This window comes from Cibotium barometz, chromosome 1 (assembly GCF_041138505.1).
Source record: "Cibotium barometz isolate CiBa-2024 chromosome 1, ASM4113850v1, whole genome shotgun sequence".
Taxonomy (NCBI): domain Eukaryota; kingdom Viridiplantae; phylum Streptophyta; class Polypodiopsida; order Cyatheales; family Cibotiaceae; genus Cibotium; species Cibotium barometz.
Window position 1 is genome coordinate 19511241 of NC_141046.1, and position 288358 is coordinate 19799598.

Sequence of the window (288358 nt, forward strand, 5' to 3'; positions counted from 1 at the left end):
GTACTATGAGATGGTTTAAAGAAAATAGTTTTTAATTTTGTAAAGAAATTTAGTTTTTCTTAATAAAGCGTGTATTGATGCGTATATATACACGCGCTTATACACGCATTTCTGAAACCAATATACACGCGAATTTAAATGCCAGTATACACGCGCTGGTAGATGCCAATATACACACGAATTTAAATGCCAATATACATGCGTCCGATACTATTCAAATACATGCACGACCATACACGCGCCCGTAATTTATTGCGTGTATGGAACACGTGTATGGCAGCATTGTCTTGTAGTGACTCTAAGCCTGAAGGAGGATGAGTCCACAGAAAGATTCTTTGCTAAAAATTGGCTTTTGGACATTATCCCTCAGGCAGTGGAGATGGAACAAGTCAAATGGATTGAGAGGAATATCCAAGAAGATGAATGCTTGGATGCTTTGAAAGCAATGGGGAAGGATAAATCCCCTAGCTGGGATGGCCTTACTATGGAGTTTTTCCTCAAGTTTTGGTCATAGATCTCAAGGTTCCAGTCACCTACATAATGATTAAGGCCTTCAAGCATCAACAATTGGAGAAAAGTGTGAAGGAAGGGCTAATCAAACTGATTCCTAAACAGGTGGCCTATGAATGTTTTTCACATTGGAGGCCAATCACCATGTTTACAGTCTTATATAAAATCATAGCTAAAGTTGTGGCAATGAGAATGTCTCCCTTATTGCAAAATGTGATTTCCCCTAGACAACATGGCTTTATTAAGGGGAGATCCATAATGGACAACATATATGCAGCCCTATTAGGGAAAGAGCTGGCAGAGAAGAAGAAGCAAAAATGTATCATGCTGCAACCTAGAGAAAGCCTATGACAGAGTCCATTGGTCATTTCTTAGCAGAGTGCTTGCCGCCCTGTTGGGTTTTGGACCCTTAATCTCAAACATTATTTATGTGCTCAGCTTTGGTGCTAAGTCAAGTCTTATGCTCAATGGCTTTGTGGTTGGCTCATTCAACCTTAAAATATCGATCAGACAGGGTTGCCCACTTGCTCCATTGTTATTTGCTATAATTTCTCATCCTTTGATTCTAGCTCTTGAGTTGGCAGTTGCTGAAAATAAAATAAAAGGTCTACAAGTGAATGGTGAACAGCAGATGGTGATTCAATGCTTTGTTGATGACTCACTTCTCTTCTTGGATGCATCCAATGAAAATGTTAGAAAGGCTTTGGCAATTGTACAAGTCTTTGCAAATGCATCTGGCTCCAAATGTAACATTCACAAGTCAAGGTTAATTAGTTTAACCGAGGATGAATCCTTTGATGTAACCAGATGGGGATGAATCCTTTGATGTAACCAGATGGGGATGCCAAGTTGTGAACAAAGGCCAAATCTTTAGACATTTGGGATGCCCCATGGCCGGAGTGGATGTCTTAGGTAAAGACATAGCGGACTAGCTTATGGACAAATTCATAGCCAAATTTAGAGCTTGGGATAACGTATATCTTCCCTTCAAGGGTAGTAATAATAAACATTGTGTTGTTGGCATGCTTTCACTTCTTTACTCCTTGTATAGATTTTACAGCTTGCCTCTGGAAGAGAGCTCTAAGCTATGCTAAAGCTTTTCTATGGAAGAATAAGCAGGGCAAGAGACCATGTTCCTTCTTGGCATGGCAGAAGTTGTGAGAGTCCGTGGTGCCCCCTCCGAGGGTGCTAGCGGGGCGGAAGCAACGTCAGCCTCTCGCACGGGGCAGGGATCCACACTCGGGGCCTCACCCATGGATATCCGGACAAGAGACTAGCCCAGCGGTTCCGAACCCAAAAAAACTTCCCTCGCCCAGAAGGCACGGACGATTCCATGAGGAAAATCATCTAACGGGAGAATTGATCTAACGAGTCAAAGTCTTAACTAACCAAACTGATCCGACTGAACCCGAAAGTCACATGGTCAGATCAAGGAAGAGACTTATTCTAACTAACGCAACTTAATCGTAACTATTTGTATCGCACAAATCCCCCGATCCAGCCTATGGGTTAGCCAACCACTGTATTGGTGGGATTCCTTTATAAAACAACTGGCCCATGGGTTAGCCAACCGCCCAACCACTGTATTGGTGGGATTCCTTTATAAAAATTTGTTTATGTTTTGCCCGGGTACCAAGAAAAAGAGTTCTTAGGCCCCCTAGCCGGCGCTTCAAGCAAAATTCAAGGTAGTCATACCACTTACACACCCAATATGAAACTGCCATTTTAACAGATTTGGCTGTCTTTAAAACAATCTTTCAATGAAATCATAGTATTACTGATCATAATCCTCCAAAATATTGAGTCCATTGTTTTACAAAATATATCATCCGGACTCTCCGTTGAAGACCAGCTGGTCAACCAACGAGATCCAATATCAAAAATTCAGTTCATAAAAGTCATTCTTTTCAGTTCATTCGTATCTTCCTCGACGTACGCATGGGTGTCCTAGCAATCGCGAGCCTGTGCATCACCTGGTTAGAACCCTTTAGGATCCTACTTAGGTGTCATAGCGCTTCACTCAAGGATCGCTTCGTCGATCCTCGCCCATCGTACTGGAAGCGCACCATTTTAACCATACCGAGGCTGTGTCAAGACCTCAACAACAGGCTTTCCTGCCACGAGCGACGTCCCTCAACGACTCCCCGCCAGCTATTGCAACGAGTCTCTCCTTAGTTAATCACATACCAAATGCTTCCTCCAATTTTCTGGCGTAAAATAGTCCTTTAAAAGAAAACAGAGGTTCTATGCAAGTAGAATTCCCGGTTCGAGATTGGTTCCACAAAACCCTTTTTCCTTAATCCAGATTTTCTTAATGAGAGAATCATTGATCTCTCATTAGGGTAATCTACCCATCATTTGAATGAATTTTCAACTAGATTCTTGGTGATTTCGGTTAAGGAAAAACTATACTAATTCAACGATAGTCTATTCTTTGTGTCAAGAATTAGAATTGGTCACGAGGTTTTTGCTTGATTTAGATTCGAGAGATGGGCAAGTAGTTTACTGGCCGCCCCTCTCACAATCATGGTCTAACCAAAATTAATCGGTTTACTTCTAACTTTGATTCCTAAGGATTTTCTTCATATAAAAATCTACTGAACTTCTTACCGTAAGAAAAATTCCAACTTTATGAATTTCTTCCTTCCTAACCATAATAGATTAAGAAATGGTTTTATATGAGAATATCGAGTTTTTATAAAAATACTCTTCTTCCATTAATCTAATTTTGGGTAAATACCAATTTGGTGATTTATCCACCTAAAATATCCAAGAATATTCTTTCTACCAATTTAATTATCAACCCTAAGTTTCTAGGTGAAACTATGGTGAAAATTTCTCTTTTGTCACCAAAATTTAATTTAAACCTTTCTCTACTTAAAATACCATAAAAATTTTTCTTTTAATTAAATACAAATATTCATTTTTTAAATATGCTTAAAATCCCTCTTTTTACATTTAAATGAGTGAATTCCAAATGTCATGGAAATTCCTCTTTTATATCAATTAAAAATTTCTTATGCATAAAATAAATTTATCTAAAATTCCTCTTTTTTAAATTAAATAAAAATATCTATTATTTTAAATATGCCAAAAATTCCTCTTTTACTATTTAATTACTTGGATCTCAATTATCATAGGAATTCCTCTTTTGCATAAAAATAAATTTACCAAAAATTTCTCTTTTCTTTTAATTAAATATTTATGCATAAATACTAAAATTTATTTCACATGAATATGATAAAAAATTATTCTTTTTGCATAGGATGTCCAATCCTAGAATATGGTAGGAAGTCCTCTTTTAGCATTATGCATAAAAATAAGATATGTATTATTTTCTAAAAAATTTACCATAGCTTCGCTGCTATTATTGATAATTTTTTATTTTTTTCTTAAAAGAATAAAACATTGTAATGATAATATGATAGAAGATCTATTCTTAAACATAAATCTAAACTATGAATTTAAATCATAATCATAAACTTAATTATGATTATTCTACTAGATTAAGCTATTTCATTATTCCTCTTTTCCCAAATTGATAGGATTATCTCTTTCCCATTTAGAATCAATTAAAGTAGTTTTTAACTACTTATAAATAATCTAAAAGAATTAACCATTATTTTGTTAACATGAAAGCATAAAAATACCATTTTCTTATTCTCTAGCTTAACAACCTTAGAGTTTGATTTTGAATTAAGAATTTATCAATGAGAAGCATTCTTTTGCTAAAGAATTAGCCATAGGAATGACTATTCTTTTTGAGAGAGAGAGATATACATAAGAAAGCATTCTAATTAAGCATAAAGATTAACCTTTTCTCGATTACACATTAAAATTCTTAGGAAAATCTTGATTCGAATTTAAAACAACCAATTAGAAAACTTCTCAAGCTTGAAAGGGGTTGAGAAGAGAAGTCATTTGAGAAAATTTAACAAAAAACCATAAAATTCATTCTTACCTCAAGGATTAGCTTGCTTTTTTTCTAGAAGTGAAGCCCACAACAAATCAATTGGTTTAGCAAGTGGAGAAGAGAGCTCCAAGAGTTGTTGAAGAGAGAGAGAAGCTCCAAGCTGTCCAAAAGTAGAGGATTTTTAAGGGATAATAAAAAAATATGATTATTTTAATGTAATACTGGCATGGTATAGCTCACAGATGAGAATACAAAAGAATGAGGGTCTATTTATAGGTATGAGGGAGGCCACTAACTGAGTCCAACTCGGTTCTAGAATTTTCCAACTTCAGTTTGACTGAATTTGGACAAGATTTGGACCAATTTTGCTCCCCTTTTGATCCAGTTTGATCCAGGAGAGAGGAGAGATAAAAATATTATAATTTTTTTGAATTAAAAACCCTTCCACACATGTGAAGGAGGCACCTACCTCAAAGGTCCTCCCCTCCTTACCAAGGTGTCAAAAATTCATCATTCCTCTAAAATATCTCATTTCTTTAGTAATATCTCTTAATTTTTAACTAATAAACCTTGTACTTAGTCAACTCTTCATCTTATGTGAGCATTTACTCATTTTTGGGTTTTTTTTAAATTCTATGGATTTATCTCATCCCAACACTTGGATTAATCCTATTGGCCCATGGGAACCTTAATTGGATCATAATCCAAAAATTTCTGAAAATCTAGATCCTTAGGCTAAGGTCCCTTATATTATTTTTAATTGATTCCTAATGCACATTGGAGAAATTATTTTGAACTTCTGTTTCAGGGAAATATATTTTAGGTATTAGGAGAATTTTTATATCCAAAAATATCTCAATATTGAATTATCTCTCTCTAGAAGTTTTCTTCTCTCTAGGTAAAATTTTTACAAGGAAAAACAATATTTTCTTGCATTCGAAAATAGGGAATGATTACAGGGGATTGAAGTAAAAGCTTATTCATTATTCAGGCTGAGGAGGAATCTTACAGAAGGTGTGTAAACCCAAGAAGGATGGTGGAATTGGCATCCTAGACATGGAAACACATGCAATGGCGAGAATGCCAAAAATGTTGACTTCCTACAACAGAGTCAACCTTGGACTAGGATGCTTAAAGAGCTTTCTCTGTATATGACTGTGAGTTGGCAAAAGGAAAATGGAGGGGACTCTCTTGGATTGATAAGATTTTTTCTCATGCTCCACTTGTCTTTAAAAATATGCCCTTTGCTGAATTTTTGATTAAGAAATGGAAGAGGATCATTCCCCTCATTCAATGGCAAGGATCTCCCAGAATCACGGGAAATTCACTATGCATGTATAATGTTTGGTGGTCCCCAGTTTTTTTCCGTCCGTTAGCCCTCATTGAGACCAAAGTGAGCAAAAGACTCAACAACAGAGGGATAAGCAGATTTGAGGATTTCTGGGATGGTCCTCTTCTAGGGTGGAGAGATGATGAACAACTATCTGTTATGTATGGTCTCTCAAGATTTGATAAGAATCATCTGCATGTAATTATTGGTAAGCTCAAGACGCTAACTATCAATACTTCTCAACTCACGGAAAGGTGGATCAAAGATTGGGGTGGACAGATGGACTTCCCCTTGGTCGGGAATCAACTGCCAAGTTTTATCAGATGTTAATGCAAGAGAAGAGAGATTTTAAACATTTCAATACAATATGGAAACTAGCTTGGCCAGACAAATGCTGGGAGTCCAGATATGTAGAAGAATTTGGGGATCCAAACTGCCAACACATGCTCATACTTTTTTGTGGAGAATCATAGTTGGGGCTCTTCTATTAGGCTATAAGCTGATGATCAGAAATATGGCCTCAGGGATATGCCCAAGATGGAAAGCAGCCATCAAGGATTTCAAGCATGCCTTTTGGGATGCCCGACATTAAGATCCTTTTGGACACAGTAGAGGAGAGTAATAGCCTTTTTGGATTTGCAAGATTCACATGCGTGTGGGAGATTTGGTCTACGAGGAACACTCTGGTCTTTGTTAATGATGGCACGCAAAGTGTAGATCCTAAGAAAGTTATCTGTTTAGTGAAAGCTAACATTGCTAGTTTGGTGTGAGTGTAAACAGATGGGAGTCAGATACAATGAAACTACTCACTAAGAGGATATTGGATAAAGTTTCTATGGGGTAGTTCTTCTCTTGATTGTTTGAGAAGACTAACCCACGGTTTATATGTACTCTTTTCATATTATTAATATAAATACATCTTCACTAAAAAAAGATAAAATGAGTGTCAAAATAAATGGCAAACAAATTATCAAAATGAGTGGAAAATTTAATCACTTTAAGGGTAAATCAATTTCACAAATAATGATTAAAAAATGTCACTTTCAAGTACAAATCAATGTCACAAAGAATGAAAAAAAATTGGTGAAAGTAATGGAAAGTATTATGCCACTACAAAAGGAAAAGTTAATGTAACAAAAAATGGAAAAAATTGGTAACTTTAATGTCAATAAAAATGGTAAAAATAATGTCACAATAAATGAAAAAAATATTTCATAATAAATGGCATCTTGAAAATATGGTGAGTGTAGAAATGGCAGCACAAAAGTGCCATTTAAGATGTCAAAATTATATGTGAGAAGTTTAATATGCCTTTCTGTGTGAGTGGGGTAGAAAAATTATATACTTCTATCTTCAAAAGATGATTCAAGTGTCTTTTTTTAGAATGTAAAGCATGAAATTTAATTGATGATATTTTGCACTAATCGCCAGACCACATTATGGCTATCATTCCTATTCAAAGAGGCACGAGTGGAGATTGTGCCAAAATATGTATACCTTGGAATCACATTTACAAGCCCTATGTTCAGTATGACTATTGCTGCCAATGATAGATTAGCATGAGGGCTTGCCTTCTTGGCCCATTTGTAGAGACACTACTTCCAGCTGGCACATTTTCAGGAACCCCACACTAAGTGTTGGCTCTTTGATGTGTGTCTAATAGCTATGTATGGAGGAGAATGAATGATGTTTTCTTATGCCGTTTAGTCTTCTTGTAGCCTTTTGTATTTGTCTATTATTTTATTATTTTCCTCATCTAATAAAGTGGTCATTTTCTACCTAGCAAATGTTTTTAGCCACAATTTCAAAGTCTTCTCTTTTTTGGGAAATCTTTTAAATAGGAAAGACCAAGTAGTTGATGCTCTTGAGTTACCACAAATTGCTACATGAAAGGACACAAATTTGGTCTATTTGTCAACCTTTGATCGGCCTTAAGGCTTGCTGTTGTATTTGCACTTCATGACATGACAAATTATACTTTAAGGCTTGTCTTTTGGGAAATCTTTTAGGAAAGACCAAGTAGTTGATGCTGTTGAGTTACCACAAATTGCTACATGAAAAGACACAAATTTGGTCTATTTGTCAACCTTTGATTGGCCTTAAGGCTTGGTGTTGTATTTACACTTCATAACATGACAAATTATACTATAAGCTTTACTCATGTACCTATGAATATGCATGCATGAGTTTATACCATAATGGCAATGAACCTTGTGTTCTTGTCTAATATGCATGCATGAGTTTGTATCATAATGGCAATGAACTGTCTACTATATTCTTAAGTGAATGCCTTTGTACTGAAAACTTGCAATGCCTACCATGTACACATTAGTTTCAAATCTAGAATGTGTGGTGCATCTATGTATGTTAAATGTATTCCAATCTTTATTTTTAGTCACCATGCAATCATGGGGGGTACCAGCTTGCACTCATTTCAAAATTTTAGTTGTTCATTTGGAACTAACTTCAACAAGTTTTTCTTATTTAGTTGGAAAGAAAGTCAACAGTAGGTAGTCTTTTTGACATTTTTGTTGCCTTAAATTCCGACCGAATATATATTCATGAATGTGCAAAGCTGGCTTTTATCTTGTGGGATGTGTATGTATGTAAGGTTTCTTTGTGTTAAGTAAATTAAGTGCAACTGTTACATATAAATTTTCAAGAAAGTTTACCAATGTAATTAGGAGTGCACCCTGGATGCTTAGCATATGCTTAAGGCTCTTTTTCTTCACAATATATTGAAGCTCCAAGCTTGTAGAGTTGAGCATCTGTGTTGATGACTCTCTGATGACTATATGATGGATTGAGCCATTCTAATTTGTGGTAATTATGCTAGTGTATGTGCTGATTATTTATTATCGATTGATGGACATGATTCTGCGATCATGCAAATATTCAACCGTTCCATCTGCCCTCTTAGAGCTTCTCTGGATCCATGTGCAAACAAGGCGGCCACTGCCCACTGGCTAGTTATCAAAGCTTTTTTTCCTGTTTAGAGTCCAAGCGTTACGCGCGTGCACGTGGTGAAAGAAGCTGTGATCTAACCGTCGGCATCTCCGTCCTCAGCTCTTTGGGAACAGCAGCCATGTAATTATGAAAGTCCGTCGTGCGGCGACGTGAGGCGAGGATCGAGCCTCGAGGAGCCTTTGTCGGAGCAATTTGCCGGCAATAATGGGAGTGCGGACCGGGCGTCATTAATTTTTTTTGTCGTCGCCGGAGAGTCTTGTGGGAACGCAAGGTGGCGACAATGTGCTCCTCGACTCGTAACTCGTTCATATAATCGACTTGCAGCCCTTCAACCTTGGAAGTTTGAGGTGTGCTGTTGTGAAGCCTTCGCAATATCGTGGCCATGGAGAAACCTGCATCTAAGTCGCCCCATCTCCTTCACAGCCGCTTCTGCGCTGCCATCGCTGCAGTTTTTTTCTTCTGGTGGGCTGTCTCCCTCTTAAATTTCCAAACCAGCTATACCAAACCCCCCGTAGTGCAGCCCCCATATTCGACAGTCATCAACTTCTTAGCCCAAACTTCACGCCATAAGAAGACTGCGGATCATGAAGCCCAGCTAGACGTAGCCCTAAAATCATCATGGTCGTCGTCGTCATCCTCATCATCGTTGCAGTCAACCTCGGCATTGGCATCACCATTATCATTATCATCATCATCATCTTCTTCTTCCTCGCCTGACCCTTGTCATGGCAAGTATGTATACATCCATTCTCTCCCACCCATGTTTAACCAGGATTTGCTTTCCAATTGCCTCCACCATAGCCCCAATTGGATAAACATCTGCACCATTGCCTCTAATGGTGGGCTTGGCCCTATACTGCAAGATAATGATGGTGTCCTTACACCACCACATAATGGTAATCACTCATGGTATAAAACAGGACAGTTCATCTTGGATGTCATCTTCCACAGCAGAATGAAGAGATACAACTGCTTAACAAGCAACTCCTCAAACGCTGCCCTCATCTATGTGCCATTTTATGCAGGCTTAGACATCTCTAGATATCTCTGGGGTGCTAATGTTTCTGTCAGGGACTATCTACCTAATGCTTTGTCAGATTGGCTGCCAAAACAGCCAGAATGGAGATCAATGGCAGGGAAGGATCATTTTTTTGTGACTGGGAAGATCAGCTGGGATTTCAGAAGGTCCACTGATAGAGAAAGCGATTGGGGCAATAAACTCTTAGAATTGCCTGCTTTGCAAAATGTGTCAGTTCTCCTCATTGAGAAAGGTATTATAAAGGCCTCCAATGTTGAGCATGCAGTACCATATCCTACTTATTTTCACCCTTACACAGACTCGGAAGTATTTGATTGGCAAAGCAGAATGAGGGCTCTTAAAAGGGTTAATCTGTTTGCATTTGCTGGGGCTACCAGACCAGAGTCTCCAGACTCTATAAGGGGAGAACTCATAGAGCAATGCAAGGATTCTAGGTTTTGCAAGCTTTTAGAGTGTAACAGAGGGAAGAGTGGATGCAACTCTCCCACTACTGTGATGAAGCTGTTCCAAGAGTCAGAGTTTTGCTTGCAGCCATCAGGAGATTCTTACACAAGAAGGTCTGTGTTTGATTCTATGGTTTCTGGTTGTATTCCTGTTCTCTTCCATCCTTATACAGTATACACTCAGTACACTTGGCATTTACCACAAAATTTCAGTTCTTATTCAGTCTTCATTCCTGAAGATGATATCAAGAGGAAAACTGCAGTCATTGAGCAGATTCTTCTCAAAATTCCACCTGCACAAGTTCAAAAGATGAGGGAGAAAGTGATAAGCCTGTTACCCAACTTGATATATGCCCATCCTGACCACAAGTTGGAGAAGCTCAAAGATGCTTTTGATGTGGCTGTGGAAGCCCTCATAAAGAAGGTGACTGGCACCAAAAGAAGCATAGAAAGGTGAGATGAAGGAAAATGGAGCTCCACCATACAGAGACATGTCTCATACCAATAAAAGTGTGTAGTGTGGTTTGATCTACTTGTGACAGGTTTAAGCTTATGAAGAGAAGGCAAGGTGCAGGTCCATTGAGAGTTATAATGCAGAGAAGAACGCATCACATAACATAAAGTAATGCAGCTGAATAAGGGCGATTAATATGAGTTACTTGATCAAGGATTTGAAAGATGCCATCTTACAAAACATGGTGGTCATGCAGTCTTTGTGCATTTGGAAGCTTAATGTTGTATCTTACTAAAAACAAGTGTTTCCATCTGTGTCGGACGTCGGAGTTGGGTTTAAATTTTGTGCACGTTCACGCTGCCGGATTAGTATTGTGTTAAAAAAAATTGGACTCTGGAGCCTGGCGTCCAAGTTCCAAAGGTGGTGCGTGATTTCCCATGATCCCCATGCCCTATGTAAGGGCCGTTGCTAGGGACATCTCAATGTGCGTCGGACCTTATTATAGCCTATAGAAGTATAATTACTAAAGACATCTCAAGATCATTGTATAGAACCTTTAGCTATCGTTTGCTAACTTTGCTTGTGTGTAGTACCTACATCACTTACTAGAATAATCAGACCGTTTTTTTTGGGGGAAAATATTTGTAATATTAACACTGAAGATATTTACATAATAGAGACCTTTTACAATTCTCTTGAACCCCCAACCTACTCAAAGTCATATTTACACTACAATTCAGTAATTTGAAGATATTAACACTGAAGATATTTACATCATAGAGACCTTTTACAATTCTCTTGAACCCCCAACCTACTCAAAGTCATATTTACACTACAATTCAGTAATTTGCAAAGCATGTCCCATCTTTCATCCTCCTAGGACACATGGTAGCCTAACTCCATACAGGCTATCATCATAGGCTCAGTGGTGAAACCTTTGGGTGGGAGCTTTTCCAATACATATTTGCTTGACCAAACCTTCACCATAGGTCTAGTACCCAAGGGATTTTCCACAAATGCCACAAAAGTATAAACAGGATGTTTCTCCTTGAGATACCACCTCTTGGTCCTGGGTCCAAACTTGGGTAGCCTGCTCTTCACTTCCTTAGTTAGGCACACCTACATACAATCTTCTATTAGGGATTCCTAGTATGTACCAAGGTCTGTTGTATTACAGATCATCTGATTCCGTTGAGGAGAGATTGAATTGACTTTGAACTAGATAGATGGGGGTGTGAGGTGATCAAGAGGGGTCAGATTGTCAGTCACCTAGGAGTACCCTTTGGTGTGGATGTCACTAATAAGCAACTCTTTGAGTGGGCCATTGAAAGATTCCTTGTGAAACTCAAGAAATGGGAAAGAGTGAGAGTTCCATTTCATGACAGACTTGCTATCTGCAACCCAATCTTGAATGCTTATATTATGTTCTTGGCTTCTGTGATTAATATTTGGAAAAGTGGAAAAGGATCATAAGTCCTATTAGAGACTTCCTGTGGAGAAGTAAAGCCAATGCTAAAAAGGTACCTGTTTTGTCAGCTTGGGATAAAATAAGTCTACCTAAAACTGATGGGGGTTGGGGATTGTGCATCTTCCCACTCATACATCTGCCAGGATTGCTCTCCTTCTACCTAAATGTCTATCTCAGGAAGAAATTTGGGCCAGAATGTTTAGAGAGGTTGTTGAAGAATCTCCAGTCTATGAGAGGGGGATTTGGATGGGACTCAACTGGAGAAATAAGTTGTTTTCCTCTGCCTCCCTTAAGATCACAAACTCTTCACTCTATAGTTTTTTATGTGGAAAATGGAAAGAGATGCTATTTTTGTGACAGTGGGATGGTTGTTCAAGAGTCACAAGCAAGTCTTTCTTTAACATTGGAATTTGGTGGTCCCACAAGTTCAACCCTCCTTTAGCCTTGTTAGACATTAATGTGGCCAAGAAATTGAACAACAAAGGGTTGAGTAGGCTTGCAGATTGTTGGGGCTGATCCCAAGCAGGCTGGAAAGAACTTGATCAGCTAGTCATAGAATTTGGATTACAGCCTAGAGAAAGACTCCTGGGTTAATCAAATTCTAGGGGAATTTCAGAAAGGTTGGGTCTCCACTGCATCTGTTGACTCTTGTTGGCTTAAAGACTGGATGTGGTTCAATGGGGTTAAGCTGGATAACGATTTAGCCAAAGCCTTATACTTAGAATTGAGAAAAATAGATTTGAATGTTGAATATTGCAACAAAGCTTGGAAAGTAAAATGGAAAGCTGGAACTTGGAGAAAGAGGTCAAAATCCATCTGGGAATCTAACTTGCCCTTGAAATTTGAGGTTTTCTTGTGGAGAGTGTGCTTTGTTGCTCTACCAGCAGTGGGATCCAAACTTCTTCTAAGGAACTTTACTTTAGGTTCTTGTCCAAGGTGTATAAGGTCAGCCTTGGAAGATGGGAAGCATACATTATGGGGGTGCCCTGCCATCAAGGGATTTTGGGCTAGGATAGGGAAATGGATGGCTAGCTGTTTGGGAGTACAAGGACTTTGGGGAGATTGGGTTTTGGAAAGGGGGGTGGAAAATCAAGAGGTTGTTACTAACTGGTTGGAGAAAGAGGTCAAAACCCATCTGGGAATCTAACTTGCCCTTGAAATTTGAGGTTTTCTTGTGTGGAGAGTTTGCTTTGTTGCTCTACCAGTGGGATCCAAACTTCTTCAAAGGAACTTTACTTTAGGTTCTTGTCCAAGGTGTATAAGGTCAATCTTGAAGATGGGAAGCATACATTATGGGGGTGCCCTGCCCATCAAGGGATTTTGGGCCAGGATAGGGAAATGGATGGCTAGCTGTTTGGGAGTACAAGGACTTTGGGGAGATTGGGTCTTGGAAAGGGGGGTGGAATATCAAGAGGTTACTAACTTGTTGTTTAGTATTATATGATATGGTTGCTTATGGGAGATTTGGATATCTAGGAATAGCTTAGTGTTTCATAAAGGTGGGGAAACTGGTTTGAATGTCATTGAAACAATGTATAAATGTGTTTCATTTGTGCATATCTGTATATTATGTTAACAAGTTGAATGATGTTAATATACTTCAGGCAATTCAATCTCTCCAGAATAATCGAACCTTCTAATCGTGTTTAATCCTCGAGATTTCGTACCCCCACCATCACTAGAGACCGAGAAAGCTGCCTTTGCTACTTTGGCGGGCCTTCATATCTTTGGATTTTATCCCTTCACATGAAATTCCACTCCCCTCTATCCTATTTGAGTGAATTGGTTGAAGCCTGTGGAACATTAAGGTTCATTGGATGGAAATTTATCAACTATATTATGCTACATGTGCTTGTTGTAGTGCTCATTATAGTACATGTTTTCCTAACTTAATGTGCAAAGTGTTTAACTTTAGCAGCTTAGTGTTCTCCAAACAAGTGTGAAACATTAAGAAAAATGTTCGTTTAAATGGCTAATGGCTAAACTTTGTGGGGCTCACAATAGGGTACCTTTACTAGCATATATCTCAGAAGGTTTTCATACTCCATACCTATGTGGTATATCTGCTTAACGATTGTGTAACATGTTCACTTGAATCATCCAAGGGACTCTTATTTAGACATCCAAACAATACCACCTTCAATTTTCTAACCTTTGGAAGGATGGTGTTTTCTTGTGGTACTTAGATGTGTAAGAGAAACAAAGTCCTAAAAAACTTTAGGGGTTCCTTTTGTTAATGTGAAAATATTTAGATACCTTTCCTATACCATTATAGATTGATGCTAACAAGTAGTCCTAGATTGTCCCACTTTCAATGGGATTTAGTACAATTGATGATTCAACTTATTTTCCTACATATGAAGGGCATTAATACATAATATCCTTTTCCTTAAAATATGGCCTCACATCAAAACCAAAATCCTTAACTTATCTAGTCTTATTTCAAAGATGTATTAGAAGTGGTGGTGGAGACAACACACTCAAGGTGATATCTTAGTGTGATAACTGTAAAGCATGGTGTTCAACAAGGGTGGTTGTTGGCATGCTTGGAAATTTCACATTATGCTAGACCACACTTAGTTATAATAAGAAACACTTAGGGGTATGCTTTTAACAGTCATGTGATTAAGGCTAGGGTGTCTAAAGCATGATTAAGGATCTCATTTTTTATGCTCATATAACAATCATGTCATTGAGTGAATGTGGGGCCTCAAAAATATTTTGACTAGCTTGATTATCAACTTTGGTCTAACTTTTAAGGACCCTTTACAACATCAAAATACATAAGTCTCTTCTAGCTATTTTTAGCATTGTATTCAAACCCTAAATTGCAAAAGGTGGATCTTGATTTTGGCCACAATATCAAAGCTGGGGAAAACAAAGAACATTGGCACATCTGTGAATAATTATCTCCTATTGCATTAATATTTCTCTCCTCTTTATTTGACATGTATTTATTAGGGGATATAAATCCTAAGGGGACTCTTAAGCATTCAATTGTGTCAACCAAAATTGTAATCACACATGAATACATGGCAATTACCATCAATTGACTCTGTGTGTATGCATGTGTGTACATGTGCATGTGATGTGTGTGTGGACGTTTGTGTGCATGTGCATGTGTTTACATGTATGTGCATGTGCATGTGTGTATGCATCCATGTGCATGTGCATTCGTCGCACATCTAATATCAATTTTTAGGTACATGTTTCATCAAGAAAAAACCATTATGTAGTTGAAGAGACTAGGCTCTAAATACAAGGATGCAATTGGCCATAGAGACCATAGACATACCAAAGTAACAAAATTACTACTGACATGATCCATAGCTAATAGGTTCGTAGGGAGTTGAAGTGAGATCTTGATCGCATCCCACTGGGTAGGTATTATTGAGATGTTTGAGGGCTATGCTTTTATAATGTAGGCCAAGGGTCTAAAGCTTACAATAGCCTTGTAGACTTGAAGAGGAGGCGTGAGTAGCCATCACCATGTATTTGATGCTTGTCCATTGCACACTTGAAGCGAGGGCAGCACAGCACCACTACCATGTGTTTTCCACTATGTCCATTGAGTGTCCATTGTGCCAGTGCCTTACATGAATGTAAAGTAAAAGAGCATATGTGTAGCCAAGTGGCAAGAGGGTAACCGGGCAAGAAGCAAAGAAAGGGGTAAAAAAAAGTAGTCATGCATGCGAGGAGAAAGGGAAAAAGATGATTTGTTGAACATAAGTGAAAGTAGGTTAAAATTCAAATACTTTAAACACTACCATTTACCCTTACTGTTAGTTCTAAAGGATCCTGTGTGCGGATTTTTGACAAAGGATTACAAGAGCAACTAGGTTAATGTTTAAATGATTATCTCCCAAATAACAAGGTTAGAGGAGGTAGGTAAGGTTTTATACTTAAAAATAGACCAAAATAATAAAGCTTAAGTCATCAATGAAAAGAGAGAGAGAGAGAGAGAGAGAGAGAGAGAGAGAGAGAGTGTGTGTGTGTGTGTGTGTGCGTGTGCGTGCACGTGCGCGTGCATGTGCGCATGCACGTGCATGCATGTGTGTGTGCGTGTGTGCGTGCCCGTGCACGTACGTGTGTCCCTTACCTCAGAAGTAGGTCCACCTAGATGGGACAACAGGTCGCCGCATAAGTGGATTGCCTACACTTCCATCAAGGCATGAAGATAAAAAGAAGATGTCTACTCTACATCCTAGAAAAGAGTTACATTGAAGAAAATTATTAATAGCATTCAAAAGTAAATATCTATTGAATCCAATTTTTTTAACTAATATTTAATTTTTAAGCAAATATACAAATGGGCTTTCAATTCAATCAGTTAAGCTTATCCAAAATGAGAGGAGGATTAAGGAACTAAGTTTTTTTATTGAAAATAGATTTGGAAAAGAAATACTCATTTTTTAAAAGAAAAATGGCTTTTGAATAATCTTTATGCTCAAAAGCATGTTGATAATACAGAAGAGATGCTAACTGCTACTACCACCATCTCCCTATAAAGCTTCCATAGCCTCTATTGAGGCAACATGTAAAAGTTGAATGTGATTCAATCTTTCGGAAAAAGTCTCAACCAAAAAAGGATGATGGCAAACTGTGGCATTAGTAGTAAGGACATGTGTACCATATAGGGTTTAAGGGAGAAGAGGAAAGGCCTAAACCTTTGCATGTCAAGTTGGAGTCAAAATTACCCAAAAAGGTTTCTTCGGAGTATAAGCAAAGTTTTTCAAAGGTTTTAGTTACTTCTAACCAAACTTAATGTCTTCAAAGGTTTTAATTATTTCCAACCACAAGCGTGGATGTAGGGTGCAGGGTGCTCACCTTTGTTCACTTGGGTGCCCTCGAAGTAGGATGAAAACAGGACTTTCTTCACCTTTAATGGTGTCTAATCTCCCTTAGCTACAAAAGGAATTCCATTACAAGATCTGTGAATGAAAAACATCACACATGAAGTCAAGCACATAATGATGTAATCCATTCTCAAATTGGATATTTGTAAGTACACATTTCCTTTTGCACAGTCTTAGCTAGTACCTCATGTCAATTGTAGAACAATATGTCCTTAAATTTCTTTCAAATTTTTCATCTTAGCTCCAATCAATAAACCACTTTGAACATTACATAACATAGATATTAACTTGATGTGTTGGCTTTTTTTTAAGGTTTGATTCTTATTTTTAAAATTATTTTAATAACTTAGGAGTGTTCAAAAATACACTACTTTTTATGCACATAAGATCGACGATGACTTACAATGCTCAATCTTAGAGATCCAACGATTAGGAAATAGATGAAGTTTGATAGAATATGGGGCTAAGGTGAAAGTATAAATTCTACAGATAGAATTTTTTAGATCTCATTTAGAAAATTTTGGCAATCTGTTAAAAGGCGTGTGTCCTGAATCATGTGATTGAATTATACTAAATCCCATGATTTAATCAGCCAATTATAAAAGTTGGATGATGCTAACAAACTAAACTTGGTCAGTTAATTATAAAGATTAGATCGATGTTCAAACTAGACTTGCTATTTTAGCCATAGCTCTAACTGTGACTTGAAGGTTCCTCTTTGATAAGGCTAGTGCAGTCATCGTAGATTTTCCCTCTCCCACCCTCCCTCTCTCACTCTCTCTATCGTTGTCTCTCTTTGCTAACACTCTCTCTCTCTTCTATTACCACCATCCATTTCTCTTTGCCAACCCTAAACCCTTGTCTTTACTCTCTCTTTATCCTTCCCCCCCCCCTCCCTCTCTCTCTCTCTCTCTCTCTCTCTCTCTCTCTCTCTCTCTCTCTCTCTATATATATATATATATATATATATATATATATATATATATATATATATATATATCCCTCCCTCTCTCTCTATCCTTCTCTTTGCTAACTCTCTCTATCCTTCTCTCTTTTGTAACTCTCTCTCTCTCCCTCTCTATCCTTCTCTTACCTCCTATCATCCTTCCCTCTCTTGCTCTCTATATCCTCATCTCTCTCTTAATCCATCTTGTTGATCACTCTCTCTATCCTTCTCTTTACTCTATCTCTCTATCCTCCCCTCTCTCTCTATCCTTGTTTTGGCTCTCTCTCTCTCTCTCTCTCTCTCTCTCTCTCTCTCTCTCTCTCTCTCTCTCTATCCTTCTCTTTACTAACTCTCACTCTATCCTTCTCTTAGCTCTCCTTCTCTCTCTCTCTATCCCTCTCTCTCTCTCTATCCTTCTCTTTGCTAACTCTTCAGTCCTTCTCATTGCTCACTCTCGCCTCCCTCTCTCTCTCTCTCTCTCCCTCTCCCTCTCTACCCTTCTCTCTCACTCTTTCAATCCCTTTCTTTGCTCACTCTCCTTATCCTCCCTCTCTCTCTTCCCTTATCTTTGCTCTTGCTCCCTCTCTCTCTTTCTCTCTCACTCACTCTTTCTGTCCTTCTCTTTGCTCGCTCTCTCTATATTTCTTTCTCATTTCTCAACAAAGCTTATGTAACTCATGTTTTTCGTACATATCCTCAATTCTACAAATGCTTCACTACCTTATTCATCCACACAATACAGTAAATGTCGATTCTTTATTGGTTTGTACGACATGTCCTATATAAGCATCGTTAACACAGGGGAATGATGTCTTATTGCAAAACCCCAACATGCGTTGCTCTCGCTCTCTTTCTCTCTTTTGAAATATGAAAAATAAGATCATGATGTAATCGTAAACAATTGCTACAAATAATATCATGACTCATTCACTTGAATATTCACAATTAAATATGTTTGCTGCACTATAATGAAATCTTCATGAATGCATAGTCAATGTGAAGCTTAAGCAACCTATCAAAAATCCTTATCATGGCATGCAATGTGCAAAAGTGTATACTTTCCATTGGGAAAGGAATAATTGGTAGCCAATTTGGATCCTTTGTGTCCCTATTGGGTGTTGCATCTAAATTGAAAGACAAGATCCCCTCCACCCACATCGGAGCTCATCCTCGCTCTTTGGCTTGAGAATTGACCGCTTCATGCACAATGGACACGTACGGAGGCATTGTGCACTATTGTCACAATAACACATACATTTTATGGTCTTCAAATCACCACCTAGATGCCAATCCACACGAAAGGAGCCCACACCATCCACTTCAAGCTCCTCTCCATTCATCTGTTGTTTGATGACTTTTAGAATTTGAGGGCATCGTTGAAGCATCCAATTCAACATCTCAATGTTCTCCTTTGGAACCTCAAAGGCTCCAAGCCACCAATTATCCTTCTCAGATTAAACACTAAAAGAAGGGATTTTATCCTTGTCCTTTGCATATGCCATTGCTTCATTCATATATGTGACTCCCATTCGCTCCAATCTTTTTCCTTTTACTAGTTGAGCCTCATCCAACTTCAGTATAAGCAATAGGACTCCCTCTGATTCTACATATCACATAAACCAAGCCAAACAACATAAGTAATTCATGTCATTGATAAGGAAAATTTACAAGTTAAACGATAAATGCTCAAACCCAACCTTGATGTGAAACCTTATAGAATTGGATCATATGTCCTTGAAGGTTCTTTAGGTCCACAAAGAGGTTGTTGTATGTGTTATACTGTACTTCAAGCCTATCCTTAGACTTAGGATCTAAAACCATTGTTCCTTCTACATGAATATACTCACCAAGGATTGATTTAACATCTACATTGCTTGCCTTCTTTTCTAATGATACTTTGTACAAAAGGAGGAACAAAGTGCCCTCAAATCCCTCAGGCACGAAGAGCTCCTTTGATGACTCCATAAATTCCCTCATAACCCTCGACTGATGCTAGCTTCATCACATGCATCTTGTACATCCCTTGCACTAATAAGCCCCTTGATGTCTTGCATAATGTCCTTTGCAACCACCTCAACAAGGACCCTCTTGTAATTTGGATCACGGATGATCGATGTTATCTCTTTGTTCTTCATGTAAGCTTTGAAAGCGTACATAGTATCTCGCACACCAGATGCATCAACTAAGAAATTCCTGGGAGATAACGAAACCACCATTAGATCTATCAGGAAAAACCTTTAAATTAACACATACATAAAAAATACAAACAAAAAATTCTATGGAAACATACCTTGTTGCCATGACCCTCCGTTTCCTTGTGCCGCCTTCTTGCACCGAAAGATTTTCAATATTAGAAAGCTTTCGTTTACTCTCATGTACACCAATTGGTGTGTGCTTCAACCTCCTTATTTTTCTTTGTAACCTAGACAATTTATCTCTTTCATTATTTATGAGTGTTTCTTGTTCCTTACTTTTCATGTCTAGGTTATGTGAATGTTTTTTCAAATCTTCAATACTTGATTGAAGACTTTAGTTAATTGAGTGTAAGTATTGGTTATGAAGACCACCACTAATAGAAAGTCTTTTACAATAACCTAAGGGCCCATTTTTCCCATCACCTACATATCGAACAAAACTAGTCAAGTCACAAAATGGTGGACTGTACAAGGTCAAAGGATAGGGGAAGAGATTCCCATCCACCCAAAGATCAACATTCTTCTTCCCCTCATTTCTTAGTGTGGACATGGTTGAATTAGGTAATGGTTGCCTAACATATGGACGTTTTGCTAGCCTATATTCTTCATCTATACGAATGTGAATGTCATAATATCATCTAAAGGCATGCCTAATTCAAGATGATAGAAAAATAAGATTAAAAAAAGATTTGAATTAGATAATAATATTCTAACATTTGGAATGATCCTAGAGAAATATATATTAAGAATATATATCTCTTAAAAAACCATTTTTGATACTCCAAAAATAAAGATTCTAGTCATAAGGAGATATGATAAGAATGAACGGAGTGGGGTGATTTTTAATCTCAAAATGATCAGTAAAATTCAATTTTGAGCTTATATATATATATTTTTTAGAAAAAAGTTTTACATGAGAATACATCAAAATATCTAAAATATCTAAAAGTGAATTTTTTAATGGCCTTTAAAAATGACCTTCTTATTTTGGTATAAAAAAATATATGGAGAATAGTGCAACCTTACAATGATTAGATTTCTTGCTTTAAAATGAGTATTGGTTTGAAAATGACATTAAAAAATAAAATTTTTAATCTATATATATATATATTTGGGAGGAAAGTTTTACATGATAATACACCAAAATGTGAAAAGTATCAAAAAGTCATTATTTTAGTGTCCTCAAAAAATACCCTTCTATTTTGGGAAATAAAATTTTAGAATGCATCTTGTAATCATTTAGATAGCATAGAAGTTAGAAAGACATGACAAGAGTGAAGATTCTGAGGAAGTTATGACTAAGAAATGACATAAGAAATTCACTTTTTGGGTATATATATGTATAAGGAGAGTTTTTTTATGGAAAAAAAAGTTAAATTTTTTAGGTACCTTTTTTTGGCCGAAAATTAAACTCTTGGGTGAATGGTGATGCAACTTGCATCCTTAAAGACATTTAAAAATAGGTTTTTTGAATTGATATATATTTAGGAGTTATGGTTTGAAAATGACATTAAAAAATAATTTTTTTAATATATATATATTTAAGAGAGAAGTTTTACATGAAAATACACTAGAATGTGAAAAATATCAAAAAGTTTAAGAGGAAGGTACAAATGGATATCACCAAATAACTCGTATTGGATGCAATTGTCAGGAAGTATACAAAGAATGAATCAAATATTAGCAACATGGAGTTGTCACTATTATTGGATGCAATTGTCAGGAAGTATACAAAGAATGAATCAAATATTAGCAACATGGAGTTGTCACTATTATTGGAACACATGCATTCCGTAATTCAATGTCAAAGGTAATGTTCTTTCCATATTGATTTTAATTTTTTGGTAATTCTTGTGAATGAACATTTACATAGTTTATTAAGTTATCCAATTCTCTTGTAGATTCAGGAGGATGGTGCGTGCTTCTAGGATCAACGGTTCAGTGCAAGGAGCAAAGTCAAGTATCCTAGCATTTGAGGAGACAATGCGCTTTTGAGTTCTTCCATGGTAGTTGTTTTCCTAGTAGGCAAGCCTTGGAAGGGGGCCAAACTGGTGTTATGTGTTTAAAATGTCAACCATAAGACTTGTACATCGGGTTTAGATCTGGTGAACTGTATGCACCAAACAGCAGATGGGGATTTGAGAAAGGCTTGGGTTTTTTTTTTATCACCTCAGGCATATGCAAGGATGGACAATAATGGCTGCACATGTACATGATCCAAGGTATAGTCTGGTCTTATAAAGTTCTTAAAAAATTTGATCTTGTCTTTAATACTTTTCCAATTGTCGTATGATGACATACAGCCTGCAAGAGCTCATGACAATTGCAACTTGCGAACTGAAAGAGGAGGACACAGTGGCACAAGTGCTTTTTTGGGAGATGATTAACAATGTTGTGGTCTAAAAAGGCTTTTCCAAGCCAGATTTTTTTGGCTTCATGGTTGATGAGAGGCTGGAGCCAAGTAGAGGGCAGTTAGGACAGTCTATAATAATGGACCATAGAATATATTGAAAGGTGTCATGAGCGTTCATGTCTTTTTTATTGGGAACAAAGTTTGAACATCTATACAGTACAATATGTAGTTAGGAATTTTCAAGAAGAGCACAAGCAACTGTGTCGTCAGTGGCGTGCATTAAGTGAGGAAGAGACACTTTTAAAATACAAACACATTAGTTGGTGGCATACTAGATATCCCCATTGGAGGAAACATCTTGTAGGGGGTAAGGATTATTTTCTTGGTTTTCGAAAAGAATAGCTTGTATTTTGAATCTGAATTGTTAACTTAACTAATGGTGAAGCTAGCAGACAGAACCATAATAAATCCTCTTGGACTTGCACAAGAAGACCTTCAGAATGAGCTTTTGACTAGTTTGGTGGTGAAGCTAGTAGATGAAACCACGATAAAGCCTCTTGTGAGAGCTCAAAATCAAGGCCTTCAAAATGAGCTTTTGACTTACTTTTATGGTGGTGAATTTCCACAAATAGCCCAGATCGACCCTTCATGCAAGAGGAAGCTAAACTAGTTCATTGATTGGTTATTGATCATATTTATCTTAGAGAAAAGGACTAAGGTGAACTTTAGGGTACACTTAATGAGTTGTGGATTTCTAGCAAAAGTGTCAGACACTACCACTAGAACCACTTTCGTCAATGTGTGCTAAACTTGCTGTCACACCACACTCTGGAAGATGGGCATATAGAGTTAGAGTATACACCGTTACCTTAGCCTGAGGACTCAAAGAATTGGATGCAACTCTTGGCCATAATTAACCTACTTCCAAAAAAAATATGAACTATCTATGAGACAAGTTTAGGACTAGAGATGGCAGCACTATATATGCTTGGAGTGGCTAGACTCTTTAAGTCAACAAAAACACGGTGACATAGAGAAAGGCCATTTCCACTAAGAAATCCGAATGGATATCAAAAGTGTAAATCTATGTGTGTGTGTGTGTGTGTGTGTGTGTGTGTGTGTGTGTGTGTGTGCGTGCACATGCATCGTGTGTGTGTGTGTGTGCACGCTCACATGCGCGCGCGCATGTGAGCACATGCATCCTATGATCATATAGTAAGTAAATAAGGCAAAAAAGACCATTTGAACATCTCTCACATGTTCAGTGCATCACACAAGAAACTTGAAAACGAAGCTTTACTATTTTGTCAAACACTATGGTCTCTTAAGGATTTTCTCAAACGCTATGGTCTCTTAAGGATTTTCTCAAACTCTATGGTCTCTTAAGGATTCTGAATAAATTTTACAATTGTGCAAATTAGAGCAACTTGATCCCCCAAAGGGCAAGCTCACATGAAATAAACCAGACTATAAACAACAAGGTGATTGTTTTTTAGAAGCAACAAGACAAGCTCATGAATAGGACCATTGGAGAAAATGGCCCAGATCAGTGTTGACTCTTACAATTACACCTAATCAAAAGGAGGCTAAATCTACTTACAAATCAACACCCATTTACAAATTAGAAGCATCATAATAATTTTACATTTGTTCAATAAGTGGATTAAACTTGCCAATACTTAAAAATAGGATGTGGAGGGGACAAATTATATGTGCAAAGAAGGATTAAAAAACAAAAGCTATATGAAGAGATTGATAGTTATAACATGATATTAATAAAAAATTGTGTTCTTTTGCAATGGTCAATCAATTAAAAGATAAAATAGTAATTCAAGAAATAATCCATAAAAAGGCTTATTTCTAGCATAGACTCCTAATTTCCAATTTTATTTTAAACGAGTTCTGAATGAAGATTCATAAAACCTCCTATGCCCCCTTAATGGAGTGTAAAACATTATATTATTTCTCTTTATTTCATTGTTTTTATAAATCTCCTCACCAACTTTAGTATGCTAAACTTCTAGCAAACTAGTTTTGTTTCTACGAGTTCTCATTCACAAAAGTTTGATGGAAAATATCCAATAAAAGAGAAGAAGGAAAGAATTTATTCTACTATTTAATGCTTGAACATTTCTATTATGTGCCAACTCAAAATAGATTAGTATTAATGTAAGGAAGTTTTTGACTCCACAAGCATTAGCATTAATGTAAGGAAGTTTTCATGACTCCACAAGCATTAGTGAAGTTTCATAGCTATCCCTAGTGAGTCATGGGTTTGAAATAGAAGCCTCATGTAAAAACTAAGAAAATCAAGTATTTTGTAATAAAAACTTAGCATATAAGATTATAACTACAAGCTTGTTAGTTGTTCTACAAGATTACAATTGTAGGAACCAAAAAATAAATACACTTAGATGTGCCAACTAAGCCAAACATAGGATTTGTCAAATTTCTCAAATTTCCTTTAGGGTGAATATATTCAAATTCTCTAGGCCCTACCCTATGAGTGTCATGGATTCCAAGAGTTTATAGGTGGTGAGGTCGTCTCCTATTGCAATAGAAGGAGAGAGAAAGTTCAAGAGAGGGAAAAAAATTTAGCCCTTTTGGGTCAAAGTGAGGGTAAATTAGGCTCAATAGAATTTAATTGAGTCCAATTGGAGGATCCAAAGGAGGAGGAAAAGTAAGAAGAAGAAGAAGATATGCCTTTCTTCTTCCTCCTGTGCTTGTTGTTATTCCTCTTCTTCTTTGTCTGTGAGGGCTTGATTACGGATTTAAAAATCTAGGCAAGTTGCCCCAAATAAAATTTGTAAATATTAAAACCCTCTAATGCAATGCTTATATTAACGCTTATTTGTGTTGATATTTGTGTGAATATATACGATGCATTGCACCATGTTCTCGTTCAATGTGGCGCTTTTCAATTTTCTTTATATAAATGCAGCTATAAGCTCTTCTTATGAGCCCCTATGTTATAAAGTGCTTGACCTACAATAGAGATGAGCTTTGATTATAATGCCTTGCTAACATATGTCTGCCTATAATGCATGGATTGCATATATGGTGTTGTACTTTCACAAATAAATCTCTTAAAACGTACCTCTACGACACTAATGGCATGACTCGAGCTAGACTTAAAAATTTGGGGATTATCATCTGTATGCACACAATGCATGCATTGCATATAATAATGTTGCTCACCATTTGCATGCCTATAATGCATGCATTGCGTATATACGAATGTACTCTCATAAATAAATCTCTTAGATTGTACATGCAACACTAATGGCATGACTTGAGCTAGACTATTGTAATTGGGGATTATCATCTGCAATGATACCATCAAGTAAGCTTGTTTTTCAAGATCGAGATGGATGACAAAATAAATCAACAAAGATGGATAAAAAGACTAGCTAAACTTGAACGTTACATATACGATTAGGACATTGTGAAAATTAGTTGCTACCAAGGTGCCTCATTTTTGTTCATGTTTTGGTCTTAAACTAATGGCGCTTGGAGAAACATTCCAACATTTTTTGCACAAGTGGAACTTGAAGTTGGAATGCTTGCTTTTTCACTTGTGAACACAACCCTTTATGAGTGAAAAAAAAATTGATTTCGTTTTTACTCACTTTGCTAGCATACTTTTTGTGGTGCATTTATGAGTGGTGCCTTTTTCTCAAACTTTCTCCCAAAAATTAATGTTACTGATAAACAAACAATGTATAATTATTTTAAAAATTTGGCGACTACTAGAAGGGAGCAAAGTACTCCGTGAGGACCCCTCATATCCCCTCTACAAAGCAAGGCACGGTGGCTATCGATTGTCCAGCCACCACAGGATCAAACCTAGTACCTCCAAGTTACAAGCCACCCCCATCAACCACTAGAACAAGCACCCGATGTTATTGTTAAGCATGGACTTGTGCGCATTCATACTCGTAGAACTTGCTTTTCCAAATATCAGCTATGGTTGTTTTATGGCATCATGTGGAAGCTATAAAAGCCAAATCATTGCTTTGGCCAGACGCATGGTACTATAGTGGACACAATAGCCTTGGAAAGACGAGTGGGAGTGACACTTCCTCCCAAAAAAAAAATCCTATTACAAAATATTTAATCATCTCAAAAGCTTTTAATTACGCATTTATTTCTAGCACCACGCTCAAAACACCCAAGTTTTTACGCTCAGTAAGTAGTTCTGAAAAGAAAAGAGGGTCAAATATCGCTTTAGAAATGAGGAACTTGTGATGTACAATAATGACACGCTAGTACGCTAATTTGAGTATGCCCCATCTAAGCGGCGAAGAGGTCGCGAAATTAACCGTTAACGGAGGGACATCGACGTGCGATCCAAGCGAAGTGGGAACCCTTTGCCGGTAGTGCGCACCTGGGATGAGGATCGTTGCATACGCGCCGCAATGGAAGCGGCCATGCGACCACCTCCTTCGTGCATAGAGAGGCGCTTCTTGGAGCTCAGGGCCCCTTTCTCGGGTGGATCCGGCCTCTGCTTGGGCGCGCTCTGCGACCGCACCTTGGCATTGGCCGACTGTGTCGTGGCCATGTAATTGGGGTACCCGCTTAAATCCTCTGAATATTTGTCGTCGTACTCGTGGGGTGTCCCAAATACGCTCCGCTTGCCACCAGACGTCGACCCATATCGTGGGCTGCTCTGCGCCGTCGATACTACACTATCTTCCTCCGCCCTAAGATCACCCGCCGCTATGGCCGTCGGGCTCAGATAGTGGATCGTGACCGCCGCTGCCCCGTCTGAAACGGAGCTAGGTGTGGAAAGCCGCCCACCGGGGCTGGTCTGCCCTACGTAGAGCATTTGCTTCTGCTGGTGGTGTGGGCGGCCCGCCGCGAATGGGCTGGCGGCAGTGGGCTGATGCGGTGTTGACGCTAAGCTGGGCTCCACGGAGCCCGTTTCAGACATGGATCCGTTCCGCCTTTTGGTCGTTGTCCCGGGCCGTGGGCGGCCTGTATCCATTTCAACGATTTTGGCTGGCAAGTCTTCTCGATCGCCGTCCACCATCATCCCATTCATAAGCTCGTCGAAAAAGGGGCTCTCCCATGGCCGGGCGGCCATCCAGCGGCCGAGCCATGTCCACCCCCAGTGTGGCCTATCTGGCTCACAGTCTATAACCATGGGGTTCGTCGGCTTGGGGGGAGCTTTACGGTGCTGCAGAATGTAAATCTTTCATTAGTTTTCATAAACGTTTGCAATTGGCATTGGTGTTGATCACGATATAAACGATAGAACACCCACTTGGTCAGATAGTCCGTTGGCCGCTCTCTCACGCTTGATAGCAGGCCCTCCCTGCCTACTACTCGATTTAGATTCCAGCTCTGCACCAGGATTAGCATTCCACCGATCCTGTGAGGAGAAAAAATATTAGTAATTAATTCAATTGTTTCGTTTACATTGAGCGTATTTTTTTTGGTATTTGAACTTACCATTGATCTTCTTGGGCGGCTTTCCTGCTGCCTTCGTTGGACGAGCTGACGTTGGACGGCTTGGCCTTCGTCCGACATGCGCACGCGGCGCGCCCTCACCCTCGCCTGGACGCGCACCAAAGCCTGCATGCAGCGCAGGGTGACGGCCGCCTGCTTTCGCACTATGTGACCCCGCACTAACGCCTGCAGCTTCACAAGGCCCTTGAGAGCGCGGAAAGCACGCCGAGCCTGGGGTAAAGTTCACAAAAAGTTAACTCAAGCCAAGCTAAACGTTACGCAAATCCCAAGGTTAACCAGTCAGTGTCCTCACCAAGTAGCCTCTGAAGGCGGTCTGGATCCTGACAGCTGCCCATTCCTCCCTGCTCACGCCCCCATAGAAAAGAGAACGCCCGTTGCTGGTCAGCCGGACAACTGCCGCGGCGGCCTGGGCGGCGGCCACTGCCGCTTCCGCAGCTGCAGCAGTGGCCGCCGCCACCGCGATCGCGTGCTTGCTCTGTTCTTCATCACGGCCACTACCGCCGTCCTTGGCCGGTGACTCCACACTTCGTGCCTTCGACCACCCAAAGCTCCAGCGACGCTTGTCCTTCTTCTGTTGTCACACTGTCCACGGTCAGTTTCTTGTTTGGCATGGCACGTGACTGTGGTCAGAGACAGCAGGGCAGGCTAGCGAGCAACGTTAGTAGATTATTTGTCGTGGTCAATAAAGTTAACCGAGTCCCGACTGCTCACTTCACTGAGCTGCTTAAATTTTGATTGTATGCGAAACCCAATGACGTGCTATCGTATGTGAATTTTGAAACCGCATAACCACCCGTGAGTCCGTGACCTTGAGGTGGCTGCAAATTGCCCCAACCAAAATAACTCTCTCGAGGTGCTTTCTGGAATCTGCAGAAAGCTTCTCAGAGCTTTGGGATATTAAATCATAACAGTGCCCTGCATCCTGGACCACCTTGAGGCTCGATTGCGTCTTATTAATGTGATTTCCAGCAAGGGTCTCATTAAACAAATGTGATTTCCAGTAGCATAATCTTTTTTTATCTAGAAACACTTACTTGCTCGCTTGGTTTCTCTTTGATTGTAGAGTCTTTCCTTCCACCAAGCAGATTTCGCAACCATCTCCCTGCCTTCACCATGTTTCAGGGGTGATCCGTATCTGCCAAAACAAAGTGAATAAAAACTCCTTTGATACAAAAGTGTCTTGATTCACCTGTCCTTACGGTTTCGAATGTGTGCTCCCGAGTCCCGAGCTGAATGTACATGCCTACAAACCCATATTTTCACGTATGCAAGTGTTCCTTAGCTAGTAGACCGCTACTTGCCAGGAGCAGGCCATTTCTACGACCCATTCATTTGCTAATATACTGTCGGAATCCTTGCTTATTCAATGTGAATCTGGAATCTGCACAATGTGTAGCCGAATTCAGCATACATGCAAATTTCTAACATCAGACTGGAAGAGAAATGTCGGAAGCTAATGCCCTAAATTGCAGATCTCTAGCTAACTTAAGTAGAAGTTAAAGCTCATAATTGAGCAAAGCAACAAAATTACATGAGGACAGAGGTGCTAGATAGTAGATTGCAGCATTGAGCGCCACTCCGTAGTGACAAGGAAGCCGAGGAGACACAAGCAAGCAGTGATGCAGTGGAGGGCAATGTGAGCGCGCGAAAGACGAGGGAGAGGGACAAGCTGAGGAGTGGGGAGAGAGAGAGAGCGAGAGAGAGAGCCAACTTGGAGATGGATGGGCCGGGAGAAGCGAAACCAAAGACAACAGAAGCTAATAAAACTTAAAACTTAAGCAGAAGAGAGAGAGAGGGGGAAGAGATAGGAGTCGCTTTGTCAGACCTAGAAAAGCCACTTTCACATTGAAACTTTGACACATCAGCTTGTTCCAGCTGGCGCGCACGTGGCCGTGAGATATAGCCTCCTTGCCGGTTTTTGCCACATCAGCAAACAGCCTTTTTTCCATGTCCCTGCCACAACCTACTTGGCACTGTGCTGTTCACACTAACGTCATACCTGCTCTCGTTACCAACCGATTGTTTCACGTCCACGTCCTCACGCTTGTTGCTATAAACGCCCTCCTCCGGAGTCCGGAGTCCGGACCAGATCGTGCAATGCCAAGAGGCAAGACCCCGGCACGGCGGCAAGTCACATGGAGGCCCCCGTCCCCTCTCCAAACTGGCTAGTTGGAGTTCGGGTTTTTACCTCTACTCCCTTTTACAGCCTTTCATATTTCCTTTGCCGCCCACTGCTGCTGCCCAGTGCCCACCTCCCATTCTAAACCTTCGTATTGGAGTCCTGTTGCATGGCCCCTCCAGACTCCAACATATCTCCAGGCTCCCACAGGCTACACCTGCACAACATAAACATGCCCCCGGGCCCTCCCTGCCTCTCCTTTACTCAAACAGTTCTTGAACCAAGCTTCACGCCTTAACTCCTCTGACTCCTGAGTCCTCTGTAAACATGCTCCCGGGGAACATGGCTCATTGTTATTACTCAAGCCGCAAGCGTCACTCAATGTTCTTCGTCTTCTCCCACTTCCACCTAAAGCTTGTAAGCCATTTTCGTTCTCGTGGATCTCTTTATACGAGCAAGTCTTTATGGTACATGGGAGACTTCTTCTACTTTGCATGGGAAATGGTTCTAACTTCTAATGAAAATGAATCGAAATATTTATTTTCGTAATTTTCTTCAGGTCTAAAGGCTTTATCATCAAAAATCAATAAAAAATTCAGGCATTTTATGTATGGTACGTACCATTGAGAGCATAGTGGAAAGTGATGCCTCCTGGGGTTTGTCCTCGGGGTACCACTCTTGTCTTCCAAAAGGCAGGTGTAGGGTTCAAATCTACCCACTCCAATGTGGAAAGTGATGGCATCTAATTTCAGTACCCTCTCTCGTATTTTAAAAAAAAGGAACGACAGTACGGACCATTAAGAGCATGATCACTTCAATTTGCATCATTTGAAAGCAGGGGAATACATCATGTGGGCTTTATGTAAGCATGAAGCATTTTATATGTTGCTTAGCATACATAAAATTCTTCAACCTCAGTATGCACACTCACTCAACTTAGGGTGGACATTCAGATGGTGTATGCCAGAATATTTGGGGAAATCAGACATGGAAAGGGGTTCTAATGTGGTATATCTTAAACCTTGTGAAGTACAATGTGTGTGTGTGTGTGTGTGTGTGTGTGTGTGTGTGTGAGAGAGAGAGAGAGAGAGAGAGAGAGAGAGAGAGAGAGAGAGTTGCATGGACTTGAAAGAGAAACAAAATTGATTGCCATATTATCATAGCTTTAAAGCTACAAGTGAGCATGAAAGCATTGGAGGAGACACCATTCAGATAGTTATATGGAATGGCAAGAGATGATATTCTTGAGACTATTGCATGAAAACGTTGGGGGAGACACCCATGATATGGTCACATGGAATGGAAAGAGATACTCTTGAGATTGTTGCATAAAAGCATTTAAACAAACATGCAGTGAGCACACACACATGCATGAGTGAGTGTGTGTGTGTGTGTGTGTGTGTGTGTGTGTGTGAGAGAGAGAGAGAGAGAGAGAGAGAGTTGCACGGATTGGAAAGAGAAACAAAATTGATTGCCATATTATCATAGCTTTAAAGCCACAAGTGAGCATAAAAGCATTTGGGGACACACCCTTCAGATAGTTATATGGAATGGCAAGAGATAATACTCTTGAGACTATTTCATGATTCAAACATTTGGGGAGACACCCTTGATATGGTTGCATGGAATGGAAAGAGATACTCTTGAGATTGTTACATAAAAGCACTTAAATAAACATGCAATGAGCACACATGCATGCATGAGAGAGAGTGTGTGTGTGTGTGTGTGTGTGTGTGTGAGAGAGAGAGAGAGAGAGAGAGAGAGAGAGAGAGAGATTTACACTAAGACTTTAAACATGATAGCCAAGCCAATAGATGGCATATGATCCATTTGAAGTTAAAAAACGGTACCTTCAACCTAAGATCGATTGGCTGGAAGCCCCCCAACCCATAAACTGGTAAACACAACACATAGAATTTTTCTTTTTTTGGGTGGGGGAATCATTTCTTTTTTAAAAAAAATATTAAGGGAATCTTTAAAGTTGCCTATATAATGATTTTATTTACATGGCAATCTTCTCTCTCTCTCTCTCTCTCTCTCTCTCTCTCTCTCTCTCCCCCCTCCCAATTTAGAAATATTTTATAATTAAAAAAAGATAGTATTACTCCTTGGAATCCATCTTCCTTTGTATTTCATAATTAGAATAGAACCAACCCTATCTCCCAACTTATGACATCATGCCTTTCACCACTAGGGGAGAAACAAGTCTCATATGATCATGTGCAAGATAATTCGCATTTGTAGGTGGCTTATACCCTACCATCATCCTGGAGTAGCTAACACTCTCATATCATGTTGCCATACACTAGTTATAGGCAATGAGACGTGCTTCCAATATACATACATCAAGATACCAACAATTAAAAGCGAAGGAGTTGGGGGGAGGGGGATTGAGAACTATTTCCATTCTAATGAACTCTTGGGTTACAACCATCCAACTATGGTGCATTCCAAAGACTTACAAACACAACCATTCAATTATACATGTCTAACAAACCCTTCTAAAATGACAGTTTCCCTTTTCTAAGCCTCCCACTCTTCTTGTTAGCTCAACTTCTCTTCTTATGTACTAGGAATCAAGATCTAGCATTTTTACCCATATAAATATCCTTTAATGGCTCTTATTTCTGTATTGTTTCCCACATCCATCATTCTTCAAGTCATAACCACCACCACCACTATATTCATGTATTTATTGCTTGTCCTTGATATTTGTGTCAAATGAGTGGTGATTTCTTCTTCTCTCCTGCTTTAGGCACTTTGGCTTATTTGGATCTCTTGGATAATTGTATTAACTTGATTAGTACATAGTTAGATCTAGAAACTAAATGACATTCCTTTGAGGATCTCAGTTTATTTAGAGAATGTTAACAATACCACAGTCATCATCTCACCATCTTTCATGACCATTCAATCTTGCTCGATTGCTTAGATTAATGAAGTAAGAAATTCTTACTCGATAGATTTTGAAGGAATTTGGCATGGCTTAATCCAAGTAAGTGGTTACACCCATAGAGGTCGATGAGAAGCTGTCTACGAAAGATGCTTCTCCATTTGAAGGCATAAATGAAGTTAGTGGGTTGATCTTTATGTGCAATACATAACCTGCCATTAGTTGCAGTTGGTCTCCTTATAGCATGTTCTCAAATCAACCCCAAGAGAACCATTTGAAGGAGTAAATGAAGTTAGTGGGTTGATCTTTATGTGCAATACATGGCTTGACATTAGTTTTGCAATTGGTGTCCTTATAGCATGTTCTCAAAGAGCAACCCCAAGAGAATCATCTTTCTTTGCTTGATTCATTTTTCATGTCTTTGGCTTCTTTGCTCTCCTTTCCCTTCTCTCTCTCTTTACTTGATTCATTTTTCTTTCATGCTCTCTTTCTTATTCTTTTTTCTTGTCTTTGGCTTCTTTGCTCCCCTCTCTCTCTCTCTCTCTCTCTCTCTCTCTCTCTCTCTCTCTCTCTCTCTCTCTCTCTCTCTCTCTCTCTCTCTCTCTCTCTCTCTATGATGTTAATATGCTAGCTATGTGGAAGTGTGATTAATAGCAAGAAAGATTAACACTAACCTACTCCGAATGCATATTAGTGAATGAATGAGTAATTACAATGACTATAGATCACAAATCTGATGCTTGAACGCTATGCATAAACTAGATGCTTATTGTCCTTCTCCGTGCATTAGGTGTACTTGCCCAATCTAGATGTTATGGCTACATGCCCTTGGTCTTGGCTCTCTTGCCCTTGGTCTTGCCTTTACAACCTCTCCTCTGAATGCTTACAAATGACCCATGACTTGCCTTTTTATAGGGATCTTGTTAGAAAGTCATATTTAGGTCGGTTTAGCATTTTTGACCTACATAATAATGTCCAAAATTTCATCTTTAGCCTCCAAGCTATACCCAAAACGTGTCCCAACTATTGTTCCATGTCTTGGACACCTCCCGGCACCATATAAGCTCCCAAAACTGCTCCAAATTGCCCATATACGGCCTCTAACTTTGCCCTTTAGGTGGCTACAAGAAATAATCATGTTTACATGGCACCGTCAAAAGGTGTGCACATCCCCTCTTGCCAAACTTGACCACTAGGGCAAACGATGCACCTTTGCTAAAACTTGAAGAGGAGTGCAACAAACCATACCCTCCTACTAAACTTGAAGCATTAAGGCAAACCATGCACCACCTTTGCTTCTTTCTTGACTTGGTCTTTCTGTTGGCTCACCTCCCAAATTTTTGGGTCATTTGCCACTGCTACCTCCATTGGAACCTCCACTCGAACTGCTAGCTCTTCTTGTAGATCCTTTGTCAATGGATGCTCTTTTGACATGGGAGACTCTTCTTGTAGATCCTTTGTCAATGGATGCTCTTTTGACATGGGAGACTCTTCTCCTTGAAAGTGGTTGTGGCATTGTTGTCATCCTCCTTCTCTACTGGATTAAGAGGGATATTTTGATGGTATGCATTACTACTTCCTTGTATAGCTCTTCGTCTCTTCTAGCTCCTCCTTTGCTGCTACCCACTTCTTTTTCCACTGCACCAGTCAGCTCTAGTGCCTCTAATACCTTCACTGGTTCTAGGCCTAAGGTCAAAGCTGGCAGATCTAGATGTCTGGATTTCCATCTCTTGAATGGTGGGGAGCTATTTCTTTGCAGGAAGGTGTGGGTTCTTGCATTACTACTATTAGCTTTTCCAAATAAGCTACCGACACATCCTTAAGGTCATCCACTGCGTGATCCTTCCACTGCTCCATTCTTTCTGCATCCATCTCGTAGACTTCTGGATATTCTTTCACGTCCAACATTGTTAATCTTGCCTTTGCTTTCTCCATCTCTGCTTTATCTTTATTGACCTTGTCACATGGACGTCCCTTATGATCTTGATGTGCTCCTCTCACATATCAAGGCGACTTGTCCTTCCATCCTTGCCTGCTTTTCAATGGCTTGATTTAGTTCATCTTGCATTTGTAATGTTTTCTCGCAGATCAGGGTGACTTGTCCTTCCATACTTGCTTGCTTTTCAATGGCCTGATTTAGTTCATCTTGCATTTGCATTGTTTCTTGGTTCTTCTTGGCCATATTTTCCTTCATCTCCTCCACCTCTCTCTTCATTCCTTTATTAGCCTACTGGAGCTCCTTGATTTCTCTTTGCATGTCATCCAACCGGCCTACCTCTTCCCTTCTTCTACATAGCTCCTCCTACAGTGGTTCCCTCTACTGGCTCATCATGTTCTACAAGGTGTCTCTTTGATGATGGATTGTAGTTTTGTCATTTCTTTCAGCCCATCATTCATGCATCTTTGTAGATAATTTAGGGCTCCCTGCACCCACTCCATCTCAATTATGTTCGAAAAACTTGCCTAAGCTAGCACCATCTATGCTGAGATAGGTACAGAGAGTTCTGGTTGAGGAGGTTGTGTCTCTAGTTGTAGAGCCACGGCGGAGGTAGCCTCCTACTACTATTCCAACCTGGACAATGCATACTTGCCCAGGTCGGTCAAGTCCTCCTTGTCAACTACTTGGCACTTCCATTCCTCCGCTGGCCTCCTCCTTAGACATCCTTCCCTTCTTGGTGATCTTTTTATCTCCGAACTCAAATAGTCTCTTTTCCCCTTGTCCCAAGGTGGCCTGATCCTAAGGCTTTCTAGAGGCCTTTGAACTTTCCGGCTTCCCTGTTGCATTCTCCTTTGGGCCCTCCTCCTTATCCTTCTCAGCTCCTAGTTGGGCCTTTCCTTTAAACAATGCATCCAGATATGGCCCGATCTTCATCCTTGTATTGGGCCCAGTGTACTTTTCAAGATATTTCTTGAAGTTATAATAAAGTACTTCTGCCCAGGCCACTCTTGTGCCAACTTTAGCAACCTTCACCATTCAGAAGGTTTTCCTAGACATGTAATAAGGCTTGTGGGTGAGATTTATCATCTCCACCACAAATGGCATCTGTTTTCTGCATGTATTCGTCCGTCGATGTGCATGTTATTTTGTACTCTTTGGCTTTCCCCTCCATAGGGCCAAATTCTTTGATCAAGTCATCATCTTTTGCAGGCTTGATCTCCACTTCTCCCTCTGCACCGGCAATTGGAATACCCCGGCTGCATACAAGGGACTGAATTCCTTCTTCTCTCTTGAGGGCAGTGTAATAATGTTGGATTTCTGGAGTCACTCCAACTATTTCCCGGCTTTGAAATTATGCTAGAGCTCCTCCTAGGGTAGCTCTATGCGAACTTCTTCAAGCCCATCTTCTCCAGCCATTATGCATGTTTATCTACCTCCTTGTACAAGGTGGACGATAAATATTTGAATTCCACCATCCTATCAGACAAGAGATAGCTAGGACTGAGAGAAAGAAGGAAAGGATGACAACATAGCTTAGCAAAGAGAGTGCAGGAAGCGCAACGAAGCAGAGAGCTTTTGCACAATAGAGACATGCAAATTAGGCATTCCATTGAGAAAATGTCGCGATTTCCAGCCATTGGCGTGGTGCATGCCTCCCCTTGGTATGACCATAAGTGCTTGATATCTCCATGATTCTCCCTAATCCTTTTGAAATTCTATCTATGAGTGCCTATTGCTGCACAAGCCACGAGGTGGTTGGGTTGTGGTGGGGCAAAAGTGACATGATGCCTTTTCCTTTCCATCCATGCATCCTTTTTCGGGGTGGCAACATCGATTTTCTCGCCACCTCCATGATGTTGCTAGTTGGCTTCTCGCTCTCTATGCACACTAAGATCATATTTACATAGATCGTTTCTATTTTTAGATTCTGTTCTTTTCCATTTTTGCTCTCTCCAGAAACTTGTCCCACTTCCAATTCATGATCCTGACTGGACTCGAATTCTACTTCTTGGAGGTTTTTTGGATCTAGACATGCTTCTCCTTTTTGGGTCCCTTCCTATTCTGGCATCCTTCCATGATAAGGCTTTAGCCTTTATCCATTCACTAGTTTCTTTAACATTTCACCATCTAGACACCAGTTCAAAGGTTCTCATTCCCATTTACTTGACAATTCTGAATGGGCTAGTCCATCTCATCTTCAGTTTTCCTGGGTGAGGTCCCATTCTTGATGAGAATAGCAGGACTGTGTTTCCTTCCTCAAAGATTTTGAACTTTGTGTTTCTGTCCACCTGGAGCTTTCTTCTCTTCTACACAATCTCGGCCGTCCATGTAGTATGCATGGACGTAGTCTCCTTTCATCCAGTTGAAGAAGTTGCTCGATTCTGTGTACTTCTAACTCTTTCGAAGAGAGTCTTTCTGCCACAGCTATTCTGAGGCTTTGTGTGAGGAACTCCATGGACACTACTACTTCCAGTCCATACACCATGATGATGAATGGCATAAGTCCCATTGCATTCTTGTAAGCTGTTCTAAATGCCCATAATGATGAATACAGCTTTGTGTCCCAGTCTGTCCTATTTTCATTCACCATCTTGACCAAAATTCCTTTTAGGATTCTGTTGGTGGGTTTTGCCTGACCATTCGCCTGTGGGTAGTAGACTGTTGATTTCTTATGCATGATCATGTGCTGCTCTATCAGCTTCTTAATCACTTCATTGAGGAAGTGGCTCCCTGACTATCTCTATCGGGCATCTGAATCTTGTCATGATAATTTACTGAAACTTTTCCATTGAGACGATGCCTTACAGTCTTTCAAAGCCTTAGCTTCTACCCACTTTGTGCAGTATTGTGTAGCCACTAGTATGTATCTGTTTCCTATTCTCTAAGATGCTAGCTTAAATGGGCCCAAAAAGTCTAGACTCCATTTCTGGAACCAGCTCAAGTGGCAGTATCGGGGTGTGAGGCATTCTGTTTACATCATTTAGCTGCCCTAGCCTCTCACACATGTCACACTCCTTTGCGAACTTGTCTGAATATTTTAATGTTGTCGTCCACCACAATACTCCTTAAAACACTTTTTGTCCTGTGACCTCTCCAAAAAAGTCCCCTCCACTTATTCCTTGATGTGCCTTTGCTAAAACAGTTTGATTTTCATGCTCAGGGATACACCTTCTTAGAACCTAGTCAATGCCCATCTTGTAAAGTTGTCTTGCCACCACCATAAATGACTTGCTCCGAAGAGTTAGCTTTTTCCTCTGATCTCTAGACATATACTCCAAAAAGATAAGTCGGAGAGGGATTGCAACATCTCATCATACCAGCTGGGGGTCTCTGTCCATCTATGATAAAGAGGTGAGCATCTGGGAAGTCATCCTCCACCCCATTTGGAGTTTCTCCTGACTCCAGTCTTTTGGACAGGAAATCTGCCACCATTGCATGCTTGTTTCTCAGAATGTTCTTGATGGTGAACTCAAACTCTTGTAACAGCAGCATCCATCTAGCTAACTTTCCTACCAGGTCTGGTTTGTTTACCAGGTACAAGAGTGCTTTGTTGTCCACATGAAATTCAAACACATTACCTAGCAGATAATGCCTGAATTTCTTGATCGAGGAGATCATCCCCAATGATTCCTTTTCTATGGTAGAATAGTTCCTCTCTGGCTTTAACAACCTCTGCTTGTATAGTAAACCAGTAGAACCTAGCCCTCATGCGACCCCTGCATCAAAGTACTTCCAATGGCAAAATCCTAGATCTACTACCAGTCCTTCTACAAACTCTATGTGCCCCAATATAGATCCGCTCATGAGACAACAAAGGTGCACGGTCATACTATACAAGGGTGTTGCCACGTTTTCCAGGAACCTCATAAATATGTTGTGCCATTTGATCAATCCCAAGAATCTAGCTAATTCCTTGGCGTTCTTGGGCAGCTACAGTTTTACAATGATCTCGATTTTGTCGGATCTACTGCCAAACCTTTTACAGACACTAGTGCCCCAATAGAGATCTATTGTCAGTCGTGCAGACACCATGCGCCCCAATAGAGATCCACTCGTGAGTGACAACAAAGGTGCACGTGGCTAGATTGAGGCTCAATCTGGCTGTTCTACACTTCTCTTCTAGACACATCATCAGGTGCTTTATGTGGCATTCCTTCTTTCCAAACACATTGAAATCATCTAGGAAGACCCTCATGAAGGTGGTTGGAGCATTCTTTAGCCCGAAGGTCATTACATTGGAGGCGAAAGCCCCCCACTATGTTACAAAGGTTATTTTCTCCTTATCCTCCAGAGCCATGCGCACTTGGTTGTATACCCACTAAACCCATCCAGAAATGAGTATGTTTCATGTCTTGCTACTATGGGCTACCACACCTCCAAGAGGGAACTCAATGCATTCACCTAAAGGATGAGCAATAGATCACAACTGTCTCGTAGGGCACTTACCAATGCTTCAAACTTGAGTCCCTTGAGGCCTCCAAGCTCACTTGTTAAGCTCCAAACTCCAAGCTCTACCTCCATGCTGTCACCGTAGAGTCGCTTGCACCGTCGCATAAGCAATCACTCTCTCTGTCTCTCACTCTTCCACACAAGCATAGAAGAGGAACAATGCTAGAATGCTCTTTCTCTCTCAATCTCTCTCAATCTCTCTCACACAAGCATGAATCACACAAGCATAGAAGAGGAACAATGCTAGAATGCTCTTTCTCTCTCAATCTCTCTCACACAAGCATAGAAGAGAAACAATGCTAGAATGCTCTTTCTCTCTCAATCTCTCTCAAGACACAAGGAAGAGCTCTCTATAACATAAAGGGGATTGTGTCTTTTCATTATGAGAAAATGCCTTATATACATTTGGCCCTTATTCACACTTGGGCACCCAAAACTTACTTAACTAGGCCTTGGGTGGCCAATATCTCATAATGTATAACTTTTATAGTGTTGTTTCATGACACTTATTAATGTCCTCATGTTTGTTAATCCAAAATGGGATTAACATCCGTCTGGCAGAACCTATTACCGACGTCTAAAGACATGGTCACTGAACTCATGTCAGTAGAAATTTCTTCTGTACACTGGAGCTTTCTGAGTGTGCGCCGGAATGCTGAGTGGGATCTCCAAAATCTTGTATCCACCATGTCTTCGAATGTTATATGCATGTAGCCCAGAAGACATCTCAGTCATAGAGCATGATTTCCCTGTCGGTAGATGGCCCTTGGTTCATGAACTTCAATTATTCTACTTCATAGCCATCGTAGGGCTCCTTGGGTTGATCTATCAGCACCACCACCAATTTTAAAAATCTGACGCTAGCCACAATTGCTGGGTTTAGAATTACGTGCCATGCCCGTATCCATGTAAGCATTTGCTATCTTTGCTCCTGTATGTTTGCAAATGTTGCTGGTATGAAAATTAGAAAGTTGTATAGCAAACATGTGAGTCGCGCCTTTTGGCTTCCTAAAATTCCAGCGGTGTCCATCTTCTTTTAATTAGCATGTATAAAGGATCAACCCACTGTGTTGGTGGTGCGCCCATATAGACCTGGCTGTATTCCGGAATTGTCAGGTACTCCTTCCGCCAGTCTGGTTGTTTGCCAAAATCTTCCAATCTGGGTTGCCCTTCATCGGTGACTATGGTGGCAGAGCCGCCTCTTGTGTGCACAGGGTGTGCTTTCCTCCACCTTCGGAAGCAGTAGCTGATCATGAATGTAACGATTTGTATTTCTAGCAGATCAGCTAACTAGGGGTTTGCCAACTTTGTGTGCTTTTCCACATTCGCCCATAATGTGCCCTCTCCAACCAAAGGAATTAATTCTTCTAAGTCAGGGCGTGGAGCTTGGAGAGGGTATGGCACATTGTGCTGTTTTGTTGGGGTGATCTCCGAGTAAGCTTTTGGCATGATTCGTCTAGTTGTTGGCTCAAATGGAATTATCTGCATGAGGACCTTGAACATTAATTTTAGCTTTAAAAGAGGGTTGCCAGCACAAATGAAACCCTTGTACTCTGTACCTGATAAGGATTCCAAAATGGTGTCATCAAAATGAATGCCTCAATATTACCTTGCGGGATAGGATGTTGTGCCTCTTAAGAGTGCCGTTGTGGAGACGAGTGAGGTGCCAGTATCTCCTCGGGGGCGAGAGGGTTAGTGGGAAAATCTATCTCTGGAGGATTGAAGGTTGAGAAAATGCAGTTAGCTTGAGATGTGTTAGTAGGTGGCGTGTTAGGATAGGGGTTAAGTAGCTTACTAGCGATATTAGAATAGACAGGGTAAGTTGATTTTGAAGATGAAGAAGAGGATTCTTCTTGACCCTAACCTATGCTAGGGGGTGGGTGGCTAGGCTTATGAGACTTAATAAATTCTTGTAAGTCCGAAATCTCTTCGGAATTGAATGTGGGATATTCAATGTGGGTAGCATTAAAATTGTATTATACATTTGTTAGCATTGCTTCTAAGTTCTTATATTAGAGTAGAGTTTTAGAATTCCAAAAGGATGATATAAAGTGGACTCACATAAATTTAGATGCTGGTGAGTGTTATATACTTCTAGCCACCCATGAATTATAATCCACTAGTAACTATGTGCTACTACCTCATAGTTGTTGGCGAGCGTCTCAGGAATGTCATCTAGGACAAATAGGTCTAATTTTTCGACACTATTGTCCAAAATTTCTGAATTTTGGAGAACGCGACACCAACTATAAAGGTTTAGCACTATAGAATTTAAAGGGTAGAAGAAGATGTCTTGTGGATTAGTTAATACTAAGTCTCCCCGCAAAACTCCCATTATTATGGTAGGGTCAGCATCTCTTTCAGTATTTTGTTTAATTAGGGTTAGTTCTCCTAGGCCTATATCTTTAGTGTAGAGAATGGTTGAAAAGAGAGTAAAAATATGTTTAAATCCTAATCATGATTAGTAAAGTAATTAGCAAGGTAATAAGGCTCAAAAATCAGATGAATCCTAAGCTTGGCTCTGATACCATGTTAAATTTGCAGCAATTTCTTGAGCTTGCTTCAAATTAGCTTTGCACTGTTGCAAGAGTGCATCCAACTTTTCCATCTCTTCTTTTGCATTAGGATTCACCCCTTCTTGCTTTTGAATCATCATTTGGCATATTCACTTTGTATCCATAAAGTGCCTCAAAAGGTGACATGCCAATGCTCTAAAGTGAGAGTTTGAGGAGGGGCCCGAGGAGTTAGTGGCAAGTTGACCCAACTCAGAGGCACGCTCAAGGAGGAGGCGGAGATCATCATTAGGCTTTAGCCGCTAACTTCTATCTTGGATCGCCAGGCTGTCGCTCTAATTCTTGTAATCGGGAGTCAGTGTTGCTAAAAGGAGGTTTGAAATTGTCATTTATCGTACCATCCATGTAGCATCTAACTCCTTGAACCATTTGGTTGCATCCTCTTGGGCACGCCTAGCTGTTGCTTCTCTTTCCTAAGCTTCGGTGATTTGTTGGAGCCTTTGAGCAACCATCCTCTGAATGTCGTGTAGTTGTTGTGTAAGCTGCGCCGTTGCCTCTTGGTGTGCCAACTCTTTTCTTTATACTTTGACCTGGCTTGCACTTATTGTGTCGTTAAGTGTTCTAATCTTTTTTGCATGGGCCTTGTTTGTTTGTTCCCTCTCGTGCTGTAAATGAGTTGCCCTTTCCTCCCGCTGCCTTTAGCTATGCTGTTAGCTGCTCGATTTGGCATTGCAAGTCTTCTTCTTTGGCCGACCATGTTCTCAGAACAATCTTTAAGATTTGTGAATCCCTACATACATACACGTGATCTAAGGCCCAATCATGCACCAATTTGGATTCCCTCATGAAGGGTCTCCCCAATATTAGGTCATATGAATCAGGTTGGCACAGGAAGTCCATGACCACAAATGTATGATGGTAGCGAAACGTAAAGAGTTTGGATTTCACATTCTCCAGAAGTCCAATGGGCCTCAAAGAGGTTCCGTTAGCCATTTTAACGATTAGATCTACCCTTTTTAGATCAGGTTTTTCCCAGTTTTCCCACCAACTTTTTGTGATGATGCTAACCCCTGCCCCACCATCCAGGATAGCCAGCGCCGCCTGGTACCCATTATGATGAATCCGGATTGTAGCATTTGTATCGTCGATTTCGTAATAACGCCCCAGTTGATTAACTGGTATCTTAACGACTCGAGTTTTCCTTGTGTGTCTTAAGGTTCTTTCTACCAGAGGTGGCAGAGCCTTCTACCCATTCTTTTATGTCTGTCCATAGGGTTGGTGAATTGCGTAACAGTTGCCCTAATGGCATTTATACAGGCGTGGACAGCATAGCCGCGAGATTTCCTATGTCTCTGGGTTCTTTGGAGATAGAGGGTTCTCCCCATGTGTGTGACTTGCATTCCTCCATAGGGAAGAAATGGACTCCCCCAACGCATTTTCCTCAAACATTCTGGACAATGTGTTTGCTTGGGATCCCTCTTTTGTTTCTTCTGGAATTGGGGTAGGTATGTCCAATTCCCTTTCCCTGGTTGGATACATTGTATCCATGACCTAATTACAGCCCTTAGCTTGGCTTCATGAAACCATTGGCATTCTTCGACAAAGGCCTTGGCACCTTCAAGCTTTCTTATTTCCTTGTCGGGACATTGGGGTATTCACTGACTCCTTTAGGAATTGTTGGTTGCTCCCTTTGCTCTTCTGGGTCTAGTCCTTTGTGATTGATACTTTGATCACCCTCTTCTCTCGATTGGGTGGATCCAGTGTTGATTGTATCTTCTTCGGATCCATCTTGGATTGTGACCCTTGTGTCACCCTTACCCACTTTTTTCACTCTTCTCCTATGGCCAGTTCTGGAAATAGTCGCATCCGCTCGGTTCTTTCCCTTGTCTCCTAATTGAGCTTGAGCTCTTGTTAGAACATTGAGTGGTGTGATATTTCCAGGCTGTACACTAATGGTTCGGATGGTGTCCTGATTGGTAGTAGAAGTCGAACCACTTGCGCGGTGTGGACAATCCTTAATGAAATTATCAATCCCACATTTAGTACAGGTGAGTACTGGCATGTCATTGGGCGTAGCAGCAATCACTTGTTGGGATTGGTGCGTATGAACCATATTCTTGTTTGGGCACTCGGCAACTCGATGCGGCCCTCCGCAGCCAAAACATTATAGCGGTCCTCTTCTCAGGTTCGAGTTCATGTCCTTGCCCTTCCACTGTACACCATGGTTTGAAACACATGTACTGGCGTGTTATTCTATAGGACGTAATATTCAGGCATGACCTCTGTCGTTTCCTCATAGTACTCTTGGCAAGTTCTACTTCATGCACCATATCAACATCTTCTGACGACTCTTCAATCAATACTTGATTGATTTTAGCCTGCAGTGGTTGTGGTGGTAGAAGTGGTGGTGTCAGAGGTGAAGCGTCTTGTACTTGGAACATCCCCCTAGGTAAGTAGAAAGAGTTGGGTTGTCCAGCAGTAGCGGTGATCTATACAGGTGGTGCAGGTAAAGCCAGTGGAGCTCTAAGTGCTGGTAGCTGTGCAACATTTTGAAATCTTGGATAGCTGCACATTGAAGTGTCATGATTTCCTAATTTTACATAGTGGGCACAATAGAGTAATGACCTTGCTCTGAATTATGGATAGTGTGATTCAATCTGCACATAGAGCACCATACCAATTCCTTGCAGAGGTAAAGATGATTATGCCCATGCCCAGATGTTTCTCTTCCCTCCTTTACTTTGAATTTCTCTAATATAGCATTACTGAGCTCATCCGTCATTATGTTTCCGATTTGCTTGCTCCGAGTTCCAATATCTTGGTAAAGCTTCAAGACAGAAAGGTTTGCGACATTTAAAAGATGACAGATCCTGATTATTCTAAGGAGTGAATACATAAGACGAGACACATAGTCTCTCATCGACTCAACTTCCTTTTGTTTGATATTATGTAACTATGCCACAGGGCTCCATCTATCACCACTTCGGGCAAAGTTGGGCACAAAAACATTCTTGAGTCTTGTGAAGTTAACCTTATCCTCGGGCTTGAGGGTTCGAAACCACTGATGAGATTTTCCTTCCAGGTCAGTGAGAAGGCATGAATCATTGTCACATCACTAAAAGGCCCGCAAGTTTCACATGTGGATTCAAAAATCTCTACATGTTGGATAGGATCTCCGTCCCCAGAGAATTTTTGGACGAGTTTGGAAATGATAGATGCCTTCATCTAGGAGGGTTGGGATTCTAGAGAAGTGCCTAGTTCTCTGACCATTCCTCAGCCCATCTCTGCCGCCATATTTAGCAAGTCTGCCCTTGTGGGTGCATTAAGGTCCATGGTTGGATCCATCCTTGGCCTTTGAGGAATTGCTCTCCCCCTTCCTAGATCTCGTCCCCTTCCTGTATTGGCTCTTCTAAGTATTTCTCATCCATGGGATAGTCCTGCCGCCGCCGCTGTACCATGGAGTGGCTCATCACATTGGTCACCTCCGTACGCCTTTGCAAAATCAAAAGTTCCATGTCTTGTAGGAACGTAAGATGATTGATCATCTGCTCAATATCTGTTTTGGTGTACAAACGGTCCTCTACTTCACCTGCCACTCTTGCTAGGTTATCTTCTTCTTCTATGGCTGTAAAACCCTCCTCAGCTCTGGATTCTGCTCTGATTCTATTGCTCTATTTTTGAAGCCGTGAAACTGCAGAGAATAGTTCATGGCATGAAGTGTTAGGAAAAGGTTCATGGCGTGAACGTTTTTCTGCACTCATGTGTTCAAAGATTTTTGCTTTTAGGGTCATATCCTCTCTTCTTTGCTTTTAGGGTCAGATTTTTGCTTTTAGGGTCAGATCCTCTCTTCTTTTTTATAGGTGTCCCTCCCTTACCGACCTTCGTGGCTATGGCCTAACTATTTGTTGGATTGGACTAAACTGTGAGTCTGTAGAAAAAGTTCACGTCGTGAATACAAAAGGGTTCCGTGAAGATTTTCTAAAAGGATTCATGCCGTGAATATTTTCTAAAAGGGTTCACGTCGTGAAGATTTTTTAATTTGTTTACGGCATGAAGATTTTCTAAAAAAAGTTCACGGCGTGAACGTTTTTCTAAACTTTCACGTGATCAAAACTTTTGTCAGACTGTGGCGTCAGAGGTGTTAGGATAAGGTTACCTATTTTTGGCAAGGCAATCCCGTGATTTGCGGCGTTAATTACAGCACTGATGCCAAGAGCGATTCATGGCATGAAGGTGCAGAAAACTTTCATGGTGTGAACGTTTTTCTGCAGTTTCATGTGGAAACTTCCCGCATCGAATGTTATGTTTTCGGGTGCAAAATACTTATCCAACGGATCCCAAATTGATTGTGCCTAAGGAATGGAATGCAAGGTCTTGGCACAGACAATGGCTCCTTATGTTTTTTATTTTTGTGATTTTTTTAAAGTTGGTGCTTTCAATGATGCAAATATCAAAATTAACAAGAAAAAACAGTGAAGCTCTATCCTAAGACCACTCCACCACACACATACACAACATCACAACCAATTTCTCACGATTTCTTACTACCACAAAAATCTTATCCATTCATTTTCTACATAATACACTACCAGAATGCAAGGGCAATCATGAATCTTATGCAATGGGAGCTAAAACTCCAAGAGGATGGAAGAAACAAAGGTGTTTCCCTAGCAGGAGTGGTGCCAAAAATGTTATGGGCTACCACACCTTCAAGAGGGAACTCAATGCATTCACCTAAAGGATGATCAACAAATCACAATTATCGTAGGGCACTTACCAATGCTTTGAACTTGAGTTCCTTGAGGACTCCAAGCTCGCTTGTTAAGCTCCAAACTCCAAGATCTACCTCCACGCTGTCACCGTAGAGTCGCTCGCACCGTCACATAAGGAAATCACTCTCTCTCACTCTTCCACATAAGCATAGAAGAGGAACAATGCTAGAATGCTCTCTCTCTCTCTCTCTCTCTCTCTCTCTCTCAATCTCTCAATCTCTCTCAAGACACAAGGAAGAGCTCTCTATAGCACAAAGGGGATTGTGTCTTTTCATTGTGAGAAAATACCTTATATACATTTGGCCCTTATTCACACTTGAGCGCCCAAAACTTACTTAACTAGGTCTTGGGTGGCCAATATCTCATAATGTACAACTTTTATAGTGCCGTTTCATGACACTTATTAATGTCCTCAATTGGAGGATCATGTTTGTTAATCCAAAATGGGATTAACACACCTGCTATCGCATCTAGTAGGGAATCTATGAATGGTAGCAGAAATGGATCTGATTTGGTGGAGGCATTCAGTTTGCAATAGTCTATACAGACTCTGAGCTTCCATTCTTCTTCGGGACAATGACTATGGGTGATAGCCATTCTACTCTGTCAACTGGATAGATGAACCCCACTCTTGACAGCTTATCTATCTCCTCTTTGACCTGCTTAGCGTAGTTCTATACCTACTTTGCTTGATAGGAATTACATGCTCCTCCTTAAGATTTATCTTGTGCTAATAAAAGCTAGGATCAATTCCTTTCATGTCAGAGTGAACACATCCTTGCAGGATCTCAACAGCTCGAAAAGTCTTCCTCTAAATTCCTAATTCAGTTTTGCACTGACTCTGACTATTCTGGGCTCTTGATCATCTCCTAGGTTCACTTCCTCAAGCTCATCTTACTGGACCATAATAATTTGCTTCTTTAATTGGTCTTCTTTCTTCTTGAGAGAAACCATGGCCTTCGCCTACTAGACCCATATTTCTGCTATCATGTCCTGAGTGTCTTCCTCATCTTCCTTTGTACTTTCTTCATTCATGAGTGAGGACTTAAGGATGAGCGACCAAAACTGTTGGATCGTATCTCTGTACAATCCGCTCAATGTCTACTTCGAAGAGTGATAGCAATAGGTCTAGATTTTCTCTTAGGACGTGCTCTTCTTCGTCATCTTCCACCCCTTCCAAGTCATTTAGGCCTTCTGCATGCAACGATTGGATGGAAAAATTTAACTTGTCTTTCCCAACCAAGATGCATACCTTCTTTTCCCCCCTTTGGATTGTAATCCTGTCCATATCCCAGTTATGCTTGATTCTTCCACTTCTGAGCCACGGTCTTCCTAATAGCATGGGATATGTATCCGCTATCTCACTCATCTTGAGGACTATGAACATTGCAGTGAACATCCATCGTGCCACCTCGATTTGTTCTCCCCTAATGATTCCAACTGGTCAGACTCTTCTCTGATTAGCCATCTGGATCTGGAATGGAGAAGACTGCATATCTGTAATTCTAAGCTTTTTGGCCCCACTATCTAATATTATATTTACTCTTAATCCTCTATTCAAAATGACCCTTGACACTGTCTCCCCCGTCTGATTTTTATGGTCACCTACGGAATGGTTGTGCCACAGTCACTGCTTCCACATTCCTACACTCTGCGGGGCCGGATTTTTTGTTTCTTGCGCAGGCATCTGCACCAATCTTTCACTTGGCACTATGGCATGGAGCAACTTTTTCTTATAATTGGGAACCAAATTCAACATTTGATCCAATGTGATGTTCAGCTTCGTCTTGCTGCTGAGATCCTCCCACAAGACGTATTCCTCCACGGGGTTACTACTCCTCTCCTTGTCACTAGGCATACTCTAGCCTCTATACACTCTTTCTTTTTCCTTCTTTCTTCTCTTTCTTTTTCATGTCCTTCCCTTGTTAGTTTTTGGAGCACGTCTTTCCATTTCCTTTTATAGGATGCTTCTACTGCTCTGGGCTATAATGGGCTCAAGTTGGCACTTCGGCATCCTTTCTTTAGTGATCTTATCATTGCATAGTGGCTTCTTGCCTACTACAATTTCTTCCCTCTTCTTTACCAGGCTTGTCCTGTCTGGATTCATGTCAAGATGCTCACTCAGGAGTGGGCTTTCTAGCATTGTCCTCACCATTTCTTATGCACTCTCCACCAACTTGGTGATTTGCTCTCAGACCCTCTGTTGTCCTGCCCACAGTTCTGGCTTCTACTTCTATTCTAGCTTGGAATTCTTGCCTATCACCATCTTGACAAGTCCTTTTTGTGATCTTGTTACAGCCATCACTACTAATGGCTTCTCTTGTTATTTTCTTGCCCATTGGTCCACTTTTACCATATTCATTGTTGCATCAGTTCCTGTTGGGTTTGCCTCTCTTTGCGGCCTTACCTCTTGCAGTTTCTTTTGATGGCATTATATGGAGGAGTTATTTTTTCTATGCCCTCGGGGCATTGCAGTAGTAGCATATCAACCCAACTCCCCTGTGTCTGAATCTTCCACCTCCTCTTCCATAGGGTCTGTTGTTTTGAGGCCCAGTGGAAACTTGGTTGATAGCTAGTACCTGTTCTAAGAGTTGTAAAAACACATGTCAGTGGTGTGGTTGCTCTTTCCATAGATAGCACATGGCTTCTACGTGCTTTTCATCTAACACTCTTCCTTCGTATGACCTTGGTTATTACACTTCATACACTAGACATCCGGCCTGAGTTGGGATCATGTGTGTCCTCCGGCAAGCTCGGCTAGGATGGCCTTTAGTTCTTCTTGTTGAACATCCACTACCTGCTTCGTGCCTTTCTTCTTCTCGGGCTTTCACTCTTCGCCATCCGACTCCTGGCTGGAATCTGATTCTGAGGTGTAATAAAAGACAGATAGTGAGAGAGAACACACACACAAGAACAAACCCTAATAGATTGATGTAACCCTGATCATAGAGGGAAGCTATATCCATACCCACATAATGCATAATAGAAGAAGACTACACAACCACATACTACATGTGTTGTGTTCACACACCAAATAACCCTAACTAATGTCCACACATTGTGGCCAGCTGAACGTGGCCATTTAATGCCACACACATGCTATTGTCTACCATGCCAGCACATATCGTGCCTGGCTCCAACTGTCATCGAGCTTATAATATCAACGGCCCCTCTCAATCTCATGATGTACAGCCATAGATGAAGATGAGCTTGGGCTATCAACACTCCCCCTCAAGCTCATCGCATGTACTCCCAACATGGTATGAAAGTACTCAAACTTCTCTCTCCCAAGTGGCTTCATAAATAAATATGGTATGGAAGTACTCAAACTTCTCTCTCCCAAGTGGCTTCCCAAGTGAGCTTGGGCTATCAACACTCCCCCTCAAGCTCATCGCATGTACTCCCAACATGGTATGGAAGTACTCAAACTTCTCTCTCCCAAGTGGCTTCATAAATATGTCGGCAACCTACTCTTCAGTCTTCCCATACTTCAAATCCACTGTGCCATCCAACACTTTCTCCCTGACAAAGTGATAGTGGACCTCTATATGCGTGGTTCGTGCATAAAAAACTGGATTATTGGCCAATTGTATGTTGCTCATGTTGTCACAATGTATGACAACCTTGCCCTCAATAGGCTCACCCAAATCTGGCCCATGAGTTTCTTTTACCATACTCCTTCACATGCAGCTATGGTTTCTCCTCTGTACTCAACCTCTGTAGTACTGGATAAAGAACAGTGGGTTTCTTCTTGCTACTGCAACTCACCATAGCACTCCCAAATGTAAAGGCATAACCGCTAGTAGATCTCCTATCAGCTACCTGCCCAATCTGTATCTGTGTAGCCATATACATCTAAGCCTTTACCATGCTCATAAAGAAGACCATAATGTGCAGTGGTCTTTACATAATGTATGATCCGTCTCACTGCGTCCAAATGAGGCTTCCTAGGGCTTTGCATAAACTGACTCACTAGCCCCACATCATAACTCAAGTTTGGCCATGTAATAGTCATGTAAATGAGGCTGCCAACCATCTTCCTGTACATAGATGGATCTTCTAACTCCACCAAAATTAGCCCTCAATTTCACATTTTTTTCCAAGGGTGTACTCTTGGGTTTACACCCAGTCATCCCATATCTAGCCAACATATCCAATGCATATTGACGCTGGACTAGCCATATTCCTGCATGATCTTTGACCACTTCAATGCTAAGAAAATACTTCAAATCACCCAAGTGTTTCAAACTACCCCCTCAATGCCTTCTTGACATGCATAATATCTGTAGCATGATCACCTGTCAGAATCAAGTCATCCACATATATGACAACCACAACAATCCCATGATCTATCTTCTTCACATATAATGAAGAATCTGCCATAGAAACCTAAAAACCAATAGAGATAAGATATCGGCTTATCTTATCACTCCAAGCACGAGGTGCTTATTTCAGCCCATAAAGTGCTTTCTTCAACCTACATACATGAGTGGGGTACCTTGGGTGTACATAACCCTCTAGCTGCTCCATAAAAACTTCCTCTTGCAAATCACCATTTAGAAATGCATTCTTGACATCCATTTGATGCATTTCCCAACCATTTGCCATAGCCATGGCAATAACTGACCTCATAGTTCCCATCTTTGCTACAAGACTAAACGTCTCATCATAATCCAAGCCTTGGGTTTGTGCATAACCCTTAGAAACTAACCATACTTTATGACGCTCAATCGAGCCATCTGACTTGCATTTTACCTTATAAACCCATTTACAGCCAATGACATTCTTGCCTTGTGGTAAGGCAACCAAATCCCAAGTATCATTATGAACCAATGCATCCATCTCCTCATCCATTGCCTTTTCCCATACATGCTTTCCAATAGCTTCCGCATAGCATGTAGGTTCCACATGCTTTACCAAAGAGATCATATATGCATAGTGCATAGCAAAATCACAGTATGTCAACTTATCAACTGGATACCTAACTCTCTGTGATCTCCGCAAAGCTTGTGGATCACTCTGTACACCTGTCACTCTAGCATGTGGAGGTACATATCTCTCTTGATTCACTTGTGGTGTTGGTAAGATTGGTATGCCAAGTTCCTCATCCAAACTCTCCGAACTAGATGACTCATATCTTGTAATGCCAATACCTTCAACTTTCTTCTTTCCTTTGTCCACAGCACTACTACTAGTGCTTCCAGTATCATGCCTCAAACGCCCTGACCATGGACGTACACTGCTACCACTTGACTCTTGTGGCCCAGACATAGAAGTAGAACTTGCTTATGGCAAGTCCACATGCACATTATCATCACTGGAATCAGTGGCATCCTTATCTTTTGCTTTGTACCAACTAGCAAGCTCATCAAACACCACATCTCGTGAAATGGGCACTTGCCTAGTATCTGGATTGTAACATTTGTTTGCTTTGCAATCTTATGTATACCAAACAAAGATACACTTTTCTGCCTTTAGATCAAGCTTCTTCCTCTTCTCATCTGGCACATGCACATAAGCAATGCTACCAAACACTTTGATATGCCCAATGTCTGGCCCATATCTAGTAAGATGCATCTCTGGCGTACTTTCATGTATGGCCGTTGTAGGTGTCTTGTTAAGCAAATACACTCACCAATAACCCTGTTTTTTCTCTCAGCAACACCATTTTACTGAGGTGTGTACCTGCATGAAAGCTACCTTCTAATGCCATTCTTCCTCAAGAAGTCCTCAAATGCATGTGAGGTGTTCACCACCTCCATCTGTCCTCAAGCATTTGATCCAACAACCATTTGCTTTTCTGCAAATGCTTTAAAATCCATGAACTGTGCTAACACTTTGATCTTCTCTTTAAGAAAATAGATCCAAGTTATCATACTATAATCATCAAATGAAGGTTACATAGTACATGCTGCCACTAATGGATGGGCTTTGTGCAGGCCCCAAAAAATCACTGTGCAAACAATCTCAAGTGGCATGCCGCTCATGTTGCCTTCTCTAGGGAATGGTAACCTTGCTTGCTTTCCAAACTGGCAAGCATCACATACATGCATACTCCCATCATATTTGAATCTGGGCAGCCCACCAACTATGCCTCTTACTTGCATATTCTTCAACTTCTGTACGTTCACATGCCCAATACATTTGTGCCACATCTCCATATCTTGGACCACATTATGGCTTTTATAAAACATAGCCGATTTCAACTTTGGCAATAACTCTATAGCCATTCTTAAAGTCTTCAATGAAGTAACCATGCTCGTTGAATCGTAACTATAATCCTTGCTCAACCATTTGACTAACAAAATCCAAACACTTTATAATGCAAGGCACATACAAAACATCTGACATAGACTTCACCTTGCCATTGTGCATCACTCTTCCCCCCTGCATCTTTTCAGGGAAAAGGAGTATCAAAGTTCAAGAAGATGAGCTTGAGGAGGTGAACCTAGGGGATGATCACTCCCAACATGAGTGATAGCATGTTGAGTGTCATCACGTGTCTCCACATCCTTTTTCATCCATTGGTTTCATGCACTCAAACCACTCACCATGGCAAGTCATGTGATTTGATGCTCCTGTGAATCCATATACCATGTATCATCACTGTCCCCATGTGTCATCATGGAACCCACTACACGCTTCATTGCAAACAAGTGATTTGCACTACCATCATGACTGTTGGATGCAAAATTACCACCATGTACTCTGCCCCCTCTCGAATCATTCTATTTGCAATAACAGTCACACGAGCCATGTGACCAAACTTTCCACAATAGTGACATTCCACATTTTGCATAGATGATTGTTGGCCTTGCCAACAACCTCTTCCACGAGCATTACCTCAACCTCTTGGAGGTGCATAACCACGACCACCTCTAGCACTGAACGATGGCTCAAAATTCTATTGAGATTGTGGTGACCTATCCGGCCAACCACGTCCACGTGTATGTCCTCTCGGACTAGATCTCCCCCTGCCTCTAGCACCTCTATGAGTATAAAATGCTTGATCCCTTGCATGTTCACTGGTACTAGATGAAGCACCTAAACCATGTTTCATCTCCTCCACAATAAGCAAAGAGATAAACTCATCAATACCTGGGGAGTCTCCACCTCTAACCCTGAGGTTTCAAATGCTTTGTAATCCTTACCCAAACCATTCAATGTAATGGCTACCAAATCATCATCATCCATGGGGGCACCAATAGATGCTAGTGCATCAGCACATTCTTTGATCTCCTGGGACATAATCATTTATGCTCATGTTGTTTCGATTCACACCATGTATCTTTTGCTTCAATTACATCTTCTTTGGTGCTCTAGTTGTATCATACAACTTCACCAAAGTATCCCATGCATCCTTGGGATTATGTGTGTCCTGAATATGGCATACCATGGTACTTATCACACAAATTGAGAAATAATGCAACACTTTGAAGGCCCTCTCTGTCCAATTTCGATGTGCTGTAAGCTGGGCGAGTGTTGTATTCACTAGGGGAATCCTTGGCTCTGTCTCCTCGCCTATCACCAAATGCCAAAACCCTTTGTCTTTGAGAAAATTTGCCTTTGAGAAAATTTGTCATACGGTACTTCCAAATGCGAAATTTATCTATCAAGATTTCCAACAATCTTGTCTAGACTATTACTCATTTTTCTAAGCACAATGTTCACTGTGAGTATTTCCAACAATCAACTCAAACATACACATACATGCATATACTTCGGCACTAATGCTGTCCACACATCCCACAATTTTTATGGTGTGGTGACAAACTCCAAGACTCAAAACCACTGTTTGCATAAGCTGAAAAAAACTTTGCACTGCTCAAGAAATCTAATAAATGCATTTGAAACAGTCCTCCACTTTCCAAAACACTTCAATTAGCTCGTACTATGCATACAGGTTCACCCAAGTAGCATTTAAGCTCAGCTATGTACGAACAGTCCACTATGCCCTATTATGATGGGTTTTGCCGAGCCTTCCAATCCTTCAAATCATTGGGAAATGATCAAATCAATTTTAGGCCATATACATTGACATTCATACATCCTCCATGTTGCATATAAACATCATGCGAGATCATTACATGCCAAGCACTTGCCAAATGTTATTCTATATTTTGATGATGTAAACCTATAAACAATGATTTACAGTCCCTAAAACCCCACTCTATTTGCTTCAAATGTGATCTAAATTCAAGGCCCAGGATTTCATTAGCTCCGTATGATGTTTCTCCACTTCCGCGTAAGAGGAATTGCTCCAATTTTGAGTAGTGAGTGAGTAATTAAAGGTTTAGTGAGCTCTGTTTTACTAATTACAAGTTAATCTCTCTACTAATCAGCTCCTTATTGCTCAATGCAATTAACCAAATGTTGCAAGATCTTCTCTATAACAATGTTCACACATTGTCTAAGCTCCATGTGCATCCAACCACTTCATATGGCTCCAAGAGGCATCAACCAAGTGTAAAATGGTAAAAAACTACTCCAATGACCTATAAAATCAGTACTACTTGCTCCTGGAGGATTTTGGGTGCTTGTTAATCATCAATGATTGCATACATACCTTAGCAATTGACCTGTGAATGCTCCAAACACAAACACAAACACATCAATGCTTCTGATTTGTACATAAATGGGCTCCAATGGCATCAATTTTGAGGATGTACTCTCTATTTTGGAGAGGCTTTCAAACCTGCAAATTTCCCTCTTTTTTTGAAATGCATCAAATGGCTTCAAATCAATGCTGTTGCTTGCTCCCAAGTTGCTATTACATCTCACAATGCCAAATACATGTCTCTTTCATAGATTTTTGCCAATACATGTGCTTCATAGCTTCTTTTTCTTGGCCACCAAATGCACCTACATGTGCATGAAAACAGCCCACCAAGCTTTGATTTGCTTGCTGCAATCACCAGTAATCCGCAGAGGGAGGCTAGATCTTCTTACCCCCGGTAGGCCAAGCTCTCAAATTTGATACCAATGTGTGTGCTCCACAGCTTCTCTTTGCTCCAAGCTCCAATGGCTTTCTTCTCCATAGCTTCTTTCCCTCTTCTCTCACTCACTCACAAAACCCTAATAGAGAGCACCAAGCTCTGATACCATGATAAAAGACAGATAGTGAGAGAGAACACACACACAAGAACAAACCCTAATATATTGATGTAACCCTAACCATAGAGGGAAGCCATATCCACACTCACATAATGCATAATAGAAGAAGACTACACAACCACACACATGTGTTGTGTTCACACACCAAATAACCCTAACTAATGTCCACACACTGTGGCCAATTGGATGCGGCCACACATCTTTTGAAAAATTCGGTAATTCCTTTTACGCGTGCTTAGAGCATGGTATAAGGAGCTCACAGATTTGAGCTCATTTCATCCACCGGTGTGAGCACGGGAAGCAGAAAACAAGTCAAAAAAGTTGTGCCTGTGTGTCGATTTCACGTGAAGAGAAGTTGATTTTTTGTATTGATCCCCTAAATGTATATAGTCTGAACACCCTAGCCTAAAAGCCCCTTCAAACTCTCATCTTACATGCTTAATTTGATCCTCCAAGGTGCAGCTCAATTAATCACTATTTTTACCTCTTAACCATTATCATTAATGAGTGATTAGCATAAATTTAACTAATTAAGGGTCAAAATTAGAATTCTTGGGTTGCATTAGCCTTGTAAAAACCTCAAACTTTATCATTTGGCATTTGGATTACTACCTAAGTGTAAACTTAAGTAAGACCTTTACAAAGGGAATCACTGGGGAAGGGTTCCATACTTGGGCTACACAAATGAAGTATCTCTTAATGAACTTAAAGCTATGGAAACTCATTGAAAGACAATGCACGTGCTAATCCTAATGATGAGTGGATAGAAAAAAAAATGTGTAAGCACTTTCACTCTCATCAGTTACACCTAGGGTCTCACCTTATCCATCACATATACTCCAAGGAACACACTGAAGATGCATGGGAAGATGTAAGTAAAGTGCTTGGAGCCAAAGCTAAGAATCAAGAAATTTGTCTCAAAATATAATTTTATAGGCTTGAAATGAACTTCAGTGAGTCACGAGCACAATTTGTTAGCAAGATAAAAAGCATAATGGCACAACTAGATGGCATAAATGCCAAGATAGGAGATAAAGATGCACTAGCCATTCTCTTAAAAAGCATGCCAAAAGAGTACAATGCATTGGTGAGACTATACTTAAAATTTTTCCAAAACCAACCTTTGAAGGCTGTGTCTCCTCTTTTCTTGAAGAAGAAAAGGAGCTAAAGCAAGGAAGCACAACATGTACTATGTAACAAAAACCACCAAGAAAGGAAGGATGGGACATTACCAAAGAAAATGCAGGCTCAAGCACAAGCGAAAGTTTGACCATTGCAAGAAGCTAGGACACAAAGAAGAGGGATGCAGATTCAAGAACTAAGAAGCCAAACACATGGAGTCTTCATTGAGCAAAGAGGAGATTCCCACAATGACAGACTCTTCTAAAAGCTACATTAACAAACCTCACTACCCAGTATCATTTTTTCAACCTATATGTTGTAAAGAGGGGTCGCCATATCTTATTTTACTTCCATTATTTCCATCACACCTTTCCACCGTAAGTAGCTATGTTCGCACTAAGGGGGGGTGATGACATGTTATAACCAAACTTGACCACTTGAGAGTAATCATGCACCTAGGGGGGTATTAGAGTTGTAAACCCCACATCCAACCATGTTACAATAGCCTAAGAATATGACACCAAAGGAGGGTGTTGAGAAATATGGTACCATGGAGTACAAGGAAGGTAGGGAGTGAGTGTAAGTCTAGCAAGCTACTATATGAGCAAGCAGGAATTATTATACATGAGCTAACAAAGATAAGATGTACCCACTTCATATAAAAGGGATCACTTTTAAGCAAGCTCTTAAGTCTTCCTATATGAGTACAAGTCTTAATCTTATAACCTAACTGAACTTGAGTCTAAAGGTTAATTAGATTATCTTCTCATCATTATAAGTGCACTTAGGCATCATCCACCTTAGATTAGGGTTTTACATCATCAACTCCTTAGGTCATAGCTTCCATAGCTATAGCTTGAGGTACTCATGTTTTTTACACATTTATGTGCTAAAGAGGTCCCCCACAAAGACCTTGCACACAATTACCCCTTATGAAGCTATAGCTTCCATAGCTATAGCTTGAGGTACTCATGTTTTTTAACACACTTATGTGCAATAGATGCTCCACAAAGACCTTGCACACAATTACCTCGTATGATGATTGGAAGGTTGATAGAGATGTTGTCTTTGTTGAGAACTCATTTTAGCCCATGCTTTTATGCAAAAATAGCAAAATGTATGCTCATATGGCATCTTTGATACACTCCTACCTTTGTACAATGCTGTGCAACTATATGTGATGCAAATGAATTCTCAATAAGGTGCTACAGGTCAACCCATATCAACTGAAAATCAACTCAAATTTCAACCCACAAATCAGCCTATTGATGAGGTAATTATAGATGATGTAGTGGATGAGGAAAGGGCAGCCACACATGTATCCAAGAGTATGCCAAAAATGGATGGTGTGAACATTATGGGACAACTAATTAGGTATTCCTTTACCTAGTAGGACATGTACACGTTCTCATCATGCATCTTATTCTTTTGTGAATCATGCTCTCATTGCCAGTTTATGCAATGAAGAGGAACCTGTTTCCTTTGAGGAAGCACATAAAATAGTCATTGGCCACCATACAGGATGACTACAACTCAATACTTAAAAGTGACACTTGGCATTTAGTAGATTTGCCTTATGGTAAAAAGACCATTGGTGTATAAGCTTAAGCGTAAAGTTGATGTAAACAGGCCATTGGTACAAGTGGGTTTATAAGCTTAAGCATAAAGCTGATGGTGAAAAGGCCATTGGTACAAAGTGGGTTTATAAGATTAAGCCGTAAAGCTGATGGTGAAAAGGCCATTGGTACAAAGTGGGTTTATAAGATTCAGCGTAAAGCTAATGTTCAACTGCTAAGGCAAGGCTTGTTGTAAAGGGTTATGATCAAGAGAAGGGCATAGATTATGATGGGACCTTTGCACCCACGTCTCGTACAACCACAAACAAGTGTATTATTGCATTGGTAGTGTATCATGGTTGGAATGTACATCAGTTGGATATCAAGGTTGCCTTCTTGAATGTTGATTTGCATGAAGAGGTTTTTTAAAGCTTTTCTTAATTTGTATACTTTAGACTCATGTCCCTTCTCAACAAAACCATGAGGCTGAGGTATATTTAGTGGATTGTTAACCATTTGCAACCAAGCATGCATTTATCTCCTTATTCTATTCATGCTCTGGGACCCAGGCCAAGAGTACTCTCTATGTAAAGAGGAATAAAGATTGTTTTTACAATAGTCTAGCTAAGAGTACCTTCTATGTAAAGAGGAGTAAAGATTGTTTTATACATTGATGACATGCTACTCATAGACCATTCATGCTTTGGGAGCCAGGCCAAGAGTACTCTCTATGTAAAGAGGAGTAAAGATTGTTTTTACAATAGTCTAGCTGAGAGTACCTTCTATGTAAAGAGGAGTAAAGATTGTTTTTGCAATAGTCTAGCTCAGAGTACCTTCTATGTAAAGAAACTATGTAAAGAGGAGTCAAGATTGTTTTATGGTCATTGTTTTATATATTGATGACATGTTACTCACAGGCCCTAATGAGGAGAAGGTTTCAGCCTTCAAGACTAAATTCATGTGTCATTTGAGATGACAGATTTGGGCTCATTGCATTATTATTTGGGCATACAATTTATGCATCATGTGATGATGGTATTGTGATGTTATAGTCAAAGTACATACAGAGGCTATTTACACGGTAGAGATAGGTGCTAGGCTTAGTCTCCCCTGGATACAGGTGAACCATTTGATGCATCACTTTGTGCCTCATTTATCTATGTAATACGAGGCCAAAAATTCACTTTGGGGTCTCCCAATTGAGCAGGTTTATGCACAGTCTTGGAAGTAAGCATTAGCAGCAAGCTGCAAGCAAGTATTTGGATACTTATAGGGCACTCAGTCCCTTGGCCTATTCTATGCTAAGGGGGGTGAAATTCAATTACATGCTTTTAATGATTCTAATTGGACTAGGGGTTATGGCAGGCAAGTGTCCACTATTGGACTAGGGGTTATGACAGGCAAGTGTCCACTATTGGACTAGGGGTTATGACAGGCAAGTGTCCACTATTGGCTTTTGCTTTTATCTTGGTGATTCATGTATATCATGGCTCATGAAGATAGTGGGCCACTTTGACAACTACATGCTTTCAATGATTTCAATTGGGCTAGATGTTATGATAGGTGGGTGTCCACGAATGGCTTTTTCTTTTATCTTGGTGATTCGTGTATATCATAGCTCACAAAGAAGCTATTGACAGTGGCCACTTTGACAACTACATAGTTTTAGTGGTTCCAATTGGGCTAGATGTTATGACAAGCAAGTGTCCACTAATGGCTTTTGCATTTATCTTGGTGATCCATGTATATCATGGCTCACGAAGAAGCAATTGAAAGTGGCCACTTTGACAACTAAGTATAAGGTAGCTTTTATAGCTATTGAGTGTGTATGGCTCAAATGCCTTTTGGCAGATCTTGGTGTTGAGTCACCCACCTCCATCTGCATTAGCCATTGCAAGGAGCCCAGTGTCTCCTTCTTGCACAAAGTAGAAAGCACATTGAGGTGCATTATTATTATGTCGTCAGGGAGAGACTCATTGCAAGAGATTAGCTTAGCTTATGTACACATGATAATGTGGCTATGTTCACGAAGACTCTCCCATGAAAGAAGTTTGAAGCTTTTCGCAAAGCTTTGGGTTTATTGCCATTTGGGAATTAATCAGCCACATGATCCATGTACATGTTCACATCATCACTACAGGAGGGATTTGTAGCCATTTATATGATAGTGATATGTGGATGTAGGCTAATAAGGGGCCAGGGTGCTTTTTCTCTCTTTAGGAGGTTTTTTTTTCCGAACATATGTACACACTCTTATGAGTGTGTGTAAGAAACCTTATCATGTCACTTCACTTATACTTCACTCATTCTCATTAATCTACTTTGACTGTTGTGCTTCTATCTATCTCTTCTTGCTTGCTTGCTGTATATCTATGTGTGTGTTGTTACCTTGATCTCCACTCCAATGGATTTTTTAGGGGAAAAAAACAAGAACAACAACAGTCATCGAATTAGCCTAGATGGTGACATTTTTTAGTTGACTGGCCTTCACATAGTCTTGCTAAATGACAAGACCAAAAACAAGACAAGTTTCAAACCAATGAAGAAAATGACAAGATTCACAACCCTCACTTTAGCTCAATGGTTCTTGATTAAATGTAGCTTCAGATACCTCTTGATCTTGACAACTCTTGAATCCGATGCCTTCCTGGTTTAGACAGTTCCTAAACCCCCTTATACATTATTCTTGATTCAGACAGCTCTTGATTATGACATTTCTGATCCTGACACTTCTTGCTTTGACTAGTTCTGATTTAGTCACACAACATCAGCAGACACTATCCTCGATCATAAAACATATTTCATTCTGAAGGTCTTGGCTTGCCTCCTCTCTATTTAGCTCAGTAGTCCTCATTATTGTATGCAAACTTATCACTAAACTTGTTGAGGGTAATCCAAAGCATTGGGATTAGGCATTATGGTGCACTTTGGGCTTACAAATGTACCTACAAACATATTATAGGATTTACTCCATTCCAACTAGTGTATGGACAAGAGGCTTTACACCCTATGGAGTTGGATGTATCTAGTTTGTGGAACCTCAATAAGATTGGAGTTGTGCCTAGAGAAGAGGTAGTAGATAGGATGCTTAGCTTGGTTGATTTATAGTTGAAGAGACAAGATGCCATAAGTTAGACAGAGGCCTTGCAACAACAATAGAGGAAAAAGAAGTTTGATGAGCAATTACCAAGAGGTAAAGACATAAAAGAAGGGACATTGGTGCTGACATGATGTGAAACTTCAACAAAAGTGGGAAGGTCCATTCAAGGTTCACACTGTGTTCCCTTCAAGTTATTATCACTTGGAAGACTTAGATGGTACTTTGCACAAAAGAAAAGTCAATGGTTGGAGGCTTAAATCCTACTTCCAGAGATTGTGGCTAGTCAATTGGATTCCAATGATTCTATGATCAAGATGATTTGCTATCAGGTTTGTTTGTGGATGCAGATAGGATATCATCAAATTTAGATGGTACATGAATGTACCATCTTCCAAGGGGATGGTAGTCCATGATACAATTTTTTTGGATACCTCTATAGAGCTGCTAGAAATGTTCTCACTAAGATCCCCAGCTTTAGGATGTAGTTGTACAGTTAGCTTGTGTCGGCCATGATAGACAACGTAATATGAAATTAATCTAATCAACCTGGGTAAGTGGGTGACTAATGTGTAAAGGCGCCATACACTTGCTAAAAAGGGTAAGCTGTTCGTGAAGATGTGCGGGGAGGGCCCTAGAAGAACAAAGACATCAAAAAAGGAAAGAGAAGGTGGTGAGTTCGAAGGTATCGACGAGCGGCAAATCCTTTTTGAAGGAAGGAAGGTATCGAGCGGCAAATCCTTTTTGAAGGAAGGAAGGTAGGAAAAAGTCATCGCTTTGGATTTTTATATGAAAAGGGGCTTGGGCTAAGGGTCGTGGGATACACACACATGCAGCCAGTGAGAGCAAGAGAGTGGAGAGTTGTGAGTTTTGGCTTTGTAAAAAGACACACACACACACACACACACACACATATATATATGCTTTGTAAAGCTAATGGTTTTGAGAGAGATGATTGATGAGGGATTTTGATGAAGATGCAGCAGCTATGGCTGAATTTGTGAGCATTATGTTGTCTCAGTCTCTTCTCTTTCGATGTGAATGCATATATATATATATTATATATGCTTTGTAAAGCTAATGGTTTTGAGAGAGATGATTGATGAGGGATTTTGATGAAGATGCAGCAGCTATGGCTGAATTTGTGAGCATTATGCTGTCTCAGTCTCTTCTCTTTCGATGTGAATGTAATAGGCTTAGCACAATCAACCCAGTAGAGAAAAGAAGCTTAAAGTACTCTGCTTGAATCTTGTAACATGTTACCTTACTCACCAATTGATGAGAACTGAGCATCTTCATGTTAATTTAATTTCTGTGAGAGTCTTTCTGTTTTCATGCTGAATATTGCCACTGAGTTGTCAGAATGGTTGTGTTTTCTGTTTGGTGTTAGTCAGGAGCTATTGGGTCAGGGAGGACCTAGCTGCCTATGGTTTTTTAATGGTTGTCTTAATGAGTGGTGCCAGTTGAAAGTTTAGGGTAGAGCAATTCAGTAAGAGAATAGATTCTAGAGGGGAAATTCTTGCAAGTGTAGGCTATTAATTAGTGTGAATATTGAAGACAGAGAATTCAATTTCTCTACTAACCCATTGCCCTAAGGATAATAAGGAGTCACATGTCTATGTTTGATATTGAGGGTTTTCAATGCTTCATCCAACTCTTCCCCAACAAAACCAGGGCCATTATTAGATGCAATTTCTAAAGGAGCACCAAACTTGTAGCAAATATGAGTGTAGATAAAGGAACATGGGCCATAAATCCATGAGGCAAGCTTGGAATGCACAAGGTTTAAATTAGGTGTAGCCTATTCAGTCATATATGCAAATCCTAGGGTGATCGGCATATGGTAGTGGTGGACAGAAGCAATGAGTGATGTGAGGCACCAAATGCATAATGTTTAGATTATCTATGCACCTTTGAACCGGAAATGCAAATACCTAGCACCTTGGCATTAAAGAAATGGAGGAATACATATAGCCCAAGGTGGAATATAGAGTAGCCAACCATGTCAACATAGGCGAACAAGTTGGATTGTAGTAGAGTTGTTCCAAGCAACCAATACAAGTCCATTGCTATTGACCTTCAGGAAATGGAAATCGATGGGGTGTATAGAGTCAAGAATCTTGTTGTTGACTAAAATATTTTTTTTTCAGGAGAAAAGATCTTTCTATTAGTAGAAAAAATTACATATGCTTAAGAGCAAATATTAGCTCTTTAGAGAAGAGAAAAACTGTACAAACGGACAGGAGTGCTCCCTCCATATTTGGCCTTTTTCAGAGGAAGACTACATCAGGTATGTGGGGGAGAAAGACACTCGGAGCCTATAGTGCCTAGTGGTGCCTCCGTTGCATTAGTGAGAAATGTGTTTGGCTCTGAGTGTAGAGAAAGGCTGCACGATGTTCTTGCACGACCTATGAGCCACCCTAGAGGCACTCCCAGTAGCCCACGGAGGGTTTGTACATCCTTAAAAATCTGATATAGTCCATCAAGGGAGTGGCTATGGCCTTTAGACATTCTTCACCCACTTATCTAGGTTGATTGGATTGATTTCATATTACATTGTCTACTTGGGCTGACACAAGCCAAGTGTACTGCTACATTCTAAAGCTGGGGATCTTAGTGTGAGAACATTTCTAGTAGCTCTATCACTATTATTTACACCATTGAGAGGAAAATCTAGGTATATAAAAAAAACTGCATCAACGACATGCAATACTATGATATTTTTTCCATTCTTGGCGAACTGGACATCGTGTCCTCCCCATGTCGTGCTATTGCTATGTTCCTATAGTTTTCTTTTGAAAGAATAAGCTATTTTGCTATATTTATCTCCAAAGAGCTTCGAAACACCACAATGAAAGGATTTGTTGACCCTAAGCGACACCCCTCTCTGAAATGACGACAAACACTATAGCTTGATGCCATCTTCTCACATCATAATGACAACATGGCTCTTCTCTTTGTGGTGGTGACTACTCTCTTTGGAACAATAATGGAGTGTTGAGCTGGACAGACATGCTGATTCTTTGTAATGTTCATCAATCCTTTAAGTACTCTCGTTGTTTTTTTTTTCTCTTACCATTGCTTTATGATTCTTAATTAACTATTTTTCATGTCTTCTTTTGATGCCCTTTTTCTTTGGCTCACGTTGATTAGGATCTTTCCATGATTCTTTCCAATATCTTTAAATACATGTTTACTATCTCTTTAAATGCTTGTTTATTTTGCCTCTTATTTCCCACCAGCTTTCTAATATATTTATCATGTTGCTCTCTAAATAATGTGTCTAGATTTTTAAATGTCTTCCTAATTTCTTTTTAAATAGCCTTCTAATAATTTCTTTTTAAATAGCTTTCTAAAAATAGCCTTCTAATAATGTTTGTCTAGATTTTCAATTGCTTTCTAATTTCTTTTCAAATAGTCCTCTAATTACATTTGCCTAAATAATATTATTCATTGCGAGCTATCTTTGCATTTCTTTAAAGTCCATTTTAATTACATTCTAAATTTATAAACCTCTAATCATAATTACCTAAATTTTTTAATGACAACTCATTGTGCCTCTATTTTTCTTTTTAATGCCAACATGATGATGTTGGAGGTCTACAATTGTTGAGATGAAATGCAGATATAATTTTCAATCCGAGATTTAGTCAAATCTTGATCTCAATGGTCAAGTTTTTAATAATTTCACAACGTTTTTTATATAATAATTAAGAAGAAATTGGCAGCTGACCAGTAAAGAGAGAGAGAGAGAGAGAGAGAGAGAGAGTTGAGCTCGAAATGTCCCTCATTTCCTTACGAAGGTGATCGATTTCGCTTCTCAGCAAGCAAGCAAAGCTGGACACGCCAACCATGTCCAAGTCATCATCTGATGGAAAGCTCCGCATTGCGATCTGCCATCCTGATCTTGGCATAGGTACCACCCTCTCGCCCCCCCCAGATTTTTTTTCTTAAAAAAACAGGAAAAACTATCGGCACAGGATAATCTGTGCTTCCTTTTTTCTTTTGGAGGTAGAGACCGTAATCATTCAGTCAATCCCAAACAAGACATTTCATTGATCTATTTGTCAGTTGGCTAGATTAAGGGTAGTTTAGCTTTAATAAAATCTCTGTCCTGTGTAATAGCCCCGGAGAGACCATGGGAAATTAATAAATCTATTCCGTCAAAGTCACCCCGACCTTGAACTTGGTCCCGTCCATGATGCCACCTATGATTTGGTTTCAGCCACGAGAAACTAGCAGCTATCTTTCTCGTAGGCAAGGAGTCTTTCCTTCCTTGCTACATCATCACACTTGACAAGTCATGTGTGACTGTGGCTAGGCACATCCATGGGTAAGAGTATTAGTGTCTTTCACTAGACAATGTCCATTCTGTTAAGACATCATCCCCTTGTTTCTGGCTTCTTGTTTGGTGTCCTATTTTAGCCTCTAGGTATGACCATGTTAGCTAGAGGGGCTGGTCACCCCTCACATATTTTTCCCCTATTTTATCCCCAATTTTTATGGTGTCTTGGATATTTATCCTAGTCTTGGACATTTATCCCAATCGTGTGAATACTAGTCGGCTGCCTACTTTTGGGCATATATATAGCTGGCTTGTCTCCCTCATTCTTCACTGCTTGCGTAGCATTGTTTGCTGCGGTCCCTCACATACGAGGTTTTCTCCCCTCTTGCTCGGGACATGTATTCCTTTTGATGATAATATTGAGAGCAGGTTCTCACGTTTGCTTCCTCTTCATCTCTCTCTCACTCTCTCTCTTGTGTTTCCCCTTTCCTTCTTCCGCTGCACATTCTATCATGGTATCAGAGCGCTGGTGATCTACAGCGTTGGATGCTCCCTCCTCTCCCTCCTGGCTGCGTTTTTTCTGCAGATGGATATGTCTGCGTTTTTTTTTCTCAGAATTGCTGCTGGTCGCCTGCCTCTTCCAGGCGTCTTCTCCATTGTAGCTATTGGTCATCCTTTACAGGTTTTGATCCTTGAGATTCACCTGTTTTTTGCTTTGTTTTTAGGGCAGCAGCACCTAGTGTGCTGTGTTTTTCTACAGGTGGTTTCTACAAGCAGTTTTTCGGTTTTCTTTAGCCCCTCCCCCCTGCGTGCTGGCCGCCTATTCTGTGCAGGACAGCAGTAGCCTACATGCTGCGTTTTTTTTCCTACAGGTTTCTGATGCCAATTTGCTGATTTGAGGCTTGAGTGTACCTATTTCTTCTGCATTTCTAGAGTTTGCCCTTTCTACTGCCCCGAATACCTCTGTGTTTTCAGATTTGCAGCCATGGTTGCTGTGTTTTTCTGAACTAATCCTGCTGGTAGCTCTACCTTCACCTAGGCTCCTCCCATTGGACCCGAAGGTACCTTCTCTTCAGCGTTTTTCCTCATAGGAGGTGTGGACATTGGTAGGCCTGAATTTTCAGGTTTGTAGCATCTTGTTTGGCTGTGTTTTCTTCTCCAGTGGACACTGATCACTTGCAGAGGGGGTTTCTTGTTTGGATTGTGGCTTTGAAGGCAGTTTGGTACTTGAGGAGGATACTGAATTTTTGATTTCAGTCAACGTTTTGCTGATTTTAGAGCATCTATACTTGTGTTTTGTTCCTGGCCTACATGGTCTCCCGGTTTCTTCATGTGCCTTGCCTTCTGTTGGCGGTGGAGTGCTGTTTTTTTGTTGGACAGCAGTGTTTTGGCTGCGTTTTGCTTCCCAAAGGAGTTTTCTACACTCAGAGGGGACCCATCTCCAGCTACTTCACTTGAGGATCAGTTTCGGGAGCTGTTTTTTGTATTTGTGGAGACTTTCTTCTGTGAGACAGGAGTTTACAGATTTTGGAGGAGAGTAATGATCTTTTTAGAGATCCTGAGTAGAGTTTATTTTTTGTCCGAGCCTGTGTTTTTTGCAGTGTTTGCAGAACAAGGAGGTTGTTTTGCCTATGAGGTGTGATCCTCTCGCATTGATCATTTATTTGTTGCTGATTCTTGGGATCTGATTCTACTTATGGAACAGTCTTTTGCTCTTAGTGATGCTCTTGAGGACTTTGTTACCACTGCAGTTTATATTCCTACTTTTCTTCCTCATTGTGAGGAGTCTATCTCTCTCTCTCTTTGTGATGCTTTTGAGGATGCCTCTCCTCCTGTCAGTTTTGCAAGTTTGTTGTTTTGGAGGATGGTTTTTTTGGACCCAGTGGGATGGTTTGGATCTGTGGTTGCTAACCATGCCTGGGGCCCCTTGGTACTTCCAGAGTTTTTTGAATTTGGATTAGAATCAGGTTGGGCTTGTACCAGTCTGACGACATCTTTTTTCAGAGAGGGATGTGGAGTCCTTTCATCTTGTGATGCCCTATTATGTACAGCATTAGGCAACTCATGGTACGGAGTTTGAGGAGATGGACCCCATCTTTTCTATAGAGTCTTTACATCTTGCGATGCCGATCTTTTGAGAGGATGCTTTTGTACAGCATTTGGCTACTCTTGGTACAAAGTTGGAGCAGATTGACTCTTTCTTTTGAGGGTTCCAGTGAGGAGCAACTTGCTTCTCCCAGGATTGATTATCTACAAGATCTGATCTTGGTTGGTTATGCAGTTTTTCATACCTTCTTCAGGCTGGAAACACGACATACGACTTCGGGGAGTTTCTTACACTTGGGTTTGGAACCATTATTTAGAGCAGCACGTCGCATCCTACATGGTTGTTTTCTTCTAGAGGAGCGGTGTGCTTGGCAGCTTGTTTTGTTGCTTGTGTAGCTGAGTTACTGAGGAGATGGCTTGTGGAGCTTTCTTGGTACCTATTTCTGCAGTCTTTCATCTATGATCGAGGACGGCGTCTTTGGCTTCTTGGAGTTCACTCAGCATCCGGTGCTGAGAGGGGGTGTTAGACATCATTCCTTTGTTACTGGCTTTCTTTTTGGTGTCCTACTTTAGCCTCTAGGGCTGACCATGTTAGCTAGAGGGGTTGGTCACCCCTCACATATTTTTTCCCTATTTTATCCCCATTTTTATGGTGTCTTGGATATCTATCCCAGCTGTGTGGATGCTAGTCGGCTGCCTACTTTTGGGCATACTTATAGTTGGCTTGCCTCCCTCATTCTTCACTGCTTGCTTAGCATTGTTTGCTGTAGTCCCTCACATACGAGGTTTTCTTCCCTCTTGCTCGGGACATGTATTCCTTTTGATGATGATATTGAGAGCAGGTTCTCACTTGTGCTTCCTCTCCATCTCTCTCGCACTCTCTCTCCTGTGTTTCCACTTTCCCTTCTTCCGCTGCACATTCTATCACATTGCCGGTGGTGGGATTGGAATGATCGACTTATTGCTAGACCAACTCACAGGGGGACAACCAACATAGAACATGTTTGGAAAGTGGGTCTTGAATCCCTGCTTTAACCTCACAAGAGTAGGGGTTAGTAGGCATTCAAACTTCTTAACGATTCATGTTGTATTTGTGTGCATGCGCTTCTATTTAAACCCATCACAAGAGCAAGACTTGACATATGTGCATGCACAAGCTTCCATTTAAACCTCTCACATGAGTAAGACTTGATAGGCTATGACGGTTTAGCATGGAAGAGACAAGGAACACTTTTCGGGGAAGACAGTCATACACCTCAGATTTCAAGTTTGTAGACTGCTTGTGTAAAGCATGTTTTTTTTAGTCTTTTGCACACCATAATCACAAGCTTCGAGCAGCATCTTTTCTTGTGTAATGTTGGCATGAGAGCTTATGGAAATGCCTGAATTTTAGTACAGCAACCCATAGGGGTAGACAGAGAATGTCTTGAAGGATATGGTGACGATCATCTTTGTAAAACATGGAATTAGGATTCTCGGGAGAAAAAAAAGACACGAGACTAGGAAAGGATGATAATGACAGGAAGAGGAAAAGGAACATGAAGGGGGTTTTTGTGTTTTCATGTTCATGCTCTTGCAAGGGCTTCACCTTCCAGCTTTACCAACATACTTTTGCATTCTTTTATGCTGGTCACAGTGGCCACTGGCCTTGTAGAACACAGTAGTTTACTGGGTTTTTTGCTGCAAACCCAGGAATTAAGGCTAATTTGCTCATAATTGACTTGTTGTGTTTTATAATGTTAAATCAGGTGGTGCTGAGAGGCTTATAGTAGATGCAGCTGTAGAGCTGGCATCACGAGGACACTATGTTCAAACTTTTACAGCACATCATGATAAAAACAGATGTTTTGAGGAGACAAAGGATGGTACTACACAAAGCCTTATCCAATTGACTGTTATTAGTAAACTGGGCCTCCAGGTTCATGTTAACTTCAATCAATTGCTTGAATGGTCCAACAGACAGCACTTGTCATGTTCTGCAGGTAGGCTGGCTGTTACAGTTTATGGCGATTTTTTGCCCCGGCATGTCTTCTACAGGCTTCATGCTCTTTGTGCCTATCTACGCTGCATCTATGTAGCTCTATGTATGATTTGGTTGTGGCCATCGTTTGATATCATTCTAGTGGATCAAGTGTCAGCTGTGATACCTGTTTTCAAGCATACTTCTTCAAAGGTTTGTTAAAACGTGCCACACTGTACATCTCATATAAGATCATAATTCTAGATCATCAATTCTATATGCACATGTAGTAGCTTTTTTTTTTTTGGAATAAATATAAGAGCAACAGATCTCTTGCTATGGAGTTGACTTGTTTTTGCTATGTATACATCTTATCAGCTGCCTGTGTAACTGAACCAGAGTAACAAAAAACATTGTTTCCTAGCAAAAAATCTGGTAGCCAGTTGCTGCTCCTCTCAAGGGTTTTTCCCACATCTCCTTGCCATCCCATGAACCATCGCACGGTTTCCTCTATTTCTTTCATTTTCCCCTCATTTCTACTCTATTTAACAAAATTATCTTTTCTGTATACTATATAATGTTAAGGAGTTGTCGTTTTTTAGCCGTTTTTGTTTTCTAGTTTTAGGTCAGTTCTGTTGCATATACATTAGCCGTTTCTGTTTCTGTTTCCGTTTCATGCAATTATGATCACTTGTGCCTGTCTTTGCTTAGAAGTGACCTGTGTAGCATGGTCACCCTTCCCGACCCATTGATCCCCTTGTGACATACATGTCACCCATTATTACGATTGAGGTATCTTCAAAATCTTGTTAGGAAACATCAAAAAGAAAAAGCACTAGAATAACTAGACTCTCCCTTGAGATGAGGGCGTTTGTAGTCCAACAAAGACTTATATGGTTATAAAGTCCTTTACAGTCTCCCCTAGTATCCCAATAAGATGAATAATGGGCATTTGTGTTGGTTGGTGTGTCCAACTTTGATGCCTAACATAGGGTTCTCTTGGGGGACTTCCTTTGTGGGGCTCAATTCTCCTGCATATACTTACCTGTAGGCGCCTAGAGGCAGCTAGTCATCTGGATGTTGCAATGAGAGTGACTTGTGTTTTTGGTTGTGAGACCCTATGGTACATCTGTCATCCTCATCATGTTTTGTCTGTGATGCAGCTGCAAGTATTCCGGGCAGTCCTGTGGGCAGGTAGTCGACAGGGGTCCCCCCATGCCCAGTCGGCCTGTACATCTCTTGTCGCGGCCTGTAGAGGACATGCTTACAACTGCATGCTGCCTGGCCGACTTGCCACATGTCAGCAACATATTCTGTATTCTTTTGTACTTCATTCTTCTCTATCTCTATTTTTGAAACCCTAGCGTATAGGTGTTAGAATTTTGTGCATCTGGCTATGTGTGGGTATTTGGACCTTTTATTGGTGCCTTGTACTTTCTCATAGTCGTGGGGGTTATTTTTGCTGCTGTTGGCCAGCTCCGTGAGGGCAGTCGGCCAGCTACGTGCCTCCGTATATAAAGGTCACTTTTCCTCATCACATTCAATCCAATTCATTCATTCACAGGCACTTGTGCTCTACACCATCTGCTGGCTGGTATTGCCATTGTAAAAGCCTCATGCTACATAATAAGATGTTCATTGTCTGATCTCTCTCTCTCTCTCTCTCTCTCTCTCTCTCCCCCATATGTTTTGCTTCTGCATAGTGCAACTTTATCATGGTATTAGTCGCTTAGGTACCAGCATCCACACGGCGATCCCCCGTCTTGCAAGCAGGTCTGTGTTTTTTTTTTTTGGAGTAGAGAGGTACTTGTGTTTTTCATCAACCTGCTGCGTTTCTTCAAGGCGGCTGCGCTTCTTCCTTGGTGGCTGTGTTTCCTCGTACCTGCGTTTTTTCTTCTCCTCTGCTTCCTTCTCTATCAGTGATTGGTTGCTGGTGGTGTTGTTGGAAACAATACAACAAATCATCCATGTGACATTGGGAATTAGGGCATATGGTTCATATGGTCACTTAACCTTAGAACTTTTTGGTAGACTATGGTTTATGACATACATTAGAATATATGGAGCATATTCTAGGCGCCTAGAGCAAGTGGGAGGAGATCTCCTTTGCAGTCCAATCTAGGTTTTTGGGTGCTCTCTTCTAGATATAATTAGGGTTTTGCTTAGGGGTTAATCACACCCTAATCCATTAGACTCCAGCCTATATAAGAGGCTCTCATCTAATGCAAGATAACACAACCTCCATTATCCCATCTCTTGTGTCATTATGCTGCCCATCTAGTTAATGATGTGATTAGCATTAATCTTCATCTTATCTAGTTTGTTTTATGCAATTATCATGAGTATGATCATGGTGTCTCTCCATCCACCCTAATTTCATCATGGTATTAGAGCTAGGTTATCATCCTAATCTGACATTAGCTACTCCTAATCACCTTCTTCCAAAGTAGGAATAGTCATCACTAATCTAGCCATGGCAACATTGTTGTGGACATCTCCACAGCCACTTGCTAGTGGAGGATAGAATCCACTCTACATACTCAACGAAAGTCCACATTGCCTCTTCTGGCTTCTTTCCAACTCAGAGGCGAAGAGACGGACCACTTCAATGGCTGCAATGAAGCTCGTGACCGTTGGCAAATTGCAGCGCAACCGGCATCTAAAATTTTGGGGGAAAGGAGAAATTTGTCGTCCTCAAACTAGCATTGCGTAAATCCTTCCACCCCTGGGGGTTTTTGATCATTGCGAATCGATTAGCGGGCTCAAATTTTCGAATCATCCACTCCAGGTCGTGGCCCGGCTCTGTGCACCTTCCAAAAGGTCTCTTCTCTTAAGTAGAGATTAATCTCTGTTTATTATGACTAATCCAAGTTTCCTTATGGCTAAAATCCTCTGCATTGGATGCATGAAATATTTTAGTAATATTTCCCACGTGGGTGGCTGGCTGCATTTTTCTCTATCGCCTACTATCTCCTTCTCTCTCTCCATCGCCTGGCCTTGAATCTGCTGTACCTGCTTGCTGAATTCACATGTGCTGTACTTGATGTACCCGCCTGCTGAATACACACGTGCTGTACCTGTAGTACCTGCTGTTGCTGAATACACATGTGCTGTACCTACTGTACTTGCTACTGCTAAATACACACGTGCTGTAACTACTGTACCTGTTGTTGTTGCTGATTACATGTGCTGAATCTGTTGTATCTATTGCAGATTGTACTGGCTGTACCAGATGTCTCATGTTTCTTATTTGTGTAAATCTAAAATTTGTTAAATTAAGTTCAGAGATTTCTTTAAGTTTTATGTAGAGCAGGAACAAAGCATGTTTATGCTGACCATGCTCAAGAAGCTTTCCTAGTGTGGTCAGTTTTTCCCTGTGTGGTGGTGCTAACCGCGCCCTCAGAGCTTCTGAGAGCCAGTGAAGGTTAGACACACTAGGGAATCTGGGAGAACCAGGAAATGTTTCCTCCGTGGTGTACCACTTTGCCTGTGCTAGTACGGGCGTGCCTGTTGGTACACGGTCTCGGAAGACCAGTGAAAGGTAGGTGTGCACCTAGTGAAGGTGGGAATGTGCCCGTGATTTGAGACTTCTCCGACTAACATAACTTCATCGACTTGAATGAATTTGTTTAAGTTGTATTCACTCCCCGTGTGGAGAAATCTGGCCTGTTTGGCCCGTGACACTTGTACATGTAAATACTCCAAGAAATACAAATGTATTGAGAGAGGGGGGGGGGGGGGGGGCGGGCCCTTTTCGGCCCCAGTGCTTGTGTCATGTGTATTTTGGTATTTCCAGTATTTGTGTTGCTAATGTTGTTTCCATTGTTAACTTTAGTTAAGTGTTCTACATGAGTGTATATTGTCTTCCGATTTGTAGGCCTCCCGTAGAGAGCGGTCACATTGGTATCAGAGCCCGGTTGTCTCTCTTTCTCAAGAGAAGACACGGAGTTTTGAGATCGGAAGCAAGTATGGACACTTGACTCAATGGACAGCTAGGGCAACCCATTGGAAGTGCCGAATTTGAGGGGCCAATCAAGTGCTTCACGGGATTCCGATGCATTGCATGGAAGGCATAAGCCTTTTGAGAGAGTTTATGACAGTGCATTGATGGGACAACCATCACGTGGTAAAGAGTCCATGCATGAGGAAGAGCCCAATGCATTGACGGTTGAGTTGGAGCACATGAAGAGGCTCTTGCAGGCAAAAGAGCAAGAGCTGAAATTCTTGCATGAAGATCCCCATGTACAAAGTGTCATAGAAGCCAAGAAAGCTGATGCTATGGTGGACATGACTTTTGAGTCTATGGCTCGAGAAGTGGGCAAGAAGCCAAGGGAGTTGGCACTCTCCTATCTTATCCGAAAGGGTGACCTAAAAGAAGGAGAGGATGGATAGCTTATGTTCAAGAATCCACCCCGTTTGAAACATGGAGACCCAGCCTCTCTAAGATTGAGATCATATTTGCATAAAGAAGAAGTATCGGTCACTTCTCGCCATGCATCCACTCCTCATGGCACAGGAGGAAACAGATTTATGCATGCTGAAGGCCTTATGGATTCTAAGTATGTAGATCATGGGGAAAGTGGTCGGCATACAAGCCAAAAGACTTTGAGTTGTCTCGTGGTGAGACAATGCATCTTTCAGTGAGGTCACATGCAGTGGGGCCACAAGAACAAAATGCACATGCCACTTTGCTTAGTGAAACACCTAAGATTGCCCATGAAGCTCATGCAGAGAGAGCTGCCCCGTTGGACAAGGGCAAGAGAAAGAGGCAAGAACTTGAGCCTCATGCCAAAAAACTCAAGGAGTTCAAGGCAGGGGACAAGTCAGTGAAGTTTGATGCCTATCATGGGGAGTATGATGCCTCTAAGGTGCTTGCTTTTGTGGCTGAGTTTGATATTGCATTTAGTGAAGAGGACTTCACTGAGAAGTCCAAAATCCGTCATGCAAGCATGTTTTTGAAGGGGACAACTGCCCATTGGTGGATCACTGAAAAGACCACCAAAGATCCCATTTGCACTTGGAAAGAGTTTGACATATTTTATGCCCAATTTTTGCCTCCAAATGCAGAGCATACACTCACCCAAAAGTGGGATAGACTTGACCAAAAGGATAATGAGAGTGTGTAGCAGTATGTGAGCAAATTTTGGAAAGTTTTGCTTGAGGTTACTCCTTTCATGCAACTCTCCGAAGACGAAAAGAAAAGAAAGTTTTGTTCTGGGTTGCAACCAGCCTACCGTTCGGGCATCGAATTGCACCCGAAACACACTTTACAGCAGCTTATATCATCTGCTCTTGCTACGGAGCAATTGGTGCTTAAAATCAAGCAAGATTAAGGTGGTTCCAAGGGCAAAGAGAGGGTTGTCCCAAACCTGCAAAAAGGTGGACAGCCACCTAAAAAGAGCTTTCGGGAAGCCCAGAAGGGAGGTAAAGCTGAAAATACCATCATCCAAGGATAATGGGCCAAAGGAGAACAAATTTGGCTTGACTCCCGAGCAAAGGGAGCAATATGCAAAAGAGGGGAAATGCTTTTCTTATGGAAGTAAAGAGCATATGTTTAGGCAATGCCCCAACCGCAAACAAAAGCATGAGGACAAGCAACCCAAGGCAAATGTGCATGCCGTTCCCGATGTGCAGGGAAACACGAAGCATGATAGTAAAGAGAGGATGGTATGCAAAGCATGGGGCCAAATCAAGGATCAGCCCGCTTTATTTATGTTTGATGATTGTGCAACAAATAACTTCATCTCTACCCAGATGGCAGCCGCCTTGGACATTGAGGTTGAGGACATGGAGTCTCAAATTGAAGCAGAAGCTGCCTTTGTTGGTAAAGAGGTGCAGGTTATCCCACTTATTGGGAAGTTGCGCATACATATTCAGGGTTATCTTGATCATGAGCATTTCTTGGTTGCACCTCTTAATGGATGTGATGTATTGCTTGGCAAGCCATGGCATCATAGGCTTGAGCCCCGCAAAGAGTACAAGATAAACATAATTTCCTTTTTGTATAAAGGCTGCATGCATGTTATTGATGCTGGCAAGGAAGGGGATTCTATTCCAATTGTATCTCACATCGAGATTAATAAGGCAATGAAAAAGAGTCTTTCCGCGTATTTGGTTTTTGTTCGTGATAACATTGAACAAAGTCATGAAAATGTGGATGTTTTGACTCAGGATGGGCTGAATTTTCTTAATGCATATAAAGATCTCTATATACACAAGAAGATCCCGAGTATGATACAAAACTGGCAAGGGGGTTGGGGGCCTATTTATATGGCTGCCCTACAGCAGGCCGACTGGCCCTGAAACTCCACGACTAGCAAAAACCAGCCAGTCGGCCAAGTGTCAGCAGCAGTCGGCCATCTCTGAAATGGAGTCGTGGACCAGTGCCATCAGTTGGCCAGCTACTGGGTCCTCCTGCCACCTCAGGGCTGCTTCCCAAGCCACAGAAAAAATGGAAAAAATAGGGGAAAAATGCGGAGAGTGGGGAAAATGATAAAACACCTCATAAGGACGGGCACACCCACAACAAAGGCCCTGGTGTATAAAACTAGACGGGAGATGACTTCTAACACCCCCTCTCATCTCGTGGCTGTGAAACCAACCACAGGGAGCTGGGGTGCCGCCTGAGCAAATCCTGAGATAGCGACTTCGTGAAGAGGTCCACTGTACTGTCCTCCGTCGAACAGAACTCTAGCAAGCTGTCATCAGCAACGATCTTTTCACGAACAAAGTGCCTCTGGATGACCATGGGTTCCTCCAGTGGAAGCCCAAACCTGCAATGCAACCTCTGTATCCTCACCACCTCACAAGCAGCATCACAAGCAGCCCGGTACTTTGCCTCTGTACGCGACAAGGCAAAAGATGACTGTCGCTTACTGCTCCGTAAAACTGCTCCTAGGCCTGAAGTAGATCTCCTCGTGTCCGGATCTCCTCCCCAAACTGAGTCACTCCAACCGTGGAGTCGGACTCCATCCAACAATCCCCCTCCTGTGTACAAGAGTCCATGATCCTCCGCATGCCGCAGAAACCACAAGAAACGCAATCCTGCCTCCCAAAGAGTCATCCGCAACCATGAGCTCAACTGCCTCATCAGGAAGCTCCCATCCAATCTGGTGTCCATCAACCAGATCAATGAACCATACAGCTTCTGAGTCAAAAAGGCATCACACTGCTCACAAGGATCAACACCTGTTACGGTGCAAAAACAAGTCCTGGAAACCTGATGAAGACCAAGCAAGGCCTTCTGAAACCTGTCAACCACCCCCTTTGAATCCGGAACCACAAAGCTTGGAGAAACCACCTCCTTCTGCAAGTAATTACCTGCCACCTGCTTGGCTTTCCGAAAGGTCCCCGTGGAAAGAACATCCTCATCTAGTGGAGGTTCTTTGTCCCGAATACGACGAGACATCAGAGCATAAGTGACCTGTTCATTTTCCTCTGACTGACGAACACAAGAACCACCAACATTAGTACTGGAAAGTTCCTGCCAACTGTTGCTATCTACTGGCAAGCTATCCACCATCTGGTCCCGGAAAGCCCGCACCTGCAGCGTATCCACACTTAAGTGGCCATTACCAGACTGCCACTCATCACAAACCTGAGGACCTGGGAGAGAGAGTGCTGAAATCTTGTAAACTCCATTCTCCACTCCGCCTTCCCAAACCACTTGGCCTGTTGCTTTGTCCCGGAGAGCAACAAAATGCTCATCAAACTCCACCCGTACGCCAGTCTTGCAAACCTGATGCACTGACAACAGATGAAAACCAAGTGTCGGAACATACAACACCTGGGAGGAATGCTTCCCCCCTCTGCCATCAGGAACTATCTCCATCCTGCCCTCACTGTGAACTGGGATAGTGGATGTATCCCCAGTAAGAATGTGAACAGAAAGCCTGCAGAGATCCTGTAAACCGGAACGGGAAGAAGTCATGTGCCTGGAAGCACCACTATCTAGAATCCACTCCCGAGTATCCGTTGCGGAGAGTCCTCCAGTCTCCTCCTTGCCTGAAGAAAATGAAACATCGGTGTCCACCACCTCCAGGTGCACAAAAGCCGGAGTCTTCATGATTGCTGCTGAGGAATCTTCACCCTTCTCGGTCTTCTGCTTGGGACACTGCCTGCAATAGTGGCCTTTCTCGCCACAATCATTACAGGTCCTCTCTGCCTTTAGTTTCTCGCGGTCAGTAACGGACTTCTTCTCAAAAGACTTCTCCGACGAAGCCTTCCCTTTGCCCGTGTTATGGCCTTTCGACCGTTGGCCAGTTAAGGCCTCCGAATCTTCACCCTGAGGAGGGTTCGTAAATCGTTCCTCTTGGTCCAAGACCATGGGCACAAGCTCCTCCCACGTGATGGTGCTGAGCCTGCCACCCCAGTGGTAATCAAAGACGAGTAAAATGCTGAGTACGAAGAGGGCAAGTGCGACAGCAACGTTATGGCCATGTCCTCTGACGATATCTCTTTCCCAGCCTGAAGAACTTGCTGAAGAGCTTGCAGCTTGTTAATATGCTCCCGCATCGTCGATGACTTTGCAGGGTTCATAACCCGCATCTGTACTTCCAAGGAAATCCTCTTCATGGGCGATACCCTGTTGTAAAGAGAGGCCAAATGTTGCCATATACCTCTGGCCAGCGTCATATGCTTTACATGATTGATTACGTGCGGTGTGCAGTTGAGAAAGATAAACGAATGGACCCTGGCGTTGACACGATCCCACATCTGTGTCTGAGCCTCCCGGTCCTTTCGGATTGACGGTAACTCCCCTTCCTCTACTTCCGGCCGTGGAACCCCAATAACGACGAAATCTACGAGGTTGTAAGACTTCAGAACAGATTCTGTCATAACCTTCCATATGCCGTAGTTGCTCCCGTCCAACTGACGGTCCATCGGGAACGTGGGGAGTGTCGGGATCTTCACATGCCTCTCGGCCATCTCAAATAGATCTGCCATTGCGGGGATGTACTCTGAAAAGGGTGGGTGGGTGGGAACAAAGAAGAACTAATACCTGCAAGTGGCTGTCCAGCAAATCAGCCCGCCGTCCTCTTGCTTCTCCTCTTCCCGAACAGTCCAAAACAGTCCACCAATCAGCCACACAACAGTCCCCCTCTTGCTCACACAAATCCCAAGAACTATCTAGAGCCTAGGGCTCTGATACCATGTCAGAATACGCAGCGGAGATGATGACCAGATCTGGGAACATGAGAGCAAAAACGCATGCAGAAAAATACAGCACAAGAGAGAGAGAGAGAGATATAGGCGTGTAACTCTGCTCTATATACACAAGAAGATCCCGAGTATGATACAAAACTGGCAAGGGGGCTGGGGGCCTATTTATATGGCCCCCCAACAGCAGTCGGCCTGCTGTAGGGCAGCCGACTGGCCTTGAAACTCCACGACCAGCAAAAAACAGCCAGTCGGCCAAGTGTCAGCAGTCGGCCATCTCTGAAATGGAGTCGTGGACCAGTGCCATCAGTTGGCCAGCTATTGGGTCCTCCTGCCACCTCAGGGCTGCCTCCCAAGCCACAGAAAAAATGGGAAAAATAGGGGAAAAATGCAGAGAGTGGGGAAAAATGATAAAACACCTCACAAGGGCGGGCACACCCACAACAAAGGCCCTGGTGTATAAAACTAGACAGGAGATGACTTCTAACATATTCATCATGGATACCGAAGAGACGCGACCTCCAACATGATGATGGCGAACTTCACTTCCCACATGGCAGCAAATAGAGCTCCCCTGTTGGATACATGTTTCCAAGCTAAGGGTGCTAGGCCATATGTACTGGAAACTGCTCCTAATTTGCTGTCTACATGGTCTCACACTTCTGAGCAAGGGCTGGATGATTCCAAGGACGAAGTGGCACCATCACCATTGTAACTACACCGGCTAGGTGTGAACGTCCTTGGGCACCGTCTCTGAACAATACACGCGCCAACACTTAAAATGTAATAGCCACGATGCACAAAACAGCTGAAAGATGCATCACTACACAAGATAATCTGCAAGGGACAAGCACTGCACAGTATGCCACCACTGGGGCCGCGAATGGACCGACCCCCCCTCAATACTGAAGTATATTATTGGAGTATTTTAATCTGTGTACAAGATTCCAAGGGTTTTCCAATGAGAGAATCCAATTCAAATGCAAATATGAAGACAAGTTACCCAAACAAGAGTCTGTTGGAGTAGATTGTCGAAGCCGGACTTGTCAAAAGAAAGAAAATACCTGGCCACCAGACTCATACACCTAGAGGGGAGTGAATGCGAAACTGTCGTTCGAGACCACACACGAACATGTGCTTGTACTCAAGCTCTCACACCCTCGAAGAGACCCTGGGTCAAGCCTCCCTGGTGCAAGTGCAAGAAGAGCAAGACAAAGCTGAAGCGAATGGCTCACACAGCACACACGCACACGTGCGCATGGGCGCACGTAGAGGCACAAAAGGTCTCCCTCGCAGAGGGACAGCAGGTCACTCGCAGACAGACAGCAGGTCGCTCTCTCTTGCCACACACTATGCACACACCAAGTGCTCCCCATTGCTGCTGTACAGCTGCCAACTGCACCTACTGTACTGTACCTGCAGTACCTGACTGTTGTACTGTACTTGCTGGCACCGACTGTTGTACTTGATGAAAATCGACACTCAAGTGCTCCCCCTTGCTGCTGTACAGCTGCCGACTGCACCTACTCTACTGTACCTGCAGTACCCGACTGTTGTACTGTACTTGCTGTGCTCACTGCACCAACTGTTGTACTTGCGGGAAACCATGCTGTACTTACAGTAGTACTTTCTGCACGAACTGCTGTACTTGCTAAAACCCTACTGTACCTGCTGTAATTACAGTAGTACGTGCTACGCCAGTTGTACTAGCCGTGCCATTTGTACCTCTTGTACCGGCTGTACATCTTGTACCCATAGTCACAGGGAATGGGTATTTTTAGACTCTGGAATGTTGGGGATGGCAGCATCTTCCCGTTCCCGTTCCCATTCCCATTCCCATTCCCGTCCCATGTCACTCTATAGTCACAAGGAATGGCCATTCTGAATCTTTTCCGTCCCCGTTCCCTGTCCCCATTTCGCGTCCCATGTGACTATGCTTGTACCTGCTGAATATCACATTACATCTATTGCAGCGGAAGTATTGCTGTGAATGGGCTCCACGTGTACATGATTGAGTACCTGCCATTAGAAACTGTGTATTAGTACTTGTTCGCCGCCCGTCCCTTTCTAGCGCGCACGTGTGTGTGTGTGGTTTCACAAAAAAAAAGTGTGTGTATAGTGTACGTGAGAGCAAAAAATGATCTGCACTCTGTGGCTGCGTTTTAGGGTTTCTGCACCTGCGTTTTAGGGTTTTTGTGCCTGCATTTTTCGGTTTCAGCTCCTTTGTTTCAGGGTTTCAGCTTCTCATTGACTTTTTGCTTTACCTCATCCCATTCTTTTTGCACATCTGCTTCAAAGTTTGCGAGTAAAAACTTCTTATTGAACACAGTCCTGAAGTCGGTGCACGTCTTTGGCTCGTTTCCTTCTTGTACCACCTTTAGCCACCAATTCAAGGCGGCATCCTTTAAGTGCATGCGAACCATGCGAAGCTTGAACTTTTCAGTGAAGTCATCTCCTCCAAAAGCAACATCAAACTACATACTGAAAGATAAAGCTTTTTGAGTATCCCTCTTTCCATAGAAAGCAACGAATTTGACACACTTCTCTCATGGTTTGAAGTCCATTTTGCCAGTAGATATAGACTCGTTTGCCTTCCTTTCTTTTACTTGTCCCGACGAAGCGGCATTTGAGATAGCAGGCCTATGAGGAGCCCCCCTGTCTCCTCCACAAGAAACAGATCCGGTGGCTCGGCTCTCCAAGAGAGAAATTCATCTTCTTTTAGCAAACACTTGAATTGCTGGAAGTCATGATACTCTTCTGATGATATGGCTGCGGTATCATGAGTAATGGATCGATGGCCTTGGTTCCCATCTTGAAGTCCTAGATTGGCCTCATAGTTGTTCCCTTCATTAGGCCCTTGGATTCCCTCTACTCTAGACATGGTTTTGTCACCCAAAGAAAGATTTCCTCAAGAGAAATCTTGCTCTGATACCACTGTAAGCCTAGCGGGGCGTGCCGTGATAGATTCCACCACGCATCCAAGAGAGAGAAATATAGAGAGAAGATAGAGAGAGGGAAAGAGACAAGGGTTTAGAGAATTTTGCACACGACACCCGCATTGAGCGGGGAATAAGCCCCGCCTCCTTTTAGGAATTTATTCAAGAACAATCCACAGGCTTTTCAAGCCAGGATCACTACAACAATGATTACAAAAGCAAACAAATATGCCGATGTAGAATATCCATGTCGAAGTTGATGTCATGGTAAGAGATTTCTGATGCCGAGCACACCACGGGGATGACCTATAAGAATCTCTCACTGGGCTAGTACCAGATCCAATATCAAAATCCAAGTCCAAATCCAAGTAATCCCAAGCTTGTACACGAGATACACAAGGGATAAGGGTATACGATGAAGCTTATGAAGATTAGCTGTGAGTTTGTCGCCCAAACTCGCAGCAGGCAGTCCACAAGAAGTCGTATAGATGTGTATGGACCAGGATAGGTCCACGGAGAAGCACAATAGAATCAGTTTGTGCCCAAAATAGTAGGTGGCAGTACTGGCTTCACTACGAAGTGGCTGTGGTGGTGCTGTCGGGGAGCACATGGGCTCACTATAGGCTGCACAATTGGCACAAACAAGCCATGCGCAAGTGATTGAGATGATGGAGGCATCACTTTAGGTGTTGACAGCGGCTCCGTGAGCATGCGCTGGGTGGCTCAGGAGGTGCTGAGCAGAAGGTGCAGGCAGTGGCAATAGGGCCCAGCAGCGCAGGTGGCACTAGCCAAAACAACAGGTGTAAGTGGCACATATGGGCGGCGCTGTGGTAGCGAAGGTGGTTGCAGCACTGGTAGCAGGCAACTGGAACGTCGGTTGATTGGCGCAGGTGGCGCCAACGCTCAGGTGGGTGGAGGCGCTGTTCTGAAGGTGGCAGCTAGACCAATAGGTGATGGCGGCGATAGTAGGACAGGTGGCAGTACAAAGCAGTGGTCGAAAAACTCCACACTTGGGTTGATGATGGCAATGAGCTTCACTCTTCAACCTTGATCTCCACACCCACTTGATGATGATGAAGAGGTTGCTCTTCAACTTGATGCTCAAGAGAGGCTCATGCTAGTTTTATAGTTGAGAGGAGCCCTGTTTTTTACCAAAAGCTAGACAAGCTTTTGCTTTTACCTTTTTGCTTTGCTTTCGTCTTTTTCACTTTTAATAATAAAATTTCAATATGGTCAACTTTTATCAAAGTTCTTGTGCTTTGCTTTTTTGGCTTTAGGGCCTTGCTTTAAGGCCTTAGAGCTGCTTTTTGAAAAAGCAGCTTTTTGCTTTTTGGTCCGGCTCAGTCTCCTCTTGCCAATGGTACTCCTGGCTCGCGGTCAACTCAGTTTGACTTTTTGCTTTTCTTTGCTTTTTGACCAAAAATGGTGTTTTTTCATGTGCACACCTTATGGTCCCTGTCCCCATGCCTTCTTCTACCTGTCCAATGTCTTGGCATGGGTTCCATCATGTGAATAGGGCTAGGAGGGCCAAACAAGGCGATTGTGGCCAATGTCTTGGATGAGGGGTGTCGGGCACGCTAGAATGCAGAGGCCCAATCCGAGGTAACTCCTTTCAAGAGGTGGGTCTTGAGCAGCCCGGGATGGGTCAACCGGTTCCACTGTATGGGTTTCCTCCTCCTTTTGGGTCTAGAAGAAGCTGGTGATGGTTGGGTGGCGAGGGAGGGGTTGGGGTGGCTGGGTCCGAAGCTCTCTCAAGAACACAATAGCAATGCAACGCGTTTCTTACGCTTAAGAAACGTGTATGAAACGTCCTCACGTTTCAGTAGACGTTTCATACTTCAGAAACGTGGTTTCAAATGAATTAAAAAAAAAAACCTAAAAACATCAATCGTTTTGTATGGGCTGCCTCGTTTTCCACAAGCGATTCTAAAAGTACAGCCGCGTATAGTACCCGTCGCCTTGACTCTTGAGAACGTCGAACTTTGCACTCCTGGGACTAAGCGAAGGTGACCCTGTCACCCTTGGGCCTTCACCCACTCTCTTCTTGTTCTTGCCTGTAGCCTATTCTATCTCTTGAATCTCACCATGCCAAGGAAGAGCTCTCCTTTGTGGGACAACGTGACCTTTGATGCTGTGAATGCAAGATATGGTGGGAGCGGCACAACGAAATGGACTTGGCAAGTTTTGTTCCAAGAAGCACCGTGGAGTTGCTCAGAGATTGAAGGCTCATTTTTCCTGAACAAAGGGCTTTAGCATTGGCCCTTGTACAAAAGTGCCGAAGAATGTTTATGACAGCCTCAGGTCCTGGAAAGCTGAAATGTTGGGCATTTCTATTGATAGTGTGCCTGCATGGGATCAGCCTGACACATCTCTTGCAGCTATTCCAGCATCTTAGAGGTCAGTGTTCAATTTGAACGATGACGTTGAGAGTACGCAGGTGTCGCAGGCTGCAAGCTCAAGGTCCTTGCCAACAGCTAAGAGAAGTGATCTTCCTCTATTCAAGCTAGGAGATATGAGATCATCCATGCAAAAGACAGCTATGAAGGAGGCAACTAGGGAGGTCACGAAGTTGTTTGTGCAATGTGCATTATTTTTTCATATCACTCGCACTCCTCGATGGAAGTCAGCTATGCGTGCCATCGCTCGCATTGGGTGTGAGTGGGAGGGTCCGAACTATGAGACATTGCGCACCAAGGAGCTTCGTTATGAGAAGGAAGCTTTGACGAGAGAGCTGGAGCCTTTGAAGTTAACATGGGAGAAGTATGGATGTACCTTGCTTTGCGATGGATGGTCAGATGTGAGAAAGAGGAATGTATACAATATTTTGGTTTCTTCTTGCAAAGGAACCATGTTTGTCCGTGCCATAGATGCATTAGCTGCAGGGACTGTGGTTATAGGTGCATTTATATGGTCTCACTTGTGGGAGATGACGATGATCTGCTCTTGAAGCTGGAGGATGAACGTCCTCTATTCCACAATCGAAGCGGTGTTTTTGGGTCGCGCATTGCAGAGAGAGAGGAGACTCAGTTGCAGCCAATTTCTTGGTGGGAGAATACGGCATTGAGGCACCTCACTTGGTAAGACTCGGGACTCGGGATTTAGCCCCAATAGTTTGTTATTAGAGGTTTAAAGCATGTTCCTATAATATGAGCACCGAGGATGTCTATCTTGTTTTCTTTCAGAGACCCATAGCTATGCGAGTTCTCTCTCAGGATTGTAGCTCTGGGCCTTGTGAGAGAAATTGGAGTACATGGGCCTTACTCCATACCAAGAAGAGAAACAGACTATCCACAACACAGTTGGAGAGGTTAGTCTTTTGCCACTACAATCTACGATTACTTGAGCAAAAGGACTAGCCCATAGAGCCCCGCCAAGTCAACCCAAACAAGATAGACATCATAAAGTGCAATGAGCTATCCGATATTCCACAGGAGAGGAGGGATATATACACCATGCTCTACGAGGAAATCCCTACTCCAACTCGCGGCACACGATCTCAGGCAGGAGCTTCAACTGGTGCCAGTACTTCGCATGCACCTCCACTTGATGAGGATGCATTTTAGGAGTCTTCTGGGAGTGGCACTAGTAGTGAGGATGAGGCTGATGATATTGAGCCTACTGATGAGGATATGGATCTGGTTGAGGGTTAGGATGATGATGAGTCTTGACTCTTGAGTCTTATGTTGTGGAAATCAAGACTCAAGATTTAGGATTTCATTTACAGTTTGACTTGTGTTATTTACATTTATCTTTACTCTAGTCTCTTCATGAATCATGTGACATGGTTTTATCATTGATGACTCTAGAGTGTAGGGATTTCATTTACATGATTCATACGTAATCTCGTTTGAGTCATTATTCGTCTATGCTTCTGCTATAATCATTGTTGTATTTTGAATGTTCATTTATGCTTTTGTATACAATGATGAATCATGATCAATCTGTGTTTGCTATGTATCATGTATGAGTCATATTTTGTATATTTTTAATTTTCCACAATTATTTTTCAGTCCGAACGAAATCAGTTTCTTACATTTTACGAAACTCGTGCGAAACCTATGAAACCTGTTTCATACCTCCCGTTTCAGAAACGCCTGGCAACTATGCTCAAGAAAGTGTCCTTGTGTTTGTGGAGCTCAAGCAGGAAGAGCCCTAGGCAACGTTGTTATGAGAAGTCAATGATCTTGGAGAGTGGACCGAATCCCTCGTGAGTCGTGGAACAGATAGTGAAACCTCCCGAGGATGAGAGAGAGAGAGAGAGAGAAGAAAAAAGAAAGAATATTAAAGACTCAATGGGCCTATGAGACCAAAGAGCTATCTCACTGGGGTGATACAAAACTGTCCATGGAATCTCATCATGGAATACCAGGAACGTGGAACATGAGAGGAGCATCAGCCCCCAATGGATGGTATACCACTCTCCAAAATATCAAGCATGGGGCTAATGAGTATGGCCAAGAGGTCTCCTTTAGCTATGTCACGTGGAAAGGTAGCTTGATGGAGAGAGAGAGAGAGAGAGAGAGAGAGAGAGAGAGAGAGAGAGAGAGCTTTGCTTTACTTGGGTGCAGGTCATATTTTATTGCCATTTCCCTGACCTCCTCCTTGCGAAACACACAAGTTGGCTTAGGCGATTGTACCGGAAGCCAATTGATTGGCTCGAGGAAAAGACAACAGGTATGTGTATATTGTAATCTTTAAAATATCTAAAAGTGGAGAACAAGGGTTGTAAATCCTGTCACATTTGAATTATAAAAGTTGGATGTGTTGTTTTTGAAAGGTGTTGTTGCACAACTGATAGTGGGTAATGGCTATATGTAACATGCTTACTATGTGAAAGCGTAATTAATGATGACTAATGCTAAGCTATAGAGATAAATTCTAATTCCCTTAGTGTTAGGCTTCATTGGCTGAGTCTGCCCTGCATCTCCGGAGGTTTGACAGAAACTCAGTACGAAGGCCTTTGTGTGAATATATGCTCTTATGTGTGTGTGTGTGTGGGGTGCGTGTGAGAGCATATCTTGATACAGAGTTCTACACCCACTATTGGGCACTGATGACGTTAGTGGGGATGTCGTAGTATCTAGTCCATATTATGCATAATGGAGTTGATAGTTATATAGTCTTGTGGGTTGACTACCATGAGTATATAACATGCACGTTCTTAAAAGGTGAATTTGGGCATGTTCTTGGATTCATCTAGGTATATATATCTAATCATGGTGGTGAGGAATTATCGAGCGTAAGGTAGAGCAGCAACAACGACCCCCCCAACCCCCCCCCCCCCTCTCCTCGCGCGCGGTCGCGAACCTGCACCCTCCCCCCTTGCCCACCTTCGCGCTGCCCCCGCCTCCACCCTCTTTGTCTGTCTTCCTGCCTGCGCCCTCTTCCTCCCGGCAGCAACAGTAGGTGATGGCCAGCAGAAACAAGAGACGATGAGCAAATACAGGGGCAGCAAGCACAGACGACAGCCAGCAGGTACAAGCCTGAAGGTACAGCTGACAGCCAGCTACAGAGGAGGAGATCAACGGCGAGTGGGAAAAATCAATGGAGATGGACAACGAGCAGGAAAAAGGGATGGAGGAGGTCGACGGTGAACAGAAGCAGCATACAGCACGCTCTGTCTCCACACAGGTCGAAGGCGAGTAGCTACCACACACACAGGTCGACGGCGAACACGCACACACAGACACACTCTGCGCGCGCACACACATGCATACGATGTTCACTGTGTGAAAATGGCATTTTTCCCAGCCCTAAAAAGGAGATTTTACCGACAGCACCTTTACTGGGCTGACCAGCAGTCCACCCTACTATATATAACTTAGCTTATCATTCATCATAGTACCACATCAGGTACCACATCATCGTCTGCATGCTGCTGCTGCTGCTACTGGCACCTGCACTACATCAGATCTGCATCTTCACCATCCAGCAGCAGCACTTCTCCTTCAGCACACCTTGGGACAGCAGCCCTCTCTGCTACAGTAGAGCACATCAGCGTTTTACATCAGCTCACACTTTGGGACAGCAGTCCACTTTCTCCTACAGAAGAGCACATCAGCATTTTACATCAGCTCACACCTTGTGACAGCAGCCCACTCTTTGCTAGAGTACAGCACATCAGTGTTTTATCATCAGTTCATATCTTGGGACAGCAGCCCACCCTCTGCTACAACACATCTGCGTTTTTCTTCTATACAATTCTCCTTGGGACAAGCAGCCCTCTCTGCTCACCATCTCACATCATCGGGACGGCAGCCCAGTGTAATTATCCCATCACCCATTGATTCTCATCCTTAAAAGACAACTCCCAGCCAATGGGGTAACCCAGATGCTTGACTATCTCATTAGGTATCTTATTAGGTGGTAGGATCTGACCTTGCCACAAAATCTGATGCTAGTTATAATTTTTCAAAGGGAGCAACTTAGATTTTTCAAAATTCACATGCAATCTTGCAGCCAGACCATAGAGGGACAATGCTTTCATGAGAACCCTTACATCAGCTCCGTATTCTTAGGAAAAAAGAGAGTCATCATCGTATGCCTATGCCACAAACTATGTACCATCTACCATGGAAAGACCATGAAATTGCCCACCTTGTGTCAGTTTGTCCATGTACAGGAGCATTGGGTGAGTCACGATGGCATAGAGTAGCGCATTAAGCAGAAAACCTACTGAACAGATTTCCCAAGACGCCAAGAGGCTGAAAGTTCTCCGCCCAAAATGCATTTAATTGTTAAAGCCAGAAAATGACATTTTTCATTCTTGGTCCAAAGCCCATTTTGTCCATTACCTGAGCTATAAAGTCCCAATGCATTGTGTCAAAGGCCTTGACTATGTCTCCTGCATGATGTGAACATCTTGTTGTGTATACTTGGCATATTCAATGCCTTTGTATGCATTTGCTATATTGTCAGTGATTTGTTTTCTAGGGACAAATCCATACTGCGCTGGATGTAAACTTGCATGTAGGACGGCCTTTTTTCTAATAACAAGCATCTTGGTGGCCAATTTATATATGACAGGCATTAAGGAGATGGGACACCAATCCAATATAGTTTCACTAATTTGTGATGTTCACACACATTTTTTTATAGTAATTCTTATATTACCTGTAACACGCGGAAGCTCTGGGGGTCTTCTTTCAGCCCTAAACACCACTGAGAACATGCTGATGCATAACATAGATAGAAGAGAGAGTAGAGAGAGAGAGAGAGATGCTGGAAATTCAGTATATTTCATATGGTACAAAAAGGTACACTTCTACAGCCCTAGGTTGCCTTCATACAAAAGGTGATAAACACCAAAATCTAGTCCTACTCTAAGGACCCTAAGGACCCATCCCATAAAGGAATGAATGAATTACGATGAGGAGCTTTCATGCCTATTTATAGTCTCATGAATACTTGGCATACTAGCCGCCGACTGTTGGTCGGCCAATCTACAGTGCATTTAATGCTTTAAATGCTGTTCGACTGGGCACACATCCACATAAACTGTAACGCTTGCAGCTGCCTTGTCTTGGCACAGCCGACTCTTCAGCCGACAGATCCCTTTCAGCAGTCGACAGCATCCTATGCCTTCCATGCCCTTGCTCCAAGTCCAAACTGGTTCTCCTCTACACCTTGTGCTCAAAATCCTAGCTCTAATCTGTTTTTCTGGGCTGCCCCCTTTTGGATTAGCTCTGAAAATGTTCATGGCAATGCTTGCACATGACATCCCCCTATGCTAAACTTGATGACGGGCTTCCAACTTGTTCCTTGGATGACTGTCATCATCCCAATCTCTTTCCGAAGTCCCTCTATCATCCTTCCATCTCTGGCAACCCTTTTCTCTGAAAACCCGGCCCGGTCTCCAAAACCACTCTGACTCTGAATAAGATCTATGCATTGTTCCCTCCAGTCCCCAATCCATTCTTGCCCTGACTCTGAACACTGTCTTGGTCTTCATTCTTGAGAAATGAGTCTGGCACTCTCGCATCACCCCTTGGAGGATAATCCTCCCTTGGGACCGTTGCCCAAGGACCTATCTGGCTCACAGGACTGCCATCTCCTCTGGCTTTGTGGAACACCACCAACAAACCTCCTGGGAGCTCTTCCCGATTCTGTGTTCCTTGCCTTGGGCTTCGTATCCGTGTACTTTCCTGTACCTTGGACCTATACACCATCATATGGGACTGAATCAGTGTTTAGCTTTGCTGAGCCTGATGCTGCGATACCAATGTAAGACGCGGAAGCTCTGGGGGTCTTCTTTCAGCCCTAAACACCACTGAGAACATGCTGATGCATAACATAGACAGAAGAGAGAGTAGAGAGAGAGAGAGATGCTGGAAATTCAGTATATTTCATATGGTACAAAAAGGTACACTTCTATAGCCCTAGGTTGCCTTCTACAAAAGGTGATAAACACCAAAATCTAGTCCTACTCTAAGGACCGAAAGGACCCATCCCATAAAGGAATGAATGAATTACGATGAGGAGCTTTCATGCCTATTTATAGTCTCCTGAATACTTGGCATACTGGGCGACTGTTTGCTAGTCTACAGTGCATTTAATGCTTTTAAACGCTGTTCGACTGGGCACACATCCACATAAACTGTAACGCTTGCAGCTGCCTTGTCTTGGTAGAGCCGACTCTTCAGCCGACAGATCCCTTTCAGCAGTCGACAGCATCCTATGCCTTCCATGCCCTTGCTCCAAGTCCAAACTGGTTCTCCTCTATACCTTGTGCTCAAAATCCTAGCTCTAATTTGTTTTTCTGGGCTGCCCCCTTTTGGATTAGCTCTGAAAATGTTCATGGCAATGCTTGCACATGACATCCCCCTATGCTAAACTTGATGACGGGCTTCCAACTTGTTCCTTGGATGACTGTCATCATCCCGATCTCTTTCCGAAGTCCCTCTCTCATCCTTCCATCTATGGCAACCCTTTTCTCTGAAAACTCGGCCTGGTCTCCAAAACCACTCTGACTCTGAATAAGATCTATGCATCTGTTCCCTCCAATCCCCAATCCATTCTTGCCCCGACTCTGAACACTGTCTTGGTCTTATGAGTCTAGCACTCTCACATCACCCCTTGGAGGATAATCCTCCCTTGGGACCGTTGCCCAAGAACCTATCTGGCTCATAGGACGGCCATCCCCTCTGGCTTTGTGGAACACCACCAACAAACCTCCTGGGAGCTCTTCCCGATTCTGTGTTTCTTGCCTTGGGCTTCGTATCTGTGTACTTTCCTGTACCTTGGACATGTACACCATCATATGGGACTGAATCAGTGTTTAGCTTTGCTGAGCTTGATGCTCTGATACCAATGTAACACGCGGAAGCTTTGGGGGTCTTCTTTCAGCCCTAAACACCACTGAGAACATGCTGATGCATAGCATAGACAGAAGAGAGAGTAGAGAGAGAGAGAGATGATAGAAATTCAATATATTTCATATGGTACAAAAAGGTACACTTGTACAGCCCTAGGCTGCCTTCATACAAAAGGTTATAAACACCAAAATCTAGTCCTACTCTAAGGACCCTTAGGACCCATCCCATAAAGGAATGAATGAATTACGATGAGGAGCTTTCATGCCTATTTATAGTCTCCTGAATACTTGGCATACTGGGCGACTGTTGGTCGGCCAGTCTACAGTGCATTTAATTGCTTTTAAACGCTGTTCGACTGGGCACACATCCACATAAACTGTAACGCTTGCAGACGCCTTGTCTTGGTACAGCCGACTCTTCAGCCGACAGATCCCTTCCAGCAATCGACAGCATCCTATGCCTTCCATGCCCTTGCTCCAAGTCCAAACTGGTTCTCCTCTGCACCTTGTGCTCAAAATCCTAGCTCTAATTTGTTTTTCTGGGCTGCCCCCTTTTGGATTAGCTCTGAAAATGTTCATGGCAATGCTTGCACATGACATCCCCCTATGCTAAACTTGATGACGGGCTTCCAACTTGTTCCTTGGATGACTGTCATCATCCCAATCTCTTTCCGAAGTCCCTCTGTCATCCTTCCATCTCTGGCAACCCTTTTCTGTGAAAACTCGGCCCGGTCTCCAAAACCACTCTGACTCTGAATAAGATCTATGCATCTGTTCCCTCCAATCCCCAATCCATTCTTGCCCCGACTCTGAACACTGTCTTGGTCTTATGAGTCTGGCACTCTCACATCACCCCTTGGAGGATAATCCTCCCTTGGGACCGTTGCCCAAGAACCTATCTGGCTCACAGGACGGCCATCCCCTCTGGCTTTGTGGAACACCACCAACAAACCTCCTGGGAGCTCTTCCCGATTCTGTGTTCCTTGCCTTGGGATCCGCAGGACAGAAGTCGCAGGTTTGAAGAAGAAGACGTGCAGGTCGCAAGAAGCAAGTCGCAAAACGTTCAGGTCTCATGCGCAGGTGAACAAAGTCGAGCAGGTCGCAGATGAGAAAATGACCAGGTCGCATGCGAGCAGTCGAGCAGGTCGCAGGTGAGCAGCGTCGAGCAGGTCGCATGCAAGCAGCGTCGAGCAGGTCGTAGGCGAAGCAGTCGAGCAGGTCGCAGGCAAGCGGCTCACCACACACCACACCTCCCCACACACACACTTTTTTTTGTAAAGCTCCCCACACACACACACACAAACACACCACACACACACACACACACACACACACACACACACAGAGGGTCATATGAGGACCGAAAAACAGTAGGTAGGCAGACGGTAAAATAGGAAGTAGAAGCAGGTCAAAAGAAGGAATCATGAAGACGTGAAGGTGCAGGAAGAGTCGACAGAAGAGAGACGGTACACGCACAGAGGCAGCGAACTCCTCTACACGCACTGCAGAGACAGACTTGGATTCACGTGCCAGAAACGAAGGCGGCGCACAGAAGAGAGGACGACACTAAACAGTCAACGTTGCATAGAGAAGACTGCGCAAAGGTGGTGGTGTCAGCGCTGCACAGAAGCTAAGTCACTAGCAGTAGTTCCCCCCCCCCCCCCTCTCTCTCTCTCTCTTCTCTCTCTCTGCGCTGTTCGCCCGCCTCTCTCTCGCCTGGGCTGGCCCGTCCTTGCCCACCCTGCTCTCTCTCTGTCTCTCTCTCTCTTGTCTCTCTCTTCGCTGTTCGCCCGCCTCTCTCCCGCCTGGGCTAGCCTGTCATAAACCGCCTCTCCAAACTCGAGAAGGGATTTGACAAAATCCAAGAGCTCGAAGAGAGAACATCCAAGCAAGAGGCTGAGATTTCAGCCTTAAAGGAGGAACTAGTGGAGGCCAAATTGCATGCTAAAAGTCAAGCGGCTGAAATCTCAGCCCTCAAAAAGGAGTTGGAAGCCACTTCAAAAGGCATGCTTGAGGATGGAAAATTTCAGCCCTCCTTTATTGAAGAGCTGAATACCATCAAGGAACAAATGAGGATCATTCGAGAGGAGGAGGAGCAACATAAAGAGAAGACATCCTCATGCGTGGAGGTGATCACAAAGACACAAAAGAAGATGGACAAGGCGGAGAAATGGATCGAGGTCGCCAAGAAAGGGAAAGGTAAAGAATCGCCACCCATCCCCACTCCCACCATCATCAACATGACCCTTGAAGAGGAGCAAAGGAGGAAGACCCGGGCCTTACATGTACGAGTGTCCGGTCTAAAAGACCGTGATGATGCGGAAGATAAAACCAAGGAGCTCCTCTCTATGATGGGCATTGAAGCCACGCACACAAAGGCATGGAGAGTGGGAAAGAAGAGAGAAGGTAGTGGCGAATCTTCTAAGGAGAGAGCACTTATCATTCGTTTCCCCTCCATGGAATCGAAGAAGGACTTCTTGAAGAGACGTCCTACACTCAAGAAGACGGGAATATTTCTTGGAGATGACCTCACACTCTCGCAACTTGCCCACATGAAAGAAGTTATGCCCGAGATAAGGGTAGCCCGAGAGAAAGGGAAAGTGGCCTTCTATAGAGATGGTAGAGTGGTGATTATGGAGAGGCGCTCTTCATGACGGCATGAGACCTATGGGACTACACTCAAAGTTGCTACTTGGAATTGTAATGGATCTCTACGCCTTGATGTAGGGGCTTTTGAGGATAGTTTCACTGGGAGGGACATCATCTTCTACTGTGAGACGCATCAGGCTCCTGGAGAGTCCATGCCACATGTTAGTGGATACCGATGGAGACAGCTTGTAGACAGGAGACTCGTTCAGAGCATAGAGGACGGGGCTCAGGAGGAGTGGCAGTATTGTTTAGAGAGGAGCTACAGCCCCACTGATACATATAGTCTGCAGAGATGAGGAGGCTAGGTACATGTGGGTTAGACTGAGGGCAGAGACGGGCAGATATCTCTACATTGCTATATGCTATTTTGCTCCTAGTACATCAGTGTATGCATCACCTAGCGGGTAGTCTCCCTTTTCTATTTTGGATGATGACATTTGGGAGTTCTCCAGGGATGGTGACATCATTTTCCTGGGGGACTTCAATGCCAGGACCGCCCATAACCAGACAGTATTTTATGATACCTCAGAGGAGATTTTAAGGGAGCTTGATGCTGGGGATATGAGCCTATCTAGACTCTCACAGGATGAGGAACATACAGTGTATGGGCGGTATTTGATAGACATGGGGACTGCACATGGATTGGCCATCTTGAATGGCCTATAGAGATTCCTGACAGCGGGCGGTTTCACTAGCTTTCCACATCGATGTGGTGCTAGTATAGTGGACTATGTTATGGCTCAGCCCAGTCTCATTCCCTCTTTTCAGTATTTTATGGTAGGCACTAGGCCGGTTGGAATAGCAGTGGATCATGCTATCTTGTTCTTCACTCTCACATTTCAGTTTAGCACCGCTCCATTGGGACAGGTCTCCACACACACTCGTTATACCTTTACGAGGGAGATTGACACCGTGTACACGGATGAGATATACAGACGCTTATGTGCCGAGGAGCCGGGACGGCCATTAGATGAGCTCACTCAGATATTGATAGAGACGCTTCATGCTGCAGCATTAGAGGCATATCCCCATAGTCAGCCTACACGGAGACGATTTGGGAACATGCCCTATAACAGCTGGTATGATGAGGAGTGCAGAGAGATGAGGATCAGATTACAGAGAGAGGTGCTCATGTTACCACTCACAGACAGTCACGGATTACCTTCCGGCACCTAGTGCGATGGAAGAAGAGGGCTTATCTTGCTCAGTTAGAGAGCGATTTGTATCAGTTATTTATGAGTCAGGACTCAGGCGAGGCATGGAGACTATTCCATGAGCATTCACCATCACCAGCCATTACCTCCACAGAGATTTGGGGTGAGTATGCGGCATCCCTGTACACAGCACCAGGACAGCTGCCCCTGCCAGACCCATCGGAGCCATGCCCAGAGACATGTGCTTTCTTTACTGCTGAGATGGTAAGGAAAGCTATTGACAAGATGAGGACTGGGAGAGCATATGATCATGATGGTTTGGTAGCAGAGTACTTTATTCATGCCAGAGATATGCTTGCAGAGCTTATTGCTATGATGTTTAACCGAGCCATGTGTGAGGGTTTTCCTGAGACTTGGAATATGTCCACGATTGTGCCTATCTTCAAGTCAGGGGATCCCATGCTTCCTGGGAATTATCGTACCATCATGATTGGTCACACATTGGCTAGATTATATGCATCTATTCTTGAGCAGGAGTTGAGTAGATGGGCAGAGAGAGAGGGCATACGTGCATCAGGGCAAGCAGGGTTCAGGAGAGGTTTCTCCACTCTTGACAATATCTTGACACTCAGAGCTATTATTGAGGAGGGCAGATTATATGGCAGGAGGATTTATTGTTGCTTTGTGGATTTCCGCAAAGCTTTTGACACAGTACCGAGAGACAAACTGATGTGCAGACTATAGGAGATGGGAGTACCCAAGCTGATTTGGGGAATCATGGCTTTATACAGGACAGTTGTGGGGCAGGTACGTACTACTCAGGGTATATTTGAGATGGTTCACTCCACTATTGGGGTGAAACAGGGCTGCCCCCTTTCTCCCACCTTATTTGGGATGTATGTGGATGAGGTTTCGGACTATGTAGAGCGGGAGGGTGACAGAGGAGCACAACTAGAAGGGACTTGGATTCCGCTGTTATTGTATGCTGATGATATTGTGCTGATCTCAGATTCTCCAGAGGGGATGCAGCGTCATTTGGATGCATTGCACACATTTGCACAGGGCAGTGGATTGTCTGTTAACCTTGGTAAAACCAAGGTGATGGTGTTTAACACCACAGTACAGTGGGTTAGGAGGTCAGTACCCACCTTTACATATGGTCAGGAGACAGTGGAGTATACATATGCATATACTTACCTTGGTGTGGTTTTTAGTGGCCCACTATTTTCCTTGAGGAGGCAGCGGAGATCAGATTGACTAGAGCTTATGCAGCATTGGGGAGACTAGAGAGGATGTGTTCTCAGGCTCAGTTTCAGGAACCTCGAACAAAGCTCTAGCTCTTTGACACTCTGGTCACTTCAGCCATGCTGTATGGAGTGGAGATATGGGGACCCTCAGTGGATCACCACAGCCGAGCTGGTAGCACTGATGGATGGAGATGTATGGAGAGGCCCTTGGTTTCTATGATTTCCGGGATGATTAGGGCCAAGGCCTCCGTACCACATGATATTATCCGTGCAGAGATGGCTGCCCCCCCATTGGTAGTAGAGGTACTCACTCGATCGGTCTCCTTTATACATAGCACTTGGGCTCTCCCTACAGACAGATATGCTTGCTTAGCCTTGGAGTCTTCACGACAACTGGCATCACAGGGAGACGGATCATGTTGGTATGCACAGATGACAGCTTGGTTCCAATTGCATGGCTTTAGTATGGACAGGCTACCTCCATTTCAGTACTCCTTGGATGCACTCTCCCTCTCTTTCACACGGGCAGAGATTACCAGACTTATCAGGTAGGACTTGACTCAGCTGGACACTAGGAGGACATGGATACAGCCGACACACGAGCTTGGTACGAAGATGGTTTTCTATAGAGATCATCTTCTCTAGCTCACGGAGGATGGGTTTGTGATTAGACCTAGCTACATGGATACTCATCTTTCTCATGGGGGACGGTGTGCTATTGGTCAGATGCGCACATCCTCACACCAACTAGAGATTGAGACTGGCAGATTCAGAGGAGTACCAGCTAAGGCCAGGATTTGTTAGGTGTGCCAGATGGAGCCAGAGACAGAGTTACATTACATATGTCACTGTCCAGTATATTATGAGATACAAGGCCGTTTTCACTGCCTGTTCAGAGAGGGTTTCGGACCACTTTCTAGAGTCATGAGATACCAGGATCAGAGATGCCTCGGATTATACTTGCTGGAGCTGCGTAGACATAGAGAGGGTCTCTTGAGAGGGAGGGGATCAGAGAGGGAGAGACACCTACAGAGGCAGATTCAGGCTAGCAGGCATTGCAGCTAGCCTCAGAGTATAGCCGCACCAGAGGTACACTGATTGATCGGGGTATAGAGCTGGGGCGGTCCAAGCGCCCCCAGATGAGAGGCCCATCCCAACACCGACGGAGACTACAACAGAGGATCAAGACCATGCAAGCACGGCATGGGAGACGTCCAGTCAGAGTACTCACCATGGAGGACATTGAGGATATACGGCATCGACCGATGAGAGACATCTTTGGATAGTGAGGTATATGATGCTTACCGTTGTTGCTGGAGTTTTCCTTCCCGGATGTTGCTTACTGTCAATCCAATTCTCATCCAAGGGCTGAATCCCAATAGGACATCGACTCTTAAAGTGCAACTAGCTCTACCATAACAACCCTAGCATAGACCCACAACACAACTCAACTGTCATACCAAATGGCATTTTGCATTATTTGTTGGTTAATGCACAAATAAGTCCTAGTGCCATGTACTTCCAGTATAATATTCCAACCACAAGATCTTGCTTGTCCAATCCTCATCTAAAACTGAACGAGGATTGTGTTTTCACACACAGCCAATAGATACTCACACCTACTTTAGGGCAAGCATAAAATTCCCCATCAATTTCTGTGTACGTCCCATGTCCTTGAACAATCTGAAGGCAACATACGGTTTCCAGCTACTTCTCACGACACCAAAATGACCTTAAGGCTATCAAAGGTCCACACAATCCCATTAATAGAGATCCTTAAGGACAATGACATAGTCCATGGGTTACATCCTATCAAACAGGTGGAAAGTCCATATGAATCCAAAATAACCCCATGGAACTGTTAGCAGTTGCTCTGGTTATTTGAGAGGCTATATCCACCCTTTCAGCAATGGCAACTTTACATCTATAGATTCTTAGCATCCACATCTCATCAAATCTCAAGTATGTTATTTCCTAGGAGATCTTTGCTATCAAACTTTTAAAATTTACTTGATCAACTAATTAGCAGCTATAAGTGCCAACTTTTATCATTTGTGTGCAGGGATGGCTGATTGTGTGTTAGTTAACAGCAAGTTCACAGCATCTACATTTGCTTCAACTTTTACGACTCTTAATGCAAAAGGAATCAGGCCCGAAGTCCTTTACCCAGCAGTCAATGTCGACCAGTTTCCCATCAACGCATCATCACCATCGACAACAACCACTCAAGAGTAATCGTTTAGCATATTAAGTACTTGTCATTGGTTTACCTGTTGTTTTTGTAATTACATGCATGTATTAAAAAATAGTGTATGTGCATGCTCACACTCACACTCACACTCACACTCACATATATGCGTGTGTTAAAATTTGTGTGTTTCTGAAACCATGCACATGTGTGTGTTCCTGTGCATGTGTGTGTGTGTACTGTGTATCCACAAGAAAGATCTTTGTTCTTGGTATGAAGGATAGGAGTCAACATCACCTGATCATAAATGATCTCAAAAGGTGCCCTTTTTATGGAAGAATGTACTGTATTGTTGTACGCATGCTTCAACAGGGGGAGGTACCTTTCCCATGCTGTTTTCTGATAAGAAATATAGTATTTCAACCTGTCCAAAGTCAAGGAGTTGGCAATCTCACTTTTCACATCTATTTAAGGATGAATCATCGACCATAGTCTTGTGAATCAAAATCCCTGCATGATATTTTTTTTTGGCAAATTTATGATATAAGTTCATAGCAATGCTTTCCTATGGCTTCAATGGTATCGGGGAAGGCTGCAACAATCCTGTAGCTTTATGCTGATTTTTGCTGATCTTACTTGACGTTCTGACATACCAAGCATTATCTTATGTACTTCTCAACATGTTTTTACAATTGAGGCCAAGTTCAATTGTCTTGACAGTCCATAGAATGCTTCTATGCTTTGCTGTTGGAGATGCATGGCATTCATCCGCAACCCTCTACCAAAGTGTGCTAGTAGTCACACAATTCATCATGAGAAATCTGTCTCTAATGAAAAGGAGAAACAAAGAAAGAAAGAAAGATATATTAAGCGTCTACTAAAGACCCAATGGGCCTATGAGACCAAAGTGATACGATAATGTCCATGGCATATCTCATCATGGAATGGAAAAGAAAATAGAAAAAAAAAACATAGCTATCTCATTGGGGTGATACAAAACTGTCCATGGAAACTCATCATGGAATACTAGTAACATAGAAACATGAGAGGAGCATCAGCCCCCAGTAGATGGTATACCACTCTCCAAAATATCAAGCATGGGGCTAACGAGTATGGCTGAGAGGTCTCCCTCAGCTACATCACGTGGAAAGGTAGCTCGATGGTAGTGCAACATGTCCTAGATCTGGAGCTGATGAGGGGATTGTGGCCGGAGTCTGGGGTTCCGGGGGCATCGGGCACGGTGGAATGCAGAGGCCTGGTCCGAGGTAACTCCTCTCGCACGAGGAAGTCCGGAGCAGCCCGAGGTGGGTTACTCCTTGTTGTAGAACAGCCCAAACAGACACAAAGTTCTCATCTCCATGATAAGAATCCCTCATTCTGGATATGTCATAGAGATGAACTACAGGAATATGCAATTTATGTTGCCTTCAATATTAAGCCTCTCCGACATAGTTCTTCTTCCAAGTGTACGCAGCAACTGGAAATGGAACATAAAAAAATGCTCTTCCATGGCATATGCTTTTCAAATAACTTCACTTGTGTTGTAGAGGTGGGTGAGTACTGTACACACCTAATTGGTGGTCAAAGTAGATCTTTGTGTGAGAGGTTGCTTGATACACAATGGGGCTGTTTTGGGACTGCACATAGAAGGCTGAAACTGATATAAGTATGATCTGCTCCCAATGGAGGGGAGTGCATGGTGAGATCTAGAATTGTGGGTAAAACTTGGTGATCCTATGACATATCAATTGTACTAGAGCCTCCACCATGAGGAAAGCAAGTGAGCGGTCCATTGGGATAACTTATTGCAAATAAACCCATTGAGAGACTTCTTTGGTGATGTGTCTCTATGCATGAACCTGCACCTACTCTTTGGCGCTAATGATGTGAGTGGGGATGTGATGGCACATAGTCTATGCTATGCATGATGATGCCGATATGATTTGAAGCTTTGTGAGTAGACTCTCTTGGAGTCAAAATCGTGCGTTGTTTTTTTAATTAAATCTGGGAACTAACTTGAACTTTCCAGCTGTATATATACAATTCATTCTAAACCAACTCACGTGCGTGCCTAGAATCCAACAAGTGGTGGCAACATGGAGTAATGTTTCCCTTATCATTAAAAAAATTGGCCGTCTCTGTTGCCTTGTGCCCAATTTGTGGGAATCTAACTGCATCTTCAAAAGTAATCAACTTTACTTGCTGGTTTGCAGTTTTGGCATTGGAATCTCCTACTTAAAGGACATGTTTGTGCTTTGAAAAGTCTATAGCTTTTATATATAGTGTGAGGAACGGTGATGATTTTAAGAGCATGGCAACATCCCCTTTAACCTTGAACCCCAGCAGATGTGCATTATCGGTTGCCTAAATGATGAGGTCCAATGATATCAAGTCATCAGTGGTAGTCCCCTCTTTGGACTTTAGTGTGAAAGATGACGTTTCTTCCTGTGTAGGTCTCACTAAGGCTACCTGGTTTTGACCACATCATGGCATTGCAATTCCAAACAATTATGCCTATATGGATGCGTGAGAGGTGGGTGCATCAGGGATAGGTGTGTCCGGTTTCTTTCTCAGAGATGCAGAGGGGGTGTTAGAATTAGTGCATCTCTATGTATCAGAGATAGGTGGGTGCATTAGGGATAGGTGTATCTCAGAGCTGACGATTTCTAAAAACAGCATATTTGCCCTTGTCCCTTGCTTCTTTAACCTTGACCATTGCACTTTTCATTTCCTCGGGTGAGATCCTCTTTGACATAGATGAGGTTCCTTTTATTTTTCGTCTATTCCTAAAGGCTTTAAGACAGGCTTGTGATTTTTTAAATTCAATAATAAGGGGCCAATCATTGATGTGATCTTTCCTACCTCTCCATACACTTTCCACATCCTTGATAGTTATGGTTATTCTTTCCTCAAGGCACTTTCACATCATCCTCAAGTGTAGGTCCCACTAGAATGATTGTTACCCTTATATTTAGTGCCTTCTCTTTTCTACTTCTTTCCTGTGTCAAGTTAGCTGTAATGCTTGAATTGGTAGGGACTGCTCTCCTTATCTTAATCACCTTTTTCCACTCCTCTTCCACTCCTCTTCCACTTCTGATCTCCCTTTCTCTATCACCTCAGCCCACGCCTCTTCCATTTGTTCTTTCCCTTTTTCACGGGACACTCGACATATCACTAGCTATTGTTGGAGAATGCACAGGCGGAAGCATAAACAAAACTAGAGAGAGCTTGTGGACAAGATCACCTTTTATAATAGCTTGAAGCTTTACAATGGCAATAGCCAGCAAGAGAATGTTGAACTTGTGCAAGGAATGGATTGGTTGAAGTGAGCAATGGGGAGGACTCCTTATATAGTGAGTATATGGCTTGGCCGACTGCAGTAAAACAGGTTGATAGGTCCACGACCAACTAAATAAGAAAAAATACATGAAATCCCTAAAAATAGGCTTTGCCCAGATACATAGAGATGCACTAATTCTAACACCCCCTCTGCACCTCATTGTGTGCAAGAGTCGGAAGAGGATAAGTTGATGAAGATGCAACCATGGACCCTCCAACACCGCGAATATTGGAATCACCTCGGAGAGAGCACCCACCAATTTGTTTCCTCCACCGCAAATAGCAAGCAACTTTTCTTGGCTATGAATTCCCACCCACACAAGTGTGCAGTGAACTCCAAGAATAGAGGAGCTGCTGGGCATACCGTGCCCATAATCCCCAACAATGGATGGAAAACACATCACGTCCCAAAAGCCTCGAACAATGAACTCAGAACAGATCCAATTCATAATCTCTGCTACACAAAACATAATCTCTGCTTGGAACTCCGAATCATGGTTCCCATGCACCAGTAAGTGGAGCTGTAATTAGCCCCCTCTCCCGCCCACAAGCCTTCTCTAGTTGGAAGCACATGGGGGAAACTGCATGTATACTAGAGAAGTACACCATCTGGGTTCTCCTAAGTCGGAAGCGCCCTGGGAGCCCTAGAAGTGGTACTAGAAGAATATGTAACATTTCCTCTATACGATCATTGCCCGTCTTTGAAAACTTGGTCTTGGCCTGGGCTGTACCATTGGGCTTGCAATCCTTGGCCAAATGAACCTGTCTTCCAGAAGAGAAGCAGTGACACCGTCGTGTATGTTGCACTGTAATAAGTGCCTGATCCTGTCCACTAGGAGGGAACCTTACCTGCTGTTGAGAGACAAGGATGGATGCCTCCTCCCAGAGGGACCCCATATCCACAGCAACAAAGTACACAAGTCTCAGCTCTGCAGGACTCCTCTCAAGTGCTTTCCAAGTTCCAACGAAGCGAGCATCCAGAACCAATCAGCCTCCTGTCAAATTTGAGAGAGACAGAGGCTGGACAACAACAAAACAATCCAAGAAACCACCGGGAACCTCCTACCGGAAGGGTAGGGACTCGTGGAGGAAGAAGAAGATGTACAGCCACTTGTCTGGTAACTCCACACACAAGAAGCTCACCACAACTGATGCTGAAAACAGAAAACGCAGCTAAAACTCCAACGCTTGCCTCTGTAGAAGAAAACGCAGCCAAGAAGCTTCAAAGCTTGCCTCTGTAGAAGAAAACGCAGCCAAGAAGACTGGCCAACAGCAAGAAAAGGGCTGGCTGGACCAGAAAACGCAGCCATTGTTTGGGACTGATCTGCAGCCAAGAGGAGCTATGGGAGAAAAACGCAAGGCATAGATGAAGAAAACGGTGAGCTGAATGTAGAGATGGAGCAGCCTGAACCTAAGAGAATGATACCATGTTGGAGAATGCATAGGCAGAAGCATAAACAAAACTAGAGAGAGAGTAGAAATGAAATGATATATTAACGTCTTCACAAGGCCAAAATGACCTATGAGACCAAAAAGGTTACAACAATTGGTGGATCTGATACAATGTTTGTGTAAGAAAAACTAAAAACAACTAAACAACTAACTGAAACTGAAACAACTATGAGGAAAAGTACGGTACTAGGAGCTCCTAATGGATAACATCTGGGAGGAAAACTCCAGCAACAAAGGTAAGCATCATACACATCACTATCCAAAGATGTCTCTCATCGGTCGATGGCGGATATCCTCAATGTCCTCCATGGTGAGTACTCTGATTGGACGTCTCCCATGCCGTGCTAGTATGGTCTTGATCCTCTGTTGTAGTCTCCGCCGGTGTCGAGATGGGCCTGTCATCTTGGGGCGCCTTGACCGCCCCAGCTCTATAGCCGATCAATCAGTGTACCTCTGGTGCGGCTATACTCTGGGGCTAGCTGCAATGCCTGCTGGCCTGAATCTGCCAGATGACCCATTTGTCTACAAATAAAGCATTGGCCTGGAAGGCCGGAATACTCCACTCGCTGCATAATGGGATCGCCCCGAAGATTGGGAATAGATATGATGTGAGGCACAAAATCCGGCGAGGCAATACAAATGCAGAGAGATGTAATCCCCGTTGCTCGTGTGAGGGCTAAGGCAGTGGTGGGGGGGATTCCATCACTCTCCCGATGGCACCACCAATCACTGGGAGAAGAGGAAGGTATTCCTTCTTGAGGCCTAGAAAGCAGACTGTAACGGGAAAGCTTGAAACTCCAACTCTTGGGTCAAATGCTGGGTCGAAGCCATGCTGCCAGCGTGCAAAAAAGGCCTGGGACGTACGCAGTGCAATGGGGCTCAGCTGCATGACAAGATTAGACGCCGCTGGTGAGTCTAACTCAACCTGGTAGTAGCCGCGCCCCAAAGGATGAATATCTGCGATCTTTGCTGGCGCACCTAGGAGGCTAGCCTGAATAAGATCTGTGAGTTGGTCACGTGCGGGGCGGCTATCGACAATCTTGCATACCAGAGTGGAGGCCTCTAGGGATGCGACAGTCGTAGCGAGAAGCTGCAGGTCTGCTTCGGAAAATGAAAGGCAGGTAACGGCGGCCTCAGTCAGGGGAGATGGAGCGGCTGCCATGGAGTCCTCTTGGGGGAGAAGACCAAAAGAGGCCGAAACTTGCCAAGACAATGAAGAAATCTCCTTGATTGGAGGGGGCCTGCTGTTTGCGGGCGGGTGCTGTGATAACTGCTTGAAACGGTTCTCTGACAGAACCGAATCCTCTTGTGTGTTGCCAGCCTGGCGCGCACGGCGGCGATGCTCAGCTCTAGTGCTCGGCTGGTGACCGGGGAGGGGGCCAACCATTTACCACTCTCCGGTTGATGGGTCATCCATGATCGGAACCTGGTGCTCCGCGGCCTGGGAACCTGCTCCTCCCTCGGCCCCCTGATGAGGATCTGAGTGGGAAGTAGGAGGGGGAATCATCGGGGGTGGTCTCCTAGTCTGACGCTGAGGGCAAACTCTGGCCAGATGACCCATTTGTCTACAAATAAAGCATTGGCCTGGAAGGCCGGAATACTCCACTCGCTGCATAATGGGATCGCCCCGAAGATTGGGAATAGATATGATGTGAGGCACAAAATCCGGCGAGGCAATACAAATGCAGAGAGATGTAATCCCCGTTGCTCGTGTGAGGGCTAAGGCAGTGGTGGGGGGGATTCCATCACTCTCCCGATGGCACCACCAATCACTGGGAGAAGAGGAAGGTATTCCTTCTTGAGGCCTAGAAAGCAGACTGTAACGGGAAAGCCTGAAACTCCAACTCTTGGGTCAAATGCTGGGTCGAAGCCATGCTGCCAGCGTGCAAAAAAGGCCTGGGACGTACGCAGTGCAATGGGGCTCAGCTGCATGACAAGATTAGACGCCGCTGGTGAGTCTAACTCAACCTGGTAGTAGCCGCGCCCCAAAGGATGAATATCTGCGATCTTTGCTGGCGCACCTAGGAGGCTAGCCTGAATAAGATCTGTGAGTTGGTCACGTGCGGGGCGGCTATCGACAATCTTGCATACCAGAGTGGAGGCCTCTAGGGATGCGACAGTCGTAGCGAGAAGCTGCAGGTCTGCTTCGGAAAATGAAAGGCAGGTAACGGCGGCCTCAGTCAGGGGAGATGGAGCGGCTGCCATGGAGTCCTCTTGGGGGAGAAGACCAAAAGAGGCCGAAACTTGCCAAGACAATGAAGAAATCTCCTTGATTGGAGGGGGCCTGCTGTTTGCGGGCGGGTGCTGTGATAACTGCTTGAAACGGTTCTCTGACAGAACCGAATCCTCTTGTGTGTTGCCAGCCTGGCGCGCACGGCGGCGATGCTCAGCTCTAGTGCTCGGCTGGTGACCGGGGAGGGGGCCAACCATTTACCACTCTCCGGCTGATGGGTCATCCATGATCGGAACCTGGTGCTCCGCGGCCTGGGAACCTGCTCCTCCCTCGGCCCCCTGATGAGGATCTGAGTGGGAAGTAGGAGGGGGAAACATCGGGGGTGGTCTCCTAGTCTGACGCTGAGGGCAAACTCTGGCCAGATGACCCATTTGTCTACAAATAAAGCATTGGCCTGGAAGGCCGGAATACTCCACTCGCTGCATAATGGGATCGCCCCGAAGATTGGGAATAGATATGATGTGAGGCACAAAATCCGGCGAGGCAATACAAATGCAGAGAGATGTAATCCCCGTTGCTCGTGTGAGGGCTAAGGCAGTGGTGGGGGGGATTCCATCACTCTCCCGATGGCACCACCAATCACTGGGAGAAGAGGAAGGTATTCCTTCTTGAGGCCTAGAAAGCAGACTGTAACGGGAAAGCCTGAAACTCCAACTCTTGGGTCAAATGCTGGGTCGAAGCCATGCTGCCAGCGTGCAAAAAAGGCCTGGGACGTACGCAGTGCAATGGGGCTCAGCTGCATGACAAGATTAGACGCCGCTGGTGAGTCTAACTCAACCTGGTAGTAGCCGCGCCCCAAAGGATGAATATCTGCGATCTTTGCTGGCGCACCTAGGAGGCTAGCCTGAATAAGATCTGTGAGTTGGTCACGTGCGGGGCGGCTATCGACAATCTTGCATACCAGAGTGGAGGCCTCTAGGGATGCGACAGTCGTAGCGAGAAGCTGCAGGTCTGCTTCGGAAAATGAAAGGCAGGTAACGGCGGCCTCAGTCAGGGGAGATGGAGCGGCTGCCATGGAGTCCTCTTGGGGGAGAAGGCCAAAAGAGGCCGAAACTTGCCAAGACAATGAAGAAATCTCCTTGATTGGAGGGGGCCTGCTGTTTGCGGGCGGGTGCTGTGATAACTGCTTGAAACGGTTCTCTGACAGAACCGAATCCTCTTGTGTGTTGCCAGCCCTGGCGCGCACGGCGGCGATGCTCAGCTCTAGTGCTCGGCTGGTGACCGGGGAGGGGGCCAACCATTTACCACTCTCCGGCTGATGGGTCATCCATGATCGGAACCTGGTGCTCCGCGGCCTGGGAACCTGCTCCTCCCTCGGCCCCCTGATGAGGATCTGAGTGGGAAGTAGGAGGGGGAAACATCGGGGGTGGTCTCCTAGTCTGACGCTGAGGGCAAACTCTGGCCAGATGACCCATTTGTCTACAAATAAAGCATTGGCCTGGAAGGCCGGAATACTCCACTCGCTGCATAATGGGATCGCCCCGAAGATTGGGAATAGATATGATGTGAGGCACAAAATCCGGCGAGGCAATACAAATGCAGAGAGATGTAATCCCGTTGCTCGTGTGAGGGCTAAGGCAGTGGTGGGGGGGATTCCATCACTCTCCCGATGGCACCACCAATCACTGGGAGAAGAGGAAGGTATTCCTTCTTGAGGCCTAGAAAGCAGACTGTAACGGGAAAGCCTGAAACTCCAACTCTTGGGTCAAATGCTGGGTCGAAGCCATGCTGCCAGCGTGCAAAAAAGGTCTGGGACGTACGCAGTGCAATGGGGCTCAGCTGCATGACAAGATTAGACGCCGCTGGTGAGTCTAACTCAACCTGGTAGTAGCCGCGCCCCAAAGGATGAATATCTGCGATCTTTGCTGGCGCACCTAGGAGGCTAGCCTGAATAAGATCTGTGAGTTGGTCACGTGCGGGGCGGCTATCGACAATCTTGCATACCAGAGTGGAGGCCTCTAGGGATGCGACAGTCGTAGCGAGAAGCTGCAGGTCTGCTTCGGAAAATGAAAGGCAGGTAACGGCGGCCTCAGTCAGGGGAGATGGAGCGGCTGCCATGGAGTCCTCTTGGGGGAGAAGACCAAAAGAGGCCGAAACTTGCCAAGACAATGAAGAAATATCCACAACTTGAGGGTGCTGCCGGAGGAACAAGGACGGGCTAGAGATGGCGGAGAAGAGAGGAAAGGGAGGGGCGGAGGGTCAGAAAGGAAACGAAAAGAAAAAGAAAAAAGAAAAAGGAAAAAGAAAAGAAAGAAAAAAAGAAAAGAAAAGAGGAAGAAGAAGAAGAAGAAAAGAAAAAGGAAGAAGAAGAAGAAGGAAAGAAATGAAAAAGAAAAAGAAAAAGAAAAAAAGAAAAGATAAGAAAAGAAGAAAAGGAAAAAAGAAAAAAAGAAAAAAAGAAAAAAGAAAAAGAAAAAAGAAAAAGAGAAGAAATGGAGGGGGAGCGGGCTGAGGAAATGCTGAGGCGGGCATAGGCGAAGAGGGGGGTGTGAAGGCAGAGAGAGGAAAGGCAGAGATGGGAGGGGGGTGCGTGTTGGCGGAGAGGTGGAGGGAGGGGGGAGGGGGGGGTGGAGAGAGGGAAGCGCAGGCAGCGAGGGGGAGGGGGGGCGGGGGTGTGCAGACTGGCAGAGAGAGGGGAGGCAGGGAAGGCAAGCGCAGTGGGAGGGGGGCGGTTGGTGTAGCTGCGGAGAACGGGAAGGCACGAGGCAGAAGGAAGGGGGCGCAAAAGGAGGTGAAGAGGTGTAGGCAGACAAACGTGGGGGGGGGGGGGGGGGGGGGGGGGGTGGGTGGGGAGCTCAAGGTCGCGCTACAACTTCGCTCAAGCCTCAGGTGTCTGTATTAAGCTTTCCTATTTTTGATTTTGTTTGCTTTTAGTGATTCTCTTCTTTCTTTTAAAATTATTTGGGGAGAACTTGGTGGAGCAATGAGGTCTTTCCACCTCATTGCTGCCCAATCATCCGAGTCTTTAGGCAACAGACTTCTATCCTCAGCCGGCAAGATGAGGGCCAAGTTAGCCAATTGTTGGCAGAGGAGAGTTGTAGCTAAAGGATGAACAACTCCTACACTGCATGCCTCAACCCCTCCATTTTGGGGAATCAGGCTTGTCAGAAGCAAGAAAAGGGTTCTTACCTTAGAAAGGTGGCAAAAAGAAGGGTGTATGTGTGGAACCCATCTAAGCTAGAGCATAAAGTTGTGAAATATATGATCACTATAAAAGAAAACACAAAATGCAGGGGAAGCACATGAAGATATCAAGGGAGATGGCTTACCTGGTAGTACGAAGGCCAGGTAAGACCCAACCTTTGAGACCAGATTGGCCTGCCACTCAATACCTAAAGCGGGATATGGTGTTGGTGTGTCGCGCATACATTGGACAGAGTGTGTGGATGGTGAGCATGCCATCTCCACCATAGAAAAAGTGACGTGACGGTCTCTTTTCTCTCTCAATTCAAAAGGATCCTTCATTCCCCTTATTTGACAATTTGAACCCGTATTAAAAATATTTACATTTTCAGTTTGTTGCACACAATCTCATTTTGGTGTTATAAAGGAGTAGTATGATTGGCTCTGATATATTAGTATACTGTAATGTAGTTACAATGTTTGTGTAGGCTACATTTCTCTTTATTTCTTGAAAGTGTCTTTGATTTTTCTTTAAAGTTTGCATAATTTGAAGAGTGTCTTTGATCATTGTGTCAAGAAGGAGTTAAACTAAGTATGGATAGTATCATGTTTGTTATTTCAATTAACAAAGCTAATCCTATCTTTTTCCCTTTTCAGGCGCATTTTCTTGTCCATCAATCGCTTTGAAAGAAAAAAGAACATTGGCTTAGCAATTTCAGCATTTTCTTTATTGCTTCACCATCATGAATTAAAGGGCCAAAGTCAATATGATGGTAGTGGAGAGAAGTTGAAGCTTGTGGTTGCAGGTATGCATCACTTGTATTCGTTTGTGTGTGTGTGTGTGTGTGATGGGTGCCTGTAGTGGAGGAAAGCAACTGCCAATCCATAAGCCGATCCATAGGAGCCATAGGAGGAACTGGTAGAAGCCTAACCTCCATTAAAGCCTATCATTTACTTCAGCCTGCTCCATGGATCCAGCAATATGGCAATTCTTTATGGCATATAAGGAAAACCCCTTTCATGGTGGAGGAAGAATATTCGAATGATATGGAAAAGTAAAATGCCTTTGAAACAAAGACTTTTCCTCTGGAGATGTTTGACAGGTACATTGTCAGTGGGGGTTACACTTGCAAGACGCCATATTGCATCATCCACCTGTCTAAGATGTATGGCTCTTTCAGAGACAATTCCTCATTTGCTTTGGCATTGTCCTTGTTCTAGGATCCTCCTCAGGCGTATTTCTGATTATCTTTGCCTTCGCTTCCCAACTCATAGATTTGGGAAACATTTCTGGCTCTTTGGCAGACATCTCAGAACTTTGTCCCAATACTCACTTTTTCTATTTTGGGTGAGATATTGGGCCCTATGGACCATCTGGAGTGAACACAATTTTGCATATTTGGGAAGGCACAATCTCCAATCATATGAATCTTTCCGAGCCTCATTGCGACAGTCTGTATATGCTGCTTGCCTTGAGGGTGACATGGATGCATCTTGTATTCAGCTTTTCTTCGAGTGCTTTTGATCTTTGGATATTCTCCACTCTGGAGAATATGATTATGTAAACTTTCTTGTGTGCTTCCATTAGGCTCTCCTTTGGAGTCTAATGTCTTGTATATTGACTTTATGAAAATATAACAATTACTGGTTTTACTAAAAAAAAAAAAGTGTGTGTGTGTGATGGTGTGAGTGTGAGAGAGACCTTTTACCAAAAAAAAGTGTGAGAGAGGAAAGGAGGGATTGATAAGATTGGTGCAAATGTCTATGTTGGCATAGAGTATGCAAAATATACCAAGTAGGATGTGATCTTATTGCATGTTCATATTGCTAAGGCTTATGCAGTCCATTGGGATTACATTGCAGAAGTCATGGCGAAGTTGGGCTTCGGTTTAAAAATGTAGAACATAATTTACTCGCTGTATCGAGATAGCACTACCAGATACATTTTGGGAAAAGTCTTATCCTCTCGATGGGTTTTGGGTAGATCTGTTCAATAAGGCTGCCCTCTCAGTGCCTTGCTCTATGCTATTGCTACTCATCTCCTCTTGACATATATAGAAAAGCTCATTGAGGCTGACAGATTACATGGGCTTTGTCTCCTTGTTGATATTTGGTTGCTCAGGCATATGTTGATGACTCTTTCTTCTTTCCTCAGAATATGCAATCGGATCTACAATGTCTTTTGAACGCCTTGCATATGTTGGCAGCAGGTCTTTTTAGCAATTAAAAAAAATCAAAACTGTTGCCCCTTAGTGAAGCTTATTGGCATAGCATTCTATGGCCTGGGCAAATCATATCGCCTACACAACATGTCAGACATTTGGGGTATCTTGTAGGATGGAATCCTTCACTTCGTGATGCTACAGATTGGGTGTTGCAAAACTTTTGATTAAATTGGAATAACGGGAACTCTCTACTCGGCCACTTCATGTCAGATTGAGAATAGTTCAATCAATTTTGATGGTTTATATTCAATTTTTTCTCCCTCTTCTAGCATGGTCTAAAAACCAAATCTCTTGTTTTATGACAAAAAGCATTGAGATCTTTTTGCAAAATTCTCATTATAAGGTCTTGCATCTCCTTAAAGTATGAGTTCATATGCTCGCCGAATATGCATGGAGGGCTCAACATTGTGAATATCCACTATCATGTTTTGCCAAGATGTTGATACTGAAGGAAATGTTATGTCCTTTCCTCGAGCTCAAAGCCGTTGGCAGTTGGGTATGCACTATAGACCTTTATGGTGCATGTTACAGGAACAATTGCAATATTTTACTTCTCTTATGGTTGTTTCGGATGGTGAAAGGACAGAGGATTGGATTTTCGATGGGGCAGATACTGGACCTTATCCTAGTATCTCTTTCCCTCAGGTCTCGACTACTTTGATCTACATGTTGATTATTCTTGCGCCTTGTTTTCTCGATTGAGTTGATAAGATTGGGCTCCTCACTAAGACAAACCGTTGGTGGAAACAAAACCTAAAGAAAATATGGCATAGTAAATTCCCACACAAGTCTAGATTGCTTTTATGGTGATGCTTGTTGGGAGTGCTCTTAGTTGGAGAATTTCTTGAAAAAAGACACATAGGTGTTGTGAAATGCCCTTCTTTTCGTTGCATAAAGGAAACAATGATGCATCTTCTTTGGTCTTGTCCGTAGACCAAAAGTTTCCTTCAACAAATTTCACACTCTTTCTAACTTAGATTTCCAGGGTATTCCTTCTTTAGATTTTTTTGGTTGTTTGGCAGGTGGCGTTCTAGATTGGATCATGCACACCCCTTTCTAATGTGGACTAGATATTGGGCTTTTTGGACAATATGGCATGCAAGAAATCAGTTGCTTTTTCATTCCATATGCACGCTAACACTACTTTTGTCAATCCTTGCGTCAGTCTTTGTTTGACAACATCCATCTTGCTCAGATCGATGATTGCCAATTGGCTTTGTTTTTTTAGTGCTTTTAACTTGTGTGACTGCTCTTTAAGAAGTTTGCCTCATTTTTGAGGACTTCTTTCTCTGTATAGTGAAGCAATAGAACATAGCTTTTTACCCAAAAAAAGAGTGAGAGAGAGTGTTGGTGCCTGTTGCTAACATAGGTATGCGATTAAGAGCAAGAGCAAGGCAACCAGCTCATGCCTGCTAGAATTGAATATATTGTGAAAAATGTTGTAAATAAGGATAAGAATGGATTTGTCGGGCAATGAGTTGCGAGCACCCCCCTCCCCCCCTCCCGTTTCGTCCTGCGCGCTCCGCCCATCCTGCCTGCACGCCCCCCCTTGCTGCTGCCTCCTTTATCCCCCTGCGCGCCTACGTGCTCCCCTTTCTCCCCTTGCCCCTTCCCCCCCTTGCCCTTTCCACTTGCGCCCTCTCCCTCCCGCATTCGAACCTTTTCCCCTTTCTCCTCGCTTGGGCCCCCCTTTCTATCCTCTGCCTGCACCCTCCCCACGGCCGCCCCTCCCCCCTCTCGCCCCCTTTGTCCGGCTACGCACCCCCCTCCCTCTCCTCCTGCGTCTCCTCCCTCTCTCTTGCTTTCCCCCTCCCTCCCTTTTTCTCCCTTTTGTTGCCCCGGACACCGACACCTATTGCAGACCCACAGACATGGCACACATATGCAGAGGGCCTATACCACGCCCCACAGCAGCCACCTATACCTCAGCCAATAGGAGCCTCGACCTACCACAGCTAGCTTCTTTACCCACTCGATGGTACAGGAAGCTATCCGCCGCCTACAGCATGGATGGGCCGCCGACCATATGGGCTTGCAGGGTGAGCATCTCATATATGCAGTAGATTCTTTGGCTCCTTTTCTTGCACACCTGTTTAACAGAGCACTAGCAGAGGGTTTACCTGTGGAGTGGACGATGCACACCATTGTGCCGATTCACAAAACAGGGGTATGCTCGATCCGAGCAACTACAGGACAGTTATGGTTGGCCACGTGCTAGCCAAACTCTATGGTGCAGTGTTGGAGCAAGAGCTTAGCTTATATGTTGAGCGAGCAGGTTTATGCTCATCAGGGCAGGCAAGCTTCAGGAGAGCTTTCTCTACCACTGACCATGTATTCACTTTGAGATGTATGATTGATCAGGCCAGAGTGAGGAAGAGAAAGCTCTATTGCTGCTTTGTGGATTTCCGCAAGGCATTTGACACAGTACCACGAGAGAGGCTCTTTCAGCGCCGCCTGCAGTCTCTTGGCATACCAGCAGATATGACATGGGACATCTATGCATTATATGAGCAGGTTTTTGGGCGAGTCAGATGTCCAGGAGGTATGTCCGAGACTATTGCTAGCACCATTGTTGTGAAGCAAGGATGCCCACTTTCCCCCACGCTATTTGGGTCATACATTGATGAGGTGGCTGACTTCATTACACGGGGAGGCGGAGATGGAGTTGATTTAGCGGGTACCTCAGTACATATAATGCTTTATGCTGATGATATTGTATTAGTGTCTGAGTCTCCAGGTGGTCTACAGCAGCATCTACATGCACTCGATGATTTCTGCACACAGAGGGGTCTTACTGTGAACCTTGGGAAAACCAAGGTTATGGTCTTTCATACATCGAGACAGGGCAGAGTCAGCTGATATTCACTCTCGCAGGACGCGAGGTGGAGGTGGTGACATCATACGTGTACCTAGGGGTTACCTTCTCTGCAGCAGCCACACGCTTCACCATGGGTTCAGCAGCCAGAGTTAGATTGACACGGGGATATGCAGCATTGGCTATGCTAGAGAGACAGTGCCACCAGGCGCATATTCAGGAGTCCCGGACGAAGGGGTGGCTATTTGACACATTAGTCACACCGGCATTGATGTATGGAGCAGCGGTATGGGCGCCAGGCCTTGCTACCCATTGTTGGACAGATAGAGAGACCATAGGCCCTCGTGATGGCACGCATGATACGCAGCAAACCGTCAGTACCTCATGACATTATGCGAGCAGAGTTTGCTGCGCCTCCTATGATGGTAGAGGCCATATTTCAGACTATGTGCCTGCTAGATAGATTCAGAGAGATGCCACAGGACAGATTGTCATACAGAGCTTTTGAGGCATCTAGACAGCTGGCTGAGGCAGGAGACAGAGGATCATGGTATGCACAGGTCACACATTGGTTATCACAGCATGGCCTAGACATGGATCATCTACCACCATTCCAGTATGACAGGGATGCACCACATATCCGTCTCTCTCATAGTGAAAGGAACAGAGTATTGAGACAGGATCTATGGCAGCTCTATACACGAGAGATATGGATATCGCCTACATAGCCTCTTCCACCGAAGATGCTATACTACAGAGATCACTTCATGAGTATCACTGATGATGGATTTATAGAGAGGCCTAGATACATGGAGGGCTTTCTACCACACGGCTCCTGAGTGGCTATTGGTCAGCTTAGAGTTTCATCACACCGATTGGAGATTGAGATTGGCAGAGCAGCACGGATCCCCCGAGAGGAGAGGGTATGCAGATTTTGCAGAGAGGAGGTGGAGAGTGAGGAGCATTATGTATGTAGATACAGAGCATATACAGCCATCAGAGAGAGATATCCCATTTTATTCAGAGAGCCACATTCCCTACGCCAGATCTTTGAGGCAGCAGACCAGCGCATATTGGGGAGATTCATTCTAGACATACAGCGCCACAGAGAGACATCATTACAGGCTTAGATAGCTCCAGAGGGGGGATGACAGACACAGATTACTACATTTTTTCAGAGATCCATCCCACTCCTAGCCCCTACACGGCAGGGAATTACTCTTCAGAGAGCAGAGACACTCAGAGCCCGCAGGAGACAGAGGACACCTGGCTTTCGGACACCACGCCTATACCAGAGAGAGATGACAGAGATCAGAGCTCAGTTTCACAGAGAGGGTGCGGAGCGACTGGCTCGCTTCAGAGCAGACCCAGGCATGTTCTTCAGGGAGTTGTGGACACCCCCTTCATTGATGTATACCATTTTATACCCCCAGTATGGTACATGATGGAGCTAGCTAGGTTGCATATCATGATTGTATACTCCATGCATATAGCTTTGCATTCTCCTAGTAGTAGAGCTCCATCCCCTCCCCCACTCATTGTACTTATTGCATACCCAGATTCAGCTTTTTAGTTCAGTACTTTTTCATTTTGTTGGGATGACAGAGGATACCCCATACAGGTACACCGATTTGTCTCATAGGCCGAGTTCGGTCTTTTGGAAGACGTTAATAAAATCTTTCTTTCTTCCCCCCCCCCCCCCCCCCCCCCCCCCCCCCCCCCCCCCCCCGACGTCCTTCCCCCTTACCTCCTTACCCCGCATTCTCTCCAATACCCCCTGTGTTTCTCCTTTGGCTCTATCTCTCCGTTCTTTAGGTACTTCCTCTTGTTCTTGGGTAATGTTCATTTGGCAAGCCTTGGTTACTTTTGGTCTTCACTCTTTAGGAGGACTCCATGGCAGCTGTTTCATCAAGCACGGCTTCGACGCCGCATGCGACCCACTGGTTGGCGTTTTGGGCTTTCCGATGATAGTCTGCATCCGAGGCGTCATGAAATACCTTCCTCTTCTCCCGGGGATTGGTGGAGCCATTGGGAGAGTGATGGAGCCCCCCCCCCCCCCCCCCCCTTCCCGCTTTGTCCCTCGCATGGGCTGTCTGGATTCCATCCCTTCGCATCTGTATTACCTCGTTGGAGATAGTTCCTCACGTCATATCCATTCCTTGTCTCCGGGGAGACCCCATCCTGCAGAGAGTGGAGTGCTCAAGCCTTCCTGGCCAATGTTTCATTTTCAGGCAGATGGGACTCCTCGCCAGAGCTTGCCCTCGGCACTAGCCCAAGAGATCGCCTCCGGTGGTCCCCCCTCCCACGGTCCTAGCTCAAATCATCAGTAGGGGGTGGGGTAGGGAGAGGGGCAGGCCCTCAAGTAGCCAAGCACTAGGACCTAACCGCAGACGACTTTGCTGTCGGAGAGTGGCAGGCTGTTGGCATGCGCCAAGGGTTGCCAACCGACTTCCGGAGCGGAGCGGCGCCGCCATGTGCGCTAGGCTGGTAGAGTAAAGGAGGATTCGGTTATGTGAGAGAACCGTTTCGAGCATTTATCGTAGCACCCACCTGTCGGCGATGCCCCCCCCCCCCTCCCCCCTTTCCCCGCGTCGCGGTCACTGCGAGGATCCCACCTTTGGCCCCTCCGGCCTAGCGACCGTTACCCTGCCGAGACGACTCCTCATGTTCTCAGATTCTAGCGAGGCCAATTGGACCCATTGAGCCCCTGGTGAGCCCCTCCCCCTCACCCTCCCTCTTTGGTGGATCTCTCACAGCCGCTTCCTTCTCCCTCTTCCCTGCCTCGCCACCCCCCTCCACCTCATCCTCCATCCTTGCCTCTGATTCTTCCTGCAGTAGTCCCCCTCCCCTGTCCTCTTCTTTTGAGCCGCACCCCCCTCCCTCCGCCTCTCCTAAGCATTCCCCCACACAATGTGCTTACTATATGGCTAGTGGTTGAAGGCACTAATCTAACTATTAAGAAGGGCAACGGATTGGTGCTTGCAAGCTATAACTTACATAGTAAGACATTGGGAAGGGAGCAACAACCTCCTATGAGCTGAAGTCAACCAAAAATACCTAGGAAACAAACAAACACGTTCAGAAATGATATGTCATGAGAGCCGTTGCATAAGATACAGAACATGCATTTTAGAAGAAGCTACAAAAAGGATCAAGAAAGCACTAGATATTAATGCACAAGTTACACAAGTGCAAGTGTTTCAATCTTCCAAACATGAGGCTTTCACCATTGAGACGTTTGGAGAAGGTTCTCATGTGGGAAGTTATGATGTGCACATGAAAATGCATCTATCATGCGCATGTCCAAGTTTTTTGGGAAGGGTCAAAAAGCAAAAACCCTACTAAGCATGCAAGCACTTGTACTTTGTGATGAGAGAGAGAGAAATGAAATGATATATTAATGTCTTCAAAAGGCCAAAATGACCTATGAGACCAAAAAGGTTACAACAATTGGTGGATCTGATACAATGTTTGTGTAAGAAAAGCTAAAACAACTAAACAACTAACTGAAACTGAAACAACAACTATGGGGAAAAGTAAGGTACTAGGAGCTCCTAATGGATAACATCTGGGAAGGAAAACTCCAGCAACAAAGGTAAGCATCATATACATCACTATCCAAAGATGTCTCTCATCGGTCGATGGCGGATATCCTCAATGTCCTCCATGGTGAGTACTCTGACTGGACGTCTCCCATGCCGTGCTAGTATGGTCCTGATCCTCTGTTGTAGTCTCCGCCGGTGTCGAGATGGGCCTCTCATCTTGTGGCACCTGGACCGCCCCAGTTCTATAGCCCGATCAATCAGTGTACCTCTGGTGCGGCTATACTCTGGGGCTAGTTGCAATGCCTGCTGGCCTGACTGCTCAATCTCTGGTCGAAAGAAGTCTGTAATCTACCGAGAGAAATGAAATGAAATGATATATTAACGTCCTCAAAAGGCCAAAATGACCTATGAGACCAAAAAGGTTACAACAATTGGTGGATGTGATACAAGAGAGAGAGAGAGAGAGAGAGAAATGAAATGAAATGAAATGATATATTAACGTCTTCAGAAGGCCAAAATGACCTATGAGACCAAAAAGGTTACAACAATTGGTGATCTGATACAATGTCTGTGCAAGGAAAGCTGAAAACAACTAAACAACTAACTAAAACTGAAACAACTATGAGGAAAAGTACGGTACTAGGAGCTCCTAATGGATAACATCTGGGAGGAAAACTCCAGCAACAAAGGTAAGCATCATACACATCACTATCCAAAGATGTCTCTCATGGGTCGATGGCGGATATCCTCAATGTCCTCCATGGTGAGTACTCTGACTGGACGTCTCCCATGCCGTGCTAGTATGGTCCTGATCCTCTGATGTAGTCTCCGCCGGTGTCGAGATGGGCCTCTCATCTTGGGGCGCCTGGACCGCCCCAGCTCTATAGCCTGATCAATCAGTGTACCTCTGGTGCGACTGTACTCTGGGGCTAGCTGCAATGCCCGCTTGCCTGACTGCTCAATCTCTGGTCGAAAGAAGTCTGTAATCTGCCTCTGTAGGTGTCTCTCACTCTTTGATCCCCTCCCTCTCAGGAGACCCTCTCTATGTGTACGCCCATCCAGCAAGTACAATCCGAGGCATCTCTGATCCTGGTATCTCATGACTCTAGAAAGTGGTCCGAAGCCCTCTCTGAACAGGCAGTGAAAACGGTCTCGTATCTCATAATATACTGGACACTGACATATGTAATGTAACTCTGTCTCTGGCTCCATCTGGCACAGCTGACAAATCCTGGCCTCAGCTGGTACTCCTCTGAATCTGCCAGTCTCAATCTCTAGCTAGTGTGAGGATGTGCGCATCTCACCAATAGCACACCGTACCCCATGAGAAAGATGAGTATCCATGTAGCTGGGTCTAATCACAAACCCATCCTCCGTGAGCTGGAGAAGATGATCTCTATAGAAAGCCATCTTCGTACCAAGCTCGTGTGTCGGCTGTATCCATGTCCTCCTAGTGTCCAGCTGAGTCAAGTACTGCCTGATAAGTCTGGTAATCTTTGCCCGTGTGAGAGAGAGGGAGGGTGCATCCAGGGAGTACTGAAATGGAGGTAGCCTGTCCATACTAAAGCCATGCAGTTGGAACCAAGCTGTCATTTGTGCATACCAACATGATCCGTCTCCCTGTGATGCCAACTGTCGTGAAGACTCCAGGGCTAAGCGAGCATATCTACTACCAATGGGGGGGCAGCCATCTCTGCACGGATAATATCATGTGGTACAGAGGCCTTGGCCCTAATCATCTAGGAAATCATAGAAACCAAGGACCTCTCCATACGTCTCCATCCATCAGTGCTACCAGCTCGGCTGTGATGATCCACTGAGGGTCCCCATATCTCCACTCCATACAGCATGGCTGAAGTGACCAAAGTGTCAAAGAGCCAGAGCTTTGTTCGAGGTTCTTGAAACTGAACCTGCGAATACATCCTCTCTAGTCTCCCCAATGCTGCATAAGCTCTGGTCAATCTGGTCTCTGTTGCTCTCCTCAAGGAAAATAGTGGGCCACTAAAAACCACACCAAGGTAAGTATATGCATGTGTATACTCCAATGTCTCCTGACCATATGTAAAGGTGGGTATTGACCTCCTAACCCACTGTGCTATGGTGTTAAATACCATCACCTTGGTTTTACCAAGGTTAACAGACAATCCACTGTCCTGTGCAAATGTGTGCAATGCATCCAAATGACGCTGCATCCCCTCTGGAGAATCTGAGATCAGCACAATATCATCAGCATACAATAACAGCGGAATCCATGTCCCTGCTAGCTGTGCTCCTCTGTCACCCTCCCGCTCTACATAGTCTGAAACCTCATCCACGTACATCCCAAATAAGGTGGGAGAAAGGGGGCAGCCCTGTTTCACCCCAATAGTGGAGTGACCCATCTCAGATATACCCTGAGTAGTACGTACCTGCCCCACAACTGTCCTGTATAAAGCCATGATTCCCCAAATCAGCTCTCTGGGCACTCCCATCTCCTGTAGTCTGCGCATCAGTCTGGCTCTCGGTACTGTGTCAAAAGCTTTGCGGAAATCCACAAAGCAACAATAAATCCTCTTGCCATATAATCGGCCCTCCTCAATAATAGCTCTGAGTGTCAAGTTATGGTCAAGAGTGCAGAAACCTCTCCTGAACCCTGCCTGTCCTGATGCACCTATGCCCTCTCTCTCTGCCCATCTACTCAACTCCTGCTCAAGAATAGATGCATATAATCTAGCCAATGTGTGACCAATCATGATGGTACGATAATTCCCAGGAAGCATGGGATCCCCCGACTTGAAGATAGGCACAATCGTGGACATATTCCAAGTCTCAGGAAAACCCTCACACATGGCTCGGTTAAACATCATAGCAATAAGCTCTGCAAGCATATCTCTGGCATGAATAAAGTGCTCATCTACCAAACCATCATGATCATATGCTCTCGCAGTCCTCATCCTGTCAATAGCTTTCCTTACCATCTCAGCAGTAAAGAAAGCACATGTCTCTGGGCATGGCTCCGATGGGTCTGGCAGGGGCGGCTGTCCTGGTGCTGTGTACAGGGATGCTGCATACTCACCCCAAATCTCTGTGGAGGTAATGGCTGGTGATGGTGAATGCTCATGGAATAGTCTCCATGCCTCGCCTGAGTCCTGACTCATAAATAACTGGTACAAATCCCTCTCTAACTGAGCAAGATAAGCCCTCTTCTTCCGTCGCACTAGGTGCCGGAAGGTAATCCGTGACTGTCTGTGAGTGGTAACACCCATGAGTACCTCTCTCTGTAATCTGATCCTCATCTCTCTGCACTCCTCATCATACCAACTGTTTTGGGGCATGTTCCCAGATCGTCTCCATGTAGGCTGACTATGGGGATATGCCTCTGATGCTGCAGCATGAAGCGTCTCTATCAATATCTGAGTGAGCTCATCTAATGGCCGTCCTGGCTCCTCGACACATAAGCGTCTGTATATCTCATCCGTGTACACGGTGTCAGTCTCCCTTGTAAAGGTATAACGAGTGTGTGTGGAGACCTGTCCCAATGGAGCGGTGTTGAACTGAAATGTGTGTGAGAGAGAGAGAGAGAGAGAGAGAGAGAGAGAGAGAGAGAGAGAGAGATATTAACGTCTACGAGAGGCCAAAGTCGGCCTATGAGACAAAAAATAATACAACTGTGTTCTTCCGGTCATCGGAAGAAAAGAAAGAAAAGAAAAGTGTGTATGTGTTTGGATACAACTGTGAATCATCATGGATTGGTGGAGCCCATATACAAACAATATAAAGGGGGGTGGGGATGTGGATGGAGTGCTAAGGCAAAATGCATCTCTATATACTGAAGGAGTACAAGCATGCTATGCAGATCTATGTCTAACTCCATCCAGTGCCATAAGAGGGATATAAGATATCGTACATCGCCGATGCTGAGGCTGTGAATGGTGTGAACATGTCCCCTGAGTCTGAATGAAAGCGAGCTAGCCTCTCCTGTGTCTCCATTTGGTGTCTCATCCGGATAGCTGCTATCTCTTGGTGACGGAGTCGGGGTGCTCTATGTCCAGTCTATCTAGGTCTCCTCCTGGCTCTCAATTCCTCTGCTCTCTGTGCGGTCACCCCACGTGGTACATCAGTTGGCACTGGCATAGCTCTCTGGAAGAAATCTGTGAGCTGGGACTGTCTCCCAGCCCTAGTGGGAGCGGGTGTCTGGAGGAGTCTCTCGAGAGAACTATGAAGCTCTAGTAGTAGTCTGCCAAGTTGTCGCTGGTCCGAGGCCTCCATCAACTGATGTACTGAAGAGTGCTCCTCAAACAATCCTGCATATCTATCTCTGACCCCCAGCTGAGCTCTACATCTACATACAAAGTGATCCTCAGTCTCCACCTCCTCGCGGCACAATCTGCATATCCGCTCGGCTCTGCGAACCCGTGCCGCTCTCCCAGCCTCTATCTCTAGCTGATGTATTAACGTCTTCAAAAGGCCAAAATGACCTATGAGACCAAAAGGTTACATCATATCCATGAGGTACATCATCTTGGGTACAAAACAGTAATAAAGAAAGATAACAAAAATCTAGAACTTTAAAATCTGATCTAGATACATGAGCAGAGAGCTCTCGTATCACCCTAATACATCCCTCATGGGCCGCTGTGACATGGTGCTCAAGGTGGTAAAACTAAGCGGGTGCAAGAATGTCCTGCGATGATGGGAGATGATGGCCCGGATCTTCCTGTGGTGGCGTGGCCGTGGGCGAGGGCCATGGGGTTTGGGCCGTCGAGCTCTGGATAACTCAGTGGCTTTGTCGAGTGTCACACCTCTCGGCCGAGCTCCTACACTACCCTGTGGTCTACTAAAGATCCAATGGGCCTATGAGACCAAAGTGATACAATAATGTCCATGGCATATCTCATCATGGAATGGAAAATAAAATAGAAAGAAAACATAAACATAGCTATCTCACTGGGGTAATACAAAACTGTCCATGGAAACTCATCATGGAATACTAAGAACATAGAAACATGAGAGCAACATTAGCTCCAAGTAGATGGTATACCACTCTCCAAAATATCAAGCATGGGGTTAATGAGTATGGCCGAGAGATCTCCCTCAGCTAGAGAGAGATGTGGAGAAAACGAGAGGGAGAGAAAGAAAGAAAGTTGTATTGATGTCTTCAAAAGGCCAAAATGACCTATGAGACCAAAAGGTTACATCATATCCATGAAGTATATCATCCTGTGTACAAAATATTAATAAAGAAAGATAACAAAAATCCAGAGCTATAAAATCTGATCTAGGTACATGAACAGAGAGCTCTCATATCACCCTAATACATCCCTCATGGGCCGCTGTGACATGGTGCTCAAGGTGGTAAAACTGAGCTGGCGCGAGGCCATGAGATGATGGGAGATGATGGCCCGGATCCTCCTGTGTTGGTGTGGCCATGGGCGAGGGCCATGGGGTCTGGGGCGTCGAGCTCTGCATAACTCAGTGGCTCTGTCGAGTGTCACACCTCTCGGTCGAGCTCCTACACTAGCCTGTGATCCGGGTATGGTGGGTGGATCGGCCCTCGGATGCTGGTATGGAAGAAGTCGGTGAGAGCTCTTTGTGTTGGTTCTCGAGCAAGTACAACTGATCTAGATCTCACTAAGGACTCCCTGTGTTTGCGGAGCTCTAGAAGAAAAAGTCCCAAGCATCTCTGATCTGGGAAGTCCATGATCCTGGAAAGTGGTCCAAACCCAGCTCGGAAGAGGCAGTGGAACCTCCCCCGAATCTCATAGTATACAGGGTGCAAGAGGCAAGGAGGGAGAATAGATGTGTGCTTGTTTACTTGAAGCACGGCAAGGGTGGATTTTGCACCAAGAAAAGCTATGGAAGCTTGTAATTGTATTAGTGAAAAAGTATCATGATTATGGAATGATTAGTGAATGGCCAATATTGGCTTATATAGTAGACATTGGGTTCACACTACATTAATATGTGCCCATGCCCATGCCAAAGCCACATTCACTTTTACATCTTATTGTCCTTGGCACAAATATACAAACAATATTTGGCCCATGACCATTAACCCACAAGGCCATGGCCCCCTTATTTCATTACAAACTATCCCCACCCAAGTATGTTTTGTCCTCGAAACATGCATCATGTCGAAGAACCAAAATATCTCTACATGAGTGAGGCATCAATGAAGGCCATCAATCTGTAAAATCTGTCTAAGAGAGCTTGCATGAGCAATTAGATCATCCCACACCCAACAAATTCTCTCCGGAACCTTATCCAAGTATGCCCATAGGTATCACATGCTCTCCATGTGTTACTTGCATGATATCCACATCTCTTGAGCATCAAATAGGCCACATAACAGTAAATTACAGAAAATTCCAGCAATACAATTCACTATTGTAAGCCTCAATGTACTCCTTTAGATGCTTCCAATAAATGCTCAAACCCTTGTAGTATAGTTGTGGGCTGCCAAGTAGCTTCATCTTGGGGTAATCCCTTCCACTTGATTAGGTATTCACACAAGGTTCAGTTGCGAAGTACCCTTTCTCTCATGCCCAACACCTTCTCGGGAATGTACACCAATCCATCTTCACTCGTGGGAGGGAGTTCATCGAACACTTGCACTTCTGGACCAACATATGCCTTCAAGTGTGACACATGAAAGACATTATGAATCTTTGTTGTGGTTGGAAGTAGCAATTGATAAGCCACTTCTCCAACTCTCCTTATCACCTTGTAAGGCCCATAAAAGCGATGTGCAAGCTTCGTGTTTGTGTTGCCCTTGAGAGAACCATACCGGGTCTTGGGAATCCTCAAGAAGACAATCCCCTTCTTTGAACTCCAATGGTCTCCGATGTGCATCTTCAAAGTGCTTCATCTTCTCTTGAGACTTCTTGATGTTCTCCTTGCATGTTTGCAAAAGAACTTGCATTCTTTCCACCTCATCCTTTGCATTGGGATTCACATCATCATTCTTGAATGCTACAATTGGCACATGCACCTTGTAACCATACATAGCCTCAAAAGGTGACATTCCAATACTCACATAGTATGTGCTATTGTAGGCAAACTCCGCCAAATGCAACCATTCATCCCATGCATGTTGTGTCTCATAGCAATAATGCCTCAAGTAAGTCTCAAGCCACTTGTTCACCCTTTCGGTTTGACTATCGGTTTTCGGGTGATAGGTTGTACTTGGAGTCAATTGAGTGCCCATGCTCTCAAACAATGTACCCCAAAATGTGCCCATGAACTTGACATCTCGGTCACTCACAATTTGTTGTGGCATACCATGTATGCGAAACACACTCACCATGAATTGATGTGCAACCATAGATGCCGAAAACTTCACTTTTGTTGGCACAAAATGAGCAGCTTTTGTCAACCGATCAACCACTACATAAATGCTGTCCCACCCCTTCTTAGTGATAGGAAGGCCGGTAAGAAAATCCATAGCAATGTGTGTCCATTCGCCCTCCGGAATAGGTAAGGGCTGTAGAACCACCGGGCTTTTGTGTGGGATCTTTGTTGAGTTGACATGGCATACATTTAGAGACAAACTCTTTCACATCCCTCCAAAGGCCTTTTCAATGAAAGCTCTTTCTAATGGCATCATAGGTTTTAAACAAACCCAAATATCCCGCCATGGGAGAAGAATGCATTTTAATCATCACTTTTTGCTTGAAAGCCGAATGTGGCACAAGATACACCTTCTTCTTGTAGTAAAGGAGTCCATTTTGCAATTGAAAATGAGGCAAATCATCACATGTACCATGCTGTAATTTTTGCATTATATATGCGGTCTCTTCGTCTAACATGTACTCCTCTTGGATATCATTAATCCAATCCTTGTGAACCTCCGTGATGGCAAATAATGTGCATGCCCACATTCTAGAGAGTGAATCCGCCACCACATTAACAAAGCTTGTCATTGCTATTACCACCGGGGTCAAACAGAAATTCCCCATCCGGTGTAGTGTCATGTTCACCATCACATTCAATACATTCTTTCAAGACACCTCTTCGGAAAAGATCATGTTAATGGTAACATTGCGTGTCATGTTCACCATCACATTCAATACATTCTTTCAAAGCTTCCAACTCTCTGTCTTCGTCTTCATTCACCTCTTCGGAAAAGATCATGTTAATGGTAACATTGCGTGTCTTGCAAGACTTGGCATGCTCCTTACTCTACTTTTCTCCACATTTGAAGCATAAGTTTTTGCTTCTCATCTCGTTCAAACAGTCCTCCCTCATAAATTTGCTTTCGTTCACACCACTAGGAGGTTTCCCATCTCCAAAAGAAGGCCTATTTGAAGCATTGCCAAACCTGTAATTTGTCTTGCCACCACTACCACCATACATGGTAGGAAACTTGGGCACATTTGAAGTAGTGTTGGCATCCCTAGGTTGCTTTGTAGAAGTGTTTGAACCAAAATCTGGCCGCCCATAGCTACGACTTGCCCAAGAAGGCTTCTCCTCATAGATCTCGGCTAACATCAAAGCTTCTTTGAGTATGTGTGGCCTTTGAGCTTTGACAATCTTCTCCGAAGCCATTGACTTGAAGAATGAGCTTGAGGAATTTGTGAGTGTAATCCTTAACACTTAATTCTCGTTGTTCCAAGTTATCCCACTCACAAACCAACTTGTCCCTATGCAACTTGGAAGTTAATGCACCTCTCATATCATCCTTGAAAGCATCCTATGTCGTTATCTCATAGTGTTGAGATTGTAGATGCCTCCACCATGCATGTATTGACATTGGCATCCACCACATGCGCTTGAACATTGCTAGTTGTGGCATAATGTGTACCTCCTTGTACATAACATGCTGCCCGTTGTTTCTCATTGGCCATAGTGTTTCCAGCCTTTTGCATTGCCTCACCCTCCTCCACATTCTCTACATGCTCCATGTAGTCCGGATCCTTTAGATCTTGAGGCACAAGCGATTGCTTGTTCAGTTTCTCTTTTGGCATGGCAGCTGAAAATGCAAGAGGTTGTAGATAAGGCAAATGGTGTCCAAATCTAGTGATCTTTGGCTCTATAGATCCGCTCTGGAGTCTACTAGACACCTATGATGAGAAACTTGAGGTTCCGGGTGCCCTAGTATTCTCTGTTTTGGGATTTGCAGAGGTATAGGCTGAAACACTAATTTGGCTCTATCTTGGGCTCCGATTATCGGAATTTGAAACTTTTTGGTTCAAATCGAAGCCCTCAATGAGTACTATGAAGAGGTATAAGGCTGGTTATGAGATCCAAAATACCCTAGGACTGAATTAGGGTTTACATATTTTTGCAAAACCCTAAATTGGCATCACCTCGGGTATCGGATTTGGGTAGTTGATAGCTTGATGGAAAGAGGGGAATGAGTGCTACTAAAGGGTGTAAAAAGATTAGCAAGATGGATTAGGGTTTATGACTGAATTAGGGTTTTTAGATTTTTGAGAAACCCTAATTTGGTGACCCTAGAGGTGTCCGATTTGGGGTAGCTACGGCTTGTTACAAAACTCTTGATTGGCTCTATAAGAGGGTATAAATGGCTCGGCAAATGATTATAACCCTAAGAATTGAATCAAGCTTTTCTCCTCAGCCAAAACAGGGTATCCTGAGAAATTTCGGCAGCATTTCGCTTGTTTTTGCTTCCAAATCTCAATTTCCAAATCAAATCAAAATCATCCAATCTACTTGCTCATCTCTTGTCCAATACCAATAGTATCAATTCCCATCTCATGGTATCAAGAAATGATAAAAGTCGATCAATCAATGGGCCCCATTGCTCGCATGCATCAAAACCATCAACCTCTTGTTGCTTATGTCCAATGATCTTGCCACTTGGATACAATGGAATGTCGATGGTGTCCGTCGGTGTAGCGCATCGAAGCTTGCTGATCTCCCGGCCAAGCTCTTCCCACCCTTGTACCTAGTCCGAATCTAGGCACAAGTTGGGGCCATGTCTTCACCACCGGGTACCTAATCCTCCACCGTACCGCTTTACCACGGCACTCACGGCATGGTGGATTCAAGCCATGCTCTCCTCCGGGCCTCTCCGCCAATGCCCTACTCTCACCACATACTAGACTCTATGAAATGAAGTGGGTACAATGTGAGGTGAGGTGTACTTGCTTGAATCAAATGAGTGAGTTGGAGATCTTACACATATGAGGCATGACTCATGTCAACCATTTCATATCAATTACATCAAGAGTGAACTCATGCTTCACTCAATCAATACTCATGTGTCTCCATCCATCCAAGCACATAAGCCAACCAAATCAAGTAAATCCAATGGCATCAAATCAATAGACCATGCATGTATAGTTTCAGAGCATAGAATGGCATCCCTCACAATTGGCTCAATTCACATGTCCCATGAATGTCCAATGGCATTCAAGAGGCATACCCTATGCCAAGATTTGATCCATATGGCATCCAAATATCCAATGGAGTGGTAAACCATGATGAGCATAGTGCAATTAGGGCATGTACACTCCCATTCCACATCCCATTCTCACTAATTGTCCCAATTAGTCAAAAATCCCCAAATTAGTAGCTAGGGTTTGCCCAATGTGCTTATGGATGGCTTAAGCTTGCATTAAGCCATCATTAACACATTAGTTAATTCCCAAGGCACACTAATGAAGAGAGGGATTGATTAATTTCTGAAAATTAGGATTTATGAGTAGAAAACCTCTAATTAATTGCTCCCTTTGCAAGAAAATTCACCATTGAAGCAAGAACTTGCAATAGCCACTTACTAATTTGATCACCGAGGCTCCAATGCTTGAGGAATGGTTGAACGAGGCTTCACTTGAATGAATCTTTGAAGATTTTTAAATTTCTGTAGAGCTGTCCATTCTTCTCTTCCCTCCTCTCCAATGTTGAAAGAAAACATCAAGAACTCTTCATCAAAGGCTAGGACCTTCAAGAACTCATGACCATGAGCTATGCAAGCTCTCTCTCAACTCTTTTTAGGCCATCAGGACGCTGCAACGCACGGCCGTTTACAGCAGCCTCACGGCTCAAAATCGCCAAGATCAAGCTCACAAAAGCCTAATGCTAAGCCATATGCACTTGAGATTATGTAGAAGTTGGAGATTCTTGTGATAGTGGAGCTTATTAGGGTTTGGGATGAAGAGAAGTGAAGAGGAAAGAAGGCCACATAAAATTTCAAAAATTTTGCTCACAAATGGTACTCATCCTAATCCTCTCATCAAGCTCTACAAAAACCCTCAAGAATTGAAGCAAAACGGGGCATGAGTGAAGAGTAATGGCTATGGAAAGCTTGAAAGGGAAGCACAAAATGATAAACGTGATTAACAGAGATTAGTAGAATGATTAATTCAAATTTCTCCCAATTTTGGTCCAACCGTCCCAAATTTGGATACAGAGCCCAAAAATTGGTCCCGATTGGCCAAAATTGGACTAGTTTCTCACAAATCTCAACCAAGTCCTAACCAAATCCAACCAATCTTGTGAGATTAGGCTAGATTAAGTAAGATTAAGCAGAAATTAGTAGGAATTAAGCCAAATTTTCAAAAAACTCATGAAAATTGGCAAAATTGGATGAAGCAAAGGATCAAAACAAGAGCTCTTATACCATTGCAAGAGGCAAGGAGGGAGAATAGATGTGTGCTTGTTTACTTGAAGCACGGCAAGGGTGGATTGCACCAAAAAAAGCTATGGAAGCTTGCAATTGTATTAGGGAAAAAGTATCATGATTATGGAATGATTAGTGAATGGCCAATATTGGCTTATATAGTAGACATTGGGTTCACACTACACTAATATGTGCCCGTGCCCATGTCCATGCCAAAGCCACATTCACTTTTACATCTTATTGTTCTTGGCCCATGGCCCATGTACAATATACAAACAATATTTGGCCCATGACCATTAACCCACAAGGCCATGGCCCCCTTATTTCATTACACAGGGCATCGGCATAACATGCACATTCCTAAAAGGTGAATTTGGGCATGTTCCTGGATGGCACCTCATCCCACCAGCTCAGAGTGGAGACTGCCAGATATGGGCCCACTAGAGAACACGATATGCTAGCTCTGTCACACAGATCCCGAGACAGAGAATCATTACATATATATATATATATATATATATATATATATATATACATATACGTAGATGAATCCAGGAACATGCCCAAATTCACCTTTTAGGAACATGCATGTTATATATTCATGGTAGTCAACCCACAAGACTATATAACTATCAACTCCATTATGCATAATATGGACTAGATACTACGACATCCCCACTAACATCATCAGTACCCAATAGTGGGTGTAGAACTCTGTATCAAGATATACTCTCACACACGCACTCCACACACACACACACACACACACACACACATAAGAGCATATATTCACACAAAGCCCTTTTTACTGAGTTTCTGTCAAACCTCCGAAGATGCAGAGCAGACTCAGCCATAATGAAGCCTAGCACTAAGGGAAGTAGCAAATAGAAAAAATTAATATAGCAAATAAGTAGTTGTGATAGGACAAATGCACCGCCAAAGATAGAAAGAATTAGCACAATATCAACTGGCCGCAACTCGGACGAAAACTTCACAATATGAAATCTGCATGTCCGCTAATACGGCTGAATTGTATACGATCGCACATCTCACCCCTAAAAGATAGGTGTGTGTCCATGTAGCATGGGTGGATGATGAAACCATCCTCTGTTAGGCATAGGAGGTGATCTCTATAGATGGCCATCTTCGTCCCCAGTGGACGACCATGTGAACTCCATGTCCTTTGAGTATTCAATCTGACAATGTCCTTCCTGATAACCCTGTTCCGCTCTGTGCGGCTGAGAGCAAATGATGGGGACTCTATGCTGTACTGGAACGGGGGGAGTGCCTTCATCTGCATATCGTGCATGCTAAACCAAGTGCCTACCTATGCATACCAGCACTCTGTATCTCCCTTGAGTGTCAACTGTCTCGAGGACTCCAGGGCTAGCCGGGGGTATCTATCTAGTGGAAACTACCATAGCCTGTGCCAGTATTTCACTGTTTGGGATAGAGCCTCTGTCACTATCGGTGCAGCCCCCATCTTTGCCCGTACAATCTCATTTGGCACTGATGGCTTACTCCTAATCATGCGTGAGATCATCGCCACTAGGGGCCTCTCCATCGGCTTCCACCCATCATATACCTCCTCTGTATCTATCTCCGCCGGCTCTCTCGTCTGTCTCCTCCTGTGGTATAAGCTGGGACTCCAGATGGGGGCACCATACAGTAGTGCAGGTGTAACTATAGTATCAAATAGCCAAAGCTTCGTCCTTGGCTCCTGAAACTGTATCTGTGAGAGCATTGCCTCTCTAGCGAGCCAAGGGCTGCATATCCCCTCATCAATGTAGCTTTGGTTGCCTTCCGCATTGAGATCTGAGGTCTAGCAAAAGTGATCCCAAGGTATACATATGAGATAACATACTCCAGAGGCTCTCCGCTATATGTAAATTGTATTGCAGATCTACGTATCCATTGTGAGGAGGTGTTAAAGATCATGACCTTGATCTTTCCAAGGTTCACAGTGAGGTCCCGGTCCTCGCAAAAGGCCCGTAATGCATCCAAATGCCTATGCAGCCCTTCTGGTGAATCAGAAACAAGAACAATATCATTTGCATACAAGAGGATTGGATCAGGTTTCCTGCTAAATGTGCTCTTGGTCCTTCTTGTCTGTCTATGTAATCCGAGATCTCATCAATGTGTAGACCAAATAGAGTAGGAGACAAGGGGCAGCCCTGCTTCACCCGGATAGTGCTATGTATGATCTCTGAGTCACCTCCTGGAGCCCATAGAGGCCTGTGATTGACTCATAGAGTGTAATGATCCCCCAAAGCATCTCTCTAGGCACTCCCATATCCTAAAGTCTCCTCATCAGTCTGGCCGGTGGGACGGTATCAAAAGCTTAAATCCACAAAGCAGCAGTATAGCCGATGCCCGTGAGCTCTTCCCTCTTCAATGATCCCCCATTAGGGTTAAGATATGATCTAGTGTGGAGTGCTCTAAGTCTCTAAGTCTCTGCTCCTTGGACCATCTACTAAGCTCATGCTCGAAAATCGAACCATAAATCTTGGCCAAGGTGTGACCAATCATGATAGTCCTGTAGTTGCTGGGGTCCATGGGGTCACCTGCTTTCAAGATAGGTACAACAGTATTCGATGACCAGCTGGCGGGGAAGCCCTCACATAGAGCCCTGTTAAACATGTGAACTAGTAAAGGGGCTAGCGTGTCCCTAGCATGAGAGAAATGCTCGGTGAGGAGTCCATCATGATCCTGTGCTCTCCCAGTTTGCATCCTGTCAATAGCATCTCTCACCATGCTCAGGTGAAAGAAGGAAGAGTGTGGGGGACGAGGTTCAGGTGGATGGGGGAGAGGTGGCTGCATGGGGGCATGGTAGAGAGAGGTGGCATAGGTGTGCCAGGTGCCGGGTGAAGTAATCGGAGTCGGTTGGCGATGATCCTGGAAGATCCTCTAGGCCTTCTTACAGTTCCTCACAAGAAATAGCTTGTATAGCTCCTGCTCAAGCCCGTCTAGGTAGGCTCTCTTCTTCCTCTGTGTGAGACGTCGGAAGATCACTTGCGCCTGTTGGTGAGTGGTGGATCCTAGCACCACCTCCCGCTGTAGATGGGCTCGGGTATCACGACATTCCTCGTCGTACCAGCTTTTCTGTGGGACAGTCCCTCCTGGTGATGTAGGGTTGGCTCTGGATTGTGGGAAGGCGGCTGCAGCGGACGTATGGAGGGTGGCTGCAAGTTGTGTGGCAAGCTCATCAAGCGGGATGTGGGGGCTGAGGTTGGAGAGGATGCGGTAGACATGATCAGAATAGATGGAAGAGGTCTCTGGTGAAGTGGTTTCTCTGGCGGTGATGGGGCAAAGCAGGTGGTTGGGTGGTGTATCGGCATGTGAGGGAGAAGGCCAGGTATGCATGGTCGGCTGCAACACCGATGGGGCGAGGCGAGATGGTAAACTCAGGAATGAGTGGGATCGGACAGAGGGATCCCATTAGATAGTCCACTGTATTGGCTCCATGTTTGAAGGGGTAGGAGGTGAAGGAGTTGGATCCAGGCCATCTGGCTAGGCCATTATAAATGGCCTAGCCTATGAGCCCCGCCGAGGGCTAAGAGATACTCTCCATAGTCTGTGCGGGCTGCTGTATCCTGTGATGTCCGCTCCATATCCGTACCCACCGTGTCAATCTCCTAGTACATGGGATCATCTGTCTCAAAGAAGGGTACCTGTGCACATGTGGTGCGGGCATTGAAGGCTCCAGCCAGGAGGATGTCCCCTAGACTGGAAAACTTCATAATGTCATCATAAAGGGGCAAGTACGGGGACTCTCCATGGGTGGCATAATTGGAGGGTGGAAAGTAGCACACTGCAAGGTAGATGTCCCAGGCCCTCTCTGTCTGGATCCTCACCCACAAAAACCGTGCAGCCTCATCTCGCCCGACCACTTGTGTCACATGCTAAAGCTCCTCCCTGTATAGTAAAGTAACCCCTCCTGACCCTCGAGTACCCCCTGCTGTGCGTGGGTGTGGGCGGTGAATAGACTCCCATCTGTATATCCTCTCACCTTTGGGAGCCGTGTGTATAAGACCAAGTCCCTCCCTCTAAATGTCTCCTCAAACAGACGTGCATCTGTCCTCAAGGCATCGTTGCAGTTCCAAACCGCAATCTCTAGCTTGGTCTCATAGGTCTCGCACCGTCATTGGGCCTGCGCTCGATGATGATCACCCTCCCATCTTTGTACACTGCCCATTTCCCTGCCTTCTGTGCATCCAAGATGAATGGCATGCACTCCCTCCTGTGTGCCACCTGTGCTAGTGTGAAATCGTCTTCGAGGTAAGTCTTTTCTCCTTTTAGTGCCCGCCTTTTGGTAAGGAATGCTTGCCTCGCCTCCAACCCTGCAAACTTGAGGACCTCATCCTACAAAGAGAGAGAGAGACCCCTTCCTACAGAGAGTGGAGTACTCGGGCTTTCCTGGCGAATGTTTCATTTGCAGGAAGATGGGACACCTCGCCTCCGGTGGTCCCCTCCCTCGGTCCTAGTTGAGATCATCAACAGGGGGTAGAGAGGCAGGCCCTTAGGCAGCCCATCACCCTCCCTCTCTTGGTGATCTCTCACAGGTGCTTCCATCTCTCTTCCTTGCCTCCCTACCCCCATTGGCCTCCTCCTCTTTCCCCTCCCCCCCCCTCTCCACATTCTCCATTGCACCATCTTCATGATTTTCGCATCACCGACGTGCTCACCCATCTCTGGCCCTTGTCTCGGATGGAGCTAAGAGGCTCAGGCCATAGAGATCAGGTACAGATACCTTCATTATGATCGATGGAGTTCAGAGTATGACTACTATCACGCTCGGACAGAGTGGCGATACATGGAGGAAAGGATCCGCGCCCACCTAGCGCGTCTTCGCCCCAGGACTGATTGTGTTTACTACTCGTTGAAACCCACGCCCAAGACTCTTCGAGTGGAGGGCAGTTCCGATAGCTCCGCCTCCCACAAAGATTGATATGCGGATAGCCTCAAGGAAACATTCAGAGTTTGGGTGGGGCTTAATGCTTTCACAGGTGAGGCGTCCTTAAAGGAGAGCTCCATAGAGCCATAGTTGGGGGACCCATTGTGAAGTAAGAATTTCATGCATGGTTCTGAATGAGCGGCCTAGGATGCACCATCCAATTGGAGATCGATATAGAAAACCCACAACATTCTCTTTCTCCAGGAGCACCATCTTTCTGAGGGGCGTACCTGTCGCTGTGGGAAGATTTTGCCAAGTAGGAGTTACACTTTTTGCTCTCCCCCCTTAGGGAGAAATACAAACCCCTCCAGGACGCAGGAGGGGTTTGTATTTCTGTTAGTGAGTAGCTCTTGCCAGTAGTGGCTGGTTCAGGGTTACCATTAGGATTGGAGAGGACTATGTGGGCTTCCTCAATGTTTATGCCCCGAACATTGTAGCAGCTAGGGCCACCTTTTGGAGTACAATGCCTCAGGCCGACTTTTGGTGCATGGGTGGAGACTTTAACATGATTGAGTCAGCAGAGGACAGACTCGAGGAGGCACGCCTACAATCTTAGGCATGGTTGTTAGAGGCGTCAGAGGCGTTTGGTACGAGGCGGGTATGGTACACGCCTTGAAAGACTCGTATTTTTTAGAGACGTATATATATATATATATATATATATATATATATATATAATACATATATGTATTATATATATATATATATATAATACATATATATATATATATATATATATATATATATAATACATATATGTATTATATATATATATATATATATATATAATACATATATGTATTATATATATATATATATATATATATAATACATATATGTATTATATATATATATATATATAATACATATATGTATTATATATATATTATATATATATATATATATATATATATATATATATATATATAATACATATATATATATATATATATATATATATGTATTATATATATATATGTATTATATATATATATATATATATATATATATATAATACATATATATAATACATATATATATATATATATATATAATACATATATATAATATATATATATATATATATATATATATATATATATATATATATATATATATATACACACACACACACTATATATGAGTCTTGAGGGAGGGAGAGAGAGGGTGTGTATGAGAGAGGGAGAGAGTGCCAAACGACATGAGAGTGGCAGTAAATAAATTGTATGAGAAGGTGGTGTGTCAACTTAAAGCCACAAATGGGATGTCGTCCATTTTCCACAGCAACATGGGTGTTAAACAGGGCTGCCCGTTGTCACCAACATTGTTTGGTTTATGCATTGACAGGCTGGAAGAGATGATCAAGCAAACAACATCTGGTGAACAGATTGAAGGCCCCAAACTCTTGGAAAACACAATATTACTGCTATTATATGCAGATGATGTAGTGTTCTTCTCATACACAGCAGAAATCATGCAGCGAATGATGCACACGCTTCAAAATTTCTGCAAGGAAAGTGGTCTAGCAGTAAATGTTGACAAAACCAAAATAATGGTAGTGAAAACACTGCAGCCTACCAAAGCTCCAGATATTATGTACAATGGTCAGCAAATTGAAATGGTGCACTCATTTAAATATTTAGGAGTTGATATTCCAGCAAACCACAGATGGAATCAGTGCATACAAAGAAGGATTGATGCTGGATGGGGGAAATATTACCGCTTTGAGAATGATTGCAGCAACAGTAACATCAGGAGATGGCACATCAGACGTATCTTATTTGATGCTTATGTCGTACAAACTGTGCTATACGGAGTAGAAAGTATCTCACCATCAACATGGAATGACATTGAGAAGATGCAAAAGGCGTTCCTCAGAAGACACCTAGGAGTCAACCGAAGAAAGCTTTGCTAGCAAGTAAAAGACCTCAGAAAACAAACAAAAGCAAGATGCTATCTTCAGGATGGATGCATGACATCAATGGCTGGTTTCAAAGATGGGAGGTAGACTCCTATCTAAATGCAGCATCAGATGAAGTAGATGAGAAGGCATTTCATCAAGCACTATTGGAAGCACTCCACTATAAATGGCAATCATCATAAAAAAGGGCTAAATTTGAATATTATGGCTCACACATCAACCCAAACTATTGGGTCACATACTCAAGTGAAGAAGACAATGCTCAGAAATACATAAGCATGCCTATTCCCGCCAATGCAAGGAGAGGTCTTGCACTTATCCGGACTAGGTCACACACACTCGAGATTGAAAAAGGAGCATGGAGCAATATCCCAAAAGAGAAAAGACTATGCAAAGTATGCACTTTGGGAGCAGTGGAGACGGAGGAACATGTCCTTTTAACATGCCCACAATATGACCACATAAGAAAGGACTTTAGTACCATTCTAGAAGGATTGTACCTGTATGGGGTATCCTTTGTCATCCCAACAAAATGAAAAAGTACTGAACTAAAAAGCTGAATCTGGGTGTGCAATAAGTACAATGAGTGGGGGAGGGGATGGAGCTCTACTACTAGGAGAATGCAAAGCTATATGCATGGAGTATACAATCATGATATGCAACCTAGCTAGCTCCATCCTGTACCATACTGGGGGTATAAAATGGTATACATCAATGAAGGGGGTGTCCACAGCTCCCTGAAGAACATGCCTGGGTTTGCTCTGAAGCGAGCCAGTCGCTCCGCACCCTCTCTGTGAAACTGAGCTCTGATCTTTGTCATCTCTCTCTGGCATAGGCGTGGTGTTCGAAAGCCAGTTGTCCTCTGTCTTCTGCGGGCTCTGAGTGTCTCTGCTCTCTAGAGAGTAATTCCCTGCCGTGTAGGGGCTGGGAGTGGGATGGATCTCTGAAAAAATGTAGTAATGTGTGTCTGTCATCCTCCCTCTGGAGCTGTCTGAGCCTGTAATGATGTCTCTCTGTGACGCTGTATGTCTAGAATGAATCTCCCCAGTATGCGCTGGTCTGCTGCCTCAAAGATCTGGCGTAGGGAATGTGGCTCTCTGAATAAAATGGGATCTCTCTCTCTGATAGCTGTATATGCTGTGCATCTGCATACATAATGCCCCTCACTCTCCACCTCCTCTCTGCACAATCTGCATACCCTCTCCTCTCGGGGGATCCGTGCTGCTCTACCAGTCTCGATCTCCAATCGATGTGATGAAACTCTAAGCTGACCAATAGCCACTCGGGAGCCGTGTGGTAAAAAGCCCTCCATGTATCTAGGCCTCTCTATAAATCCATCATCAGTGATACTCATGAAGTGATCTCTATAGTATAGCATCTTCGGTGGAAGAGGGTGTGTAGGCGATATCCATGTCTCTCGTGTATACAGTTGCCATAGGTCCTGTCTCAATACTCTGTTCCTCTCACTATGAGAGAGATGGATATGTGGTGCATCCCTGTCGTACTGGAATGGTGGTAGATGATCCATGTCTAGGCCATGCTGTGAGAACCAATGTGTGACTTGTGCATACCATGATCCTCTGTCTCCTGCCTCAGCCAGCTGTCTAGATGCCTCAAAAGCTCTGTATGACAATCTGTCCTGTGGCATCTCTCTGAATCTGTCTAGCAGGCATATAGTCTGGAATATGGCCTCTACCATCATAGGAGGCGCAGCAAACTCTGCTCGGATAATGTCATGAGGTACTCACGGTTTGCTGCGTATCGTGCGTGCCATCATGAGGGCCGGTGGTCTCTCTATCTGTGTCCACCAATGGGTAGCACGGCTTGGTGCCCATACCGCTGCTCCATACATCAGTGCCGGTGTGACTAATGTGTCAAATAGCCACCCCTTCGTCCGGGGCTTCTCAATATGCGCTTGGTGGCACACTCTCTCTAGCATAGCCAATGCTGCATATCCCCGTGTCAATCTAGCTCTGGCTGCTGAACCCATGGTGAAGCGTGTGGCTGCTGCAGAGAAGGTAACCCCTAGGTACACGTATGATGTCACCACCTCCACCTGGCATCCTGCGAGAGTGAATGTCAGCTGACTCCTGCCGTGTCTCAATGTATGAAAGACCATAACCTTGGTTTTCCCAAGGTTCACAGTAAGACCCCTCTGTGTGCAGAAATCATCGAGTGCATGTAGATGCTGCTGTAGACCTCCTGGAGACTCGGACACTAATACAATATCATCAGCATAAAGCATAATATGTACTAAGGTACCTGCTAAATCAACTCCATCTTTGCCTCCCCGTGTAATGAAGTTAGCCACCTCATCAATGTATAACCCAAATAGCGTGGGGGAAAGTGGGCATCCTTGCTTCACACCAATGGTGCTAGCAATAGTCTCGGACATACCTCCTGGACATCTGACTCGCCCAAAAACCTGCTCATATAATGCATAGATGACCCATGTCATATCTGCTGGTATGCCAAGAGACTGCAGGCGCTGAAAGGGCCTCTCTCGTGGTACTGTGTCAAATGCCTTGCGGAAATCCACAAAGCAGTAATAGAGCTTTCTCTTCCTCACTCTGGCCTGATCAATCATACATCTCAAAGTGAATACATGGTCAGTGGTAGAGAAAGCTCTCCTGAAGCTTGCCTGCCCTGATGAGCTTGCTTGCCCTGATGAGTGTAAACTTGCTCGCTCAGCATATAAGCTAAGCACTTGCTCCAACACTGCACCATAGAGTTTGGCCGACACGTGGCCAACCATAACCGTCGTGTAGTTGCTCGGATCGAGCATGTCCCCTATTTTGTGAATCAGCACAATGGTGTGTATCGTCCACTCCGCAGGTAAACCCTCTGCTAGTGTCCTGTTAAATAGGTGTGCAAGAAAAGGAGCCAAAGAATCTATTGCATATATGAGATGCTCACCCTGCAGGCCCATATGGTCGGCGGCACGTCCATGCGGTAGGCGGCGGATAGCTTCCTTTACCATCGAGTGCATACCATCTGTTCTGGGGTGCACTCGTCATCATACCATCTATTCTAGGGCATAGTCCCAGATCTCGCAGGCTCTCCTGAGTGGACACGATGTGGGAAGCTCTGTAATGCAGCCATGTGTAGGAGTGATGCCAACTGGGCTGTAATGGTATCCATAGGTGCCAGGGGATGCATGAGTAGGAGCCCATCCTCTACTCTGCCAGTGTATATGTCTGCCATGTCATGTGTGAAGTAGATGGTAGTGTGTGGCGTCGGTATGTGGGGGGCTGGTGATACTAGTGATCCGGCTAGTGAAAATGCCAAGTATGTATGATCTGCCCCAATAGGACGAGGTGGAATGGAGAATGAGGTGACAAGCTGTGATGCCTCCAAAGACCCCATAATGTAGTCTACCACCGTGCCTCCGGTCCGTGTATGACCCCCATGTGGAAGCATGTCAGCCCTCCTGATCCCGGCCACTGTAGCATCCCGTTATAAATAACGAGATGATGCCTGGCTCCCAACTCTAGTAAGTGGTCCCCATAATGTCCTTTGTCTGGTCCAGTGTCCTCTGATGCCCGACTAGCCCCTATCTCCTCTAGATCCACAGGGTGGAGGATCTCCATGTCATCATAGTCATACACCTTACACTGTCTGCTCTGTGTGTGGGCATTGAAGTCGCCCATAAGAAATACTTCCCCTAGTGTAGAATAATGCATAATCGCCTCTGACAGACAAGTGTATGGCGAGGCGACTGTCTCCTCCTCCTGTGGCATGTCCTCTGTAATGACATAGGAGGATCCTGATGGAGGAAAGTAACATAGGGCTATGTATATAACCCTGTCCTATGAGAGTTGGAAGCTGATCCACATGTATCTGGCCTTTGGATCCTGTGCTACCACTCTCAGTCTCCCCTGTAGCTCCCGTCTGAATAGAACTGCTACTCTCCCCGACCCTCTCGAGGTACCGTGGTGTGTGGTCCTCCTGTATGCTGACTCCCACTGGAATCCCTCTACTCGAGGTAGCCCTCTCTGTGGGCTCGGATGTGTCTCTGTTAGAAGTATGATGTCTCTTCCCACCATAACATGCTCCAGTCGTCCAGGCTGCACCCATAGTGAACCATTACAGTTCCATACTGCCATGCGTATCTCTGTCAGTGACCTGGTCTGTGTCCCATAGGCCCCAAACCCCTAATCCATGGGCCGGCCATCAATGATGACCCAACCATCTCGGTAGAAGGTAGGGTCTAGTGGCACACGAGAGAGGTGGTCCCCCCCGCTCTCCGAACCTTCTTATTGACTCCCTTCACAATAGAGGAGCTTGCAGAGGCATTGACGGCTCTCCCTAGGGGCAAATGCCTGGGTGCGGACGGGCTTCCAGTTTCCTTCTTTCTTCGCCACCACTGGGATCTCATGGAAGGCGGCCTTTGAGCAACCTTCAATGATATTATGACCACAAGAGCCATGCTAGAAAGAAAGAAAGAAAGAAAGAAAGAAAGATATATTGAGAGTCTACTAAAGACCCAATGGGCCTATGAGACCAAAGTGATACAATAATGTCCATGGCATATCTCATCATGGAATGGAAAATAAAACATAACGAAAACATAAACATAGCTATCTCACTTGGGTGATACAAAACTGTCCATGGAAACTCATCGTGGAAATACTAAGAACATAGAAACATGAGAGCAGCATCAGCTCTAAGTAGATGGTATACAACTCTCCAAAATATCAAGTATGGAGCTAATGAGTATGGCCGTGAGGTCTCCCTTAGAGAGGCTGTTAGAGGGTTTGATTCACTTGATTCCTAAGGAGGGTGGTGAGAGATTGGAGATCTGGCAGTGGAGACCCATCACCCTCTTTGGGACCGCCTACAAGATTTTGCCCAAGGCCATCAACCGGAGACTTCAGCCTTTCCTTCATGACTTGATCCATGACACTCATACAGGTTTTGTTTAGGATTGGAGCATTCTGGACAACATCTTCACTTTTTGGGAGGCGATAGCTTCGGCTAGGATGCAGCAGCAAGACCTCATCGTGCTCCTCCTAGACTTTGAGAAAGCTTATGATAGAGTTGATTGGAGCTTTTTGGAGGGCACGATGTACCGGATGGGATTCCGAGTGGAGTGGATCCATGGTGTTTTAGGCCTCTACTCAACCTCTCACAGTCAGGGAGCCCGAGGTGACAGATTCCCCCTTTCTCACTCGGTCCGGCAGGGTTGTCCACTAGCACCTTACCTCTTCCTATTTGTTGCTGAGGCCATGAGCAGTTTTCTCTCAGCTTAGGAGACGGGGCTCCAGGGATTACGTCTCCCCATCCGTACTCAGGAGGAGTTGCCAAACTCGGAATTTGCAGATGACACAACAACATACCTTTCTGGAGATGTGGCGAATCTCCAAAAATTCGCATGGGCGATTGAGATTGTTTGTCGAGCATCAGGAGCGTAGATCAACTGGCACAAGTCGTATGGTTTTTGGGTAGGCTCTACACATTCAGCCGTGACGCAGAGGGGGTCCTAGGCATCATTGACCTCGCCATTCAGAGCCGCACCTTGCTGGGCAAGTTGATTATTAGCGGACTTCTTCCAAAGTTCCAGGTGGTGAGCCTTGGAAGGACTTCCTCTTGGCCCCGAACTCCAAGCCTGGGGCCCCCTGGCTGCAGAGCACCAGATAGATCTTCACAGTGATGTGAGCCTGCGGCTTTAGCCCAGCTTTTGAGGACAGATTTGCAGCCAGTCTACTCCGAGTTTGGGATCACCTCAGGCCTGCCCTTTAGCAGTTAGCTCCAGTAGCATCGGAGGAGCATCTTGGGCAGCCCTTGATTTGAAACCCCTTGATTCGTTTACCTAGTGGCCACATGTTGGGGGCCCGACCTCATGTATAATGGGGAGCGTTGATCATAGGACCTGCAAGGTCCCTTGGAGATTGGCTTGCATTCAAACAGCTTCCCCTGGAGGCTCAAGAGAGAGGCTTGGTTGGGATCCGGGGTAGAGACAAACGTAGCCTCGACATTGACTCTGCTATTCCCCAGGAGTGGTTGACCTTCATCCCAGACACCCCCCCTCCCCAATACGTAGTGGGTGGGTGTGTTTACTAGGCATGATATTCTCTTGGTAGTCATGGCGCGGATGAGAGCTGTGCTTTGCTCACTTTTTGTATTGGCCCCCATGGAAGACTAGAGAGATCAGAGGCCCCTCTGGATGATCTCAGTGGCTGCACCTTACATAGAGGGTGAGGGTGATTGGATTTCAGGCACGTGAGTGGCACATTGACCCCCCATCGTTGGCTAGGGATAAACTCTGGCGGTTATGGATTTGGGAGAGCCGGCCCCTCGCGCTCCTCCAGTGGGACCTGAGGGAGTGGACTTGGTGTGATCTTGCTGATCGGGAGGAGACACTGGATACCCCATTCTTTGCATACACCACGTGGTTAGGCTGCAGGATTCAGATGCCCAAGGTTGAGGGCACCTCGGCAGGTGCTATGCACTGGCAGACACATGGCCTCTCACAGAGGTTTCTCTCATATTTTTGGAAGAGGCTCAGGGATAATTTTTGGCCTCAAAAGATCGGCCTCTTTCTTTGGCTGCTGGCACATAGGAGTTTGGTGTTTGGCACGCGGTTGGCCAACAGCTTGTCTGAGGTGCAACCAACCTTACAAGTCTCAGCGGCATTGTCTTTGGGATTGCCCAAAGGTTCAGCAGGTTTGGCAGTGGATTCTCCGCATTTTCACGATGGACAGGACCTCGATCCGTATCATTTCATGGAGCACTGTCGCTTGGGCCATACAGGCTGAGGTTGCCATGGCTTAAGAGGAGAAAGTTGGGGGGCTAGCCCTTCAGCCTGGCACATCTTGAGAGCTCGATGCAGCGAAGCCATTGAGGGCTCCCACACTCCGCATGCGCAGCCCATCAAGAGCATTTAGCTCGACATCATCCATACCCTCTGCGGTCAATGGGGGAAGCTGCAGGGTGGCTCTGACCGCATGCGGAAGCGGTGGGAAGCTTTCTTGAGGCTTTGGCGGCCTGGCCCTTTTCTCATAGATAGAGGTGGTGATCCCCCTTGGCACTACAAACCACTTGTGTGGTTATTCCCTTCCCCTCCCCGTGTATGAGATAGCCTTCTCCTCATAGAGTGGCTAGCCAGAGGAGAAGTGCATCTTTCTCCACCTTTTTGATTCTTTGATTACCACCCGGTACAAGGAGGCGAGTCTGTATCTAGTCCTTTGTGGTTGTATTTAGCCCTTCGAGGCTTTTTTGTTAAGTAATAGAAGGATCTTTTTCCTGGGGAAAAAAAAGGATAAGAATGTGATAGATGCGGAGGGTTGGCAGATGCCAAACCCATGATGGTTATTTTTGTCAGACCCTGACCGTTACAATGCAGAATGTTGACCGAAACATCTACCTCTTAGAGTAAATCTTGCTCGTCGGGAGAAGTTGATAAAAGAAAGCTTTGGGCTGCAGTAGTTCAAGGTGGAATGCAAACTTTATAGAATATGCAACAAAATATGCAAGCAAAGTTGATATGGCTTGCATCTCTCAATAAAATGATCATGAAGGCACCTCTCAATTGCATGTCATATAATGTACAAGCTTTATCATATAATGTACAAGGTTTAAGCAACTTGAATAAATGGAGGTTGGTCTAGGACTATGTACATGGAATGAAGCTAGACATAGTATGTCTTCAAGAACATAAGCAACCTACTTTGGCTGGTCGGATTGGATTCTTTGATTGATACTATATATATTATGCTGGTTGTTCTACTTTCTCTGGTGTGTGTTTTCTTGTTAGACAGTATGTCTTCTAGAACATAAGCAACATGCTTTGGCTGGCCGGATTGGATTCTTTGATTGATACTATATATATTATGCTGGTTGTTCTACTTTCTTTGGTGTGTGTTTTCTTGTCAAACAAGAATTGTAGCCGGTAGTTACTTACAATGATTCGGAAGGTAGATTACTCATTGCATAATGTATGCTCAATGGTGAGACTTATGAGTTTGCATCTGTCTATGCTTTCATAGTTTCTGTACAGAGAGATAGAATGTGGTCACAATTGCAGCATTACCCTTCATATGTAGGGATTTTAATAACTCTCCAGCAAGAGATGATAATACTAGTCGCAATTTACACATGATTGCAGCTGAGAGAGTTGCTTGGCAAGTCACATGGATGCACTTGACATTTGGCCGGCCACGTGCCCTGATAAGAAGGGGTATACCTTTCATCATAGTGCTTATACAACTAACAAGGCAAGGCTTGACAAATGGTATTTGTTGAATGCTGCTCGGATTCATCCTCTTTGGAGCTCTGTGATCATCCTCCTATATGGCTGAGTTTGTACTTTGACATGCCACTAGATGATTTACAGCTATCAGCTAAGAGATTATTACTGATTCACAACAGTTATTTGATGCATTAGTGTTTCAGTGACATGGTTGCTGATGTAGTCCTTACTTTGATAGCTGAAATTTATGAAGACATGGATATTGCTTGGTACCATTTTGCACCCTGAATGCAAGGGGTGCTTACAGATTATGGTAAATGGTATATGGGTGAGTAGACAGAACGTTCTGCAATTGAAAACCAGCTGCAAACTCTTAAAGAAACTAGCCATGTTCGTCCCTTGTCTCCTCAAGAAGAGGACCATATACGCTATGCCAAGCATCATTTTGAATTGAATAATTATAGAAAGTTGCAAAAGTGGCAAGTTAGGTGGAGACAGAATCCTATCCTAGACAAGGATTTCTCATCTAAAGCCTTCTTCGCCTCTTGTTGAAACCCTTGCTATGACACATGCTCGTATAGAATTTCTTCAGAATGTCATAGAAATAATGGGTGTGCAGGAGCCTTTGATCTAGAAAGCCTATTTCAGTCAAGGCTTTAGGCAAATGGAAAGCTCCTGGATGAGATGGATTGACTGTGTTTTTTTTTTTTTGCAATTCTAGGACTTGCTTGAGGATCCGTTATTACTTATGATCAATCAATCATGGCAATTGGGTGTTATTCCATCATTCTAGAAAGGACTAGTCAGATTATTGTCGAAGAAGCAGCTCTATCAGAATCTTTCGGATTGGCGCCTGATTACTCTTATGCTTGCTATTTATAAGATCATCACTAAGATGATAACTCGGAGAGTCAAAAATGATACTGCACAAAAGGTTGCATCAAGCCCAATATGGTTTTGTACCTAGAAAGCAAATCACAGATAACATTTATAATGCTTATGTGGGCATTGAGCAGGCCAAATACTCAGAACAGGATGTACTATTGCTACAGATTTGCAAAGACTTTAGATACACTTCAATGGGATTTCATAGTTGTAGTGATGACAAAACTTGGTTTCGGGCCTACAATGCAGCGAGTCATTTACTGGCTCTATCAAGACAGTACAATGCGTTGTATATTGGGCAAAGGATTTTCCTATCCTTGGATATTGGATAAATTAGCTAGGTAGGGTTTCCCTTTGAGTGCATTACTATATGCAATTGCCACTCACCCTTTGCTTTTATATATGGACAAACTCCCGGATCAATGACTTTTGCATGGTTTGATAGTCATAATTCAGTGGCGCAGGCTTATGCTGATGATTTCTTTTTCTTCCCTAAAAACACTCGCAAGATTTGCAAACCCTTATGAGGGCTCTCCGATTGTTTGGAGAAGGTGCAAGATTGTTCATCAATTTCCGCAAATCCAAATTACTACCACTTAGAGCATTGGATTGGCACAGTTTATTATGCCTTGGACATATTTTTCCACCAATAGACATTGTTAGACATTTGGGTTACCCATTGCGATGGAATGTATTTGTTAGTGATGCCACATATTAGGTCTCTCAGAAGATGAAAGCAAAATTGGAATACTAGCAATTGCCTACTTGGCCTTTATATGTGTGACTGCGGATAGTATAGTCCAATAGAGGATAGTATATTCTTTATCATGTTTTGGCAAGAAAATCAACTCTGTTGTCCACCTTTTTTGCCCTGGAGCAACCTTGGACGTTGATGATTGCAGCTGTGTATTGCAGTTAAAACATACACTTTTGGTAGATGGCAATGTACACATTGGGATTTGCTTCTTGGAAAGCTGCAAGGGAAGATACCATGGTGTCCTTTTCACTACTAGACTGATAGTTGATTGGTAAAAAGTCCTTCAGTACTTTGCATTGGTTTGGAAGACTTTCAGAGATAGGCAACTCACCGAGATTGGAGAGTATTCACTTGAGCAGAGTTTCTTTGGAACCTCTTGTAGTTCAGGTTCCAAGGAAAGCCTTTTTTCTTTCCACTAAAAATACACGTCTAATCCAGGATGTTGTCTCTCCAGAGGGAAGAATACTTACATTACCGTACGGTACAAAGGATATGGAATTTGGGCATGCATTATTGGCCTGTTTTGTAGAAATTAGAGCTTTGTTGTAGCAATTTGAAGTGTTTCCTCCTCTCATTCGAGAGAACAGATTGTTAGATTGGATGTTGCAAAGAGATGAGCTTTGTTTTCTGAAGTGCCTATGTCACAGTTCACTTTGTCTGAATATACAGATTGATTATTCCCGAGCTGTGGATTGCTGCTCATTCGAACAAGCTTTGGAATATGGATAAGACAACCAAGTGGTGGAAACAAAGTCTCTAGAAGATTTGGACCAATAAATTGCCATTAAAGTAGAGTTTTCCTTTGGCAATGCTTGGTTGGTATGCCTGAACCTTCTGACCTGCCCATCAGTGCTACCTGTTGGTGAAACACTAGCCAAAAGAAGAATAGCTTCTGTCTCTTGATTTAGATGCTCAAATCGCAATGAGACCGTGTCTCATTTACTATGGGCTTGTTTGGATACCGAGATTTCTTGCATAGATTATCTGTTTCTTTGGTTGCCAAATTTCCAGGATGTTGCTTCTCTAAGCATTTCTGGATCTTTGGGAGATATTACCAAAGATTGGCTGATTATGCATGTTCCTTGCTTGGACACGCTTTTGGGCACTTTGGACACTTTGGATTGGCTGCAGTCATCTGATCTTTCACTCCACACAGATTGACAACAAGTACTCGTATTTTCACCAGTCTTTGTGCCAATCTCTTTATGATTGCCATAGACTACAAGAGATGGACCAGTTGCAATTAGACTTGTTTTTCCACTATTTTTGATCTTGAAGAAGTTTTCCTCACTCTTGAGGACTTCTTTCCTTGTACAATGAAGCAATAGAACATTGCTTTTTACAAAAAAAAAAAAGTGTGGAAGGGGGCTGGGTGCGGGAGGGTGTGTGCGTGTGCACTTGTTTGTTGTTCTAATAACCTTCTTAGTTTGAAAGAATGTGTTTATTTTCAGGGGGCTATGACGAACGGCTCAAGGAAAATCATGATTACCTCTTAGAACTCAAGCACCTTAGTGAGGAAAAAGGAATCACGGAGCATGTAGTGTTCCTGCCATCATGCTCAACAACAAAAAGAGACGAATTGCTTGCTATATGCTTATGCCTTATTTATACTCCAACAGTAAGTGCTACAAACTTCATGGTGGAATTTTGTTGAAGATTTGATAAAGGAAAACCCACATTTACACGCACAGCTTGCTTCTTGCATAGGCTTGAATTATATTATCAAGTGTTACAAACTTAATTGTACAAACATGCTCAAGTCATACAAACTTAATGGTGCACACGCACGCAGGCACACACATGCTGCATGCTTTTGTTTGGCATGTGAAAAACTAAAGGTGATTGATAGATTGTGCCTTCTATGTAAAATTTTAAGTGGTTTGGAGGAAGAGCCTATCAGAATTTCAATACATAGTGTGCATAATGAGTTCTAATAAAATGTTTTTGAGAGTTTGAACAGCTTCCAGAGCATGAAGAAGATGCAAAGGAATGCATCAATCAACCTAGTGAATCCTTATCCTAGAGAAAACATAAAAAGTAGTGTTTTAATGTGCACCACTGTATATTTCTAAGCAATACAGCAGAAGACTTACACATAGATTAACAATAAGCACATGAGAGATAACACTAATCCTACTGCTCTTGCAAATGCACAATACACAAGAGATGTAACCCTAATCTACTGCATACTGCAAAACATGAATATATACAATGACGACCTAATGCTTGCATTCTTGCCTATAACTGCCTCAGGCTGTGCAGGGGGTTCTTGCCAACATGTGAGAGATGCCCAACATGGTCTTTAACTTGCCCTTTTATAGTGGCAAGGAGCTGGTTGGTTGGTAGGGTTGGCTGGCTGGCCAACTATGCCGACTGCGCATGACTAGATACAATGTATCTAAACGTTCCACATTCAATGAACTTGGGTGTCGGCTTGTGGAACTTGTGTTTGGGTGTCCCAAAACAATTCCAATCTGCCCATACTCTTCCTCACATCTTGCCCTTGAGGTGGCTGCAAGGAGGAAGCATGTCCACATGGCACTTACATGGGTGATGCACGTTACATCCCCTAGTGCTAAACCTGGCTCCAAGCTCTGTTCTCCTCCTTATTGATTTTGGAGAGACTCTCTTGAACCTCCCTTCAGGAAGAACTGTTAGCTACACTCTCGGGAAGTCTTTGGTGTGAACAGGATCTATCCATGGGCACTTTTTGCCCTGATTGTACAGGGTTTTTTTTCTCGTGGGAACACAGTCCAGTGTGTTGGCCTTTTAGGCTTAGGTCTTATATTGTACTTTGTACTTTTCATTTCATTATGAACAAGTACAACTTTCCAGCACACTCTCTCCTTCGCACTCACTTTTTCTGTTCGAGCCGTGTGTGTGTCTCTATGTGGTTGCAGAGCTTCCCCCATACCCAACATTGGTATCAGAGTGGGCGTACTCCTTGCCTTCAGCTCCTCGCCAATGCCTAAAGTTTCTGTGCTTTCAGATCTGCACCAACATTGCTGTACACATCCCCTGCTGCCTAGCGCCAACTTGCATCTGCTGCCCTGCGCAGCCCTGCAGTTGCCGCCCATCGATTGCTCCGTCCACTGCTCCGCCGTTTCGCCTATGCCAGAAGGCTCGTCCAGGTGCTAATTAACGAAGCCCCAAATCAATTTTTTGATTTGGGCATCTTTGCCTCCTTTGCCCTAGCAGTGCCCATCCACCGGCTGAGCCACTTGTTCCGCCCGGCGCCGGTGCCACTGTTGTAGAGCCCATTTTTCCAAGTTGAATTTTTTTAATGTGTTTTTGCACGGGTGCATTCCTCATTTTTTCTCAAGTCTCCCAAGCCGAAGAATCTAGAATCAGAGCCCATTTAGGCCATCAAAACCCTTCTGCTAATTTTCAGCTTTTCCAAAAATAGAGCTGAATTGAGCCGTGAGTTGAATCCGGCATTCCTTGTGCTCTCTTTTCGTGCACTCGGCATCGACATACGACATTCCGACACCCATCACTGGGGTCTTTTTTGGTCATCAAGCCTCTATTCATATAACTTTTCTATCCCTACACTCTGTCATTTCAATACACTTGCAAGTCCTTGTCATTAGACTAAGAGCAAGGCACATGTTCGTTGAGATCCACCGGCGTCAAAAGAGGGTGGGGACAAGAAGAAATGGTGCAACTATTGCAGAAAACTTGGACATGTAATTGAAGAATGTAGAAAGCATATTGCGAGTGAGCAAAAGAAAAAGCAGCAAGGTTTGGTTGCTACCATAGATGACGCTAAGGAAGAGGCCAACTTGGCCCATGATGAGTATGCATTGCTTGTCACATGTAGTACCATGTCTACTATATGTTAGTTTCTGATGCTGATTGGTACTTTGATAGCGGTGCTACAAAGCACATCACTTCATGTAAGCTGTTTGCCACTTTGCAGGATGCACCTAAAGGTGGTACATTGATGTGTGCTAATAATGCATCGTATGACAATAAAGGAATTGGAATGTACTATGCAATGTCGACATTTTCACTCTACATGACACATTGTATGTACCTGGAATTCATAAGAATGCTACGAATGGCCTTGAGAACCATGCCCTTTGTGAAGAAGGAGGAGGTGTTGGGGCAAGGATCTAGTGGTGGGGGTTAGGGGTCGCTGATGGGGGATATGATACAGTGAGCGGGCATAGGAGTGCCATGTGTCAAGCAGGCGATAGGTGTACGGGGGGGCTATGTTCTCAGAGTTTCCTCTAGGCCTCTTTGCAATTCGGCCCTAAGAAAAGTGGGAATAACTCATCCTCTTTCCAATCGTAGAACTCTTGTTTCTTGCGTTGGGTGAGCCGTCGAGAAATCCATTGCGCTTGGCGCCTCATGATTTTCCCAATCCATACCTCATGCCTAAGACAGGAGCGTGTGGCTCGGAATTCGTTATCATACCAACAATTATGGGGCATGGAATTGCAAGGTGGCTTGGCGGTAGACCGCCTCGTGCAAATGAAAGAAGTGGTGGCGGATGTGTGGAGTATGGTGGTGAGCTGTGATGTGAGGGTGGGTGGGGGGATAGTAGGTTCCACATCTTGGAGTTGGCAGTAGATGTGGTTGGAGTAAACAATGTCAAGTTGTGATCAAAATGGACCTGGGTGTAATGTGAGATGGGGGGTGGTGGTGGAGGGACGGGTGGTGTACAGGTAAGAGTGAAAGAGAGGTAGGCATGGTCAGCTTCAAAGGGGGGTGGTGGGATGGAGAAGTCAGGGGAGAAGGTGTACCAAAGCCGGAGATCCCATAAGGTAGTCCACAGTGCTAGTACCTCCTGAGTGAGGGAAGGAGGTGAGGGCATCGGAGGATGGCCATTGGGACATCCCGTTACGGATAATGAGACCATGTGCAGCTCCCAGCTCTAATAAGAAATATCTCCCATACACCGTGACCTCCTCATGGTCATGTGATGATCTCTGCAGCCCCGTTTCAGTGATGTCTAGCTCCTATAGTCTGATAGGGTCATCCAGATCAAGCAGTGGGACCTGTTGACTCTCCATCCTGTGTTGAAGTCGGTGAGCAGCATGACTTCCCCCAATTGTGAGAACTCCATAATATCCCCATATAATGGTAAGTACCGTGACTGGCCATGCTGTGCGGCGTAAGGGGAGTGGTGGGTGCAAAATGACACACAGCAATGTGGATGACTCTGTCACTGCTAAGTTGCAGCTGCACCCAAACATACCATGCATCCTCATCCGTTCGGACGATGTTGAGAATTTGTCAAAGATGGGATCTGAAAAGAACAGTTACCCCTTCGGAGTCACGTGCTCCTCTTGATGTGCGGGTCTCACCTCGAAAAGGTGACACCCACTCATACCTGGCTATGTATAGTAAGCCCCTCTAAGGGCTTTGATGAGTCTATGTATAGAAAATGACATCCTTGCCTTCGTGAATCTCGCTCAAACCCCTTGGATTCGACCACAGGGTGCCATTGCAGTTCCATATTGCTAACCTTAAGTGTCTGGTCTGATAGACCCCGGGTCCGTATTTGGGACGGCGCTTAGTGATAATGACCCTACCATCTCTATAGATAGCCCATTTTCTTGCTCTACGGGCCTCATGAACTATCAACATTGCCTCTCTGATGTGCACATGTGTGCCCTTGAGGGCAGCTCGTCTGTCTAAGAAGGCTTGTCTGCTAGTGGCATCAGGGAATCTAATGATGAGGGGCCGCTCGCATGTCGTATCCTTGTCTTCCCTCCATGTATTTGCAAAGGGGGGGGTGATCCCATCCACTCCTATCATCTGGCAAAGCGTCATGGCATCCGCCTTGGGGGAAGCCCCTGCACTCACACATGGAGGGCCTTATCCTTTCTGCTTTTCTCCTCCTCGAGAGTCTCATGTATGATGCTATGTGGGGGTTTGTGCTTCTTCATCACCTCCACCCAATCTTTCTTAGTGGTCTGCAATTCTTCCCGCAACTTATCACTCGCAGCCTTCAGCTGCTCCAAGTCTGTCCTTAGACCCTCCTGAATATTTAGTTCCCCTTCCTTGACTGTAGCCTTTATGGCTTCCATTTCTGCCCAAAGTTCCCTATCATTGGGGCAGCCTCTGGCATTTCTTGTTGTTGCATCTGGGTCTCTTTCAACATCCGAATCTCCTCCTCCTGGTGATTCACCTTTGCTACCAATTCTTCAACCTTGTTATTCTTACCCTGTATATCCTTGCGGAGGCCTTCCAATTGTTTTTCATGTTGGTTAAGGACCCTGTCCAGCACCTTCTTTTGTCGCCCAGCTCGTTCTTAGTGTTTTCCTCCATTGTCTTGATGTATGCCTCCAGCTCTTGTAGGCTCATTGTGGCTTTCTCCCCCTAGTTGCTGCCTTGGGGACCTGAGCAAGGGTGGGTCGGCAGATGGATTGTAGTACAGCAGGCAGATGGCACAGACAGAGCTGGGTGCACAACAGGCGGATTCCGTGAACAAAAGGGGGGCGCACAACACAACACTAAAAAATCTGATCTAGGTACATGAGCAGAGAGCTGTCATATCACCCTAATACATCCCTCATGGGCCACTGTGACATGGTGCTCAAGGTGGTAAAATTGAGCCGGCGCGAGAAGGTCCTGCGATGATGGGAGATGAAATAGAGCCTCTATCACTATCGGTGCAGCCCCCATCTCTGCCCGCACAATCTCATGTGGTACTAATGCCTTACTCCTAATCATGCACAAGATCATCGCCCACTAGGGGCCTCTCCATCGGCTTCCACCCATCATATACCTCCTCTGTATCTATCTCGGCTGGCTCTCTCATCTGTCTCCTCTTGTGGTATAAGTTGGGACCCGAGATGGGGGCACCATACAGTAGTGCAGGTGTAACTAGAGTATCAAATAGCCAAAGCTTCGTTCTGGGCTCCGAAAACTGTAATTGTGAGCATTGCCTCTCTAGCGAGCCAAGGGCTGCATATCCCCTCATCAGTCTAGCTTCGGCCGCCTTCCACATCAAGAACTGAGGTCCAGCAAAAGTGATCTCAGGGTATACATATGAGGTAACATACTCCACAGGCTCCACTGTATGTAAACTGTACTGCAGATCTACCTATCCATTGTGGGGAGGTCTGCATCCCCTCTGGTGAATTAGAAATAAGAACAATATCATCTGCATACAAGAGGATCGGTATGAGAACTCCTGCTAAATTTTCTCTTGGTCCTCCCTGTCTGTCTATGTAATTCGAGATCTCGTCAATGTATAGACCAAATAGAGTAGGACACAACGGGCAGCCCTGCTTCACCCCGATACTGTTGTGTATGATCTCTGAGTTACCTCTTGGAGCCCGTACTCTGCCTGTGACTGACTCATAGAATTCAATGACCCCCCAAAGCATCTCTGCTGGCACTCCCATATCCTGCAGTCTCCTCATCAGTTTGGCCTATGGGTGATCCTGTGGATGCCAACATGGTATCAGAGCCACTATCTCCATCTTGATCTTCTTCATCACTCTACCCCCATGACTACATGATTCCCATCATCGCCATGAAGAACTTCCAGCTCTCCATTTTCCTGCTACCGTCACATGTGTGTTTTTTTCTCATGCTCTCGTACGTTTTTTTCTCATGCTCTCGTACGTTTTTTTTTCCCCTTGTGCTTTTGCTATTGCCCGTCACCACTACATCAACTACTCTGACGCCTTCAGTTACCAGTCCACCTTCTACCTTTGCATCAGATAAGCCCTCTCCAACCTCGTCGTCTCCTGCTGTGACTCACGAAGTGTAAAAACCCACAGCCACCCTGCGCCACTACTTTGCCAATAGCAGCGCTTCTACTGCACCAGAGCCTTGCGTTTTTTGTCTGTGTTTCTTTTCAAAGCCCAGCCAACATCAATTTGATGTTCCACCACGACTTCTACTGCTTCGGCCAGCCACCTCTCCAACTGTGTGCCTGGCTGTGCCACCTGTTGGCCTTCCTCGGAGTTTTCTGGAAGTTGCGTTTTCCTCCACAGCAACTTTGGCTGCGTTTTATGTTTGACAGAAGCTGCTTCTCAGCAGCGGGTTTCCACTCCTGGTGGCTGCCATCTTCTAGCACAACTGCTACGTGGCCTTTTTTTTTTAGGGCCTAAAAAAAGCATCATAGAGGCATACAACAAGACCAATAGTATTTGCAGATCAACGTTCAGACGTTTTCAGCAGTGTCCATCAAAGTTTTGGGGTTTTTTCCAAATATGGTAATGATCATCAAATTGAAGCTTCAAAATCATCAAGACTTTGGGGGTTTTCAGAATCTCAACCTCCTACATCACATTGGAACTCCTACATCAACAAACATCTGGGGATTCTCATCTGCAGTCATCCAATCGAGCTGTTCCAGGTTCTCTGCCTTGGCCATCATGCCAGAAATGAGTGTAACTATGAGTACTGCAAGCACCATCACGACGCATCTGTTCTTTGCAAGTATACATCCCACACTTGACCATCAAGTGTCCTGGAAACAACGTCGAAAAAGGATATTCATAGGCATTGAGGGGGGTTTCTTCCTCTACGTCTAGTTCCCGTTATGTTCAAGTCTAGGGTTCTCTGCCCAGGTGATATCTAAGTTATTTATATTGGATCCTTTTGGATTATGTAATGCCTTATTTCTATAAAAGGCCTCTCCATCATACCCTTTTTGCCCCTTCTTTAGGCGAGGGGGGGTTGTTTTGGTATGCTGATGTAGGCTGTCTTTGTCACCTAAGGCAAGACCTAACCTTTAAGTCTTTCGCCAAGAACATGCTTGTTAAGCCATTGAGCCACGCTTGTTGAGCCTTTGAGCCTTTTGTGCCACGCTCACTGGCCTCTGAGTCTCAAGTGGGGAACACGTTGGGAAGAGCAAAAAGAATCTGCCTGCACAGCATCTAAATCATTGAAAACATCCAGCCCAAGGCACCCAACAGTCCTACAGCTATCCTATGACTCTCTGTTGATTCAGTTGGACACCTAAACCCTCTCAGTCTGAATCAGCTGACCCACCAAAATGTCCTCCTAGGTCAGATCTGACTCTTAGCAACCCTAATCTTTAGTCCTAACACCTCAGCTGACCTCCTCTAATCATCTGCTGACCTAATATGATTCCTGACTGCCTGCTACTGAGCCGTGTTTTATTTCGGGTGACTTTATCAGATTCAAGAAGCTTCGTGTCCCTCCAGATCCAGCAACCCTAAAATCTCTTGCTCCAAAGCCCTACTGAACATGTCAATACCTTTCTTCTGATTGTCAGCTGACTCGTGTTTGATCCAATTCTGACTGAAATAACTCAGCTGACTCAAACCTTTCCACTCCTGTGTCCTTTGACACTTACAAGCCCCCAAACACCCTAGACTCCTCAATGATGCAGCTTTATAACCCCTAATCTAACAGCATCTGACCCTCTACTAACTCTGTTAGATATCTTCAGTCCACAAAACGGTCTGACTCTGATAGACCTCTGACTGTGAGACTTGACCCTAATTGACTCCCTCTCAACTCAAAAAGACTAATTTTACTCTTCTACAACTTCAGCTGTCTGATCCTGGCACTGACCTGACACCATCTGACCGGTGGTGACTCTCATCTGATCCAATCTGATTCAGCGTTGACTCAGCAGACTACAGATCTTCACTCTCAATTGATTTTTTCTCAACAATCTGAGTCAAAACAACATAATCACCACAACCATAGCACAAAACTCATTCATCCACTCACAATATGCTCAGACCCAAACACTGTGTCTTCTTCAAACTTGCAAAATCAAATGAGTCTCAACAACCATGAGACCCTGGGCTCAAACAAGAGAAAAAAACATAAAACCGAGAGAACCTCCACAGCTTCAAACCTCTTTGATGGATTCTGCAGCCACCTCTGCAGATCTTCTTCAAACACAAATCAACGGTTGAGCAAAGTCTTGGGTAGCACCATGTTCCAACAGAGCTGCAATCAGAGATCCTAGGCTTGCCTCTGCAACCACCAGCAGACCCCCTAGACCCCCTGACTCACACCAACTCATTCAGCTCTGGTCCATCCCTCACCTACTCACACTGCTTACCCTCCTCAGTAGGTGTACTCTTGTTCTTCTCTTTTCTTCCTCCTTGTTGGCATTCTACACGCCCTTCTGCAAAAAACCCTTTCATCCAGAAAACAAAAAGACACTACTCTTCCTTTCTAAAACGAAATTGCCACCCGTTGCCTACTTTCCATTTTCATCATCTAGACCTCTCCCTGCGTACCTTCGTGCTGCTTAGTTTCCCTTTTTAGCAGGTACATTGCATTTCTATTTATTCATTTATCTTGGTTATATTGCTTTCATACTATGTCGACTACACACTATGTTCTAGACTAACATATGTACATCATATCTTTCAACAACCTGCCTTTTCCTCCTCTAAGCTTGTCTATGTCATGACTTCATAGGGTTCAAAAAACCTCTCACATATTTGTCCCAACCCCATTGTGAAATACTTTCAAGTGTTTCACCCTCTCTTCTTTGCTCTTTCTCTTTTTTTGTTTTTTCTTAGATCAAAGGGTCTATGTAGTCCTCTCCTTAGCAGCTGAGATACAACCAACATCCTCTTGGATCAAAAGGGTACAATATCACCCTCCATAGCCATTCAACTGAATTTACCCTCCCACTTGGATCAAACACCTATAAGTAACCATCATAGAAGATCTTTCAATCGAGATCACCCTCCGGAGCCTTGTGCAAAGACATACCACCAAAAACATCCACATGAACAATATGATCATCCCTTGTTGGCAAGCAAGAGCTCTCGCATTTTACAGCTCTCTCAAAGACGAGAGATCCTAGCATCAATGTTCCTAACTCAAGCCTCCTCTTCCTTACTTGCAAGATTGCAACCACATAAAGATAGACTCCCTATGCTCCAAGGCATGCATGCCACACATACTTGGTCACCCAAATCATCAAACCCGTTTACCTCTAAAAGTTCATGCATGTTTCCACTAACGACCTCACCTAGCATAGAGCCACAAGTCTCCTTAAAGCACTTCTCTTCCTGCAAAGTAGAATTTGCATGAAAATCATCATCACGTTTATCTTCACATCAACCAAGCCCTTGATTTTCTTCAAATACTCTACATCCTGCAAGCAACAACCCTTCCTAAACACATCACAACCACCTAGTTGGATATCCACATAACCCATATCCAAAGGCTCAGCATCATCTTCACCAACATTCTCATCAACCACATCCAAGTAAGTAACATTAATAGCATTAAGAAAGGTATCAACAATGCATGGAGAAGCATCATTTAGCTCAGCTTTCGGTACATTGGGCTCTATATCTTGAACATGATCTTGCTCAGCCACATGACTAGCCATACTAGCCCCTTTAATCTCACCTATATGCACCCCACACGTATCCACTTCCAGCTCTTACAAGCTCTGATCCAAATCCATGTCGTCATCCACTTCATCTGAGGATCCTATCTTTAAATCATACCTTTTCCTCTTCTCTTTAGGCCTGTCAACAAACAAGTCGATACAACCCTTGTACCAGTCTTGTCTTGACCTCATAGCAATCAGCTAGGGTCTTCCCAAAATGATGGGTTATGCCCCGACCCCTGCTGGCATCACATGCATATCAATCACTACTTTTTTCCCAAGAGCATTCAACTCCAAATCTTTGACCACACCAAGACACTTCACCTTTGAACTATTAGCCATCTTCACACTGAAAATAGACTTCCTTATCACCTCCAATCCAAGATCATACTCTTCAGTAATGGCACACATCTGGGCTTCGCCATCAATATAAACCTTGCTCACTTTCTTGTCATGAACCTAAACATCCACAATAGGCAATACATCAGAAACTTTCCTCAGTCGAACTACATTAGCCTTAGGTATTTTAAATCTAACTCTCCTAACACTTGCAAGCTTGTGCCACTGTCTCCTTATGCTAGAATTCAGCTGTGCAAAAGCTGACCATAAGTGATAGGAGACTATAAGGGGGCTGTCCTTCTCCCAAGTGGAAGTCATCCATGCCAATCTTCCTTCTTCTAGCCCTAGCTTTTCCTTGCTTGCTAGACTCCGCTTGTTCCATGGTTGCCTTCCCCTTCTCTTGCTTCTTCCTGGCTCTTGTTTCCTTACCTACATCCTCGGATTCCGACCTTTGCATTCTCGTCCTCTTATTGGCCAACACATCAGCCTTACCTTCCTCTTCCATAATTGCTTCAATCATATTCACATTACCCAATGGACCTTGAGATTGCACTTGTCCTAGTCTAGGCATTGGATTCCCATTAACTCCATCCCTATTGGCAGTATCTCTATTATCCTTTGGTCTTTGAATAATAGGATATATACCTCCTAGCTCTCTTCTTGGTTGAGAACATTGAGGTACTATATGACCCCTCTCTCCACAATTGTAGCACTGGAGACGATCCATTCTATTCCTTGGTTGTCTCTCCCCTTGTGGTCTTCTTACTTGGTTTTGAATAACCTGCATGGTAAGATTCAAGTTTACAATCTGCTCTATCAACCTCTGAATCTCTTGATGAGACCTTTCTATCCTCTATTTGGCTCTACAACCCTTGGAACCTCCACATGGGGCTCCCTTTCCACATGCATATCCATAGGGAAAGGTTCTACCACATGCCTGCTTGCTTCCCTTTCCTTTCTTGCCAACTCTTGTTTCCTCGCCTTCTTCCTTCATTGCTTTGTAGCCATCCTCACTACCTCTGCATAAGTCAGAATTCTTCTCCAAACTGCTTCAAATCTATTCACAAAAACTGTAATTTCTTCTTCCTCACCTTGATATAACCTACTCAATCCTCTCCAAAGATCTTTTGGGCTGTCCACTTTTCTATTAGCATATATGCTATGAGTAGTGCCACATGTTAACATGAGCTAACCAAGGGCACTTTTCTCCCTTTGGGTTTTTCCCCTTGGATATTAGGTGTGAAAGGACACCACACTTATTTTATTGTATTATGATATTGTGGAGTCAACACCCTTGCTCCACACATCTTGTATCTATCCACTTTGTGTAGCAATCACCAGCTCTCTCACTCTCTTGAGATCTTGCTACTGTGTACCATCTTGGTGTGTGTGTGTGCTCTCTGTTTCCATCGGCATGCTCCTTCCGTCTTCCGTCCCGGCCGAGTTGATGTCGCCGTGCTAGTTCCGTCCTTCGTCGAGGCCGCATTTTCGTCACCGTCTTTGACCGTGCCTGCCGCCGCATGCAACACCTCACGTCGCTTCGTCCGTGCCGCCTACAACACCTACCGTCCGGCTAGTGTTCTGACGCCCAGCACTCCCGTCCGGCCACTGCTTCCGTCGCCCAGGACTGCCACTTGTAGCACCTCACGTTCGGCCATGGTGCCGTCTGGCCACTGCTGCCATTGCCGGCCACTGTTCTGCTCTGGTCTGATCAGGCCACTTGTACCATTTTGGTCTGGCCACCATCTGCAAGCCACCTGCTCTGCTCTGGTCTCGTCAGGCCGCTTGTACCATTTTGGTCGTGGTTGCTGTAGCAAGAACACTTGCTTGCTGAGAAGCAACTGCTCCCGCCTGTCGCATCAATTCACCAGCAGCAACACCACTGTGGAGAGGGGTCCAAATCCCACCAAAAATTCAAAGTTCATTCCAATCAGGTAACTGATTTTATTACTTTTTTGGGGATTTTGTGCATGCCTTGCTTCATTGCAAGATTCAAGTGCAGGCAACAGTGCAAGGCAGCATTAGGGTGCAAGATTCATGAAAAATTTGGGTATTTGCCAGATTTTGAGAATTTTGGGGATTTTCAAAATTTGGAGATTTTTTTTCAGAAATTGCACAATTGCATTTACAGGACACACAGAGAATTGGGGCTTTTGTGGAATCAGCCTATTGGTGCTCAGAAATTTTGGGATTTTCAGCATTGCAACTTGAAATTTGGGGCAAAACATTTGCATAGGACATTGTGGTTGCCTAGCATTGCACTCCGGTGCATTTTGGATTTTGCCTGCAAGTGCTTTTTTACAACATATTTGGTTGCACGTGTTTGCATATCTCTTGGTGAAGAGATTTGAGTAAATGGTTGGAAATACAACGGACATATTCGGGGTTTTGTCCCAAGAGGACAAATTGAATGGCAGTAATTACTCCCTCTGGAGTTTCATGGTCCGAAATCTACTTGTGGCCGTTATGTGTCAGGTGAAGATGTACGCCCTATTGACATAGCACCTAACACACCTGGCCGTGGTGCTCAACAAGCGGCAGCAGCACCCACTCCTCCCTCACAGGAGCAGAAAAGATGGGATACTCGAGATGTCCAAGCGATGGCTTTGATTACTTTGTCAGTAAAGCGATCAATCATACCGCATATTCGGTCTTGCAAGACCTCACAGCGAGCTTGGGACATACTTGAAACCATGTATCAGGCAAAGAATGAGGCCAGGGTTGCATTTCTCAAGAAAGAGCTTGAGAACTTGGACATGAATGAAGGTGATAGTATGGTTGATTATCTTACGAAGATACAAGATCTTCGGGAGCAGCTGCTCAACATTGATGAGGTCATTTCCGAGAAGGAGTTGGTTTCCAAAACACTATCATCTTTGCCAGAAACCTACTTGAATTTCCACACATCGCTCACTCTATCTATGCGGGTAACCCTGAACCAATCTTGTTTGAAGTTGGTTGGTTTGTTGCTACAGGAAGAGCAGAATCAAAAGAACAAATCTTTTAGCATGTGTGGTGATGGGGTTGTTGCTGCCCAAGACAAGGGCAAGGGAAAAGCCAAGCATAGTTTTCAGCCAAAGGCTGATTCGGGACAGCCTTCACAAAAGGCTAAAAATGATGTAGGCAGCATATATGCTAATAAACCCCCCTGTAGTGGCAATGTGAACCTGTACAAGGTCAATGGTAGATCACTCACTCTAGGAGAGTAAGCCTAAAGCTTTGCGGAAAGCTTTAAACTTCTCTTGAGGCAATGCCTTCATGAACAGATCTGCAACATTGTCCTGTGTAGAGCAGTAGGATAATGTGATCTCCCTGCATGAATCCATAGTCACAGGGAATGGGCATTTTTAGACTCTGGAATGTTGGGGATGGCAGCATCTTCCCGTTCCCATTCTCGTCCCATGTCACTCTATAGTCACAGGGAATGGCCATTCTCAATCTTTTCTGTCCCCGTTCCCTGTCCCCATTTCGCGTCCCATGTGACTATGCATGAATCCTCTCTCTGACATAGTGATAATGAATCTCTATGTGCTTAGTGTGTGCATGAAACACTGGATTTCGTGCCACAGCTATAGTACTTTGACTGTCAGTGAGTATGGTGGTGGGTGTCTACTGATACTCACGAAGATCAGTCATCAATCTCCTCAGCCATACACAATCGAATGTGGCTGTAAAGGCTGCCCTATACTTAGCCTCACAAGCAGATGTGACAACAGTGGGCTGCTTTTTGCTAAGCCATGATATGCATGAATGCCCCAAAAAGAAACAATTCCCACTGGTGGACTGCCGTGTATCATAGTCACCAGCCCAGTTTGAATTACTGTAAGCATGTAACTACAAGCTGCCCCCACGGCATATACCAACACAACATCCAGAGAGCCCTGAAGATAGCGGAAGACCCGCTTCACTGTTTGTCAATGCTTTGTACATGGGCTGTGCATAAATTTGTTTGTCAATGCTTTGTACATGGGCTGCCTCATATATTTGTTGCATAAATATATGAGGCAGCCCACTGCTTGGCTGTAAGCACTCATATCAAAAGGCTCTCCAACATCATACATGCTCAATTTCAGCCCTGGCTCCATTGAAGTAGAGATGGGTTTACAATCTTGAAACCCGAGTTTGTACAACAGCTTTTGAATGAACTTCGATTGGTGTACATAAATCCCAACATCTCTCTGCATAAATTGTATGCCCAAATAATAATGCAACAATCCCAAATCTGTAATCTCAAATGACGAATGCAATTTAGCTTTGAATGCTGAAATTTTATCCATGTCATTCCCAATTAGCAACATGTCATCCACATAAAGAATGAGCATAATCAAAGTACCATGATCCTCTTTCACATAGAGAGTGCTCTCCGTTGGACTATTGCAAAATCCCTACGTCATCAAATAAGTATGGATCTTCTCATACCAAGCTCGAGGAGCTTGTTTGAGACCAGAAAGCGCTTTTCAAAGCTTGCATACTTTGTTTTCCTGACCATGCAACACAAAACCAATGGGCTGATTTACATACACTTCTTCTTGCAGATCCCCATTGAGAAAAGCTGATTTTATGTCCAATTGATGCACTTTCCATCCATGATGGGCAGCCAATGCAACAATACATCTAAATGTGGGCATACAAGAAGTGGGTGCGAAAGTCTCATCATAGTCAATGCCTTTTTGCTGGGCATATCCTTTGGCTACTAGCTTGGCCTTGTACCTGTCAATGGTACCATCAGACTTTCTTTTTAATTTGTAAACCCACTTTGTGCCAATGGGCTTCTTGCCAGCAGGCAAGTCTACCAAATCCCAAGTGCTGTTTTTATGGATAGAATCCATCTCATTTTGCATCGCTTGCATCCAATGCTCATCTTCATGAGTCTCTTCAAATGAATCTGGCTCATCTACATCACAAAGTGTACTCATGCAAGCAGCATCTACGTGTTCTCTTGCATTACGTGAACCAGCCCGTGCCCTCCTACCAAGTGGAGGTGCAAGTTTGCTCTCCTTTAGAGTACGGAGCAGCCAACGAGGCACAACTCTAGCCTCCTCCATTGCTGTCCGCTCTGGCTCCACTGTTGCCTCCACATTTTGAGGTGTAATGAGCTCATTCATGGGCTGATTTGGAGCACCCAAATGCTGTCCGTTGGGCAAAGTTGATGGCTGATCTGTAGAGCCATCAATTCCCAACCGGAGAAGTCCTTCAAACAAGTTATGTGGGCCCGAAGGTGGCTGTCCAAAAAATTCAGCCAATGGCTGGTCTGAATTTTCAACAAATACAACATCTCTACTGTCCAAAATCCTTTGTGTGGAAGGATTACAGATTTGGTAGCCTTTACTGCCACTACTATAACCCACAAATATGCACTTAGTAGCTTTGTCATCAAGCTTACCTCTCCACTGCTGAGGTACATGTGCATATGCTATACATCCAAAAACTTTAAAGTGATCAACTTTAGGTTTCCTTTCATGCCAGGCCTCATGTGGCATGATGGTTTTCAATGCTTTGGTAGAGCATTTGTTCAACACATGTGTAGCACACATTATTGCCTCCATCCAGAATTTGTGAGGCAATCCTTTGCCTTTAACCATGCATCTAGCCATTTCCATCAAGGACCTATTCTTTCTCTCCGCAACACCATTTCGCTGAGGAGAATATGGCATCTTGCATTGATGCTTTATGCCTTTCTCTGCCATAAATGCTTTGAAAGCAATGGACATGTATTCCCTCCCTTGATCTAGACGGAGGGTCTGCACTTTGCAACTTGTTTGATTTTCAGCTTGTGCCACAAAGTGCTGAAAACATGCAAATACATCAGATTTGGCCTTCAAAGGATACACCCATGCAAATCTGGAGTAGTCATCGATAAAGGTTACAAAGTATAGATGCTTTCCAAAAGAAGACGTCCTCATAGGACCACACACATCACTGTGCACAAGCCGTAATTTCCGGACAACCCTTGTTGATCCATCTTTTGGGAATGCATTTCTGTGCATCTTACCCAAAATGCACTCTTCACATGCATGTTTTGGTGGCAGCTCTACATGAGGCATATCCTGTACCATATTATGTCTTTGCAATAGCATCAAACTGCCATAATTCACATGCCCAAACCTCGCATGCCACAATTCTGCCTCATGCATGGTAGGTGTAAGAGTGGTAACCACATGAGCATCATGCTCTCTCCTGTCAAACCTGTCAAGTTGATATAAACCATGGTACAATGTGCTGGAAGTGACTAATGCATAGCCACCTTCACGGTCTTTCACTATGCATCTGTCGTCCTCAAAGTTGACTGCATATCCTCTTTTAGCAAAAGAGGAGACGGACAACAAGTTCTTCTTAATCCCCGGCACATACAATACATCTGAAAGACATGAGTCTGCACCATTTGCTGTTGTGAGGATCACCTCACCAACACCCTGATAGATAAGAAGAATTGTTTGCACATGTTACCCGCTTGCCTTCTGGGGAAGCCATAAGCTTCTTAAACAAGTCTCTCCGTGAGGTGATGTGTTTAGAAGCACCACTGTCAAAATACCATGTGTCGAGTGTTTCATTGAGACATATACTCCAAAGATGCATCATAACTACAAGTGATGAAAGTCCACTCATCCTGCACAAGATTTACAGATGCATCATCTTTCCTTGCAGGTGATGAAGAAGAATCTACAGCCATGCCACTTTCCTTTTTCTTCTCCGCCACATGTGAACATGGGCTAACCAAGGGCACTTTTCTCCCTTTGGCTTTTTTCCCTTGGATATTAGGTGTGAAAGGACACCACACTTATTTTATTGTATTATGATATTGTGGAGTCAACACCCTTGCTCCACACATCTTGTATCTATCCACTTTGTGTAGCAATCACCATCTCTTTCACTCTCTTGAGAGCTTGCTACTATGTACCATCTTGGTGTGTGTGTGTGCTCTCTGTTTCTCTGAAACCCTAATCCCCCAACATTTTCCATATCTCCTTCTCAAAGCTCCCCTCAACCTATCCCAATTTCCTTTTTCATCCTCTGTAGCCACATCTTCATACTACTCTCTGGCTGCTCCTTCCAAAAGCAATCTCACTGTCAAAACCCCATAGGATCTCCTTGTAGAACGTTCCTGGTACGAGACTCCAAACCTGCAAACAAACCAAACAAACAAGAAGGGGGTGCAAGCTTGACTCACCTTCCAACCACAACAGCCATGGGCAAGCCCACTAGACTTGGTTGCCCCCACCGAGCCACGAGCTGAGCTAACTAGATGGACGCACCGACCAATCTCTACCTCGTGACGTCCCATACCGCCACGAAGCTACCCTTGCGGGCCTCAAGACTACTGCCGGCCTCAGCTGCATGAAGCAGGTGCACGTCTGCACTAGATCCAGGCTCCTGACCATAGAGCTCTCACAAAGACACGCGAGACTCTATATGACTAATGACTAACGTTGGCCACTCTTTTATAGGCTCTTGGCCGGTCATCGAGTGTCCACACTTGGGCGCCCGCCCGCCCATACTTAGGTGCCCACCCGTTAGTCTATCCCTAACTCAGCTCGCCAATCAGCCTGCCTAGCTCCAAGCTTCCCCAAACCTCGAAGCTAGTCTTGTGTGCATGTAGCACACGGTAGATACACACTGTGCACATGACATACTTCCCTGCCTCTAAGAGCTCACTCCTAAGCTCACTAAAAAGCCAGGGTAATCTCTCTGAAGAGTAGTTAATGTCTCCCATGTAGCGTCCTCCTCAACACGATCCATCCACTTGATCTTGTATTCCGTGATAAGCGTATTACGCAATCTTCTTTCACGAAATCCAAGAATCTTTTCAGGTTCGTGTGGAACAAATGTCATGTCCTCGACATCTATGATTTCTTGAGGAGTAACTAACTGGTCTGTTCCACCCAGTACTTCCTTTAAGTCTACTGACATGAAATACAAGATGAACTTTCACATGAGAAGGCAAATCCAATTCATATGCAACTGAACCAATCCGTCGTGTAATACGAAATGGTCCACAGTATATAGGGAAAATTTCGGAGATCGACCTGTTCGTAAAGTCTCGGAATCTTTCGGAACTCGCAAATACACCATCGTTCCTTCAGAGAACTCTCTGGGTGAACGATGTCTATTAGAATAAAATCTGTCTCGGTCTTGAGCACTTCTAATAGATTCCTTCACAACTTGTAACATTTCTTGCATATCTTGCAAAAAATTACGTGTTGTATCATGCTGAAGTCCTGATAATCCCACTGTAACAAGTGATCTAGGTTAAAACCCATACATAAGCATGAAAGGACTAAAACCTGTACTCGTATGCTTAGTACTGTTATATGCAAATTCTAACATAGAAAGATAATCCTCCCATGAACTCTGTCTTTTGGATACATATGTTCGAAGCATATCCTCCAAAATCTGATTCACTCTTTCAGTCTGGCCATCAGATTGAGGATGATTTGAAGAACTCAAATTCAAAGTTGTTTCCAACTTCTCAAAAACAAGTTTCCAAAAATCACTCATAAACTTAGAGTCCCTATCACTGACTATGTCCTGCGGTAACCCGTACAGTCTAAACAATTGCTCGATAAATTGTCGTGCTAATTGCGTAGCTGTAATGGTCTTCCGGGTTGGTAAAAATCTAGCCATTTTTGTCAAGCGATCTCAATCCAAATAGAATCGTGGCCTTGATGTATTCTTGGCAGTCCGGTAATAAAATCCATGGAAATACTTTTCCATTTATTATCTGGGATTTGCAAAGGATGCAACAACCCAGCCTGTCTAAAGCGTTCAGCTTTATTTGCTTGACAAACTTGACACTTGAGAACATAATCTTCTACATATCCTTTCGTCTTTGGCCAATAAAAAGTGTGTTTCACTAACGATAATGTTCTGTGTACCCCAGGGTGTCCAGCAGAAGGGGTGTCGTGACACTCCTTAAGAATCTTGGACCGAATGTCCGGGATCTGTGGTACATAAATTTTGTCATTACAGAATAGTAAACCATTCCGAATCACTGCAGCCTGAATGGTAGGTTGCTCAGTCATCAAGTCTTGGTCAATCAATGAGCTCCCGTCCTGGATCTTCTGCCAAAATGGACCATTATAACTATCAGTCCTGCAAAGCCCTCTCAATGACTGAAATAAGTCAGTAGAAATCTCGGTGAACGACAAATTATTCACCTCTCTAATTCGACTAAGCGCATCTGCAATACTATTCATGGACCCTTTTCAATAACGAATCTCAAAATCAAAATCTTGCATTAACTCAGCCCAACGAGCTTTCCTTCCTCTCAAATCATCCACATCACACACATACTTGATTGACTGATGATCAGTCAATACCACAAACTTGGAGCCATATAAATAATGTATCTAAACCTTGAGAGCGTGAATCACAGCATAAAGCTCCTTCTCAAGGGTTGGCCAACGAGATTGAGTGTCGTCTAGCTTTTTACTTTCAAAAGCAACAGGTCTACCATCTTGAAATAAAGCAGCCCCGATGGCATAGTCACTGGCATCAGTTTCAAGAACATAAGGTCGACTAGGGTAATGCTAAGATAGGTGCCTCCTTGACTTTATCTTTCAAAAGTCTGAAGGCCATATCCAGATCGTTATTCCAAGTGATAGGGTGATTTGACTTTCGTCCACAACCTTTCAACAAGTCGGTCATCGGTAGTGTGAGCTGAGAGTACTCCCGCACAGATTTTCGAAGAAAAACAACAAAACCAAGAAAAGAAGGAAGTTGTTTCACTGTTCGTGGTATAGGCCAGTCCAGAACCTTCTGAACTCGGTCATAGTCAATGCTCAATCCATCTCTAGTGATCTTGTGTCCCAAGTAAATGATGTCTGTCATAAAAAACTCACATTTACTTAACTTAGCATATAGTCGATTCTGTCTTAAAATAGATAAGACAATCGTGAGGTGTCTAACATGATCCTTAAGAGTACGACTATATATCAAAATATCATCCAGGAACACAACCACAAATTTTCCCAAATGTTCACGAAAAAGATCGTTCATCGTTTGCTGGAAAGTGGCTGGAGCATTGGTTAATCCAAAAGGTAATACGAGAAACTCGTAATGGCCATACCTAGTCCGAAAGGCGGTTCTTTCAACATGCCTTTCATGAATACGTATCTGGTGATAGCCAGTACATAAATCTATCTTCGTGAAATATTTCACTCCTGCTAACCGGTCAATCAGATCATCTGATCTAGGGAGAGGATAACGGTTCTTAATTGTCAGCTTGTTCAATCTCTTGTAATCTATACACATTCTCCAGGTGTTGTCCTTCTTTCTCCTAAGCAACACAGGTGCACCCCAAGGTGATTTACTTAGACGGATCTGGTCCATCCTCAAATAATCTTTGAGTTGTTTAGCCAACTCATCTTCCTCAGCTTCAATCTCTACCTTGTGACGTCCCATACCGCCACGAAGCTACCCTTGCGGGCCTCGAGACTGCTGCCGGCCTCGACTGCATGAAGCAGGTGCACGTCTGCACTAGATCCAGGCTCTTGACCATAGAGCTCTCACAAAGACACGTGAGACTCTATATGACTGATGACTAACCTTGGCCACCCTTTTATAGGTTCTTGGCCGGTCATCGGGCGTCCACACTTGGGCGCCCGCCCGTCCATACTTGGGTGCCCACCCGTTAGTCTATCCCTAACTCAGCTCGCCAATCAGCCTGCCTAGCTCCAAGCTTCCCCAAACCTCGAAGCTAGTCTTGTGTGCGTGTAGCACACGGTAGATACACACTGTGCACATGACACCCACCATTTCTAATTTGTAAGCATCTTCATCTCTGTTGTTACTAAGTGTTGCCAATTAAATCCTCCCTAGGAATTGGTCTACATCTTCATCTCTCTCTTTTGAATAACTCGTACCCTACTCCAGCCATATTTCTTGAGCTGATCTTCAAGTGGTCTCCAACATGTTGATCAAAGTTGTATACAAGAACTCTCTGATCCTCAGTGGGGGCACCAAAACATGGGAAGTTAAAAAAGAATCTGTCTCTACAGCATCTTAATGACTGAAAACACCCAAACCAAGGCACGCAACAGTCCTATAGCTATCCTAACTCTCTGTTGATTCAATTGGACACCTAAACCCTCTTAGTCTGAATCACTTACCCACCAAAATGTCCTCCTAGGTCAGATTTGACTCTTAGCAACAGTGATCTTCAATCCTAACACCTTAGCTGACCTACTCTGATCATCTGCTAACTTAATCTAATTCCTGATTACTTACTGCTAACCCCTGTCTATTCTGGGTGACTTTATTAGACTTTCAGGCAACTTCTTGTCCCTCCTCCAGACTCTCCTCCAGATCCAACAATCCTTAAATCTCTTGCTCCAAAGCCCTACTGTACATGTCAATACCTTTCTTCTGACTATCAACTGATTCGTGTCTGATCTAATTCTGACTGAACTAACTTAGCTGACTCAAATCTTTCCACTCTTGTGTTCTCTGACACTGACAAACCCCCAAACACCCTAGACTCCTCAATAATGCAGACTTACAACCCCTAATCTGACAGCAGTAGCTGACCCCCAATTGACTTTGTTAGATATCCTTCAGCCGACAAAATTTTCTGACTTTGACAAACCTCTGACTGTTAGACTTCACCCTAATTGACTCCCTCTCAACTCAAAAAGACTAATTTTACCCTTCTACACCCTCAGTTGTCTCATCCTGACACTCAATTGACACCATCTGTCCAATACTGACTCTCACCTAATGCAATCTGATTTAGGGTGTCATCGGCATGCGAGATGTACTCGGCAGTGAGTCCCTCATGATCGTGGGCTCGCCCATTATGTAGTCTACGAATGGTCTTGAAGACCATGCCCTTTGTGAAGAAGGTGGAGGTGGTGGGGTGGGGATCTGGTGGTGGGGGTAGGGGAGCATGCATAGGAGTGCCATGTGTCCGAGCAGGTGATAGGTGTGGGGGAGCGATGTTCTTGGAGTTTCCTCTAGGCTTCATTGCAATTCGGCCCTAAGAAAAGTCAGTATAACTTATCCACTTTCCGAGCGTAGAACTCCTGTTTCTTGCGTTGGGTAAGCCGTTGAGAAATCCGTTGTGCTTGGCGCTTCGTGATTTGCCCAATCCGTACCTTATGCTTAAGTTGGGAGCGTGTGGCTGGGCATTCGGCATCATACCAACTGTTCTGGGGCATGGAACCACAAGTTGGCTTGGCGGAAGACTGCAACGTGCAAATGAAAGAAGTAGTGGCAGATGTGTGGAGTATGGTGGTGAGTTGTGATGTGAGGGTGGGTAGGGGGATAGTAGGCTTCACATCCTGCAGTTGGTGGTAGATGTGGTTGGAGTAAACAAGGTCAATCTCATGGTCAAAATGGACGTGGGTGTAATGTGAGATGGGAGGTGGCGGCGGAGGGACGGGTGATGTGCAGGTAAGATTGAAAGAGAGGTAGGCATGGTCAGCTTCAAAGGGGGGTGGCAGGATGGAGAAGTGAGGGAGAAGGTGTGCGAAAGCCGGAGATCCCAGAAGGTAGTCCACGATGCTAGTACCTCCTGAGTGAGGGAAGGAGGTGAGGGCATCGGAAGAGGGCCATCGGGACATCCGTTATAGATAACAAGACCATGTGCAGCTCCTAGCTCTAAGAAATATCTCCCATACACTATGACCTCCTCACAGTCCTGTGATAACCAGCTCCTATAGTCTAATAGGGTTGTCCAGATCCAGTTGTGGGACCTGGTGACTCCTTGTCCTGGTGTTGAAGTCCTTGAGCAGGAGGACTTCCCCCAATTGTGAGAACTCCATAATATTCCCATATAATGGTAAGTACGGTGACTGGCTATGCTGTGCAGCGTAAGGGGAGTGGTGCAGTGCAAAATAACACATGGCAATGTGGATGACGCTGTCACTGCTAAGTTCTAGCTGCACCCAAAGATACCGTGCATCCTCGTCCTTCCGGACGATGTTGAGAATCTATCAGAGATGGGATCTAAAAAGGACAGCTACCCGTCCAAAGCCATGTACTCCTTGTGATGTGTGGGTCTCGCCTCGAGAAGCTGACTCCAACTCATACCCAACTATGTATGGTAAGCCCCTCTCAAGGCTCTAATGAGTCTCTGTATAGAAAATGACATCCCTGCCTGTGAGAATCTCGCTTAAACCTCCTGGATTTGACCATAGGGTGCCATTGCAGTTCCATACTGCTAACTTCAAGTGTTTGGTCTCATAGACCCCGCGTCCCTATTTGGGACAGCGTTCAGTGATAATGACCCTACCATCTCTGTAGATAGCTCACTTGCCTACTCTACGGGCCGGTGTGCCACCTGTGCTGGGGTGAGATCATCTCCCATGTACACCTATGTGCCCTAGAGGGCAGCCCGCCGTCTGTCTGCTGGTGGCATTAGGGAATCTGATGATGAGGTGCCGCTCTCATGTCATATCCTTGGACCTTGCCTGACCTCCGTGTATCTGTGATCCCATCCACTCCTATCATCTGGCAAAGTGTCATGGCATCTGCCTCGAGGGAAGCCCCCGCACTCGCACATGGAGGGCCCTATCCACCCTATGTTTCTCCTCCTCAAGAGTCTCATGTATGATGCTCTGTGGGGGTTTGTGCTTCTTCACCACCTCCAGCCAATCTTTCTTGGTGGTCTGCAGTTCTCCCCGCAACTTATCACTCGCAGCCTTCAGGTGCTCCAAGTCCGTCCGTCAGACCCTCCTGAATATTCAGTTCCCCTTCCTCCACTGTATGGTTTTTGACCATAGCCTTTAGGGCTTCCTTTTCTGCCTGGAGCTCCCCTATCACTGGGGCAGCCTCTGGTATTTCCTGTTGTTGTATCTAGGTCTCTTTCAACATCCGAATCTCCTCCTCCTGGTGTGCTGCCAATTCTTCAATCTTGTTATTCTTGCCCTGTATCTCCTTGCAGAGGCCTTCCAACTGTTTTTCATGTTGGTTCAGGACCCTGTCCAGCACCTTCTTCTGTTCACCCAACACCTTCTTGGTGTTGTCCTCCACTGTCTTGAAGTATGCAGCTCCTGTAGGTTCATTGTGGCTATTTCCCCTAGTGTTGCTGCCTTGGGGGGGCTGAGCAAGGGTGGGTTGGATAAACCAGTGTGCAGCTCAGCAAGGGCGGATGGGCACGAACAGGCGCAGCATGGCAACGTAGCAAGGCAGCACCGGTGCACACAGGAGCGCAACAAGGGCGGATGGGCGTGAACAGGCGCAGCACAGCAGCGCCAGTGCGCACAGCAGCACAAGGGTGGATGAGCACGAAATGGGGGGTGGGGGGGGGCACAGCGCCCAACGCAAACAAAGGGGGGCGTGAAGGTGCTGAGAGAGAGAGAGAGAGAGAGAGAGAGAGAAACAAAGAAAGAAAGAAAGATATATTAAACATCTACTAAAGACCCAATGGGTCTATGAGACCAAAATGTTACATCATGTCCATGGAATACATCATCATGGTACTGAAAGTAAAACTAAAAGAACCTCTTGCATCAGCTAAGAATATCTCGCATGGGGCGCTACAACATGGTACCCAATGTAGTAAGGCTGAGCCTATGTGGTGGGAAATGATGGCTTTGATCCTCCTGAGGTGACGTGAGCGTCGGTGGTGGCCACTATGTCTATGGCATCGGGCTCTACATAGCTCGGTGGCTCTGTCTAGTTTCACTCCTCTCGGGCAAGCTCCTACATCAGCCAGAGGTCGCGGGGTGTTGGGTGATGGGATTTGCTCTCGGGGCTCTAGTCTGGAAGAAGTCAATGAGAGCTCTCTGTGCTGGTCCTCGGGCAAGTGCATTTGATCTGGGCTGCAGTAGGGATTCCTTGTGTCTGCAGAGCTCTAGAAGAAAGAGCCCCATGCCTCTCTGGTCTGGAAAATCCATGATCCTAGAGAGTGGTCCAAATCCCTCTCGGAAGAGGCAATGGAACCTCTTCTTGATCTCATAGTATATTGGGCATCTGCATATATAATGAGCTTGTGGCTCAGCCTCTGTACGGCAAAGTTGGCATGTCATGTCCTTTGGTGTAACTTCTCTCAGTCCATATATGGTTGTCTCCACTCTCAACTTGTGGGATGACGTGCGGATCCGTCCAATTGCACACCGCACCCCGAATGAGAGATGTGTATCCATGTAGTGCGGGTGTATGATGAAGCCGTCCTCCGCCATGTGAAGAAGATGGTCTCTGTCAAAAGCCATCTTCGTCCCTAGGGATTGGAAGGGTGGATGCTAGGTCCTCTGAGTATCCAATCTCACAATGTCCTTCCTGATCACCCTGTTCAATTCTGTGCGTTTGTGAGCAAAGGAAGGGGCCTCTATGCTATATTGAAACGGTGGGAGTGCCCCCATCTGCATGCCATGCATACCAAACCAAGTGCTCACATGTGCATAGTACATACCAACACTGCGTGTCTCCATCAAGTGCTAGCTATCTCGAGGACTCTAGGGCAAGCCAGGGGTATCTATCTCGTGGGAGCTCCCATAGTCTGTACCAATATGTCATTGTTTGGAAATGAGCCTCCATCACGATAGGGATAGTCCCCATCTCCGCTCGCACAACCTCGTGTGGCACTGAAGGCTTACTTCTGATCATGTGCCAAGGTTCGGATCTGCCTAATCATTGTGGGGATGTGTTAAAGATCATTACCTTGGTCTTCCCAAGGTTCCGTGAGGTCCCGATCCTCGCAAAAAGCCCGTAATGCATCCAAGTGCCTCTGTAGCCCCTCTAGTAAATCAGAGATAAGGACAATGTCATCTGCATACAATAAGATAGGTATCCAGACTCTCCCATTCTGCATCCTGTCAATGGCATATCTAACCATACTCAAGTGGAAGAAGGGGCAATTGGGGGGGGGGGGTGGGGCGCGAGGCTCCGGTGGGTGAGGGAGAGGTGGCTGTCCGGGGACATGGTAAAGGGAGGGGGCATAGGTATGCCAATTGTAGGGCAAGGTAATCGGAGTCGATGTGCGATGATCTTGGGAGAGCCTCCAGGCCTCCTTGTAGTCCCGTCCCAAAAATAGCTGGTATAGCTCCTTCTCAAGTGTGGCTAGATAGACACGTTTCTTCCTCTGCATGAGGCACCAAAAGATCACTCGTACCTGGTGGTGAGTGGTAGAGCTCAGAGCAATCTCCCGCTACAGACGGGCACGGGTCTTTCGGCTTTTCTCATCATACCAACCGTTCCGTGGAACAGTCCCATCTAGCGGTCGGGGAGTGGTTCTGGTGTGTGGAAAGGCGGCTGCGGCTGCGGCTGCGGCGGATGTGTAAAGGGAGGCTGCAAGCTGTGGTAAGCTCATCACGTGGGATGTGTGGGTCGAGGTCAGAGATGATGCAGAAGATGTGATCAGAGTAGACCAAGGTAGTCTCCCTAGTGAAGTGGTATCTCGAGTGGTGATGGCATGGTAAGGTAGGTGGATGAGTGGTGTACTGGCATGTAAGGGAGAAGGCTAGGTAGGCATGATTAGCTGCCACACCAATGGGGCGGGGTGAGATGATGAAGTCTGAAATGAGTGGTATCAAGGAGAGGGATCCCATGAAGTAGTCCATTGTACTGGCTCCATGTTTGAAGGGGTAGCAGGTGGAGCTGGAACCAAGCCACTGGTGTAGAAATGATATATTAACGTCTCTAAGAGGCCATAGTGGCCTATGAGACCAAAACTGAGAGTACATTTGAAGTTGGTGTCTCATCAAAGAGAACAACTAAATGAGACTAAAAAGTACAATAAACTGATTGTCCTACAGTTATAAGAACAGAACTGTAAGACTCCGAGATGATACTGAGTAGAAAATACTGGAAAATACTGAAAAATGCATATCAGGTAGATCCATGTATGCTGATCAGTTGAAGTGTTGCCCTCTCCTTAGATCAAGTATCTCCGCCATGGGGCTGTCTAGAATGGAGAGGTTGTAGAAGCGAGGTAGGCGCCTCCGATGCCGAGCAATAATGGCTCTGATCTGGCGATGGTGAGGATGCCGTGGTCGGGATCCTGGTGGGCGTGGCCGACGAGCACAACATAAGATAACTGCTCTATCAGTGGTGACTCCCTGGGAGCGTGGTTGGTGCCCTGGCATTGTGGCTTGGGGCCCATGCACGGATAATGACCCAAAAGTCGATGTAGAAGTTGATGAGGAAGAAGTCGCATGGGAGCGCATGATGAAACATATGTCGATGAAGTCGGTGGGGCCCAAGAGATAAGAGTGTGAATGCCCATGTGAACAAGCAGCATATAAATGATCCCTAAAGCCTTTAGGGATTTTACCTTAAAATAACAAAAAAAACCTTATTTCTTAGGTGCAATTAACGAGGCAGCGTTGGTGGTGACTCAAGTTCCATAGTTGGAGGTGCTGCTAGAAGAGGTGTAGTTGGGTTGGTGAGGACAACACTGTGCTTGCAGTGGCATGATGAGAGGCTGCGGAGGACATAGGCGGCGGACTGTGGAGGCGGGTTCAGCTGTCGATGAGGTCAAGGCGTGTACAGGTGTAGCTATTGGGGAAGTCCAAGCGCATACGGGTGGAGTAGTGAGGAGGCTTAATGGAGCAGAAGACGGAGGTGGAAGCTGTGGGGCTGAATAGTGCAACAACTATGCAAGGTTGGAAGAGAGTCGCGAGACCAACGGAGCAAAAGCCATGCAGGGGCGGCTCTTCCTCGCGGACAGAACTTGCCCACTAGCATTGCCGCTTGGTGGGCGGTGGTAGTCTAAGGGGGCAAAGACCACGCCGTAAAGGGCCGCAACATTGCCTGAAGAAAGTCTCCATGGCCGCGAGGAAGCTTGTTGCAGAACACGTTCAAATGGGGTGAATGGAGGACTACAACGACACAGCAAGAGAAGAGACATTGTGAAGGCTATGATACCATATTGGAGATCAGAGTGCAACCAGGAGACATCACAACTATGGTGGATGGAACTCCATCTCGAAGAGAGAGAGAGAGAGAGAGAAAGAAAGAAAGTTATATTAATGTCTACGGAAGACCCCAAGGGCCTATGAGACCAAAAGTAATACAATGGTACCATAGATATACTGGGCCATGGAAAACTAAAGGAAAAAGTAAAATGAAAACATATGACAATACATGTGATCAACAGATGATCCTGTGTAGAGTGAGATATGCTGTGATCAGCTAATGACGATACTCGCCTTGGCCAAAACCGATACGATGGTGGAGTGGATGTCAAGCCTTTGTGATGGGAGCGTGTCATGGCAGCGGAGAATCTCACGAATCTATCTTTGTGTGGTGGAGGGTCTTGATGCTCTGGGTCGGGGATGTCTGGCTCGCAGAATGGATCGAGCTTTCTCGCCGCTAAGAACTCCTCTGGAGCGTGGAGCTAGAGCATGGGTATGGGTGGGGTGGTGGGCTCTAATGTTGTATAGAGGAACTGTTGTGGCCAGTGGATTTCGATGTGGATGTGTGTACCACAAAGAAATCTGTGATGGCTCTCTATGAGGCGTCCTGTCGGAGCCAGGGTTGTCTCTCAGCATGCTCCCTCAACACTACATCTCTGTGTCGTGCAATTGCAGAAACCCTAACCCTAATTATAGATCCTATGATGCCTTAATACAATTATGCCCATAAAAACACTAACCAGTATCATTAAGTACATGCCCAAGCACCTCTGATCCTCAAACTGTATCACCCATGTGAGTGGTCCGAAGAGGCAATGGAATCTCCCCCGTATCTCATAGTAAGCCGGGCAACTGAACATATAATGGGCCTCATCCTCTACTGCTCCTGTGATGCATAGTGTGCATGTCCTCTCCTCATGTGGGATATGCTCAGCTTTGCCAGTCTCTACTCTGAGCCGGTGGGAGGATACCTTGAGTTGGCCGATCGTGATACGCATAGAGAGAGAGAGAGAGAGAGAGAGATTAAGCATCTACTAAAGACCCAATGGGCCTATGAGACCAAAGTGATACAATAATGTCCATGGCATATCTCATCATGGAATGGAAAATAAAACAGAAAGAAAACATAAACATAGCTATCTCATTGGGGTGATACAAAACTGTCCATGGAAACTCATCATGGAGTACTAAGAACATAGAAACATGAGAGCAACATCAGCTCCGAGTAGATGGTATACCACTCTCCAAAATATCAAGCATGGGGCTGAGAGTATGGCCGAGAGGTCTCCCTCAGCTATGTCACGTGGAAAGGTAGCTCGATGGCAGTGGAGCATGTCCTGGATCTGGAGCTGATGAGGTGATCGTGGCCGACGGGGGGGTCGAGGGAGAGAGAGAGAGAGAAATGAAATGAAATGATATATTAACGTCTTCAAAAGGCCAAAATGACCTATGAGACCAGAAAGGTTACAACAATTGGTGGATCTGATACAATGTCTGTGTAAGAAAAGCTAAAAACAACTAACTGAAACTGAAATAACTGTGAGGAAAAGTACGGTACTAGGAGCTCCTAATGGATAACATCTGGGAGGAAAACTCTAGCAACAAAGGTAAGCATCATACACATCACTATCCAAAGATGTCTCTCATCGGTCGATGGCGGATATCCTCAATGTCCTCCATGGTGAGTACTCTGACTGGACGTCTCCCATGCCGTGCTAGTATGGTCCTGATCCTCTGATGTAGTCTCCGCCGGTGTCGAGATGGGCCTCTCATCTTGGGGCGCCTGGACCGCCCCAGCTCTATAGCCCGATCAATCAGTGTACCTCTAGTGCAGCTATACTCTGGGGCTAGCTGCAATGCCTGCTGGCCTGACTGCTCAATCTCTGGTCGAAAGAAGTCTGTAATCTGCCTCTGTAGGTGTCTCTCCCTCTCTGATCCCGTCCCTCTCAAGAGACCCTCTCTATGTCTACGAAGCTCCAGCAAGTATAATCCGAGGCATCTCTAATCCTGGTATCTCATGACTCTAGAAAGTGGTCCGAAACCCTCTCTAAACAGGCAGTGAAAACGGCCTCGTATCTCATAATATACTGGACAGTGACATATGTAATGTAACTCTGTCTCTGGCTCCATCTGGCACAGCTGACAAATCCTGGCCTCAGCTGGTACTCCTCTGAATCTGCCAGTCTCAATCTCTAGCTGGTGTGAGGATGTGCGCATCTGACCAATAGCACATCGTACCCCATGAGAAAGATGAGTATCCATATAGCTGGGTCTAATCACAAACCCATCCTCCGTGAGCTGGAGAAGATGATCTCTATAGAAAACCATCTTCGTACCAAGCTCGTGTGTCGGCTGTATCCATGTCCTCCTAGTGTCCAGCCGAGTCAAGTCCTACCTGATAAGTCTGGTAATCTCTGCCCCTATGAGAGAGAGGGAGGGTGCATCCAGGGAGTACTGAAATGGAGGTAGCCTGTCCATACTAAAGCCATGCAATTGGAACCAAGCTGTCATCTGTGCATACCAACATGATCCGTCTCCCTGTGATGCCAACTGTCGTGAAGACTCCAAGGCTAAGCGAGCATATCTGTCTCTAGGGAGAGCCCAAGTGCTATGTATAAAGGAGACCGATCGAGTGAGTACCTCTACTACCAATGGGGGGGCAGCCATCTCTGCACGGATAATATCATGTGGTATGGAGGCCTTGGCCCTTATCATCCGGGAAATCATAGAAACCAAGGGCCTCTCCATACATCTCCATCCATCAGTGCTACCAGCTCGGCTATGGTGATCCACTGAGGGTCCCCATATCTCCACTCCATACAGCATGGCTGAAGTGACCAAAGTGTCAAAGAGCCAGAGCTTTGTTCGAGGTTCCTGAAACTGAACCTGCGAACACATCCTCTCTAGTCTCCCCAATGCTGCATAAGCTCTGGTCAATCTGGTCTCCGCTGCTCTCCTCAAGGAAGATAGTGGACCACTGAAAACCACACCAAGGTAAGTATATGCATCTGTATACTCCACTGTCTCCTGACCATATGTAAAGGTGGGTACTGACCTCCTAACCCACTGTGTTGTGGTGTTAAACACCATCACCTTGGTTTTACCAAGGTTAACAGACAATCCACTGTCCTGTGCAAATGTGTGCAATGCATCCAAACGACGCTGCATCCCCTCTGGAGAATCTGAGATCAGCACAATATCATCAGCATACAATAACAGCGGAATCCATGTCCCTGCTAGCTGTGCTCCTCTGTCACCCTCCCGCTCTACATAGTCTGAAACCTCATCCACGTACATCCCAAATAAGGTGGGAGAAAGGGGGCAGCCCTGTTTCACCCCAATAGTGGAGTGACCCATCTCAGATATACCCTGAGTAGTACGTACCTATCCCACAACTGTCCTGTATAAAGCCATGATTCCCCAAATCAGCTCTGTGGGCACTCCCATCTCCTGTAGTCTGCGCATCAGTCTGGCTCTCGGTACTGTGTCAAAAGCTTTGCGGAAATCCACAAAGCAACAATAAATCCTCCTGCCATATAATCTGCCCTCCTCAATAATAGCTCTGAGTGTCAAGATATGGTCAAGAGTGGAGAAACCTCTCCTGAACCCTGCCTGCCCTGATGCACGTATGCCCTCTCTCTCTGCCCATCTACTCAACTCCTGCTCAAGAATAGATGCATATAATCTAGCCAATGTGTGACCAATCATGATGGTACGATAATTCCCAGGAAGCATGGGATCCCCTGACTTGAAGATAAGCACAATCGTGGACATATTCCAAGTCTCAGGAAAACCCTCACACATAGCTCGGTTAAACATCATAGCAATAAGCTCTGCAAGCATATCTCTGGCATGAATAAAGTGCTCTGCTACCAAACCATCATGATCATATGCTCTCCCAGTCCTCATCCTGTCAATAGCTTTCCTTACCATCTCAGCAGTAAAGAAAGCACATGTCTCTGGGCATGGCTCCGATGGGTCTGGTTGGGGCGGCTGTCTTGCTGCTGTGTACAGGGATGCTGCATACTCACCCCAAATCTCTGTGGAGGTAATGGCTGGTGATGGTGAATGCTCATGGAATAGTCTCCATGCCTCGCCTAAGTCCTGACTCATAAATAGCTGATACAAATCCCTCTCTAACTGAGCAAGATAAGCCCTCTTCTTCCGTCGCACTAGGTGCAGGAGGTAATCCGTGACTGTCTGTGAGTGGTAACACCCATGAGCACCTCTTTCTGTAATCTAATCCTCATCTCTCTGCACTCCTCATCATACCAACTGTTCTGGGGCATGTTCCCAGATCGTCTCCGTGTAGGCTGACTATGGGGATATGCCTCTGATGCTGCAGCATGAAGCGTATCTATCAATATCTGAGTGAGCTCATCTAATGGCCGTCCCGGCTCCTCGGCACATAAGCGTCTGTATATCTCATCCGTGTACACGGTGTCAGTCTCCCTCGTAAAGGTATAACGAGTGTGTGTGGAGACCTGTCCCAATGGAGCGGTGCTGAACTGAAATGTGAGAGTGAAGGACAAGATAGCATGATCCACTGCTATTCCAACCGGCCTAGTGCCTACCATAAAATCCTGAAAAGAGGGAATGAGACTGGGCTGAGCCATAACATAGTCCACTGTACTAGCACCATGCCTATGTGGAAAGCAAGTGAAACCGCCCGATGTCGGGAATCTCTGTAGGCCATTCAGGATGGCCAATCCATGTGCAGTCCCCATGTCTATCAAATACCGCCCATGCACTGTATGTTCCTCATCCTGTGAGAGTCTAGATAGGCCCATATCCCTAACATCAAGCTCCCTCAACATCTCCTCTGAGGTATCATAAAATACTGTCTGGTTATGGGCGGTCCTGGCATTGAAGTCCCCCAGGAGAATGATGTCACCATCCCTGGAGAACTCCCAAATGTCATCATCCAAAATAGAAAAGGGAGACTGCCCGCTAGGCACTGATGTACTAGGAGCAAAATAGCATATAGCAATGTAGAGATATCTGCCCGTCTCTGCCCTCAGTCTAACCCACATGTACCTAGCCTGCTCATCTCTGCGGACTATATGTATCAGTTGCTGTAGCTCCTCTCTAAACAATACTGCCACTCCTCCTGAGCCCCGTCCTCTATGCTGTGAACGAGTCTCCTGTCTACAAGCTGTCTCCCATCGGTATCCACTAACATGTGGCATGGACTGTCCAGGAGCCTGATGCGTCTCACAGTAGAAGATGATGTCCCTCCCAGTGAAACTATCCTCAAAAGCCCCTACATCAAGACATAGAGATCCATTACAATTCCAAGTAGCAACTTTGAGTGTAGTCCCATAGGTCTCGTGCCGTCATGAAGAGCGCCTCTCCATAATCACCACTCTACCATCTCTATAGAAGGCCACTTTCCCTTTCTCTCGGGCTGCCCTTATCTCTGGCATAACTTCTTTCATGTGGGCAAGTTGCGAGAGTGTGAGGTCATCTCCAAGGAATATTCCCGTCTTCTTGAGTGTAGGACGTCTCTTCAAGAAGTCCTTCTTCGCTTCCACGGAGGAGAAACGAATGATAAGTGCTCTCTCCTTAGAAGATTCGCCACCACTACCTTCTCTCTTCTTTCCGACTCTCCATGCCTTTGTGTGCGTGGCTTCAATGCCCATCATAGAGAAGAGGTCCTTGGTTTCCCCTTCCGCATCATCACGGTCTTTTAGACCGGACACTCGTACATGTAACGCCCGGGTCTTCCTCCTTTGCTCCTCTTCAAGGGTCATGTTGATGATGGTGGGAGTGGGGATGGGTGGCGATTCTTTACCTTTCCCTTTCTTGGCGACCTCGATCCATTTCTCCGCCTCGTCCATCTTCTTTTGTGTCTTTGTGATCACCTCCACCCATGAAGATGTCTTCTCTTTATGTTGCTCCTCCTCCTCTCGAATGATCCTCATTTGCTCCTTGATGGTATTCAGCTCTTCAAGAAAGGAGGGCTGAAAATTCCATCCTCAAGATTGCTTTTTGAAGTGGCTGCCAACTCCTTTTTGAGGGCTGAGATTTCAGCCGCTTGACTCTTAGCATGCAATTTGGCCTCCGCTAGTTCCTCCTTTAAAGTTGAAATCTCAGCCTCTTGCTTGGAAGATCTCTCTTCGAGCTCTTGGATTTTGTCAAATCCCTTCTCGAGTTTGGAGAGGCGGTTTATGATTGCGGTGACGGAAGAGTCGACCATCTTCTTGTTTTCTTTGATAGTTGTGCCGAGCTTGTCCTCCATCTTCACGAGCTCCTCTTTAAACCCGGTCTTGGTCATGACTCTTTTGCAGAGAGAGAAAGAGAGAGAGAGAGAGCCAAAGGTAGAAATGAAATGATGAAATGATATATTAACGTCTTCAAAAGGCCAAAATGACCTATGCTCCTAATGGATAACATCTGGGAGGAAAACTCCAGCAACAAAGGTAAGCATCATACACATCACTATCCAAAGAAGTCTCTCATCGGTCGATGGCGGATATCCTCAATGTCCTCCATGGTGAGTACTCTGACTGGACGTCTCCCATGCCGTGCTAGTATGGTCCTGATCCTCTGTTGTAGTCTCCGCCGGTGTCGAGATGGGCCTCTCATCTTGGGGCGCCTGGACCGCCCCAACTCTATAGCCCGATCAATCAGTGTACCTCTAGTGCGGCTATACTCTGGGGCTAGCTGCAATGCCTGCTGGCCTGACTGCTCAATCTCTGGTCGAAAGAAGTCTGTAATCTGCCTCTGTAGGTGTCTCTCCCTCTCTGATGCCCTCCCTCTCAAGAGACCCTCTCTATGTCTACGAAGCTCCAGCAAGTATAATCCGAGGCATCTCTGATCCTGGTATCTCATGACTCTAGAAAGTGGTCCAAAACCCTCTCTAAACAGGCAGTGAAAACGGCCTCGTATCTCATAATATACTCTGAGAGAGAATTGCACAACTCAGTAGTACTTTGATTAGATTGATGTGATTAATATGAAGTAAACCAATTACATGCTTTTATAGGTTGCAAACCTTATCTCTTGACTCACATAAATCACACACACATGGGGACATGACACATGGCACACATCTTATCCCGATAAGAGGGTGTTCACAGACATGTAGGCACACTTACACATATATGAGGTGTTCACACCTAAACAAACACATAGATAGTTACACACACTGATAGGTGAACCAGGTGGACATACGGTACACAAGAGACTCCAAAATACCCAACACTTAATGTCTACAAAAGACCAAAGGGTCTGAGACCCAAAAGTGTTACAATGTGTCCATGAAGCAACAAAATCATGGGAAAAAAACATGATAAAAAAAAAAAACCCAACTAGAGCTGACTCGCTGAGAGAAGAGACCACAGCCCTGTACGTGCCACTGGTACAAATGAGGGGATCCAAGTGGGTCCTTGACATCTAATGACTGTATAGAGGCTCTCCACATCCATTGCTTGTGGAGGGGCACTCCTGTATCTCTGGAGGATATTTCGGATCTGAAGATGTGGGGTGGAGCATCTCCTCAGACCAGTGGGTCGCGGCTGTCCAGTTCGCTGCACTTGAATCGTCCTGTCTAGGGAGACACCTTTTAGGCAGGGTGGCACATGTGCTGTCAGTGTGCGCTGCCTAGTCCATCAAGTAGGGGCACCTGGGTCAAGGCTATCTCGTGATCATTGGCAAGGGCCTCCATCCTGGCTCAGATGAAAGAAACTCGTGATGGTGCGCTGTGAGGTATGCCTCTGCGCCTCTCTGCATAGCTGATCTCCTTAGTCAATCATGTAGAGTCCCAGACATCATTGGTTTAGGAAATCAATGACCCATGACAGTCACCCAAATCCCTCCCCGAAGAGGCATTTAAACATCCCTCAAATCTCATACTACACTGGACATCTGCACAGGTCTGACCCTAGGTTAGGTTAACCTAGGTGCATCTAAAGGGGAGCTCTAGTCCAAATTGGAGGCAATGGCCAATTATAGCTCCTAGTTTATGGGAAGGGCTGCTATATAAGACAATTATTGAGTTCAGTTCAGGGGGAGTGCATCCTGGCTGCGGACTTGTGGACTAGCAGGGGTTACTCCGTGTGATGACACGTGAGGAGTTTGTACTGGTGGTCTAGGAAGCATGCTTATTGCGCGCTCATATGTGTGTGGCTGGAAGCCCAGGTTTTTACCACTCGGGCTAGAGCCTGCAGGCAATAGAAGCATTTCAATGATGCAGGAAAGCTCACTTGATATACATGTCGTGAAAAGAAAAATTTTGTTGATTGATTCAATGCTGAATCTGGTGTTTTCTCACCGCAAAGTAGTCATGGACATGCATGACGATGATTTATCAAGGGCTTTTGTTTGACCAAACAGGTGTCGTACTAGTCAACATCTTAATGGTACATGTTCTTGAACAGGATGAACACTTTGGAATTGTGCCACTGGAAGCTATGGCAGCACAAAAACCAGTCATTGCTTGCAACAGTGGAGGGCCAAAGGAAAGCATTGTCCACAATCGAACAGGGTTTTTATGCGAGCCTACACCTCAAAATTTTTCTTGTGCAATGAATGTATTGCTTCGCGAACCCCAGATGGCAATACAAATGGGAATGTGGGCAAGGGAGCATGTCGAGGCACGTTTCTCAAGGCATGTATTTGGGGAAAATTTGAACATGCTTGCCATGGATGTGCTTTGAATATTGCATTATATGTGCTTGTCTAGTTTTGCTTTCGCTTGCAAGTTCTATATGTCCTTGTCTAGTTTTGCTTTCACTTGTGAATTTGGTTTTTTCCAAGAAAATCGAAAACTCTGCAGGTCCTGTTCTGCCCTTAGTTTGGGAATCCTTACTGCACATGCTAAGATCATATGGCTGCACCTTGTGCCACTCTTTGTTTGGGCACCCTCATGAGCTTTTAGAGGGGCCTTGCCTACTAGTCATGCAATCTAGAGGGGCCTTGCCTACTAGTCATACAATCTACAAATTGTACTCCTACTAAGATGTGCCATGGACATTATTGCATCACTTTTAATGTTTATAAAATCTTTTCTTTTATATGTATGTTGAAGTGTAGAACCCAATTGGGCCCATTTCAAAGCCTAATGGACTTGGAGAGTTGATGTTTATAAAATCTTTTCTTTTATATGTATGTTGAAGTGTAGAACCCATTTGGGCCCATTTCAAAGCCTAATGGACTTGGAGAGTTGATGTGTAAGTGTGTGTGACAATTGTGTGTTAATGTAAATGGATATCTTGCATGCTTACATTAATTAGACCATACCCTTTAGGTGTTCATATATTAGATGCTAAAATGTAACTTTTATGAGAAAATGGTTCTATAGAATGCACACAGTGAGAGGATTTTTCCATGGCTATTTTTGTGCCTAACTATGGTAGAGAATATAAGGTTGGTGGAGGTAGTCATCAATCATGATGATTGATAAAAGTTTCGATATGGTTAGGGTGTGAATTCAATTGATGGACCTATATAATCTAGAAAAAAATATGTGGGGTGTAATAAAGTCCAAGTCAGTGGTGAAGTTAGTGCTGGGGTGGAAAGGTATGGATGGTCGAGGATACGCAATGAAGTGAGCGGGTGAGGTTAAGTGGTATGGAGAGATGCGTATCTCACTTGATTCTTGGGCTTTGGTTGCGTTGCAAGCTCTTCTTCTCGATTAGGTTCTCTTCCTAGTTCTCTGGAATACACAACCCTATTTTTTTCTTATGATGATATGGCACCTAGTGCCACATGGGATTACGTTGTCACATAGCACATGTAACCCTAATTTTTTTCAATAATAATAATAATAACTATTATTAAATTTTTTGGGTGTGTAAATTTTCTTCAAGGAAGGGGAGTTTGAAAATTTTAGGGGGAGGAAATCAAGAAATCAATCAAAATCAAGAAAATCAAGAAAATTCCCAAGAAACTCCAAGAAGATCAAGAAAATCCAAAAAATACAAAAATTTCAGAAAACTTGGATCAAATACAAGGCTTTGATACCACTATAATGATGGGGCGAGAAAGAAAGAGAATGTACTCATGATGGAGTATTACATGCACTCAAGATGGAGTACCACATGCACTCAAGGGAGTACCACCATAGCCATGGAAGCATGGAGCTCCAAGAAGTATAATTTGATTAGTCCAAATGATAAGATGTCCCTAGTTACAATATTCACTTATATACTTGTCCACCTTTTCACTCATTAATGTTGGGCCTCCATACTTGCCCGGCCATATCCATGTCCACCATGGGCTCCCTTTATGTCTAATACCAAGCCCCCTTCATTACAAATCATCCCCACCAAAAGGTTTCGTCCTTGAAACCATGTATGGAGCAGTGTACGGGCTGTTGGTGATCTTCTTGACTTCTCTCACGAATGTGGAAGTACATTTGTTGCAACTCCAAAAGTGCCTCACACGAGAACTCCACATAGAGTTGTCCACTTATTTGATGTACATATGGACTAGCCCCTATGATGTCCATAAGCCTACGGAGTTGTGTTGAGCTTTGATTGATGAGTGGTGAAGTACACCAATGGCCATGGCTGTCCATATAGTAAATTTGCAGCAATGACACTCTTCATGCCATCATCCCATTCCATGCATATAGTTGTCCAAAGACACCATATAGCTGTACTCATTTCATGAAGACTCAAGCATAAGGTAATAGGTAACCCACGCCAAGTCCCCATCAATAAAGTTGACTTCATGAAATGCTCGGTTCAAAAGGAAACCCATCTGCTCCAAGTGACAATGCATAGTATCCACCTGGGTCATATGGAAACCCATCCGGTGCAAGTGGCAATGCATGTTGTCCACCCGGATCATATGGAAATGAATCCACATCAAGCATCTTCCCATGTATACCGAGATCAAATGGGTATAAAACATCATGGTTGGAAGTGTCATCACCAACCAATGATCCGCCATCAAAGTCCACCCATGAATCATTTCCATAAACCAAAGCATCATCATCATCATCATTACCCAAATCATTTTCCTCATAAATGTCATCATAAGGACCACAATCAACCACATTATTGCTGTCATCCACACCATGATTTTGTGAATCCACATCATGTGCCATATCTTCATGGTCGGCAACCACAAATTTCTCATGCAATGCAACACCATGAAGATCTTCGTAAGAGTTGTCTCCTTCATTAAGAAGAGTCTCATTGCATTCGTCTTTATCCATACAATTCTCCTCAAGAAGAGATCCATGCATTTGCACTTCATCTTCCCCATCAACACTTGCATCTTCATGGCTATCCCCACCACTGGTTCATTTTCCGCCATCCATACATGCATTGAAGCCACTTGACATAAATCATTAGCATCACCTTCATCACTTGAAGTGTCCCCATAGCAATGGCTTCCAATAAGAGACGTGGACTGAAGTAAACTCCTAGTAGAAAGCCCATGTATAGACGGGGTAGGCGTGTAGAAGACCTCCACCAACACCATGATCTCATTGAGAGCAATGTCATTGTGAATATCCATGATGCATTGGACCACTTGCATGAACTCCTTGCCTAATTTTTGCACAAATCCACTTATGGTCTCCTTCTCCTCGATGTTAGGTACAAAGAAGGAAAGGTGTCAATATTCCTCGGCATACTTAGGCAATGAATCCACATGTAATAGTGGCATGCATTTTTCCCTAAAGCTCCATTGCTCTCTCGAGTAGCCACAAAGTTTTGCACCACTTCATAGGCTAGATTTGCCCAATCCCACTTGTACTCATGCTGCATTACTTGTAGCCACCATTGTTTAGCTTTGCCTCCAAATTTGCATGTCACTTGCTTCACTTTGTCCCCCTCATTGCATGGAAATGCACAAAAGTAGGCATCCCGATTGCAAATCCATTCTTTAAGCTGTATACAAGTGACTCCTTCCCCACCCTCATCAAAAGAGAGCAAAGCTTCTAAAATGGTTCACCAAGCTTGAACCATAAGCTTCCAATAGGAGTAGAAGTCATACGATCCACAAATTCATCCTTTGTCAAGGACTTTGGCAACTTGGAGTGTATGACCTCATCATACAACCGTGCATACCTTTCTTTGTCATCATCATTGGAAATTATGGCTATTACCCTTTGTTTTGACTCCATCAAATCTTGCTTATCCTTTTCTTCCTTTCCATAGGGCCTTGACCATGGTGATTTAACATGAGAAACATCTTTTGGGTTCTTTTAAAGTGGTGTCTTCATATTTTGAGTATTCCCATTGGAAGTTCTCACCTTAATTACAACATTTCCATGCCGACTAAGCCCATAAGATGATGGATTTGGAAATGACGTTTGTGGTTGTGACCAGCCTTTTGTCGCTGAAAGTCAACTATGTGAGATTGACCATCCAAACGGTAATGGAATTGGGAACTTGTAGGCTCATTTGGAAGCTCTTAGGTAGTACTCTTGAGATATGTAAACACCTTGAATTCAGTCCGCACTGTTTTTGACTGATATAGAGTTTTCAGTTTGACCAGACTGTCCCTTTTGTACCCTGAAATGGTGTCTAAATCAACCACTTGACGGCTTGTTAGATTTGCCTTAAGATGCTCTTTTAAGGCTTCTAAAGACCCTTGAAAGATCTTGCGTGGTTTGGGATTGAATTACACTTTTGTACTCACTGCAGAGTGTAGGAAAATCACAAAATTTTTGCCATAATCTCCCCGCAATATGGACCAAATCTCAATCAAAATCCATAAGCATTTGTCCAATGTCCAATCATGATATAATGCCCAAAGTAATCACCATCAAAAGCATACACCTGCCCATGCAGCCCTTATGCTTTGACCACTATCAAGTGTCCATGGCATGCTCAATCAAGTGACATTTGTCTTCCATAGCCTCGACATGCTTGCAATATAGTCAAGTTGTGTGTCGAAGAAGCGCTTTAAGTTTGCCGATCTCCTGGTCAACAAGCCATCCTCCCTCGTACCTAGTCCGAATCTAGGCACAAGTTGGGGCCAAGTCTTCACATCCAAGTACCTAATCCTCCTCCTTGTCGCTTTTCCAAAAGCTCTCACGACAAGGAGAGTTCATGCCATGCTTCCCCCCGGGTCTCTCCTCCAATGCCCGAGGTACCCTCACAAGCATACTAGATACTATGAATTGAAGTGAGAGTACCAGTGAGGTGTATGTGGATGTAGCTTTAAAAAGAGAAGGTGAGAGTACTTACAATGTGTTTCGCATGACTCGTGCTATTTTCATTTTATCCATTTACAAAGAGCATGTACTCATGCTTTTTCCCCAATCATCCAAAGTAGTTCCGATACACCAAATCACCACAAAAACAACATCCAAATAGCATCCAACATCATGTGAATCACAAGGCAAATGAATTGCAAGGATTAGCTTCAACAAGTACGAACTCCCAAGATCAATGCAATTATTGGCTCATACAGACACATATTCATGAGCTTGCTTTAGGCTAGTATTTGGCAACAATATGGAACCACACCTCACTGTTTTCATGTATATCACTTCAACCCTTTGCCTTTACTCCATAGCCATCATCAATGAGCAAGCTATCAACCAAATGGCAAGTAGAAATTTCAATGGCTCGATGACTCCCAAAAGTGTGATGCTTGCTTATTGCTTAAGCTGAGCAAGAGCTCATGTAATGCATTCCAAAATCACCTCAATGTTAGGTATCTTCTAAATATCATGGGTATACCACCATTGCATGTAGCATGCAAATTTTTGGAGCATTGGCAATCAAAACTTCAATCTATGGTATTCAAGTAGCTTGTAGAGCCGTTTTTTTTTATAAACATGCTTGAAACTTTAGTGCTCAATTAGCTTGAAAGGCCATCATGCAATGCTTTAATCCATGGCATTCAGGCATAACCTTACTCCATGCATAGTTGCTTGATGGTTGAGAGCTTGAAGAAGATGATCCAAATTCATTGAAATCATAGCTTGATAAATGCAGCTTCTTCACGACCTCTTTCCATGTCCATCATCATCCATACCCGTCATCATTGAGCCTGGAAACGCAGCACCTTGTCACCTCTTTTGCCAAGCTTAAGCTTGGCTATACTTAAAAGGCAAGCTTAGGCAAGCTTTTGCTTACTCAATGGCTATGAAAAATGCAACAAAACGACGTTGAAAACGCGCAGAAAAATCTGTGAACAACGCTGTAAATCAATGAAGCTAAAGAGAAGATGAACTAAAGCCCTAAGCTCATGGCATCAAACGGCTATGGATTGAAGCTCTATTCTCTCCAAGATTAAACATGAGGAAGAAGAAGGAAAAGCATAAACATTTTGATAGAGAAAAGTTAATCATGATGATTAGTAGAATTTTCTCTCAAATTTGGTCCCTTCTTTTAAATTTTAGAGCGGCCGCCTCTCAGAATTTGGTCCTTAGCAAATCCATGACCCGAAAACTATAATCAATTCAAAAATCAAGGAGATTTCTAGCATTCAACACTCCCCATGTCCCATTTCTTGATCAAGAAATCAATCAAAATCAAGAAAATCAAGAAAATCATTTTGATTGATCAAGAAATCAATCAAAATCAAGAAAATTTCCAAGAAACTCCAAGAAGATCAAGAAAATCCAAAAAATGCAAAAATTTTAAAAAAATTTGGATCAAATACAAGGCTCTGATACCACTATAATGATGGGGAGAGAAAGAAAGAGAATGTACTCATGATGGAGTACCACATGCACTCAAGGGAGTACCACCATAGCCATGGAAGCATGGAGCTTCAAGAAGTATGATTTAATTAGTCCAAATGATAAGATGCCCCTAGTTACAATATTCACTTATATAATTGCCCACCTTTTTACTCATTAATGTTGGGCCTTCATACTTGCCCGGCCATATTGCTCCCTTTATGTCTAATACCAAGCCCCCTTCATTACAAATCATCCCCACCAAAAGGTTTCGTCCTTGAAACCATGTATGGAGCAATGTATGGGCTGTTGGTGATCTTCTTGACTTCTCTCATGAATGCGGAAGTACATTTGTTGCAACTCCAAAAGTGCCTCACACGAGAACTCCACATAGAGTTGTCCACTTATTTGATGTACATATGGACTAGCTCCTATGATGTCCATAAGCCCATGGAGTTTTGTTGAGCTTTGATTGATGAGTGGTGAAGTACACCAATGGCCACTGTAAGATCCCTGTCCCCATCGCGCAACAATTTCAGGGGTACTAGCAGCGGAAGTAGCACTTCTTGCGCAGAGCAGGGTCCCACACTCGGGGCCTCGCCCACGGATATCCGGACAAGAGACTAATCCATCGGTTTTTCCAAAACCGAACCCGGAAAAACTTCCTTTGCCTGGAAAGCACGGGCGATTCCATTAGGATAACTTTTCCCTAACGTAGTCAACAGCCTTAACTAACTGAGCTCATCTGACCGATCCCGTAAGTCCCATAGTCAAATCAGGAAAAAAGACTGTACTTGGATCATAGAGACCAACACTTTTTTCCTCATTGAGAGGCACAGCCGTTGATTCTTTTCCATAGAATAATTTTTGTCCACTTCATCTATCGAACTAAACAGAAATTGAGTCTCGATTTACAGATCCATTAGTCCAGCCTTACCCCATCCAGTCCCATGGGTTAGCCAACTGCCCAACCACTGTAGTGATGGGATCCAATTAGGAATTTGGTTAGGTTTTGTCCTGGTACCAGGGAAAAGAGTTCCCTGGTCCCCTAGCCGGATTTTCAAGCAAATTTTACTCCAGTCACACCACTTACACACCCAATATGAAACTGCCTTTTTCCTAGATTCAAATGTATTTAATTCAGTCATTTAATGAAATCATAGTGTTACTGATCATAAACTTCCAAGTATCCGGTTGAATCTTAATTTCCAATCATTCCTTCATCGGAGTATCTATGGCATCATTGGCAACCAGAACGCTCACCACCTGTTCACTCAGGGGCCTTTTCGATAGTTCCTAGCTTATAGTACTTGGCAGATAATCACTTAAAAAAATCAAGATAGAATCCTCGTTGAAGATCAGCAAGATCAACCAACAGATCCATATAAGAGAGTTATGGACTCATCAGTGAGGACCAGCAAGGTCAATCAACCAGATCCATACTCGGTTTCATAAAACAACTCTTACTCCTTGTTCCAATATCTTCCACGACACACGTGTGGGTATCTTCGACGAGCACCGTATGGTCAGCACCCTCTAGGATCCTTCGCAGGTCACCTAGCGCTTCACTCATAGGCCACTTCCTTGGTCCCTCATCCACCATACCGAAAGCTCACCATTTAAATCGAACTGAGGCTGGTCAAGACCTCGGCCGACCTTGCTACGCGAGATGTCCTCCATTGACTCTCCGTCAGCAGTTGCAACTTTATCAGTTAGGTCTTCATGACCTTAATCACAAGACGATCAAAATGCTTCCCCAGCATTCTTGACATAAAACAATCATTTACAAACAGGTCACAAATACAGTTTCTATATTGAACTCTCGTCTTTCCACATTATCCCTCATCAGTCCACATTACTTATTCCACATTCCATTCATATGTGTACTCATTCTCATCCAATCACATCATTTTTCATCACATCACCTCAGATTCATTCACATCACATATCATATATTCACATCCCAATTCACATCTCATCCATTCACTCATATCGATAACACATCATTTCACATACACATACGCATTCATTATTCTATATACACATCCACATTCGTACATCCACATCATACATCCAATTCCACATCCGCATTCATAGATACACATCCATATCCACATCCACATCCACATCCACATCCACATCCATATATCCACATCCACATCTACATCCATACATCTATTTTCACATCCTCATTCATACATCCACATCCACATACATACATGCCATGATAAATATGTATAGAACTTTTTTCCTAGTGAGAATTATTTAAAAATGATAATTCAACTAAAAATTTGACTCATCGAATTATTGTGAGAATTATGAAACGTGGATGCATTTTTAATTTTCTTGTATGAGTACTTGTACCCAAAATTTGAGCCACTTTTTATATTATTATCTTTCTCCAATATTTTTAAAAAATATTTTAAGGTCATTTAGAAAACTCCTTGACTCATGTGAGTAAAGTGTTTTTCAAATTTTCTTAAAAATCACCTTTACTTTAAGGGAATCTTTTGAAGATGCCAAATATTTCACCTTACCATGTAATATTACCCAACCATTTGGCATTTTTCTAAAGACATTCACAATACCAGCCCCCTCATCGCATCCACATTCATACATCCACATCCACATCCGCATCTACATCCGTACATTCACATCCACATCCACATTCACATCTATCCACATTCCACATTCATACATCCATACATCCATATCCACATTCCACATTCATACATCCATATCCACATTCACATTCATACATCCACATCCACATCTACATTCATACATCCACATCCACATCCACATTTCACATTCATACATCCATATCCACATTCACATTCATACATCCACATCCACATCTACATTCATACATCCACATCCACATCCACATTCACATCCATACATCCATTCCCACATTCCACATTCATACATCCACATCCACATCTACATTTATACATCCACATCCACATCCACATTCACATCCATACATCCATATCCACATTTCACATCTACATTCACACATCCACATCCATTCATTCACATTCACATTCACATCCATACATTCATCCACATTCACATCCACATCCATTCATCCACATTCACATTCACATCCATACATCCATTTACATCTATCTGATTCTTATCACGTCTTATCACATCTATTTATAGAATGTAGGAGAACTCTAATTTTTTGATATAAAGATTCTTTATGCATCTAATTAGGCATAAAGACAACTTTAGTAGGAATAACACTTTTATAAAAATCTTTTTATGCATCTATTTAGGCATAAGTTCAATTTTAAGAAAAATAACACTTTCGAATTAAAAATAAATCTTTTATGCATTTTACTATGCATAAGTTTAATTTCAATAAAAATAATAGTTTTGAAATAAAAATAAATCTTTTATGCATCTTTTTATGCATAAAATCAATATTGATAAGAATAACTCTTTTGAATTAAAAATAAAATTCTTTATGCATCTTTCTATGCATAAAATCAAAATTGATGATGAAAATAACTCTTTTGAATTAAAAAATAAATTCTTTATGCATCTTTCTATGCATAAAATCAAAATTGATGAAAATAACTCTTTTGAATTAAAAATAAAATTCTTTATACATCTATTTATGCATAAAATCAAAATTGATGAGAATAACACTTTGGATTAAAATAAATTCTTTATGTATCTTTCTATACATAAATCTAATTTTGTAAGAATTACACTTTTAGAATAAAAAAATTTCTCTTATGCATCTAATTTATGCATAAAATTTATTTATGATGAAAATCACACTTTTAATATATAAAAAAATATCTTTTATGCATATGTTTATGCATACAAATCATTAATGATGAAAATCATTCTTTTAATATAAAAGAATTTTTTTTATGTATCTATTTATGCATAAAAATTATTTATGATAATAATCACAGTTTTAATATAAAAAAATATCTTTTATGCATATATTTATGCATACAAATCATTTATGATGAAAATCACTCTTTTAATATAAAAGAATTTTTTTATGCATCTATTTATGCATAAAAATTATTTATGATAAAAATCATACTTTTAATATTAAAAAATAACTTTTATGCATATGTTTATGCATACAAATTATTTATGATGAAAATCACTCTTTTATAATCAAAATAATAATTTCACTATGCTTCCTTTTATGCATAGAATTTAATTCTAAAAAAAGTAATACTTTTTTAATAAAATATTTTTAGTATGCATTTTCTTATACCTAGGATGAAAATTAACACTTTAAGAATACATATACGAAGGAAATTACTCTTTTTGAATTTAAAAAAAAAGTAAAACTTATTTTACACAATTTTAAAAAAATTTTGTCATAATCTCCTTTGTATGGCTGATCATTTTTTAATTTTTAATTCTTTAAAATTAATTAGAAGTTGACCAAGAGTATTTAAATCATTCTAATGTAAACATTTTTTGCTTATCGAAGAGAGTATTATGAAAAACTTGATTTTATCCATTAATCATTCTTCTAGGATAAAGAATGGTTGGATTTACTAAAGAAGAGAGGGGAATGCTTTTTTTTCAATGAGACATAACATCATAATCATTTTAGAGAAGATAAAAATCATTAAAATCATTAAAATTAAGCATAAATAGAAATTTATGTATTTTCTTACCACCATTCATCAATTAACTTCAATAGCATTAAAAAGCCATTTCAATTAAGCTTCTCAAGCTTGAGAGGGGTTGAGAAGAGAGAAACATTAAGAAATTATAGAAAAAGATCAAAATTCTTCCTTTATCCTTACAAATTGCTTGATTCTTTGATCACGGTAGAGGTCCCCAACTAATCAATTGGTTTCGTGTGTTGATGGAGCCACCAATGGAGATTGAAGAAGGAGGGAAGCTCTAATTTCTTCAATTTGGAAAGAATTTTAGAGAATAGTAAAAATTATCATTATTTCATAATTCTGAGATAGTATAATTCTCTTATTTTTTTACAAAGGACTCAGGTTCTATTTATAGGAGAGGGAGGCTCTAACCAAGACCAACTGATTTCTAGAAATTTTTCAGATTTAGTTTGATTGAATTTGGACTAGATTTAGACCTAGTTTGGTTCCTTTTTTATTCGGTTTTGATTTGGACCTAGTTTGGTTCTTTTTTTATTCGGTTTTGATCCAAGAGAGAGGAGAGATAAAAATCACATTATTTTTTAGTTTAAAACTTATTCAAGCATGTGAAGTAGGCACCTCCTTGAAGGGACTCCCCTTCCTTACACATGTGTCAAAATAGAATCATTATACTCAAAATATCTCATTTTTTTTAGTAATACTCATAGTTTTTTACTAATAACCCTTGTACATAGTCAACTCTTCATCTTATGTGAGGATTTACTTATTTTTGGGTATGTTTCTTTTACAAATTGGATTTATCTCCTCCCCACACATGGATTGATCTTATTGGCCCATAGGAACCTTAATTTAAAATTTCGAAAAAATCTTGACCCTCAGGATAAGGCCTCTTGAACAGATTATACTTGATTTCTAATGCACCTTCTGAAAATCTTTTTGAACTTCTGTTTCAGGAGAACTTATTTTAATAAGAAGAGATATTTTTTCATCCAAAAATATTTAAAAACAGGATTACCATTCTCTAGAAGATTTTCTCTCTCTAGGCCAAAACTGGTAGAAACAAGATCTTTTATATTTCTGAAGAAGAATTTGACTACAGGGGAAGATACTGGACATCCTGAGAGGCTGGGGAGGAATCTTACAGCCATGGCTGTCCATATAGTAAATTTGCAGCAATGCCACTCTTTATGCCATCATCCCATTCCATGCATATAGTTGTCCAAAGACACCATATAGCTGAACTCATTTCATGAAGACTCAAGCATAAGGTAATAGGTGATCCACGCCAAGTCCCCATCAATAAAGTTGACTTCCAAAAATGCTCGGTTCAAAAGGAAACCCATCCACTTCAAGTGACAATGCATAGTATCCACTTGAGTCATATGGAAACCCATCTGCTTCAAGTGGCAATGCATGTTGTCCACCCGGATCATATGGAAATGAATCCACATCAAGCATCTTCCCATGTATACCGGGATCAAATGGGTATAAAACATCATGGTTGGAAAAGTCATCATCACCAACCAATGATCCGCCATCAACGTCCACCCATGAATCATTTCCATAAACCAAAGTATCATCATCATCATTACCCAAATCATTTTCCTCATAAATGTCATCATAAGGACCACAATCAGCCACATTATTGTTGTCATCCACACCATGATTTTGTGAATCCACATCATGTGCCACATCTTCATGGTCGGCAACCACAAATTCCACATGCAATGCAACACCATGAAGATCTTCGTAAGAGTTGTCTCCTTCATCAAGAAGAGTCTCGTTGCATTCATCTTTATCCATACAATTCTCCTCAAGAAGAGATCCATGCATTTGCTCTTCATCTTCCCCATCAACACTTGCATCTTCATGGCTATCCCCACCATTTGTTGTTTCTCAGCCATCCATACATGCATTGAAGCCACTTGACATAAATCATTAGCATCACCTTCATCACTTGAAGTGTCCCCATAGCAATGGCTTCCAATAAGAGACGTGGACTGAAGTAAACTCCTAGTAGAAAGCCCATGTATAGACGGGGTAGGTGTGTAGAAGAGTTCCACCAACACCATGATCTCATTGAGAGCAATGTCATTGTCAATATCCATGATGCATTGGACCACTTGCATGAACTCCTTGCCTAATTTTTGCACAAATCCACTTATGGTCTCCTTCTCCTCGATGTTAGGTACAAAGAAGGAAAGGTGTCAATATTCCTCGGCATACTTAGGCAATGAATCCACATGTAATAGTGGCATGCATTTTTCCCTAAAGCTCCATTGCTCTCTCGAGTAGCCACAAAGTTTTGCACCACTTCATAGGCTAGATTCGCCCAATCCCACTTGTACTCATGCTGCATTACTTGTAGCCACCATTGTCTAGCTTTACCTCCAAATTTGCATGTCACTTGCTTCACTTTGTCCCCCTCATTGCATGGAAATGCACAAAAGTCGGCTTCCCAATTGCAAATCCATTCTTTAAGCTGTATACAAGTGACTCCTTCCCCACCCTCATCAAAAGAGAGCAAAGCTTCTAAAAATGGTTCACCAAGCTTGAACCATAAGCTTCCAATAGGAGTAGAAGTCATACGATCCACAAATTCATCCTTTGTCAAGGACTTTGGCAACTTGGAGTGTATGACCTCATCATACAACCGTGCATACCTTTCTTTGTCATCATCATTGAAAATTATGGCTATTACCCTTTGTTTTGACTCCATCAAATCTTGCTTATCCATTTCTTCCTTTCCATAGGGCCTTGACAATGGTGATTTAACATGAGAAACATCTTTTGGGTTCTTTTGAAGTGATGTCTTCATATTTTGAGTGTTCCCATTGAAAGTTCTCACCTTAATTACAACAATTCCATGCCGACTAAGCCCATAAGATGATGGATTTGGAAATGACGTTTGTGGTTGTGACCAGCCTTTTGTCTTATCAAGAGAAGTGTCGATCTTTTTCACACACCTTTGTCCTTAATTTATCCCATCATCAAGCTTCTTGAAGCCCTCATTTATAGCATTGAACATTTGCTCCATGAGAATATTGCTTTGTTGTATATGCCTACTGTTTTGCCTCAGAAGCTCACTGTTTTGGAAGCAAATATCTCTTTGTACATCCTTTATAGCTTCGGTGTGATAGTAACCTTTAGCATATCCAAAGTAATGTGCTCCAAAGAAACTTGTGCACTTCTACTTGTGTGCCCCGACATGCTGTCATTCACTATGTGATCACTCATGTCATGTAAAGGCATTCCCTCTTGTTCACGGTCACCCATGGTACCAAATTAGGGTTTTTCGTGCTACCAATGTCGGAATCGAATGATCAAATGCTTGCCATGTTCCTCTCGATGAGAGAAACAATCCTATCACCCCGAATCACCACTTTGAGCACCCATATACCTCTCTATTTTCACTTTTAGAGCTGAAAGTCAACTGTGTGAGGTTGACCATCGAAACGGTAATGGAATTGGGAACTTGTAGGCTCATTTCGAAGCTCTTAGGTAGTACTCTTGAGATATGTAAACACCTTGAATTCAGTCCGCACTATTTTTGACTGAATTAGAGTTTTCAGTTTGAATAGACTGTCCCTTTTGCACCCTGAAATGGTGTCTAAATCAACCACTTGACGGCTTGTTAGATTTGCCTTAAAATGCCCTTTTAAGGCTTCCAAAGACCCTTGAAAGATCTTGAGTGGTTTGGGACTGAATTACACTTTTGTACTCACTGCATAGTGTAGGAAAATTACAAAATTTTTGCCATAATCTCCCCGTAATATGGACCAAATCTCAATCAAAATCCATAAGCATTTGCCCAATGTCCAATCATGATATAATGCCCAAAGTAATCACCATCAAAAGCATACACTTGCCCATGCAGCCCTTATGCTTTGACCACTATCAAGTGTCCATGGCATGCTCAATCAAGTGACATTTGTCTTCCATAGCCTCGACATGCTTGCAATATAGTCAAGTTGTGTGTCGAAGAAGCGCTTTAAGTTTGCCGATCTCCTAGTCAAGCCATCCCACCATCGTACCTAGTCCGAATCTAGGCACAAGTTGGGGCCAAGTCTTCACATCCAAGTACCTAATCCTCCTCCTTGTCGCTTTTCCAAAAGCTCTCACGACAAGGAGAGTTCATGCCATGCTTCCCCCCGGGTCTCTCCTCCAATGCCCGAGGTACCCTCACAAGCATACTAGATACTATGAATTGAAGTGAGAGTACAAGTGAGGTGTATTTGGATGTAGCTTTAAAAAGAGAAGGTGAGAGTACTTACAATGTGTTTAGCATGACTCGTGCTATTTTCATTTTATCCATTTACAAAGAGCATGTACTCATGCTTTTTCCCCAATCATCCAAAGTAGTTCCGATACACCAAATCACCACAAAAACAACATCCAACATCATGTGAATCACAAGGCAAATGAATTGCCTAAGGATTAGCTTCAACAAGTAGGAACTCCCAAGATCAATGCAATTATTGGCTCATACAGACACATATGCATGAGCTGGCTTTAGGCTAGTGTTTGGCAACAATATGGAACCACACCTCACTGTTTTCATGTATATCACTTCAACCCTTTGCATTTACTCCATAGCCATCATCAATGAGCAAGCTATCAACCAAATGGCAAGTAGAAATTTCAATGGCTCGATGACTCCCAAAAGTGTGATGCTTGCTTATTGCTTAAGCTGAGCAAGAGCTCATGTAATGCATTCCAAAATCACCTCAATGTTAGGTATCTTCTAAATATCATGGGTATACCACCATTGCATGTAGCATGCAAATGTTTGGAGCATTGGCAATCAAAACTTCAATCTATGGTATTCAAGTAGCTTGTAGAGCCATTTTTTTTTTAAACATGCTTGAAACTTTAGTGCTCAATTAGCTTGAAAGGCCATCATGCAATGCTTTAATCCATGGCATTCAGGCATAACCTTACTCCATGCATAGTTACTTGATGGTTGAGAGCTTGAAGAAGATGATCCAAATTCATTGAAATCATAGCTTGATAAATGCAGCTTCTTCACGACCTCTTTCCATGTCCATCATCATCCATACCCGTCATCATTGAGCCTGGAAACGCAGCACCTTGTCACCTCTTTTGCCAAGCTTAAGCTTGGCTATACTTAAAAGCCAAGCTTAGGCAAGCTTTTGCTTACTCAATGGCTATGAAAAATGCAACAAAACGACGTTGAAAACTCGCAGAAAAATGTGCGAACAACGCTGTAAATCAATGAAGCTAAAGAGAAGATGAACTAAAGCCCTAAGCTCATGGCATCAAACGGCTATGGATTGAAGCTCTATTCTCTCCAAGATTAAACATGAGGAAGAAGAAGGAAAAGCATAAACATTTTGATAGAGAAAAGTTAATCATGATGATTAGTAGAATTTTCTCTCAAATTTGGTCCCTTCTTTTAAATTTTAGAGCGGCCGCCTCTCAGAATTTGGTCCTTAGCAAATCCATGACCCGAAAACTATAATCAATTCAAAAATCAAGGAGATTTCTAGCATTCAACACTCCCCATGTCCCATTTCTTGATCAAGAAATCAATCAAAATCAAGAAAATCAAGAAAATCATTTTGGTTGATCAAGAAATCAATCAAAATCAAGAAAATTTCCAAGAAACTCCAAGAAGATCAAGAAAATCCAAAAAATGCAAAAATTTTAAAAAAATTTGGATCAAATACAAGGCTCTGATACCACTATAATGATGGGGAGAGAAAGAAAGAGAATGTACTCATGATGGAGTACCACATGCACTCAAGATGGAGTACCACATGCACTCAAGGGAGTACCACCATAGCCATGGAAGCATGGAGCTCCAAGAAGTATGATTTGATTAGTCCAAATGATAAGATGCCCCTAGTTACAATATTCACTTATATACTTGACCACCTTTTCACTCATTAATGTCGGGCCTCCATACTTGCCCGGCCATATCCATGTCCACCATGGGCTCCCTTTATGTCTAATACCAAGCCCCCTTCATTACAAATCATCCCCACCAAAAGGTTTCGTCCTTGAAACCATGTATGGAGCAATGTATGGGTTGTTGGTGATCTTCTTGACTTCTCTCATGAATGCGGAAGTACATTTATTGCAACTCCAAAAGTACCTCACACGAGAACTCGACATAGAGTTGTCCACTTATTTGATGTACATATGGACTAGCCCCTATGATGTCCATAAGCCCACGGAGTTTTGTTGAGCTTTGATTGATGAATGGTGAAGTACACCAATGGCCATGGCTTTCCATATAGTAAATTTGCAGCAATGACACTCTTCATGCCATCATTCCATTCCATGCATATAGTTGTCCAAAGACACCATATAGCTGTACTCATTTCATGAAGACTCAAGCATAAGGTAATAGGTGACCCATGCCAAGTCCCCATCAATAAAGTTGACTTCCAGAAATGCTCGGTTCAAAAGGAAACCCATCCGCTTCAAGTGACAATGCATAGTATCCACCTGGGTCATATGGAAACCCATCCGCTTAAAGTGGCAATGCATGTTGTCCACCGAGATCATATGGAAATGAATCCACATCAAGCATCTTCCCATGTATACCGGGATCAAATGGGTATAAAACATCATGTTTGGAATTGTCATCACCAACCAATGATCCGCCATCAAAGTCCACCCATGAATCATTTCCATAAACCAAAGCATCATCATCATCATTACCCAAATCATTTTCCTCATAAATGTCATCATACGGACCACAATCAACCACATTATTGCTGTCATCCACACCATGATTTTGTGAATCCACATCATGTGCCACATATTCATGGTCGGCAACCACAAATTCCTCATGCAATGCAACACCATGAAGATCTTCGTAAGAATTGTCTCCTTCATCAAGAAGAGTCTCATTGCAGTCATCTTTATCCATACAATTCTCCTCAAGAAGAGATCCGTGCATTTGCTCTTCATCTTCCCCATCAACACTTGCATCTTCATGGCTATCCCCACCATTTGTTGTTTCTCAGCCATCCATACATGCATTGAAGCCACTTGACATAAATCATTAGCATCACCTTCATCACTTGAAGTGTCCCCATAGCAATGGCTTCCAATAAGAGACGTGGACTGAAGTAAAATCCTAGTAGAAAGCCCATGTATAGACGGGGTAGGCATGTAGAAGAGTTCCACCAACACCATGATCTCATTGAGAGCAATGTCATTGTGAATATCCATGATGCATTGGACCACTTGCATGAACTCCTTGCCTAATTTTTGCACAAATCCACTTATGGTCTCCTTCTCCTCGATGTTAGGTACAAAGAAGGAAAGGTGTCAATATTCCTCGGCATACTTGGGCAATGAATCCACATGTAATAGTGGCATGTATTTTTCCCTAAAGCTCCATTGCTCTCTCGAGTAGCCACAAAGTTTTGCACCACTTCATAGGCTAGATTCGCCCAATCCCACTTGTACTCATGCTGCATTACTTGTAGCCACCATTGTCTAGCTTTGCCTCCAAATTTGCATGTCACTTGCTTCACTTTGTCCCCCTCATTGCATGGAAATGCACAAAATTAGGCATCCCGATTGCAAATCCATTCTTTAAGCTGTATACAAGTGACTCCTTCCCCACCCTCATCAAAAGAGAGCAAAGCTTCTAAAAATGGTTCACCAAGCTTGAACCATAAGCTTCCAATAGGAGTAGAAGTCATACGATCCACAAATTCATCCTTTGTCAAGGACTTTGGCAACTTGGAGTGTATGACCTCATCATACAACTGTGCATACCTTTCTTTGTCATCATCATTGGAAATTATGGCTATTACCCTTTGTTTTGACTGCATCAAATCTTGCTTATCCTTTTCTTCCTTTCCATAGGGCCTTGACAATGCTGATTTAACATGACAAACATCTTTTGGGTTCTTTTGAAGTGATGTCTTCATATTTTGAGTGTTCCCATTGGAAGTTCTCACCCTAATTACAACATTTCCATACAACCGACTAAGCCCATAAGATGATGGATTTGGAAATGACGTTTATGGTTGTGACCAGCTTTTGTTTTTTCAAGAGAAGTGTCAATCTTTTTCACACACCTTTGTCCTTCATTTATCCCATCACCAAGCTTCTTGAAGCCCTCATTCATAGCATTGAACATTTGCTCCATGAGAATATTGCTTTGTTGTATATGCTTACTGTGTTGCCTCAAAAGCTCACTGTTTTGGAAGCAAATATCTATTTGTACATCCTTTATAGCTTTGGTGTGATAGTAACCTTTAGCATATCCAAAGTAATGTGCTCCAAAGAAACTTGTGCACTTCTACTTGTGTGCCCCGACATGCTCTCATTCACTATGTGATCACTTATGTCATGTAAAGGCATTCCCTCTTGTTCACGGTCACCCATGGTACCAAATTAGGGTTTTTGGTGCTACCAATGTCGGAATCCAGTGATCAAATGCTTGCCACGTTCGTCTCGATGAGAGAAAAAATCCTATCACCCTGAATCACCACTTTGAGCACCCCTATACCTCTCTATTTTCACTTTTAGAGCTGAAAGTCAACTATGTGAGGTTGACCATCCAAACGGTAATGGAATTGGGAACTTGTAGGCTCATTTCGAAGCTCTTAGGTAGTACTCTTGAGATATGTAAACACCTTGAATTCAGTCCGCACTGTTTTTGACTGAATTAGAGTTTTCAGTTTGACTAGACTGTCCCTTTTGCACCCTGAAATGGTGTTCAACCACTTGACGGCTTGTTAGATTTGCCTTAAGATGCCCTTTTAAGGCTTCCAAAGACCCTTGAAAGATCTTGAGTGCTTTGGGACTAAATTACACTTTTGTACTCATCATTGCATAGTGTAGGAAAATCACAAAATTTTTGCCATAATCTCCCCGCAATATGGACCAAATCTCAATCAAAATCCATAAGCATTTGCCCAATGTCCAGTCATGATATAATGCCCAAAGTAATCACCATCAAAAGCATACACTTGCCCATGTAGCCCTTATGCTTTGACCACTATCAAGTGTCCATGGCATGCTCAATCAAGTGACATTTGTCTTCCATAGCCTCGACATCCTTGCAATATAGTCAAGTTGTGTGTCGAAGAAGCGCTTTAAGTTTGCCGATCTCCCGGTCAAGCCGTCCCACCCTCGTACCTAGTCCGAATCTAGGCACAAGTTGGGGCCAAGTCTTTACATCCAAGTACCTAATCCTCCTCCTTGTCGCTTTTCCAAAAGCTCTCACGAGACAAGGAGAGTTCATGCCATGCTTCACCCCGGGTCTCTCCTCCAATGCCCGAGGTGTCACAAGCATACTAGATACTATGAATTGAAGTGAGAGTACAAGTGAGGTGTATGTGGATGTAGCTTTAAAAAGAGAAGGTGAGAGTACTTACAATGTGTTTAGCATGACTCGTGCTATTTTCACTTTATCCATTTACAAAGAGAATGTACTCATGCTTTTTCCCCAATCATCCAAAGTAGTTCTGATATACCAAATCACCACAAAAACAACATCCAACATCATGTGAATCACAAGGCAAATGAATTGCCTAAGGATTAGCTTCAACAAGTAGGAACTCCCAAGATCAATGCAATTATTGGCTCATACAGACACATATGCATAAGCTTGCTTTAGGCTAGTATTTGGCAACAATATGGAACCACACCTCACTGTTTTCATGTATATCACTTCAACCCTTTGCCTTTACTCCATAGCCATCATCAATGAGCAAGCTATCAACCAAATGGCAAGTAGAAATTTCAATGGCTCGATGACTCCCAAAAGTGTGATGCTTGCTTATTGCTTAAGCTGAGCAAGAGCTCATGTAATGCATTCCAAAATGTTAGGTATCTTCTAAATATCATGGGTATACCACCATTGCATGTAGCATGCAAATGTTTGGAGCATTGGCAAATCAAAACTTCAATCTATGGTATTCAAGTAGCTTGTAGAGCCGTTTTTTTTTAAAAACATGCTTGAAACTTTAGTGTGAAAGGCCATCATGCAATGCTTTAATCCATGGCATTCACGCATAGATGAAACCTTACTCCATGCATAGTTGCTTGATAGGTGAAAGCTTGAAGAAGATGATCCAAATTCATTGAAATCATAGCTTGATAAATGCAGCTTCTTCACGACCTCTTTCCATGTCCATCATCATCCATACTCGTCATCATTGAGCCTGGAAACGCAGCACGTTGTCACCTCTTTTGCCAAGCTTAAGCTTGGCTATACTTAAGCCAAGCTTAGGCAAGCTTTTGCTTACTCAATGGCTATGAAAAACGCATTGGCTTAAGTATAGCCAAGCTTAAGCTTGGCAAAAGAGGTGACAAGGTGCTGCGTTTCCAGGCTCAATGATGATGGGTATGGATGATGATGGACATGGAAAGAGGTCGTGAAGAAGCTGCATTTATCAAGCTATGATTTCAATGAATTTGGATCATCTTCTTCAAGCTCTCAACCATCAAGCAACTATGCATGGAGTAAGGTTTTATCTATGCGTGAATGCCATGGATTAAAGCATTGCATGATGGCCTTTCAAGCTAATTGAGCACTAAAGTTTCAAGCATGTTTTTAAAAAAACGGCTATACAAGCTACTTGAATACCATAGATTGAAGTTTTGATTGCCAATGCTCCAAACATTTGCATGCTACATGCAATGGTGGTATACCCATGATATTTAGAAGATACCTAACATTGAGGTGATTTTGGAATGCATTACATGAGCTCTTGCTTAGCTTAAGCAATAAGCAAGCATCACACTTTTGGGAGTCATCGAGCCATTGAAATTTCTACTTGCCATTTGGTTGATAGCTTGCTCATTGATGCTAAACACATTGTAAGTACTCTCACCTTCTCTTTTTAAAGCTACATCCACATACACCTCACTTGTACTCTCACTTCAATTCATAGTATCTAGTATGCTTGTGAGGGTACCTCGGGCATTGGAGGAGAGACCCGGGGTGAAGCATGGCATGAACTCTCCTTGTCTCGTGAGAGCTTTTGGAAAAGCGACAAGGAGGAGGATTAGGTACTTGGATGTAAAGACTTGGCCCCAACTTGTGCCTAGATTCGGACTAGGTACGAGGGTGGGATGGCTTGACCGGGAGATCGGCAAACTTAAAGCGCTTCTTCGACACACAACTTGACTATATTGCAAGGATATCGAGGCTATGGAAGACAAATGTCACTTGATTGAGCATGCCATGGACACTTGATAGTGGTCAAAGCATAAGGGCTACATGGGCAAGTGTATGCTTTTGATGGTGATTACTTTGGGCATTATATCATGATTGGACATTGGGCAAATGCTTATGGATTTTGATTGAGATTTGGTCCATATTGCGGGGAGATTATGGCAAAAATTTTGTGATTTTCCTACACTATATGCAGTGAGTACAAAAGTGTAATTCAGTCCCAAACCACTCAAGATCTTTCAAGGGTCTTTGGAAGCCTTAAAAGGGCATCTTAAGGCAAATCTAACAAGCCGTCAAGTGGTTGATTTAGACACCCTTTCAGGGTGCAAATGGGACAGTCTGGTCAAACTGAAAACTCTAATTCAGTCAAAAATAGTGCGAACTGAATTCAAGGCGTTTACATTCATAGTTGACTTTCAGCTCTAGCTCAAAGTGGTGATTCAAGGTGATAGGATTGTTTCTCTCATCAAGACGAATGTGGCAAGCATTTGATCATTCGATTCCGACATTGGTCGCACCGAAAACCCTAATTTGGTACCATGGTGGGTGACCGTGAACAAGAGGGAATGCCTTTACATGACATGAGTGATCACATAGTGAATGAGAGCATGTCGGGGCACACAAGTTTCTTTGGAGCACATTACTTTGGATATGCTAAAGGTTACTATCACACCGAAGCTATAAAGGATGTACAAAGAGATATTTGCTTCCAAAACAGTGAGCTTTTGAGGCAAAACAGTAAGCATATACAACAAAGCAATATTCTCATGGAGCAAATGTTCAATGCTATGAATGAGGGCTTCAAGAAGCTTGGTGATGGGATAAATGAAGGACAAAGGTGTGTGAAAAAGATTGACACTTCTCTTGATAAGACAAAAGGCTGGTCACCACAACTACAAAATTCATTTCCAAATCCATCATCTTATGGGCTTAGTCGGCATGGAAATGTTGTAATTAAGGACACCATGATTTTGTGAATCCACATCATGTGCCACATCTTCATGGTTGGCAACCATAAATTCCTCATGCAATGCAACACCATGAAGATCTTCGTAAGAGTTGTCTCCTTCATCAAGAAGAGTCTCATTGCATTCATCTTTATCCATACAATTCTCCTCAAGAAGAGATCCATGCATTTGCTCTTCATCTTCCCCATCAACACTTGCATCTTCATGGCTATCCCCACCATTTGTTGTTTTTCAGCCATCCATACATGCATTGAAGCCACTTGACATAAATCATTAGCATCACCTTCATCACTTGAAGTGTCCTTATAGCAATGGCTTCCAATAAGAGACGTGGATTGAAGTAAACTCCTAGTAGAAAGCCCATGTATAGACGGGGTAGGCGTGTAGAAGAGTTCCACCAACACCATGATCTCATTGAGAGCAATGTCATTGTCATTATCCATGATGCATTGGACCACTTGCATGTACTCCTTGCCTAATTTTTGCACAAATCCACTTATGGTCTCCTTCTCCTCTCGATGTTAGGTACAAAGAAGGAAAGGTGTCAATATTCCTCGGCATACTTAGGCAAGTGATTTAACATGAAAAACATCTTTTGGGTTCTTTTGAAGTGATGTCTTCATATTTTGAGTGTTTCCACTGGAAGTTCTCACCTTAATTATAACATTTCCATGCCAACTAAGCCCATAAGATGATGGATTTGGAAATGACGTTTATGGTTGTGGTGACCAGCCTTTTGTCTTATCAAGAGAAGTGTCGATCTTTTTCACACACATTTGTCCTTCATTTTTCCCATCACCAAGCTTCTTGAAGCCCTCATTCGCTTTAAAATTGCCGATCTCCCGGTCAACAAGCCATCCCACCCTCGTACCTAGTTCGAATTTGGCCCACATTTGGGGCCAAGTCTTCACATCCAAGTACCTAATCCTCCTCCTTGTCGCCTTTCCAAAAGCTCTCACGACAAGGAGAGTTCATGCCATGCTTCCCCCCGGGTCTCTCCTCCAATGCCCGAGGTACCCTCACAAGCATACTAGATATACTATGAATTGAAGTGAGAGTACAAGTGAGGTGTATGTGGATGTAGCTTTAAAAAGAGAAGGTGAGAGTACTTACAATGTGTTTAGCATGACTCATGCTATTTTCATTTTATCCATTTACAAAGAGCATATACTCATGCTTTTTCCCCAATCATCCAAAGTAGTTCCGATACACCAAATCACCACAAAAACAACATCCCACCAATGAGAACTTCCAATGGGAACACTCAAAATATGAAGACATCACTTCAAAAGAACCCAAAAGATGTTTCTCATGTTAAATCACCATTGTCAAGGCCCTATGGAAAGGAAGAAAAGGATAAGCAAGATTTGATGCAGTCAAAACAAAGGGTAATAGCCATAATTTCCAATGATGATGACAAAGAAAGGTATGCACAGTTGTATGATGAGGTCATACACTCCAAGTTGCCAAAGTCCTTGACAAAGGATGAATTTGTGGATCGTATGACTTCTACTCCTATTGGAAGCTTATGGTTCAAGCTTGGTGAACCATTTTTAGAAGCTTTGCTCTCTTTTGGTGAGGGTGGGGAAGGAGTCACTTGTATACAGCTTAAAGAATGGATTTGCAATCGAGATGCCTACTTTTGTGCATTTCCATGCAATGAGGGGGACAAAGTGAAGCAAGTGACATGCAAATTTGGAGGCAAAGCTAGACAATGGTGGCTACAAGTAATGCAGCATGAGTACAAGTGGGATTGGGCGAATCTAGCCTATGAAGTGGTGCAAAACTTTGTGGCTACTCGAGAGAGCAATGGAGCTTTAGGGAAAAATGCATGCCACTATTACATGTGGATTCATTGCCTAAGTATGCCGAGGAATATTGACACCTTTCCTTCTTTGTACCTAACATCGAGGAGAAGGAGACCATAAGTGGATTTGTGCAAAAATTAGGCAAGGAGTTCATGCAAGTGGTCCAATGCATCATGGATATTGACAATGACATTGCTCTCAATGAGATCATGGTGTTGGTGGAACTCTTCTACATGCCTACCCTGTCTATACATGGGCTTTCTACTAGGAGTTTACTTCAGTCCACGTCTCTTATTGGAAGCCATTGCTATGGGGACACTTCAAGTGATGAAGGTGATGCTAATGATTTATGTCAAGTGGCTTCAATGCATGTATGGATGGCTGAAAATGAACCAGTGGTGGGGATAGCCATCAAGATGCAAGTGTTGATGGGGAAGATGAAGAGCAAATGCATGGATCTCTTCTTGAGGAGAATTGTATGGATAAAGATGAATGCAATGAGACTCTTCTTGATGAAGGAGACAACTCTTACGAAGATCTTCATGGTGTTGCATTGCATGAGGAATTTGTGGTTGTTGCTGACCATGAAGATGTGGCACATGATGTGGATTCACAAAATCATGGTGTGGATGACAGTAATAATGTGGTTGATTGTGGTCCTTATGATGACATTTATGAGGAAAATGATTTGGGTAATGATGATGATGATGCTTTGGTTTATGGAAATGATTCATGGGTGGACTTTGATGGCCGATCATTGGTTGGTGATGACACTTCCAACCATGATGTTTTATACCCATTTGATCCCGGTATACATGGGAAGATGCTTGATGTGGATTCATTTCCATATGATCCGGGTGGACAACATGCATTGCCACTTGAAGCGGATGGGTTTCCATATGACCCAGGTGGATACTATGCATTGTCACTTGAAGCGGATGGGTTTCCTTTTGAACCGAGCATTTCTGGAAGTCAACTTTATTGATGGGGACTTGGCGTGGGTCACCTATTACCTTATGCTTGAGTCTTCATGAAATGAGTACAACTATATGGTGTCTTTGGACAACTATATGCATGGAATGGGATGATGGCATGAAGAGTGTCATTGCTGCAAATTTACTATATGGACAGCCATGGCCATTGGTGTACTTCACCACTCATCAACAATCAAAGCTCAACAAAACTCCATGGGCTTATGGACATCATCACTCATTAGGAACTCAATGGAGTCTTCTTGGGCCCTTTTATTTGGCAGTTTAAGGGAGTCAAACCTTTTCTCTTAAGAAGAAACGTTTTCTAATTAGAAGCTTCAAAACGGCTACTTTATTCGAATTTGAATTTTGGGGGAAAAATGGAATTTAAAATCTAGCGGATAAAACCATATCATGTAACATATCTATGGAAAGCTCTTGATGCATAGATCACGGATCTGTAATCTCCGCTCAAATCGGAGCTTGTATGTAGAAGTTATGGAGGTCCGAAAATTGTAAAATTGCCCCCTCCCCTTTTTGGGGGAAAAAGTGCACCCTTTGACCACTCTTACACCTCTCTTACAAACCATTGGTTTTTGCTTACATGGCGGGCTCCTATTTGTCAAAAAGTTAAACGTTACCATAACCTCATGGCAAATTAAAGGGCCCAAAAAGACTCCATTGAGTTCCTAATGTGAAGACTCAAGCATAAGGTAATAGGTGACCCACGCCAAGTCCCCATCAATAAAGTTGACTTCCAGAAATGCTCGGTTCAAAAGGAAACCCATCCGCTTCAAGTGACAATGCATAGTATCCACCTGGGTCATATGGAAACCCATCCGCTTCAAGTGGCAATGCATGTTGTCCACCCGGATCATATGGAAATGAATCCACATCAAGCATCTTCCCATGTATACCGGGATCAAATGGGTATAAAACATCATGGTTGGAAGTGTCATCACCAACCAATGATCGGCCATCAAAGTCCACCCATGAATCATTTCCATAAACCAAAGCATCATCATCGTCATTACCCAAATCATTTTCCTTATAAATGTCATCATAAGGACCACAATCAACCACATTATTGCTGTCATCTCATGTGAATCACAAGGCAAATGATTTGCAAGGATTAGCTTCAACAAGTAGGAACTCCCAAGATCAATGCAATTATTGGCTCATACAGACACATATGCATGAGCTTGCTTTAGGCTAGTATTTGGCAACAATATGGAACCACACCTCACTGTTTTCATGTATATCACTTCAACCCTTTGCCTTTACTCCATAGCCATCATCAATGAGCAAGCTATCAACCAAATGGCAAGTAGAAATTTCAATGGCTCGATGACTCCCAAAAGTGTGATGCTTGCTTATTGCTTAAGCTGAGCAAGAGCTCATGTAATGCATTCCAAAATCACCTCAATGTTAGGTATCTTCTAAATATCATGGGTATACCACCATTGCATGTAGCATGCAAATGTTTGGAGCATTGGCAATCAAAACTTCAATCTATGGTATTCAAGTAGCTTGTAGAGTCGTTTTTTTAAAACATGCTTGAAACTTTAGTGCTCAATTAGCTTGAAAGGCCATCATGCAATGCTTTAATCCATGGCATTCAGGCATAGATGAAACCTTACTCCATGCATGGTTGCTTGATGGGTGAGAGATTGAAGAAGATGATCCAAATTCATTGAAATCATAGCTTGATAAATGCAGCTTCTTCATGACCTCTTTCCATGTCCATCATCATCCATACCCGTCATCATTGAGCCTGGAAACGCAGCACCTTGTCACCTCTTTTGCCAAGCTTAAGCTTGGCTATACTTAAGCCAAGCTTAGGCAAGCTTTTGCTTACTCAATGGCTATGAAAAACGCAACAAAAAGACGTTGAAAACTCACAGAAAAATGCGCGAACAACACTGTAAATCCATAAAAGAAACGTGTGCTTCTAATGTTGCAATGGTTGCAAAATCGGCCATCTTTTTGGAGTCAATTAGGCACTTGATTCACAGCCACACAGTGACAAAAATGTCCATGAAAAACTCCATTGAAGAGCTTGAAATGAAGCTAAAGAGAAGATGACCTAAAGCCCTAAGCTCATGGCATCAAATGGCTATGGATTGAAGCTCTATTCTCTCCAAGATTAAACATGAGGAAGAAGGAAAAGCATAAACATTTTGATTAAGAAAAGTTAATCATGATGATTAGTAGAATTTTCTCTCAAATTTTGTCCCTTCTTTTAAATTTTGGAGCGGCCGCCTCTCAGAATTTGGTCCTTAGCCAATCCATGACCCGAAAACTTTAATCAATTCAAAAATCAAGGAGATTTCTAGCATTCCACACTCCCCATGCCCCATTTATTGATCAAGAAATCAATCAAAATCAAGAAAATCATTTTGATTGATCAAGAAATCAATCAAAATCAAGAAAATTTCCAAGAAACTCCAAGAAGATCAAGAAAATCCAAAAAATGTAAAAATTTTAAAAAAAATTGGATCAAATACAAGGCTCTGATACCACTATAATGATGGGGAGAGAAAGAAAGAGAATGTACTCATGATGGAGTACCACATGCACTCAAGATGGAGTACCACATGCACTCAAGGGAGTACCACCATAGCCATGGAAGCATGGAGCTCCAAAAAGTATGATTTGATTAGTCCAAATGATAAGATGCCCCTAGTTACAATATTCACTTATATACTTGCCCACCTTTTCATTCATTAATGTTGGGCCTCCATACTTGCCCGGCCATATCCATGTCCACCATGAGCTCCCTTTATGTCTAATACCAAGCCCCCTTCATTTTACAAATCATCCCCAGCAAAAGGTTTCGTCCTTGAAACCATGTATGGAGCAATGTATGGGTGTTGGTGATCTTCTTGACTTCTCTCATGAATGCGGAAGTACATTTGTTGCAACTCCAAAAGTGCCTCACACGAGAATTCCACATAGAGTTGTCCACTTATTTGATGTACATATGGACTAGCCCCTATGATGTCCATAAGCCCACGGAGTTTTGTTGAGCTTTGATTGATGAGTGGTGAAGTACACCAATGGCCATGGTGGCTGTCCATGTAGTAAATTTGCAGCAATGACATTCTTCATGGCATCATCCCATTCCATGCATATAGTTGTCCAAAGACACCATATAGCTGTACTCATTTCATGAAGACTCAAGCATAAGGTAATAGGTGACCCACATCAAGTCACCATTAATAAAGTTGACTTCCAGAAATGCTCGGTTCAAAAGGAAACCCATCTGCTTCAAGTGACAATGCATAGTATCCACCTGGGTCATATGGAAACCCATCCGCTTCAAGTGGCAATGCATGTTGTCCACCCGGATCATATGGAAATGAATCCACATCAAGCATCTTCCCATGTATACCGGGATCAAATGGGTATAAAACATCATGGTTGGAAGTGTCATCACCAACCAATGATCCGCCATCAAAGTCCACCCATGAATCATTTCCATAAACCAAAGCATCATCATCATCATTACCCAAATCATTTTCCTCATAAATGTCATCATAAGGACCACAATCAACCACATTATTGCTGTCATCCACACCATGATTTTGTGAATCCACATCATGTGCCACATCTTCATGGTCGGCAACCACAAATTCCTCATGCAATGCAACACCATGAAGATCTTCGTAAGAGTTGTCTCCTTCATCAAGAAGAGTCTCATTGCATTCATCTTTATCCATACAATTCTCCTCAAGAAGAGATCCATGCATTTGCTCTTCATCTTCCCCATCAACACTTGCATCTTCATGGCTATCCCCACCACTGGTTCATTTTTAGCCATCCATACATGCATTGAAGCCACTTGACATAAATCATTAGCATCACCTTCATCACTTGAAGTGTCCCCATAGCAATGGCTTCCAATAAGAGACGTGGACTGAAGTAAACTCCTAGTAGAAAGCCCATGTATAGACGGGGTAGGCATGTAGAAGAGTTCCACCAACACCATGATCCCATTGAGAGCAATGTCATTGTGAATATCCATGATGCATTGGACCACTTGCATGAACTCCTTGCCTAATTTTTGCACAAATCCACTTATGGTCTCCTTCTCCTCGATGTTAGGTACAAAGAAGGAAAGGTGTCAATATTCCTCGGCATACTTAGGCAATGAATCCACATGTAAAAGTGGCATGCATTTTTCCCTAAAGCTCCATTGCTCTCTCGAGTAGCCAGAAAGTTTTGCACCACTTCATAGGCTAGATTTGCCCAATCCCACTTGTACTCATGCATTACTTGTAGCCACCATTGTCTAGCTTTGCCTCCAAAATTGCATGTCACTTGCTTCACTTTGTCCCCCTCATTACATGGAAATGCACAAAAGTAGGCATCCCGATTGCATATCCATTCTTTAAGTTGTATACAAGTGACTCCTTCCCCACCCTCATCAAAAGAGAGCAAAGCTTCTAAAAATGGTTCATCAAGCTTGAACCATAAGATTTCAATAGGAGTAGAAGTCATACGATCCACAAATTCATCCTTTTTCAAGGACTTTGGCAACTTGGAGTGTATGACCTCATCATACAACCGTGCATACCTTTCTTTGTCATCATCATTGGAAATTATGGCTATTACCCTTTGTTTTGACTCCATCAAATCTTGCTTTTCCTTTTCTTCCTTTCCATAGGGCCTTAACAATGGTGATTTAACATGAGAAACATCTTTTGGGTTCTTTTGAAGTGATATCTTCATATTTTGAGTGTTCCCATTGGAAGTTCTCACCTTAATTACAACATTTCCATGCCGACTAAGCCCATAAGATGATGGATTTGGAAATGACGTTTGTGGTTTGTGACCAGCCTTTTGTCTTATCAAGAGAAGTGTCGATCTTTTTCACACACCTTTGTTCTTCATTTATCCCATCACCAAGCTTCTTAAAGCCCTCATTGATAGCATTAAGCATTTGCTCCATGAGAATATTGCTTTGTTGTATATGCTTACTGTTTTGCCTCAAAAGCTCACTGTTTTGGAAGCAAATATCTCTTTGTACATCCTTTAAAGCTTCTGTGTGATAGTAACCTTTAGCATATCCAAAGTAATGTGCTCCAAAGAAACTTGTGCACTTCTACTTGTGTGCCCCGACATGCTCTCATTCACTATGTGATCAGTCATGTCATGTAAAGGCATTCCCTCTCAGTTACGGCGGTCACCCAACACCATGGTACCAAATTAGGGTTTTTGGTGCTACCAATGTCGGAATCGAATAATCAAATGCTTGCCACGTTCATCTCGATAAGAGAAACAATCCTTTCACCCTGAATCGCCACTTTGAGCACCCCTATACCTCTCTATTTTCACTTTTTAGAGCTGAAAGTCAACTATGTGAGGTTGACCATCCAAACGGTAATGGAATTGGGAACTTGTAGGCTCATTTGGAAGCTCTTAGGTAGTACTCTTGAGATATGTAAACACCTTGAATTCAGTCTGCACTATTTTTTATTGAATTAGAGTTTTCAGTTTGACCAGACTGCCCCTTTTGCACCCTGAAATGGTGTCTAAATCAACCACTTGATGGCTTGTTAGATTTGCATTAAGATGCCTTGAAAGATCTTGAGTGGTTTGGGACTGAATAACACTTTTGTACTCATATCACTGCACAGTGTAGGAAAATCACAAAATTTTTGCCATAATCTCCTCGCAATATGGACCAAATCTCAATCAAAATCCATAAGCATTTGCCCAATGTCCAATCATGATATAATGCCCAAAGTAATCACCATCAAAAGCATACACTTGCCCATGCAGCCCTTATGCTTTGACCACTATCAAGTGTCCATGGCATGCTCAATCAAGTGACATTTGTCTTCCATAGCCTCAACATGCTTGCAATATAGTCAAGTTGTGTGTCGACAAAGCGCTTTAAGTTTGTCGATCTCCTAGTCAAGCCATCCCACCCTCGTACCTAGTCCGAATCTAGGCACAAGTTGGGGCCAAGTCTTCACATCCAAGTACCTAATCCTCCTCCTTGTCGCATTTCCATGTTGGGCCTCCATACTTGCCCGGCCATATCCATGTCCACCATGGGCTCCCTTTATGTCTAATACCAAGCCCCCTTCATTTTACAAATCATCCCCAGCAAAAGGTTTCGTCCTTGAAACCATGTATGGAGCAATGTATGGGTGTTGGTGATCTTCTTGACTTCTCTCATGAATGCGGAAGTACATTTGTTGCAACTCCCAAAAGTGCCTCACACGAGAATTCCACATAGAGTTGTCCACTTATTTGATGTACATATGGACTAGCCCCTATGATGTCCATAAGCCCACGGAGTTTTGTTGAGCTTTGATTGATGAGTGGTGAAGTACACCAATGGCCATGGTGGCTGTCCATATAGTAAATTTGCAGCAATGACACTCTTCATGCCATCATCCCATTCCATGCATATAGTTGTCCAAAGACACCATATAGCTGTACTCATTTCATGAAGACTCAAGCATAAGGTAATAGGTGACCCACGCCAAGTCCCCATCAATAAAGTTGACTTCCAGAAATGCTCGGTTCAAAAGGAAACCCATCCGCTTCAAGTGACAATGCATAGTATCCACCTGGGTCATATGGAAACCCATCCGCTTCAAGTGGCAATGCATGTTGTCCACCCGGATCATATGGAAATGAATCCACATCAAGCATCTTCCCATGTATACCGGGATCAAATGGGTATAAAACATCATGGTTGGAAGTGTCATCACCAACCAATGATCGGCCATCAAAGTCCACCCATGAATCATGGTTGGAAGTGTCATCACCAACCAATGATCGGCCATCAAAGTCCACCCATGAATCATTTCCATAAACCAAAGCATCATCATCGTCATTACCCAAATCATTTTCCTCATAAATGTCATCATAAGGACCACAATCAACCACATTATTACTGTCATCCACACCATGATTTTGTGAATCCACATCATGTGCCACATCTTCATGGTCGGCAACCACAAATTCCTCATGCAATGCAACACCATGAAGATCTTCGTAAGAGTTGTCTCCTTCATCAAGAAGAGTCTCATTGCATTCATCTTTATCCATACAATTCTCCTCAACCCAAGAGGAGATCCATGCATTTGCTCTTCATCTTCCCCATCAACACTTGCAGCCATCCATACATGCATTGAAGCCACTTGACAAAAATCATTAGCATCACCTTCATCACTTGAAGTGTCCCCTCGTACCTAGTCCAAATCTAGGCACAAATTGGGGCCAAGACTTCACATCCAGGTACCTAATCCTCCTCCTTGTCGCTTTTCCAAAAGCTCTCACGACAAGGAGAGTTCATGCCATGCTTCCCCCCGGGTCTCTCCTCCAATGCCCGAGGTACCCTCACAAGCATACTAGATACTATGAATTTAAGTGAGAGTACAAGTGAGGTGTATGTGGATGTATGTGCGCTTTTGCCGCACAGGTCATAGCTGGGGACTTGCCGGGCACCGTATACAAGCCACGAATGGCTGCAAGCATACAACCAGGGAAGGAAGCTCAAAACAGAATGCAAAAGGTATGTCACTCACCGCTTAACTGCCGCCTTGAAGGATTCCCGCGTCGCAGCCGTGAAGGAGGAGCCGCCGTCGCCACTCTACCGCCTCTCCGCCGCCGTGCCACTACACAGTGCTCGATCGCTCTCTCACTCTCTCTCTCTCTCTCTCACACACGCAAGAGAAGGAAACCAAAGAGATAAGGCAAGAGCACTCTTGTATTCACAACACATGAGAATGAGGATTTTAGGGTTACATTTGACTCTTATAGGTGACTTGGCTGTTCACACTTGGGCGCCCATACATGGCCGGCCGATCCTAACCCTTATCCTACTGACATTCAAGGTGCGCCTCTCATCGGCGATCACCCAATCCCTTCATCCTTAACATATGGTGCCGACAAGCCTGGCCTATGACTCAGAATATTTAAATTAATGACGGAAAACATAGTACGTCTGAATGTCCGTCATAGGTTAACATGCCCCCCTTCCTGATGTAGATTCCGTCCTCGGAAGCTATGGTATGGTAAGCTTGATAGGGTTGTTGTGGTGGACCGTCTGCAAAACGGGGAAGTAGAGTGAAAGTATGCTGGAATTCAAAAGATATAAAGTGTAAAAATTCAAGCATGTCAGACCACAATGGATGTTGCTATGAGAACTTAGTTTAAGGGTCACATGAATGAGCTAGTGTAGCAAATTAACAGGAGTTTAAAATTATTGAAAGTAAATTAAGAGTTAGCAAGGTGTCAAAGGTTAATCATGGTTTATAACTGGCCTAAGTCAAGGAAAATAACCAAGCTTAATAAATAAACAGATGACCACACTGTATCTATTCTAAGAACAAGTTAATACCACGAGCCTAGGGACACAAGAAACATGAGAGTTACAGGAGCCTTTTGCCTTCTTCTTTTTTTCTTTTTTCTTTTTTCTTTTTGCACGTGACAATTTTTACACACAATAGCGACCTTCCTAAGGCAAAACTAACATCGATCCTGGTACCATGTTTAACACAAGGCATTATCCAGGAATCTATTAGCTCACTTTATGCAAGGCTACCCCCTACCAACCAAGGCATCGGTCTGGAGTAGAATACTCCTCGCCTACCAAGTATCAATAAGGCGATAGGCCAACATTAAAGCACATCATAGACTTGTATTGCCATTTATTGTAGGCTTTTTTTTTTAATCTATTTCTTTTGATCTTCGCTCCTGAACTATAATTTGTCTTGCATCCTTTCGACAAAGGGGTAATAGCTATGTCCTAGAGGTCAACACACACATGGCCAGGTGTCAAACATTAAGATGGTTTGACCCTAGACCTAAGACAATCGTATTCCAAGGTTAACTAAAGACGTCATGCTACCTAGGAATATTTCCAATAAAGTTAAGCTCATTAATGATTTACACTAGCATGCAAGCAACTTCAAAAACTAAGTAGTACATTGAAAATTTCCATGTGGTCATGCATTATAGTTTATGCAATTAATTGAACAGTAAAAACGAAAGAGAGTGGGTATGGAAGAATTACACCTATAATTGGAGATCTCCTTGATTTGATGAGAGAGCTTGCAATTTGATGTAGATATATTTTGATGAACGTTGCGGCAGTCTCAGGACTTGAAAGCGAACCCACCTCAAACTTTTCAACCTGTACAATCAACTAACAAGTACTATACCTCGAGAGGCACATCAGTGTGAAAATTTCAAGACTTGTTTAAGGAATCTAAACTAGAAAAAACTTGGAAACGCTAACCTACCTACCAGTCACCACACTACTACTGAGGATACGGTAAGAGGATGTTGTAGAGTCCTGGCTCTAGCCCTAAGGCTAAGCCTCTATCCGCATCATCCAAACAAATAAAGTCAACCTCAGTAGTGCCATGAGTTTCATCCGTCCATTCATCATTGTCAGATATTTCCTTTTCATTTTCCCATCCACATAAACTCATCAAAAATGTAACCATGCGAGGATAGTCATCTTGTGGAAAAGGAAAGCATTGGGCTATCGGGGATATGTCCTCTACGGAGTAGGGGTCAGTCATGGTCAATAGGCGAATTAGCCATTCTAATTCCTCAACATTTTCTTCTCTGGCTAGTACATCTATATGATCCCATTCAGTTTCAATTACAGGATAGCACATGTGGAATATCTGAGAAAGGTACAGATGATACCTCTCACCAAAGGTAGGAGTGGATGAAGTGTATGATGATCGGGCATCTGCCATATCTGCAAACACAGATATAGCATCGGTAGGTTTATGACAGGTCAATCTAGTTCTTGATTGTATACGGATATTTCTCTTGTTTTTGTGCTCTTGCTCTTTTTACTATTTTTTGTTTTTCTTTTCTTTGTTTTTCTGTGTATGAAGCTATATATATACATCCCCTTGAATTTGGCAATTACATGGTCAGGGGAGAAGGTTAAGGAGGAAGCATTAGAATGTCAAGCGTGAGTACATGCTCCCCCTTTCCTTGGGTAGATCATATTATTTGCAATGATGTTGCAGCCTCTTGGAACCAATTTGTCCAGCGGGTCATAGGTTGTGATGTGGGCAGATAGCTTTTTATGACCCTTGTGGCCACATCCAATTGCAGAGATGGTAGTGTACGCTCCCATTGACGAATGGAGGAAATGGTTTCCGACGATACTATTACAAGGGGAGACGTAGACTCATCGGTTTTTTGTTGGGTGGTGACAAGAGTAGGTGTAGAGCATGTAGAAACTTCTATATGAGTGTGTGCCTGGCATGAGGAGCTAGAAGCTTCATGTGGCTCCCCCCTTCCTGAGCTAGGTGGTAATGATCGATATCGTTTGGGAATCCAAACTAACTCTGGAAGAAGTGGTGCGGAGCACTCTATTACCTTTCCCTTACCACGGTCTTGAATTGTCATTGGGGTGGCAACAATTGGTTTGCAAGGTTTTACAGGTGATGTAGAGGAATTCAACTTATGTTTAGGGACCCAAATCTGGTCATTTCCCTCGTAGTACCCTTGGGCTACTAATAATTTTTTAGGGATCCATCGCGATGTTACATTGCCCTTTCTCGGGTGAGTAGCTGCTTTCCTTTTACGAGGCTTCTTAGTGGCTGAACGAGATTGAGTAGGGGAAGTAGCTGTTAACGAAGCTTTGGGGACCCATTTGTATGTACTCTTTGGCATAGTAAGCGAAGCTTTAGGGACCACCTTGCCTGTTTCCACTCTTGGCATTGAAGTGTTAGAGGGGTGGCCAACAATCGAAGATGGTTTTGCCACTGGACTTTGTGATTTTTCGTTATCTAATATTTAAGTGGATGACTTAGGTGCGGGATTTTGAGCGGTCAGACCTAGTGTTGGTTCTTGCGTTGTGACTTGTCTGGTTGCCCAATCGATATTGCACTTGGTGGCCATCATCCATTTGCGCCCTAAGATTACAGTCCCTTCCATGGTACCAGCAGGCTTAACCAAAAAGCTTTGAATTATGGTTCCCTTGTCATAAGCAACCGGAGTGTGCAGAATTCCTGAGACAGGGGTTTTCTTCTTGTTGATTCCTTGAACTTGGATAGGACTCTTGGATAAAGGTGGTTTTCCCAGTTGACACCACACGCCATATGATAGCAAATTGTGTTGAGCTCCTGTATCCAATACTGCATTATACAGCACCTTCCCGTAAGGACTCTGTAACTCAATTGGGTATCTTAGAGGTGGGTCAGATTCCAGTGCATCCTCCTCTGCTTCCTCGAAAAATACTTGCGTAATTCCCAAGTTGGCTTCTCGTTGTCGCCTAGCACGCTGTTGACGTTCTTTGGCTTCGACTCTCGCTTGTATCTTTTTAAGCTCAGCTTGTTCTTTAGCTGCCTTCTTTTGATGGATTGCATGTAACTCCTCTTGGCTCAAGGGGTCATAGTATCTTTTGAATTTACTCCCATTAAGGAATCCAATGGTTTCAACTCCGTCGAGAGTCTCCACTCTGCATTCATCTTTATCCATACAATTCTCCTCAAGAGGAGATCCATGCATTTTCTCTTCATCTTCCCCATCAACACTTGCAGCCATCCATACATGCATTGAAGCCACTTGACAAAAATCATTAGCATCACCTTCATCACTTGAAGTGTCCCCTCGTACCTAGTCCAAATCTAGGCACAAGTTAGGGCTAAGTCTTCACATTCAAGTACCTAATCCTCCTCCTTGTCGCTTTTCCAAAAGCTCTCACGACAAGGAGAGTTCATGCCATGCTTCCCCCCGGGGTCTCTCCTCCAATGCCCGAGGTACCCTCGCAAGCATACTAGATACCATGAATTTAAGTGAGAGTACAAGTGAGGTGTATGTGGATGTAGCATTAAAAAGAGAAGGTGAGAGTACTCACAATGTGTTTAGCATGACTCGTGCTATTTTCATTTTATCCATTTAAAAAGAGAAGGTGAGAGTACTTACAATGTGTTAAGCATGACTCGTGCTATTTTCATTTTATCCATTTACAAAGAGCATGTACTCGTGCTTTTTCCCCAATCATCCAAAGTAGTTCCGATACAGCAAATCACCAAAAAACAACATCCAAATAGCATCCAACATCATGTGAATCACAAGGCAAATGATTTGCAAGGATTAGCTTCAACAAGTAGGAACTCCCAAGATCAATGCAATTATTGGCTCATACAGACACATATGCATAAGCTTGCTTTAGGCTAGTATTTGGCAACAATATGGAACCACACCTCACTGTTTTCATGTATATCACAGCATCTTCCACAAAAACAACATCTCGACTAATCAAGATACGCTTAGACTGCGGATGATACAATCTGTAACCCTTGCTCTCAGCACTGTAGCCAACAAAAATGCATTTGACAGCCTATGCAAACTCCGTCATTTGGTAAACACTTGTACTTCATGACTTTCATTGATGATTACTCAAGGCATGCATGGGTATATCCACTGAAGGCAAAGTCCGAAGTGTTTTTGTGCTTCAAACAGTTTTTTCTTATGGTTGAAAATGTATCCAATTGTACTGTGGGCACCCTCCGTTCTGATCGAGGGGGGGAGTACATGTCTAAAGAGTTTGATGCATTTCTGGCTAGTCGTGGGATAAAACACCAATGTACAGTGCCGTATACCCCTCAGCAAAATGGTGTTGCTACCTGTGGAAGGAGAAGAAGTTGCAGACCTACTAATAGGAGAAGAAACAGTGGAAGGGACTGCCTTACCACTTCTTCTCTGCTGCTGGGTAGCAATAAATGTTTGATCAATTGCACGCTGCCTGGCCCTGTTTTGCCTGGACTGCGCTTCTTGCAAGAGCTTGTTGACTAAAGTATCATACTTGACAGCATCAGGTCTGTCCTCAGAAGTAAGAAGTCTCCACATGGAAGCAAAAGTCTGATATGTCTCAGGTAAAGCATCAAGAACAGTCTGCACACAAGAGAATGATCAGGAATAATCTCACCTGCAGAAATCAACTGTTCCTTGAGATCTTTAATCTCAGCAAGAAAAACATTCATGTCATCATCTTCCTACATAATCTTCAATTCTAGCTCTTTACACAGGTAAGAGATTTTTGCCTCGTTACGACCTGCATACAAACCAGCTAGAATATCCCAAGCCTTTTTGCTATTTTAGCTGAACGAATATGTGGGGTGATGTTACGTTTGATAAAAAGTGCAATCAAGGCATGAGCCTGCGCATCTTTACCATCCCAACGAGCTTGTTCAGCAGTGGGTAAAACAACAGCAACAGTAGAGCTGCTAGAACCTGCAACATCCTCAATAGATCCTACATCCAAAGAACCTGGACGTACATCCATACCCTGCACAATGTTCCACACTCCTTTTGCAACCAAAACATTCTACATCATGTATGCCCAAAGTGGGTAGCTGCTATCTCCATCCAGTTTGTCTCAGCAGACAACATGCGAAATACATCATTGTTGTTATTAGCCATGGCCACTGACTGAAACTGATGCAAAAGCTACCTGTAATGAAGCAAAGACTGAATAGAGAATAACTCGTGCTATGTAGCACGGTCCACAATAGAATACGTATGCCTGTTTTGTAGAAAACTGCACTATCAAAATTTCTGCACAAAATGACGAAAACATCTGTGCAGAACTTGAAATGCAAAAACGGAGCCTGAAACGACCTCAGATGCGATTTCTGAGAACCAAAGCATCATCATCATCATTTTATTTACAGAGTATAGGGACCTTCAAGCGCTCGTGAAAGCTCACCTCAATCGGAGAACGTGAGTCGGAGGGTGCTGGCGGTGTAGCCCTGGGAGCCGATGCATGCTCTGATACCAATTGTTGGAATTAGGGTTGCAGGAAAGCACACAAAGCTTGGAGAAGAAGATGCAAGAATGCACACAACACACAATTTATTAGATTGTGTCAATGTACAAAAGATGAGTTAGCCCTAGAAGGATGGGCGTATATACAAGCCGGGGGAAAAAACCTCCTAAAGAGGGAAAAAATGCCCCGGCGGTCCTAAGTGTGTTCACACACATCACTGCCTATATATATATGGCAACAATCATTAGCATCACCTTCATCACTTGAAGTGTCCCCATAGCAATGGCTTCACCATGATCTCATTGAGAGCAATGTCATTGTCAATATCCATGATGCTCTGGACCACTTGCATGAACTCCTTGCCTAATTTTTGCACAAATCCACTTATGGTCTCCTTCTGTCTAGATTTGCCTCCAAATTTGCATGTCACTTGCTTCACCTTTTTCCCCCTCATTGCATGGAAATGCACAAAAGTAGGGCATCCCGATTGCAAATTCATTCTTTAAGCTGTATACAAGTGACTCCTTCCCCACCCTCATCAAAAGAGAGCAAAGCTTCTAAAAATGGTTCACCAAGCTTGCACCATAAGCTTCCAATAGGAGTAGAAGTCATACGATCCACAAATTCATCCTTTGTCAAAGGACTTTGGCAACTTGGAGTGTATGACCTCATCATACAACCGTGCATACCTTTCTTTGTTATCATCATTGGAAATTATGGCTATTACCCTTTGTTTTGACTCCATCAAATCTTGCTTATCCTTTTCTTCCTTTCCATAGGGCCTTGACAATGGTGATTTAACATGAGAAACATCTTTTGGGTTCTTTTGAAGTTATTTCTTCATATTTTAAGTGTTCCCATTGGAAGTTCTCACCTTAATTACAACATTTCCATGCCGACTAAGCCCATAAGATGATGGATTTGAAAATGACGTTTGTGGTTGTGGTGACCAGCCTTTTGTCTTATCAAGAGAAGTGTCGATCTTTTTCACACACCTTTGTCCTTCATTTATCCCATCACCAAGCTTCTTGAAGCCCTCATTCATAGCATTGAACATTTGCTCCATGAGAATATTGCTTTGTTGTATATGCTTACTGTTTTTCCTCAAAAGCTCACTGTTTTGGAAGCAAATATCTCTTTGTACATCCTTTATAGCTTCGGTGTGATAGTAACCTTTAGCATATCCAAAGTAATGTGCTCCAAAGAAACTTGTGCACTTCTTCTTGTGTGCCCCAACATGCTCTCATTCACTACGTGATCACTCATGTCATGTAAAGGCATTCCCTCTTGTTCACGGTCACCCATGGTACCAAATTAGGGTTTTCGGTGCTACCAATGTCGGAATCGAATGATCAAATGCTTGCCACGTTCGTCTCGATGAGAGATCCTATCACCCTGAATCACCACTTTGAGCACCCCTATACCTCTCTATTTTCACTTTTAGAGCTGAAAGTCAACTATGTGAGGTTGACCATCCAAACGGTAATGGAATTGGGAACTTGTAGGCTCATTTGGAAGCTCTTAGGTAGTACTCTTGAGATATGTAAACACCTTGAATTCAGTCTGCACTATTTTTAACTGAATTAGAGTCTTCAGTTTGACCAAACTGTCCCTTTTGCACCCTGAAATGGTGTCTAAATCAACCACTTGACGGCTTGTTAGATTTGCCTTAAGATGCCCTTTTAAGGCTTCCAAAGACCCTTGAAAGATCTTGAGTGGTTTGGGACTGAATTACACTTTTGTACTCACTGTAGGAAAATCACAAAATTTTTGCTATAATCTTCCCCCACAATATGGACCAAATCTGAATCAAAATCCATAAGCATTTGCCCAATGTCCAATCATGATATAATGCCCAAAGTAATCACCATCAAAAGCATACACTTGCCCATGCAGCCCTTATGCTTTGACCACTATCAACTGTCCATGGCATGCTCAATCAAGTGACATTTGTCTTCCATAGCCTTGACATTCTTGCAATATAGTCAAGTTGTGTGTCGAAGAAGCGCTTTAACTTTGCCGATCTCCCGATCAAGCCATCCCACCCTCGTACCTAGTCCGAATCTAGGCACAAGTTGGGGCCAAGTCTTCACATCCAAATACCTAATCCTCCTCCTTGTCACTTTTCCAAAAGCTCTCACGACAAGGAGAGTTCATGCCATGTTTCCCCCCGGGTCTCTCCTCCAATGCCCTAGGTACCCTCACAAGCATACTAGATACTATGAATTAAAGTGAGAGTACAAGTGAGGTGTATGTGGATGTAGCTTTAAAAAGAGAAGGTGAGAGTACTTACAATGTGTTTAGCATGACTCGTGCTATTTTCATTTTATCCATTTACAAAGAGCATGTACTCATGCTTTTTCCCCAATCATCCAAAGTAGTTCAGATACACCAAATCACCACAAAAACAACATCCAAATAGCATCAAACATCATGTGAATCACAAGGCAAATGAATTGCAAGGATTAGCTTCAACAAGTAGGATCCCAAGATCAATGCAATTATTGGCTCATACAGACACATATGCATGAGCTTGCTTTAGGCTAGTATTTGGCAACAATATGAAACCACACCTCACTGTTTTCATGTATATCACTTCAACCCTTTGCCTTTACTCCATAGCCATCATCTCAATGAGCAAGCCAAATGGCAAGTAGAAATTTCAATGGCTCCATGACTCCCAAAAGTGTGATGCTTGCTTATTGCTTAAGCTGAGCAAGAGCTCATGTAATGCATTCGAAAATCACCTCAATGTTAGGTATCTTCTAAATATCATGGGTATACCACCATTGCATGTAGCATGCAAATGTTTGGAGCATTGGCAAATCAAAACTTCAATCTATGGTATTCAAGTAGCTTGTAGAGGTGTTTTTTTTACATGCTTGAAACTTTAGTGCTCAATTAGCTTGAAAGGCCATCATGCAATTCTTTAATCCATGGCATTCAAAGACATAGATGAAACCTTACTCCATGCATAGTTGCTTGATGGTTGAGAGCTTGAAGAAGATGATCCAAATTCATTGAAATCATAGCTTGATAAATACAGCTTCTTCACAACCTCTTTCCATGTCCATCATCATCCATACTCGTCATCATTGAGCCTCGAAACGCAGCACCTTGTCACCTCTTTTGCCAAGCTTAAGCTTGGCTATACTTAAGCCAAGCTTAGGCAAGCTTTTACTTACTCAATGGCTATGAAAAACGCAACATGAAAACTCACAGAAAAATGTGCGAACAACGCTATAAATCCATAGGAGAAACGTATGAAACCTTCACAACAACCTAATCTAATCTTAAACAAGCTTCTAATGTTGCAATGGTTGCAAAATCGGCCATCTTTTTGGAGTCAATTAGGCACTTGATTCACAGCCACAAAGTGACGAAAATGTCCATGAAAAACTCCATTGAAGAGCTTGAAATGAAGCTAAAGAGAAGATGAACTAAAGCCCTAAGCTCATGGCATCAAATGGCTATGGATTGAAGCTCTATTCTCTCCAAGATTAAACATGAGGAAGAAGGAAAAGCATAAACATTTTGATTAAGAAAAGTTAATCATGATGATTAGTAGAATTTTCTAACAAATTTGGTCCCTTCTTTTAAATTTTGGAGCGGCCTCCTCTCAGAATTTGGTCCTTAGCCAATCCATGACCCGAAAACTTTAATCAATTCAAAAATCAAGGAGATTTCTAGCATTCCACACTCCCCATGCCCCATTTCTTGATCAAGAAATCAATCAAAATCAATGAAAATCAAGAAAATCATTTTGATTGATCAAGAAATCAATCAAAATCAAGAAAATTTCCAAGAAACTCCAAGAAGATCAAGAAAATCCAAAAAATGCAAAAAATTTAAAAAAATTCAAAAAGTTTGGATCAAATACAAGGCTTTGATACCACTATAATGATGGGGAGAGAAAGAAAGAGAATGTACTCATGATGGAGTACCACATGCACTCAAGATGGAGTACCACATGCACTCAAGGGAGTACCACCATAGCCATGGAAGCATGGAGCTCCAAGAAGTATGATTTGATTAGTCCAAATGATAAGATGCCCCTAGTTACAATATTCACTTATATACTTGCCCACCTTTCCACTCATTAATGTTGCTCACCTTTCCCCTAGTTACAATATTCACTTATATACTTGCCCACCTTTCCACTCATTAATGTTGGGCCTCCATACTTGCCCGGCCATATCCATGTCCACCATGGGCTCCCTTTATGTCTAATACCAAGCCCCCTTCATTACAAATCATCCCCACCAAAAGGTTTCGTCCTTGAAACCATGTATGGAGCAATGTATGGGCTGTTGGTGATCTTCTTGACTTCTCTCATGAATGCGAAAGTACATTTGTTGCAACTCCAAAAGTGCCTCACACGAGAAATCCACATAGAGTTGTCCACTTATTTAATGTATATATGGACTAGCCCCTATGATGTCCCCATAAGCCCACGGAGTTTTGTTGAGCTTTGATTGATGAGTGGTGAAGTACACCAATGGCCATGGCTTTCCATGTAGTAAATTTGCAGCAATGACACTCTTCATGGCAACTCCAGATAGAGTTGTCCACTTATTTGATGTACATATGGACTAGCCCCTATGATGTCCCCATAAGCCCACGGAGTTTTGTTGAGCTTTGATTGATGAGTGGTGAAGTAAAAAATGGTCGTGGCTTTCCATATAGTAAATTTGCAGCAATGACACTCTTCATGGCATCATCCCATTCCATGCATATAGTTGTCCAAAGACACCATATAGCTGTACTCATTTCATGAAGACTCAAGCATAAGGTAATAGGTGACCCATGCCAAGTCCCCATCAATAAAGTTGACTTCCAGAAATGCTCGGTTCAAAAGGAAACCCATCCGCTTCAAGTGACAATGCATAGTATCCACCTGGGTCATATGGAAACCCATCCGCTTCAAGATGCAATGCATGTTGTCCACCCGGATCATATGGAAATGAATCCACATCAAGCATCTTCCCATGTATACCAGGATCAAATGGGTATTAAACATCATGGTTGGAAGTGTCATCACCAACCAATGATCCGCCATCAAAGTCCACCCATGAATCATTTCCATAAACCAAAGCATCATCATCATCATTACCCAAATCATTTTCCTCATAAATGCCATCATAAGGAGCACAATCAACCACATTATTGCTGTCATCCACACCATGATTTTGTGAATCCACATCATGTGCCACATCTTCATGGTCGGCAACCACAAATTCCTCATGCAATGCAACACCATGAAGATCTTCGTAAGAGTTGTCTCCTTCATCAAGAAGAGTCTCATTGCATTCATCTTTATCCATACAATTCTCCTCAAGAAGAGATCCATGCATTTGCTCTTCATCTTCCCCATCAACACTTGCATCTTCATGGCTATCCCCACCACTGGTTCATTTTCAGCCATCCATACATGCATTGAAGCCACTTGACATAAATTATTAGCATCACCTTCATCACTTGAAGTGTCCCCATAGCAATGGCTTCCAATAAGAGATGTGAACTGAAGTAAACTCCTAGTAGAAAGCCCATGTATAGACGGGGTAGGCGTGTAGAAGAATTCCACCAACACCATGATCTCATTGAGAGGAATGTCATTGTCAATATCCATGATGCATTGGACCACTTGCATGAACTCCTTGCCTAATTTTTGCACGAATCCACTTATGATCTCCTTCTCCTCGATGTTTGTAGGTACAAAGAAGGAAAGGTGTCAATATTCTTTGGCATACTTAGGCAATGAATCCACATGTAATAGTGGCATGCATTTTTCCCTAAAGCTCCATTGCTCTCTCAAGTAGCCACAAAGTTTTGCACCACTTCATAGGCTAGATTCGCCCAATCCCACTTGTACTCATGCTACACTTGTAGCCACCACTGTCTAGCTTTGCCTCCAAATTTGCATGTCACTTGCTTCACTTTGTCCCCCTCATTGCATGGAAATGCACAAAAGTAGGGCATCCCAATTGCAAATCCATTCTTTAAGCTGTATACAAGTGACTTCTTCCCCACCCTCATCGAAAGAGAGCAAAGCTTCTAAAAATGGTTCACCACGCTTGAACCATAAGCTTCCAATAGGAGTAGAAGTCATACGATCCACAAATTCATCCTTTGTCAAGGACTTTGGCAACTTGGAGTGTATGACCTCATCATACAACCGTGCATACCTTTCTTTGTCATCATCATTGGAAATTATGGCTATTACCCTTCGTTTTGACTCCATCAAATCTTGCTTATCCTTTTCTTCCTTTCCATAGGGCCTTGACAATGGTGATTTAACATGAGAAACATCTTTTGGGTTCTTTTGAAGTGATGTCTTCATATTTTGAGTGTTCCCATTGGAAGTTCTCACCTTAATTACAACATTTCCATGCCGACTAAGCCCATAAGATGATGGATTTGGAAATGACGTTTGTGGTTGTGACCAGCCTTTTGTCTTATCAAGAGAAGTGTCGATCTTTTTCACACACCTTTGTCCTTCATTTATCCCATCACCAAGCTTCTTGAAGCCCTCATTCATAGCATTGAACATTTGCTCCATGAGAATATTGCTTTGTTGTATATGCTTATTGTTTTGCCTCAAAAGCTCACTGTTTTAAAAGCAAATATCTCTTTGTACATCCTTTATAGCTTCGATGTGATAGTAACCTTTAGCATATCCAAAGTAATGTGCTCCAAAGAAACTTGTGCACTTCTTCTTTTGTGCCCCGACATGCTCTCATTCACTATGTGATCACTCATGTCATGTAAAGGCATTCCCTCTTGTTCACGGTCACCCATGGTACCAAATTAGGGTTTTTGGTGCTACCAATGTCGGAATCGAATGATCAAATGCTTGCCACGTTCGTCTCGATGAGAGATCCTATCACCTTGAATCACCACTTTGAGCACCCCTATACCTCTCTATTTTCACTTTTAGAGCTGAAAGTCAACTATGTGAGGTTGACCATCCAAACGGTAATGGAATTGGGAACTTGTAGGCTCATTTGGAAGCTCTTAGGTAGTACTCTTGAGATATGTAAGCACCTTGAATTCAGTCCGCACTATTTTTGACTGAATTAGAGTTTTTAGTTTGACCAGACTGTCCCTTTTGCACCCTGAAATGGTGTCTAAGTCAACCACTTGACGGCTTGTTAGATTTGCCTTAAGATGCCCTTTTAAGGCTTCCAAAGACCCTTGAAAGATCTTGAGTGGTTTGGGACTGAATTACACTTTTGTACTCACTGTAGGAAAATCACAAAATTTTTGCCATAATCTCCCCGCAATATGGACCAAATCTGAATCAAAATCCATAAGCGTTTGCCCAATGTCCAATCATGATATAATGCCCAAAGTAATCACCATCAAAAGCATACACTTGCCCATGCAACCCTTATGCTTTGACCATGCTCAATCAAGTGACATTTGTCTTCCATAGCCTCGACATGCTTGCAATATAGTCAAGTTGTGTGTCGAAGAAGCGCTTTAAGTTTGCCGATCTCCCGGTCAACAAGCCATCCCACCCTCGTACCTAGTCCGAATCTAGGCACAAGTTGGGGCCAAGTCTTCACATCCAAGTACCTAATCCTCCTCCTTGTCGCTTTTCCATGTTGGGCCTCCATACTTGCCCGGCCATATCCATGTCCATGGGCTCCCTTTATGTCTAATACCAAGCCCCCTTCATTACAAATCATCCCCACCAAAAGGTTTCATCCTTGAAACCATGTATGGAGCAATGTATAGGCTGTTGGTGATCTTCTTGACTTCTCTCATGAATGCGGAAGTACATTTGTTGCAACTCCAAAAGTGCCTCACACGAGAACTCCACATAGAGTTGTCCACTTATTTGATGTACATAGGGACTAGCCCCTATGATGTCCATAAGCCCACAGAGTTTTGTTGAGCTTTGATTGATGAGTGGTGAAGTACACCAAAGGCCATGGCTGTCCATATAGTAAATTTGCAGCAATGACACTCTTCATGCCATCATCCCATTCCATGCATATAGTTGTCAAAAGACACCATATAGCTGTACTCATTTCATGAAGACTCAAGCATAAGGTAATAGGTGACCCACGCCAAGTCCCAATCAATAAAGTTGACTTCCAGAAATGCTCGGTTCAAAAGGAAACTCATCCGCTTCAAAGTGACAATGCATAGTATCCACCTGGGTCATATGGAAACCCATCCGCTTCAAGTGGCAATGCATGTTGTCCACCCGGATCATATGGAAATGAATCCACATCAAGCATCTTCCCATGTATACCAGGATCAAATGGGTATAAAACATCATGGTTGGAAGTGTCATCACCAACCAATATTGATCCGCCATCAAAGTCCACCCATGAATCATTTCCATAAACCAAATCATCATCATCATCATTACCCAAATCATTTTCCTCATAAATGTCATCATCATAAGGACCACAATCAACCACATTATTGCTATCATCCACACCATGATTTTGTGAATCCACATCATGTGCCACATCTTCATGGTCGGCAACCACAAATTTCTCATGCAATGCAACACCATGAAGATGTTCGTAAGAGTTGTCTCCTTCATCAAGAAGAGTCTCATTGCATTCATCTTTATCCATACAATTCTCCTCAAGAAGAGATCCATGCATTTGCTCTTCATCTTCCCCATCAACACTTGCATCTTCATGGCTATCCCCACCACTGGTTCATTTTCAGCCATCCATACATGCATTGAAGCCACTTGACATAAATCATTAGCATCACCTTCATCACTTGAAGTGTCCCCATAGCAATGGCTTCATCATGATCTCATTGAGAGCAATGTCATTGTCAATATCCATGATGCATTGGACCACTTGCATGAACTCCTTGCCTAATTTTTGCACAAATCCACTTATGGTCTCCTTCTCCTTGATGTTAGGTACAAAGAAGGAAAGGTGTCAATATTCGTCGGCATACTTAGGCAATGAATCCACATGTAATAGTGGCATGCATTTTTCCCTAAAGCTCCATTGCTCTCTTGAGTAGCCACAAAGTTTTGCACCACTTCATAGGCTAGATTTGCCCAATCCCACTTGTACTCATGCTACACTTGTAGCCACCATTGTCTAGATTTGCCTCCAAATTTGCATGTCACTTGCTTCACTTTGTCCCCCTCATTGCATGGAAATGCACAAAAGTAGGCATCTTGATTGCAAATCCATTCTTTAAGCTGTATACAAGTGACTCCTTCCCCACCCTCATCAAAAGAGAGCAAAGCTTCTAAAAATGGTTCACCAAGCTTGAACCATAAGCTTCCAATAGGAGTAGAAGTCATACGATCCACAAATTCATCCTTTGTCAACAAGGACTTTGGCAACTTGGAGTGTATGACCTCATCATACAACCGTGCATACCTTTCTTTGTCATCATCAATCGAAATTATGGCTATTACCCTTTGTTTTGACTCCATCAAATCTTGCTTATCCTTTTCTTCCTTTCCATAGGGCCTTGACAATGGTGATTTAACATGAGAAACATCTTTTGGGTTCTTTTGAAGTGATTTCTTCATATTTTGAGTGTTCCCATTGGAAGTTCTCACCTTAATTACAACATTTCCATGCCGACTAAGCCCATAAGATGATGGATTTGGAAATGACATTTGTGGTTGTGGTGGTGACCAGCCTTTTATCTTATCAAGAGAAGTGTCGATCTTTTTCACACACCTTTGTCCTTCATTTATCCCATCACCAAGCTTCTTGAAGCCCTCATTCATAGCATTGAAAAATTTGCCCCATAAGAATATTGCTTTGTTGTATATGCTTACTGTTTTTCCTCAAAAGCTCACTGTTTTGGAAGCAAATATCTCTTTGTACATCCTTTATAGCTTCGGTGTGATAGTAACCTTTAGCATATCCAAAGTAATGTGCTCCAAAGAAACTTGTGCACTTCTTCATGTGTGCCCTGTGACATGCTCTCATTCACTATGTGATCACTCAAGTCATGTAAAGGTATTCCCTCTTGTTCATGGTCACCCATGGTACCAAATTAGGGTTTTTGGTGCTACCAATGTCGGAATCGAATGATCAAATGCTTGCCACGTTCGTCTCGATGAGAGATCCTATCACCCTGAATCACCACTTTGAGCACCCCTATACCTCTCTATTTTCACTTTTAGAGCTGAAAGTCAACTATGTGAGGTTGACCATCCAAACAGTAATGGAATTGGGAACTTGTAGGCTCATTTGGAAGCTCTTAGGTAGTACTCTTGAGATATGTAAACACCTTGAATTCAGTCCGCACTATTTTTGACTGAATTAGAGTTTTCAGTTTGACCAAACTATCCCTTTTGCACCCTGAAATGGTATCTAAATCAACCACTTGACGGCTTGTTAGATTTGCCTTAAGACGCCCTTTTAAGGCTTCCAAAGATCCTTGAAAGATCTTGAGTGGTTTGGGACTGAATTACACTTTTGTACTCACTGTAGGAAAATCACAAAATTTTTGCTATAATCTTCCCGCAATATGGACCAAATCTCAATCAAAATCCATAAGCATTTGCCCAATGTCCAATCATGATATAATGCCCAAAGTAATCACCATCAAAAGCATACACTTGCCCATGAAGCCCTTATGCTTTGACCACTATCAAGTGTCCATGGCATGCTCAATCAAGTGACATTTGTCTTCCATAGCCTCGACATGCTTGCAATATAGTCAAGTTGTGTGTCGAAGAAGCGCTTTAACTTTGCCGATCTCCCGATCAAGCCATCCCACCCTCGTACCTAGTCCGCATCTAGGCACAAGTTGGGGCCAAGTCTTCACATCCAAATACCTAATCCTCCTCCTTGTCACTTTTCCAAAAGCTCTCACGAGACAAGGAGAGTTCATGCCATGTTTCCCCCCGGGTCTCTCCTCCAATGCCCGAGGTACCCTCACAAGCATACTAGATACTATGAATTGAAGTGAGAGTACAAGTGAGGTGTATGTGGATGTAGCTTTAAAAAGAGAAGGTGAGAGTACTTACAATGTGTTTAGCATGACTCGTGCTATTTTCATTTTATCCATTTACAAAGAGCATGTACTCATGCTTTTTCCCCAATCATCCAAAGTAGTTCAGATACACCAAATCACCACAAAAACAACATCCAAATAGCATCCAACATCATGTGAATCACAAGGCAAATGAATTGCAAGGATTAGCTTCAACAAGTAGGATCCCAAGATCAATGCAATTATTGGCTCATACAGACATATATGCATGAGCTTGCTTTAGGCTAGTATTTGGCAACAATATGGAACCACACCTCACTGTTTTCATGTATATCACTTCAACCCTTTGCCTTTACTCCATAGCCATCATCTCAATGAGCAAGCTATCAACCAAATGGCAAGTAGAAATTTCAATGGCTCCATGACTCCCAAAAGTGTGATGCTTGCTTATTGCTTAAGCTGAGCAACAGCTCATGTAATGCATTCCAAAATCACCTCAATGTTAGGTATCTTCTAAATATCATGGGTATACCACCATTGCATGTAGCATGCAAATGTTTGGAGTATTGGCAAATCAAAACTTCAATCTATGGTATTCAAGTAGCTTGTAGAGCTGTTTTTTTTTTTACATGCTTGAAACTTTAGTGCTCAATTAGCTTGAAAGGCCATCATGCAATTCTTTAATCCATGGCATTCAAAGACATAGATGAAACCTTACTCCATACATAGTTGCTTGATGGTTGAGAGCTTGAAGAAGATGATCCAAATTCATTGAAATCGTAGCTTGATAAATGCAGCTTCTTCACAACCTCTTTCCATGTCCATCATCATCCATACTCGTCATCATTGAGCCTGGAAACGCAGCACCTTGTTACCTCTTTTTCCAAGCTTAAGCTTGGCTATACTTAAGCCAAGCTTAGGCAAGCTTTTGCTTACTCAATGGCTATGAAAAATGCAACAAAATGACGTTGAAAACTCATAGAAAAATGCACGAACAACGCTGTAAATCCATAGAAGAAACGTGTGAAACCTTCACAACAACCTAATCTAATCTTCAACAAGCTTCTAATGTTGCAATGGTTGCAAAATCGGCCATCTTTTTGGAGTCAATTAGGCACTTGATTCACAGCCACAAAGTGACGAAAATGTCCATGAAAAACTCCATTGAAGAGCTTGAAATGAAGCTAAAGAGAAGATGAACTAAAGCCCTAAGCTCATGGCATCAAATGGCTATGGATTGAAGCTCTATTCTCTCCAAGATTAAACATGAGGAAGAAGGAAAAGCATAAACATTTTGATTAAGAAAAGTTAATCATGATTAGTAGAATTTTCTCTCGAATTTGGTCCCTTATTTTAAATTTTGGAGCGGTCGCCTCTCAAAATTTGGTCCTTAGCCAATCCATGACCTGAAAACTTTAATCAATTCAAAAATCAAGGAGATTTCTAGCATTCCACACTCCCCATGCCCCATTTCTTGATCAAGAAATCAATCAGAATCGAGAAAATCAAGAAAATCATTTTGATTGATCAAGAAATCAATCAAAATCAAGAAAATCAAGAAAATTTCCAAGAAACTCCAAGAAGATCAAGAAAATCCAAGAAATGCAAAAATTTCAAAAAATTTCAAAAAACTTGGATCAAATACAAGGCTTTGATACCACTATAATGATGGAGAGAGAAAGAAAGAGAATGTACTCATGATGGAGTACCACATGCACTCAAGATGGAGTACTTCATGCACTCAAGGGAGTACCACCATAGCCATGGAAGCATGGAGCTCCAAGAAAGAATGTACTCATGATGGAGTACCACATGCACTCAAGATGGAGTACTTCATGCACTCAAGGGAGTACCACCATAGCCATGGAAGAATGGAGCTCCAAGAAGTATGATTTGATTAGTCCAAATGATAAGATGCCCCTAGTTACAATATTCACTTATATACTTGCCTACGTTTTCACACTCATTAATGTTGGGCCTCTATGCTTGCTCGGCCATATCCATGCCCATGGGCTCCCTTTATGTCTAATACCAAGCCCCCTTCATAATATATAGTATTTAATGGCATGGCTACAAAGGCTTGTGGTGCGAGTTTTCTTGACTTTGGAACCTAAATATAGGGATTCCCTTCATAGAAGCCTTGCGCTTCGAGCAGCTTGGTTGGAACCCAATGGAATGTCGACTGCCAGGCTCAAATTAATGTGTTTGAGGCCATTGCTTGACTCTCTTTGGCTCTGGGGATTGGGGTGTTATCTGTGAGGTTTTTGGAACCCAAACATAAAGATTTTTATCGTAGAATCCTTCAGCATCTAACATCTAGATGGGGATTCAATGGGACTCAAGGTTTGGGTAAAACTCTGTTATTACATGGAGCTCCTGCTTGCAGATCTTTGCTCACAGGTAGGCTTCTGGCTAAATGGTAGTGTCTGCTGGGTCTTTTCTTGGGCATCATACTTTCCTTGGCTAGCTAGGGTACCCACTCCTTTATAACCTCCCTGAAGGGAGGTTTGGGGGGTGGTGTTCATCTTCATCAAAATGAGGTTTTGGATCTCCATAATTGTTTGAGGGGGTGGTTGACACAATAAGGCGAGAGAAGTGTTGAGTATTAAGGGGGTTACATGAGGTGATGCCTCGTAAGTGGAGGCTTGGGGGGTTACATGAGGTGATGCCTTGAGGCTTGGGTTGTTGATAGGTGCGAGGTTCCCTCATCCACCAAGGGTACGATAACCAATCCACAACAAATCAGTGGGGTTACAATCCATCGCCTCCCAAGCATGATGCTCTCTTTCATTTTACTTGTGGGGGCCTCCTAACAATTCTTCGTGATTATACTGACATCTACACCTTCATCAAAGATTGCAGAGATCGTTGTTCCATTATAAACAATAGGTAACTTGACATTCGTTTCATCACTTTCAAAATAGTATCCCAGCTTGTTCATGGGAACTTTTGGTTGTCCTTTTGTCTTAGATATGGAAGGAGAGTGCTTAGTGTGGTAGGGCTCATCCTCCTTCCCTTCAGGTTTAGGTGTGTGGGTTCTTAGGTTCCTAGTCATCTAATTTGATAAGTCTCTCCAAAGTTGAGAATTTCCTTGTAAAAGAGAATTTATCAAGACTCGAGATTCCAAGGATAAGAAGATTGTGAGGCCTACTACATACCTCGTGTGATATTCGTTGGCTTGTACTCACTTGGAGGTGGGCTTGGACCTACCATTGTGTAGGGGATGTGCACTAATATTCATGCTCACTTGGCTCGTACTCGCCCGGAGGTGGCCTTGGACCTGCTAATGTATAGGGCATGTGCACTCATCCTTACCAGATGGGATCAACATGAAGTTGTCACCTATCACATCAGAGAAAATATTATGGTGACTATAATGATCCGACCAACCTTTTCTCCCCACTACATCTAGCAATGTGGAATCTAGTTGGATTGGTTCTAGAGGTAGAGGATCTAAAAGTGGCTCTTTTTGTAGCTTCTTAAGAATGGTCACGGGATTAGTCAAGGCCATTGTTGGTAGGCACTGAGGTCCCCCTCATTGGCTCTATGATTGGATCTAAAATGGGGTCAAGGATATGCTCATATGGGGTTAGGGGTTCATACTCGACCACTTAAGTATCAGCTCTAGTTCAGCCTGCACCTTCCTTACAAGCTCTTGGGATTGTTTCATTCATTGTTTCTCCAACATTGGGTTGGGATACTTGTTGAGCTTCTTTGGAAGTTTTGCGTAGTCGATGGGTGTTCTCTTTGGGAAGAGATGATTTCGTTCGTTGTGTCTCCCATGAGGGAGACAACTTCGGAGCTCTTGTTCGAATCACTTTCAATGGTCATGACATCGTTATCTTTGATAAATGTTCATGCATTGTGTTTTCGTATGATCTTCAAGGTTTTCTTCTTTTTGATCTTTGGTTCGAGTCCTTTAGCCTTTTTAGGGGCTACTGCAGCCTTTGGGCATTGCACCTTTGGCTCTTTGGTTTGTTGGCTTCGAGATTAAAGCTTGAGCTTTTTTGCTTCTTTGCTACCTTTGATGTTTCCTACCTGCCCTTGACTTGGTTTGAAGCCTTGTGTATGGATAATTCCACCTTGTTCACTTAAGAAGTTACTCCAACCACTAGGATGAGTGTCACTCTGTTGGGACAATCCTTGAAAGCATGTTTAAATCCACACTTATAACATGTGTCTTCGTATAGAATGACATTGGGTTTTGACACTAGATTCAGGGATAGAGTTGGGATACTTGATGCATAATGGTTCACGAGACGGCTCTATAAGGACACTCAACAATACAATCCTTGTAATGGAAACATTGAAGAGGTGGCATGCATGACATGCAATGGAGTTAGGGTACTTGATGCGAGATGGCTTGTGATATGGCTCTATAATAAGGACACTCAACAACGCAACCCATGCAATGGAAACATTGAAGAGGTTGCATAACATGCTATTGAAGTCTCACCCTTTATTACACCATAGCTTCAAACAAGGAGGCATAGTCAATGAATGACGGTTGTTCTTGATTATCATATGAATCATACCGCTTATATAACTCATAGCTCTCCTATTTTGGACTGTTAAGAGTCTGTTGTAGCCAGAGTACTATTGTAAACTTTTGCGGTTCTAGGAGGAATTGGTTGGGGTGGTAATATTGGAGGTTGGTATTGAATTAATGGTTTTGAATAAAGGATTCTGATAAATAGGCATTGTATTATGCACTGGTTGAGGAGCAGTTGGTATGGGTGTTAAGGCTAGTGGTTACATTAGCCCCAGGAGCATAGGTTGTGGTGTTGGGTTTCCCTAGACTAACCATGAGTTGTATCGTGGTTCCCATGGCACTAGAATGAGGATAATATTGTTGTTGTCTAGGCCCTAGCAGTGGACACCCCATGTTTATATGGTTTCAACGGAAAATTGCACACCAAATCATCTCTATGGAAATAAACGTGGGTGTCCGCTTGAGGAACTATTTGGGGCTTGCCTTGGTGGGGTTGCCCTTAGAGCTAGGCTTGTCCACTATTGGCCTAAACAATTGAGCAGATTTCATGCTAACTTATCCATGCTCATGGTCTTGACTAGGACTCTAGCTGGTGCTAGTTGGGCACCCTTAGCCCATTGAGGCTTTGGATATGACATGTCCCCTATCTCTTGGTTTGAGTGGAATACTTCCACATCCTTATCTTGCACATTGTGTACAGGTCTATTACCTTGGAAACACTCATCAAAAGATGTAGTGTCTAAACTTGTATTAGATATGTGGTCATGAAGCCTCTTGCACTTGAGACCAAGCATAAATTGATAAATGTGTGATAAGTCATCTAGTGTCTCACATGGGGGTTGTATCTCATGTGGAGATACTTGGTTCTAGCAATATAGTCCCACATTGTTTCTCCCTCCGATGATGGGGCTCCATCTAGTTCTAGTCAATGAGTGCACAATGAATGTGTATCTTAGGACCTTATAGCAGCTAGACTTTTCATGTGGGTTTAAGTACGTGAACCACTGGCCTACTTTGCCTTCAAGGCAAAGTCTGAAGGAATAGACCTTGGTGGGATCATCAATCCTTTCCATGGCCTTGAAAATTTGATCAAACTTTTCTAGATACTCAATGGGATCTCCAGTTCCATCAAATTTGGTCATCATCATTGAGGTGGATTGAACTCCGAGCCACTAGGTATTATGTTTTGGCCAACTCCGAGCCACTAGGTATTATGTTTGTGGCACTCCCTTCCCATTTCAAACAACATCCTAAAAGCATGTCTTCTACATATTCACATGGCGTTGGAATTTAAGGGAGTAGTTACACAAAACCCTTTGTTTTTCAAGATTTAGAATTCTTGCCCTATGGTGTTGGGCTATGTGGTTTCCAATGGCATGTGATCGGGTTGGTCTATTACCCCAACCCCATGGGGCAACCACCATGAGGTTTCCCCATGGGGTTGGGTTGTGTAGTTTTCAACTCCTCTGCTCACATTTACGTTTAGTTGGCTCATTTCATTTTTAAAAATCTCCTCGTTGGAGGTGGATCCCAAAGGAGTTTTTCATTCTTAACAGGGAAGCGCTCTATTGAGTGCTAGTTATTTGCTGGGACTAAAGGCTAGGTGGCTTTGAGGAACTTTGGATTGATGTCCTAAAGTTGATTGTAACCATTGTTTCCAACAATTAGTCCAGATTATAGGCTTACATCAAACATGAAACCCTTGATGTAAACCATTTTACTCTAGTGAAACAATCTCTAGGGCTTCGTGAAGCAAGTCTGAAATTGATTCAGACCAACTACAAAAATATATATTTTTTCATACTTTTTTTAGTTTTGAGATTTTTAGTTTTTTATTTAATTTATTTTATTTTATAGGCTCACGTCTCTACGTTCACACATGTTGACTCATGTCTATTAACTCATACCTCTACACTCGTATCTCTAGTAGGCTCACATGTGTTGGCTCACGTCTATTGACTCATGTCTAGGCTCACGCTTTTTTTATATAAACTAGGCTCACGTACCTTATTTTTATATCAAATAGGCCTACTTGGGGCACAAAATTTATGCACTAGTCCTTTGACAAGGTTGGTGTGCACAATAATTGGGCAATAACTACAAACTCGCGTCTCTAGGTGCATGTGTGTTGGCTCATGTCTATTGACTCATGTCTAGGGTCACACCTTTTCTATATGAACTAGGATCATGTACTTTATTTTTATATGAAATAGGCCTACTCGGGGCACGTAATTTTATGCACTCGTCCTTTAACAAGATTAATGTATAATTATTGGGCAATAATTATACTTAATGCTACCCTAATAATTACAAAGGATGGGAATACTCCTTGGAAATTGTAGTTAGTCATATGATAACAAAATTCTTAAAGGATATGAGTAGATATGTCCTTTACAAGTCTTTAAGGTAGTAATAATTGAGTGGTACAATATTAGGTATACCTACCTCTAGGCTCACGTTTGGTTGACTTACATATGTTGACTAACGTCTCAAGACTCACAGCTCTTGTGTCCAAACTCATGGCTCACGTCTTCACCCTAGGCCAAACAAGCTCTCGGGTTGGAAGATATGAGTCCACGGTGGTTTTTTGAGGTTTTTTGGACTTGATGGGAAGTGTTTAAGGATCTTAATCCTACTTAATAGTGATTATGCTAGTGTTAAAGTATTTTTTGTTAGTTTTACATACTTCTAAGCTATTAATTCTAACAATACATGAAAATTTATGAAATTCATAAATAAATTTTAATTATCCCACTCTAATCCACACCTAATAAAGCTTAATGCTTATATTTTCGGAGTGGATTCCACTCTTAATCACAATTGCCAAGCTATTCCTTGGTTCAATGCAAGAAGATTAAAGCTTTATGGGCTTCAAAATCATGCAAATCACTAAGAAACCAGGGTTTTTCCTTTCCAAGAGATGAAAATAGAATGTAACAAGCTTCAAAACAAAATATAAAACACCAAACTAAACACATCCAAGACTCCAAGAGATGAAAATAAAAACCCAAGGTTTTTCCTTTCCAAGAAATAAAAATATAATGCAATAAATTATTATTTTTTAAAAAACACCAAACTAAACACATCGAAGACTTCAAAACCATTTTTTTTTTAAGAGTGTGACCTCCTAATCAACGTAGAGAAATATTTGGTAATCCCAATAGATTGAAATGGACGAATGTAAGGAGCTAAACCCTAGGTTATTCCCAGTAGTGCCAAAGAAGTTCAAGTCAAGAGCTTACTTTGGCCTTGGAATGGACGAATGTAAGAAGCTAAGCCCTCCTAGCAACGCCAAAAAAGTTCAAGTCAAGAGCTTACCTTAGCCCTTGGTCCCTCCAATGAATGTAACTTCTCGATGTGGATGCACTAGCTCACCATCATGTCGTCACTATGTTGTTACACTAGATTCTCCTATTGTCAATGGGGTGAAGTGAGAGATCTCTTCACCTACATGGAGGAAAATCGAGATGGTTCTTTGCAATGGCTCTTTCTCCTCACACAAAGCAGGGAAAGAAGAAGAAGCTAATGCAAGAGGGAAACCTAAAAACAAACCTATTCAAGAAAGCATCCATCTAGCATGCATTAATTCAATAGCATACAAGCAAGAAAGAGTAGGAAAGAAGTGGAGCTCACAAGTATTATATTGTAAGGGAATGATTATGTATTGCTTATTATAAAAAATGGCTTATATACAAATGACTAGTTTTCGCACCATGCCGGCTAAAGTGAAAAATAGTTCGATCACTATTACGAGTCTTAAGCAAGTATGTACATGGAGTCCTTAGAATTTCCCTATTTGACATTAAGCCTAAAGGTAAGGCCGCTTTATATGTTCCAATTCCATCGAGTGGGTAAGATGGCAAAGCACCTTATGATAGGCTAGGTGGGTGAAACTACATAAAACTGTAGAGTGGTTAACATGGAGTGAGGAGGAGGGGTGGACAAGAATTGAACCCACATTCTAGGAAGAGAAGGGCACCACCTTAACCACCCACCTATTTTTCCGACCCCCTAGTGAGGTGAAATAAATACTTTTTTTAAAAATCTCTTTCATGTTGATAAAGTTAGTATTAATGCATTTGCACAATGTCGAAAGGTGGGGCCTAAAAAGTGATGTTTAGAAAAGAGAGGTCACATGGGGATTTCCATTGGGAACAATGTACGCATGTGGTTACATCACATGCATAAAAATCAAAAATAAAATATATGAAAACACTTTTATTGTAGAGCAAGAGAAACTCTTTGAGAGGAACACCATGCATGGTAATAATCCAACAATGTTAAGATGGATGAAATTCCATCTTTAGAAACATGGATTGCAAATGTGAATCATTCACAAGAGGATCATGGGTGTTATAAGCTTTGACATAATCCCCAAAATCCATGGCCATGGAAGATGCTCAGAGAGAGATGCCAACTATCCACATTTGTGTGCACACCCATGGATTTCTTAAACTTTAGATATGTACCCATGGAATCCATGTTTGTGTAGATACTTATGGAGCACAATAGGGTGTTCCATGCCTAAGTTCAAATTGTTGGCTAAAGACTTGTACCAACTCCTTCGTAACAACTTTCTAGTGATTTATAATTGGTTCATACTTCTTCCCATGGACTATACAATCTTCTAAAGACTAGCCAAGTGTTGTCCCCATTGGTAATTACACTATTTCTTCAAGTTCTCACAGCTAGTCTTGTTGATTTATGACTGCCAAATGCATGTACATTGGTTTGAAAGTGAAGGAGGATTTATTTCAATACATTAGAGAGCTGGTCATTGAGGTGGGGTTGCCCATATCATTGTGGAGGACCCTTGAAGATGTGTTGGAGACCTAAGAGTTCTTTTGGATGTTATTTTGAAGACTCGAAGGCGTTTTTCTTGGCTTTGGGCTCTTTGGAGAGTGGCAAGGTTGTATAAGTGGTTTAATTCTTCAAGGCTTTAGAGAACAAGGGTATTCAATAGGCAAGCCCCTTTGTTTATGAATATGCATGCCTGTAATTAGAGCTTGAGGAGAGGGTATTATCCTTAGATGAAATCCTTTCATTTATGAATGTGCCTTTGAGATTACAAATCTACACTTTTTTTCTTTTTTCTTTCATCACTTCAATTGTACTAGTAATTTGATGGTCCTTTATTACAAATCTACACTTTTTTTAATTTTTCCTTTTTTAAAAATGTTTCTTTCATCACTTCAATTGTACTAGAAACATCTGTTGAGGTATCGAGCTCATCCACTTCAATTTACCAGAAACAGCACTCTGGTTTTTTCTGCACAAACTGTCTCTGGTAAATTTGTGTATCTGGCAAGATGTCAAATGATTGGATAACCCAGATTGTGGCTGAGAAGCTTGATAATAATAACTTCCATGCTTGGAGGTTCAGGTTGACGAATTTCCTGATGGAAAAGGGCTATTGGGACTACATAGAAGGTGAGCATGAAGAGGCACCAGAGATACCGGACCGACTGCTGCAGATGTGAAAGAGTTTAAAGACTGGAACCAAGGAGCCATGAAAGTTATGTATTGGCTCTCCATTAGTATACAGGACACCATGATTGGGCATATTCAGGATGCCAAGTCCCCCAAGGAGGCGTGGGACACCTTGGTTAAACTCTATGAAACAAATACCAAGGCACGCAAGATACAGTTGAAGAACGAACTTCATACTGTGGAGAAAAAGAGCATGTCTGTGAATGGCTATGCATTGAAGATAAAGGGTATTGTGGAATCCCTTGCATCTATTGGTGTGTCAGTAGATGATGATGATAAGGAAGTCTGTCTACGTGGTCTCGGGCCACAATACAAGGCGTTCAAGACGTCTATTCAGACTCGGGAAAACATTCCCAACTTTACAGATTTGGTGTCTATGCTGATTATAGAAGAGAAGAGCTTGGGCACAAAACAAAAACAGTTCAGAGCAACAGGCCTTCTACACAAGTTCAGGAAGAGGACGAGGTAGAGGAGGCCGTGGACGCGGTCAAGGAGGTGACCGAGCAGGTAATCAGAATTATGGCCAGCAGAGCAGCAACAACAACAGTCCCAGAATACACAACAACAACAACAACAACACGCAGGTGGAAGAGGCAAATTCAGAGGCAGGGGGAGTCAAAGAGGCCGTGGAAATTAGCAAAGGCAGTATAATGATGCACGTGAATGCTATTATTGTGGTAAGCCTGGACATGTGCAGGCAGAATGTTATAAGAAGCAGGCTGACATTGCAAAATGGGAAAGTGCAGCAGAACAACTATGCATCCTCAAGCAGCAGAAACAATGAGGATAATGAAAGGTTGTTTGTTATGCAGCATGTGGTGAATGCCATGTCTGAGAATGTTGAAGCAGCACAAAAAGATGATGTATGGTATGTGGATTCAGGTGCTTCGAACCACATGACAAGTCATGGGGAGTGGTTCAAGGAGATGAAAAACCTTGAAAGACCAGGTTTTGTGGAAACAGGGGATGACACTACTCATCCAATTGCCCATGTTGGAGATGTGCCATTGTCTATGCATGATGGCAAAGTGAAGTACCTTGCAGATGTACTTCACGTTCCGAACATAACAAAGAATTTGGTTTCAGTTGGCCAGATGATTGAGCAGGGTTTGCAGGTTTGGTTTAACCCTGATGGTTGTTATGTTGAAAACTTTAAAGACAAGTGCAGGTTGGTTGCAAAAGGCAACAGAGTGGGCAGAATGTTTACGTTGAATGTAGACATGCATGCCTGAAATGAGTGTTGCGATGTTTGCAAATGGTTCAGGGATTGTTGCAGACACAGACATTTGGCATAAAAGAATTGGACATGTGAATGTGCAGCGAATGAAGTCTATGCAGACTAAAGGAATTGTGACAGGGCTGCCAAAGTTTAAAGTGGAAGGTATGCAGAGAATATGTGAAGCATGCCAATTTGAAAAGCAAACAAAGCATGTATTTCCACGTAATAGATATGTGAGCAGAAGTGCACTAGATGTTGTGCATTCAGATGTATGGGGTCCTACGAAGACCATGTCTATGGGAGGCTGCAGATATTATGTGACATTTATTGATGACCACACAAGGAAAGTGTGGGTATATTTCATGAAGGAGAAGAGTGAGGTGTTCACTCACTTTCAGAATTTCAGAGTTTTGGTTGAAAAGCAAACAGGGAAATATGTAAAGTGCCTAAGGTCAGATGGAGGGGGAAAGTACTTCTCTAATGAGTTCTCTGAATTTTTGAAGAAGAATGGTATTCGGAGACAGTTTACATGCAGATACACTCCGCAGCAAAATGGAGTTGCTGAGCGGAAAAACAGGCACATTGCTGAGATTGCGCGAGCATTGATAGAAGAGAAAAATATGTCGCATAGCTATTGGGCTGAGGCTGTTTCTACAGTAGTATACATAATGAACAGGACTCCAACTGTAGCCATACATGATGTAATTCCAGAGGAGAGGTTTACTGACAGAAAACCTGATTTGTCTCATCTGAAAGTCTTTGGATGCATTGCATATGTGCATGTGCCAGATGAGCTGAGAACTAAGCTGGATCCGAAAGTTGAAAAATGTGTGTTTATTGGATATTCCCTTGAGCAAAAGGGATACAGGTGTTATAACCCTGCTAGACGTGATTTGAGGGTAAGCAAGGATGTTGTCTTTGATGAGATGAGTAGCTGGTATGCTGCTGAAAAAGAAGCTGTTGGGGCTGATGTGAGTGGAAGTGTGGTTGCACAGAATGCATGTCAGCACAATCACAGTCTTTGAGTGGACTAGGAGAGTCCTCATCTAGTGGGTCTGTTGATAGACCATGGAGTAGCAGGCTTCGTCATAATACCAGTCCTGCAAATGTGATTAGTACATCACGTAAAGGAAAAGAGAAAGTGGTTGAGCCCCTTGGTATGCCTGACATTTCTCATGTTGATGGAGAGTCTAGTGGCTCAGATATGAGCCTTGATAAGGAGCTAGGGATCCCAGCTATGAGAACACCTGGTGTAAAGAAGGCTATGGAAGCCATGAATGAAAAGCTGCGAAGATCTGGGAGAGTGAAAAACCCTATGCAGAGGTTTACCTATGATGGTTATGTGGCACATCACTATGCATATATGGCAAAGGTTGTGCAAGTTGTTGAGCCCACATGCATTGATGAGGCTGTTGGAAATGTGTGTTGGGAAAAAGCTATGGATGAGGAGATGAATGCACTATATGGAAATGAAACTTGGGACTTAGTGCAATTGCCTGAAGGCAAGAAAGCCATTGGATGCAAGTGGGTGTACAAAGTAAAACATAACAGTGATGGAAGCATACTGGTGGATCTTCTATCTGAGATACTACCAGCCCAATCAGCATCTATGTACCCATGTACACATATCTCTGTCCGAGTTTCATAGAATAGTCCACAATGCAAAGTAGACCTCACATACCTCAGTATGCGTCTCAATGCATCCAAATGCGGTTTCCATGGAACTTGCATAAACTGACTCACCAACCCAACAGCATAGCTCAAATCTGGCCTGGTGATCGTCATGTATATCAAGCTTCCTACTATGCGCCTATACATAGTAGGATCCTCCAAAATCTCTCCTGAATCTACACTCAACTTACCATTCTAATCCAATGGCACTGAGATAGGCTTACAGCCTGTCATACCATACTTGGACAAAATGTCCAAGCCATACTGTCTCTGTAGTAATCCAATACCATGTGGTGACCTAATCACCTCAATGCCCAAGAAATATCTGAGCTCCCCCAGATCCTTCATCTCAAACTTCTGTCTAAGCAAGATCTTAACATCAAAGATCTCTGCATCATGGTCCCCCGTAATGATCAAGTCATCTACATAGATGACAACAAGCACAACCCCTCTATCACCATGTCTCACGTACAGCGAGAAATCTGCATTGGCTACATGAAAGCCAATAGTGACAAGATATTCAGAAATCTTGTCAGACCATGCTCTTGGTGCTTGTTTTAAGCCATACAAGGCTTTCTTCAGCCTGCACATGCTCGGGGTGACCCACATCCTCATAACCAGGTGGCTGCAACATATACACCTCTTCTTGCAAATCCCCATGCAAGAATGCATTCTTTACATCCATCTGATGTAAAGACCATTGCTTTGATGCAGCCACTGCTATCACAACTCTCACTATTGCCATCTTGGCAACTGGGCTAAAAGTTTCCTCATAATCAATGCCATATGTCTGCGCATATCCTTTGGCTACCAATCTAGCCTTGTACCTGTTTCATGTTTTCTTTGGGGAGCACTACTGTGACTTGGAGTAGCAAGAAGCAGCCTACGGTTGCTCTATCTAGTACAAAGGCCGAGTACAGAGGAGCTGCTATGGCAGCATGTGAGGTAGCTTTGGTTGAGAAAGCTACTTGCAGATTTGGGTCTATCAGTGGGATAGACAAGTCATTTTTTGTGACAACATTAGCAGTATACAGTTGGCCAGGAACCCAGTTTTTCATGCTCGTACGAAGCATATAGAGGTCCACTACCACTTCGTCAGAGAGAAGGTCTTGGCAGGAGACCTTGACCTTGTTTATGTCAGCACAGAGGATCAGGTAGCTGACATCTTCACCAAAGCATTGGGTACAGAGAAACTCCGCAGATTCAGGGCTTCGCTTGGTGTACATGAGATGGAGTTGAGCTCGAGGGGGAGTGTTGAGATATCGAGCTCATCCAGTGAGGCGGTGGACACTGATGACCCGCTGGGGGATAGGCCCCACACTTACACCACTGGCATGGTTGGTGAGATCTTGGGTGATATGCGGCCAGTGGGATGACAGGTTGTGTGACAGCCATTCTAGAGACTGGCATAGTTATAGCGCCAGCTCATTTAGTTGGGTTCACACTATAGAGAACCCATGTATGTATTGGTTGAGTACTTTCCATATTATGTGTACTCTTATCTTGTATATGGTGTGTTGAGTGTTGAGTGAACAAGAAGAAGATTTCCAGCCTCTCACCTTGTGTTCTCTATTAGGGTTTTGTGAGTGTGTGTGTGCTTGCAAGAGCTCAAGCTCTCTTCCCCCCTGCATCTTTTCAACATCCACGAGATTATATTTATAAATACTACTTGGTAATAGAAGTTACTAAGGGGGAGTTGGGTGGGTCTTGGGGAGACTCTCTTCCCCCCCACCCCCCACCCCCACTACAAGTGGTATGCTATTGGTGCTGGCTTTTTTGTCATTCTAAATTTTGTATTTAATTAAGTTAATGGTTAATTAGTTTGAGAGGTAGGTATGCTCAACATTCTCTCTCTCTCTCTCTCTCTCTCTCTCTCTCTATGTGCTTTGCTAGTCATTCAATTCGATAATACTTAGTGTAACTATATCACTACATAGAGAGGAACTTTAGCCATGGTGTATGTTGTTGTAAAAAAGTACAAACAAGCTAACAAAATTATATTCTTTATTAACTATCCAGCATTGCTATACTTGGTGCCTTGTGTAACAAGCGGATCACCAGATGGTTGCTCGTTCTTTTCGAATTTGACTTTTCCATCATAGTGAGAAAAGGATCATTGTAAAAGAGTAGGTCTTATATTGAAGTCCTATATTGAAACTTGCTATCCGCACCATGTTATAGACCAGTCTCTAAAGTTTTTTTTTTAATAATTCCTCCCCAAAATAGTGTTTCGTGCAAACTAGTTCAAAATAGTGTTTTTTTCTCTCTCCTCGAAATAGTATTTCGTGCAAACTAGTTCAAAACCTAGTTTTGTGCTTTCTAAAAAAATTGAGTCCAAACTAGTCTTACACAGATTGGAAACCTAGTATTTTATCTCTTCTCCATATTGTGCAAAACCTTATTTTTTGCTTAAGTCCCCAACCTTGCACACAAAGTCATAAATGTGAGTTTTTCACATAGCCAATTTGTAGATTTGCATGAGTCCCCCAACCTTGCCTTTCTTTTCTTATGCTTATATAACTTTAAGCCTAATATATTCTTTTCATAGGGTCTATGATTTTTGCTAAAAGTTAGCCATGTGGGAAACTAAATATGTACTCTCCTTGCATGGTTGATGGGATTTGCAAGCATTGTTATCCTTGAAAGTTTTCTCATACCACTATTGTTGATGACAATGGGTATCTAACTTACCTGCGGACGAGAAGATGGTAGTTTCATACAAGTAAAGGATCATAGAGTGGATAGTTGATGGGTTGTTCCATATAACCCTTTTCTCTCTATGAGATACAAATCCCATATTAGCATAGAAGTATGCTTTACAATTACAGCTGTGAAATATTTGTATAAGTATGTATACAAAGGACATGATAGAGCTACTATAGAGTTGTAAGATATAAATGGGTTTATTGATGAGGTTAGGCAATATCTAGATGCACGGTACGTGTCTGTGTTCAAAGGCATGTTGGCACTTATACCAATATGATTTGCATGATGAAAAGCTAGATATACAAAGGTTTCATGTTCATCTTCCAATGTAAAATCATGTTATGTTCAATGACCCTGATGATTTGTGTGATGTAATTACAAATGGGTTTATTGATGAGGTTAGTCAATATTTGGATGCATGGTATGTGTCTGCGTCGTCAGAGGCATGTTGGCGCTTATACTAATATGATTTGCATGATGAAAAGCCAGATATACAAAGATTTCATATTCATCTTTGGATGCAAAATCATGTTATATTCAATGACCATGATGATTTGTGTGATGTAATTAGTCATGATAGAAACCAAAGAACTACTCTCACTAGTTCAAAGCTAATCAATTTTGCATGCAAATGCAAATAACTTGCTATATGTTGATTTCCCTTTCAAGTGGGTTTGGAATACAGCTTCTTGATCATGGACTAAAAGAAAAAGGGGTTATATTATTGGACATATGTATAATGTTAGCCGCCCGAGTGCAGGCAAGCAATACTACTTACGCATGTTACTCATAGTGTATAAAGGCTGCAAATCATCGCTGCATTTTAGAAAACAAGATTTCAACTCCATCAACCTTTTGTCATTATTTTGATATTTTGTGAGCCTATGTCTTCCGAACGGCTTTGGAATAAATTCGTTACTAAACTTTCAGATGATTTTTTTCATGGGTTGCAGAGAAGGCGTGCTAAAGTTGGTGTTTGTCATTCTGTAGCTAAGAATCAAGCTTTGTTACACATGCAAGACCTCCTACAATAATATAAAAAACATCTACATGATTTTTAAGGGTTGCCTCTTCCTGATAGATCAAGTGTTGCTACAATCAACAATGGTTTGTTGATGGAAGAGATAATGTTTGATGCCATTCAATAGGCTGATTTGGCTCTTTCAATGAAAAGGACTCTTAATAGTTGTAAATCAAGAGCATTTGATACCATCCTCCTTAAGGCCGTTTATTTGAATAATGGTGGTGTTTTTTTCTTGATGGATGAGGTAAAACATATCTTTATAATGTCTTGCTATCTTGACTACATGGAGAGAATCAAGTTGCTTTGTCATGTGCATCTTTTGGAATAGCTGCATTGTTACCTTTAAATAAACGTACTTCACACTTACGTTTCAAAATCCCATTGGTTCTCAATGCTTCTAGCACATGTAGTATTAAAGTTAATATCTTATTGGCCGAGGTGTTGAAGCTTGCGAGATTGATCATTTTGGATGAGGCTCCAATGATGCATCGATATGCATATAAAGCATTGGATATGACAGTAAAAAACATTATGCAAAGTGATAGAGTGTCTGGTGGGAAAATTACGCTCTTTGGTGGTGACTTTAAGTAAATCTTACATGTTTGTGGCAAAGGGTGATATCATGTGACGATATTGTTGATGCAACGTTGTGCCAGTCATATATTTAGAGATATGTTAATGTTTTAACGCTTACCCAAAACATTGAGGTCATTCAGAGTGGTTATGATGGTACATAACAAGAATTTATCAAATGGACTTTACAAATTGGAGATGGCTCTATATAAAGTCAAAACAATCAAGGTAGAGTGGTAATTCCAGAGCAAAGGTTGGTCCATGGGAACTCCCTCTACAGAGTTTGGTAGAATGGGTGTACAAAGATCTTCAAAGAGTGGAGGATTATGCATGCTTCTTCAAAGACTGCGCTATTCTTGCACTACGAAATCAAGAGGTCGATGAGATCAATGAACTAGCCTTGAGTGCATTACCTGGTCTTGAAAAAGAATACCTCAGTGCGGATTTGGTTGTTTCTTCTACACATGACAGAATATTGTATGCAATTGAGTACTTGAATAGTTCGAACTTAGGAGGTGGTTACCTCCGAGTCATCACTTGCTTCTAAATATGAATACTCCTATCATTTTGCTTCGTAATTTGGACTTGCGAGACAGGGACTTTGAAATGGTATTGGACTGATATGCAAGCAATTTCACTCAAAAGTGATAGAAGCAAAAATTATTGCAGGTATAAACATTGGAGATAGGGTCTTTATTCCAAGGATAAATTTTGTACCATCTATGCTTCAATTTCCTTTTGACATGAAAACTTTTGTACCATCTATACTTCAATTGCCTTTTTACATGAGAAGGAGACAATTTCTTGTGAGGCTAGCTTTTGGTATGTAAATAAATAAGTCCCAAGGACAAACATTGAGTGTGTTGGAACTTTATTTGGCCACATAAGTATTCACATATGGACAATTGTATGTTGCTATGTCACATGTTAGATCATCAAATGTAGTGAAAGTTTGTGTAAAAGACACTGTGGACCACGAAAGTAACATTGAAAGTATAAACAAAGTCTACACAGCCAATGTTATCACAAAGAGGTATTGCAAATGGCATCCAGAAGAATGTAAATGTAATCTATGCCCAAGAGGAAGAGAACGAGCTATTGATACAACAACCTACAAATGCCAGAGACTACATTTATATATATCTTTATATCAATCAAGTAAGAATTTAGGAGGAGAATGTTTGCAAAGATATGATAGGTGCAATCTATGTGGTCTTTGAGTAAATGTGCATGCTTCAAGTTTATTGATGTTTATTTTAGAATGATAATTATTTTATTGTGTTGTGAAGAGATGAAGTTAAATAGGAGTTAGATGGCAAACTTCTTTCAATTTATCTCCCACACCGCTACCATTGCCGGTAATATTGAATTGATATATATAAATGTACTTACATTGTGTGAATAACATGGTTGACATTGAGGTAAAGCTACCATGCAGACCCACAAGTACGAAGTGTCCCAGTTCCTGCTCAAGGGGTGGTTTAAATTCTTGAGATGGCTAAAGGGGCACAGTGAGTTCTACTTTGTCTTTATAACATTTGGATAAGCAAATGTCTTTATAACATTTGGATAAGCAAATGTTTTGCTTTTGACTTGTTTTCATTTAGAGTGTCATTATTATTTTGTTTTCATTTAGAAATACTTAATTGAGAGAGAGAGAGAGCTCAAAATCTTGCGTAAATGATTAGAGAAGTGTAGTACCATATTTAATATAATGGATAACATTTCTTAGGATATTTGTGGGCAAGGAGATCATTTTCATTTATTTATGGTGATGGATAAGATATTGAAGGTATTTCTCCCAATGTTTGCTATAATATAGTCATCATTGTTTACCATAATCTATTTAATCTTCATGGCTCAATTATAGACCCCTTGTCTTGGGGAAGAACAAGCAACCGCATCCCTAATGATCGAACTATTAGAGTGCACAGGTGCATTACGGTATAAAACTTGCTTTTTATATAGTTATTACGTTTAATTGTAAATTTAAAATTTTATTGATATATGTTTTTTTTGAAATAGAAATTTTTTTTATTTTTTCGAATTTAGATTATTGCTAGGTTTATATCGTCTAGATACTTACATGGAGCTTTGGGCTCCTTGGAATTTACAATCTAAGATTGCGAATGATTATGGATCAGCTTCATGTACATGTAATGTTTGTAAACTATGAAAAGTCTGATAAGTTAGATTTTCGGTGCATAGGCACCGGATAATACATATTTTTTTGATTTGCTATCTACAAGCTTGTCAAACGCCCTTCTTCTAAAGAATTGATCCACAAAATGAGTTTTGTAAGGTTTTATCTTTGCAGCATTTATTTTCTTAAAAAAAGTTTCTTTCAATAACTCTTATAACTATTTTTTGGACAGTTGGAGGCGTGGAGTATAGGCTTCCAAGGAGAGATAATCCAGTTGCTTGAAGATTGTTTTAACAGTTTGCCACATCAATTTTGTTAGAGTGGTGTAAAGAGAAGTAAATTGTGTGGTTCCTGTTAACTTATGAGCCAATTTATGTGTAGGTCAATGACGATGGTTTTGCATGGAGCATTAATCTACTTTTTTTTTGTCACTCTCTTTGACATTTTTTGTGGTGTGGATGATAGAGGATTTTATTGGCTTTGTACTGGTTTCTGGGCTAGACTCTATCTTTTGTGTTATCCTATCATGTAGTCATAATGAAAGTGAGAAGGCAACTAATATGACACTATTTGTAGCCTTCTTTATTTTATTCATGTTGTGAATTGGTTTTCTCAATACCACGTATGTTACCACTAGATTGGGTTGGAATGCTAGATGTATATGTATGCCAAGGTTGTGCGTGCTTCAAAGAAAAATAAGTGCTGTAGAAACTCGTTTTGTGGATACGTATGCAGCCAAATTTAGTGTGTTTTTAAAGTGGACCCTTGAAAAGATGCAGGGGGGAAGAGAGCTTGAGCTCTTGCAAGCACACACACACACTCACAAAACCCTAATAGAGAACACACAAGGTGAGAGGCTGAAAATCTTCTTCTTCTCTACTCAACACTCAACACACCATATACAAGAATAAGAGTACACACAATATGAAAGGTACTCAACCAAATACATACACGGGTTCTCTATAGTGTGAACCCGACTAAATGAGCTGGCGCTATAACTATGCCAGTCTCTAGAGTGGCTGTCACACAGCCTGTCATCCCACTGGCCACATATCACCCAAGATCTCACCAACCATGCCAGTGGTGTAAGTGCGGGGCCTATCCCCCAGGCGGGTCATCAGTGTCCACCGCCTCACTAGAGCTCGATATCTCAACACTCCCCCTCGAGCTCAACTCCATCTCATGTACACCAAGCGAAGCCCTGAATCTGCGGAGCTTCTCTGTACCCAATGCTTTGGTGAAGATGTCAGCTACCTGATCCTCTGTGCTGACATAAACAAGGTCAAGGTCTCCTGCCAAGACCTTCTCTCTGATGAAGTGGTAGTGGACCTCTATGTGCTTCGTACGAGCATGAAAGACTGGGTTCCTGGCCAACTGTATACTACTAATGTTGTCACAGAAAATGACAACTTGTCTATCCACCGATAGATCCAAATCTGCGAGTAGCTTTCTCAACCAAAGCTACCTCACATGCTGCCATAGCAGCTCCTCTGTACTCGGCCTCCGTACTCGATAGAGCAACCGTAGGCTGCTTCTTGCTGCTCCAAGTCACAGCAGCACTCCCCAAAGAAAACATGAATCCACTGGTAGATCTTCTGTCTGAAATACTACCAGCCCAATCAGCATCTGTGTACCCATGTACACATATCTCTGTCCCAATCTCATAGAATAGTCCACAATGTAAAGTAGACTTCACATACCTCAGTATGCGTCTCACAGCATCCAAATGCGGTTTCCGTGGAACCTGCATAAACTGACTCACCAACCCAACAGCATAGCTCAAATCTGGTCTGGTGATCGTCATGTAGATCAAACTTCCTACTATGCTCCTGTACATAGTAGGATCCTCCAAGATCTCTCCTGAATCTGCACTCAACTTGCCATTCTGATCCAATGGCACAGAAATAGGCTTACAGCCTGTCATACCATACTTGGACAACATGTCCAAGCCATACTGTCTCTGCAGTAATCCAATACCATGTGGTGACCTAATCACCTCAATGCCCAAGAAATATCTGAGCTCACCCAGATCCTTCATCTCAAACTTCTGTCTTAGCAAGATCTTTACATCAAAGATCTCTGCATCATGGTCCCCCGTAATGATCAAGTCATCTACATAGATGACAACAAGCACAACCCCTCTATCACCATGTCTCACATACAATGAGAAATCTGCATTGGCTACATGAAAGCCAATAGTGACAAGATATTCAGAAATCTTGTCAGACCATGCTCTTGGTGCTTGCTTTAAGCCATACAAGGCTTTCTTCAACCTGCAAACATGCTCGGGGTGACTCACATCCTCATAACCAGGTGGCTGCAACATATACACCTCTTCTTGCAAATCCCCATGCAAGAATGCATTCTTTACATCCATCTGATGTAAAGACCATTGCTTTGACGCAGCCACTGCTATCACAACTCTCACCGTTGCCATCTTGGCAACTGGGCTGAAAGTTTCCTCATAATCAATCCCATATGTCTGCGCATATCCTTTGGCTACCAATCTAGCCTTGTACCTGTTTATGCTTCCATCACTGTTATGTTTAACTTTGTACACCCACTTGCATCCAATGGCTTTCTTGCCTTCTGGCAATTGCACTAAATCCCAAGTTTCATTTCCATATAGTGCATCCATCTCCTCATCCATAGCTTTCTCCCAACACACATTTCCAATAGCCTCATCAATGCATGTGGGCTCAACAACCTGCACAACCTTTGCCATATATGCATAGTGATGTGCCACATAACCATCATAGGTAAATCTCTGCACAGGATTTCTCACTCTCCCAGATCTTCGCAGCTTCTCATTCATGGCTTCCATAGCCTTCTTTACACCAGGTGTTCTCATAGCTGGGATCCCAAGCTCCTCATCAAGGCTCATATCTGAGCCACTAGACTCTCCATCAACATGAGAATGCCCTGCAGAAATGTCAGGCATACCAAGGGGCTCAACCACTTTCTCTTTTCCTTTACGTGATGTAGTAATCACATTTGCAGGGCTGGTATTATGACGCAGCCTGCCACTCCATGGTCTATCAACAGACCCACTAGATGAGGACTCTCCTGGTCCACTCAAAGACTGTGATTGCTGACCTGCATTCTGTGCAACCACACTTCCACTCAAATCAGCCCCAACAGCTTCTTTTTCAGCAGCATACTAGCTGCTCATCTCATCAAATACAACATCCCTGCTTACCCTCAACTCACGTGTAGCAGGGTTATAACACCTGTATCCCTTTTGCTCAAGGGAATATCCAATAAACACACATTTTTCAGCTTTCGGATCCAGCTTAGTTCTCAGCTCATCTGGCACATGCACATATGCAATGCATCCAAAGACTTTCAGATGAGATAAATCTGGTTTTCTGCCAGTAAACCTCTCCTCTGGAGTTACATCATGTATGGCTGCAGTTGGAGTCCTGTTCATGATGTATACTGCTGTAGAAACAGCCTCAGCCCAATAGCAATGCGGCATATTCTTCTCTTCCATCAATGCTCGCGCAATCTCAGCAATGTGCCTGTTTTTTCGCTCAGCAACTCCATTTTGCTGCGGAGTGTATCTGCATGTAAACTGTCTCCGAATACCATTCTTCTTCAAAAATTCAGAGAACTCATTGGAGAAGTACTCTCCCCCTCCATCTGACCTTAGGCACTTTACATATTTCCCTGTTTGCTTTTCAACCAAAACTCTGAAATTCTGAAAGTGAGTGAACACCTCACTCTTCTCTTTCATGAAATATACCCACACTTTCCTTGTGTGGTCATCAATGAAAGTGACATAGTATCTGCAGCCTCCCATAGACACGGTCTTCGTAGGACCCCATACATCTGAATGCACAACATCTAGTGCATTTCTGCTCACATATCTGTTACGTGGAAACACATGCTTTGTTTGCTTCCCAAATTGGCATGCTTCACATATTTTCTGCATACCTTCCACTTTAAATTTTGGCAGCCCTGTCACAATTCCTTTTGTCTGCATAGACTTCAATCTCTGCACATTTACATGTCCAATTCTTTTATGCCATATGTCTGTGTCTGCAACAACTCCTGAACCATTTGCAAACATCGCAGCACTCATTTCAGGCATGTCTACATTCAATGTAAACATTCTGCCCACTCTGTTGCCTTTTGCAACCAACCTGCACTTGTCTTTAAAATCTTCAACATAACACCCATCAGGGTTAAACCGAACCTGCAAACCCTGCTCAATCATCTGGCCAACTGAAACCAGATTCTTTGTTATGTTCGGTACATGAAGTACATCTGCAAGGTACTTCACTTTGCCATCCTGCATAGACAATGGCACATCTCCAATGTGGGCAATTGGATGAGCAGTGTCATCCCCTGTTTCCACAAAACCTGGTCTTTTCGGGTTTTTCATCTCCTTGAATCACTTCCCATGACTCGTCATGTGGTTCGAAGCGCCTAAATCCACATACCATACATTATCTTTTTGTGCTGCATCAACATTTTCAGACATGGCATTCACAACATGCTGCATAACAAACAACCTTTCATTATCCTCATTATTTCTGCTTGAGGATGCATAGTTGTTTTGCTGCACTTTCCCATTTTGCATGTCAGCCTGCTTCTTATAACATTCTGACTGCACATGTCTAGGCTTACCACAATAATAGCATTCACGTGCATCATTATATTGCCTTTGCCAATTTCCACGGCCTCTTTGACTCCCCTTGCCTCTGAATTTGCCTCTTCCACCTGCGTGTTGTTGTTGTTGTTGTTGATTCTGGGACTACTGTTGTTGTTGCTGCTGTTGGCCATAATTCTGATTACCTGTTCGACCACCTCCTTGACCGCATCCATGGCCTCCTCTACCTCGTCCTCTTCCTGAACTCGTGTAGAAGGCCTGTTGCTCTGAACTGTTTTTGCTTTGTGAAGACTGTTGGTCTTCACCCAAGTTCTTCTCTTCGATAATCAGCATGGACACCAAATCTGTAAAGTTGGGAATGTTTTCCCGAGTCTGAATAGATGTCTTAAACGCCTTGTATTGTGGCCCGAGACCACATAGACAGACTTCCACCTTGTCATCATCATCTACTGACACACCAATAGATGCAAGGGATTCCACAATACCCTTTATCTTCAGCGCATAGTCATTCACAGACATGCTCTTTTTCTCCATAGTATGAAGTTCATTCTTCAACTGTATCTTGCGTGCCTTGGTATTTGTTTCATAAAGCTTTACCAAGGTGTCCCACGCCTCCTTGGGGGACTTGGCATCCTGAATGTGCCCAATCATGGTGTCCTGTATACTAATGGAAAGCCAATACATAACCTTCCTGGCTCCTTGGTTCCAGTCTTTAAACTCTTTCACATCTGCAGTAGTCGGATTTATATCCGGTATCTCCGGTGCCTCTTCATGCTCACCTTCTATGTAGTCCCAATAGCCTTTTCCCGTCAGGAAATTCGTCAACCTGAACCTCCAAGCATGGAAGTTATTCTTGTCAAGCTTCTCAGCCACAATCTGTGTTATGCCATCATTAGACATCTTGCCAAACACGCAATTTTACCAGAACCTGCACTCTGGTTTTTCCTGCACAAATGCTGTATTTTCTGCACAGCGGTACTGTAGTACTCTCAAATGTCACAACCAGTGACTTCAATGTGCATACATACACCCAATGGCAACTGTAGACCTCTTTGCAGCACCCACAGTGTCTGCACAGTCAATCTGTCTTCCTGCAGTTCTTAAAACAGAGTTCTGCAGAGAATCGATGACTTACCCGCAGTGCTCGAAATCGCCTGCTTTCTGAAAAACGGAGGTCCAGATGCGCCCGAAACGCGTTTTTGGCCCGAAAATTCAGTCCGTAGGACGTAGGACTGTATAGTTGCCCTATAGCTTCACTCCCGCGAAGAAAGCTCCTCAATCGGAGATCGTTTTCCGGTGCCTCCCGTAGAGCTCCCGACAAGGGTGTAGTCACCAACACAATAGGGAAGAGTAGTTGAAGCTCTTACCCTCGTACCGCTTCCTGTGGTTCTCTTGCTTGCAGCTCAGCCCTTAGCACGAACCAGGCTCTGATACCATGAAAAGATGCAGGGGGGAAGAGAGCTTGAGCTCTTGCAAGCACACACACACACTCACAAAACCCTAATAGAGAACACACAAGGTGAGAGGCTGAAAATCTTCTTCTTCTCTACTCAACACACCATATACAAGAATAAGAGTACACACAATATGAAAGGTACTCAACCAAATACATACACGGGTTCTCTATAGTGTGAACCCGACTAAATGAGCTGGCGCTATAACTATGCCAGTCTCTAGAGTGGCTGTCACACAGCCTGTCATCCCACTGGCCGCATATCACCCAAGATCTCACCAACCATGCCAGTGGTGTAAGTGCGGGGCCTATCCCCCAGGCGGGTCATCAGTGTCCACCGCCTCACTAGAGCTCGATATCTCAACAACCCTAAGGCCAAAAATGTATATGTATGCCAAGGTTGGTGCTTGCTTCAAAGAAAAACAAGTGCTATAGAAACTCGTTTTGTGGATACGTATGGCAAGCATGGTGTGTTCATATATAAGTAGCCAAGTTTAGTGTGTTTTTAAAGTGGACCACCCTGAGGCCCAAAATGGGCTTCAAATATAATGCCAATCTGGAAAACAAAAATTGATATGCAATGTGGATCCGCATCTATCTCCACGGACGATATGGGACGATATGTGGTGCTAGATGCCCAAGTCGGAGACGATACAAATGGAGAGCAGGAGACACACCTCCGTTCATCTTTACCTCGTCACCCTCTGGAATGTACGCGCCATGCTTGGATTTCTTCATCAACTCAGCCCAAGCAACAAAGATAGGCTTGCGTTGCTTGCAGCAGGAGTATATGGTGCACCATGGCTATATCTATGGAGCTTTACTACCGTCCTCCTTCATCAACAACCAGCCAGCCAGGAGCTATGGCGGGAAAAAAGCTTCAATTTGAAACATCGCGAGCACATTTCCACGCTAGGATCAAATTGGGCTATTTCCACACTGTCAAACCTGAAGAAAACGGGAGGTTTTTGACCAATTGCTATCTGATGACTGTCGGATTGACAGAAGAGACACCATCTCTTCTTGTCCAAGAAACCCTTTTGGGCGATTCCAACGAATCAGAATGTGCCCTAGACTTGCTGAACTCTCAGATGGGTCTTGCAACAGACATGGATGTGGATAGCTTAGCATTTGAGTTGCAAGAATGTAGCCATGCCATGGACCTTGCTGCAGGTGAACAAGTGCATGCCCACATCGTCAGTTGTGGCCACGACTCAGACAGGTACTTAGGCAATCTCCTTATCTTGATGTATGGAAACTGTGGCTCCATGGATGCTGCAGAAGCTGCGTTTAATAGAATCCCCATTCCAAATATATACTCTTCGAATATCTTGATCAATGCCTACGCCAAAAATGGTGATTTAAACAAGGCAAAAATAGCCTTTGACAACATGCCGCAGCGAAACGTCGCATCATGGAATGCCATGATCTCAGCATTGGCACAGGATGGGAACGGTGAGGATGCCCTGCAGTACTATCATGACATGTTGGCTCAGGGATTCAACCCAGATTTGATCACCTTTGTTTCTGCCATAGATGCATGTGCACATGCTGAAGCACTAGCTGAGGGTGTGAAGATACACTGCTCTACTATTGATTGTGGCTACTCATCAAACATTGTCGTGGGCACTGCACTAATCAACATGTATGGGCAATGTAGGAGTCTGGACACGGCAAGGGCAGTATTCCAGTACCTACCCCAGCATGATGTTATGTCTTGGAGTGCCATGATCGCGGCATGTGTCAAGAACGGATGCAACAAAAAAGCTCTTGACATGTTTCACCGCATGCAGCTTATAGGCCTCAAGCCCAGTAGAGCAACTTTCCTAGCCACTCTTGATGCATGTGGCAACCTCATAGCACTTTCCAAGGGCCATGAGATGCATGCGTGTATGGTCTCTGATGATATTGAATCAGACATTATTGTAGAGAATGCTCTTATAAACATGTACGGCAAATGTCGAAGTTTGCCCGACGCTGTCATTGTGTTTTGCAAAATGATGCAAAGGGACGTGATCACATGGAGTACCATGATTGTAGCACATGCAGCCAATGACCGACACAAGGAGGCTTTACGGCTGTTTTATCAAATGCAGACAGAGTGTATCAACCCAAACAACTTCACCTTCTCTATGGTTCTTGATGTGTGTGCAAGTATGAAAGCCCTTGCAGAGGGTCTCCTAATTCATAAACACATTATTTGCAGTGGGGTTGAAATGGATTTTATTGTGGCCATTGCCCTCATTAACATGTATGGCAAATGTGGGATGTTGGATGGTGCAAAGGCTGTGTTTGGCAGCCTAGTTGAACTGGAGGTGGCCACTTGGAATGCCATCATATCGGCGTGTGTACTCAATGGCCATGATGAGGAGGCACTGAAGCTGTTCAAAGAGATGCAGTCAAAAGGTGACAAACCTAACATGAGTACCTTCAGAATCATTGATGGTCCTAGTCCCACAGCTCACAGGCGAAAGCAGGAGATTTAATCTAGCAGAAATTGTGGATCTCACATTAAATGCTAGCGGGAGGAATGCAATTTTTTTTTCGCTTGCCACATTTTGCTTTGGTGGAGGGTAATTTCACAAACATGAAGGCATCTTTGGATGGCTATTGAGCCAAGCCCTGTTGAAGATGTGCATAGCAAGGAATGACAAGTGGAACCTATGAGTCTTTCTTGTTACATGGCTACCAATGTTACATGCCCATCTTCACGTAAAAACAATCTCATCAGAAATTTTGGATGGAATCTCATTCTAAGGGCTTTATGCATCTGCCCTACCCTTTCTAGCTGTCAAGTAATTTGATGATAGGGTTGAGAATGGATGGGTAATTCTGCCCATCCATCTGCAGTCATTATGAGGTTGTGTAAATCCTTCAACTAATGGAATTCTGACGATTTGGAGGACGTCGCAATGTAAAATACCTACATTTGTGTGGTGTGTATGCCATGAATGTGTCAGGCACCAGGTTTTCTCAGGCCCACCCAGGGGCATGCGCAGGGTGGGGTGATGGGGGTGGTTGTTGGGGGAGCTTAGTTGTAGAGCACTATCCGGGCTCATATGTAAGGCTTTGTACCTTATGGCTAAGGATTTCTTTCTATGGAAGATGCTGTACTCCCTTCCATGATATTCGAAACCAACATCGTGGTTTGGTCCTAGAGATTCATTTTTCAATCGACATACCTTAGATGTTTAAGTAGGACTTTACCATGTCAATTTTATAACAGGCTGCAAGTGTTTCACATTTTATGTGGCTCTTCTTAGAAGGTGGCCGGGAAGCACAGGTCTTGGCAGAACTGTGTGTTTTTGCTGGAGGCCAAAGGCTACATAGTTTGTAATGGTATGTTATATGTTCCTGCTGGAGAAGGAATTAAAAAGAAAGAGATTTTCGTCATCTGTACCATTGACTGCCATGGGTGTGGCCTGTACACATGGTTTTTGACTCCAAGGTGTTTTTTTGATGTACTACCTGTACACTTCCATTATCCCCCTACATGGTTAAAGCAGTTTCTCGCAGACAATGCATCAATCATCCAGTTTTTTTTTGACTCAATGTAAAACTTGAAGTTGGCCTCAATGGAGTTTGGGTGGGTGATGATGAGGGAGGGGATCTTGTGGCTGCCTGCTACGTGTTCACCTTTTTCCTTGGGAGGCTGGTGGATGTGTGAGTACAAGTATTATCTCATGCCCTAGCTTTTGCATTTCTTCTAAATGTTTTAAAGCTATCAAAATCATCAGGACATGATGTTGTGGATGCATTAGCGTCAGGCCTCCAGGCCAGTTTCACTGGTATTTTTATGGGGTTTGACTCACTAACTTGCCTTCATGTTCAAGAGAGTAGAAGAAGCGTGATTGTAATTAGCTTTTACTAGGCATAAATATGGGATTTGCTTTTTTACATATATTTTTACAACATTGTAGAAGAGCCACATGTCACAGAGTGATTCTAACACACCTAGTGTGTGGCAGGATTAACAAGAACCTACTTCAACAGCGAAATTGCTGCAATTTAGAGGGAATCATTTGAATTGCAAATGAAGTGAGCATCTACCCAGGCTCTATTCAAGTCTTTGTTGGTCAACAAGACCCTTCTGCAAAATGCAGCAAAATTGCATGCAACGTGCAATAAGGTTGCCTCATTAAATCATTCATACATACACTGGTTTTTTGTTTAGATTCTTGATGTGTTCCCCCACTTAGCCCCTGAATGCCTTCACAGAGTAAAAGTATCTTTATGAAGTAACCTGTAATCATTGACCAGTCTCAAGTAAATGATTCCTGATGTGCTCCCCCACTATACCTCTAAATGAAGTAACCTGTAATCATTGACCAGTCTCTAGTAAATGAATCTTGATGTGCTCCCCCACTATAACCCCTAAATGCCTTCACAGAGTAAAAGTATCCTATAAAGTAACCTGTAACCATTGATTAGTCTCATGAAATCTCTAGTCTTTGCTCAGTCTCAAGTAACTTCTGAGCTTTTGAAGGGCTGCTTCCAAATTTTATAACGTCCGGAAGCATTGAGTATCTCCTATGAGTCGGTACGGTAGGCGGACCTGTAATGGCACACCCACCAGATAAAGAGACACGCCTGAAGGGAAAAACAATGGTAAACACTGATGGATTTCTTGTTCTCTTACCTACCCCCTGCTGCACATGCAACAAACATACTCTCCCATAGGAGATGTCCAATAGTCTCACAGTAGATGCCCGAGTGGGCAAACTCAACATAGGGTAGGACGGCCATTACTAGAGCTCGTTGATAGAAGGTACATTCATGGTAAATTTTAAGCTTTAATGTATTTTTTGTGATATTATCATTTAATTCTTATTTTTTAAATAGGCATCTAATGAACAGCAAGCTTTCATAGCTCAGTTGGTTAGAGCACCCGTTTAGTAAGCGGGAGGTCTTGAGTTCAACTCTCAATGAAAGCAGGGCAAAAAACATACTCACCAGAATGTGAATATGTTTTTTTCGTGATTTGTTTATTACGAGCAGGCTTCAATTCTCCTTACAAGCGCACCAAATATATCTGACGATATCTGAAATGTAGACTCACCTAATTTATGTTATAAACTCGAATCTATACAATTATTACTTCATAAAATATAGTAACTTATACAAATAAAAGTTTCGTTATGTAGAAATCAAAGCTCCATCCTTGGGTTCACCCAGATACTAGGGATACACGTATGATGAGTGTTCACACCCATGGCATTATCTAGACTCGAGGGAGTGTATCCTCGAACGCTCTCCATCCTTAGATCATAGAAATTGCTTAAATCATAGGCATTTTATGAGGAAAATAAGTGGTGGGAGCTAGTGATATTGTTACAACGTCAACAATCATATCCTTGGACACTCCATCCTTGGGTTATAGAGACTACATTCACAACTTCAACAAGTAGAGTGTTGAAAAGCATAGAATCCATAGCAATATAGGATGATACAGCACCAGTTAGCATATTAATGTAAACATTTGTTTTTATTATGAGGTTCTTGAGCGACAATCGTTATGCCTAGAGCACAAAGGGGACACGTGACTACGGTGTGGCCAATCAAGTTCACATCGGGATAGGAGGTTCGACAATCGTTATGCCTAGAGACTTGGTGATGTGTAGCATAAAGGGGACACATGATTATGGTGTGGCCGATCAAGTTTACATTGGATAGGAGGATCAATAATCGTTATGCCTAGAGACTTGGTGATGAATAGCACACAGGGGACACATGAGTATGGTATGGTCGATCAAGTTCACATCAGGATAGGAGGTTCAACAATTGTTATGCCTAGAGACTTGGTTTTGGGCTTCTCAGGCTCTTCCATGGCTTGATGCTCCGCTCTTTTTGGCTCTCCCTTAGGCTCCTCTTTAGGCTCTCCCTTGGGTTGATGCTCTAACTTGGATTTAATTTTGTTTCGTCTTTTAATCTTCTTTCTTTTTTGTTCTTCTTCACTTACATATTCTACTTTAGCCACTTCGGGCTCTTCTATAATTGAATTTGGATCCTGTTTAGCACCTTGGGTTTCTTGTCCAGCAATATCAGTTTCTTCTTCTATAACCTGATGCAATTTCCAAAAGTTTCAATATCAATTTTGAATGGAAAAAATTTATTTCCTTAAGTTTTTCATCTCTAACCTATAATGTAAATATATAATCAGTAATAATAAGATTTAAAATTTTCAAGTTTAATAAGGAAATGTAATAAGACTTACATTGAGTTGTCCTACATTATGAGAGAAGTAAGCCTGAAAAATATACTTTGTATTAAAAAGCGTTCTCGGTCTGCAAGAAAACATGTCTTGTTACTTTGTTACCTATTCAATTTATATTTGCACTTAGTGTGCATGATGGCATGAATTTCAATTGTCAAATATTGAATAGTGATATACTTACTTGTATACGACCAATTCTCATGCAAGCTTTCATCCTCCATACAAAGTTCCAATACAGAAACTATTCTCTTGCAAACATCCGAAAAGTATTGATTTTATAAGTAGTGTCACCACTTCAAAGCAATAAAAAGTCATAACTTATGCTTATGTCTACTCATAATATAACATCTAGAAGGGAGTTTGGTGCAGAATTTAGAGCGTATGTTTCATGCCATCCTAAGTCAATCATTGCTAGACTCTAATATCTCCTATTAAACAAATATACCGCATAGATGGAGAAACATATTTGTATAAAATACTCAAAAATTATAAATACATAAATCTCACAACCACATACATTTGGTGGTAGAGAAAAATGATGACTATTATAAACTAAAGGGTCAAAATATGTAAATCGTGCTTGCAGATCAGTATCTATATGGTTAGGTGACAGAAGCAAAGGAGGTATAAGGGGATCCAAAATAAAAATAGGCAATTCATCACCATTTGCAAGATTTGACCTCAGCAACCTCATGTGCAAAGATAATCTTATCAGTGACTTCTACATGAATCATTTTTAAAGCCTATATGTCTTTTAAACCTAAGTATACCAATTCCATCATCTAACATATTTACATCAAATGGAGGACCAATGTCTTATAGTTTTCTCTTTATAGTACCCTAATTTACACTAAATTGTGCATTGCACTTATTGGCAGCTTTGAGTTCTTCTTCTTTCTTGGCTTCTTGTTCTTTGTTCTTCTTAACTTCTTCAGCCTAAGCATGCAACCTTGTGTCACTTTCATGTTTTACTTCTGTAATCTTCACCTCATCCTTAGACTTCCTTGTAGAAGGAACTACTAGGATGTCTTCTATTTTTTTGTCTGTAACATCCACAGGGTGCAAAAGCTTGTCATACCTATATCTCATAGTTATAAGAGTGTTCATATCTTTATCCATTATAGTCACCCTATGAGTATGTGCTACAAGAACAAAGGTATCCTGAAACCACTTAATCAAGAATTCCTTAGTTGCCTTTTGCTCTCTCTGCAAACACCACAAGAGTGTAGTTGAGAAGCAGTTGAATTGTACTCTTTCATTTCAAAGAGTCCTCACTATTCTCTGAAAAGGAGCCTTTAGTATAGCTAAACCCATAGCATTTTATTGCCTTCTGATATCCCTTAATACACCCAAGTGTTGTGTCACTCTCCTTTCCCTACTTCTTTGAATAATAGACATAGGCGTCCCTTAATACACCCAAGTGTTGTGTCACTCTCCTTTCCCTACTTCTTTGAATAATAGACATAGGTGTCCCTTTTCCAACACTTTTCCCAACCTTTTTCATGGTGGCTATCTTTTCTATTTAGGACCCTTTCCTTGAACAATTCTTATAGTTTTCTTTGTCCTTGCCATATGATCTAGAAAGAAACAACCAAAAAAATTAGACAAATTACTCTTTTTTATTTTACTATACAGAAGAAATCATATATACGAGTAAAATCCTTCAGCCAAATCCTAGAATGGGTTGTAGGGCATGCATGGAGCACACATAATGGCCAAGAATGGAATGTAAGGCATAGAGCATGCACACATGGCTAATAGAGGTTTCAAACAGCATGGAGCACACACACATGGCCAAGAGAGGGCTTCAAACAACGTGGAGCACACACACATGGCCAAGAGAAGGTCTTCAAACAAGGCAAAGTACCATGAAAAGAAATTTCTCAAGAACACCACATGTGGAGACACCTATGGAACACCACCTATGAAGAGCATGGCTAGTTATTCTGAATTGCCAAGAGAGGGCTTCAAACGGCATGGTACACACCCACATGGCTAAGAGAAGGGATTCAACTTGGAGCACACACACATGGCCAAGAGAAAGGCTTCAAAATAGCATGGGGCACACACCCAAGACCAAGAGAAGGGCTTCAAACATGGCAAAGTACCATGAAAAGCGATTTATCTAGAACACCACCTTTGGAACCCTAGAATCATTTTTCATGGTACTCCATCTTTTGAGCCAGGTAGCCCAAAATGGTAGTCGGGCCTCAAAGAGCCTTGCTAACTATTCTCAATAGCTAACACCAAAAGAGGATGACAACACCAAGTACCCTTGAAAGTGATTTTGCATCAAGTCCACTTTTAGAGCCCTGAAATCACTTTCCATGGTACTTCATCAGCTAAAGCAAAGGCCCACATATAAATATAGTAGAGGAAAGATATTTCTTATTGTTACCATCAGAGCAGGAGGGGAGCTTGATGAATCTAGCAGAGTAGGAGGAGAGCCTAGTGAAGAGACATCTCCTAAGGAGAGCTTGATGAATCCAACAGTAGGAGGAGAGCTTGATGGAGACATATCCATGAACTGCTGAAGAAGAAGACAAATGGTGCACTATAAAGATTGTTCCTATGGAGAAGAATGAGTGGGCAATGATACTACAATGTGATAATTCCATGGAAACACTAAAATTCTCGAAAAGGAGTGGGCAGTGAAAAAGGACAAATGACACTAAATGGTGATAATATCATGCACGTGCCGAAAATCTCACACAGGGGAGTGGGCGGCAAAAAGGACAAATCATACCAATTCTATGCACATGCTGGAAATCATGGCATGTTATACGGAACAACAGTAAAGTGGCAGGATTCCCAAAAAAAACATTCTTCCTTTTGTGTGCTCCAAACCATCATTTCTTTTTCATTTTTGAGATCCAAACCCTCTGTGCCTTCCTCTCAAGCCCACACCAAAATCTACAAAGAAGAGCTTCCCATCTGAACAAGAGTTCTCTAAAATTCAAAAGCATCTGAAGATATTGAATTGGGGTGAACCAAAATTTATGCAAGGTGATGTTGATGTTACTGAAGAGAAGGATACTCGTGCAGGAAGTTCAATTAATCTATGGAAAGATAATATATTGGTTTTTGATGAAAATCCAAAGCTATATATACATGTTAGCAAATTAGTGTTATACATTGTGTTTGTTTTAAGGCTATTATATATGTGGTACTAACTTTGTATATTGTTTTGTAGCTTAGTGTTGACCATAATGATTTTCTTCTTGGAGAAAAAGAAAAGAGAGAAAAGGGTCATGGAAAAGATATTGCATTAGTGCACTACATGAAGTATTTGCATAATTCAAAGTTGTTGATTTTCCATCACAAATATACAAAAGACATAGAACTTGAATTTCAAAGGAATAACAACGTTCCTTGGTGGCTCTCAAGTGAAAGCATGATAAGGTAGACTAAAAACCTATCCTAGACAATGGTTTACAACTGGTGTGAAATTCAAGTTCAAAAAACTTTTAAAAACGCCAATAACCAAGGCAAACCAACTCTCAAGTTAAGGAGATCATGAGCCTAGTCCAAAAAAAAAGTCCCATCAAGTCTGAAAAATCTCAAAAAAACCCCAAAACCAAGCCAAACCAGCCCTTGTTGACTTGGGGGTGTGAGTCCACAGACTCGCACAAAAAAGATATAATTATGGCCATGTGAGTCGTGAGCCTAGAGATATGAGGGATGAGCATGATGTGAACTTGTAGACGTGAGCCTGGAGACATGAGCCTAGAGGTAGGTATTGACCAATTATTATTAACTTGAAGACTTTTAAGGACATACCTTGAAGACTTGTAAGGACATATCAACTATTTCTAACCAATTATTACTACCTTGAAGACTTGTTAAGGACATATCTACTCATGCCCTTGTAAGATTTTTCTAGTCACATATATTATATACCAGCTACAAATTCCAAGGAAAATTCTTGTCCTTTACAATTATTAGAGAATTAAAGTATAATTATTTTCCAATAAGTGCACACTAACTGTGTCATAGGCCCAATTCATACCCCAAGAAAGCTTATTTCATAAAAGGAAAGTACGTGAGCCTAGTTCATACAAAAAAAAATGAATGTGTAAACATGGACCTCCATATGTGAACCTGAACACATGAGCTTATAGACATGAACTTACATATATGAGCATGTAGACGTGAGTCTAAAGGCATGAACCTACAAAGGTGATCCTGCAACATGAGACATGAGACGTGAGCCTAGTGCAAAAAAAAAAACATGAGACATGAACCTAGCGTTTAAGAAAATGTTTGAAACCATTTTCAGACCTACTTGAGAAGCACTAAAGACCTTTGGTGTGAACCTGCTCTGGACTAATTGTTGGAAACGATAATACATTTCATTGTAGTGCATCAAACCACACTTCCTCAAACCCACCAAGTCTTCGATCCTAGAAAACAACCAACACTCATAGGCAGAGTGCTCCCTTGTTAATAAGAAGACTATACTCCTTCAAGATCCACCTCAAGTGAGCAGCTTTGGGAAGAAATGAGCCAATGAAACATAGACATGAGTAGAGGAACAACAAAAAACCTAGAAACAGGAGCCATCACTGTCCTCGAAGCTCCACATTCACCAACTCACTCTATAAACAACGCCATAAATTTTATGGAAAGAAAATTAAAATGCCCTATTTTTGGGTGAAGCCCCAATGAAGGAGTGGGAGCAAGACCAAGAACCTTAAGGTTCACTCCATTAGAAAATGGTCAAACCATGTCAAACGCCATAATGTTTCAAATATTTGGTGTTGATCTTGAGCTGGGTTTATCTTAAGCCAATAAGTAGCCCAACAACGGCAATTACGATACAATTGTTCCTCAATACACCCAACAACAAGCACACAACACAGCGCAAGTAGGAGTCCCGCTCTTCACAAGATCTCATTATAGAAGCGAGTTTACCATGGAATCAAGTTCCGGTTCTTCTTCGTTTGGATGAGGAACATGCACATGAAGTGTGAAGATCCAGCGTTTGGGACTACCTGAATACAAAAGGATCCATGAGATCTTTCTCATAATGTGTCCTTAGTCGCAACAACAAGCCTATACATAGGAAGGGTGAAGATCCAGTGTCTGGGACTACCTCAACACAAAGGGATCCATGAGAGCATTCTCATAACATGTCCTTAGCCGCAACAACAAGCCTATAACCTTAAAGCCAGCAGGCCGACATAGAACAACTTCCTGATGTGAATTATGTAGCAAGTTTCTAGGCATAACGATTGTTGAACCTCCTATCCCAATGTGAACTTGATTGGCCACACCATACTCATGTGTCCCCTCTATGCTACACATCTAAGTCTCTAGGCATAATGATTGTTAAACCTCCTACCCTGATGTGAATTGTGTAGCAAGTCTCTAAGTATAAATTGTTGAACCTCCTATCCCGATGTGAACTTGATCGGCCACACCATACTCATGTGTGCCCTTCCTGAGATGGAGTTTGAGAAGGATTGTGAGCCACAAGAGGAACAACCAACACAAGAACCTAAGCAATAGGAGGAGTAGCCAAAACAAGAGTCTAAAAGCCACAGGAACACGAGTCCAAGGAAGAGTCCAACTCACAACAAAATAGTAATGATGAACCGCAAGTGGATGAAACAAGAGAGCCTGCACCACCAACACCATAGAACATTGTCTAGAAGATCCCAACAAAGATGGTTTTGTATATTGTATAAAAATTAAAGATCCATTAAATACTACTTGTGACTAAAATACACTTATTGTTACTTGGGAATCAATGAAAGTAAAGAATTTTCCAGATCCTTATATGTCATTATTTGCTCTTTTCTCTTTGTCACCTGAATGTGAAAGCAATGCAAATGTAAGAGCCTACTTCTAAGGGCCCTATTTCAGCATCACTTCCTCGAGAATCCCCACTTCACTTTGGTATACTGAATGTAGATACAAATTCAAATACATACAAAACGCTATCTTGTAACTTTCACATGTAATTTGAAAATGCAAATCTTTATAGCAACTCTGTATCTTTATTTTGTAAATCTTTTTTGAGCTTCACCATGCACTTTCACTTGAACATCAATAACCTGCATGTTTTCTAAGTCCTCTTCAAGAGGCACAAGTAGATTTTGAACTCTATGTGGCCTTGTATAGAAAAAGGATAGTTTCAAATTCTGGCTTCTAATGTGGCCTTGTATAGAAAAAGGACAATTTCAAATTCTAGCTTCTAATGATATATTTGCATGATAGTGTTTTGGTCACAACCATGCACATTATATCATCTGTTTCTCTTGTCAAGAATATCCATTCTTATATTTATAGAAAAAAACATTGTTTTTGTTGTGATTCTAACAACTCTTTTTATAACTTGGGGTTTCAAATCACGTTGAACCTCTTGAAAAAGCTTGCAACGAAGACTCTTAATACTCTGGCTACTACGTAATTACCATTTGGGCTACTAAACTCAGGTAGGTCAAGCTTTTTGAGTGTACCACAAGAGTGTTTTTAAAAACTATGTAGAAAAAAATACCATTCTCTACAAGTGACCTTCCAATCCTCCTCATGAAAGCGTGTAGAACATCAAACAATCCAATTACTGATTATATAGGTTGGCATTCTGTACAAGATGATGGATAAACATCTGTAAAATGAAAATTTGGAGTTTAGAAAATAGTTTTCTTCAACAACATTACCTCAGCAAATTAGAATAAAGATGTTGCCATATACATAGGCAATGATGTGTGTGAACACGCTTAGGACCACCGGGGCACTTTTCCCCTCTTTAGGAGGTTTTTTCCCCCGGCTTGTATATACGCCCATCCTTCTAGGGCTAACTTATCTTTGTACATTGACACAATCTAATACACTTTGTGTTGTGTGCATTCTTGCTTCTTCTTCTCCAAGCTTTGTGTGCTTTCCTACAACCCTCATTCCAACAATTGGTATCAGAGCAGGCATCGGCTCCCAGGGCTACGCCGCCAGCACCCTCCGACTTACGTTCTCCGATTGAGGTGAGCTTTCACGCTTGCAGGTCTCTATACTCTACAAACAAGCCCGTAGGGCTTGGCCTTCTTAGAAAACGCATCTGAGGTCGTTTCGAACTCCATTTTTGCATTTCAAGTTCTGCACAGGTGTTTTCATCATTTTCTGTAGAAATTTCGACAGTGCAGTTTTCTGCAAAACAGGCATACGTATTCTACTGTGGCCCGTGCTACATAGCACGAGTTGTTTTCTGTTCAGTCTTTGCTTCATTACAGGTAGCTTTTGCATCAGTTTCAGTCAGAGGCCATGGCTGATAATAGCAATGATGTATTTCGCATGTTATCTGTTGAGACAAACTGGATGGAGACAGCAACTACCCACTTTGGGCATACATGATGCAGCATGTTTTGGTTGCAAAAGGAGTGTGGAACATTGTGCAGGGTATGGATGTACGCCCAAGTTCTGTGGATGTAGGATCTGTTGAGGATGTTGTAGGTTCTAGCAGCTCTACTGTTGCTGCTGTTTTACCCACTGCTGAACAAGCTCGTTGAGATGGTAAAGATGCGCAGGCTCATGCCTTGATTGCACTTTCTGTCAAACGTAACATCACCCCACATATTCGTTCAACTAAAACAGCAAAACAGGCTTGGGATATTCTAGCTGGTTTGTATGCAGGTCGTAATGAGGCAAAAATCGCTTACCTGCGTAAAGAGCTAGAATTGAAGATTATGCAGGAAGATGATGACATGAGTGTTTTTCTTGCTGAGATTAAAGATCTCAAAGAACAGTTGATTTCTGCAGGTGAGATTATTCCCGATCATTCTCTTGTGCAGACTGTTCTTGATGCTTTACCTGAGACATATCAGACTTTTGCTTCCACGTGGAGACTTCTTAATGAGGACAAACCTGATGCTGTCAAGTATGATACTTTAGTCAACAAGCTCTTGCGACGAGAAGCGCAGTCCAGGCAAAACAGGGCTAGGCAGCGTGCAGTTGATCAAGCATTTATTGCTGCCCAGCAGCAGAGAAGAAGTGGTAAGGTAGCCCCTTCCACTGTTTCTTCTCCTATTAGTAGGTCTGCAACTTCTTCTCCTTCCACAGGTAGCAACAATAAATTTGAGAAGGCTCTTGATAAAGGTAAGAAAAAGACCAGGTACAACTATTGTAAGGCAAATGATCATGTCATTAAGAATTGCCCTAAGCTAAAGGCTAAAGAGACAAAGAAGAAAGAGTCAAATGCAGCCACAATAGCGGATGCGTCTACAAATGCAGATTCTACAAATGTTGTGCAGGATACAGAATGGGCGTTTAGCGTGTATTGCCAGTATGACCCATCTATACATGATGCATGTTTGGCAGTTTCTGTTGACTCTCATGTATGGTATTTTGACAGTGGTGCTACAAAGCACATTACCTCGCATCGTGATATGTTCACTTCTCTTGAGGCTGTCCCTAATGGGAATACTGTCACATGTGCCAATAATGCTTCTTACCCAGTGAAGGGAATTGGTAAAATTATGCTTACTGCTGCAAATGGCAGTGCTTTCACACTTTCAGATGCTTCGTATGTGCCAGGGATAAAGAAGAATCTATTGTCTGTCTCTGCGCTTGCTAGACTTGGACTTGTAGTCAAATTTGTGGATGACAGATGTACTGTTCATGATTTGACTTCTGGTGATACGATTATTGTATCTGGCACCTTGTTTCGTGGGCTGTATAGGCTCAATTCTTATGACAAGTGTGTGGAAAATTCAGCAAATGCAGTTTCTGATGAAAAGGCAGTTTTAGATGCAAAACTATGGCATGCTCGTTTTGGTCATCTGAACTTTGCTAGTTTGCTACGTTTGCAGAAATTTGATATGGTTGCTTCATTGCCCCCTCTTGAGGCACCATTGAAACATGTTTGTGAAGGCTGTATTTTGGGCAAAATGCAGGGTTCTGCATTTCCAAAGGATGGTTATGTGCGGGCCACTCGCAAATTGCATCTTGTACATAGTGATGTATGTGGGCCTATGCAAACTCCGTCATTTGGTAAACACTTGTACTTCGTGACTTTCATTGATGATTACTCAAGGCATGCATGGGTATATCCACTGAAGGCAAAGTCCGAAGTGTTTTTGTGCTTCAAACAGTTTATGCTTATGGTTGAAAATGTATCCAATTGTGCTGTGGGCACCCTCCGTTCTGATCGAGGGGGGGAGTACATGTCTAAAGAGTTTGATGCATTTCTGGCTAGTCGTGGGATAAAACACCAATGTACAGTGCCGTATACCCCTCAACAAAATGGTGTTGCTGAGAGGAAGAACAGGTCACTTATGGAGATGGCACGATGTATGGTCAAGAGCCAAGCTTTGCCACATGCGTTTTGGCTTGAGGCTGTCATGTGTGCTGCATATGTACTCAACAGGTGTCCCACTAAGGCCTTGCAGTCTATTACTCCATATGAAGCTTGGCATGGCAGGAAGCCTTCTATTGGTCACTTGCGTGTCTTTGGTTGCTTGGCCTATGCTTTAGTGCCTGTGCAACAACACAGAAAATTGGATGATAAGGCTGTCAAATGCATTTTTGTTGGTTACAGTGCTGAGAGCAAAGGTTACAGATTGTATCATCCACAGTCAAAGCGTATCTTGATTAGTCGAGATGTTGTTTTTGTGGAAGATGATGTGCAGCCTTTGTTATCATGTACCAAAGAGACAGGTGTGAGCTCACGGGATGTATTTGATACATTGTTGCCTCTGTTTACAGGTGGGAATTCAAATGTAAGTCCTAATGAGGCAAATATTCAGCCTATGCAGATTTCAAACGACATCATAGATCAGCCTATTTCTGATGCAGATTTACAGGATGTAATTCATGAGGATAGGGCTGAAAATGAGCAGGCTAGAGGTATGCCTAAATGGCTGGTGCAAACCTTGCGTGATAGTAAGATTGATGCACCTATGACTAGTCGTACTCGTTCAAGTTTTCAGCATGCCTCTTATACATCAGATTGTTATGCTTTGGTTGTGTCTAGTATGTGTGAAGAGGAAGAACCTCTTTCATTTGATGAGGCACAAAAATCAGAAAATTGGTTGGCTGCAATGCAAAGTGAATATGATGCTATAATGAAGAATGGTACATGGTCTTTGTGTGATTTGCCTATTGGTAAAAAGGCCATTGGATGTAAGTGGGTTTTTAAGTTGAAACAAAAGCCAGATGGTAGTGTTGATCACTATAAGGCTAGGCTTGTTGCAAAGGGTTATGCTCAAGAAAAGGGCATTGATTTTGATGAGACCTTTGCTCCCACTTGTCGTATGACTACCATTCGTAGCATTTGTGCATTGGCAGCTCATAATGGTTGGAATGTACATCAGTTGGACATAAAGACTGCATTCTTGAATGGAGATTCGCATGAGGAGGTGTATGTATCGCAGCCTCGTGGTTTTGTTCAAAGAGGGCAGGAAAACAAAGTGTGCAGGTTGAAAAAGGCTTTATATGGTTTAAAGCAAGCTCCACGAGCTTGGTATGAAAAGATACATGCATATTTGACTGCACATGGTTTTCAGAATAGTCCAACAGAAAGCACTTTGTATGTTAAACGTGTGGATGATGTACATCTAATCATTGCTCTCTATGTCGATGACATGCTGCTCACAGGACCAAATGAGAGTCATATTGCTGATTTTAAGGCTGATTTGAATGCCTCTTTTGAGATGTCAGATTTGGGGCATTTGCATCATTATTTGGGGATACAATTTAAGTAGTGTGATGGAGGTATTGCTTTGTGTCAGACAAAGTATATTGAGACATTGTTGCGAAGATTTGGCCTTGAAGACTGCAAGCCTATTGCTACTCCAATGGAGACAGGTTTGAAGTTGAGTCTTCATGATGCTGGAGATCACTTTGATGTCACACTCTATCAGACAGCTGTTGGTTGCCTCATCTATGTATGCATTACAAGGCCGGACATTCAGTTTACAGTCTCACAGGTGAGCAGGTTTATGCATAGCCCAGGGTCTCAGCATTGGAAGGCAGTTAAGTGCATCTTTCGCTACTTGAGTGGCACCATAGATCTTGGGTTGTTTTATCCCAAGGGGGGATCGTTGCCGCCAGATTTACATGCTTTTTCGGACTCAGATTGGGCTGGTTGCTATGACACAAGAGTGTCCACAAGTGGTTTTTGTTTCATGCTCGGTAGCTCATGCATATCTTGGTTGAGCAAGAAGCAACCTACTGTGGCCACTTCTAGTTGTGAAGCTAAGTACAGGGCAACTTTCACAGCTATGGTTGAGTGTGTGTGGCTCAGACAGCTTATGGTGGCTGATTTGGGTGTTGGACAGGAGTCTGCCACCTCTATCTACACTGGTAGTCAAAGCGCATTGGCAGTTGCGAGAAACCCAGTTTTTCATGCTCGCACAAAGCACATTGAAGTGCATTATCACTATGTCAGGGAGAGACTCTCAGCAGGAGAGATCATCTTGGCCTATGTGCCAACACATGACAACCTCGTCGATCTTTTCACAAAGGCGCTTCCTCGTGAGAAGTTCGAAGCTTTCCGCAAAGCTTTAGGCTTGCTCCCCTTTATGGATTGATCTACTTCGGGCATGGCACTCCCCTATACATGAGTGCCAGCTCTCGTTCACACCAATCACTCCCAGGGGGGATTTGTTGCCATATACATAGGCAGTGATGTGTGTAAACACACTTAGGACCGCCGGGGCACTTTTTCCCTCTTTATGGCTGATTTGGGTGTTGGATAGGAGTCTGCCACCTTTATCTACATACACTGATAGTCAGAGCGCATTGGCAGTTGCGAGAAACCCAGTTTTTCATGCTCGCACAAAGCACATTGAAGTGCATTATCACTATGTCAGGGAGAGACTCTCAACAAGAGAGATCAGCTTGGCCTATGTGCCAACACAGGACAACCTCGCCGATCTTTTCACAAAGGCGCTTCCTCGTGAGAAGTTCGAAGCTTTCCACAAAGCTTTAGGCTTGCTCCCCTTTGTGGATTGATCTACTTCGGGCATGGCACTCCCCTATACATGAGTGCTAGCTCTCGTTCACACCATCACTCCCAGGGAGGATTTGTTGCCATATACATGGGCAGTGATGTGTGTGAACACACTTAGGACCGCCGGGGCACTTTTTCCCTCTTTAGGAGGTTTTTTTCCCCGGCTTGTATATACGCCCATCCTTCTAGGGCTAACTTATCTTTGTACATTGACACAATCTAATACACTTTGTGTTGTGTGCATTCTTGCTTCTTCTTCTCCAAGCTTTGTGTGCTTTCTTGCAACCCTAATTCCAACAAAAGATAACAAAAATAGGTATATTCTCCTTACAATTTGACCTATTTTTAGCAAACCCTTTGGCCAACTCTCTAAATGGATCCCCTTATGCATGTATAGGTGTTGTACATGTAGCTACTTAATTTTTACGCTTCTTCCTTGCCTAAAGTTGATCACTCTCACCTTCTAGCTTGAGAGAAACTCATTTTGAATCGTCTGCCTTTTTCTTGACGTTGTTTGTGGAACTTAACTTCCCTTGATTATTATCAATGGTATCCATTCACCATTTTCATTATGTGTGTTTGCAATCCATATTGAGTGCCTATATGAAGAAGGATGATTTGAGACCATAGTGATGGTGAAAGAATAGAGCAAATAATGCAAAATAGGTGGGAAACCAAAACCAATAGGTTTTATAAAAGTTCAATCATTTATTATGCATCAAAAATAAAAAATGCCTGAATGTTAGAACGTGTCTGAAGTATCTGAACATATTTGACATTTTCTACACTCTTCCTTTTTTGTTTTTTCAAAATAAGAAATTAGATTGAAAATTGTTACAATTATGTTTTAGTGAATTTCACTGTTTACGGTGGCTTTGCGTTGATTGGTGTGGATAAGATTATTTTCCAAACTCTAAAACGCCCAAGAATGAGAACTCTAAAATGCCCAAGAATGAGCTCAGATTTTCCCTAATGGGTGTGCACTTATTATTGGGTAACAATTGTACTTTTATTCCCCATTAATTGTGAAGGACAATAATTTTCCTTAGAATTTATAGGATGGGAAATTCCTCCAAAGACATCAATAGGTATGTCCTTACAAGTCTTTAAGGCAGTAATAATTGGTCAGTATAATGTTGAGTATACCTACCTCTCAAACTAATCAACCATTAACTTAATTAAATACAAAATTCAGAATGACAAAAAAGCCAGCACCAATAGCAAACCACTTGTAGTGGGGGGGGAGAAGAGAGTCTCCAAGACCCACCCAACTCCCCCTTAGTAACTTCTATTACCAAGTAGTATTTATAAATATAATCTCGTGGATGTTTCTAGTACAATTGAAGTGATGAAAGAAACATTTTTAAAAAAAGAAAAAATCAAAAAAAGTGTAGATTTGTAATCTCAAAGGACCACTAGTACAATTGAAGTGGTGAAAGAAAAAAGAAAAAAAGTGTAGATTTGTAATCTCAAAGGCACATTCACAAATGAAAGGATTTCATCTAAGGATAATACCCTCTCCTCAAGCTCTAATTACAGGCGGGCATATTCATAAACAAAGGGGCTTTCCTATTGAATACCCTTGTTCTCTAAAGCCTTGAAGAATTAAACCACTTATACAACCTTGCCACTCTCCAAAGAGCCCAAAGCCAAGAAAAACGCCTTCGAGTCTTCAAAATAACATCCAAAAGAATTCTGTCTCCCACACATCTTCAAGGGTCCTCCACAATGATATGGGCAACCCCACCTCAATGACCAACTCTCTAATGTATTGAAATAAATCCTCCTTCACTTTCAAACCAATGTACATGCACTTGGCAATCATAAATTAACAAGACCAGCTGAGCACTTGAAGAAATAGTGTAATTTACCAATGGGGGGGACAACACTTGGCTAATCTTTAGAAGATTGTATAGTCCATGGGAAGAAGTATGAACCAATTATAAATCACTAGAAAGTTGTTACAGAGGAGTTGGTACAAGTCTTTTGCATAAAGGATAGCACCTGGTTTCAAGTTGTACCACCTACAAAACCTATACAAAACACATGCATCATGGGTAGTAATATGAACCGAGCGTAAATCATTAGAAAGTTATTGTGGAGGAGTTGGTATAAGTCTTTAGCATAAAGGATAGCTCTTGCAAGTTGTACCACCTAAAAAACCTATACGAAACACATGTTAGGCCTCAAAAAGCATCATGCACATGTGTCCACTATGATTCCTAGATCCTGGATCACATGGACATTCACATACAATAAATACTTGTACCAAGCAATGTCCACACAAAAAAAAAAAATCATGCATGTGATTCATGCCCATGCAAACATCATTAATGCTTAAATACTTATGGTTGGACAATCTCCCATCTTCCAAAGCTTGTATTCCAATAATCTGAACTTAGGCATGGAACACCCTATTGTGCTCCACAAGTATCTACACAAACATGGATTCCATGGGTACATGTCTAAAGTTTAAGAAATCCATGGGTGTGCACACAAATGTGGATAGTTGGCATCTCTCTCTGAGCATCTTCCATGGCCATGGATTCTGGGGATTATGTCAAAGCTTATAACGCCCATGATCCTCTTGTGAATGATTTACATTTGCAATCCATGTTTCTAAAGATGGAATTTCATCCATCTTAACATTGTTGGATTATTACCATGCATGGTGTTCCTCTCAAAGAGTTTCTCTTGCTCTATAATAAAAGTGTTTTCATATATTTTATTTTTTATTTTTATGCATGTGATGTAACCACATGCGTACATTGTTCCCAATGGAAATGCCCATGTGACCTCTCTTTTCTAAACATCACTTTTAGGCCCCACCTTTTGACATTGTCATAGTTGCAAATGCATTAATACTAACCTTATCAACATGTAATAGATTTTTTTTTAAAAGTATTTATTTCACCTCACTAGGTGGTGGGAAAAATAGGTGGGTGGTTAAGGTGGTGCCCTTCTCTTCCCAAAATGTGGGTTCAATTCTTGTCCACCCCTCCTCCTCACTCCATGTTAACCACTCTACAGTTTTATGTAGTTTCACCCACCTAGCCTATCATAAGGTGCTTTGCCATCTTACCCACTCGATGGAATTGGAACATATAAAGCGGCCTTACCTTTAGGCTTAATGTCAAATAGGGAAATTCTAAGGACTCCATGTACATACTTGCTTAAGACTCCATGTACATACTTGCTTAAGACTCGTAATAGTGATCAAACTATTTTTCACTTTAGCTGGCATGGTGTGAAAATAGTCATTAGCCATTTTTTATAATAAGCGATACATAATCATTCCCTTACAATAGAATACTTGTGAGCTCCACTTCTTTCCTACTCTTTCTTGCTTGTATGCTATTGAATTAATGCATGCTAGATGGATGCTTTCTTGAATAGGTTTGTTTTTAGGTTTTCCTCTTGCATTAGCTTCTTCTTCTTTCCCTACTTTGTGTGAGGAGAAAGAACCATTGCAAAGAACCATCTCAATTTTCCTCCATGTAGGTGAAAGATCTCTCACTTCACCCCATTGACAATAGGAGAATCTGGTGTAACAACATAGTGACGACGTGATGGTGAGCTAGTGCATCCACATCAAGAAGTTACATTTATTGGAGGGACCAAGGGCTAAGGTAAGCTCTTGACTTAAACTTTTTGGGCATTGCTAGGAGGTCTTAGCTTCTTACATTCATCCATTCCAAGGCCAAGGTAAGCTCTTGACTTGAACTTCTTTGGCACTACTGGGAATAACCTAGGGCTTAGCTCCTTACATTCATCCATTCCAATCCACTGTAGGAGATGGATTTTTCCAAAGGCAGTAAAGAGATGTTCCCACTTGCACAACAGTGTTTGTCCACAAATTGTTGAAGCTTTCCTCACATTTCCAAATTAGTGCAACACAAAAATGGCACTTCAAAACAAGGGCTCCTAAAGAGTGAAGGGTACAATCTCTAAAACATAACACCATAGTTGTTGGGTGCTTAACATTGTGAGGAAATAAAAACACACGCCTTATAGAATGACATTTGGATTTAATACATTTCACATCACCTACCTAACAGCATAGGAAATAGATAGAAAATTATCTTCTTCTTCATCCATATGACTAATATCATCTATAGGTAGCTCGTTTAAATCAAAAGAAACATGGCCTCTTACCATATCTCTCTCTACTTCAACATATTGACATTCATTGGATAGGTTCTTGAAGGACCGTAGTAGGAGTTGCTCTATTACATGAATCTAAGTGGATTCCAGCATAGAATTCTCTATGCCTTTGAAAATCTATCTGTATGTTTGTATTTTCTAGTTCTTCTAAATGCTCCTTCACACCTTCAACCCTTCCAGATGTTTTCATTTGATTTACATTAAGTTACTCCTTTAAAGTAGCATAAATTTATTTTTGAATGCACACCTTTGTTCGCAAACAATTCCGACGAGATACACATGTTGCATCCAAAATTCAAAGGTGACGAACTTGGTTTAAGGTATATATAGCTCCTAACCATCTTCAACTTCCTTCGAAAAACAAAAAAGCTAATACTAAATTTCTTATTTTGCTTTTACAAACATTATTGACTTCAAAGTCACGACAAAATGTTATCTAATCACATTTATTCTACTTCAAGATTCGTTCTGCAAACAAAGTTTATGCAATATAAGCACCTAAAACTACTCTTATATGCCCACATTATCCTCGTTCATCGCTCGGATGATCCTAGAGAACTATATCTTGACATATGACCCTGCTCTCAAGGATAAACTCCGCACAATAGCAAACATGATGTAATTATTAGAGAAATTTAAAATTGAAAAGTATGTCCTGCTAAAGAAGAAGTTTAGTAGATCTAGCAAATTAAGATCTAGTTATATCTCTAATTTTGTGTATGAAACTAATAAGTGATGACCTCTCTCTGTCTCTCACCTTTCTTTGCTAATGAAGGCATTACTCCAAAGAGAGAGAGAGAGAGAGAGAGAGAGAGAGAGAGAGAGATAGAGAGAGAGAACATAGAATATAAAACATGTTAAGAGACAGAAAGAGAGGGAAGAGAATATAGAGAGAAAGAGAGATATAAAGATAATGAAAAAATAAAGAATTCATAAATATCACCACGGAGAAGGCAAGCTTGAAATTTGTAATAAGATTTTTCCCTTAAACAAATACATCAATTTTGAAGCTACAAACAAAACACCATTACTCTCATGAAATCTCTAGGCAGCTACCTTGGTTTCCAACATATGGCTCATCTTTTGCATAATGGCATTGAGTCAATTAACATATATCTTTAGACTCAATACCTCCAAGCCTAGAGTACGTACTTGCTCTTTTAAACAATCAGCTTGTTCTCTACATTCACAAGTACAACCACCTAGACGTTCCCCAATTTTAACATGCAAATTTTCCATTGTAGAAATCATGTCTACTTGGTTAGCCTCTATGTGACCACTACTATTAAGAACGCGATGAAGATGATGTGTTAACTCATCTCCTAGAATATCTTCCCTTTGGGTGCCACTTTGATGGATCTCATCCCCAAGGGCATTTAAGTAGTCCTTGCAAGCAACGTGATTTGAGTAGTCCTTGCATTTAAGTAGTCCTTGCAAGCAACGTGATTTCTCTCAGTGCGCTCGCATGTCTGTAATAGTATATAGATGTTTAGAGCTTAATTGTCCTGATGGAGACCTTTATTGAGCAAGGTGTTTTGAAACTCTAACATTGATTAGCTCAGGTGGGGTAGACAAAGCTACATCAAAATTGGAAGCACCATACATAGCCACTACGACAACTGAGCCAATGTTATCATTCTAAATCTCCATTATTGAAATCCAAAATTAACATCTTAGGCTCTCCAAAAATCTCTTTAAATCTTATCAACATATACTCTGCAGGTAAGCGCACTTGGGCCAAAATAGTACTCGGATGGGTGACCTCCCAGGATATAGTCTAAGTAAAGGTACTCAAATAATTTAACATATGTATATTCTCTTAAGCGCATGATATTCTCTCTCTATAGTCGAATGTAATGGTCTAATAAATGAAAAGTTTCTTGCTTTTTTAAGCATATTTCACTACTATCTCAAGGCTACATGTACAAATTAGAGGCATGATATTCTATTGCGAATAAAATAAAACATATGCTAAACAATTTATTGGGAGTTCTCAACTTGCATAATTTATTTCAACGAGAGAGAGAGAGAGAGAGAGAGAGAGAGAGAGAGTATGTTGGAGTGTGTTCTACACTCTCTCTTTAAGATCTCTCTCTCCTCAGCTAGCCTTGCATATCACTATAATAAACTCTATTTAAGTGCACCCACTAAAGTATTAAACACACTCAAAATCATTATTACATTCACATATACCATACCAATTATCAATTATAAAGCATTCAATGAGAGAGAAAGAGAGATAGAAAGTATTTTTATGTGCACTCTCTCTCTCTCTCTCTCTCTCTCTCTCTCTCTCTCTCTCTCTCTCTCTCTCTCTCTCTCTTAGCCATCCAAACATATCACCATAAATAACTCTCTTTATACGAGCACACATAAAATACCATACCAATAAACAATTATAAACCTACATAATTTATTTCTATGAAAAAAAAGACAGAGAGAATGTGTGAGGAGGTTCTAATGTGTTACTCTCTCTCTCTCTCTCTCTCTCTCTCTCTCTCTCTCTCTCTCTCTCTCTCTCTCTCTCTCTCTCTCTCTCTCTCTCTCTCTCTCTCTCTCTTGCATTTCTTACTAAAAATCAACTCTTCGACATTGGCACATACATATTAACTTACAAATATGCAAATAGATAGACAGAGAAAGGGCTACAAATGAAACTAACCTCAAGTTGTAAGAGAGAATGATGTTCTAAACCACCAACTTACTGGCTAACAGCCTTGTGCCTTGCCTCTATACAATCACACAAAGAAGCCAAGACAACAAAAGACTTATGGTCTCTTTCTTTCTCTCCCTCTCTCTCTATTTCTCTCTCACACTATCCCTGCTACGTTTCACACTGAACACACACAAAAAGCAAGAGATACTATTTTTGTGTTGCATGAGAGAGAGAGAGAGAGTGTGTGTGTGTGTGTGTGTGACATGGGATCTTGAAAATACTCTTAAAGAAATAATCAAAACTCACAAATACTTTAAAATATAACCGTATTGTGCATAAAATAAAATAACAACAAGAGATAGAGTAGAAAGTACTTCACCACACAAGATACAAATACTAGGTGCAATCTCCCCTCTCAAGTGTGTAAGTGTAGTAGCTCCCACTTCCATGACATGAGTATTTTTTAGAGTTGTATTCAATAAATAGCTAGAGGAGCTAATAATAGTGGTGCATAAATTTTGGGTTTGCTTTCCCACTTTTGGGCTTTGTTTTACATATTAATAACCATATTAAGGTTCCTAAGATTTGTACATATCAAAACCTTTACCCAATGATAAATACTAATGGGCCTTTACACATAAAATAATCTTGTGCGCACTCACACATAAAATAATCTTGTGCACACTCGTACATAAAATAACCTAGCCACATGAAAGGCTATAAATGATTAATGAAATTCTAGTACATGATTCGCAAATGATCTCCATCTTCAAGCCTCATATAGTGTGACACCTCAATCGGTACCCTCATATAGTGTGACACCTCAATCGGTACCCTCACACATCTCATGCCATGTGACACCTCAATCGGTACCCTTGTATAGTGCGACACATAAATTGATACCCTCGTACATCTCGGTACCTATACTCATAGACACAATCCACGTCAAACAATTAATTGAACGTCCTCATGAGAATATAAGCAACTATAAAATCAAATTACACGTGTGTGTGTGTGTGTGCGTGCGTGCATGTGTGTGTGTGTGTGTGTGTGTGTGTGTGTGTGTGTGTGTGTGTGTGTGTGAGAGAGAGAGAGAGAGAGAGAGAGAGAGAGAGAGAGAGAGAGAGAATGTGTGCAATAGAGACAATGAGAATGATAACTGTTAATTGAAATTTTCATATTGAGACAATGAGACAATTGCAATAGAGACAATGAGAATGATAACTGTTAATTGAAATTTTCATATTGTGTTGGGTGAGTGGCAAACATTTACAAAGAGATGTAGAGAAAGAGAGAAAGACATGCATTAATAATCTCAAAGTTTAATATATCATTATCTTTATGAGTTTCCTTGTTGCCACCGGAATGCACTTCAATATTTCCCTAAAAATGTAGCGCTTTTCGTCAAAGCTATAATATAAAACCCATCTAGTAATCCTAATGCCTCTTTGATTAAGAGGAGCTTAAGATAGTCATTTAGCCTATAGGGATCTAAGGTTATGTAACTATACCGTGGATTAGGATCATGCCATCATCAAATCCATCAACTTTCCATTTCAAGCTAAGTTGTTATACATGGTATCTAGGATCACCCAATTATGGAACCTCGTTAAAAAGGAGCATATCTGACAATGTATTATATTCATAAACCACCTTTAGAATGTCTAACGACATATTTGTGTATAAAACATAAATAAAACTTTATATTAAATGATAATCATGATTTGTGTATTAGTGGGTGAGAGAGGGAGAGAGTAGAGAGGAAGGGAGTGAGAGAGACAAAGATAGCATATATAAATAAAAACATTAAAATTATAAATAATTCAAAAACTTTAAAAATCTTCTCACACCAATGATCACAAACACGAATGAAAGACATACCCTAACAAAAGGATAGAAACCTTACATCAACTTAGCTATACTATTCATGAAAATAAGTATCATATGTATCATCATCATGAAAATAATATATCAATAAGGAATTTATCCTTTGGAATACATTTAATTACATCATCAAACAATCGTCTTACTTGATCCTTGTCTCTATAGCTCTATACATAAGGGCTATATTTTTATCTATTTTTTTGGCCCTAACTCTATAGTAATTTTTGGATATTTATCATCCCATCCAGTTGCTGTAACATTCCATGGTCGAATCCATCCCCTATCAAAGAAACGGACCTCATACTCTCTAGCCAATTCCACCCTTTCCTCATGAGAAAGAGTGTCTTCATGTGCTAAAAGTATATGTGAGTCACCTCTTCCATCTGTGAAATTTACAATAAACGTTAGCCCTTTAGTCCTTGCACTAAACATTAGCCCTTCAGTCATGTGACATATACACATATCACCAAGGTTTTACTTAGAGGACATATATATGTATATGTATATGTATATGTATATGTATATGTACATGTATATGTATATGTACATGTACATGTACATGTATATGTATATGTATATGTATATATATATGTATATACGTATGTGTGTGTGTGTGTGTGTGTATGTATGTGTGTGCGTGTGTGCATGTGTGTGGGTATGTATGTGTGTGTGTGTGTGTGTGTGTGTGCATGCATGCATGTGTGTATGTATGTATGTGTGTGTGTGTGTGCGTGCATGCGTGTGTGTATGTATGTATGTGTGTGTGTGTGTGTGTGTGTGTGTGCGCCACCCATCCTGCTGCACCTTGTCTTTTCCTTTCTCTTTAGCAGTCTCTTTCATATTTTTCATTGGTGGGGACTGTTGCACAAGAGCAGATACATTCCATGTTTTTCTTGTGCCCTTTGTATTTGCAGACGCATCATTAGAGACTCTGGTAGATGCAGGCAAATCAGACTGTGGTACTGCCACTAGGGGAGGCTGAACAACAGTGGGCATTTCATAGACACATGTGATATCTGTAGTAGCAGGCACCCACAAATACACCCCATTTGAGTTCAAAATACTTAGCACCCATGGTCACATTCTCAACCTCTATAGCAATAGAGGGGATAATAGATTATCCATGTTCCACAAGATACAAAATCTGTTGCAACTCCCTATTAGACGAGGAGGGCAAATTACCTTGCCAAGAGAGGCAACAATGAAAGGGAGATCTTTCTACATATATTCAGGGAGGTTAACCACCTCCACCCACATGTTGAGATATCGAGCTCATCTAGTGAGGCGGTGGACACTGATGAACCGCCTGGGGGATAGGCCCCACACTTACACCACTGGCATGGTTGGTGAGATCATGGGTGATATGCGGCCAGTGGGATGACAGGCTGTGTGACAGCCGGTCATTCTAGAGACTGGCATAGTTATAGCGCCATCTCATTTAGTTGGGTTCACACTATAGAGAACCCTAGTATGTATTTGGTTGAGTACCTTTCATATGGTGTGTACTTTTATCTTTGTACATGGTGTGTTGAGTGTTATGTGAAGAAGAAGAAGATTTTCAGCCTCTCACCTTGTGTGTTCTCTTTTAGGGTTTTGTGAGTGTGTGTGTGCTTGCAAGCGCTCAAGCTCTCTTCTCGCCTACATCTTTTCATGGTACAGAGCCTGGTAAATGCTAAGGGCTAAGCTGCAAGCAAGAGAAGCACAGGAAGCGGTACGAGGGTAAGAGGTTCAGCTACTCTTCCCTATTTGTGTTGGCGACTACACCCCTTGTCCAGGAGCTCTATGGGAGGCACCAGCAAACGATCTCTGATTGAGGAGCTTTCTTCGCAGGAGTAAAGCTATAGGGCAACTATATTGTCCTATCGGTGTCCTATCGGACATAATTTTTCTGTTCGAAAATGCGTTTCGGGCGTGTTACGACCTTCGTTTTTCAAAAAGCAGGCGATTTCAAGCACTGCGGATAAGTCATCGATTCTCTGCAGAACTCTGTTTTAAGAACTGCAGGAAGATAGATTGGTTGTACAGACATTGTGTGTGCTGCAAGGAGGTCAGCACTTGGCCATTGGGTGTATGTATGCACATTGAGGTCACTGGTTGTGACATTTAAGTGTACTACAGTACCGCTCTGCAAAAAATACAGCAGTTTGTGCAAGACAAACTAGAGTGCTGTTTCTGGTAAATTTGTGTGTCTGGCAAGATGTCAAATGATGGCATAAACCAGATTGTTGCTAAGAAGCTTGATAAGAACAACTTCCATGCTTGGAGGTTCAGGTTGACGAATTTCCTGATGGGAAAGGATTATTAGGACTACATAGAAGGTGAGCATGAAGAGACACCGGAGAT

General features: G+C 42.7%; 4 protein-coding genes and 1 non-coding gene across 8 annotated transcripts; 4 read left to right on the top strand and 1 right to left on the bottom strand.

Annotated features, from left to right (window-relative positions):
- The first annotated feature begins 9088 nt into the window (after positions 1-9088).
- LOC147641697 (xyloglucan galactosyltransferase KATAMARI1 homolog) lies at positions 9089-10996 on the top strand. The gene has a single exon (XM_086816527.1). The coding sequence runs from the start codon at positions 9103-9105 to the stop codon at positions 10657-10659; it is 1557 nt and encodes a 518-aa protein (XP_086672653.1). The 5' UTR covers positions 9089-9102; the 3' UTR covers positions 10660-10996.
- A 15608-nt stretch (positions 10997-26604) lies between these two features.
- Positions 26605-29724, bottom strand: LOC147641698 (protein IQ-DOMAIN 17-like). 3 transcript variants are annotated; one of them, XM_086798571.1, is made up of 7 exons: positions 29478-29724; positions 29198-29327; positions 28981-29081; positions 28239-28517; positions 27929-28156; positions 27741-27848; positions 26605-27653 (listed from the first exon to the last, which is right to left on the bottom strand). In XM_086798571.1, the coding sequence occupies exons 3-7, from the start codon at positions 29059-29061 to the stop codon at positions 26799-26801; spliced, it is 1551 nt and encodes a 516-aa protein (XP_086654697.1). In that variant the 5' UTR covers positions 29062-29081; positions 29198-29327; positions 29478-29724; the 3' UTR covers positions 26605-26798. The 3 variants fall into 3 exon arrangements, with proteins under 3 accessions (XP_086654697.1, XP_086654688.1, XP_086654706.1); XM_086798562.1 differs by having other exon boundaries at positions 29190-29327; XM_086798580.1 differs by having other exon boundaries at positions 29248-29327; positions 29478-29697.
- Positions 29725-65269: 35545 nt separating this feature from the next.
- LOC147641699 (UDP-Glycosyltransferase superfamily protein) lies at positions 65270-183926 on the top strand. 2 transcript variants are annotated; one of them, XM_086798604.1, is made up of 8 exons: positions 65270-65436; positions 69600-69716; positions 69834-70024; positions 86475-86580; positions 98332-98500; positions 109262-109410; positions 146915-147081; positions 183243-183383. In XM_086798604.1, the coding sequence occupies exons 1-8, from the start codon at positions 65373-65375 to the stop codon at positions 183252-183254; spliced, it is 975 nt and encodes a 324-aa protein (XP_086654730.1). In that variant the 5' UTR covers positions 65270-65372; the 3' UTR covers positions 183255-183383. The 2 variants fall into 2 exon arrangements, with proteins under 2 accessions (XP_086654730.1, XP_086654720.1); XM_086798594.1 differs by having other exon boundaries at positions 65272-65436; positions 183287-183926.
- A 75843-nt stretch (positions 183927-259769) lies between these two features.
- On the top strand, positions 259770-263049 carry LOC147641700 (pentatricopeptide repeat-containing protein At2g13600-like). Its single transcript, XM_086798616.1, has one exon. The coding sequence runs from the start codon at positions 259951-259953 to the stop codon at positions 261634-261636; it is 1686 nt and encodes a 561-aa protein (XP_086654742.1). The 5' UTR covers positions 259770-259950; the 3' UTR covers positions 261637-263049.
- A 961-nt stretch (positions 263050-264010) lies between these two features.
- On the top strand, positions 264011-264084 carry TRNAT-AGU (transfer RNA threonine (anticodon AGU)). The gene has a single exon. It is a non-coding gene; the product is annotated as a tRNA-Thr (tRNA).
- The last annotated feature ends 24274 nt before the right edge of the window (positions 264085-288358 follow it).

Excerpts from the sequence above, each read along its gene's own strand:
- LOC147641697 (XM_086816527.1), top strand. The coding sequence starts at position 9,103 with ATGGAGAAACCTGCATCTAAGTCGCCCCATCTCCTTCACAGCCGCTTC.
- LOC147641698 (XM_086798571.1), bottom strand. The coding sequence starts at position 29,061 with ATGGTGAAGGCAGGGAGATGGTTGCGAAATCTGCTTGGTGGAAGGAAA. Across the intron at positions 28,157-28,238 it reads CCGCCTTCAGAGGCTACTTG|GCTCGGCGTGCTTTCCGCGC; the intron begins GTGAGGACACTG and ends ACTTTACCCCAG. Across the intron at positions 27,849-27,928 it reads GCCGCCCAAGAAGATCAATG|GATCGGTGGAATGCTAATCC; the intron begins GTAAGTTCAAAT and ends TTCTCCTCACAG.
- LOC147641699 (XM_086798594.1), top strand. The coding sequence starts at position 65,373 with ATGTCCAAGTCATCATCTGATGGAAAGCTCCGCATTGCGATCTGCCAT. Across the intron at positions 70,025-86,474 it reads TCAAGCATACTTCTTCAAAG|GTCATATTTTATTGCCATTT; the intron begins GTTTGTTAAAAC and ends ACTTGGGTGCAG. Across the intron at positions 147,082-183,286 it reads GCCTTATTTATACTCCAACA|GATGAACACTTTGGAATTGT; the intron begins GTAAGTGCTACA and ends GTTCTTGAACAG.
- LOC147641700 (XM_086798616.1), top strand. The coding sequence starts at position 259,951 with ATGGCTATATCTATGGAGCTTTACTACCGTCCTCCTTCATCAACAACC.